The sequence below is a fragment of the Bos indicus genome, chromosome 9, assembly GCF_029378745.1.
Source record: "Bos indicus isolate NIAB-ARS_2022 breed Sahiwal x Tharparkar chromosome 9, NIAB-ARS_B.indTharparkar_mat_pri_1.0, whole genome shotgun sequence".
NCBI classification, from domain to species: Eukaryota; Metazoa; Chordata; class Mammalia; order Artiodactyla; family Bovidae; genus Bos; species Bos indicus.
Genome location: NC_091768.1, coordinates 103,766,001 through 104,052,228, shown reverse-complemented (window position 1 = coordinate 104,052,228; position 286,228 = coordinate 103,766,001). Strand labels below are relative to the sequence as shown.

Here is a 286,228-nt window from a genome sequence, read left to right as displayed (position 1 = left end):
GGCCACACTCGATTTCTCTCTCTGGAGCCCCCAACACAGAAGGAGCTGCAGATTTGACCTGCTCTCTCCACTTCAGTGTCCACTGAGACCCAAGGATGCGATGGGCCCGAAGGCGGTCACAGGTGAGCGGGGAATCAGGGAGACGCTGCCTCTCCAGCAGCCAGTTGGTCTGAAAACCATGGCCCCCACTACATCCTAAGGAAACAGACCTCCTGTCATGAGTGTCCTAGGAGACAGGGGCTGGCGGGGACAAGATGACTGCTTCCTCTCAGACCTGTGGGGCACGTCCTGGTGGTCACAGCAAAGCTGTCACTCGGGCGGCAGACCCTCCAGGTTCACAGAGCCCCTGACCCACGTGAAGGGACTGTGAGAACGTGGGGGCCTTGGAGGTGACAAACACCACGCAGCAGGGTGCCGGCGTGGGCCTCCTGCTAGGTGGGCATCCTCCTCAGGGTGGAGATGTCCTGGGGCCTTGGCCTTCAGGCAGAAGGTGGAGGAACCTTGGGGATTCAGCTGACAGAGCCGGGCACGTGGGACCTCGGGGGTCCCCGGGCGGCCGGTGGGGGTGCAGAGAGGAGGGGCCCCCAAGGGTGTGACAAGCACAACAACAGGGTTGGACGCGCAGCGGCCATCTGGACGCAGCAGCCTGCTCCACAGGCAGCGGCACCCCCGCGTTTGGCCTGCCGGCGTCCACTCTCACACCTCCTTGCGTTCCTGCTGCGACGTAGCAAACAGCACGGAGCAAACGGGCCTCCCACTGCCCCAGGTGCTCCCAGCAGCTGTCCTGAGTCCCTGCCCGGATGCGATGGTCAGACTCAGACTTGGGTCCCTCATTTACAGGTAGGCGAGGCCGACCCTCCCCAGAGGAAGAAGGGAGGACGGAGCCAGCTCACCCTGAGGTGCGTGCCGCCGAGGCGTCCTTGCCCCGAGGCTCCCGGCAGTGCCGTCCTCTGCTGGCCGCAGCCCTCACGGCCCCCCAGCCCCACCCAGACGTCCCCACGCTCAGCCTGCCCTCTGATCTGCCTCCCTTCCCTCCGTGCTGTGTCCGCTGCACTCAGCGGCTTTGCACCCGTTTCACCAGGCTTCTTCCTCCCGGGAACCCTCTGCACTGCGTGTTCCCTCTCTCCTCTGAGGTCAGGAGCCTTGCCTGGGCTCTGCACCCCTGTCCATCTCACCTGCTCCAGCACCCCCTTCCCTACTCTGCAGCTTCTCCCGCAGACACGCTGAGCCCCGAGTCGCAGCGGTCCCCCAGAGCTCTCCCCAGAGCCCCTGCCAATCCCTCCCCTTCTCCACTGAACCCCCGGGACACAGTCTGTGCTTCCTGCCTCCCGCACCCTCCCACCCGCCTGACCTTGACTGCCAGAGCCGCGGGAGCACCCAGGCCACTTCAAGGGACATTTCTGGGTCATGTCTTCCTTTGAGCCCCAGCTCCCCCGCTGCCTCAGCTGGTCCTCCTCGGCCTTCCCAGCTCTGCTTTGTTGCATCTGTCATTCTTCCTGGGCCTGTCCTCACCCCTCTCCTCACCCAGCAGTCCCCAGGGCCAATGTGATGACTCCAGCCCAGACTACAGGTGGAGGTGAGAGACAGCGGGGGCTTAGGAAACCCAGGGCCCCCTGCTTACCCCAGACTCAGTGTCTTTCGGAAGGCACTTCCTGCCTTTGTCTCTGTGGCCTTTTGGGACTCTTCAGTCTCCGTGGCAGAATGTCTTGCCCATAATGGAATAAAATACTTATTTTTTTAATTAGTTATGTCATCTTAGTATGTAACTTTCATCTAGGGGGCTTCCCTGATAGCTAAGTTCATAAAGAATCCACCTGCAATGCAGGAGGCTCTGGCTCGATTCCTGGGTTGGACAGGTCTCCTGGAGAAGGGATAGGCTACCCACTTCAGTATTCTTGGGCTTCCCCGGTGGCTCAGCTGGTAAAGAATCCGCCTGCAATGCGGGAGACCTGGGTTCAATCCTTGGGTTGGAAAGATCCCCTGGAGGAGGGAAAGGCTACCCACTCCAGTACTCTGGCCTGGAGAATTCCATAGGGTTGCAAAGAGTCAGACACGACTGAGCAACTTTCACTTCCATCTAAGCCAGAGAAATCAGAATTATCAACTACTACAAGGAAGAGAAACAGCAAGAGAGTTCCAGAAAGACATCTACTTCTGCTTCATCTACTACACCAAAGCCTTTGACTGTGTGGGTCACAACAAACTCTGGAAAACTCTTCAAGAGATGGGAATACCAGACCACCTGACCTGCCTCCTGAAAAACCTGTATGCAGGTCACGAAGCAACAGTTAGAACTGGACTTGGAACAACAGACTGGTTCCAAATAGGGAAAGGAGTACGTCAAGGCTGTATATTGTCACCCTGCTTATTTAACTTACATGCAGAGTACATCATGTGAAATGCCAGACTGGATGAAGCACAAGCTGGAATCAAGGTTGCCAGGAGAAGATGATACCACCCTAATGGCAGAAGGCGAAGAAAGAAAGTGAAAGTGAAAGAAGAGAGTGAAAAAATTGACTCAACATTCAGAAAACTAAGATCATGGCATCCGGTCCCATCGCTTCATGGTAAATAGATGGGGAAACAATGGAAACAGTGACAGACTTTATTTTCCTGGGCTCCAAAATCACTACAGAAGGTGACTGAAGCCATGAAATTAAAAGATGCTTGCTCCTTGGAAAAAAAGCTATAACAAACCCAGACATCATATTAAAAAGCAGAGATATTACTTTGCTGACAAAGGTTCCTCTAGTCAAAGCTATGATTTTTCCAGTGGTCATGTATGGATGTGAGAGTTGGACCATAAATAAAGCTGAGCACGGAAAAATTGATGCTTTTGAACTGTGGTGTTGGAGAAGACTCTTGAGAGTCCCTTGAACTGCAAGGAGATCCACCCAGTCCATCCTAAAGGAGATCAACCCTGAATATTCATTGGAAGGACTCATGCTGAAGCTGAAGCTCCAGTACTTTGGCCACCTGATGCGAAGAGCTGATTCATTTGAAAAGACCCTGATGCTGGGAAAGACTGAAGGCAGGAGGAGAAGGGGAGGACAGAGGATGGGATGGTTGGATGGCATCACTGACTCAATGGACATGAGTTTGAGCAAGCTCCGAGAGTTGGTGATGGACAGGGAGGTCTTGCGTGTGGCAGTCCATGGGGTTGCAAAGAGTCAGACATGAATGAGCGACTGAACTGAACAAGGAAGAAGACAAAGAAATGAACAGAAACACAGGAATCTGACCCAGTAAGAACCGGGCCCTCCGGGTGCATCCTCTGTACCTGTAAAGCAGCGGAACTGCGCCTTCACAGGGCTGTTGGGGGAATTTGTTCGAGATAATCCACCTGTGAAGCCCTGTAGAAATGGGGTTACTGTCTGATGGAGAGGAGAGGCCACATCTCAGGGCCACACTGACCGGCGTGCGACCAAGCCCACGCTGGCCACACACCCTGTGGGGAAGGACCAGCCCCACTGAGACACTCCCTCCGCCCGAGGAGACAGCTCCCCCAGGACTCCTCAGTCCTGAAGGGGCAGTCCCACGCGGGGGAGGGGAGGGCGTGGGCGTGGACGCGCGAGGACCATGAGGCGCCCTGGAAGGAACACCGCCCCGGTGCTGACACCTGTGCTGCGCCGCCCGGTTGCAATCCATGCATCAGGCCCATGCAAGGGCAGCTTTTACGAACATAATCCAAACCACTCTTCTTTTAAAGGAATCCAATGACACGCCAGAACTTTCTGCTTCATCCAGGCTCTTGGGAAAGATTTCAAATCTGATCTTGAATCGATGGTAAAGGGTCCCTAATTAACTCACTCTGGTGCCCCATTCCCGGGTCCTGGGGCCCTGGAAACATTTGTTCCTTGGAGGTGAAGCTTGACTCTAACACTGGGGTGCTGCAACAGCCCAGAGATGCAGTTTGGCTGGAATCACTTAGTGGGGCTGTAAACTGGCTGTGGTCGTGCTCTCGGGAGGCCTGCAACCCTGCAGGCTTCTCTCGGCAGCCCAGCCACCCCACAACGCCATGTGGGAGTTGGTCTCTGCACCTCAAAGATGGGCTCGATAAAGAACAGAAATGGTGTGGACCTAACAGAAGCAGAAGATATTCAGAAGAGGTGGCAAGAATACACAGAAGAACTGTACAAAAAAGATCTTCATGACCAAGATAATCACGATGGTGTGATCACTCACCTAGAGCCAGACATCCTGGAATGTGAAGTCAAGTGGGCCTAGAAAGCATCACTACGAACAAAGCTAGTGGAGGTGATGGAATTCCAGTTGAGCTATTTCAAATCCTGAAAGATGATGCTGTGAAAGTGCTGCACTCAATATGCCAGCACATTTGGAAAACTCAGCAGTGGGCACAGGATTGGAAAAGGTCAGTTTTCATTCCAATCCCAAAGAAAGGCAATGCCATAGAATGCTCAAACTACCGCACAATTGCAGTCATCTCACACACTAGTAAAGTAATGCTCAAAATTCTCCAAGCCAGGCTTCAGCAATACGTGAACCATGAACTTCCTGATGTTCAAGCCGGTTTTAGAAAAGGCAGAGGAACCTGAGATCAAATTGCCAACATCCGCTGGATCATGGAAAAAGCAAGAGTTCCAGAAAAACATCTATTTCTGCTTTATTGATTATGCCAAAGCCTTTGACTGTGTGGATCACAATAAACTGTGGAAAATTCAAGAGATGGGAATACCAGACCACCTGACCTGCCTCTTGAGAAACCTGTATGCAGGTCAGGAAGCAACAGTTAGAACTGGACATGGAACAACAGACTGGTTCCAAATAGGAAAAGGAGTACATCAAGGCTGTATATTGTCACCCTGCTTATTTAACTTATATGCAGAGTACATCATGAGAAACGCTGGGCTGGAAGAAGCACAAGCTGGAATCAAGATTGCCGGGAGAAATATCAATAACCTCAGATATGCAGATGACACCACCCTTATGGCAGAAAGTGAAGAGGAACTCAAAAGCCTCTTGATGAAAGTGAAAGAGGAGAGTGAAAAAGTTGGCTTAAAGCTCAACATTCAGAAAACGAAGATCATGGCATCTGGTCCCATCACTTCATGGGAAATAGATGGGGAAACAGTGCAGACAGTGTCAGACTTTATTTTGGGGGGCTCCCAAATCACTGCAGATGGTGACTGCAGCCATGAAATTAAAAGACGCTTACTCCTTGGAAGGAAAGTTATGACCAACCTAGATAGCATATTCAAAAGCAGAGACATTACTTTGCCAACAAAGGTCTGTCTAGTTAAAGGCTATGGGTTTTCCAGTGGTCATGTATGGATGTGAGAGTTGGACTGTGAAGAAAGCTGAGCACCGAAGAATTGATGCTTTTGAACTGTGGTGTTGGAGAAGACTCTTGAGAGTCCCTTGGACTGCAAGGAGATCCAACCAGTCCATTCTAAAGGAGATCAGTCCTGGGTATTCTTTAGAAGGACTGATGCTAAAGCTGAAACTGCAATACTTTGGCCACCTCATGCGAAAAGTTGACTCATTGGAAAAGACTCTGATGCTGGGAGGGATTGGGGGCAAGAGGAGAAGGGGACGTCAGAGGATGAAATGGCTGGATGGTATCACCGACTCAATGGACACGAGTTTGGGTGAACTCTGGGAGTTGGTGATGGACAGGGAGGCCTGGCGTGCTGCAATTCGTGAGGTGGCAAAGAGTCAGACACGACTGAGCAACTGAACTGAACTGAACTAGGAGACCTCTCCCACAGTAAATCCTGAACGCTGTCCTCTGTAGGAAGTCAACCCGTCTGCACACAAAGAGCTTCTCCGGGGCAGTCTGCTCTCAGCCTCGCGGATCAGCCTGCCGGGCTGTCCTCCTAGGGATGGAGTTCCTGTCTCCACTGGGACATGGCTGGCTGATGGAAACTCACGGCCGGGGACTGGCCCCGCCATACTTGCTGACAAGCTGGCATGCCGCTCTTTACCCTCCAGGGAAGCCAAGCTCTGCCCACTGCAGGCAAGGCGGGAGGAGAGAACGGGGCAGGTCCTGCTGGATCAAAGACGCCGGCCCCTTCCCTCCGGGAGGCTTTCGCTGCCTCCCGCAGTCACCTCAGCCTGGCTTTGCTAAAGAGCGCCACCCCGTGTCCCTACAGAGGAAGCACAACCCCACGAAACAGGCCCAGCAAGTCACCAACAGCGTTAACCGAGATCAGAGCATCTCTGATCTGGGAAACCCAATGTTTATTCACAGGAGCAGATTCCCCATGGAATCCCTGGGAAAGTGTCCCCATTGACGCCCCCACCCCGCGTCCCCACTGACCCCCTCCACCCCGCATCTGCACGCTGATGGCCGGCACAGGCAGGGCCTGCTTGCAGTCGGCTCTGGCTCTGTTGGCACATAGTTCAGAGGGCACCGCCCAGGCCCAGGCAGGGCTATTCTTAGCTCAGCAGGAGGACGAGGACTTAGGAGGCGGCAGCTGTGTCCCGTCCACCTCGTGCACAGAAACGTCTGCAGAGACTCTGGGGGTGGGGATGGGGTGGGGGCGCGGGGCATGACTGCCTCCGAGTCTCCGCACCGTCCTTCCTCCGGGCCTCGCGGAAGGCCGGCAGGACTGACAGACGGCCGCCCCGGTCAGGAGGGGCTGGCGTGCCCCGCACATGCTCATCACAGCACCCTAACCGGGAGGGGTGCTCCTTTCCACACGCCTCCCTGGAGAAAGCTCAGGGCGAAGGGCCCGTGAGTGATAGACGGAGCCAGGCTCTAGTCTGGGCATGTCCACATGGAGCCTGGGGCCTCCGCGCAGCACCAGCTGCTCCCTCCCGACCTCACTCTGTAACAGCTCAGAGAGCTTGCTGCCTTGCGCGGGTACCAGATCTAGCCAACCTTCACCTCCTTCCTTTCCCCAGCAATTCCGTCGGCTGGAGGTACTGGGCCGGCAGAGGATGTAGAGAATCCAGGGAGCCTGGCGCAAACCCCAGGCATCTGGAGCATCTGGCTGCTTGTCAGCAGTGGCAGACGGTGTCACACCACGGCCCCTCAGAGCCAGCCCCAGCTTCACCGCGACTCCTGCCTGCGGACTGTGGACTGGCTGGCCCCCTCCTCCTGCTCTAGGGTCAGAGCCCACACGGGACCTCGTCTGAGGTCTTCGCCCTTCGCCCCCTTGGCTGTGCCTGCCGCCCGGGGAGGGGGGACGCAGGGATGCATCCGACAGAGGCAGGGTCTTCCCTCCAGGAGCAGGTGGTTGGCAGGACACAGGCTGCAGGGAGGGGTGGATTCCGTGGACGGTGCCCAGCCCAGCCTCAGGCAGGAGCAATGCGGCCTCCCAAGGGCCGGCCAGAGGACAGCAGCCACGTGCCCAGTGCCCAGCCCCCCAGCCAGCACAGCGCTCGTCGTGGGTGTCGTGTGGCTGCCCTCCGCTGCACAGGACCTGCGGGAAAGGCCTGCAGACACGGTGACACCCAGGACCCATGCTGATCCCTGCGGGAGGCCCAGGCTAGGGTCCTGGGACACGCGACAGCACCCCCTGGAGGTGGGCGTCTGGTCACACTCTCCCGCGGGAACTCAGCCCACCTGGAAGGCCAGGCGGGACACGTGAGGGTTGCGGGCAGGACAGGAGACCATCTCAGGGGGACAGTTGGAAGACAGACTCTGAGAGGCTGGGGTTGGACATCTGAGGAGGGTTTTGGTGAGTTGACATGGCCCGTGTGGTGCTGGTGCTGAGCAGTCCAGGGGACCAGGGTCTGGGAACCATCAGTGTAAAAGCAAGAGAAAAACAGCCTGTAATTCAGAGCAGAGCCCACTATACCCTCTGCCTCTCGTGCGGGGCTGCTCACCTCCTGGGTCCACAGCACGTCCCTAAAGGGAAGCCATCTGGTCAGACGTCTAGGGTGACAGGGGCTTCCCTGGTGGCTCCCCTGGTGGCTCCCTGGGGAATCTGCCTGTAATGCAGGAGACCTGGGTTTGATTCCTGGGTCAGGAAGATCCCCAGAGAAGGAAATGGCCAGCCACTCCAGTACTCTTGACTGGAGAATCCCATGGACAGAGGAGCCTGGTGGGCTACAGTCCATGGGGTTGCAGAGTCCGGCAGGACTGAGTGACTAACACTTTCACTTTCTAGGTTGACAGAAATGAGACCTCCTGGAACAGTTCAAATGGGAGAAATTACTTGGTTTAATAAAATAAAAGAAACTTTGAGTCAGGGGACAGTGTGTGAGAAGCTGAATCAGAGAGAGAAAGCAGGCCACGGAGGAAGTGCACTGGCGTCAGAATCCCCATCAGCCCACGAGGAAGCCCCGAGACAGGAGCGGCTGGTCTGCTCTGGGAAGCGATGCTGACGCCCAACGTCAGGGGCATCTCTCTGGGCCTGCTCGCCCGCCTGGTCCTGTGCCGGCTGCAGGCAGAGCCCGTCAGAGAGATGCAGCCGAGGCCTCTGGGCTACCTCGTCCCAGCGCCCCTTAGACAGGCAGGCAGGGCCGCCGCTGAGGCCGCCGTCGTCGATCTGCGGAAGGGCTGGGGGCTGGCTGTGAGCAGACAGGCAGCAGAGCGCCGCGACCCTCCTGTGGCCCCAGCCCCAGCTCAGACCCGGACCTCGCCGTGAAGGCCGGTGGGTCCCCCGGCCCCCGGCCGTGGCGGGAAGGGCAGAGTAGAAGCAGGCACAATGAGCTCTCCCCACGACCCTGAAGCCGGTAGCGCGCTGAGAGCCACCGGGGGTCACGCGGCCCGCAGCCTGTGGCCGGCGGAGCAGAGGGGTCGCTGCAGGGAAGCGCGGACGGGGGCTCACGTAATCAGACGCGACCCCGACCGCGACGCCGCTGCGGGACAGATCGCCACAGCCCCGGCCTCCGGTCAGCACCCCCGGGCGGGCACCCCGCCGCACGCCCGCGGCCGAGCCCACAGCAGCGTTCTGGTTCCATCTCCGCGGCCTCGTGAGGGCTCTGCCAAGTCTCCAGGGGTCAGCAGAGCCTGGAACCCGCGGCCCCGTCGATGTGTGACACGGGCAGCAAACACGGCGGCCGAGACGGCCTGACGGAGTGTGGACAGCCACAGGCTGCAGCGTGAACCCAGCACCAAGCAGGCCTGGACGCACCTCGGGGGACGGACAGGTGGGCACCTCACTTGCCACCAAGGCAGCAGAGACGCCCAGGGGCCTCTGCGTCTTGGGAGCAATGTCTACAGGACTGGCGCCTGCCGAGTGGCCGCTAACCAGTTTCCCAGCCAAATGGCCGCTTTCACAGGAGACCCAGAGTAAGACCTGCAGGTGGACGTGAAGGCAGCTCTCACCCTGTGGTCTGGGCCACCAGGCCTGGTGGACAGGCATCCGCATCGACACGGGAGCCACACACAGGCCCACAGCACAGACCGAGGCTCCCGGACAAAGCCTGGCAGTTCCTCTCCTTGTGAGAGCCAGCTCCCTGCTGCTCTCGGACCCCACACAGACCAGGACACTCCCCACCCCAGGACCTGGGAACCCTGCACAGACCAGGACCCCTCCCCCCAGGGCATGGGGACCCCGCACAGACCAGGACCCTCCTCATCCAAGAACCCCCTCCTCCAGAACCTGGGGACCCGGCACAGACCAGACCCCCCAGCACCTGGGGACCCCACACAGACCAGGAGCCCCCCACCCCAGGACCTGGGAACCCTGCACAGACCAGGACCCCCAGGACCTGGGGACCCCACACAGACCAGGAGCCCCCCACCCCAGGACCTGGGGACCCTGCACAGACCAGGACCCTGCCTCTGCCCAGGGCTCTGAGTTTCCTCCTGACGGAGCCAGTTGCAGATGCGTCTGAACCTTTGAGCATCAGGCAGCCCCCCTCGAGTACCCCCCTCTCCACCTGCTGACACCCCCACCGCGCAGCAGCCGGCTCCGCTTGCTCCACGGTGGGGGTCACAGTGACAAGCTCACTCCTCCTCGCATGTACCTACCTGTGTACCTACCGTGATGGCTGCCCAAAGCGTGAAGAGTTCTGTGATTTCTGCAGGCTGTAGACATCACCTGCAGGGCAAAGCCGCAGTGCCCAGCTACACGGCGGCCCCAAGACAGCGGGGGCAGGGACTGCTCCGGGTCAAGTGCCAGGAAGGACCACGCAGTGAGGGGAGACCCACGGGAAGAGCGCACTGGGTCAGGGAGGTCAGCGGTCAGGGCCCAGGGGAATGAGCCTAGGGGTCAACACGAGGGGGTCAGAGGGGTGCAGGGGCGTGAGGAGGGAGGGCCCGCCCCTGGCATCTGGTGATGCAGGGAACCCCCCACCCCGTCACATCAGCCACCAGTGCTCAGCAAGGAGGGCGGCAGCCCCCGGAGGATGCAGCAGGGAGGGCAGTGCCCACGGCTGTGTCCGTGCTGAGAGTACACAGTCACGGCGGCAGGTGCGGGGAGCAGCCCCCGGCCCCACTGGAACCATGGCTGGGGGCGGTGCACTGGGAGCCCACTGGCCTGGACGCTTCTGTTCTCAAGAAAACGCTGCCACAGACAGGCTCAGGGCAACCTTGCCAGGGACGCAAAGGACAAAGGGCTGTGACTTGGGGGGGCTGCTCCCCATGTCCCTGGGGACAGCTGTGGCCCAGGCTGGGGCCCTGGGAAAGCTCCCAGCATCCCCATCTCCAGGGGTGAAAGGCAATGGACAACGACAGTTACCAGATTCCTAGCGGGAAAGCTCTTTGAGGAGTGAGGTTTGGGTCGACCTACCAGGTGAGGACCAGCGACCAGAGGTGAGCAGCGGAGGGAGGAGGCAGCGATGAGAGAGGAAGGGCTCCTCAGACCAGGGGCCCGGCCCTCGGGTCCCGTGGTCACCACGCAGCTTGGCCGCTTCTTCCCTCCCCGCCAGCCCCATTCCAGCGCCAACACCAGCGGGGTTACGAGCGGTTATCCTCTAAATCATAATTTTGAGTCCAGCCTGGAGGCTGTGACCGACCACAGGACCTCCTCTGAGGGGGGCAATGACGTGGGGGGTCTTGCGTCACAGTAGACAGAAGCAGGAGGCGTCCCCGTCTTTACCCACGTCTTTACCCCGTCTTTATCCTGTAAGTTCAGTTACAAGGGGGTGGCCACTGCTGAACTGGAGAAGCGACAGCTGGACCAGGAAAGTCTGGTCACGTGGCCCCACCCGCCCCACGGCAGCCTCCCCACCGACCTCTGATGGCAGAGAAGCCAGAGCACGTGGCAGGCCGCCCTTCCTGGGAGGCCGACTCGCCAGCAAGGCCAGGAGGAGGCTGTGCGGCCAGCGGGGAAGGGGCACAGCCAAGGGGACACAGACTCGGACTTCAGGGCAGCCCTGCAGGGGCTCCTGGAGGCCCTCCCGCCTTGCTGCTGTGGACGAGGAGCTTCCCGGAGTGGCTGCCCAGGGCCTCCCGCGAGCCTGACCTGGGGGGTCTGCAGCCCGTCTCACTCTGTCCTCCCAGGGGCTGTGCTAAACCTGCCAGGCCTGGACCCCGGGGACATGCTGACCGGCAGGCTTGCTGCCCAGGGCCTTCCAGGAGCTGTTCCTCCCCACCTCTCTCCAGCGAGTTCTGCATCCCATCCACCTCACCCTCTGCTCCAAGGACGGGGTGACTGGCCCAAGGCCTCCCGCCGTGCTCCAGTGGCTGGTCCAGGGGTGGATGTCCACCCAGCCTGACCCATGAGTGCAGGGCAGGGTCCTGGTCACAGCCGTCGTTTCAAGATTAGCACTATGGCCAGTAAGATGTGGCCACCCACACCTGGGTGACGGCTGAGTGAGAAGACTCTCCTCTGCGTAGGACGCAGTCGGGAGACAAGGCCCCAAACTGCTGCGGCCACTGCTTCCCAGGGATCCACCTGAGGCTCACACCAGCAGCCGGAAGGCGACTGGAGAACTGCAGGGCAGGAAGCCTGGGGCCCTGCTGGAGCAGGGTCCCGAAACCACCTGCCCTTGGAAACACACCCTGCCCTTGGGTCTTCGATTCACAGGCTATGAAGTTCACACAGTCAGTCGGGTTTCTGATAGAGCCCGAGGCATCCTGACTTATCAGACGACTTTAATGGTGGATTTCTCGGCTAAATGCATTAACATCTGTTTCTTCTCAATAAAAGTCCAAATCTTCAACAAGGCCGTGTGTGTGAGACGGACAGCGTCGTCCCACTTGTTCCTGTCTTGCCTGGTGCAAGCTGCAAGGTTCTCTGTGTACTGCAAGATGCACTTTAAGAACCTGTTTCAAACAAAGAAAGTAATTTATCTATCCCACTGTAAATGCAACAAGGATTTACTGTATCCCCTTCATTCTGGAATCACAACTGAAGTACTCTAGGTAATTTTCACCTGAAGATTCCAGAAAAGGAAATACATACAACATGGAAACGAGAGAACGCTACCTGGATGAAGGCGAGGACGCCAGCGTCAGTGTGCAGGGTGGACGTCCACGCGCCACACAGCGCACCCGCTCCCAGGCCCACGCAGGACACTCTGCTGATGGGACCTTAGGGGCCGCCTGGACCACACTCACATAACAGACCCTCAAGACACTGGACCCTCGAGGGCTGCGCCTCCTGTTTCCACCCCACTAGCCTCACCCCCCGCCAGAGGGGCCACCCCCCTCCACAGTAGACACGTGCTGCTGGGAGCAGCCATCGCTGCTGAAAGGCTTCTGCTGGAAGATGACTCACCAGGAAGCCCACAGGGAACGCCCTCTGACTGGCGAGAAGGGCCACATCCACATTTCCCAAGTTCTCCTTAAAGTTTCCCAAGTAGCCCAAAATTGTCTCCAACTATGAATTTTTGAAATTTTTACACTTAGAAGTTAAAAGAATACAATGAATATCCACAGCCCCCTATCTAGACTGTGGCTTTCAGTTGAGGTGACTGTGCCCCCAAAGGGCACTGGGGGCGTCTGAGCCCTTTGTGGCTGTCACGACTGGGGGCTGCTGGCATCCAGTGGGCGGGGGGCACTGCCCTATAGTGCCTACATGGCCCTGCAGCAGACCGTCTACAGATTAGAGCCGGACCAGGCTCCGGGAGTCCGCGCAGCTGAGGGTGGTGCAGCCTCCCCACAGCCTCCTCCCAGTATCGCTGTCTGGACAGAGTTCCCGTGGCCCTGAGGGAGGGATTCCAAAATCATTCACATGCAGATCACTCAGCTTTCTGAACTGTCAGCTCTAAAGGCTCACTGACTTGCACTGAAACCCACAGAGAAGAGCAGTTCAGGGTCAGATAGGAGGGAGCACGACTCAAAATACTGACACACAGCTTCACCTCCTGCAGTGTGCACACGGACCCAGATGCCGCTGGTGTTCTGAAGTGTGCACACTGACCTCAGGTACTGCTGGTATTCTGAAGTGTGCACGTGATCTCAGATACTGCCGGTGTTCTGAAGTGTGCACACGGACCCAGATACCGCTGGTGTTCTAAAGTGTGCACACTGACCTCAGGTACTGCTGGTATTCTGAAGCATTCTTCCCAAGAACCATGTGAATGTTGATCAATTCCAGTGCAATCAGCAATAAAATCAGGTAAAGCATCGGAGACAGAAGCTTCATACTAAAAACATAAGATCAGTTAAAATTCAGTAAGTGTTAAATATTTATCACCTTTATAAGGTGCCTTCGTGAGGACGCAGCGCATTCTACATACACACTGCCGGCACCGCCGGGTAAATCTGCTGTTACCTTTAAAATCCAAAAATTCGCTGGGTCTCTAGAACCCATATTCTAAACTTACAGGTGGTATTTGCAGTGACACTTATTGCAATTTTTCTCGAAAATAAGCATTCTCTGAAGTGGGAGCAGAAGCCCGTCAGCTGAGAGCCGCCCAGGAGAGCTCCGCCCACGATACTCCACTCAGCAGGCCCTGGACCTGCGCACCAGGGCTCCGCCCACCAGGTCACGCAGCACGCACCTGCGCACCAGACGCAGGTAATTCCGCCTCTGCCGTGAGCGCAGGCTTCGGTCCTCCCACTGCCTGCGCCTCAGCTCCACGCACACGGCTACCTGTCCACAAACGCGGCGGCAGTGGGCGCTGACCCTCCGGAGCACAGCCAGCACCTCCAGGACAGCTCGGGGGCAGAAGAGGGTCCGCACGGGGATGCTGCAGAGCACATGGAGCAGGCGGGGCCACCTGCGGGGTGGAGAGCGGGTCCTGAGGGCCTGTCTGCCCCGGGCCGGCGGCCTGCACACCTGCCGCGGCCGTGTCACAGGCGTCAGACTCGGCAGATCCCGCGTGAGAATCTCTGTCGCCACACGCACTGTCAGGGCTTATCTGACAGCTCCTCCGCGAAGTCTGCAACCCAACACACCTCCCCCAGGCCCAAGCACCCAGGGCGCCCTGGACTCACTCCTCAGGAGGAAGGGGCCCTGGGAGGTGGGCAGCGCGGTGTGTCTCAGGCACATGGCAACACAGCTCAGCCACGATTTCTGTGATTAAAGAGCTGCAGACATCTGTTTCAGAATCACCTTCTGATCTGAAGACAGGAAACATTTAAAGACATGTGACAAAGAGCAGTTGCCCAATTAGGGCCAGTGCAAACTGATGTTTATTTCAGTGGTTCCCTGGGCAAAGCACTTCATCTGCAACTTGCTTTCCCCAAAATGAAATGAAAAAGCCATGTAGGAGACCAAGGTAAAGGTAAATGACAGAGGCACCACCAACTGACTATTCTGCTGGATGCCACCCACCTGCCCAGGAGGCCTGCCTTCATGCTTGAGCCCTAGGTCTCTGCAAACGCTTCCCCCACGACTGGGCCCTGAGACCCCCAGTCTCAGCCCTCCAGCACCTAGCCCTAGTACTTCCTCCTTGGGACCTGTCTCCTGACAGTCTTGCCAGAGAAGACACTGTTTGGAGCTGAGGTTCACAGAGCCTTGCGAGGCTTCTGTGAGGACTCACCGCACAGGCTCCCTTTCAGCTTCTTCGGGCAAAGGCAGCAGAGGCCAAGCTCCAACGCTCCCCTCACAGCTCAGCACCTAACACACCGTATTTGTAAAATTGTTACAGAGGCTACATATGAAAACTTGGTGGGCATCTGTTATTTGGTCAACACAGGTAAAGGAAGGCAGGTGAAAACATGAGATCCTTAGGAAGTGTCGACAGCCCCTCCCACCCGACACTCCTGGGGACCGTCCACTCCGGGCTCGGCTTCTCTCCGACACCTCTGCAAAGCTCCCCAACCCATTCTGCACTGATTCTACAGCTTCCTTTCAGAATTTCTACTAGCAGCTATTGTGACGATTATATTCTTGGACATGACCCCACCTTGCTCCCTGGTACCTCCTGCCATATGTAAAATAAAGTTTCTGAGCCACTCTCCAATCACAATATCCGGGTAGAGATGCTCACAAGCTTATTGCTTGTTTAATCTACAGGTTAACGAAAGCTGGTCAGACGAAGCTGACATCCCTCACCACTGCCAAGCAACACCTGTGACAGGTCCTAGGTTAATGGCACGCAGTCACCCACAAAGTACTAAAAACACCGAGGACGCAAACCGACCATCACCTCAACTGCTAGACCCCAGAAAGATGCAGTGGCCAGGCCAAGGCCACACATCTGGGAGGCACACAAGCCACAGAGCCAGGTCTGGGGACCCGAAGCCGGGCTGGAGGAGGCGGCCTGCACCCGTCAAATCTCTACAACTGTGGACCTGCACACCCCTCCCCACATACCTGTTTTTTAAGCTGAGAAGCTGGGTGGCAGCGAGAAACGTAGGTTCCTGCAAGGTTAATCAGTGACCCCACCGCTGCTTTTTCCTGGTTTAGAGAAAACAGACCATTGTTACTACAACTTTGGTCAGGCTTCTGCTTCTCTGCTATCGCATCTGAGGTCACATAAGAGTCCTGACTTTCTGTTAACTCCCTACACATAATTCTCTCAGCTAAAAGAAGGAAACCTCTTCATTAAAATGGATTTGATAAAGTAGTCAAGCCATAACCAACAAAATTATCTTAAATAAGGCTGATTAATAGTGATCAATTACATATGCTACTCTGTCCACAATGCAGCAAAACCAGAAATAAATGAGAAAAAGAGTCCAAACAATTGGACTCTCTAAGAGAGTCTCCTGAAAAACTAGGACACAACAAGAATTTAAACATTAAAAATGAATATACCTAGAAAAGGATTACATACTATAAACACTCAACTGCCAGACATATAAGTATTTTTAAAAGAGTAAAAAAATTACATTATTTACAGCTGACACACCTGTATAACTGGCAAACCCGAGTCTGTGGACTATTACAAAATGTGGTCAACGGATGAAGGGAATGGCAAACGACTCCAGTGTTCTTGCCTTGAGAACCCCATGAACAGGATGAAAAGGCAAAAGATACGACACTGGAAGATGAACCCAAAGGTCAGTAGGTGTCCAATTTGCTACTGAGGAAGAGCAGATAAACAGCTCCAGAAAGAATGAAGAGACTGATCCAAAGCAGAAAAGATGCCCAATTGTGGATGTGTCTGGTGGTGAAAGTCAAGTCCAATGCTGTAAAGAACAACACTGCATATGAACCTGGAATGTTAGGTCCATGAATCAAGGTGAATTGGAAGTGGTCAAACTGGAGATGGCCAGAGTGAACATCAACATTTTAGCAACTGGTGAACTAAAATGGACAGGGATGGGTGAATTTAATTCAGATGACCATTATACCTACTACTGTGGGCTAGATCCCTTGGAAGAAATGGAGTAGTCCTCAGAGTCAACAAAGGAGTCTGAAATGCAGTACTTGGGTACAATCTCAAAAACGACAGAATGATCTCAATTTGATTCCAAAGCAAACCATTCAACATCACAGTAATCCAAATCTATGCCTCAACCACTAGTGCCGAAGAAACTGAAGTTGAACGGTTCTATGAAGATCTAGAAAACCTTCTAGAAATAACACCAAAAAAAGATGTCCTTTTCATCCTAGGGGACTAGAATGCAAAAGTAAAAAGTCAAGAGATACCTGGAGTAACAGGCAAGTTTGGTCTTGGAGTACATAATGAAGCAGGGCAAAGGCTAACAGAGTTGTGCCAAGAGAACACACTGGTCATAGCAAACACCTTCTTCCAACAACACAAGAGAAGACTCTACACATGGACATCACCAGATGGTTAATACTGAAATAAGATTGATTATATCCTTGCAGCCAAAGAGAGAGAAGCTCTATCAGATCAGGTCAGATCAGATCAGTTGCTCAGTCATGTCTGACTCTTTGCGACCCCATGAATCGCAGCACGCCAGGCCTCCCTGTCCATCACCAACTCCCAGAGTTCACTGAGACTCACGTCCATCGAGTCAGTGATGCCATCAAGCCATCTCATCCTCTATTGTCCCCTTCTCCTCTTGCCCCCGATCCCTCCCAGCATCAGTCTTTTCCAATGAGTCAACTCGTCGCATGAGGTGGCCAAAGTACTGGAGTTTCAGCTTTAGCATCATTCCTTCCACAGAAATCCCAGGGCTGATCTCCTTCAGAATGGACTGGTTGGATCTCCTTGCAGTCCAAGGGACTCTCAAGAGTCTTCTCCAATACCACACTTCAAAAGCATCAATTCTTCAGCGCTCAGCCTTCTTCACAGTCTTGAGAAGCTCTATACAGTCAGCAAAAACAAGACCTGGAGCTGACTGTGGCTCAGATCATAATCTCCTTATTGCCAAATTCAGACTTATACTGAAGAAAGTAGGAAAAGCCACTAGGCCATTCTCAATTGACCTAATCAAATCCCTTATAATTATACGGTGGAGGTGACGAACAGATTCAAGGGATTAGATCTGGTAGACAGAGTGCCTGAACAACTATGGAAGGAAGTTCATAAAACTGTACAGAGGCAGTGACCAAAACCATCCCCAAGAAAAAGAAATGGAATAAGGCAAACTGGTTGTCTGAGGAGGCTTTACAAATAGCTGAGAAAAGAAGAGAGGTAAAAGACAAAGGAGAAAAGGTAATATACACCCATCTGAATGCAGCGTTCCAAACAACAGCAAGGAGAGATAAGAAAGCCTTCAGTGAACAATGCAAAAAAACAGAGGAAACAACAGAATGGGAAAGACTAGAGATCTCTTCAAGAAAACAGAGATACCAAGGGAATGTTTCATGCAAAGATGGGCACAAAAGGACAGAAATGGTATGGACCTAACAGAAGCAGAAGAGATTAAGAAGAGGTAGCAAGAATACACAGAAGAACTATACAAAAAAAGGTCTTAATGACCCAGATAACCACGATGGTTGATCACTAACCTAGAGCCAGACATTCTGGAGTGTGAAGTCAAGCAGGCCTTAGGAAGCATTACTACAAATAAAATTAGTCAAGGTGATGGAATCTCAGCTGAGCTATTTCAAATTCTAAAAGATGATGCTGTGAAAACGCTGCACTCAATATGCCAGCAAATTTGGAAAACTCAGCAGTGGCCACAGGACTGAAAAAGGTCAGTCTTCATTCCAATCACAAAGGGCAGTGCCGAAGAATGTTCAGATTACCACATAATGGCACTCATTTTCACATGCCAGCAAGGTAATGCCCAAGGTCTTTCAAGTTAGCCTTGAATAGCACGTGAACTGAGAACTTCTAGATGTTCAAGCTGGATTTAGAAAAACCAGAGGTCAAATTGCCAACATCCTTTGGATCATAGAAAAAGCAAGAGAATTCCAGAAACACATCTGCTTCATTGACTACGATAAAGCCTTTGACTGTGTGGATCACAACAAACTGTGGAAAATTCTTCAAGAGATGGGAGTATCAGACCACTTGACCTGCCTCCTGAGAAACCTGTATGCAGGTCAAGAAGCAACAGTTAGAACCAGACATAGGACAATGGACTGGTTCAAAATTAGGAAAGGAGTAAGTGAAGGCTGTATATTGTCACCCTGCTTATTTAATTACTATGCAGAGTACAATCATGTGAAATGCTGGGCTGGATGAAGCACAAGCTGGAATCAAGACTGCCGGGAGAAATAGCAGCAACCTCAGACATGCAGATGATACCACTCTAATGAAACAAAGTGAAGAGGAACTAAAGAGCGTCTTGATGAAAGTGAAAGAGGAGAGTGAAAAAGCTGGCTTAAAACTCAACATTTGAAAAACTAAGATCATGGCATCTGGTCCCATCACTTCATGGCAAATAGATGGGGAAACAATGGAAACAGTGAGACTTTCTTTTTGTGGGCTCCAAAATCACTGCAAATGGTGACTACAGCCATGAAATTAAAAGACGCTTGCTTCTCAGAAGAAAAACTATGACCAACCTAGACAGCATATTAAAAAGCACACGCATCACTTTGCTGACAAAGGTCCATCTAGTCAAAGCTATAGCTTTTCTAGTAATCATGTACAGATGTGAGAGCTGGACCATAAAGAAGGCTGACGCCAAAGAAGTGATGTTTTCAAACTGTGCTGGGGAAGACTCTTGAGAGTCCCTTGAACAGCAAGGATATCAAACCAATCAACCCTAAAGGAAATCAGTCCTGAATATTCATTGGAAGGATTGATGCTGAAGCTGAAGCTGAAGCTCCAATCCTTTGGCCACCTCACGCAAAGAGCCAACTCACTGGTAAAGAGCCTATGCTGGGCAAGACTGAGGGTAGGAGAAGAAGGGAGTGACAGAGAATGAGATGGTTGGAAGCTATCACTGAATCAATGGACATGAGTTTGAGCAAATTCCCAGAGGTAGTGAAGAACAGGGAAGCCTGGCATGCTGCAGTGAGGTTGCAGAGTCGGACATGATTTGCCACTGAAGAACAGCAAAGTCAGTGAGTTGATAGCTGAGAAACTTAATACATGTAAGTCAAAAGCTTCCCTATGTATAAGCAGTGACTACCTAGAGCTCTCAACAGCTCAGAACCACTCAAATGGCCAGCTGTTACTTGGAGAAGAAATGCAGTCAACTTCCATTTACTCTGACACCTACACAGATCAGAGAGCAATCAGGCTCACAGGGCGGTTGGTACCTGGTAGGGTCGCCAGGACTCACACCTGAAGCGATGAGCCTGTGGCCACCACAGCACACGTGGCTTCCCTGGTGACAGGAGCCGTGGGAGGGCCTCTGAGCATTGGGGACACATGGGGGGCGGTGCGGGGGCGGCAGGGGAGGGGGACGCGGCTCTGGGGCTCAGTCTTGAGGGAGAGCGGGGAAGCTGGAGAGTGAAGCGGGGGACGGGCCTTGGGGCCTGAGCAGCCACTTGTCGGGGAACAGTGTTCAGTCTTGCAAAAGTACCAATTATCCCCACATTAATCCATCAGGAGCTCATCCCTGTGGGCTTCCTGTTTAACTTCACAGTTCACTGGAATAATAACAATTAGAGAAGAGGCAGCACATTCTGAAGAAGAGGAGAAACAGGACCATAATGTCAGACACCAATGTTAGTATTAATGTCGACACCAACTAACCTGTTGTAAGACCTAGTAAAGACAGGAAAGGGAGTCCAGGTCCGGAGTCCAGGGCACCCTGCATAGAGGTGTTTATTCTCTAAATGGGGTTGGCCAACTTGCAAGCAATTTGTTAAAGAAAAAAATGAGCTAGATTCCCAGATGAAATAAATTCCTGCTGGATCAAAAGATGTAAATGCAAAAAAAGCTATAGAACTATAATGGAAAGATATGAATACTTCTATAATTTTGGAAAACAAAAGGTCTTTTAAGAACTCCAAATGCATAAGCCAGAGAGGAAAAACCTAAAGATACGTAACAGCAATATAGATAGAGAGACCGTCATAATGAGAGAAGGACAAATATCATATGATATCGCTCATATGTGGAATATAAAAAAGTGGTACAAATAACTTATTTACAAAATAGAGACAGAGTCACAGCAGCAGAAACCAATCTCACAGCTACCAGGGGATAAGGGGGCCCGGGGATGAACGGGGGACTGGGCCGACACACACACACCGCTACACACGAAACGGGGACTCAAGGACCCGCTGTGCAGCGCGGGGACTCCACTCAGTGATCACACGCTCCACCACAGAGGCCTGTACAGGAGAGGAGTCTCAGACAGCGGAGACAGATATATGTATATATATGTGTGTGTGTGTAAGTGATTCACTTTGCTGTGCACCTGAAGCTAACACACTGTAAATCAACTATACTCCATTAAAACTTTTTAAGTAAATAAATACAGATTTAGAGTAAAAAAAAAAACGATGAATTATTTTAGGTGAGATCAAGTAATATTAATTTATTTGTTATAGAGAATACATGTCCACAAGTAATCTGTTCAGATGCAGGCAAGCCGTAACTCAAATAAATTAAAACAAAAGATAATTAAAATATAACTAATTACATTTGGAAACAACTCCATTCCCTCTCAACTGAAAGAAGTGAACCTAATGAAACATCTTCTTCCCTACACATTACCTTAAACACTGCTAACAGATCTTCATCGATAAATCTGAGTAAAAGGACAAAGCAAAACGCAAGCAGCTGACTGGCTGCTTCTTTCGGAAATTCAGGTAAACTGACTTCCCCATGGCTTAACCGATCTCTTAGACGGGGACCCTCCTGATGGTTTAGGAAATCCCAGAGAAATTCCTACCAAAAAAAGGACACAAAAAATATGTGGTTAGTATTCTCAGCAGAAAGAAGGAAGTCTGAAGGCCTAGAAAGGGCAAGCCGAAGCAGCAGTGTTCATTACGGAAAAGTGAGCCTGGAAGAGAGAGTCAGTCAAGGTCACAGAGCAGACAAGCACCAAGTCACCCGGGATCCCTCGGCTTCTCCTACACCCGCCGCCTCTGCTGCGTTCTCCTGTGGGACCTCCCTTCTGTGTATCAGCACCCTGCTACCCGAGGCAGGATGCTCCTGGGAAGCCCTGTTCTCTGGAACTGCACCCCACAACCTCAGGCAGGAGCCCTACTGCTCAGGCTGGATCTCCCGGGAGCCGTGTTTCTGCACCCATTCCTAGGCAGGCTGACAAGAACCTGGCAAGTCCAGAGGACTGGGCACCAGGGCTGCAGAGCTGCCTGCGCAGCCCCAGTGCTCGGCAGCAGCACCAGAGGACTGGGCACCAGGGCTGCAGAGCCGCCTGCACGGCCCCAGTGCTCGGCAGCAGCACCAGAGGACCGGGCACCAGGGCTGCAGAGCCGCCTGCACGGCCCCAGTGCTCGGCAGCAGCACCAGAGGACCGGGCACCAGGGCTGCAGAGCTGCCTGCATGGCCCCAGTGCCCGGCAGCAGCACCAGAGGACCGGCACCAGGGCTGCAGAGCTGCCTGCACGGCCCCAGTGCTCGGCAACAGCACCATTCCCAGCCTCACCCCCCGAAGGACGAGGACTGTGTTGACCACACCTGGAATCCACAGCTGTGCTCACGACAACACCGGTTTTCTTTCCCCTCGTCCCTCTTTCTCACATGTCCTTTCTCAGATCACCCTTTTATTTTTGAAGCCCTGTGAAGACACGGCTGTTTTCTTAATGGCAAACGTTCAAGAACTCTTCCACAGGCAGAGGAAAAAGAGTCAGAAAACCAAATTTTCTGATTCAGGCAAACTGCCGCTGGACAGAGGAGTCAGAGAGATTCAAGATGAAGATAAACGAGTTCAATCATGCTAACTTCCTGGTAGCAGAAAGGAGTGACTGATGTCACACAGCTGACTCCCAGTTAAAAAATATAAAAATTCTATTTACAGTCCAAAGAAGTCACTGCAATATCCTCATAAAATACAAAAATTTGACAAATAGAAACAGTTCTAAAAAATTATCTTCTCATCCAACACTCCATCTTACTAGTCACATCCGACTTTACTGTTAACAAAGCAGACAGAGCCCCTGCTATCAGCACAGACGGGCTCCCTGCTGGCTCCGATGGTAGAGAATCCGCCTGCGATGCAGGAGACCTGGGTTCTATCTCTGAGCCAGGAAGATCCTCTGGAGAAGGGAACGGCTACCCACTCCAGTATTCTTGCCTAGAGAATCCCATGGACAGAGGAGCCTGGTGGGCTACGCACATACAGTCCATAGGCTCACAGAGAGACGGACGTGACTGAACGACTAACACTGTGACACGTTTCATCAGTAAACTCACAGAACCCACAAGTTCAAACACTGTCAGGACCAGGGTGACTAAGTCGTCAGGTCCTAGGGAAAGGACGTCTGAATAATCAGCATGAAGCACAGGACCTGAGCTTGCTCAGAGCTCAGCCAGCGTCGGCTGCAAAGACAGTGGAATTCAGACGTGTGAATGCTCCAGAAGCACTTCTGGGCAGGAAACAAGACAAAATTAATGTCATTTTTGAGAAGATCTAATCATATTGGTAAGTAGCAGGGTATTAAATTATAAATGCCTGACACTTTACCATTGCAGGCTCTCCCAGGAAAAGAGGAAGTTGGTTGATTTTACCATCATTCAAGTGTTTTGCCAATATCTAAAACAGCAAAAGGAAGTAAAATGATTAACTGGTATACACATATACACACACAGAACTTTCAGTATCAAAACATCCTATACATGTGGCATGACATGGGTTAAGTCAGTATCAAAACATCCTATACATGTGGCATGACATGGGTTAAGTCAGTATCAAAACATCCTATACATGTGGCATGACATGGGTTAAGTCAGTATCAAAACATCCTATACATGTGGCATGACATGGGTTAAGTCCAAAGCAGATTAAATAAGAACAGTCTTAAAGTAGCAACCACCTATTTAAGAAAGGTCTTCTTAACCAATATAATGAGTTTAAGAAGATATATATACGTGTTCTTAACTGTGTGAATGTATGTGTTCATGTGTTTACATGTGTCTAGGTGTGTATATGTGCTTATATATATTCATGTATATGTATGTGCATATACGGGCTTCCCTGGTGGCTCAGATGGTAAAGAATCCACCTGCAATGCAGGAGACCCAGGTTCAATACCTGGGTCAGGAAGATCCCCTGGAGAAGGGAATGGCAACCCACTCCAGTATTCTTGCCTGGAGAATTCCATGGAGCCTGGGGCCTGGTGGGCTACAGTCCATGGAGTCACAAAGAGTCGGACACAACTGAGCAACTAACACATACTCATGTGTGCGTGTATGTATGTGTGTGTTTATGGGTAGTTTGTGTATATGTGTATATATGTGTTTATGTATACCTGCAAACACTGTACATGGTGCGTTTACACATATATACATGTGTGTACATGTATTTTGTGGCCTTTCCATAATTACTAATTAGCCGGAAAGCTATACTCAACACTATCATCAGCTTTTTCTTTTTTTCTGCTTATGTGAGTAAGCATAAGCATATTATGTCCTCAATATTTTCCTGCGAGCATATGATTTATGGTTTTTAATTTGATTGATTTAATTTTAATTAAAATCAAATTAATTTGATTTTTAATTTTATATTTTAATTTTTATTTTAAACAAATGCAACGTTCTGTTTATCTCAAGATATCTTAGAAGTTTACTTACTTCATCGAAGGTAGTATAAAGAACTGTTGACTTCAGAAAAGGAAAGAAAATAAATAATTAAAGCAAAACACAAGTCATGTGACATTATTCAAAGCAGGAAAAAATTCTAGCACAGGGACACAAGTATGAAGCCTTCATTTGTAAATAAAACTTTATCTAGCAACACTTTGGGAAGGACGTGGCTGACAACATAAACACGATACACAAGGCATGAAGATACAGTGATCCTGGCAGGCAAGCCCCATGAGACTATCGCCCTCACACGCTCAGCAATTCAGGATCCCACAGCTTCACAAATCACTACTCACACACAGAGCACCTCTACTGATGGCTGGTATTTGTGTGCAAGTGAGCACAATCAAGTATTTTCTCCAACAAGCAGCCCGTGCCTTTCACACTTCTTGAGTAACTGGCACAGCAGGGTTTACAGATGTAGTTCGGGGCCAGACTGCCTCGACGTTCCAATCCCAACTTCAGCACCTTCTGCACGTGAAACCCCAAGGACCTTCACACACCCCAGTTTCTCTGCTAAACCAGAAGTGAGGAACGCCCATCTCAAAGGCTTCTGGGGAAGTCAACACGATTTTACACACAGCATGCTAAAATCAGTATTGTGAGGAGGTCGAGCACCCAAAAAGCATGTTGCACTTATTAATGCTTAATAACAGATTTTCATTTTAATATTATCAAATATTCTTCAACATGTATTACTGTGCAGATGGCTCTAAAGCCTGTTCTGCTGATGCTAAAATCTCCCCTGAGCTCTATTCTAAGTATTCAACTGCCTACTAAATATCCCTACCACTTCCTCAAAAAGACTGAACTTCTCACTCATCTCCATAAATGATGGAAATTAACTTCTATCTTGTTTTACAGAATTGGTATAAATATCGTCTCTTGCACCCCTAATACACATAAGCTTCTAAAAAGTCACAAAGTCTCATTCATCTTCACAACCTCCATTGACTCTGAAGAGATCTTATGCCATAAAATAATCATAGAATTTGCAAAAGCAATTTATAGTTTTACAAAGTATTTTCATTTGTATATCGCCTTATAAGTAAACTGTATAAACATTATTTTTCATACAAAGTTAAAAGCACATTGTATTTCCTTCCTGACCACTTGCCCAGTCCCCATGTCTTTGAGAGAGAAGCTTCATCTAACTTATTTCATCTGTTTGATGACTGTCATTTATAACTTTATTGCTACTTCTGTCTCGGTTGTTTGGAAAAGGTATATGGATTCATTACATATTCTAATGTACTGTCTACAGAATATAAGATAAAGTCAAGCATGTATTTGCTGATACTTTTTAAGTTGACCTGTCTTTATACTTAGAAATGTCTCTTTATTTTTTATTTTTTTTAATTTAAATTTATTTATTTTAATTGGAGGCTAATTACTTTACAATATTGTATTGGTTTTGCCATACATCAACATGAATCTGCCACGGGTATACACATGTTCCAATCCTGAACCCCCATCCCACCTCCCTCCCCATACCATCCCTCTGGGAAAAGTAGCTTTCCTTGGTGGCTCAGACGCTTAAGAAACTGCCTGCACTGCAGGAGACCCAGGTTCAATCCCTGGGTTGGGAAGATCCCCTGGAGAAGGAAATGGCACCCAACTCCAGTATTCTTGACTGGAGAATTCCATGGACAGAGGAGCCAGGTACAGCCCATGGGGTCGTGAACAGGCAGTTAGGACTGAGTGACTATCACTCACTCATCAGTACTGATGTTAGGTTTATTCTGGATAAAAGTCTGGGCTAAAATTTAAGATATTATTTGATAAACTGTATCCTCTGCAGAAACAGCCACAGTATCTACTTGTGCAGTGAAATGACAACGAAATGACCAAATTCATGAACCACAGCGTCATGCACTGAGTGGCCAGGACACCATGAAGTCAATTCTAAGAACACTCGAATGAGAGCTGACACTGGGGCTCCAGCTCTTTCCACTGAAGGCCAGGCTTCACTCCATGACACTGGGCTGGGCAGAGCCCAGTGAGAGGCACTGGGTGTGGGCACCAGCGGGCACCAGCAGACCAAGTATGGGCATCCCAGGCCCAAGGGTGACACAGAGGCCTCTACAAAACGCAGGGCAGAGCCAGCTCCAGATGAGACAGAGGCAGAGTGCAGAGGGAAGCAGTGTTAGCGCTGAGCAGAGCCAGCTCCAGATGAGACAGAGGCAGAGCAGAGGGAAGCAGTGTTAGCGCTGAGCAGAGCCAGCTCCAGATGAGACAGAGGCAGAGCAGAGGGAAGCAGTGTTAGCGCTGAGCAGAGCCAGCTCCAGATGAGACAGAGGCAGAGCAGAGGGAAGCAGTGTTAGCGCTGAGCAGAGCCAGCTCCAGATGAGACAGAGGCAGAGCAGAGGGAAGCAGTGTTAGCGCTGAGCAGAGCCAGCTCCAGATGAGACAGAAGTAGTGCAGAGGAAAGCAGTGTTAGCGCTGAGTAGACAAGGCTCTGGGAGGTCACCCCTGTGGCCCCAAGTGGCCACGCAGGGAACAGCAGGCAAGGAAGAGGAAAGGTGTGCATGTCCAGGAACTGGCAAGGAGTCTAAATGATGCTGGTGAAATCAAGTAGAGAACAAAGTGCAGAAGGCTGGGGCCAGACTCTGAGATCCTTTAAACCATGCAGAAACGTGAGCAGTGCAATCAGGTGCTGGAAGTCATGAAAGGCTTTTAAGCAGATGGGTTCATAGAAGACACAGGAATACTCATAAACTTAGCAAATAATCAGTGGCAGTGTGATTAGAGGAGGAGGAGAAGCACGAAGACCTGTGAGACACAAGCTCAGGTGAGCAAGATACGAGCCAGCGAGGCCGAGCACTGATGGACCATGGGATAAATCAGGGGCAGGACCGACTAGCAGGGTGACGCACAGGAGGATGGAGGACAAGCGGAGCACAGTTGGCGCCGAAGCTGGATGCAGAGCCATGAAGAGGACAGAGTTATGTCTGACTCTTTGCAACTCCATGAATCACAGCATGCCAGGCCTCCCTGTCCTTCAACAACTCCCGGAGCCTTCTCAAACTCATGTCCATCGAGTCAGTGATGCCATCCAACCATCTCATCCTCTGTCATCCCCTTCTCCTCCCGCCTTCAATCTTTCCCAGCATCAGGGTCTTTTCAAATGAGCCAGCTCTTCGCATCAGGTGGCCAAAGTATTGGAGTTTCAGCTTCAACATCAGTCCTTCCAATGAATATGCAGGACTGATCTCCTTTAGGATGGACTGGTTGGATCTCCTTGCAGTCCAAGGGACTCTCAAGAGTCTTCTCCAACACACAGTTCAAAAGCATCAATTCTTCGGGGCTCAGCCTTCTTTATGGTCCATCTCTGACATCCATACATGACTACTGGAAAAACCATAACTTTGACTAGACGGACCTTTGTCAGCAAAGTAATGTCTCTGCTTTTTAATATGCTGTCTAGGTTGGTCATAGCTTTTGTTCCAAGGAGCAAGCATCTTTTAATTTCATGGCTGCAGTCACCATCTGCAGTGATTTTGGAGCCCAATAAAGTCTGTCACTGTTTCCATTGTTTCCCCATCTATTTCCATGAAGTGATGGGACCAGATGCCAAGATCTTAGTTTTTTGCACGTCAGCAGATGGCGGAGTAGAAAGACGTGCGCTCATCTTCTCCTGCGAGAACTCCAAAACTGCGGCTCACCGCTGAACCACTGCCGACAGGAGGATGCTGGAGCCCACCGAAAAAAGACACCCATGTCCAGGGACGAAGGAGAAGCCCAGACAAGACGGTAGGAGGGGCAAGATCATGTGTGGAATAAGGATAGTAAGGAATATCAGAGAACAAACTTGTGGAAGAAGAAAAATGCCTCTTTTGAAATAAAGTAAGTCTGGGAGCTGGGGAAGCACCTACGAACATATTCAACAAACAGGTGCAAACATACCACAGGAGATCAAAGAACCGTGAGTGAGAAAGAATGCCTTGAAGACGGCTGGATTTAACGCGCTGAACCCCCCTCTCAGCACTGCTTTAGCGGCATCAACAACTCGTGCCATGTGGGGCTCTCATTTCCGTTAGTTTCGGAGTATTTTCTGACTGGTGTTGCTCCCACACAGGTCACAGCTCAGACACTGGATTATGTGAGCTCTCCCAGGGGATGCATATAAAGAGGAGTAGAGGGCTGAGAGCAGGGTTTTTTGAGGAATGCCTATTTACCGGGAAAAAAGAGGAAGACAAACTAGGGAAAGAAACAAGAACACCAGGTAGGGCAGATGCTTGTGCTCGTCCCACAATAGATATTCTCCCTTTCCCCTAGCTAATGCATTCTCCCATAGCCCACTAGGGCACGGCCACTCAAAGGCATCTCTAAGCCCCACTGGCAGCTCTGGCCAAAAGGAAGCAGGCTCTTCAGAGAAGGCAAGCTGCAGACCACCCATGCCCACCTTGTGGGGTTGCAATAGCACACCAGTAACCATGGCTACAGAGAAAGCATGAGCACCAACCACTTTTATGACATCATTAAGTTTAAAAAACGACTTGGAAATTTTTTTTTCCCATTTTTATCCTGCCCAGTTGTGTCTGACTCTTTGCAACCTCATGGACTATACAGTCCATGGAATTCTCCAGGCCAGAATACTGGAGTGGGTAGCCTTTCCCTTCTCCAGGGATCTTCCCAACCCAGGCCTCCCACACCACAGTCAGATTCTTTATGAGCTGAGCCATAAGGGAAGACTCACAGATAAATATAAATCATACAAAATCAAAATAGGAAACCACAAAAAATGACAGTCAAGCCTTCCAAAGAAAGTTCTTGCGAGAAAATTCATTTAACGATAAACAAAAACAAGATGGTAAAAACTTTAATTAGGGACAGAAAACCGTCAGCACAGCAGCAGCCAGCAGCACCGACCACCAGGCAGGCGAGCAGGCGACCACCAGGCATGCGTACCTCAGCAGTGAGAAGCCTCTTTGGACATTCGTTAACTTCAGCAAACACCCTCCTAAGTCCAGTCTCCAGCTGCATCAACAACAATATGGCACAGTCAGCAAACCTGTGAAATTGAAGGAAAGCAGTGAAACTTCATGTTTTAAAGGTAAACTCTGGCGCTAACACCATAATGATAAGGGTGCTGCTTTCCAGGGTTCCCCACGTGTGTCCAAAGCAGCGAGGGTGGCGTCACTCACTAACACGAGAAACAGAAGCAGAGTCAGGTCTCACGGGTGAGCGACAATACAACTGTCTTCTGGTGTTTTAATGATGATGAGACATTTTAGAAGCTGCAGCAGAACAGAATGTCGCCAAATACCTGCCAAACTTGTTTCATCTAGAAAGTACTCAGACACCAGGGTGCCAGTGGGCTCTCACGGTTTCCAATCAAGTGTCTGCATCAGGACAGAGTAACGGGGAGAGAAGTGGAGCCCGCTGACCTCCCAGACCAACACTCAGGGCCTGCTCCCCGGGGAACAGAGGCAACTGACAACCTCTGTCCTGATTCTCTAACACTGCACATCGTGTTTCAGTCACAGTAAGAGCTTGAAAAATATTAGTAAGTCCATTCAAAAAAGTAACTATTGGGGCGCTCCTTGGTGGCCGAGTGGTTAGGACCCTGGGTTTCTACAGCCATGGCCCGGGCTCAATCCCTGATCAGGGAACTGGGGTCCTGCGAGGTGTGCAGAGCAGCCAAAATGATTTCTTAATTTCTAAAATAAAAATTAAATTAAAATAATTATCATTATTAACTATATAAAACTGTACCAAAAAACAAAAAAATGTTTAAAACACAATTACAAGATGCCTTTCAATTAATTACAGGAAGATAATTTATGCTCGGGTCGACTCCTGTTCGCTTTTACTCCAACAGCAGCACAGTACGGGAGGCAGAGGCTTCTAGGAAGGCCTGGCCTCCAGACCACCAGTGGCCACTCTGTAAAGCCACACTGCAGGTACCTGTGAGACTTTAACTTGGTTAATGCAACTTCCCAATATGGCAACATGATTTTCAGTATAAACGTGGACTTCTTCATCACTTCTTCTAATACTGAAAGCACCTCAGATGTAACATCTGTAAAACAGCAAACATTTTTAAGCACAATCACACTGATCAGTGGAAAAAAGGCGTGAACACACTTAGGGAGTCATGCCACTGGGCCGACCTCTTTAAGAAGACGGACCATGGGCAATGTGTGCCGTCTAAGAGAGAGGCTACCTGAATGAGGCCAGGGCGGCAGGTGACCATGTGAGGGCCCAGGGCGACCCCTGGGCCCCCACACAGAGGCTGAAACTGTGTGAGCAGAAGAGTTCAGGGGCAACTGGTTGACCACGCTGACCAAGAAAATACATCTTCCAAAGATACAGGAAGTAAGAGTGAACCCAAAGGTAAACTCCGGACTTAAGGTGACCATGCCGTGTCCATGTCGGCTCATCCATCCGTGGCAACCGACGTCCCACCTGGTGAGAGACGCTGACAAGGGAGACCGGTGGGGAAACCTCTGCACCTCCTTCCTGATTCTGTTGTAAACTTAAAACTGCTCTACACAAGTCAAGTCTTAAAAAATATATGCTGTTGGCAGTCACCAGACGACCAAAAGATTCCATGATACCAAAAGGCTAAGACCACTGGGGCCAAGATGCTGTGTGCTCTTCCCACCAGGGTTTACATCAGCAAGTACAGACACGGCATGTCTACCTCCAGACAGGAAAAGGAATGGGCCTGGAGCAGACACAGCGTTTATCTGTTCTCTTGAAGTCCTGTGTCGTCAACCTCACTAACCTGCTAAGACTGCGACGTGAAAAAAAAAAAAGGTGATATTTGTTGCTGTTCAGTTGCTAGATTGTGCCCAGCTCTTGGTCACCCCGTGGACTGCAGCCCCAGGCTTCTCTGACAATGGCATTTCCCAGGCAAGAATACTGGAGTGGGCTGCCATTTCCTTCTCCAGGGGATCTTCCCAACCCAGAGACTGAATCCTCGTCTCCTGGGCTGGCAGATGGGTTCTTTCCACTGAGCCACCAGGGAAGTCCCAGGATGGCACAGGAGAGCACTTACACCAGGGGCACTTCTGGCCTCGCCATTAAGAGAGCTGAGCAAGAGAGCCGAGAGGAGGGAGTGCACGCCACAGATGGCCCAAGCCACACGTCTGCACGAGACACCGATTTTACCAATGCTGGTTCATGTTGATTAGTATTATTAATATTGATCAACATTATTAATATTATTCACCAATAATATTAACACTGATTCATGTAGCCGTGATCGTCAGACTCCCGGTGCCAAACCTGGGGGCACCATGCGAAGAGGTGAGGATTTATGTGGCAAAGTTTAAGAGGTTCTTCGTGAAACTTTCAAAGGCATATTGCCCCTGGAGAGTAACTATTCCTCCCACAGAGCTCGAGTCTCAGTCCTGCTTAATAACGCTATAAACACCTTTACAAAGACAGAGTCAAAGAAAAACGTGAAATTGGTACTTGCCAGGAAAAACGATCAAATCCTCTAGGCTCGTAAGAGTCACGAAAGGTCGATGTGCCAATGTGAAGTTCGTCTGTTGAAGGAAGCCGGTCAGTAGCTGACCCAGTCCTGCTGTCAGCAGCACCATCATTGAGCAGTATCTAGTGGGAAAGAGCACAGACATCTGTCAGAAACACGAACCCAGCACACATATGAAAAGCTCTACTTAGAAAAAAAAAGTTTAAAATTAAAAAGCAAAACAGTATCAAATTTCAGAAAATCCCACTGGCTGTGGGGATGAAGCTGTGCAGTGGCCCAGAGGACCAGTGACCTCTCAGGAACCGGTGAGCTGAAACCCAGGACGCCACCCACTGGAAGCTGTGCATGTCACCACTTCCGCTGCTGAGAGTAAGTCAGTGAAATCGTAACCCGATCACCACAGCAGCCATTTGGCCACTAACATCCAGCTTTGTCTTCAACATCCTGAACCCAAACTCTCTTATTTATCTTAAAACACATCTTTCCGTGATATGAAATTCAAAACAAAACAAACTTCTCAGCATATGAAGAAAGCGCGCGCATGCCTCCCCGAGCACCTACTTGGGCGGAACCTCCTGAGGGGCTGCGAAGCCGTGCCACAGGACGTTGCGGAGGTTGAGCCCGCGCGGAGAGCCCACGAAGACCTTGAGCACGTCCATCTGGGGGGGGCAGGGCACGGGGTTACTCAGGAGCCAACCCAGCTGGGACCACGTGAGCTTTCCTCCCCGGAACCGAGGGCACCACGAGTGCAGAGCACGGAAGCCCACAGGAACGAACCCGTGTGAGCCGAGCACTCACGCCAGACGCTTTCTGCTCGTATTCCTTACTCGCTCGCCCTGGGGACGCCCTCTGAGGGAGATGCTGTACTCGCGCCACACACGTGAGAGGCGTACGGCAGGGAGGGGTGAGACCAGGGGTGCAGAGGCCCCAGAGCCACAAGTGGATGGGACCCCCCAGGACACACCGCTTCCAGGCCACACGTTGAGAGGCCCCGTCGGTAGATAAGACAACTCCATGGCAAACGACGGATGAGACTGCACGGCAGGCAGCTGAGCAACAAGGCTCGGCCTCCTGTCTGACGTGAAGCTCTCCATTCACCTGCTCCATCCTCCTACCCATCAACACAAAGTGAAGACCCTCCAGTACAAGGATCCTGCTTGTCCAGCTCCAACACTAACACCTTCCCTGAGCATTCTCTGGGTGTGCAGCACCACGCGTTACAGGAGATTCAGAACACACGGAAGCTGCTCAGAGACTAAGAGGACTCAGACCCGTGTCGCAAGAAAGAGGAGTTGAGACTCCCAGAGACTCACAAAAGGACTGAAGCTGCTTCATTCACCTGCAGACTCGGGGGGAAGGGGAGACAGGTGCTCTGAATGCCCCCAGGGGCAGGAACTCACACAAGGGGTTTTAACTCAGCACCAGAACGTCTGACAGCCAGCCCTTCTGTGCTACTCCAAGTAGTCCTGGCTCTCACACTAACTTAAAATACTTCAACATGAACTTAATTAAATATCAATAACTATAACAACATTAATAATTAAATATTACTTCCTTAAAATTTACTATTATTTTAAATTAATTGTTCATACCATCTGGGAAATTACAAGTATATATGCCAAGGATCTAGGAAAATTACCTGGGAGCTGCAAGGGCTGTGGGTGGACAGAAGCCTCACTGCACAACACAGGCAGAAAACCGAGGACAGAGCAAAACACGGGATTTCGGAGTTCAGTGTGACGACAAGCAGTCTGTACTTCAGTCCACACGCTCCACCAAAGGCGATGACCCTAAGCTGGCAGGGGTAACGAACTACCAGGAAGCGCAGGAAAGCTTCCCTGACGGCAGTTTCTCAGTGAGTCCCGCCTGTAAACGTCCTCCTGCTGGGCACCACCCTGGCTTGCTTCTTCACCTTGACCTGACTTATTCAGTTGCCTGAAGGTTACTCACTGGTCTTAAACAATCATGATCATGTGGCCTCGAGAAGACTTTGAAAAAGTACCCATTTTTAAACTGGCATCTAAATTTTTTTTCAACTTAAGTTTCAGTAGCTGCAAAAGGTATACTTTCTCACGTGTTAAAAATATTGATTTTTTAAATAATAAAATTGTAATAAAAGATGCTTACTCCTTGGAAGGAAAGTTATGACCAACCTAGATAGAATATTCAAAAGCAGAGACATTACTTTGCCAACAAAGGTCCGTCCAGTTAGGGCTATGGTTTTTCCAGTGGTCACGTATGGATGTGAGAGTTGGACTGTGAAGAGAGCCGAGTGCCAAAGAATTGATGCTTTTGAACTGTGGTGTTGGAGAAGACTCTTGAGAGTCCCTTGGACTGCAAGGAGATCCAACCAGTCTATTCTAAAGGGGATGAGTCCTGGGTGTTCGTTGGAAGGACTGATGCTGAGGCTGAAACTCCAATACTTTGGCCACCTGATGTGAAGAGTTGACTCACTGGAAAAGACTCTGATGCTGGGAGGGATTGGGGGCAGGAGGAGAAGGGGATGACAGAGGATGAGATGGCTGGACGGCATCACCGACTCAATGGATATGAGTTTGGGTAAACTCTGGGAGTTGGTGATGGACAGGGAGGCCTGGTGTGCTGCAGTTCATGGGGTTGCAGACAGTCAGACATGACTGAGCGACTGAACTAAACTGAACTGAACTCTTTAAAGGGTTAAAATTTTACTCTTAAATAAGTTAGTATTATATCTTCTAGAATTACTATTATAATACACAATGAGATCAATAGACTTCAAATTACTCATTTGTCTGGCCCCCAGAGGTTACTATATCAGAGGCTATTCCTCCAGCGTCATCACACCAGAGGCCCTACACATGAGGTCATAAAATGGGTTCGTCACACCAGAGGCACCACACCTGCTCGTCACACCAGAAGCTCTTACACCAGAGGCTCCTACACCTGAGGTCATCACATCAGAGGGTATCATCAAAGCACATTAGCACCAGGACAAGAGAGAGGTGTGTCTCTTGGCTGGAAGCATGGCAATTTTGGCGGAAAGGGTCTGGGAAAGGAAAGTAAGCTTGAATCTCTGAGATAATTAATTTTTTCCTAACATAGTATCAACTTTTGAGGAACAAAAATAGAGTTAACATTGATTGTTTTGGGCTATTTTTCCTCCATCGGTTTTAACTGGACAAGCTTACCACAGGCTGCCCAAAGACTTGAGCAAGTTCCTCAGATGCGAGCAGATCTCTTAAAAGAAAGGGGCAGTCCTTCCCAATCAGTAAATATACCTGAAATTCAAACAAACTTGTGTAACAACTGTATTACAATGAGCCAAATCACATTAACCAAAACATCACCCACAAAGCAGGTGTCTGCACAGATGAGGGGAGGAAAGAACTGGAGACACTGATGTTTCTGATCTCACAATCATTCAAAAAGAAAAATATTTCAAAAATCTGTGCCAAGTGATTATACAGGAAAATAATAATTAAAATCTAGAAATCTCAATGAAACTGCAAAACAGTTTACTGTTCATTCAGACACTTTACGCGGCCAGCAGTGAAAGAGTCCTCACACTCACATCACCCAGGGCTCGCTCCAGACACGACGAGAGCTTCATGAGGCTGAGGCAAATACTGGGAGATTCAGGACTCCTCAAGGCACCAAGTATTTCAGGAAATAACTGTTTAGAATAAGACACGTCAGAATTCATGTTCAATAAGCATTATTTCTCAAAGTCACAATTTTATTAATGAAATTCAAACCTTGAAAGATTTAATTAGCATATTTTAATGACTGTGTTGGTGTAGGCAAACATTTTTTATATAAATACAACAAAATACAAAGAATCAAGAAAAACATTTGAATACCAAAGGAGGTTTTGGGAAGTTCTTTATGTAAATGTTTATTAAAAGCAATAAATTTGGCATAACTGTAAACTGGAAAGTCAAATACTTTGACCTAAATCTTATATCTCATTTTGATTACGTCTTAAAAACATAAATAAGGCAGCTCACCCTGCCACTTAAGTGAGCTACTACACAGGGAGAGGGAAGGCCCTGCCACTCTGTATGAGGAAAGCCAAGTATTTTAGAGTTAGATTTTTATAGTTACTGCTCTATTGTAATCATTTAATGTGCCAAGGGAAATGGCTAGTTTGAACCTTGAACTACCCCACCTCCCTTCTGCCACCCTCAACAAGCCAAGCGTCCCCGCCTCAAGTCCCCTCGTCCCAGTGCCTCAAGAACATCTTTTGATCAGTCTGGAAGGTCTTTTTTTTTTTTTTTGGAGCTGTCCAATTTTTCTGTCCTGGGACCAGCAGCACCCATGCACCAAACCACCTCCCCGAACCCTGATCCTGACACTGCATCCAGAAACCTCCTTTGGGCAAAGGATGTCTCTCAGCTTTTGCAAACAGCTCAACTTTCCCTAGCAACACTCAAGCCTTCTCACAGCCCAGGGCCCAGAGGACAGAGGATACCCCTTTAAAATCAGCAAGGAGCAAAGGCCTCTAAGTGGAATCTGCAGTCTTTCATTTCTAAGACTTTGTTGCTGTTCAAAAGCCAAACCTCTGGAACACCTGTCCACTGGAGCGCCGGTGCGTATCGCATTTCAAACTGCCCCTCGGGCAGAGACGACAGATGCAGGTGGACGGCCTGGCACACGGGGCCCAGCAGCCGCACGCTTTCCGGGTGGTCCAGACCCTGGGCTGCAAGGGCGAGAGAGCAAGTGAGCTCCGCATTGTGTGACGAAAACGCCTACATTGTCAAAGTGCTTCAATGATGAAATTTCAACAAAATTAAGAACCAGTTTAAACTGAACTTAAAACAAAGATACTCATGTTGTGGAAAATAAGTTACATATGTGTTTACCTGATTATAAAAGAAAAACTGTCAGAGAGTTTGAGAAATACAGAAAGGTTCAAATAAGACAAAAAATATTTTTTTAATTTCTTTACCTGTATGTAAGTTTGTATATATAATACTTTAACCTGACTTTTTAATGTAACATTATTAGACCAGATTTCCAATGACATTAATTTATAATTATTATTATTATTTTGGAACATATTTATAATATGAATTTTTGGTTTGAGGGTTTTTTCCGTAAGTTTTGGCTGAACATTTACACGGTTCACAACCCAAAAATATAAAAGGGTGGAAGTCTCTCTCGTGGCACCAGTTCTCCTTCCTATAGCAGCTTTCATATTTCAAGAAATGTTATACATTTCTTGAGTGTATTTAGAAATATTCATACATACACAAGCAAATATTACATGTTGCCCCTATTGTTTCGCTCTGCCATATAGCTCAGAGAGATTTCTGGGCCAGAAAGATGGGCCCCCTTACTCTCTTCCACCCCGCATAATGTTCCCTTGCGCACACTCTTCATAATTTGTTTGAGCAATCCCATAGTGCTTGACATCTGGCTATTTCCAGTGCTCTTCCCTTCTTTCTTCTCTGTCACAGAATGCCTCAAGGAGCCACCTGCCACAGGCACATGCTCACACCTGTGACTGGACCTGTCCTGTATGCTCCTGGATGGAACTGCTGGGCCAGAGTATGTTTGCTTATAATTTTTACAACTATTTTAAAATATTCCAGTCCACATCCCTACTTAAAAAAAGGTACAAGAATGCCCAGAAGACATGTAAAATAACTGTATATACCACTGGTCACCCCATACCCTTAACTCATGACTTCTGTCTGCTTCCCTTTTCCACCAGGACTGCAGGCCGAGAGCCCTCAGCCCACACAGCCTCCAACCCCCCTCCTCACCTGCAGCTTTCCCCTCACTCCCCTGCGCTTCTCTGGTCTCACTCCCTCTCTCTCCACACCGATTCTTTTTCTCTTTGAGCTAAGCCTGTACTATTAATATAACATCTTCTAACCCAAAAAGCAGTGGTCAGAAAGGGAAAGTTTACAGGTTAAGACATTTTAAAGAGAACAGTATTGATGGGCATTTGGGCTGCAGGCAAAATACAAACCTGATTCTGTATAAACCATGCAGTCTGTAATTTTCTTCCAGCATACTTCACCGTTTTGAGTTACAATCCTGCTGATGTCGCAACTTTCTCTGACTTCAAACCCAAGTTTACAGATCATGTCATACACTGAAGGAGAAAGACAGGTGGCAATCGGCTCCCCAACTAATATCTGAAATATAAAACATAAAACACACTCTTCAACAGAAAATATTAACTTTATAATATATTTAAGTCACAGGAAAACTGTTATGTCTTATAGAATATACTCAGGAATAGTTACTGTGTTAACACTTTCTGGATGTCAGAAGAACTATATGATTAAAACACTGTGATTAAATATTAACTAAAGATTACTTATGCAAATATTTTCAAGTAAATGTTTAAAGATATTATTTTATTAAACATAGTATTTTTAACATAAGAATTTACAGAAGCTCAGAATATTTTATGGATAGTGCATTTCCTTTCAGCATTCACAAATTATCCCAAAGTTATCAAAATAAGCATTTTTAAATGAGGGCTGAGAAAAATAGAATATCAAGCTACTAAATGAATTAAACATTAAATAATGCTAAAACGGAGCAAAATGCATAATTCCGACTCCCTACATAGTCTAAAAAGCAGCAAACCATGCTGCTTTTTCATAAAAAGTTAAAAACCAATTCTTCATAATTCTCCTGACATTACGCTAAGATTGCCCAATAACTGCAGAGAGATCATATTCTAGATCTGCAAAGGACCTGGTGTCTTTATGAGATGTGTTAAGGGGTGTGCATTTTCCAACATCAGTAAGTCTCGGCAGCTTCCTAATTTGGAAGCCAGTTGGCTTCAGTTCCCCCATCCCCGTCAGTGTCACCCATTATCCTGTCCACTCTTCCTGTCCCCAAAAGCTTCATTCCTGCTCTCAGCCTTGAAGTCAACCAATGCTTTCAGGTCCCAGCAATTGAGGTACTCTCTGAAAGATTTGTGTGGAATATTCGGCAATCCTCTGTGGCTGACACCCGCTCAGCCAGTCACCACACTTTCCTTGGAACACTGCAAGACAGCATGGGAGGGGGCACTCGCTTCTCCTGCCTGCAGCCTGGCAACTTCCTGCGCCTTTCTGGGTAATTTCCACTCCTTTGAGCATTGCCCTGCAGTTGCAGTGCCTCCTGCTGCAGCAGCTGATTCCAGTCTGCAATCTTTCCAACACCCGCAGGACTGGCTTCACCCGAGAACGCCCACCAGAAACACACCCCATGCATCCGGTGACTTCCCTTCAGAACTCTGCATCCTACTTGCCAGGCTCTTCCATGCAGCTCTGCAGCACAATTTCCTCCTCAGAGACCTGAGTTTCAGCCATGCAGGGACTCTCCTCTAAGTGTTGAAGCTTTAAAATGCCAACCACTTCCCTCAGCTCCTTCAGTCCTCTGGAGTGACTGCTTCCTGCAGCTGCCGTCTCCACCACACTTTCATAGATCTCACTTTATCCCTCACATAACTAGTTAACAATTTTATTCCTAGTTAACACTTGATCATAGTGTGAAAACTCCTGTGGTCTGTCTCTGGACAAAAACAAAAATACAACTCAAAAAGGTTACATTCACATCAAAAGGGACTCCTTGCATTTTAAAAAAGCATTTGAATTCTAAAGGAATGAGCTGAAGTTCTGGAGTGACAGGAGACAGGCAGAAGTGATATTTCTGCACAAAAACTTATCTATTCCACTAGTAAAGTGGGCCCTGAATTTCACAGCTGAGGTTGTAAGTCTCTTTTGGTTGTAGACACCGGATCAACACAGTCGTCCCTCAGACTCAACCAAACAGTAAGATCCTGGAGCAGAGAGACCAGGTCTTACACAACACTGTATGCCCAGGACACAGCAGATGCTGGAACACGATAAATGAAAAACAAAAGTTAAATGAATTATTGGCTCCTCCTACCCCCAGTTGGTGGCTCAGAGGGTAAAGAATTACGTTCAATCCCTGGGTTGGGAAGATCCCCTGAAGAAAAGAATGGCAACCCACTCCAGTACTCTTGCCTGGAGAATCCCATGGACAGAGCATCCTGATGGGCTACAGTCCATGGGGTCGCAGAGAGTCCTATACAACTGGGCAATTAACACTTTCACCCTGAGTTGAAATGGACCTCTCTAAGGCTCCAAGACCTTCAGATTTGGGGAATGGCTACATTCTACTCCTACAGACATGCAATTCTAGAAGTTGGCTTATAGGTTAACTTTTTAAGTTTATATTGTCTTAGACAAGAAGAGACCCTGCTGTTAAACAAGAAATAAAATCCAACCTCAAATCAACAAATAATAGATGCTGCAACGCTTTAACTGCCACTCAAGACAATATCTCTTCTGCGTGTTACACTCAGGGACATGCCTGTCCTCCCACCAGAAGCCCCAAAGCCTGCATTTGTGTATGTGTGGGTATCCCTCCGTGTCTTCTTTGGTACTTCAGTGTCTTGCCCAGAGCGGCATGGGATAATGCAAATGAGTTTGTTTGAGAGCTAGAATAATCTGAATTTGAATTCTTCCTCAGACTCTTTTCCACTTCTTGCCTTGGAAATGTTAACATACCTGAAACTTTCCAGTGTAAAACGGGGCAAAACATAACCACCTTCTACGGTTGCAGTAATCAGAGATAATACTTGAAAAGCACCCGGGACACAGTACTCAGCACTCAACAAGTAGCAGCTAGTACTAAAAACTGCTCACAGATAATCGATTGACACTGAAATCCCTGAGAGAGGAAAGTAAAATCTTTATTGTGAGGCAACCCCACTGAGGCAGCCAGTTAATGAGACCCTTTGATTTAGTTTTACGTTATCAAAGTGGCCTAAAGATATCAACTACAATTCTAATTTTCAAGTGTGAACCAGAGGCCTGATCACCACACATACTTCCCACATCGCTAAGGAACCACCTAGAGGACACTTCCTTTAGGGGCGAAGGCCAGTCAGAACAAAGCCTAAAAGCCACGGCGCGCTGCGCGTGCCCGCCCGCGGTCGTGGGAACAGGTCCTGGACTTCGCGGTGGCGGCTGCAGAGCTTCCCCTCGCGCGCAGGGCGCAGGCTCGGTCCCCACGGCACGTCCTCGCAGACTTCAGCCAGGACCTGAGCCACCGAACGCGGGGTCGGCAACACCAGGGAGCACGAGAGCGGAAGTGGGGCCCAGCAGGCGCCCACTCGGGCGGACACGACCCGCCCTCCTCCGCCGCGGCACCGGCTGCAGTCAAGACGGTGCCTCCCGCGTCGCAGTCTGATGGACGAACTCAGACGCGCTCTGGAAACGCCGCTACCCGGACGCTACCTCCATGACTTCCGGCTTCCCGCCGCGACGCCGAGGGATGACGCGGGCACGCCACGCCCCCTCCCTGAGGCGCATTTCCGGCTGGCGCGACGCACGCGCGAGGCAGGCACTCGCGCGGAAAGCGGCGGAGGCGTTGGGGCGGAGGTTAAGGCGGCTCGGAGTGCCGGCGCGATGGAGAAGCGCGGTCGGGGCGCGAAGGCGCCCTCCATGCCGGCCCCTCAGCAGCCGCCGGTGACGCCTCGCAAAGAGAGGAGGCCTAGCATGTTCGAGAAGGAGGCAGTGAGTCCGAAGACGGGGCACGGGCCGCCCTCTGGGCTGCAGGACTCGCCCTTCTTTGTGGTGTAGACCGTGGAGCACTGCGTGGACCGAAACAGCTGTTTCAGTTCTCTTCACATTTACTCAGCTCAGGTTTCCCGAGAGGAACTTTTTCCAGAAATGCGTAATTTTAGTGTGTTTAATGTCATTACTCAAACCAGAGGGCAGATTTACTAACCAGAAGCCAGTGTATGTGTGCCTTAAAACAAGAATATTTGAATATACCAAGCAGAACAATGAGATGTTTTGAGTTTTTGTTAACAGCAGCAGTCTCAGTATTTGAAGAATATAAAAAAGAGTGTTAAATTGAAAGTAATTCTGCACATTAACTTACTGTCTGAAACTAATGGATAATGTCATTCAGTTTTATTGGGGATATAGCACCAGATTTCTATGTGACCATGATCTGGAAACCATTAGTGGTCAATACTCCATATTTTATTGAGACTTGTAAGAGAGAAAATAATTTATTCAAGGGTACAGAATTGTAGTAATTAGAGCTGGGACTTCTGGTCCACTTGTCTGTAACTCTTTTAATACCTACTTAATGGGACCCATAATCAACAGGATGGAGGAGAGAGAATTTTTGAAGATCTTGATTCCCTCCACACCCCCACCCCCAAAAAAGTCTTGGTAACATTTCAGGTTCTAATGACTGCTCTTTGCTGTCTCCGTTTTAGAGGAAAGAGAAACAAAAGGAGAAAAAAGTAAGGGCACGTTCACAGAACTGAGAGCACAGCAAGGCTGACTGCTTAATGTGTTGGACTTAAAACTCATGCTCCCAGAAACCATACTGTATATAAGTCTGAGTAACCATAGGTCACCTACAGTAGTGAAAAGTATTTCTATTTTGAACTGCCGTTTATAAACTTACTGTCTACTAAAGATCTGAAGTCTTGAAAAGTAAGTTTGAATCCAAAAGGAGGGGACGACAGACAGGTACATTTGGTGTACTCCCGGGGTCCAGCCCCGGCTGATCCAGGGTATTCGAAGGGGAGACGGCTTAGGCGACTATTTAAATATTCATCAAAGATATAAAGAGTAATAGAATGAGGATAGCTCAGTAGGAAAATTCAGTGGAGAAAAGAGGCTGAGTAGCTTGGTTTACGCGGGAGACCAATAAAACTTCAAGACAAGAAGTTTCCACCACTTACGTAGGCCACAGGCGTCCTTCCGCTCTCCCGAAGGAGAGGAGACACTGAGGCCTCCCCGGTCAGATCTTAGAAGCCCAGGCATAATTAGTAAGCATGGCGGGTTCCTCGCTCCAGATGGAGACTCAGCCAGAGTGAGAGAGAGAGCACGACATGGGGAGACCAGTATTTCGAGAAACTGATCCCAATTCTTTATTTTCCAGAGTCTGTTTTTATACACTGAGATGTTATACAAAAGTCACGTGGGGACAGCAGTCCTGACTTTTATTAAAGTCAGGTGCTTCATACAAATGTATACAGAGGTCTTAGGGGTGTTACATCATCTTCTGGCCAGGGGGGCCTGCTGACAATTTATGACCCTCTCCTTGTGACAGTGGTCAGTCAACCAGAACACTTTTTTCTCCAAGGGTGATTATTCTTAAAACAGACGCCACCCAAATAAAGTTACATTCCTATAGGGTGAGGGTGTAGTGGGTTTTAGTTAAGGAAAGAATTTACTTAGCCTAAGGTCTAACGTGATTAATATCAAAGGTTAATACTTATTTCTTCTATATATTCATTAATGTGTGTAAGGGCAGGGGATGTGGAGACTTAGCAACAAACATTGGCTCAACAAATGAAAAACCCTTCACCAATACAGTTTTTAATCAGCCCATCATACTTATACTAATAGTTTTCTAACTTTTCTAAGGAACCTGTTTTTAGAAGGTTTAAAGCATCTCGTGCCTCTCACGTTTGGGAGGCTGTGAGCAATCACATGTGGCCGGACAAGCCCGTCAGGCAGGCTAGAGAACCTTCAGAGGAGTTTGTAGGTTGAAACACTCCTATCACGCCCAGGAATTATTATAAACTGGAGCTCTAAGTTAACTCCTCCGAAAGAGGTGGTGGGAGACAGCCCCCCGTAAAGTCAGAGGTGTAGGTGAGAGCACAAAGTAGTAAAGTAGGCAGGCTCTGGTTATGGGGGTAGATGCTCAAGGATTTCCAGGGGGACTCCTGAGGCTTGATCCTGCCTTTGCGTATGTCGAGCCTCCTTCCTCATGACCTTTGCCATGGGCGGAGTACCTCACACTGGCCCCCAACAGTGTACAAGCCAGAATCTGGGGAAAGGGGGACATGGACAAGGCAGTTATTTCTTATTTGAGAATGAATGTGATTAATTATAGTTGTCTCTAAAGTCTGAGCTTTTACAGGTCAGAAATTTGAAATGAGGGATAAATGGAAAGAGACTCAGACTTCACAAATGCTCATTAAGTGTGCCTGAGGACAATGAGTTACTAATTGTCGTTCCTAACTTTTAGGTAGCTGATTACTGTCATGATCCTGAGCACAAAACTTAGGACACACAATTTAATCATTATAAGTATCTTTTGATTTTCTCTCTCCTGTGCCCATTTATTTTCTTTCATAGTAGCATCTCAGTTTTCCTTTGGAGAATGAACTCATTCCCCATTAAATAGAGTTTTGGTGGGACTGTCAATCACCCTCCTTAACTTTATCCTTACGATGAGACCAAAACTAGGCTGATTAGATGAACTCTCCCTGGAATAATTCAGGAAAATGATCGAGATTAAATTGAAGTGGCATACTGAAGTGCCTTAAGTGCCTGGTTCTTCAGCGTTTTCTTCCATTCTCTGAGCTACGTCATGTCTTTCCAATTAGTTATGTACATGGTCAACAAGAATCAGTTCCTGTTGCTTGGCAACCAACAATTCCAAAACCTTAAATTACTGATAATTGAAAACTTGATTAGTCTCACTTGTCTACATACATTTGAAAATCTAATTAAAATAAACTGAGTGGAATCAACAGCAGATTTGACACTGCAGAACAGTATTAGTGAATTAGAGATGGCAGTAGGAAACCAAAAAAAAAAAAAAATTAGACATCAGTGATCTATGGAAAAATTTGAGGCAAAACTTTTATTATCTTTGGAGTCCTTTGTGAGGAGAGGGGACTAATTGACCAAGACTTCAGAGAAAACTCAAGTAAATAAAATTAGAAATTAAAAGAGAACAAATTAACATTGATATAACAAATACAAAAGATCATAAGAAATCACTGTGCCAATTATTTGGGCAACCTAGAAGAAATGGATAAATTCCTAGTAACATACAGCCTTCCAAGACTGAATCATGAAGAAAGAGAAAATCTGAATTCACAGATCGATTACTAGTGAGGAGATGGAATCAGTAATCAAAACCCTCCCTAAAACAAAACACTAGGACCAGATGGCCTCACTGGTGGGGTCTGTGGAATAGTAAAAGAATTAATGCCAGTCCTTATCAAACTCTTCCAAAAAATAGAGAAAGGAATACTTGCAAACTAATTTTCAAGGCCAGCATTACCCTAATACACAGCCAGCCAAGTTTACAATAAGAAAATTACGGGCCAGTGTTCCTGATGAACATAGATAGAAAAATCCCCAATAAAATACTTGCAAACTGAATTCAACAGTACTTAAAAAAAATAATATAGGAGTATTTTTATGAGTATGCTGTTAGCTATGGGCCTTTGATGTAGAGATAGAGCCTTTATTATGCTGAGGTACATTCCCTATATAACCACTTTGTTGAGAGTTTTTTCCTTTAATCAGAAATGGGCACTAATTTTTGTCAAAGCTTTTTCTGTATCATATTGCTTACTTTGCAGATGTTGAGCCATCCTTCAGTCAGTTCAGTTGCTCAGTCCTGTCCGACTCTTACAACTCCATGGACTGCAGCACTCCAGGCTTCTTGTCCATCACCAACTCCTGGAGCTTGCTCACATGTCCATCAAGTTGGACAACCAACCGTCTCATCCTCTGTCATCCCCTTCTCCTGCCTTCAATCTTTCCCAGCATCACGTTCTTTCCCAGTGAGTGAGTTCTTTGCCTCAGGTGGCCAAAATATTAGAGCTTTCAGTTCAGTTCAGTCGCTCAGTCCTGTCCAACTCTTTGCGACCCCATGAATCGCAGCACACCAGGCCTCCCTGTCCATCACCAACTCCCAGAGTTCACTCAGACTCAGGTCCATCGAGTCAGTGATGCCATCCAGCCATCTCATCCTCCATCGTCCCCTTCTTCTGCCCCCAATCCCTCCCAGCATCAGAGTCTTTTCCAGTGAGTCAACTCTTCACATGAGGTGGCCAAAGTACTGGAGTTTCAGCTTTAGCATCATTCCTTCCAAAGAAATGCCAGGGCTGATCTCCTTCAGAATGGACTGGTTTCATCTCCTTGCAGTCCAAGGGATTCTCAAGAGTCTTCTCCAACACCACAGTTCAAAAGCATCAGTTCTTCAGTGCTCAGCTCTCTCTATAGTCCAACTCTCACATCCATACATGACCACTGGAAAAACCATAGCCTTGATTAGACAGACCTTTGTTGACAAAGTAATGTCTCTGCTTTTTCATATGCTATCAAGGGAGGGGGGAGGGAGGGGGGTGCAGGATTGGGAACACGTTTACACCCATGGCGGATTCATGTTGATGTATGGCAAAACCAATACAATATTGTAATTAGCCTCCAATTAAATAAGTTTAAAAAAAATATGCAATCTAGGTTGGTCATAACTTTAGTTTCAAGGAGTAAGTGTCTTTTGATTAGACCTTTAGCTTCAGCATCAGTTCTAAAGAATATTCAGGACTGATTTTCTTTAGGATTGACTGATTTGAACTCCTTGCAGTCCAAGGGACTCAAGTCTTCTTCAACACCACAGTTTAAAAGCATCAATTCTTCACTGCTCAGCTTTCTTTATGGTCCAGTTCTCACATCCATACATGACTACTGGGAAAACCATAGCTTTGACTAGAGGGACCTTTGTTGGCAAAGTAATGTCTTTGCTTTTTAATATGATATCTAGGTTTGTTTTCTTGCAAGGAGCAAGCATCTTTTAATTTCATGGCTGCAGTCACCATCTGCAGTGATTTTGGAGCCCACGAAAATAAAGTCTGTCACTGTTTCCATTGTTTCCCTATCTATTTGCTGTGAAAAGCATCACTACAAACAAAGCTAGTGGAGGGGATAGAATTCCAGTTGAGCTATTCCAAATCCTGAAAGATGATGTTGTGAAAGTGCTGCACTCAATTTGCCAGCAAATTTGGAAAACTCAGCAGTGGCCACAGGACCGGAAAAGGTCAGTTTTCATTCCAATCCCAAAGAAAGGCAATGCCAAAGAATGCTCAAACTACCACACAATTGCACTCATCTCACACGCTAGTAAAGTAATGCTCAAAATTCTCCAAGCCAGGCTTTAGCAATACATGAACCGTGAACTTCCTGATGTTCAAGCTGGTTTTAGAAAAGGCAGAGGAACCAGAGATCAAATTGCCAGCATCCGCTGGATCATGGAAAAAGCAAGAGAGTTCCAGAAAAACATCTATTTCTGCTTTATTGACTATGCCAAAGCCTTTGTGTGGATCACAATAAACTGGAAAATTCTGAAAGAAATGGGCATACCAGACCACGTGACCTGCCTCTTGAGAAATTTGTATGCAGGTCAGGAGGCAACAGTTAGAACTGGACATGGAACAACAGACTGGTTCCAAATAGGAAAAGGAGTACGTCAAGGCTGTATATTGTCACCCTGTTTATTTAACTTATATGCAGAGTACTTCATGAGAAACACTGGACTGGAAGAAACACAAGCTGGAATCAAGATTGCTGGGAGAAATATCAATAACCTCAGATATGCAGATGACACCACCCTTATGGGAGAAAATGAAGAGGAACTCAAAAGCCTCTTGATGAAAGTGAAAGAGGAGAGTGAAAAAGTTGGCTTAAAGCTCAACATTCAGAAAATGAAGATCATGGCATCTGGTCCCATCACTTCATGGGAAATAGATGGGGAAACAGTGCAGACAGTGTCAGACTTTATTTTTTTGGGCTCCCAAATCACTGCAGATGGTGACTGCAGCCATGAAATTAAAAGACGCTTACTCCTTGGAAGGAAAGTTATGACCAACCTAGATAGCATGTTCAAAAGCAGAGACATTACTTTGCCAACAAAGGTCCGTCTAGTCAAGGCTATGGTTTTTCCTGTGGTCATGTATGGATGTGAGAGTTGGACTGTGAAGAAGGCTGAGCGCCGAAGAATTGATGGCTTTTGAACTGTGGTGTTGAAGAAGACTCTTGAGAGTCCCTTGGACTGCAAGGAGATCTAACCAGTCCATTCTGAAGGAGATCAGCCCTGGGATTTCTTTGGAAGGAATGATGCTAAAGCTGAAACTCCAGTACTTTGGCCACCTCATTGTTGGGGATTTTTCTCCCCGGGACTTGGAAGCTGAAAGAAGATGAACCTGAAAGAAGGACACTTGGACAGTCTCTGGCAAGGACAGGCAAGTTTATTTCTGCAGTCAAGCTTTTTTATAGAAGCAGGAACAAAGAGCTTAAAGTATACGGTCAGCAGAGTGCATACGGAGTTAACACATAATCAGTAAAAACATTTCAAGGACAGCGTGCTCTAAATGACTCATGGGCTTATCCCACAACCCGCTTTCACAAGTAACATCCCTATTAACTCTTGGCGCCGAGCATAACCAAAGGCAGGAGATGTTTTTCTGTCTGCAGTGCAAGGCCGGGTATTTCTGGCCTTCGCCATTTTTCCAAGGACTTTCTCCTTTTATGGCTATTTTGCACTATGCTTCCAACACTCATGCGAAGAGTTGACTCATTGGAAAAGACTCTGATGCTGGGAGGGATTGGGGGCAGGAGGAGAAGGGGACAACAGAGGATGAAATGGCTGGATGGCATCACTGACTCGATGGACGTGAGTCTCAGTGAACTCCAGGAGTTGGTGATGGACAGGGAGGCCTGGTGTGCTGCAATTCATGGGGTCGCAAAGAGTCCGACACGACTGAGCGACTGATCTGATCTGATCTGATCTGATGAGACTGAGTGCCATGATCTTAGTTGTTTCAATGTTGAGTTTTAAGCCAGCTTTTCACTCTCCTCTTTCACTTTAATCAAGAGGCTCTTTAGTTCCTCTTAGCTTTCTGCCGTAAGGGTGGTGTCGTCTGCATATCTGAGGTTATTGCTGTTTCTCCCAGCAGTGTTGATTCCAGCCTGTATTTCATGCAGCCCAGTATTTTGCATGATGTGCTCTGCATGTAAGTTAAATAAGCAGGGTGATGATGTGCAGCCTTAACATACTGCTTTCCTAGTTTTGAGCCAGTCTGTTGTTCTGTGTCCAGTTCTAACTATTGCTTCTTGACCTGCATACAAATTTCTTAGGAGGCAGGTAAGGTGGTCTGGTATGTCGAAAATGTTCTAGTTTGTTGTGATTCACACATTCGAAGGCTTTAGCATAGTCAGTGAAGAAGATGTTTTCTGGAATTCTCTTGCTTTCTCAGTGATCCAGAGGATGTTGGCAATTTGATCTCTGGTTCCTCTGCCTTTTCTAAATCCAGCTTGAACATCTGGAAGTTCTTGGTTCACATACTGTTGAAGCCTAGCTTGGAGAATTTTGAGTGTTACTTTGCTAGTGTGTGAGATGAGTGCAGTTGTGCAGTAGTTTGAACATTCTTTGGCATTGCCTTTTTGACCTTTTCCAGTTCTGTGGCCACTGCTGAGTTTTCCAAAAGTGCTGGTATTTTGAATGCAGCACTCGAACAGCATTATCTTTTAGGTTTTGAAATAGTTCAGCTGGAATTCCATCACCTCCACTAGCTTTGTTCATAGTCATGCATCCTAAGGCCCACTTTGCACTCCAGGATGTCTGGCTCCAGGTGAGTTATCACATCATCGAGGTTATCTGAGCCATCCTTGCATTCCTGGAATAAACAGGCATCCCTGGAATAAATTCCATTCGCCTGTTCAAATCCTTCAGTGGTTCCTCATTGTTCTGGGAGTAAGTTTCAACTTCCCTTTCATATTCTACTTAGTCCTACATGATGCCTTTTAAACCTTATTCTATTACTACTATTTTCCCCACTCTAAATAATTCATACATGCCAAACACATGTTTATTCTCAGAAAATGTTAAGTACTTTGTCCTGCCTATTTCCCGTTCCTATTAGACATCAGCCCAAACTTTATTTCAGAAGAGACTTCTCCAATTATTCAGTCCAAATTAAACCCTCATGGTGAGTTTCTATCAAGTCATATTATTTTATTTGTGTAGCAATTACCACTATTTTGGAGAAGGAAATAGCAACCCAGTCCAGTATTCTTTCCTGGAAAATCTCAAGGACAGAGGATCCTGGCAGGCTACAGTCCATGGTGTTGCAAAGAGTCAGACATGACTGAATGACTTCACTTCCTTTTCCACTAGAAGGATAACTCCATGGATGCAGACTTTTATTATGAGTTAATACAAGTAAAACAATTCTGGTTGTTATAATGAAGTTCACCACTGTAACTTCAGAGCATAGAGTACTTAACTGTGTGTGCATGCTAAGTCACTTCAGTTATGTCTGACTCTTCCCAACCCAGGGATTGAACCCACATCTCATGTTTCCTGCATCTGCAGGCAGGTTCTTTACCACTAGCGCCACCTGGGAAGCTCCCATTCCTAACTGAGGTAAAAGTGTTAATTGCTCAGTCGTGTCCAATTCTTTGTGACCCCATGGACTGGAGCCCACCAGACTCCTCTGTCCATGGGATTTCCCAGGCAAGAATATTGGAGTTGGTAGCCATTCCAGTAGATCTTCTCCAGGAGATCTTCCCATCCCAGGGATGGAACCCATGTTTCTTACATCTCCTGCATCGGCATGCAGGTTCTTTACCATTAGTGCACCTGGGAACCCCATACTTAATCACGCTGCTGCTACTGCTAAGTCGCTTCAGTCGTGTCCGACTCTGTGCGACCCCATGGACTGCAGCCCACCAGGATCCCCCGTCCATGGGATTCTCCAGGCAAGAGTACTGGAGTGGGGTGCCATTGCGTTCTCCGTACTTAACCATAATAGCCACTAAATAAATAGTTCTTTAAGGCAGGTTGAATGTTATCAAATAAATGTTGAATGTCAAAAGCATGGAATGACATATATACCAAATATACCACTTTTGTTGTCTTTTCAATTAAAACTTAAGAGTAAACAAATGTATTATTTATTCAAAGATAAAATAATTAAAATTATAAGAAGGCAATAAAGGATAATATTTTCATAATGTCAGAGAGAAAAGTGAAAGTGAAGTTGCTCAGTTGTGTCCGACTCTTTGGGACCCCATGGACTGTAGCCTACCAGGCTTCTCTGTCCATGGGATTTTCCCAGCAAGGGTATTGGAGTGGGTTGCCATTTCCTTCTCCAGGGGATCTTCCCAGCCCAGGAATTGAGCCCGGGTCTCCCACATTGTAGGCAGACACTTTACCCGCTGAGCCACCAGGGAAGCCCCAGTGCCAGAGCAGGGAGCCTGAAAGGTTTTCCTTACGTAACTGTCTTTCAGCCACTCAGTTGCCCTCTCAAAGGCCGCTCTTGTTTCTAGTTCTTCCGCATCTTCCATGGATGTTCTAAACCTATGCATTCAAATTTGTGTTTGTGTGTTTTTGTGTTTATAGATAGATAGATGACACCTGTATATTTTTTCTCCTTGTTCAAGTTGATAGCCAGGCTTGACTCTAGGATTTCGCAACCACATAATCATAGATGTCTGTTGTAATGGATTTCCAAGCTTTGTGTCAGCCCTGTCCCACTGCCCCCGGGTCCTTAAAACTGAAATTTCATTATGGAATTTAAAAAATCATCTTTCTCTGTCTCTCTCCTTCTCCTTTCAGTATGCACAAATTTTAAGAGAAAGACTGAGAGAATCAATTCATGATGTTCAGTATGTAGAGCCTCCATTTGATGACTCAATTGCTGATCTAGGTAAAGAATGGAAGAGTGCCCTGGCAAAACTAAAGTTTGCTAATTCATATAGAATGGAGCCATTGAAAAAATTCCAGGCTCATTCGGTAGAAACAAAAGTCCAGCAGATACTAAAGGTAGGTTGATAGGTATATATGATAGCAATATCTTAATTTTGGGGATGTGACAAACCATGTTAAGATTTATGGCAGTATAGTTACTCTGACTGATTTTTTTTTGTAGCATTTGTCTCTGAAAGTACTTTGTAGTCATACTGAATAATCTTCATGTTCATGCTATGATTAAAGCTAAATCAAAAAGAATTTCTTTTGGTATTTCATTTAACAGTTCAGTTGCTCAGTCGTGTCTGACTCTTTTCGACCCCATGAATCATGATGTACTCTGCATAGAAGTTAAATAAGCAGGGTGACAATATACAGCCTTGACTTACTCTTTTCCCAATTTGGAACCAGTCTGTTGTTCCATGTCCAATTCTAACTGTTGCTTCTTGACCTGCATACAGATTTCTCAGGAGGCAGGTTGGGTGGTCTGGTATTCCCATCTCTTGAAGAATTTTCTGCAGTTTGTTGTGATCCACGCAGTCAAAGGCTTTAGGATAATCAATGAAGCAGAAGCAGATGTTTTTCTGGAATTCTCTTGGTTTTTCAATGATCCAACAGTTCAGTTCAGTTCAGTTGCTCAGTTGTCTCTGACTCTTGGTGACCCCATGAATCACAGCACTCCAGGCCTCCCTGTCCATCACCAGCTCCCAGAGTTCACCCAAACTTAGGTCCATTGAGTTGGTGATGCCATCAAGCCATCTCATCCTCTGTCATCCCCTTCTCCTCCTGCCCCCAATCCCTCCCAGCATCAGAGTCTTTTCCAATGAGTCAACTCTTCGCATAGGGGGCCAAAGTATTGGAGTTTCAGCTTTAGCATCAGTCCTTCTAAAGAACACCCAGGACTGATCTCCTTTAGAATAGACTGGTTGGATCTCCTTGCAGTCCAAGGGACTCTCAAGAGTCTTCTCCAACACCACAGTTCAAAAGCATCAATTCTTCGGGGCTCAGCTTTCTTCACAGTCCAACTTTCACATCCATACATGACCACTGGAAAAACCATAGCCTTGACTAGATGGACCTTTGTTGGCAAAGTAATGTCTCTGCTTTTGAATATGCTATCTAGGTTGGTCATAACTTTCCTTCCAAGGAGTAAGCATATTTTAATTTCATGGCTGCAATCACCATCTGCAGTGATTTTGGAGCCCCCAAAAATAAAGTCTGACACTGTCTCCACTGTTTCCCCATCTATTTCCCATGAAGTGATGGGACCAGATGCCATGATCTTTGTTTTCTGAATGTTGAGCTTTAAGCCAACTTTTTCAGTCTCCTCTTTCACTTTCATCGAGAGGCTTTTTAGTTCCTCTTCACTTTCTGCCATAAGGGTGGTGTCATCTGCATATCTGAGGTTATTGATATTTCTTGATTCTAGCTTGTGCTTCTTCCAGCCCAGCGTTTCTCATGATGTACTCTGCATATAAGTTAAATAAGCAGGGTGACAATATACAGCCTTGACGTACTCCTTTTCCTATTTGGAACCAGTCTGTTGTTCCATGTCCAGTTCTAACTGTTGCTTCCTGACCTGTATACAGGTTTCTCAAGAGGCAGCTCAGGTGGTCTGGTATTCCCATCTCTTTCAGAATTTTCCACAGTTTATTGTGATCCACACAGTCAAAGGCTTTGGCATAATCAACAAAGCAGAAATAGATGTTTTTATGGAACTCTCTTGCTTTTTCCATGATCCAGCGGATGTTGGCAATTTGATCTCTGGTTCCTCTGCCTTTTCTAAATCCAGCTTGAACATCTGGAAGTTCATGGTTCATGTATTGCTGAAGCCTGGCTTGGAGAATTTTGAGCATTACTTTACTAGGTGTGAGATGAGTGCAATTGTGTGGTAGTTTGAGCATTCTTTGGCATTGCCCTTCTTTGGGATTGGAATGAAAACTGACCTTTTCCAGTCCTGTGGCCACTGCTGAGTTTTCCAGATTTGCTGGCATATTGAGTGCAGCACTTGAACAGCATCATCTTTCAGGATTTGAAATAGCTCAACTGGAATTCCATCGCCTCCACTAGCTTTGTTCATAGTGATGCTTCCTAGGGCCCACTTGACTTCACATTCCAGGATGTCTGGCTCTAGGGGAGTGATCACACCATTGTGATTATCCATAAATTATTTATCTTTCAGGTTCCATGTTTCTCCCATATTTGAAGGAATGAGTGAAAAATAAAACCCATATTGAATATGTGCGAAAAACTGATTCATGACTACACTAAACATCCTAAGAATAGGAAATCCCCAACTTTTGTGTGGATTTTCTTCTTCATTAAACAAGGTGGAATCTGAAGTTCATTTAAGACAGTTGTTTGAAACTCAGACACATGTTTTCAGGCTAGTCCAACAAAGCTTCTTCAATTTTACAGTTGATACTGTAATACCAATATTAATTATACTAGCATTTGTGTCTGAAGGCTACATTGTTCAGATGGAAAGAATCCCCTTCACCATCTTTCCTAATAAAGGGCCAAATTAAAAACTTTCAAATTTCAGAATGTTTGTTTAAGGGGCCACCTTTTTGAATCCCCTTTTCACCTTTGGGCATCAGGCACCCAGGAGATTTCTGACGACCAGGTTCCCACTGTGGGATTCTACCCTGCCTAACCCCCCTCCAAGGGTACTCCTTGTTTAACATTACCTCCCCCGCCTCAAATGTGCAAATGCATTCCCTTAGTAACAACTGATGTAAGCTAGCTGTTGGGAAGAAGGCGTGCATTTAACTTCTTTTGTGTATATAATATAACATGTGCTCATGTGCTTAGTTGCTTAGTCATGTCCAGCTGTTTGCAACCCCATGGACTATAGCTCGCCAGGCTCCTCTGTGGGATTCTCCAGGCAAGAATACTGCAGTGGGTTGCCATTTCCTTGATTTACATCCCCTTAACTGTATCAGAATTAATTCTTAAATGAATATGTTAATACAGAAGAATATTTAGGAAACCCATTTCCCCCACCCCCCTCTACCACCATAGACATAGATACATTTCTAAACTGAAGTAATAATAACCAGATAATATTCAGAAACTATATTATGGCTCATAACTTGGAAATAAATTCAACTCAATACAGTAAAATAATCATTAACCCTGTGGCCTAACAGCAGGCATTTTGGTGTGTCTCTCACTTGGCCCAACAGCACTGACTGCGTTCAAGTTTATTTGGTATAGCAGAGTTTCATGCTGTGCTTACATGTGATCATTTACGGAACTGCATTGAGCAGAAGGGGCTTGGAACAGCTTATTGGATATGTAGGGGGAAGGCTGTGGTCACAAAGAGGCTAGGGATTTTCTTTTGTGTTTAGGGGACATTATCACCATTCTAGACACAGAAATAATATACACTGCTGGAGCTTGTAGGTATCTTCCTATAGCAACTATTCATTAATTGTTAAAATGGAACATGTATGTATTAATAGAGAAAGCCTGGGACCTCTTAGGCAAACTGAGAAGAGAATGGATGTTGCTAAGTGTCCAAAAGATTGAGCTAAATGCCTGAGGGAACTAAATGCTTCTAGACCCAGTTCAGATCCAAAAGCCTTCTAGAAGGGAAGCACAACCAAAAAATGGGTAATTTATTTGGTTTTATTTGCCTGTAAAATTAGCAGGTAGGCATCCATTTATCGTTAGAACCTAGAACATTGGTTAGTTTGTCATTGGTCTCAGTCAGTTAATCAAAGGCAGGTGCCACCTGCTCACCAGCTGGTCCAAGTCTGCTTGTGGTTTGTAGAAAAATGCAGTGCTTCATGGCCCACATCTTCTCCCCACTCCCAGCTATATATTAATTTACTGACAAACATGATGAGCAGTCTTTGACTTCCATATTACTCATCTGGAGGTCACAGAAAAAAGCAGTAGAGTGAGTAGCCATAGGGACAGGATTAGAAAGAAGTGGCCTTTAACTGAGGGAGACAAGAAGACAGGGATAGGGACTTCCGTGGAGGTCCAGTGGTTAAGACTCCATGCTCCCAGTGCAGGGGGTGTGAGTTCAGCTCCTGGTAAGGGAGCTAAGATTCCACAGGCCCAGTGGCAAAAAAACACCTTGTGTCTCCCTAGTAAATGTTTGGCAGAGTAACCTAGTAAAGGAAAACTTAAGGATTGCTGCTGCTGCTGCTAAGTCGCGTCAGTCGTGTCGGACTCTGTGCGACCCCACAGACAGCAGCCCACCAGGCTCCCCAGTCCCTGGGATTCTCCAGGCAAGAACACTGGAGTGGATTGCCATTTCCTTCTCCAATGCATGAAAGTGAAAGTGAAGTCTCTCAGTTGTGTCTGACTCTTAGCGACCCCATGGACTGCAGCCCACCAGGCTCCTCCATCCATGGGATTTTCCAGGCAAGAGTACTGGAGTGGGGTGCCATTGCCTTCTCCTAAGGATGGCTAATGAAGAGCAATTGAACATAATTTTAAAACCAAATCAAATTTTTTTCAAAATTGTTATTGAAATAAATTGGTAAGCATATCAATCATTTAATATCATTTGGTTAGAGATATGTGTATGTTTCCAAAAGCTGCGTATATTAATTAGACACATTTTCTACTTCAATTTTTATTTAAAATTTGAAAATTAAAATATCTTTCTTAATTTTTTTAAAGGAAAGTCTTCAAGATGTCAAATATGACGACAAAGTCTTTTCTCATTTGTCACTTGAATTAGCAGACCGCATATTGTCATCAGTCAAAGAATTTGGATACCACCGTTATAAGTTCATTATAAAAGTATTATTTATTCAAAAGACAGGTCAGGCAATCAATGTAAGTACCTCCACGTGGGAGCATGGTGGGAGGACTTGGCCCAGGGAAGGCTGCTGCCCACAGGACAGTCACCAGGCTCCCAGGGAGGAGAGAATTCTACCGCATCCACCTGCACACTTAGGGAATGGGGAGCTTCCAGGTGGACAGGTGGCCCCTTGGGGTGGTCTGGAGAAGGGGAGGTCATCCTCTGATGCCTAAACAACAAGAAGGAACCAGCTGTGCTAAAGATCAGGCAGCAAGTCCCAGCAGAGAAAACATGGAGTGCAAAGACAACACGGACTTGACTGATAACCAGAGAGACTGGGGTGTATTTAGGCAGCCCCACCCCAGAAGTGAGCAGCTTGTGACACCAGTCACGTGCTTCCTTATCGTCCTGTGGATCAGCTCAGTCTGGATGGGCTGGGTGGACTTTCTTCTGGCCTCACCAGAGGAAAGTGGTGCAGTTTCAGCCATCTGGTGATGCAGCTGGCCCAGAGGTCCCAGACAGCCTTGCTCACAGTCGTGACCGTTGGTTCCCCTGCACAGAAGCCATCGTCCTCCAGAGGAGGAATAGTGTCCTTACACAGGGCTCCTCACAGCATTCCAGAGGTGAGAGCAGAAGACTTCCTAAGGCCTCTCTTGGAAGCTGCACAGCATCGCATTATTTTGCTCAGGGCAAGTCCCAAGGTCAGTTCATATTCATGGGGTGGAAAAGCAGACTCAACCTCCTGAGGGGAGAAGCTCACCACAGAAAAATCAGATTTTGTGTGGCTTCGTACATGAAGCAAAGGAGTTAGGATTTCTCTAACAGCCTGCTTATAGGATCAGTACCATTTCTTCATTTCAAGACAAGACCCTAACAAACTTTTGGTTGAAGATCTGCGGTAGAAAGGATAATGCCTGACTATGGAGTGTGACAGCATGGTACTGCACGCAGAACCCCTAGACTTGAGTCACAGAGCGCCTCCTCTTCTGCCCCGGGACACACACTGCTAAGGTGGTCTCTCTGTGTTAGACAATTTACCCTCTCCAATAAAGAGAAGATGGGCCCAGGAAGCATCACTATTAAGTCTTATCAGCAAAGGGAAAATTGGACAAACTACTTTTAAAATAAAACTTCCTAAGATAGTGAGTGATGCAACTTCTGAAGAAACCAAACTTGTATAGATTAAAGAATCACTTTTTAACATGTTTGATCTGAAATGGGCCTTCTGAACATTTCTGTCCTAGATTGCCAGCAGATGGATCTGGGATGTGGCGTGGGACAGCTGGGTTTCCGCGAAGCATGAGACGGAAACTTACGTGGTGTTGGTCTTAGTATTCGCTCTCTACTGTGAATAGCTTGTTCCATGGACCAAAGAGTGTTTACTTCTAAACTTTCCTAAAATACATGAAAATTTATAGACTTGTGAACTTCGTGGTAGTTTTGATTAACTATATTCTTGTATCTCCAATTGAAGCTTCTTAATTGTATTCTTTTAACAACAAACAAGTAAAAGCTGGATTTTTACCTTTATACTTACTAGTTATCATATTTATTAACATTGTATTACCTCAAAGTGGAGAAGGCAATGGCACCCCACTCCAGTACTCTTGCCTGGAAAATCCCACGGACGGAGGAGCCTGGTGGGCTGCAGTCCATGGGGTCGCTAAGAGTCAGACACAACTGAGAGACTTCACTTTCACTTTTCACTTTCATGCACTGGAGAAGGAAATGGCAACCCACTCCAGTGTTCTTGCCTGGAAAATCCCAGGGACTTGGGGAGCCTGGTGGGCTGCTGTCTATGGGGTCACACAGAGTCAGACATGACTGATGCGACTTAGCAGCAGCAGCAGCAACCCCAAAGTATAAGAAGTATATGCATATTCCTTTTTCATATATACGAATGTTTATAGTGGATTATGGAGAAATTATCACTCTTGTTTTGTTGTTGTTCAGTCACTCAATCGTGTCTGACTCTTTGCGACCCCATGGGCTGCGTATGCCAGGCCTCCTGTCTCTTCACCGTCTCCTGGAGTTTGCTCAGACTCGTATCCAGTGAGTCGGTCATGCCACCCACTATCACATCCTCTACTGTCCCCTTGTCCTCCTGCCTTCATTCTCGTTAGATTTGAGAAAATTGGAATTTGCTGTGGGAAATTAGGACACAACCTCGTACAATGTCAAAGTAAGTGATGTTATGATAGATTTCGGAGAACTTCCAGAGGAAGATGTATTTTGTATGCTATCTTAATATATTGCATGCATTGTTTTGAAAGAACCTACCCAGTTTGAAAGAAAGACGTTGAGATGTTTCATACTTCCCTAACTACTACCTCTCCCTCCAATCAAAACACTCGCAAGTGTGCAGTCTATTTGTTAGTCTATTCATCAGGCTCTTTTTAGTTGCAAGAACCAAAAAATGTAACACAATCATCTTTAAAAAGAGCAAAATTGTATTTCCCAGGCCTTTGATCAAGGATCCAGGTTCTTTTTGTCTTCCTACTCTCCCCTTGGACATCTACGCACAGTTGTTTACCTTGATAGAATTTAATCGTGTTCCCATGGCTCAGTTATGACCCACTCTCTGGGGTGCGGCTGGAGCTCACCTTCCCTGAAGCACATGGCCGTGTGGAGAGTGGGTACAACTATCGGTGGGAGCTCCTCTGGAAAGAAGCAGGGGGTGGGCTTGGGGGAGGCAGCCGGTAATGTCTGTGATAATTCATTCTATTTCCACAGTTATAACCAGAACTTGGAAATCCATGTCAAATTCAATGGACAGTAAAAGTGTCAGACTTTATTTTTTGGGGCTCCAAAATCACTGCAGATGGTGATTGCAGCCATGAAATTAAAAGATGCCTACTCCTTGGAAGGAAAGTTATAACCAACCTAGACAGCATATTCAAAAGCAGAGATGCTACTTTGCCAACAAAGGTCCATCTAGTCAAGGCTATGGTTTTTCCTGTGGTCACATATGGATGTGAGAGTTGGACTGTGAAGAAGGCTGAGTGCCGAAGAATTGATGCTTTTGAACTGTGGTGTTGGAGAAGACTCTTGAGAGTCCCTTGGACTGCAAGGAGATCCAAGCAGTCCATTCTGAAGGACATCAGCCCTGGTATTTCTTTGGAAGGAATGATGCTAAAGCTGAAACTGCAGTACTTTGACCACCTCAAAGCGAAGAGCTGACTCATTGGAAAAGACTCTGATGCTGGGAGGGATTGGGGGCAGGAGGAGAAGGGGACGACAGAGGATGAGATGGCTGGATGGCATCACTGACTCGATGGACATGAGTCTGAGTGAACTCCGGGAGTTGGTGATGGACAGGGAGGCCTGGTGTGCTGCGATTCATGGGGTCGCAAAGAGTCGGACACGACTGAGCGAGTGAACTGAACTGAACTGAACTGAACTGAAAAGTACAGATTAGTTGAATAATCTGTAAACAGGAAAACAGAAAGATGAGAGTTTTCTTTTCACTTGTGTGTTATAATCTGTTGGATAATCCAGTACTGGCAGTTCCACACTACACAGCAGAGATGTGATAGTTGTAGCCCAAAGAATCTTTAAAACAGGGTCATTGTTCACGAACTTTGGCCACAGAGAATCAGTAATAACAAACCTAAAAAGGAGCTCATGTTAATCAGTGTTCTTTCCTGGTGACTTTATCCGGGAACATACGCTTCCTGGTATTGAGCTGATTGCTTATAAATGTGATTTCGTAAAGTGAGAATTATACCTTCCTCCGAGGGTTAGTTTGTGAATTGAGTGAGGTAATATACAGTCAGACTCTTACGCCCAGCACGTAGTGTGACCCTGGAGGCTGCCAATCTTGAGGTGCTCCCTGTCACCATTTGGTCTGACAGTTCAGATGGCCTTCAACTGCTTCCTCTCGCCCTTCTCCCAACCCCATTCATGCTTAGTTGTGAACTTCTATGGGCTCTGTTTCTCTGAAGTGACTCACATCATCCTTCTTTCCCCCACCATGACATCTCTCTTCTCTCACATTCCCGTGGTCCCTTTCTGTTATTCATTCACGTGGCAATTGTTTAGTTCAACATGCCACTCGTCTGCCATGTGCCAGGCGCTGGGTGAAATGCATAGTGTGAGCAGTGAACAAAATGGACAGGGCCCTTGCCTCCCCTGAGTGTTTATTGTACCGGGATGCTAGCATTAAATAAGTATAGCTCTGTAAATTATGGCAAATGCTTCTAAGGGTGAACCAGGGAGAAGATCCAATGACCTTTCCTTGCCACCAGTCTCATCTTCACCTGTAAGACTGAAGATGTAACCATGTTGCAAGCATAACTTTGGTTATGTCACTCCCTGCCTCAGAAGCCCTCAGTCATTCTTGGAGTGAATACAAACTCTTAGGTTCTAGATTCTCCAGAATGTAAAATTCTCCATTTCTCAAGCTTTAGTGGATTCCAGGTTCATTATAAACACCTCTAATCCTAGCAACACTGCCGACCCCCGTCTCACTTCTAACCCACCTGCGTTAGACATGCTTCTTTGTGTGCTCCTGAGAGCGCGCATATATTCCTGCTCCCTCGCACCAGACTCCTTCCCTTGCCTCCTCCTCGGAGCTGTGTCTGTACCAAGAAAACCTCTGCCCTGCGGTCACCAAGCTCCTTCCCCACTCCAGCCATGGAAGTGTGAAGTAACTGAAGCCGCCAGAGCAGCATGCCAAACATCCAAAACCGTAACTTCTGGCCACTTTCCCTCTGCCATTAGGAACCGTAAGGATCAACCACATCAAATGTCACGTACCTGTTTCCTTTAGTCACTGCAGGAGTCTGGACACCCACTCATTCGAGTCCCTGCTTCTCAAAACTTTATAGCCGGTTATTGACCTTCATTTACATGGTTCCTCTATTGTCCCAGCCTCTGCTCCAGATGCATTGAGTTTCTTCCCTTAAAACAGCGACCTGACTTCTCCCTGAGGAGGAGTCTCACTGCAACCCTCTCAAGTAAAAGCTGGTGTTTCTCTCATCCCTAACACCTCATGCCTCAGAGCCAGGAGGTAGGGCAGGCAACCCCTGACCGTGAAAAGCTCTAGCTCCTGCACATCTACGCCATCTGGATACACAGTTTGTTATCTCTGTGTGTGATTGTTGCCCGCAAGTCCCCTGGGCTGTGCCTTCTCATTACTTGAAAACCTGAGCTGCTGGATCACAAGCTTCCTCTCCATTCAACTCCTGCCATTGCTCTTTTCGACTTCAATATCCACAGAGATAATCACCCAGTGTGGCAGTTCTCACTTTGCACAAGTTTTTTACTGCACTGTAGTTACGCCAGTCTCCGAACAGCATGCTTTGTATCTCAGTGACCACAGTGGATTACCCGTGAGGAGCTGCATGAAGTACAAATTCCTCATCCAGCTCTGCAGTCCCCAAGTCGTTATGTAAACAGTGGATGAGCGTCATGAGCCTTCGGTCGAGCTCTCTCAGTCCTGACCCCTGCACTGCTCTTCTTCAGCGCTTCAGGTCACAAGGCAGCAGGGCGTGGAGTCCTGTTACCTGCTGGCCTCCCAGCGATGAACCCGTGTGATGTTTCACAAAAATGGACAGCCGAAAGAGGAAACTGGCCAAAAAAGGTGAAAGTGCAGCAAAGAAGTGATGATGCTAGAAGTGACATTGGTTAGGAAACCTGAAAGTCAAGTTTTGGTGTTAGCAAACAGCAAAGTCAAGACAGGATGAGACCTAAGCCTGCCTGGACGGAGGAACCGTGGGGAGAAAGTCCAGGAAGCAGGAAAAATGAGGTAAAGTTGTGTGGACATCTTTCAGTTTGAGTTGCTTTTGGAACAGAAAGCCACTTTTGCTTGAGAAAGACTGTCTTCTACTTTGGATATAGTACCTTCTGTTCCACGAGGGCTGCTGCTGCTGCTGCTGCTGAGTCGCTTCAGTCGTGTCCGACTGTATGTGACCCCATAGACGGCAGATTCAGCCAACCGCAGGAGGCATGGAATGTAGGACGTATTTAATGAGAAAATCTGTGTGAGTGGACCTGTACAGGGCAAGTATCAACTGTAATAATAATAATAAAAATCTCAGTCAGTTTGACTAGCATTCAGGTCAAAATGTCAAAATTAGTTACTATGTTAAAAGTGAAAGTGAGTGAAGTCGCTCAGTTGTGTCCAACTCTGCCACCCCATGGCCTGTAGCCTACCAGTCTCCGCCATCCATGGGATCTTCCAGGCTGCCATTTCCTTCTCCAGAGGATCTTCCCAACCCAGGGATGGAACGTGGAAAAGGAAACTGTAGTTACAAAGAGACAGAAAAGCAAACTTTTCTGCCAGTAAAGACTGGTTCCATCATTTTAGACAGCTACAAGAACTGATTCACACTGAGCTAGCTGGTGCTCAGTGCTGTGAAATATGCACCCAGATTTCATAGATTAGTTACAGCCACTGATCATGACAAAAGGATGAAGATGTTGAGAGGAAGTGAGACTGATGTAAAACTTCACGTTGAAGAAACTCTTGGAAATTATTTACAACACTGAAAATGCAAAAGATAAAATGTTGGAAGCCAATCCAAACTTCAAAATAAGTATGACAATTTATCAAGGCATAGAAAAAGGTAAGTTGTAGGGTGAGAAAAAGGCAAGCACAATTTAATTACTCTCGGCAAAGTTATTAGAAAGAAAATAGTAATTCTGATGTTGAAGCTGAAACTCCAATACTTTGGCCACCTGATGCGAAGAGCTGACTCATTTGAAAAGACCCTGATGCTGGGAAAGATTGAGGGCAAGAGGAGAAGGGGACGACAGAGGATGAGATGGTTGGATGGCATCAACAACTCAATGGACATGGGTTTGGGTGGACTCCGGAAGTTGGTGGACAGGGAGGCCTGGAGTGCTGGGGTTCATGGGGTCGCAAAGAGTCGGACACAACTGAGCGACTGAACTGAACTGAATGTCTCTCATGTTTCAAATTATAGTGTACTAAATAAATACTACTTTTGCAATGAGAATTCTGTATACATGTATAATTGGCAATAAGGGAGTTTTCAGTGTTTTAAGAAAAAGTTTTTACAGTCGTAGAAGAACTGTACTTTTTAATAAGATCACTTTGCATGATTTCTGCTTCATGATCACTTTTTTTTTTTTTAATCTCCCTGTGCTATTGTGCAACTAGGGCTTCTGTACTCTAGGTTCCCAGTTCCTTGACCAACTCAAACTCAAGGACCTTTTCATCGAGCACATGTTGGTCATCTGCTCCTTGGTTCATCCTTGTTATCGTCAAAATCAATTCAGTTGCTAAGTTGCTGACTCTTTGCAACCCTATGGATTGTAGGGGACCAGGCTCACCTGTCCTCCACTATCTCCTGGAGTTTGCTCAGTCATGTCCATTGAGTCAGTGATGCTATGTAACTATCTCATCCTCTGTTGCCCACTTGTTCTCCTGTCCTCAATCTTTCCCAGCATCAGGGTCTCTTCCAGTGAGCTGGCTCTTCAAATCAGGTGACCAAAGTGTTGGAGCTTCAGCTTTAGTCAGTTCAGTTCAGTCACTCAGTCATGTCCAACTCTTTGCGACCCCATGGACTACAGCACTCCAGGCTTCCCTGTCCATCACCAACTCCTAGAGCTTGCTCAAACTCATGTCCATTGAGTCCGTGATGCCATCCAACCATCTCATCCTCTGTCATCCCCTTCTCCTCCTGCCTTAAATCTTTTCCAGCATCAAGGGTTTTTCCAATGAGTCAGTTCTTTGCATCAGGTGGCCAAAGTATTGGAGCTTCAGCTTCAGCATCAGTCCTTCCAATGAACACCCAGGACTGATCTACTTTAGGATGGACTGGTTGGATCTCTTTGCAGTCCAAGGGACTCTCAAGAGTCTTCTCCAGCACCACAGTTCAGAAGCATCAATTCTTCAGCACTCAGCTTTCTTTATAGTCCAGTTCTCACATCCATACATGACCACTGGAAAAACCACAGCCTTGACTAGACGGACCATTTTCAGCAGTGATGTCTGTACTTTAGGTTTGTCAGTTTTTCTTCCAAGGAGCAAGCATCTTTTAATTCCTTCCTTAATCAACTTCAATTTAGCTTCTCATACTGCCATACCATTGAAATAGCTTGCGACAAATAAGATGGTTAGTTATTACCAAATTTTTAAATACAACGGACATTTTTCGGTCTTTATCTTACTCGAGTTCTCGAATGACACGTTGACCAGTCTCATATTTGAAATACTCTCAGCTTACAGTACTTGATAGTTTTCTTCCTTTTTCTCTGTTTCCACCAGTATCTCTGGAATTCTTGACCTTGAGCCTTTTCCTCACCTATAACTACATATTCTAATGGTCTCATACAGTTTTATGGCTTTTTCGCTTCAGCATTCTATTGCCCGTGCCTACCTCAGGGTCTAAGAATAAACAGTGAGGTTGTGTTTGATGAATACACGGCTCCTTCTATTTCTATCACCTAACACAGTTCCTAGTTGCTTTCCATAAAACCTTTGTGAAATAGATGAATGGAAATTATTATTCTAATCCTGTAAATGAGGAACCGGAGGGTCAGAAAGATTAGTTTATCCATGATCACACAGCTAATAAGTGGCACAGCTGGTATCACACCAAAGTCTTAACTTCAAATCTTTGTTCTCACCTTTATATCAAGCAGCCTCCCTGTATATTTCACTCCTAACTCAGAGACTCTGCCTTCACTTACCCTATCCTCACTCCAGACTGGAATGAGTGACGTACTTGAATATCCCTCCTACTTTCCCACTTGTCCATCTTTGTTGGGTTTGAAGCCATATTTATACTTCTGGTTGTACATTTGAGGCTCAGTGGTAAAGAATTCACCTGCAATGCAGGATACTCAGGTTTGATCTCTGGCTTGGAAAGATGCCCTCGAGAAGGAAATAGCAACCCACTCCAGCATTCTTGCCTGGAAAAGCCCCATGGACAGAGGAGTCTGGCAGGCTATAGTCCTTGACATCACAACGAGTTGGACACAGTTTAGCAACTGAACAACAACAAATTGTACATTTACCAGTAGTTCTATCAGTATCTCGTTACTTTTCAAATTCTATGTCAAGCTTAAAATCTTAAATTTTCTGGTTGCAAGTAAATTTTCATCCATCTGTGAATGAAAATTATTGCCCAGAATATCAGTAAACAAAGGATGTTGCAGCCATCAAGCCACCATATTATAGCCATAGGATGATGATGATAAGCCCTGAGGGAACTCAGGAAGGAGGCAGGGTGCCTGGCTATCCAGCAGTCAGGCACTGCAGCCATCACTCCCCACCCCCTCAATGCACCCGAAGAATCTCAGGATGAGAAAACAGGATACTGTCCCCAGGTAGCTGAGGTGCATATCAAAGGAATGGTTTCAATGAGCCCAGACTCTTGGATCTTCTCATACAGAGAAAAGCACTAGATTCTTTAACTTGAGATGTCTGATTTTCTTTAACTAACAGTAATCTTCTGATGTTCTAATGAGGTCATTATTGCAAAAACTCCTATATATTCTGCCCCCCCGCCCCCGCCCCACAACACCCCTTGCTTCTTTGGAGCAGTTATCTCAGAGTGATCTGAGAGTCCTGTCTCTGGAACTTGAAGTCCTTACTATGCCTGCTGAATAAAATACAAGTCTCAGCTTTCAGGTTGTGCTTTTTCTTTTCCAGTCAACACACACTAATTCTTTCAGTATGAAGCAGCCCGTCTGCACAGCCTTAATATTATGCCTTGTAGGATGAAAAGCTGAATCAGTGTTTATTGGCTTGGAATGAAGAGTTTTAAATTTGAATTTGATCCAGAGACAAAATACCCAAGGAACAAGACTAGAACAAAATAACTATATATACATATAAACATTAAACTCTATCGAGAGAGTCTGACTGAGGGTCTTGATCAGTTGAGGGACTTTGGGGGAAAGATGTTGGTTCTCCTTGAGTCATTCAGACACTTAGGCTGTTTTCTTCAGTGGGATTTTGACAGGAAAATGGGTGCTGCTCTGACGAGGTTGTGCGATAAAATAGAGGCTGGATTAGGAGCAGTTTGCCAGTGTTGAGTCCTTGTTGATGCCATCTCTGATCCGATGCAAATGGGGAAGTCAGGAAAGGGTGGGCTGGGAGAGTCAAAGGAGGTCCTTTGTGTCAAACTGACGGGCTAGAAACAACCCCTGTCTTATCTTTCCAAACTTGTCTGCTGGGTATAAGCAAAAATAATGCAGGAAAGGGAAGCCATATTGTATTCCAAATCCAGGAATGTTTTCTATTGCCAGGAACCAAGTCATCTACACTCAGGTACAAAGTGTCTTCTGACAGATCAACTTTAACATTTCTGGCACCATTGTCATCCTATCTCAGCTGTCTCTCATGTGTTCCTTTAAAGTTCTGTTACCTTTTTTATTTCTTTTAATTTTTGGTAAAGTCCCAAAGTGACCAAGTGAAGCCTAAGAACCACGATTAATAATATAAGTCAGTTTCTTGGTGACTTTTACGGGCCTAAGCACTTTACAACAATACTGAATGTTTGATAAACGAAGGGCTATGGCTACGCAGCCAGAAAAAAGCTGAGAGGGAATCCGATGAGGCCGGTATGGTCCCGAAATGCTCCGCTGCGATGCGATCTCACGTCCTGGGTGGGAGCTTCTGCATCCGCAGCATCCCAGCAGAGTCCTAAATTTCACCTGTTTGAGGACTCCCGCACGCACCAAGGTCGATGTGGATCAACTTTTCAAGTGAAAGCAAGCTGAGGATGCCTTTGGCAAGGACACGTTCCCCGGCAGGTGGTTCACGAGCGCCGGAGAGCTCGAGGCCGCGAGCAGAGAACAAAGGCGGACGACAGGCAGCAACTGGGAACCGGGAACGCGAGGAGAGGAGCCGGGGCCCTCAGAGGCCCCCGCGATGCAGTCCCCCGGGTAGAGAGAGGGTGCCGGAGAGACCCCCCGGAAGGTGGAGGAGGGGGCGGGGCGACGAGGACCCCGGGAGGGAGGGGGCGGGGAGGGACCCCGCATGGAGGGCTAGGGGGCGAGGGGGCGGGCCCCTCGGGAAGGAGGTGGAAGGGAAGGGCGGCGAGGAGCGCCGCGTCAGGACACGCGGGCGCGGACGCCGGGGAGGCGGGGGGGCGGGGACCCCAGGAGGGAGAGAGGGGACGGGGGCGCGGACACTGGGGAGGGAGGGGGCGGGGAGGGGTCCCTGGGATGGAGGGGCGGGAACCCCCAGGAGGGAGAGAGGGGACGGGGGCGCCGACACCGGGGAGGAAGGGGGCGGGGAGGGACACCTGGGATGGAGGGGACGGGGGCGCGGACACCCGGGAGGGAGGGGGCGGGGAGGGGCCCCTCAGGATGAAGGCGGAGGGGGAGGGGCGGGCACCCCCAGGAGGGAGAGAGGGCACGGGGGCGCGGACCCCGGAGAGGGAGGGACACCTGGGATGGAGGGTGGGGGAGAGCCGGGGCCCCCCAGGAGCGAGCGCGGGGACGCGGGCGCGGACACCTGGGAGGAAGGAAGGGGCGGGGAGGCGCCCCTCAGGCTGGCGGCGGAGGGGAGAGGCGGGGAGCCCGGGCGGGGCGCGGTGGGAGGAGAGGGCTGACGTGTGAGGGGCCGGGCCGGGGGCGGCGGGGAGGGGGCGGCGGCGGCGGCGAGCGCGCCCTGGGCGGCGGGCCGGGGCGGGGCTGGGGGCTGAGGGGAGCGGCGGGAGGTGGGGCCGCGGAGCGCGCCGGGCTGCGGCGGCGGCCGGGAGGCGGGGTGGCGGCGGGCCGGGGCTGCGTGCGGCCGAGGGCGGCGGCCGGGGGGCGGCGGCGGCGGCGAGCGCAGCGGGCGGCGGCGGCCGAGGGCGCGGAGGGCCCCGCGGGCGCGCACGGCGGCGGGCCCGGCGGGCGGCGAGCGGCGGGCGGCGTCCCCGGCGGCGGCGGCGGCGGCGGGCGGCGCACTGGCGGCGGCCATGGCGGTGGCGGCGGCGCTGGCGGGCCGCGGGGCGCGCGGAGGCAGGGGCCGGCCCCCGGGCGGCGGGCGGGCGGAGGGGGCGGGGCCCGGGCGGCGGGCGGCCCGCGCGGCGGCGGCGGTGGCGGCGGCGGCGGCGGCGGCCGGGACGAGGCGGCGACGGCGGCGGAGGCGGCGGCGCGGGGCGCTCGGGCTGATGGCGGCGGCGGGCGGCCCCGGGACGGCGCTGTCTCCGCGGCCGTGCGACAGCGACCCGGCCACCCCCGGAGCGCAGTCCCCGAAGGTGAGGAGCGGGCCGGGTCTGGGCCGGGGCCTGGGGGCGGCCGTGAGGAGGCCCGAGGGGCGGCGGGACCCGCGCCGTGCTGGCGCTGCTCGGGGTCCGCTCGGCCTCGGTCCTGAGTGTTCTTGGCGGTTTCCGCCCGAAGGCGCCCCTGAGCGCGTCCCCCCGGGGAGCCCGCTCTCCGAAGAAATAAAAGTTTGCTCCGACGCCGCGGGCGCTCTCCTCACGTTGGTCTGGGCCCCTGCGCGCTTTGAGGAGCGCCTTCGTCTGAGCAGTGCCCTTCTCAAGTGTTCGGGCTCTTCCTAAAGAGTAGCAACGTGTACAAGTGGGAAACAAGTTAGCCAGTTCATGAACTGAACTTGAAGAGCGAAATCAACAAAAAGCCGCCCTGCTCTCTTCAGGCCGACTTTGTTTCGTCGTTTGTGCTGTTTTAGGGAAGTGAGGCGGACTTCGGGTTTGAAAGTCAAAGATGAGTGAAGAGTCAGGATGAGCGTTTAGTGAACCACGTTGTGTTCAGTTGGTTGAGTAGTGTGTGAGGGAAGGACTTTTTAAACGTCCGCATTTGAGTGGTAACCGGAAGGTTGAAGCCGGACGGTAATGGGGCCCCTCCGGGGTGCGGTGTCGGTGGCCGTGGGGCCGGGCCGGGGGCGCCGGCGAGCCTGCGGCCCCTCCTCCCGGGGGGCGCGCCGGGCGCCGGGGCTCCTCTAGGCCGGGCTTCCGGAGCCCGGGCCGGGCCTGAGGGTGGCGGGTGCCGCCGGAGCCCAGCCAGCCAGGGAGGCCAGCCCGAATCTGTGACCTGCCGCTGTGGCGGTGCTTCAGCCGCTCAGTCGTGTCGGACTCTGCGACCCCAGTGACTGCTGCGCGCCAGGCTTCCCTGTCCTTCACCGTCTCCCCGAGGTTGCTCACATTCCTGTCCACTGACCTTCAGAAATGTGTTTAATCCCAAGGTGAGAGCCACCCAGGACTCTGAAATACACATTGCTGACTTCAGAGGTGGGAAGCCTTAAAACCCGGGCTTCTCTGTCAGTAGCCAGGTTGCAGGCAAATTCTTCTAATCGTATTCCATGATATTGTTAGGAAATATGTTGCTGTTATCCCTCTCTAATATTCACTATATGGAATAACACATTTGCCTAGAATTCCTAATAGCAAATTCAAACACTACACGTGAAATTGTGCTTTCAGCTTTTTTGAGGACTTTCCATTTTTAACTTTTTAACACTTTTTAAGTGTATACAATTTTTTTTAGCTAAGGGAAAGGTATTTAAACAAATGGACATAAAAATCCTTAAAATGCTCAGAAGCAAGTAAAATAGAAGAGAAATGATACTTGAATGCTTCTTGACTGAAATGTTTCAATTGAGAGACATTGTTAAATGTAAGTTTTTGGAGAATATTTAGTAGATTTAGGCTGTTCTCCATCTCCTACCCGGTTGCTTATCTTAATAGGAGTATACAGAACTCTTCAACTGAATACTTATTTGCTAAGAATTGAAAAGGAGAATATTCCACGGTTTTTGCTATTTGGTAAAGGATCTGAGTAAATTCCTAACAGGGAGCCTTTTGAGACTTGATCATCAATGCAATCATATTAGCTAAGTTCTCCTGGGCACTTAACAGTTTGCAAGACCTTGCTCTAATTATTTCATGTATTAACTCTGATCCCTACATTGGCCAAGTAATACAGGCAGTACTGTTGTCACAGTTTTACAGGTAAGGAGCGGCTCACCACTGAGGGTAACCACCAGCTGGTGAGGGGCAGTTGGCGCCCAGTAAGATTCCAGGCAGTCCAGCTTTGATGTGCCTGACCGACATACTCACTACCTCTGTATTCTTAGATTCATGATATTTAACAAAATTGTATTGTCTTAGGAGGCTAGATTACCTTGATTTTTTGTTTGTTTTTAATCTTTTTTGTTTAAGCCTTGGCTAGTATGTGGTTGGGCTTCGCCAGTGGCTCAGTGGTAAAGAACCCACCTGCCAATGCAGGAGACACGGGTTTGATCTTGGGTCAGGAAGTGGCAACCCATTCCAGTATTCTTGCTTGGGAAGTCCCATGGACGGAGGAACCTGGGGGACTATAGGCTATGGGGTCACAAAAGAGTCCGATAAACATAGATTTACCCCTATGTTTGCCTTAGGGACAACAACAGCGTGATTGAATTAATTTCCTGGTATATGATTCATCATTCATTTCCTTAATGAGATGGTCTAACTTACAACCTTGGTAAAGTCACATAATGGAAAATGTCACTTTAAAAAGTTTTAAACCTCTTTTGGGGAGGTAGTGTGTGTTGTATTGGTCGATGAATCTTATTCTGGTATATTTTTGCTGAATTTTTGCAATATAAGAAAAAAATAACAATTGGTCCTCTGTTTTTGTTCCTTTGTGTCCTTTTCACAGGGATATAAGTGTCTGAAATAGCCAATTAGAATAAACCAGCTCTAAGTTGAGTTAAACAGTAACTGATTCATACATTTTTATCCTAGCTAGAGTAGGAATGTTTATTTTAATTTCAGAGTATTGCAGCAGTTTGATGTGTTTTTTCAAAGCAGAAGGCATTTTAACCTCTTGGTAAGAAAGGAAAAGTAGATTTAGACCTACAAGTTTATTGAAAATTTTCTATTTTGATTTGTATTGAAGATTAGTTTTTGGTTTTTTCCAGGTCTTGCCAAGGCCAAATTCTTGTCCCTGGTTATCATTTGTATAATCTTTAGGAAGCCTTCAAGTTGAGCCTTTTAGCAAGTTTGGGAGGATTACATAATCTTCCCTTATTTACTGTTCTTTGTCCAGTTATTTTTTTCATCTTTTGAATGTATAGGATGATAATGAAGATAATTCAAATGATGGGACCCAACCGTCCAAAAGGAGGCGGATGGGCTCTGGAGACAGCTCCAGGAGCTGCGACACTTCCAGCCAGGATCTTGGGTACTGCCGTTTTATTGTTTTTAATGTTTTCTGTGTTGTGTGTCTTTTCTCTGTGTTAGCTCTCTCCTCCCCATCCCCTAGCCCTGGCAAAGGCAATTACTAAGGATTGTAAAACACCAAAGTCGCTTTTTGCTACTTAATGCAATTCAAAGAAATAAATTTTATTGTGGTAAAATACACACAAAATTCACCATTTTAACTACCTTTAAATGTATAATTCAGTGGCATAAATTACATTCACAGTGTTGTGTGACCGTCACCACCATCCATTTCCAAAACGTTTACATAATAAGATTCCCATTTCCCCGCTTAGCAGCCGTGGGCAACCACCGTTCTACTTTCTGTCGTTACGAGTTAGCCTATTCTAGGTACCTCACGTAGGTGGAATCATACAATGTTTGTCTTTTTGTGTCTGGTTTATTTTGGTTAGCATAATTTCTTCAAAGTTCATCCAGGTTGTAGCTTGTGTTAGAATTTCCTTCTTTAAGGCTAAATTGTACTCCATTGTTAGAATTATACTCTGTGTTGTCTTTTCATCTGTTGATGGACACTTACTTCCATATTTTGGGGGGTGTGGATAGTGCTGCCTTGAACATTGGGGATAAATATATCTGATCAGACGCCCCGTTTTCAGCTTCTTTGGGTGTGGACCTAGGAGTGAAGTAGGTGGGTCATATGATAGCTCTGTGTTTAACTTTCTGAGGAACTGCCAAACTGTTCTCCAGAGTGGATGCACCGTTTTATGTTCCCACCAGCAGCGTACAGAGTTTCTAATTTCTTCACATCCTCACCAGCGTGTTTTATTTCCCATTTTATTTTTAATGATAGCCATTCTGAAAGGTGTGAAGTGGAATCTATTGTGATTTTGATTTGAATTTCCATAATGACTAGTCAGATTGAACATCTTTTCATGTACTACCTGTCCATTAGTTTATTCTTGGAGAAATGTCTATTCAGGTTTTCTGCCCATGTTTAAATTGTATTTGTTGTTGAGTTGTAGGAATTCTTTATATATTTTAGATACTAATTTCTTATCAGACATATGATTTGCAAATATTTTCTCCCATTCTGTTGATTTTTCATTCTGTTAATACACAACATTTTAAGTTTTGCTCAAGTCCAAATTATGTACTCTTTCTTTTGCTGACATATCTAGAATCCATTAGTAAATCTGAGCTCATGAAGATTTACCCCTATGTTTTCTTCTAAGAGTCTCCTCATTTTAGTTCTTATGTTTAGGTCACCGGTCCACTTTTCAATTCATTTTTCTAGGCAACATCAGGGACAAGGGTTCTGTTTCATACATGTCCATTTGGATGTCCAATTTCCCAGGACCACTTGTGAGAAAACTCTTTTTGTCTTTCATTGATGTTTGTGTGTGTGTGTGTGTGTGTGTGTGTGTGTGTTGGTTGCTCACTAGTCCACCAGGCTCCTCTGTCCATTGGATTCTTGGATTCTCCAGGCAAGAATACTGGAGTAGGCAGCCATTCCCTTCTCCAGGGGATCTTCCTGACCCAGGGGTCAAACCCGGGTCTCCCACACTGGAGGCAGATTCTTTACGGTCTGAGCCACCAGGGAAGCCTTAATTGGATAGATGCATAAAATCATACTCTATTCTGCCTATATTGTCCACTGATGAAATCTGGAGGTTGAGTAGTACAGGTCCAGACATCTGTAGTCTTTGCTCTTCAGGGTTGGGACTGATCTGCAGTGCACTGGCACCATCAAACTCGGTCCATGATTTGCTCCTGGGTATGTGGAGTCTGTGGTTTATAGTTTAGTTTATTGAGAAATAGGATTTTAGAGTTTTGCTTTGTCAGTGTTTGTGACTCATTGAAGAGGAGATGGAAAACAGGAGTTGATTACTTTACACTTTGGGTGCATGAAATCGTGGCTCTGAGGGCTAGGCCCACAAGAAAGAATTCAGAACTGGTATCACTACCCTGATTTGCAAAAGCTAAAAATGTCGCCTGTGTTCCTGAAGTTGTGATCTCTGTTCTTTGTGACACATAGAAAGTGTTGCTTCCAGTGTGCTCTTCTGCTTTGGTATTCCAGACGGTCTTTCTTTTCTCTCTTCCTCTTCTGTAGTTTCTTGGATGCACATGGAATCATGGGAACGTCTTTGTAATACAGAATCATAGAAGACTGACTGAGAATTTAGATAATTAAAACAGTTTTTCCAAATCCTTAAATCTCAAAAATCTTTAAAAAAGAATATCCTTTAAAATAAAATGATTTAAATTTTACAAATGCCACATTTAAAGCATAATATATATTTCTGTGCTTTAGCTTTAGCTACTATCCCGCAGAAAATCTGATAGAGTACAAGTGGCCACCTGATGAAACAGGAGAGTACTATATGCTTCAAGAACAAGTCAGTGAATATTTGGGTGTGACCTCCTTTAAACGGAAATATCCAGGTATTAAGTCTCAGTTTATATAACAAATTAAATCTAACTTTTAACTAATAGTAATTGTTTTTGATGGGTTGTCAAGTTCTGAGTATTTGAGTATAGATTATATCATATTTTATATTCTGCTGCTGGCTGATTTTATTTACAGCTCTCATTCAACTTCCCTCTTTACTATCAATTCATTCTTATGCCTGATAAACATATTTACAAGCAAAACGAGGAAGGTGAATTTCCTGGAAAAAAATTGCAAGGAAAAATCAATTTGTAACCACATTAATGAATGAGGGGTTTTGATTCTTGACTGTTGCTCCTTGTCCTTAGGAATGGAGTAGCTACTTAAGCTGTACCTGAACTTGAGAAAGGCGATATTTCATGAACTATTTTAGTATAGTTATTTGTCTTACCTTCTTGCTTTGGATTATTCTGTTCTCAGTTTTATTTTAACTTTCATTTTTTTGATTTGTAAGATTGTTTTGTGTGTTCTTTTAATAATATTTGGAATATGAACAGGAGGTACTTTTAAAATCCATGAAGATTTTAACTTAAAATTTTTTTTTCTAAGTTTTTTAAGCTTTTAAAAGTTTTATAAATGCATAATGTTACAAATGCAAAAGACTTTTTGTAACAGTCTTTTGTTCTTTTTTTTTGGAGATTTAGAGCGACGAGATTTGTCTCATAAGGAGAAATTGTACCTGAGAGAGCTAAACGTCATCACAGAGACGCAGTGCACTCTAGGTAGTGAGCGCTTGCGAAGCAGCGCCGGACGAGTATTGTCTTCTTCCCCTAAACACTTAACCAAAACTAATAATAAATAGACTGAATTATTTAGATGCTAAATTGTTAACTTCAGTTTTGATTCTTGTTAAAATACAAAAGAGACTATCATTTCCTAATAACTTTCATATAGTCATCAAAGTGTGTGTATGTTTTATGTCCAAAATTTGTAAAGTACTTTTTAAAAGTATTAGTTAAATACTTAAAAAACTCAGTTTTTAGTTATGTGTAATTGTCTCTGTGCTTTATTTGTACTTTTTCTTTCATAAATATATTAGTACAGCTTTTTAATATAAAACCACAGGAGTTCATCTCAACAATTGGTATAATCTCATACTATGAGTTTAAAAAATTGTTCGTATGACCCACATGTGTGCTGATGCTTTTGGTGAAATTTGAATTGGTTCTATAATATTTCTAGTAAATCAAATTTGAAGGCTAACAATGGAAGTATATTGATAAAGTCTGTGTTTTTCTTACCTGATACCCTGTGTTAATTGCCAGTGGTTAGTGTGCGTTATTATTTAGCCGTTGTTTCTAGTAAAAGGATATATGTTTGTATATAGTACATGGAGTCTTAAAAAAGTTTGGTTAAAAAATTGATTTCTTTGCCATTGCAACTTTGATAATCTCTTTCTTTATAACTGTTTGATTTTATATTGTGAGTATTATTTTTTCTTATTTTTGAGTGTATTAACGTATTTTGCTTTGAATATTGGAAAGCTGCTTTTATGTTGAGTAGCTTGAAGGAAAGTCAGTCTTGAAAATCAGTATGTTCAGTTAGCCTTAAAAGAGCTTCTTTACTTTTTTTTGTCTGAAATAGGTTTAACAGCATTGCGCAGTGATGAAGTAATTGATTTAATGATAAAAGAATATCCAGCCAAACATGCTGAATATTCTGTTATTCTACAGGAAAAAGAACGCCAACGAATTACAGATCACTATAAAGAGTATTCTGTAAGTATCGAGGTAACCAGGATTTTGGTTTGGGAAATCACATTTTATAAAGTTAGATGTGACTTCCAACTGTAATATTTTTATTTCAGCAAATGCAACAACAGAATACTCAGAAAGTTGAAGCCAGCAAAGTGCCTGAGTACATTAAGAAAGCTGCGAAAAAAGCAGCTGAATTTAACAGCAACTTAAACCGGGAGCGAATGGAAGAGAGGAGAGCTTATTTTGACTTACAGACACACGTAGGATCGCTAATGTTTACTAGCCCCTGAACTTCAGTCGCTGGTGGCCATGGGCTGTTCAGTGCCTCTGTCGCAGTGTTCTGTACCAGCAGTGTGTCCTCTTCTCCCTGAAGCGAGGCTGTCGTCTCAGTGTGCCTGGTGTTTGCTTCTCATCTGTGTGTGTGATGTGTTCCTTGCTTTGTGGTGGACATGCTGCTAAAGGGGTCTGGTAGCTGAATAGCTTCCTGCGTGCTGGGGTGGACAGAACAGGTTTCCACAGTAGCTCATGCACTTCTCACCCTCACTACGGGAGGTGAAACTGGTACTGTTTCTGTTTCACAGACGAGGCAGCTGAGCTCCAAAGGTTTCTTAAGTAGCCCGTACGTGGTGAGCAGAGACACTGCCTTTCCTTAGTGGCCACGGTGAACAGTCAGCACGTGCGCCTGTAGCTCTAGAAATGCCGCTGTTCCCTGGGCCGCAGCTCCTAATGTCTCTCACCTTTTTAAGGGCAGGAGGGCACTGTTTTCCTAAAGTCTTTAATTCTGTGCATGGAACCAGGTTTGTATTTCTCTTTGTGTTAATTCAGGTTATCCAGGTGCCTCAAGGGAAGTACAAAGTGCTACCAACAGAGCGAACCAAGGTCAGTTCTTACCCGGTGGCCCTCATCCCCGGACAGTTCCAGGAATATTACAAAAGGTACATGGTGGGGTTTTTGTTGTTGTTGTTAGTACTGGTGTTGGTGAGAGACTTCAAAGCCTTGTGTTTGTCTCCTAGAAGTGTTTGGCTCTGTAAGCATCACTGTAAAAGGTACAAGATTTGCGTCAGTGTTTTCTGTCTTCTTCCGTTCTGTGGTGAAGAATGCTCTCACTGAACTTGAGCATCTGCTGCTAAAGCCTGGGATGCTGCCTCCCTGCTCACCTGTCCGCGCTTCCGTGGATGCAAACCAGGGGGAGCTGCAGACCGCTGTCCCGAGGGCGTCCTGAGAGCATGGTCCGTCCTGAGGGCGTGGTCTGGGCCGGCAGCGCTGGCTGGAGATGCCCTGACTCTCCCCCCAAGCGCCCCCCCGCAGCCCTGGAGTCTGTGGTCACAGAAGCAGGGGGAGTTGGAGAGGCGGGCGTGGCCCGCGGGGAGGAGGGCGGCGGCCCGGAGCTCGTGCTGCCCGGGCCTGGCTGCTGTTTCCACTCTGGCCGTGAGGGTGACGTGGGTCTCTTCTTCCCGACCTGGATGGAACCAGCTACTTTTGTCAGTCTCAGCCTTTGCCTCCTGAGTCCTCTTACGTTTTTAGGAGAGAGAATATTCTTTAGATAGTAGTATTTAAAATAGACCACAGTATCATACTTTTGAAAGTCAGACTTAAATCATGGTGTTATATAGAGTCCAAGCTTACTCAGCTCACCACACGGACGGCCGGTGAATCTGAGAGACAAGGGGTTGAGGCAGGGAAGAGACTTTATTTGGGGAGCTGGCTGACCGAGTGGATGGCAGGCTACGTCTTCTAGGGTCTGCATGCCAGGTTCTTTTATACATCAGAGATGGAGGGAGGTGAGGAAGCAAAGTAAAAAAGACCATTAATTAATCTTGCAAACATCTCCTAGAATGTCAAGTCTCAGGCAGGGGATGTGTTAATTTCTTCCCTCCTGCCCTCTGTGGGTGGACCCCGCGTTCTGAATAAAGGCACTTTTTGTCATGTAGAGGGGTAGGGTCCTCTGAGACAGGCCATTCTCTTTGATGATAATAACGAAAGGAACGAAAAGCTAGTCAAAGAAACAGTTCAATATGGAGTCAGAATTGGCTGCTGCTCTGCAGCAGCGTGTCAGCAGATTTAACGTTTCTCATTTTGGACGAAGCAGATTATTGGGTGATGGGCCTGTGTGGCCCCACTCGTTGCTTTCTGGAGTGATGTCCTGGTTGAGGAGGATGCTCATCCGTGTCCACTCCCGGCTGAGGACACAGGACGGAGCTGTGGTGCGTCCTGGGGCGGCACCGTGGACGTGATCAGCAGGCCACGTGCCGGCTGCCTGGGGTTGGGGGTCGCCGGTCCCTAGTTTTAGAGGGAAGAGGTGATCACGGTTAAAACACCTGCTTCACAAGTTGGTTTTAAATACTGTGTTCCTGGAAACTGTGTTTCTGAAACAGTGTCTGTGCCCTCCTGCTGCGACTGCCCTGTGCCAGCTTATTTGATGCTCACGTCTGCTCTGTGCGATGGACTTGCTGTCGTACCTGCTTTACGTGTGAAGGCGAGAGGCTCAGGCAGTGACGACTCAGGACGGTGGAGGCGAGGGGGTCAGGCAGCTGGATTTTGTGCCCAGTTGTGTGTGGCCACAGTTTCATCCATCACTACTGACATTTCTTTGAAGGGGGTGTTGAGGGTAAAGCAGAGAGACATTTATCTTTTGATAATAAGAATGAAATGTATATTTTACACTGTTAGGTGAAAAAACGTTTAGGCTTTTTATTGGTTACATGTCCCTATTTGAGCACCAAAGTGAAAAAATTATTTATTGCCTCTAATCATTTTCAAAAGTATTTGGGGTTAATATTAAGGCTATTATTGTAGTTCAGAATTAGTACATTTGTATTTAATAATAGAGGAAAACTGAAAACCTTCTCTCTGAACCCTAGGTACTCGCCGGATGAGCTGCGTTATTTGCCATTAAACACAGCGCTTTACGAGCCCCCCCTCGACCCTGAGCTCCCCGCTCTTGAGAGCGATGGTGACTCAGATGATGCCGAAGACGGTCGAGGTGATGAGAAACGGAAAAGCAAAGGCACTTCGGTGAGAGCATTTACCTTCAGTAGGAGGTGTCTCCTCTCCCTTTGAATTTTGCTGATTGCTTCCCTGGAGTGTAATCCATAGTCTTTGGCCTCTTCTAGGGAAATGTTACGGTTACCAATATGTTGTGCGTTAGGTTGTCCTGCATGATGTTTTTAATAGCAGAATGCTGTTGCAGGACTGTGGGGATGCTGGTGTGCTCTGTGGAGCTGAAGAGAACAAAGAAGACAGTGGTATAGGGTGGGTTTTATCAGCACAGCATCACCAGCAGTGACGGCATCATCAGCAGTGGCCATTTTACGCTTGCCATTGTAGGCAGCCAGAGCCTGGGGTTGTGCTGGCGTTACATGGGTACTACATTTCATTGTCACTAACAGCATCTAAGACACACTTAATGTTACATGTTGCATAAAGAAAGATGCTTTTCAGATACTGTGCTGTGATGAGGAGGCGATGAGGTTGACATTCTCCTTTGCTGCTAGTGAGAGTGTCAGTTAATCCAGTTTTTTTCTGGGAAAAACTTTACTGGGAAAGCATTTTCATAGTACATAGCAAGTTTTTTAACTTCCGCGGAATTTGACTTGGCAAATACACTAATAGAATTTATCCAAAGAACCTGATGAGAGGGTAGCAAAATTTATTTAGGAAAAAGATGCCCATTGGAGTGTTAACAATATGTAATATAGCGAAAATTAGAAGTAAATCTGATGTCCACAATGGGCGATATGTTTACATGGTAGAAATGCGCTTCAAAGAACACTGTGATAAAATGCGATAGTACTTAAAAATATTAAAACACACGCAACATTGTTCAGTTTTGCGTTTAAAGGACTAGGGTGCATGTGTAGGTGGGAGTGTGTGTGTGAATCTGGGCACCTATACGAAACACATCACTAGAGAAAATGAGGTGCCTCTTGCTCCTAGGAGTCGTCTCAATGTCTGTCTGGTGGTTTAGGGTAACCTAATCTTTTTTGATTTTCATAATTTAGAGGAGTGTGACATTTTTATTCTAATTAGAAATTTTAAATAAAAAAATGAGGAAATAGATTATTATTGAACTCCTAAGGTTGGTGCAAACGTAATTGCAATTTTGGACCATGAATTTTAAGTCATTATGAGTAGACTCAGACACATCTTTATTAATCAAATTAGGAACCATTACAAGCAGCACATTCTTATCAACAGGAAATAAGTTTATTTCTCTAGTGTAAAAATCCATGCTCCAGGATTCAATGAACTCTTGGAAAGCCTTTTCTGCCTCCTGCTGCTTGTGGAAGGGTTTTCCCTGCAAAAAGTTGTCAAGATGCTTGAAGAAGTGGTAGTTGGCTGGGGAGAGGTCAGGTGAATATGACAGATGAGGCCCGCTTGCGAAGTGTCGGTTGTGTGGCGAGTGGCCGGACGTGTCGTGGAGGAGAGCCGGGCCTTGAAGTGTCGGCTGTGTGGCGAGTGGCCGGGCGTGCCAAGGAGGAGAGCCAGGCCTTTCTGCTGACTGTGCCGGCTGCAGGTGCTGCAGTTTGACTGCGTCTCATCTATTTGCTGAGTGTGCTTCTCAGATGTAATGGTTTCGCTGGGGTTCAGAAAGCTGTAGTGGATTAGACTAGCAGCAGACCACCAAACAGTGACCGTGACCTTTTTGATACAACTTTGGCTTTGGGAAGTGCTTTGGAGCTTCTTGGTCAAGCCACTTAGCTGGTTGTCGCTGTTTGTTGTACAAAATCCACTTTGTGTGGCACATCACAATCCGATCGAGAAATGGTTCATTGTTGATGCATAGAATAAGAGAAGACCACGTTAAAACGGTGCTTTTTTTATTTTGGGTCAGCTCGTGAGGCACCCACTTATCAAGGTTTTTCACCTTTCCAACTTGGTTCATCTTTATGGGTGTGAAAGTTGGACCATAAAAAAAGCCTGAGCACCAAAGAATTGATGCTTTTGAGCTGTGGTGTTGGAGAAGACTTTTGAGAGTCCCTTGGACAGCAAGGAGATGAAACCAGTCCATCCTAAAGGAAATCCTGAATGTTCATTGGAAGGACTGATGCTGAAGCTGAAACTCCAATACTTTGGCCACCTGATGTGAAGAACTGACTCATTGGAAAAGACCCTGAAGCTGGGAAAGATTGAAGGCAGGAGGAGAAGGGGACGACAGAGGATGAGATGGTTGGATGGTATCACTGACTCAATGGACTTGAGTTTGAGCAAGTTCCAGGAGTTGGTGATGGACAGGGAGGCTTGGCGTACTGCAATCACAAAGAGTCGGACAAGACTGAGCAACTGAACTGAACTGAATTTGCTTCAAATGCCAGGTGATGGTAGAATGGTCGACGTTGTGTTCTTTGGCAACTTCTTGTGTAGTTAAAACTATGTGAGAGGATCGGCTTCAATGATGTCTCTCGGTTGGTTGGTGTCGCTTCCTGTGGCTGGCCGCCACACTCCTCATCTTCAGAGCTCTCGTCTCCTTTGCAGAACTTCTTGAGCCACCGCTGCAGTGTATGTTTCTTAGCAGTTCCTGGGCCAAACCGTTGTTGATGTTATGAGTTTTCTCCTCTGCTTTACGACCCATTTTGAACTCAAATAAGAAAATCACTCGAGTTTGGTTTTTGTCTAAAATTATTTCCATAGTCTTAAGTGTTAGTTGATCAGTTGTGTCCAACTCTTTGCAACCCCATGAACTATAGCTGTGCAGGCTCCTCCCTCCATGGGATACTCCAGGCACGAGAACTAGAGTGGATTTCCATGCCCTTCTCCAGGGGATCTTCCTAACCCAGGGATCAAACCCAGGTCTCCTGCATTGCAGGAGATGATGATTTACTGTTTGAGCCACCAGGCAAACCCATAGTCTAAAATACTTGTATTTATTTTATAGCCTAGAATAAATATAAAACAAACAGTAAGTAGTGTCATTAGCAAAAACATAAAGTGGTGAACATTAAAATGATGTGTAACATAACCACATTTAAGAATGTGTTCCAACATCAAAGGCAAATTTCAGTGATTCAGTTGCTTTTGTACCAACCTAATATGTCTGATACGGTTGTAAATACTTGACGATAATTGGCTTTGCGTAGTTTCATATTATGAAGACACGATTCTGGGCTTGAACTTCTTTAATGATCTTTATTACTTAGTAAAAATGCCCACACTTATTTCAAGCAGTTTTTTGAAAGAATATTTTTGTATGAAAAAAGTATGCTCCCTTGTGACATGGTAAAATGGTGTTGAAGCTGTGTGGTATACTAATAACTGAAATAATAGTTCTGTTCTTGTCAAATTCAGTCAGAAAACAAAGTCAGTTAAGGTACTAGCTGATATAAATGGAATTAGCTATAATGTGTTTATAAGATGGAGAAGTGATTCTTAACTTATTTTATTCTCTGCTGGAAATGTTTTCTTAGATCAGAATTATCTTTTTATTTTGAAATCGATGGAACTTTAAGACTTTTCCTGAATGTTTTCTGTAGTTTTCAGAATTCAGACTCAAATCTGCATGAATTCCGAGGGACTGTGTTTGTGCCTTTGACTTGCAGGACAGCTCCTCTGGCAACGTGTCCGAGGGGGAAGGCCTTCCCGAAGGCCAGGAGGAGCCTTTGCCAGGAAGACAGAGGCCCAGGGACAAGGCTGCCGCTCCACGGAAAGACGCCCCCAAGCGCTCTGCACTGTCCAAGGCAGTTCCCGGGCACAAGGTAGAAGAGAAAAGCCCCTGACTCAGCTTCCTTCTGACCAGCCTCTCTCCCCGAAATATTTTAACTTTGAATTTCAAAGTTGTGGAGCTCCTGCTGCTGCACTTCACTAGCTGTTCTCCTGTGGTGTGTGCCCTCCGTCAGCCTCCTCCTTCTTGCTTTAGTTTCCTGGTGGCTTTCCTGTCACTTTGGCTATGGGTTAGCGTCTGTTTTCTGTATATGTAAAACTGATAAGAGAATCTTTTTTTACGTACTAACCAGGCAAGTATGAGTCTTTGAAAAGTGATCTAATAGGCAGAGCTTAATGCTTTGTTTCCTCAGTGTAAAAACCGTCGTTGTCTGACACGGAAAGCTTCCTGGTATTTAGCAACGCTGAGCAGTGCAGTAGGGAGGAAGTCCTCCTAGAAAAGTTGTATTTCTGTGGTGCCTTTCATTAACAGCGATCTGGATTCAGTCTGAGAATTATTTGATCCATTTGCCAAATTCAGCTAACTCTGCAATGGAAAGTAGTAAAATGTAATTTTGTAGCCTCACCTTGGTGAGTACCCTGTGCAGTTCTGTGATGAGGATTTACACATTATCTGGCAAGGTGATTTGGCTTAGCTATCACTTCCTAACTTTGTTATCGGGTTCTTCTCGGTCAGGTAGCATGCTATCAGCAATAGTATTATTTCTAGTGTTTCTTTCTGCTATCTGCCCCTTCTCCTTCAGAGGGTTGGGTGAGAGGTGAGGAGCCTCATTCATATGTGGGGATTTAAGATGATCGTAAAAGGAGTAGAATTAGCTGCAAGTTTATGTTTTGAATGGTAATAGTAAAATACACAGTTTTTAGTCTGGTATGTATCACTCTGCTTTTTATGGGATTATGAAGGTGTTTTGAAGGAGCATTTTAGAGTAAGATGATCAAAAAGTTGTGCTGAGCAGAGTTGCTGAACACTTGTGTATGTCAGGCTAGGGTTGTGGAGTGTTGTCCGGAGGCACAGGTTCCAGGGTGTTGACCAGTGTCCCCTCAGCCTAAGCAGAGCCCTCCTTAGAGTCCGTGCTCCTTTTCCTACAGTAAGAAAGCAGCTTAACAAGTTAGTGTATTCTGTAGTAAATCATCAGCTTTCAAGTGCATATTTTTTCAGCCCAGCTCCATTCAGCAAGGACGGTGCAGTGGGCTGCAACCATGTGATTTTGTTCTTGTTTTTACATATAGAGCTTATCTATGAAAGATTTAAATTAATGCTTGATAACTGAAAGCAGATGAACTCCAAAGATTAAATTCTGGAAAGTTAGCTGCTGTGTGTGCTGCGCAGTGTGCTTCTGGCCTGTGAGGAGCTGGGAGTGGGAGCTGCGGCCCAGAGCACACCGTCAGCGCCAGGGGGGCTTGCAGACAGTGGGCCTGGCTTAGTCATGGGCTAAACAGGGAAGAAGATTAAAATAGACATTCTAATAGAGGTTGAAAATGAAGAACTGTTCAGGACTATCATTGATTTAAGACAGAAGAAATCACATAGATGAACCTAAATTGATAGTACTCAAGGAAGTTGCATATGCGGAATGAGCGTTTTATAATCTTCTGTGAACGCTTTTAGTAACTACAAATGTTTCAGGTATTTCACAGTTTGGAACAGCCAGTATCTAGACTTCATACATTAATGTGAACATGTTTATTAAAAGTTAACCTCTCTACGAAAAGTATTAATAAGCCAAGACGTGCCTAATTATTAGGGTACTTCAAGCTGAAGGTCATACATATAAATGTGTTTTAAAATGCAGAAGTTAAGAAAAATTATAATGTATCTGATGTCTTGCTTAATAGTATTCACTAGTGCTTGCCTTTAATTTGTAGGACAGTATTGTTTAGGTTACATTAACCTGAAATTAAAGCATAATTGTTAGGATTCAGGCCTGTGTTATTAGTATATAATTAAAATCTATACTGTATTAGTGCTGTCATGAAAGTCTATCTTTGATTGTGTTCAAGGAGGAAAATTGTGTATCACGAACCTTTTATATGAGATGCTGAGAACTCTTAGGCAGAATATTTTTAATTTTCTTGTCAATAGTGAAACTTTGATGTTGTTGCTGTTACGGAGTAGGACTGTCTCTGTCAGACATACGTGAGGTTCCGTTCATTAACCTTCAGGGAGTTCCACATGCTGGCCCCTTCCTCTTGCATCACCTCCGCAAACCTTGAGACACTAGACGTGTACAGTCCTGGATGTGAGCAGTGTGGCTTCTGAGAGCGCTCTGGGCGCTTGAGTGAACAGTATGTTTTCATACTGGGCTGTGACCCCTGATAAACGTGCTGCAGAGCTCTGTCTCTGTCTCTGTCTGCCTCCCTCCGTCTCCACCCCTCTCTCCCTCTTTTCATCAAGATGAAGACTATTGGGTAAGAAAAACTTTAAGAGGTTTAACAGAACATTATGATTTTAAGCTTAGAACTAAACCTAGAATTTTCTTGGTGTCCTTTTATTGTAGGTGTCCAATGTATATTTTAATGATTGTAGAACTTGAACTGCTCTAGAATATGAATGACTAGCTTTGTGTTTTACTCCTTTTGATTTGTGTAAAGGATCTCCTATGAGGAGTTCTCGATTTAGACTTTAATATTGTGTGGTTACTTCCTTGACTTTACTGAAAAAATATTAAAGTACTTAGTATGCCAGTATCTAACTTGAACTGTAAGTATTAAATATCTTATACATTTAGTGCAGGTACCGTAACCAAAAGATATTTCTTATTTTGGTGGATTGAGAGGTAGATTTCTGCTGTATATTATAGCAGTTACAGATTTCATCATAACTGCACCAGAATTTGGATCATAGAAGTGCACTTCCTAGCTATTTTTTATTTAGGTGTAAGAAAACACAGTGAGAACCTTATGGGTAGAATGTAGCAGTTACAGCAGAGGTAACTACACTGCAAGACTTAGGAGGTTTGAGCATGTGACACTATCCTTTTGTTGGGGAGCAGGGTATAAAGATACACAGGAGATATAGAGTAGTTAACAGTAACGTTTTATATGTATGTTTTAACTTCCATGATATTTATTATTTTGTAGAGACGTTTGTGATTGTTTGTAGAGTTATTGTTTTTATTATATTTATGTATAAGGTTGACTTTTTTTTAAATAAATAAGCCAAAAATTATTTTTGAATGCCTCTGTCATCTTTTGTAAAGAAAGATAATTAAAATGAAAAAAGAAACCTAAAGAATTAAGAACACATTGTTTAGGCTGTACAGGTTTTGAAGGTGGCAGCGAGACATTTCAAAGCTGGAGTAACAGTATGCAAAATTGGAACTCTGCTTAGGATCCTCCTTGGTTCAGTAACTTAGGGAATGGAAATATAAGATGTTGTTTGGGTTATAATAAAACAGACACAATGTTTCTACTTAAAATACTTTTTCTCCCAGTTTTTATATAAGTGAGTGAGTGAGTGAACATGCCCTCAGCCCCGTTTCATTTCATACTTTTTCTCCCGGTTTTTATATGAGTGAGTGAGTGAACATGCCCTCGGCCCCATTTCATTTCATACTTTTTCTCCCGGTTTTTATATAAGTGAGTGAGTGAGTGAACGTGCCCTCGCCCCATTGCATTTCCTGCTTGGCCCCTGCTTGTGCTCTCTCCCGCCACTGCTCCGTGTTCAGGTCATAAGTGAGCATCGCGCTATCATGGTCAAGGCTGTGATGTTGTTCCCCTCCCCTCCCCTCCCCTCCAAATTTTAGGCTTAGGAACCTTCTTTGTTCTTTCCCATGTTTCGCCAAGTGTTTTTTTTAAAGCCCAAATGCCTTCATTGGATTGTTTTTCATCTGAAAAATGAATGGTACTTGAAATATAGGGGGTGTCTGCATATTTTTTAAGTGATCATTTTATCTTTTGCACATCTGAGAACTACTTCTTTTTTACGTTTTATTAGTTATAGTGGATACTTTTTCTCTTAAGTGTCGGCTCCTCTGTTAATGTATGGGATATGCAGAGGGAACAAGTTACACAACTCAGCTTCCCACAAACCTTTCTGCACACGACAGTGTATGCTTGAAACCTCTTTCAGTTAACAATGTTAAAAAATTGATTTTGTAACTTAGATTTTATAGAAGTAGTCTCACGACTTTGAAGAACATCAGCTTTTAAACAGAATCAGCATATAAACTGCTTACAATGGAGTCATCTGTTTGGGATTAAGCCTAAGTCCCCTGTAGTAGTCTCTTGGTACTTGCAGTTTTCTTTCAGTTAACACTGCAGGTTGACACTGTATTAGTCTTCCCTCCAGGTCATTGTACAGATCTTACTGGTATGTAGGGAGTGTGGAATGATATATCTAATCCTCATGAGATCATGCCGTGGACAAAATTTAAACATGAAGCCTAAGGCTTTAGTTGGTAGGCCATTGTATGTTGAAGGCAGACTGGTGTCAGGTTCTCTCTTTCAAGGTCCTTGTTAGCAAGTTAGGTCCTCATTAACAAGTTACTGGAAGTAAAATAAGGCAATACAGTAATAATTCCTTTTGAACCCATAGTAGGTTCTTCTGGCATGAATTTATAGCCCTCTTCTACCCTTCCAGCCAAAGGTCATTCCAAATGCTCTGTGTGGGATTTGTCTGAAGGGTAAGGAGTCCAGCAGGAGAGGGAAGGCTGAGCCGCTTGTGCACTGCTCCCAGTGTGACAACAGTGGTAAGTACTGACACGGCTTCACACTTTAAGCTGATTGTTGCTTTGAAAACTAGCATTCTCAGTAGTCAGCTAGGCTTGACCCAGAGTCATCAGATTCATAAAACGTCCCTGTCTTTTCTTCTACATTGTGTTTCCATTTCTCTTCGGCAGTTAAAACGTTGTAGCCATTCTTGAGAAGTTCAAGCAAACTAGCATTTTACTATGCCATATTAAGTAAAAATTCTCGTGTGAAATAAAACTAATACTGGTTTTGGTTTAGGCCATCCTTCTTGCCTGGATATGACCATGGAGCTTGTTTCTATGATTAAGACCTACCCATGGCAGTGTATGGAGTGTAAGACTTGCATTATATGTGGACAACCCCACCACGAAGAAGAAATGATGTTCTGTGATGTGTGTGACAGAGGTTATCATACTTTTTGTGTGGGCCTTGGTGCTATCCCATCAGGTAAAGATTGAAAAAGAAGGAACATTATCTTTGAGTGAAGGGACTCTTCCAGCACTTGGTTTTTTTCGGAGGCTGCATAAATACCATGATGACATGAAGGGCCTGGAGACCCTTCCATTCACTAGAAGTGACCAAAGCTATGGTCGTGTGCGCCTGTTTTTCATCTCTAGACAAGCTGCCTAAGGACAAGGGAGGCAGCAGACTGCCTGTGAGTTTTGAAGTAGAGCTCAGTGTATGCAGATGAGCTAGTGTTGTTGTACTGACATAGCTAAGGCAGTAGCATCGATTTGTTTCAAAGCCTTGGTTTTATTTTTATATGTCATTTAGAAATTTAACAAAATGACTTATATGCCTTTATACATACTAAACCAGATTTTTGTAAATTGAGGAAACATAACAATTCCAGATAACTTCAGAATGAACACAGAATCAAAGAATAAATCACAGTAATTAGACTAAAACATTATACACATAATTGTGTAATTTTAGAACTGATTTGCATAGTTAACACTGTCTGATACTTTATAAAATATATGCCTAGGTTTCCTGGGAATTGAGATGTAAGCAACTTAAATTATTTAGAGTTCTATACTAATTCAGGTCAAGTATGTTGTATAGTTTTATCATAATGCTATCAAATACTTGATACATTTTAAAGTGCTATGTGAGCATAGTACACCAGGACTTGAGGAGATGCTGAGATGCATAAAAATAAGCCAAAGTCAGTTAATAGGTTTTATATAAGGATTTGTATGATTGAATTTTTAAAGTATGGTAGTATTTGATTTCAGAAAGGATTATAATTTCTTCAAGGGGCCTATCATCATTTAACTCCTCCATGACCCCATCCCTCCCCTTGTGCATTTCACAGGGCATGTATGACACTGACCTTAAGGGAAGTTCGTGCCAGTGCCACCAGAAATCCAGTGAGGATTATCAGTAGCCTTAGCGAAGGGAGGAGAGCTAAATGGTTTTAAAACTCAGTCCTAAAAAGTTAAGTCTCATCCTGTATTAACTAACAATTTTTCTCCTAGGTCGCTGGATTTGTGACTGTTGTCAGCGAGCACCCCCAACACCCAGGAAAGTGGGCAGAAGGGGGAAAAACAGCAAAGAGGGATAGTTTGACCCCAATACTGTAATATGCAATTAAATGACATATTTGGTGCCAATTTATTTACAATGTTCTCATTTTTATGCTAATAAAAGATTTTGAAATTACATGCTTAAAATCTGCAAATTTATTTATAAGTCACTCTCACCCTGGAAACCAAGTGGAAAAATAGTTCCATCTTGCAGAAAGTCTTTATTTCTTAGTACTTACGCTCTCTCCAGAAATTCAGTGGTAACATTATGCAGCTTAATTAGAGATACATAACTATTATTCCATTAACCTAAAAGTTGCTATTATTTTCATGAAATCTTCCTAATCTGTACTTTCTGGTCTACCATGGGTAGCAGGGCAGTTATTTAATAATGAAAGAATTTCCATAGGGGCCCAAGATGATAAAATTACAACCTGAGGAGATCTGGTGCAGCCGAGTTGAGAACCATCATTAACCAGCATGTGGGGACACCACCGGCCTACCAAGAGATCCTGTTGGACAGCAAGTGCTGTCTCTACTTCGGGTGTAGACAGGGGACTTTAGTTCACGGTCAGGCAAGTGTGGAGAAATGATTACATTTCAGACTTGCTTTCAGTAACTCTTTAAAGCTAACACACTAATTTATTTGAGTCTCTAGAGTAAAAACCTAAATCACTGCAATAATCTAGTCACCTGACAAACTAATCAAAGTGGGGTTTAAACATTTTATTGTGCATATTCCTTTTACAGGAGTTTTGATGCTTTATTAAAACATGTGCTTGCTGCTTTGCGTACTTTTGGAGTGACTGAGGTAACGAAACTATGGCTTTATCCTTTCATCCCCCACCCAGAGAAGGTAACCAGAGTGCCAACCAGGTCAGGGTAAAGCTAGGTTCACAGCGAGGTGCACTCAGCTTCGCAGATTACGAGTATTATACTCAAGAGTATGTTAAGCGAGTCAAAAAAGAATCTCAAGTACCAACTTCAAAATACTAATTAATATCGTCCAAAGCACAGACTCCTCTTCTTGAGACGCGTCTTCCGGGGCATAGGCGTGCTTGCGACTCGCATCAGTACCGTCCGAATAGGCGGTCTCACCGAACGGATGCGGCTCGAGCGTCGCGTCGTAGTAGACCTTCATCTCGAACGCGCTCTCGAGGTGGGACGGGTGCCCGTAGACACCGATGCCCACGGGGCGCCGGAAGTGCGCGGGGATGGAGACGGCATCGGCGCCGCACGTGGCCGACTGCAGCTCGTACTCGTCGAAGCTGGGGTGCAGAGTGCTGTCGGACACGTACAGGTCCGCGTCGCCCCGCAGGCTGCGCATCCTGAGGACGATCTTCCCCTCGTGGTTTAACCTCAGGTAGCTGTAGTTCCCGGCTCCTACCTGACCCTGCACGACGTGCAGAAGGACCCAGCCCTCGGGCACCTCCTCCTCGTCCAAGGCCTGCGCCGAGGAGACGGCCTGCGACGCGAGGAGCAGCAGAAGCGCGCCCTTCCACGGAGCGGCCATGGCGGGGGCGCCAGGCGGAGGCCGTGCTCATCCGCGAGCGTCCTGCAGACAGACCACGGGGGGCGCTGAGCGCGTCCCGGCCGCCTCGGCGGGGGGCGCGGGGGCGGGAGGGGCAGAGGAGGGGAGCGCGCCGCGGCCGCACAGCGCGGGCGGCGGGGCGGGTCTCCACCCCGGGACTCACCTCCTCTCCCCGCAGGCGCCGCGCCGGGAGCTTCCGGGCCGGGCGTCCGCGCCGGACGAGCCGGAAGGCAGGCGCGCCCGGAAGTGAGGCGTTCAGAAGAGAGCGGTGCCCGGAAGTTGACCGGCGCTCGGAAGTGAGGACGGCTAGAACTTGACCGGCGCCCGGAAATGAGGCAGAGCCCGGACTGGGGCAGTGCGTTGACTCCGGGTAATCGCGAGAATAGCGAAGGGGTGCGGACACGGCCTAGGGCTCGTAACCATGACGACGGGGGCGGGGCGCCGGCCCTAAACGGACGTGCTCAGCTGGATTGCGCCTACACCTGGCCACCGGGCTGACTCAGGGATAGGTCTGAGGGGCCCCAGGTGAGACGCAGGTGCGCCCGTTACCTGTTCTCTCTTAAAAGCGTGTTACTTCGTGAACTACTATGAGAGGCTTTAAAATGCAGTTGTGTTTATATTCAGGATTTATTTTGTTAACTTGGGATATGGTGTTAATGGCTGCCTATTGGCCACTGAAACATACTTTACCAAGAAAGATTATGTTCATTTTAGCATCATACTTTTGTGTTGATCCGAGCCCCCGTGTTTCATTTTAGAACGTGCTGAATCACTTTTGTGGAAACTGGTGCAGTGTAAATATTAAAAACAGGCAATGACTCTTGTGCCCCTTTTTGTAGAACCTGAACTCTGTCAAGTAGCCACACGGTGTGGGTTGGTCATGTTGCTGAGTAGACTGTCATGTGTTGGGTTAAAAAATGTGTCTGTTGCCGCTTTGAAGTGTTACATCTGTGTCACCTATAGGCGTGTAAAAGAGGCTTGAGAGACTTAGGACTGATTATCTGAGGGGAGTGGCGTTGATTTGCGTGAAGCTGGGGCAAGCTGCATCCGCGTGGGGAGTCGCTGGTTTGGAGTGATGACAGAGGCAGCACTAGGGGACCTGCACACCTCCTCCTGCAGGAGTGTCTGGTACCTGTGACAGCCTGCTGAACCTGGGCCATTTCCAGGTTTAACATTTTCCTGTCAAGAAAGCATATCAGACTGGGAGACAAGGGAGTGTATGGAGACATAGAGATGCATCAAGAAATGACTTTAAAACGTCAGCATCATTACTGTTATTGGTAGTCAGTGATTTGTGCTTGCCTAACAAGTCATGGACTGACAAAAGTACACAGCCTAAAAGCTGAGATTATGTTTTATTCTAAGGACTTCAAGCCTGGAACACAGCACCTCAGATGGCTCCGAGAGACTGCTTTGAAGAGGCAATGGGGGAGCCAGGATATATATAGGAGATTTTGTAACAAAAACCAGATAGTCAGAAATCAAAAGATTACTGTTAGTTAAAACCAGGGGTTTTGAAGAGTTGGACACAACTGGGCGACTGATTAACAACAACAAAGAAAACCAGATATCTCCATTTAAGGAATCTAGCACTTTTCTATGTATGAGAAGATGAGAGAATCTGGGCTCATTGAAATCATTCCTTTAATATGCACCTCATTTGTCTCAGACTGGTATCCTGTGCTTTCTCCTCCCGAGTCTCCTCAGGGTGCCCCGTTGGGAGGTTGTGATGTGATGGCTTGATGGTGATAGAGTCCTCAGTTTACTGATATGGCAGCAACATTTTTCATTCTCTTTCATTTCACTTTGTGGCATGAAAGTACAAACGTGTTTTAAGAACCAATGGTTTGTAAAATCAGGCTTCTCTCAGCTGGGACAATAGAAGATACCTTTTTTTTTTTTAATTAAAGCAGCTAAATATAACCCTTTAAAGTATTTATTAACTTAGGAAAGGCCTTAAAGACACAGGGAGGCCAGAGTGTCACTTGGTGCTTTTGCACCTTTATGATGACCACTGCTTTGTGTTACACTAGGTCTGCTCTCCATGGACCTAGAATGAGAACCTGTCTCCTATCTGGCAAACACAGAGAACTTCGTATTTTCTTTAGCTACTAAGCAAGCCGTCAAGGGCACGTTAATCATGGTGCCATATATCATTTTACTGTGGGCACTCAACCTACTATCTGATTACCACACTGTGTTTTCCAAACTCAAGAATAAATTGGCACATTTCTGGCTGGGTTAGTCACTGAAAGAGAAAGATCATAATCTTTTTATAATCTAAAGGGAGTAGTTTTCTCTCTCTAAAAATATACACATTTATACAAAGAAGAAAAAAACAGGAGATGCAGAAAGTTTTAACAGTGGTGCCCCTTGAAAAGTAGAGAATAATTACGTTTTTTCCTCTTGTATGGATTTTCTAATTTTGTGCAGTTTACGTGTTCTTTTGTGTAACTAAAGGGGCTTGAACGTACAGCCTACCCCCATCTGAGACTGCTTTCTGCTCCGTGTTTACTGACGTGACTTTGGAACAATGGCCTCTTTAGTGGTCATTTGTCACATTTTCTTAAAGTGCTTATGCAGCCTCAGATACACAGGAACCACATCAGAAGCTGACTGCAGTGTGTCTTCTCAGACTTTTCCTGTGATGTACATATGGGACTCTCAAACTGACTTTCTCTGGGAAGACACAGCAAGGAGGTGGCCTACGGAGGGAAAGGCCAACTGTATTATTTCTGTGCTGTTTAAATATTTTGCATTGTATTGCTCTTGTAAATGAAAACAGTTAAAGGACTTCTGTCAGAGGTGATAGGCTCGTGCAGGAGCAAAGGGTCCTGATGGGTGACAGCCTGTTTCCTGCCTACAGGGTCCTCTCCATCTCGCAGTCTGCTTCTCGCTAGGCCCCTCAAAGCCCCTCCAGCCAGCCAGGGGTGCGGGGAGAAGAGAGTCGGGCGGAGGGTTTTCTGGGCTCCTGAGTGGCCTAGGTTCATTGTGCCCTAGACTCCCTGTTCCTTCCACACCAGAATTCAGCCACGTGGTGGCACCTGGCTGCTAGGGAAGTTTCCAGAAGGGAAGGGAGTGAGGTGGGGAACGGACAGCCCCGGCTGTTGCTTCCGTTCTGGTGGCCGGACTTCCGCTGAGGTCCTGGAAGCACGGGCGAGCCCCTCACACCCCGCGCACAGCCGCACACAGGGCACTGCCAGCATGCCCCGCTCTCCCGTGGGGCCCAGGCGTGGTGCCCGTGGTCCTGCGACCATGAACCGCCCCCCACCAGAGCCGGTCCCCACCCTAAGAGAGACGGCTCCGGAGCAGAGCTGGAATTGGGCGGGGGTGTGGGACGAGCTTCCTGGCGGACCCTGACTGTTTCCCGGAGGCGTGACGCCCTGGGTCCGCCCCTCAGACCTTCCCCTCCGTGGTCTCTTGTGGTCTGTGAGGAGGGGGTGCCGCGGTCCCCCTCCTGCAGCTGAGGAGGGGGCGCCCAGAGACACTCGGTCCCAAGCAGTAGGTCGTCGTGCCCGCTGTGCCATGTGTGTGGCCTCTTGGCTCTCCCAGGAGTGCCTGGGCTCCTGTCTGTGTGCCCTCCGCGTGCCAGCCGCCGGTTCCTCCAGGCCCGGCTTTGCTTTTCCTTTGCACGCACTTGCTCGCTCCTCCGTCTTGAACCTGAGGGACTTAGACCTGGGGTTTGTGGAGCTAAAGGCTTGGGAGGGAAGGTGGCCGTGCCTGACCTGAACTTCGCTGGAAGTAGAGTCTGGATGGCCTTGCTTTTGGGGGTGGATGGAGGGCTGCAGTTTGTCTCCCAGGGTCTGCAGGCCTTTGGTTACTTTCTGTTCCACTCGTGTCTATTTGCTTAAGCCAACTTCATGCTTGGGCTGCAAACACGGGTTCTTTCCCATCATTTCCTCCAGGGCCACAGGCTTGGTCACTATTGACCATGAGCCTTCGCTCTGTCCCCGTGGCCTGCCTGCCACTGTCACTAAGCACCGCCCTGAAGGGTCACTGCCGTCCCCCCTCGGGCACTGGCTTCTGCAGGCGTCAGGGGAGCTGTCACGAGTAATCCCACATTTCAGCGCTTCACACAGTAGAGGTCCAAATGGACCTCGGGTCGTACAGCAGGCCACCCGGTGCTGCTGGTCACGTGACCCTACGGAGCAGCAGCTCAGGCGCGCCTCCAGCGGGCGCCCTCCCTCTGGGGCTTCCCAGCCTTGCGGCACCTCCTGTATCTCAGGCTGTGGCTTCTCCCTGCAGCTGGGGAGTGTGGTTTGGCGGCATTCCTGTGGCTCTGGGGAGAAAGTGGGAAGGGCTTGGTGAAAACCTAGCAGGAGGTGCCGCGCCTCGGAAACAGGAAGGCAGATGTTCTAACAGGCGTGCGGAGTGCGTCCAGTGTTAAGTAAGCGCTCTGAGGCAGGTGCCAGGGTCCTCGGCTCAGAGGACGCGCTGTGCTGGGGTTTCTCCCCGGGAAAGGGGGCTGGGCAGAGGTGAGTGGGCGGGTCCAGAGCGCGGGCTCTGAGCATCCTCTCCCCCACACCCAAGGCGGCGGGCTCGTTCTCCCGGCAACTGTGAGAGCAGGGGCGCCTGCTGGGCCTGGAGTCCAGGGTGACTGCGGTCAGCCGTGCAGGCACACACCACTCCCCTGACCACCTCAGCTGCTGAGGCCGCCCTGGAGGAGCGGCTTCAGTCACACGGGCCTCAGACTCCAGACTCACTCCTGTGGCAGGCGTCTCCCAGGAGCCGCCCTGGGCCCATCCTGAGGACAGGCCTCTCCTGGGATGTGTAGCTGTGCAGCCTACACCAGCTCTGCGTATGTGTGTGTGTGGTTTTCTCTCATGTGTTCTTTGGTTGATAACAGCCTGTGGAAAATAAAGATATTCCTGCCAGCCGGATTGTTCTAGAGATGGTTGAGGAAAATCCATTTTCTAGGAGACTTTTGATTGTTTTAATTTGCTAACGGAAAAGTCAAATGAGGATAGTTTTCACCTAAACATTTTATTCCATTTTAATTGTGTTTACCTTACAGGTTCACATAAGAACTGTTCTGTCTTGATCCAGTGTGGGCGGGGTTCTTCCAGGCACAATGTCTGACATGTAGGCACAGCCACATGCTGGTTCCTCATCCTAGAGGAAATGAATATGCCTCCAGGGGAGCAAGGTGCTCACTCCTGCTCTGGTGTGTGCAGTCCTGATGTCACCCAGGGTCAGAGAAAGTTTCTCTGGAGCTCAGACTCCGCCCCTCTGAAAGTCAGATGAGAAGAGCTGCCATCTTGCTGTGACTGGGCAGAGCAGTCCCCAGCAGTCTGAAATGCTGGTGGGGAGGGTGTGCAGCTGGGCTGTCGTGGTCCTCGCCCTGGAGCCTGGCTCCCAGGCGCCTTCATCCCCTGTCCCACTCCGCCCTCACCTGCCTCCTGAGCTGCAGGTGGACCTGCAGGCCTTGGTGTGGGACCGTGCACACTGCATGTCTCAGTCCATTACGGCTGCTGAGACAGAGGGAAACCTCACCAGGTCCAAGCCAGAAGGAGCAGACCCCGATGCTGGGGCCCCGCGGCCCAGACCCGGCCCGCTCCTCCTACACAGGGCATCCGTACTCGGATGCAGCACCTGCGTTCTCATGGGATTCTGTCCCTCAGAGAACCCTTGCAGCTTTGGCTGACAATCCACCAGGTGTCCACCCACGGCAGATTACATTTTAGGATTGTCATGGCCCTCCACTGGTTGGCGTCTGGGGGCAAATCTGAAAGTCCCCACGAAGAAATAAAGGGCTGGCCGTGAGGGCAGAGACAGGGAGGCTTAGCATTCACTTAAGCTTCACGCCTGGAAGCCCGTAAGCTAGGACAGCGGTTGTGCAGCAGTGAGAAGTGGGCTGGAGCAGAAAGGTCTTCACGGGGAGCGGGGCATGGACTGTCGTGCTCACAGGGCTGCCGTCTAGGCTGTCTGGGCCAGGTCCTGGTTTGGACTTGGGATCAGCCCGTCTCTCCCTCCTGGCCACTCTCGACTCTCATCCTCACACGCTGCTGCCAGATGACCATGCGTCTCCTGAATGCCAACCCTCCTTGCCTCGCTTCTTTGTTTAGCAACCACCAGAAGTGCCCCAGGGTCATGTGAGCGTCAGGATGACCCTGCTCCATGATCAGTTCAATGGCCACCGAGCCATGACTGCCCTCAAGAGCATCAGCTCCCCACCTTCCGCCCCCTTCCCGTCTCTGCTGGTCCCTGCCCACAGAGTCCTGCCCTAACTGCTACTTCCCCATGAGGCCTGTCCAGGCCAAGTCCACACAGCCAGCCTGGTGGCCACAGGCCTGGGTTCCAAGTCCATCTGACCAGCCTGGTGCCAGGCGGTCAGGCCCTTGCTCTTGGCTCTGTTGGTGGCCGTGTCCCTAGGTTTCAGGTGCACAGGGAGCCTGTGATGGGTTGTGGGGCAGAGCGGAAGCAGGGTAACCCGGAGCTGCTGCCTCGTATGTAAGCTGGTGACAGGGAATTGTTAACTGTGAGGTGGGACAGGGTCTGAAACTCTATTTATTTCCGTCCATGTCTCATTGATTTATGCTTTATAAGACACGGCCAGTGAACCAGTGGTTACGTTATCCGAGATAGTCAACTCGGATGACAGAATGTTGTAGAATAGTTGACTGGATCCCAGATGAGCAGTAGACAGCAATGTATTCTGTAGTTTTCCACCAACCAGCGTAGGAGGTGACTTTGTATCCTCATTGGTGACAGCTGTTGACTCTGGCCGTGATCTGGAGCTGCGGCTCGGGGCTGGTGATCACCAGGCCTCTGCGAGGGTGGCATTCCCTCTGTTACCAGCGGGGGCCGCAGACACCCCACGTCTCTGTGGGTCTGTTCAGTGGGAGCCACAGGACTGGAGCCCAGGTCTGCATGACTTGAAAGCCTGTGGGAGCAGAGAGCAGTCATGGCCGGGAAACTCTGGAGTGGTCAGGGCTTCTGTTTTCTCTTTCTTGAAGGAGAAGAGGGGAGATGAGTCAGGAGGTGTGACGGGTGTGTGTGATCGTACTGGTGATTGGGGATAAACAACAGACTGTGGTCTGCATTAAGCATCATGCCCATGGTCATTCATATGTTCTTGGGGCTCCAGGTGGAAGATGGAAGAACCACAAGAGGTTTCCTCCAGGAAGGATGGCCGTGCGGGTGATATCGTGGTGGAAAAGTTCCTGGTGGATTCCATGAAGCCTGCATCCCACGTTCAGCTTGCCTGCAGTGGGCAGTCCTGTGCTTTCCCTTTGGATGGAAACGAACTTTGCATATGGGACACGGAGGAGCCTCCTCACCAGGTGTGGGAGTTACGCGTGTGTCTGTGTCACAGAGACTTGCCGTCACTGCTCTTTCTCTGACGCTGCTGGCACGGTTCTGCTCTTTGTGGATTCAGCTACCAGCTCTGGGGGGAAAACGCTAACGAAACGAATCATACAAGGTTTGATTTTTAGGGCGTAAACTGCCTGGAATCACTTTATTTAAAATTTCTTCTCGAATAAGAGTATAAGCAAGGAAAAGTTCATCTTAACACTATCAAGACAAATCGAACTTTTGGATTTTTAGATTAAAAAATTTTTTTTATTTTCGTAAATAAAAAAAATGCCCATGGTCATTCATATGTTCTTGGGGCTCCAGTTCTTGAGCCACTTCCCTGGTGGCTCAGAGGGTAAGAAGTCTGCCTTCAGTGAGGGAGACTGGGGTTCGATCCCTGGGTCGGGAAGATCCCCTGGAGAAGGAAATGGCAACCCACTCCAGCATTCTTGCCTGGAGAATTCCATGGACAGAGGAGCCTACAGAACATGGGGTCACAAAGAGTCGGACACGACTGAGTGACTTCACTTCATTTTCTAATTTTTACTTTGCATATTTTTAATACTGCATTTAAGGGAGTTTATTGTGTCTGTTGCAGAGTCTTTAACATCAAACTGATAGAGTTTTAAAGACATCAGGTGGGTTTTGCTGCTGTTTGAGCTTACTATAGATGGTGTGATGCAGTACACGTTCTTTTTTGCTGCTTTCTTTGATTCACCAAGTTCATGTTTCCGAGAGTCATCCACATTCATTTTCGTTACTGTGCAGTGTTGTTTTGTGGCTAGACCACACTTTATTGTTCTACTATTATTGGAGATTTGGTTTGTTTCCGTATTTGATTGCTACAAACTTTTTTTTTATATATCTTTTGATACACATGTGTATACAATTTCTGAGTCTTAAGGAGTGCATCTATTCAGTCTAAAAGTTAAGCCCGGATTTCTAAAGTGATTGTTCCAACCTATTGTCCTTCACATGGTGGGTGAGACTTCCAGTTGATCCGCATCCTCACCCACATTTTGTTCTTTTAACTTTGTCCCTCCTTGTGAGTGTACTGGTATTTAATTATGATTTGAAGTTCCCTGACAATTGGTGAGCTTTAACGCCTTTGAGCACATTTATTACGGATGTGCTCATTTGGCCATTCTCTTTTGTGATATATGTGTTCAGTCTCTTGCCATTTTTTTCCTACTCAATTATCTATCTTATTGATTTGAAAGAGTTTTTTATGTATTCTAAATATAAGCTTTATATTACTTTGCATTTTCTAGAGTTTTATGTAAGTGGAATCAGGCAGTTTTAACTCTTTTCGTCCGACTTCTTTCGCTCAGAGTAATTGTTCTGAGATTTATCTACATTGCTGCATGTGTCAACAGTTTGTTCTTTTTTGTTATTGAGTAGTATTCCACCATGTGGATATACTGTAATTGGTCTGGATCCATTCTCCTGGTGATGCATACTGAGGCTATTCTATAACAGACAAAATATAGTTTTGCCTATTATATAAAGGGAGTTGCTGTGAGCGCTTGTGTGTCTTGTCTCATACATGTCAGTCAGGTGTCAGTCGGGTCAGGTTGGTTGACGGTGTGTTCTTTCAGTTCTCTCTTTATGACCACTTGTTCCTTCAGTTAGTGAGGCATCCTGAAGCCTCTGATCAAACGTGGGCTTGTCTGTTTCTTTCCTGTCAGTTCTGCTCCATGTTTTGAAGTGCTGTTAAGCAGTAAATGTTCAGTATCTTTATATCTTCTTGATGAAGTGATTCCATTAACATGGCAGGACATGCTTTGTCCCTGTTGATATTGCTTACTCTGGAATTTTGGTTCATTTTCTTTTTGGAGTCTACTTGATACTTGTGTTTGTTTGTTTGTTTTTTGTATTTTAAGACTATTATTTTTTAAGAGCAGTTTTAGGTTTGCAGCAAAATTGAGGGGAAAGTAGAGATTTCCTTTATCTCTTTGCCCCCCAACATGCATTTCCTCCCCACGTCAGCACCCCTACATGGTACCTCTGTCACAGTCGATGAGCCTGCATCCATGCCATTTTACCTGAAGCCCATAGTTTGCCTTAGAGTTGGCGTGTGCACTCAATGGGTTTGGACGGGTGTCCAGTGCTGTTATAGCATCAGGCAGCGTCCCCTCCCTTCTGAAGTCCTCTGGGCTCTGCCTGCTCATTCCTCCCCCAAGCCCTCACCCTGGCAGCCACTGATCTTGCATCGTCTCTGTAGTTCTCTCCTCTCCAGAATGCTGTATGTTGCAATTATACAGTGTGCAGCCTTTTCAGATGGACTCTTTCACTAGTAATTTGCATTGACGTTTTCCCCATGTCTTTTCTTGGCTTGATAGCTGATTTCTTTTCAGTGCAGAATAATATTTTCTTGTCTGGATGGGCCAGAGGTTATTTATTCATTCACCTACTGAAGTTGCTTTCAAGTTTTTGCAGTTATGAATAAAGCTGTGGTAAACATCAGTTTTTGTGCAGACATAAATTTTCAAAGTGAAGTGAAGTGAAAGTTGCTCAGTCGTGTCCGACTCTTTGTGACCTCACGGACTGTATAGTTCATGAATTCTCCAGGCCAGAGTATGGGAACGGGTAGCCTTTCCCTTCTCCAGGGGATCTTCCCGACCCAGGAATCGATCTGGGGTCTCCTGCATTGCAGGCAGATTCTTTACCAGCTGAGCTATGAGGGAAGCCAACTCCTTTGGTAAATACGAAGGAGCAGGATTGCTGAGTTGTATGATGAGTATGTTTCACTCTGTAAGAAAGTAGCCCTAGCAAAGGATGAGAGTTCCTCTTGCTCCACGCCCTTGTCAGCGTTTGGTATTGTCTATTCTGGATTTTCGGAGAAGGCAATGGCACCCCACTCCAGTGTTCTAGCCTGGAGAATCCCAGGGACAGAAGAGCCTAGTGGGCTACCGTCTATGGGGTTGCACAAAGTCGGACATGACTGAAGCGACTTAGCAGCAGCAGCAGCAGCAGCATTCTGGATTTTAGCCATTTTGACGAGTGTACAGTAGTACCTTACTGCTGTTTAACTTGAATTTCCCTGATGACTTATGCTTCACGCTTGGAACCTGCGTGTCTTCTTTGCTGAGGTTAAGCTCTTCTGTCCATTTTCAATTGAGTGGTTTGTTTCCTTGTGTCTTAAGAAGCCTTTGTATGTTTTGGATAACAGTCCTTCATCAGATATGTCTTTTGCAAATATTTTCTCCCAGCCTATGGTTTTTGTTTTTATTCTCTTGACAGTGTCTTTCATGGAGCAGAAAATTTTAGTCTTAATGAAGTCCAGCTTATCAGTTCCTACTTTCATGGGTCATGTCTTTCGTGTCTTATCTAAGAAGCCCTTGCCAAACGCAAGTCGTCTGGAGTGTGTCTGTGTTGCCTTTGGAAGTATTTCGTTTTTCCCACTGTATTGCCTCTGTTTCTTTATGAATGGTCTGCTGACTGTTTCTGGCTCTCTCTTCTCTCCCAGGGATCTGTCTGTCCTTTCTTTTGCCAACGTCACACAGTCTTGATCAGTGGAACTTTAGAGTAAGCCTTGAACTCAGGTAGGTCAGTCCTCCACCTGTTATTTTACAATATTTTGTGGCTGTTGTGTCTTTTGCCCCCGCCAAAATAAACTTCAGAGTAAGTTTGTTGATTTCGTTTGGATTATACTGAATCTATAGATCAAGCTGGGATGAACTGACATATTAACAATATTGAGTCTTCATATCCATGAACATGGACCATCTCTCCATTAATTTAGTTCTTCATTTATTTCTTTCCACAGACTTTTATAATTTTCCAATCTTGTGTACATGGAATAAACCCCACTTGGTCATGGTTATAATTCTTTTTATAAATTGTTTGGTTTGATTTGGTAATATTTTAAATATTTGGTGAGGATTTTTGCATGTCTGTTCATGAGAGATATTGATCTGTGATTTTCTTCTCTTGTCATGAGTTTGTGTGGTTTTGGTATCCAGGTAATGCTGACTTCAGAGAATGAGCAAGGAAGTAGTCCTTCTGTTTCTTCTGAAAAGAAGTGTTTCCTCTAATTTTTCTTCTGTTTTCTGAAAGACATTTGGTAGAATTGGCAACATGTCCCTCCCTCCCACCTTGGGAGGCTGTATTTCTTTTTTAAAAAAGAAATTTGTTAAAATCCACCCATTACATTTTAAAGGGAAGAAGTACTGAGTGTCAACCTTATGGCTTTTGAGTCTATTCTCAGAAGTACTTTGTAGCGGGATGGAATTCTTTGCTCTTCTCCCAGTAAGATTGCTCTGTTTATGCCCAGACAGTAATGCATTTACTTGCCCCATTTCTGTGCCCCAGCCCCATAAGTACCTTGCTTCTCAAGTGCTGAGTCAGGAGCGTAGCTGTCTTCACCAGAGAAGCAGCCTTGGTGCTGGAATCCTTCCTCTCAGCCTTCTTCTTCTCTGATCTGAATTCTTCGTTGCCTTCATTACTCTCTGATGTCTGAGAAAATGTTTTCTTTTTTTTTGGCAAAGTGTGTCTCTTTTATCTTGTCCTTCTCACGGGAAGGTTGGTACAGATGAACCCACCTGCCATGGGCGTAGGAGGGACTCTCCTGGGCCTCCCACTTGAGGCAGAGCTCTCACAGCAGAAGGCATGCTGTCCACATGAGGTTGGCTTGAGAGCACCTCTGCCTCCTGGGGCAATCACCACGGTCCCCACCCTTAACTGGTGTGTCTTCTCTTCCTTGTGCTGCGTCCACACCGACTCCCCACCCTCCCCTGGTGTGTCCTCTCTTCCTTGTTCTGTATTCACACGGGGTCTCAGCCATACTGCTGACTGTCTCTTCTTGTCTTTTCTTCATCCCTTCAGTCCACTGTCATCCCCTCCCTCCTCCAACTCTGCCTCCTTGGCTCAAGCCTCCGTGGTGTCTCCTTTGCAGTGTTTTGGTTCCTCTGTGCCCCACCCTTGTCTCTCTTCTGAACCTTCAGAAATGTGTGTTCCTGAAAAACCAGCCCTGGTCACTGCATTCTTCTGCGTGCACAGTGCTGGCCTGTGCTTTTCTGTAGCTCCATCCTAGCTCCCTATGTGGTTGTCAGGGCTTTAGCACGTGGCCTAGACTCCCTCCAGCTTTGTCTTCTTGCTTTGTTCATACCAGCTGTTCCGTAAACACGCTTTGCTTTCTCAGCTCCTCTTGCCAAATCCTTGTCACTGTCCTTATCCTTCAGTATTTAGCACATCTGTCACCCCTCTGCCATGGAGTAGGGATGCCATGTGCATTGTTAATTAATCAATAGGGAAAAAATAGAAGGAAGAGGTAATCATTTGATTTGTGTGCCATTAGTGATACTCAGTCCATTCTGAAGGAGATCAGCCCTGGGTGTTCTTTGGAAGGAATGATGCTAAAGCTGAAACTCCAGTACTTTGGCCACCTCATGCGAAGAGTTGACTCATTGGAAAAGACTCTGATGCTGGGAGGGATTGGGGGCAGGAGGAGAAGGGGACAACAGAGGATGAGATGGCTGGATGGCATCACCAACTCGATGGATGTGAGTTTGAGTGAACTCCAGGAGTTGGTGATGGACGGGGAGGCCTGGCGTGCTGTGATTCATGGGGTCGCAAAGAGTCAGACATGACTGAGTGACTGAACTGAACTGAACTTAGTAATACTGAGTAACAGTGAAATACTTAACCCAAGAGAGTAATTTAATGGTACATGAACAGTAATTTTAATAGTAATAGAAGTATAAATGAATATATGAAATACATGTTTAAAGAACTCAATCCATTTAATTTCTTAGGATTGAGGTTATGTTACATTCTTTTTTATTAAAAAATGTTTTGTATAATCTATGGTCTTTTTGTTTTTTGTTACTCTCTTCAGCTGATGATCCTAAAAGGACACCGTCAGCCCATCACTGCCGTGACATTTGGAAGCAGAGAGAGCCCGCTTCTGGTCTGTTCTGCATCGCTAGATTGTGTCCTGGTGTGGAGCCTGGATGAGTGCAGACAGGAAGAGCTGCAAGGTGACGGGGCTTTAAACACATTGAAATGCACAAAGGGAACGACTCGTTCTACATGCACTTGGTGACACAGGGTGTTTGGGGATCATTTTTGATGCCTTTAACCTTGAAACTTGGTGTCTAAGCTGGATGTTCTGTGGGAAGTAGACCGGGCCCCTCAGAACTGCTGACCTTGGCTGACACCATAGGCTCATTAATTTTCATCTGAAGACTGTCTGTTTCTGAAATTGGTGATTTTTGTGGAACTCTGAAAACAGCTTGACAAGTTGAAATATTCTTCGCTTACTGAGACAGTAGTGAATCTACAGCTCAGTGTGGGAGGCAGACTGGAACAGGTGAGCCAGCAGACAGTGGTGGGCAGTGAGCAGGGAAAGGAACCTCAGTGTGGGCAGGGAATGCGGTAGCACCTGCTCAGTGCTGCGGCTTCTGCAGGGCGGGCCTTGAGCTGGAGGAGGAGGGTCACAGCAGGAGCCGCTGATTGAAGAGCTGAGAACCAGCCCAGTGTGGTTGGAGCTCAGTGATGTTAGGAGAGTTTTATCAGGTGAAGTCAAAGAGTTGGGTGGGTCACATAACTGGAACAAATAATTTAAAAATTTGTATGGAAACATGAGCGATACGGAGAAAACCTTGAGAACTAAGGATGGAGCTGGAGGAAGTCAGGCTCCTGACTTCAGACTACGCTGTAGAGCTGCAGTCTCCCAGGCAGTGTGGTGCTAGTGCTGAGGCAGATGCCTCGATCGGTGGAACAAATGGGGAGCTGGCTTATTTGTTTTGCTTACTGGCATCTAAATGCCTCCTACCTGTCCACCCTGTAAGGTTACCTTGGAGGCGGGGTTTCTCTGTCAGGTTCCTGGATGTGTCCTAGGCCTGAGGGTGCCTGGGGAGGGACGAGCACTTGCTGAGTGTGTCGCGGCAGATCTGTGTGGGGGCCCCCAGGACGGAGCAGCAGTAGGGTGGGTGCACGTTTTCCTTCCTGTGGGCTCTCGTCTTGACAAGTGGCTTCAGTCTCTGGGCCAGACCGCGGTGGGCACTGAGCCTTTGCTGCCCAGGGGCGGGCTGGCCCAGTGACCTCACTCGAAGGTGAGGCTGCAGGCTGGCTTGCAGCATCACTGTGGGGCTTGCAGGCCGGCCTGACACCTCGTCCTCCTGGCGGTGGAGGGGCTCTGGACTGGAACTGAGGCTCAGGTGGGCACAGCTTCCCTTCTGCCTGCTTGACACAGGCCATGGCCGGTCAATGGCTGGGTCTGGAGCCAGGGTGGCCGCAGGGAGGAGGCGGGAGGGTTGGGACCCATAACTCGCCCAGGGTGTGTACGTGGGTAGTTCCCCAAGACACGTTATCCTTCCTGACGTGGAGTCACTTCCCTGTGGCCAATCCCTGGGTTCCATGTATTTCCAGAAGAACTTTCCAATGTTTTTAATTCTCTTGAAGAGCCAAAATCAGACCAAACCTCACACTCTTCTGCACACAGTTCTATAGCAGAGGATTTTGCTGTCAGCATTTCCCAGAGGTCATCATGGGCGTTGCTGAGTGGCCTTGGCAGGCCGACACTGATGACCAAACTCCCTGCAGGGCGACTTCCTCGGGGGACTGTTCTCGGCACCCTCTTGGGAAGGGTGCTGTGTCTGAGGCTTAGTCCCGACGATCGAGTGGTGGCAGTGTGTGCGGGGAGCAGAGTACTGATGCTGGACCTTGAGGTGAGGTCCCCTGGGCCACGGGCCCCAGATGTGGGCCCCTCCCACCTCTTCTCGGCAGAGCGTCTCGCTGGGCCTGCTTCTGTGAGGGTGTTGGCCGGGGACTCCCCGGGACTCCCTGTTGGCTGGGCGTCTGAGTTTTAGCTTCCAGGTTTATATGCAGGAAGTTTCACATGTGGGCGAGGGGATTATGTAGAAACTATTTTCTGTGAGATTCATATAGCTTCTTAATAACGATAATGACCAGGGCACTCCGTGCCTGGCCTTCCTTCACCAATCCCCAGAGCCGGTCCCCGCTGGCTGAGCTGGATGGCCACCACGGCCCAGTGACCGCGGCCGAGTTTTGTGCTTGGCAGACACACATCCTCATCTCGGCATCCGAGGACAGAAGCTTCAAGGTATGGGGCGGGCGTCAGAACATTGGGGCGTGTGAACGCTTTGCGCTCTGCTTCTGGTTCCTGGCCGCTGCCAGACGTGAAATGTCCGAGGGACAACTGCCCTCAACCTGAGTCTGACGTTTTGGCCGGTCACCAGGCGAGTGTGGGGAGCCGGTGCCCACAGCACCATCTGCTGACTCCAGGGGGCAGAGTCTGGTGGGGACCCTCCTCCTGGAACGGGGGCCTTGCAGGGACTGGCACCTTAACTCACCTCCATGGTGTTCCCTGAGGCCGCTTTCCAATAGCAGAAGATTCAGTCAGAACTCAATTGGACTTGAGAGGCTGCTGCTGTTGCTGCTTCGATTCAGTCGTGTCCGGCTCTGTGCGGCCCCATAGACGGCAGCCCACCAGGCTCCCCCGTCCCTGGGATTCTCTAGGAAAGAACACTGGAGTGGGTTGCCATTTCCTTCTCCAATGCATGAAAGTGAAAAGTGAAAGTGAAGTCACTCAGTCGTGTCTGACCCTCAGTGACCCCATGGACTGCAGCCTTCCAGGCTCCTCCGCCCATGGGATTTTCCAGGCAAGAGTACTGGAGTGGGGTGCCATTGCCTTCTCCGGGGCTTGAGAGGAGAGTAACTCTAAATGCAGGCTCAGGCCTCATCCACCTCGCAGTCAGTTCATCGTGGTCATTAGCTGGCTGAGATGTGAGGACGTCGTATGTTGTAACTGAAGGAAATGGAGGGTAGGTAGCAGGTGTCTGCAGACAGAGAGAGGAGGGAGTCTGTAAATACTTCCCTCGTTGCCTTGAAGTTCCTGCCACCTACTTGACAGAGGTCCCCTCCCCGCTCTGAGGCAGCAGTCGGGACTGGAACCCCAGCTCCCCGCTCACCAGGGGAACCCCGGCTCCCTGCTGTGGAGGGCTGGCTGGGCTGAGCCCTGCTTCTCTGTGAGGTGAGGTGCTGGCGTCCTCGCCTGCAGGGTGTGTGAGGGTTGGAGCTGCTGTTTGCAGAAGAGGGGTGTGAGCCCATCTCCACGTAACTGGTCCTTTCCAGTCTTCCGACCCCATCTCGAGATGTTGCTGAAGTGCTGGTAATGTTCCCAACCTTGTCTTGTCTGCGTCTTCCAAACCCATAGGTTGATGTTTCTGGAAGTGTTTATTTCCTGTATGTTCTGATGTCTTCTACTGTGTTTCTATAGTTTTGTTACTTATGTCCTTATTATTTTCTGCTTTAGATAACCATTCACATAAATTAATTGGTAGCTGGGTAGAATATTCGTTCAAGCTGTAGCAACAATGGCAATGCTTGTGCTTCTTCTAAAGAAATGTGTGTCTGTCCAAAGGTTTGGGACCATCGTATGGGGTCGCTGATATACAGCTCATCAGTGTTAACAGGTAACTCGGGGCATGATTCCCGTGAGCAGGCTGTGCACACAGTTCATCCTAGTTCACATGTTAATCTTTAAGTCAGGGCTGCCCCGTCCATCGGTCTCAGTGTCACTCATGGAGAGTGTTTCATGCTTGTCTACTATCTCTCCACATGTTGAAAGAGTTCACATAACAGTTAATCCTTCTGAAACTTTTAACTTAAAATTAAGTAGATGCTTGGAGTCAGAGCCTCTTGTGTCTCAGAAAATTGGGAAATCATGTTGGCGGCCCTAAGAAAAGTGCTGTCCGCCTCCGCTGCTGCCTGGAAGCAAGGCCCAGCGCTGCGGCCTCTGCCGACAGAGCCAGCGGACGCGGCTAGGAGTGAGGGGCTGGCCTGGGTGGGCCGTGTACCGCTCCTGAGCCCTTTTGGGTGGCCGGGCGCTTTCCCCACACTCTCCCTGGTGCCGGTGACCCCAGAGTGTGATCACACGGGTGGGCTTGGTGCTGAGCAGGACCGGCCGGCGTCCGAGCTAAGGACCCTGTGCTCCCTTCTGCAGCCGCGCCCCTCCTGAGTCTCCTTGTGGACCCACGGAGTCAGCAGCTGGTGGCTGGCTGCACGGACGGCCAGGTGAGAGCCTCTGTGCAACTCCAGCTTTCAGACGTTACTGTGACGGGTGAACGTGTGCGCAAAGGCGTCTGTTTCAAGGCTGCTTTTATCCTTGGCTGAGGCCAGACCTGCTGGTGCCTGGTGGCCTGGCTGCAGGAAACGCGACCTTCTGTAAAGGCTGGTACAGCCCTTAGTGTCAGCGTTATACCTTTTGAGAGGTCTGAAGGTACTTGGTCTTTTTTAAAACTTAGTTTTTAGGTGAACAATTGAAGTTTGCTTTGCAAGCTATGGATACTGTTCTCTTTTTAAAAGTGGCTGTTGGACTTCCCTGGTGGCTCAGTGGTAAAGAGTCTGCCTGCCAAGGCAGGGGACACAGGTTTGATCCCTGATCTGGGAAGATCCCACATGCCACGGAGCAACTAAGCCCATGAGTCACAACTACTGAGCCTGTGCTCTGGAGCTCGGGAGTCGTGACTGGTGAGCCCGCGGGGACAGCCGCTGACGCCTGTGTACCTCGAGACTGTGCTTCGAAGCAGAAGAAGCCACTGCAGCGAGAACCCCGTGCACCATAGCTGGAGAGCAGCCCCTGTTCTCTGCAACTGGAGAACAGCCCACGCGGCACTGAAGACCCAGCGCGGCCAAAGCAGATAAACATTGTAAAGAGAGTGGATGTTGGCGTGATTCGGGGGGATGCCGTGTTAGGCCGTCACCCAGCCTTCCTCCTGTGAGCCTCTGCTTTCACCCTGAGCTCTGCTGGCGCTCCATCCCCAGATGCGGGGGCTCCCCGCCAGGAACGAGTTACCACGACCCCAGCAGGGTCCTGCCTTGACCTGGTCTGGCACCATCTGCCTGGAGGCAGTTAGGGGCTGAGCCCATGAGCCTGCATCCTCTCCACCCCGTGCCAGTCCCAGGGAGTGGGTCTCCAGGTCACCCACCTCTTCTGTCTGACTTAGCTGCAAATTGGAGGTTCCCACAACCGCTTCCTCCCTCCATCTGTTAACACAGGTGAGCAGCCAGATGAAGAGCTGCGGGGGTGAGGTTGGGAGGGCCTTAGCACAGCAGCTTCTGTTCCCAGGACGTGGGAGGGGGCTCCACTCCCCAGGGAGGTGTTTTCACCTGCCTGGAGCTCCTGAACCCACACTTTGGGGATTTTTATGGAGGCCTCATTGCTTAGGCACCGTTGATTTGATCCTTGGCTGTGAGTGATGGAAGGCCATCTAGCCCCCCTCTCCAGAGGTCAGGGGTTGTTTCCCTGCAACCAGCCCCCATCCTTAAGAAAACTGAGGGTCCCAGAGGTCAGGCCAGCAACCTGCCAGCGGCACTGGGTCCCTCCACGAGCAGGAACCCCCGGGTTCCAGGAGCTCTGCACCTGGGCTGGGCCAGGTCCAAGGCCAAACGTCAGCTTCTTGTTACATTACTGCATCAGCTGAGATAGTTGCTTCCTTTCTGACAAAGCTGACCGCTACAGGGAAAGAGCAAAATTAGCCAAGATGGCGGTGGTCAGGCTCTCAAACCCCACGTGTTGTACATATGATTATGTAACAGCCGAGCTCACTTGCAGCAGTGTGCACGCGCGTCACCAAGAACCTGCTCGGCCGTGGGCCACTCCTGTCGGGTAAGCACATGTAAGTTCCATCTGGAAAGCCTTGAGGCTGCGTTACGGCCGCCGCACCAGCCCGGAGAGAACAAACACGTTTACAGTTCCTGTGACGCCTTGAGAATTCTTCCAGAGAGCTTGCACCTTGCCTACCGTGGGTTCAGTGAACAGTGAGATACAGCAAGACAGCTGCCATCACCTGTTTGAGCTGTCTCCAGGGATGTGTCGGCTGTACTCACGATGCTGTGTTGGAGAGGCCGGCATGCAGTGCTGGGTGCAGGAGCACACCTGCTCTCGGTCCATGCTGTGCATAAGACATGTGACCTCGGGGTCATGCCATGCACTTCTGTGCCCGTAGGGGGGTGCCTCCCGGGTCGGGGATGGGGAGGGTATTGGAGGTCACAAGGGAAGAGCTAGGGGCCTCTGAAGGGCCATCTCTCATCCTGTCAGCTCCCTGCTCACTCTTTTCACTGACCGCCTGCTCTTCATGGTCATATCTGGTGAGAGTCCCATGTCTAGACATGTTCCTGTGTGTCTAGACGTGTTCCCGCTTGTCTAGATGTGTTCCTGCCTGTCTAGATGTGTTCACGCCTGTCTAGACATGTTCCAGCCTGGCTAGACGTGTTTTGCTTTTCCAGCTCTGGATCTTCAGTTTGGTTGAAGGGCACCATTACCGCTGTGTGACGCACGTTGACCTGAGGAAAAAGAGAGAGAGTTTCTCCACTAGGAGGGCAGAGTCCAAGCCAGGTACGTGGCCAGGTGATGCCCTGCAGACCCTGCCATGGAAGTCAAAGCCCCTGTGAACAGGGGTGGGGGAGAGGGGAAGCCGGGGACCTGGAACCAGGCAGGACATGGGGGGCAGATGGTGTGGGGGTGGTGGGGGCTCATCTTACTGCCCAGAGGGTCCTGTCCCTCCCCCACCCAGCGCTTCCTGGCTTCCACGGGTGGTGTCGCAGCAGGGCCACCCAGGAGTCCGGGGCTTCTCAGCTGAGTCTGCTTGGCTGGCCCGGCCCCTCCTTCTGCTTGTCACCCTCCACCCGTCCCAGTGGTCAAGTACTTGAATGTCTGCCACCACCCCGGGAGGAGCCGACGTTTTTACTGTTTATTGGGCTGCAGGCTGTCTGTCGTGGGCACCCATCTGCTCGTTTCCATGCTGCACGACACGTGTCTCTGCTCTGCTCCCCTTCTCGTTTATCACTGTTGTGTTCTTTCTTTAGTGTGTGAGACACATATAACATATGTATTAGTAAATGGCTTTAAGCTATTTCTTCTTAAAGTGGGTCAGAAATTGCCCTTATCTAGTGGATCTTAGGCTTCCCCTGGTGGCTCAGATGATAAAGAATCTGCCTGCAATGCAGGAGACCCAGGTTCGAGTCCTGGGTTGGGAAGGTCCCCTGGAGAAGGGAGTGGCAACCCACTCCAGTATTCTTGCCTGGATAATCCCATGGACCAAGGAGCCTGGTGGGCTACCGTCCTTGGGGTTGAAAAGAGTCAGATACGACTGAGCGACGAACACACACGGTGGATCCTGAGCCCGCTTTCAGAACCCACAGTTAGTTTTAAGCCATTTCCTCCCACCCCCTTTCTGCAGGTCTGTCCTCGAAACTCCATCTCCCTCCCTTGCAGGCTCATGACACAGGGTCTGAGTTGTATTTCCAGCCTTGTGCTTTATAATGTACAAGACCAAGGGTTTTTCTTGACTCGGTCTGAGTTACTCCAACAACATGCATCTCCCACAGTGCCCCGTGGGGTCAGCTGGTAGCCTTCACCATGACCAGTCATTTTAATGTCACATCTCAGATTGTCAGTAATTCTGTCCATAGAAGGTGGTCAGCCTCCGTCCACGAAGGCCCCAGAAACGGGAGAAGAGACTGAAGTGGCCCTTCCTGTCCTGAGCCTGGCAGCCTGTGGCTGTGCATTGTGAGTACTGTGAGTTCCACCAAGCCCTTCTGGAGAAAGCCTCCCAGATTAGGTTCATTTTTTCTAGAACGATTAAAATAAAACCAAACTATTTTTGTCTGTATGAGTAATAATAACTGTAAGTGTTCTTAGAGTTGCATATTTTAAGCCTTAAGGTTGATAATCTTGATCAGTTATTTTTAACTATATTTAATAAAGGAAATGAGATTATTTTTAATTTACTTCACCCATTGAGGCTGATCTTGACTTCTGTAATAGGGGAGAGGGTGACATTATCATAACTCATCCTAAACTTCTGCCATCTGTGCCATATTTCATACCTTTAAGTTTGACCCCAAATGAATTTTAGTTATTTCTTGTTTTATAGAAGTATTTTAAATATTTGGCAATGACAGGGAGCCACTGTTTTACTCTGACTAAGCAAATACATCATGATTTCATTCCCCTTGGCTCCACACAGACTGCAGAGAGCTCTGGCGTTGACTAAGGCCTGCCTTTGGTCCTGCTGGGGTGGGAGCCCTGAGGAGGTGGCTGGTGCAGTTGCAGCCCTGCTGTGCTTACCCGTCAGGCAGCTGTGTCTGCTCAGGGCCCCTGCCTGGCCTGGACTTGAGCTGACTAGGGGGTCTGAAGCCTTGGGTCCCCACCTTTGCTCAGGGAGAGTGACCCTATTTCTGCTCAGGCCCACGTGGTCTCCCTGGGGCTGGTGTTGGAGGCTGAGGACCCATGAGCAGCCCAGGGAGTGGGGGCTGTTGGAGGCCCAGTGGCCGAGGTGTGCTGCTCTCAGGTGTGCCTGAGGAAGCTGCTCTGAGTCCAGGTCTGCGAAGCCAGAGGAGGCTGGCCAGTCAGTTTACAGCCTGGGTCTAGTTTGTACATCAGAAAACAAAGACGCAGCGGCAGATCCGTCCATCCTGGTGTGAACGCCACTGTCAGTCAGTCTCCACCTCGTCAGCTCTGCTCAGCAGGGTCTTCAGGCGCAGCCATGGCACAGGTGTGGGGCTCTGGCAGGGATGCCCACCTGTGTGGGGGTCTCGCGGAGGCCACAGGTGCCTCCCTCTGGTGACCTTAGAGGAGAGGAAAGCCTCAGGTCACAGTTGAGTCAGGCCCAGCTTGTGGCCCTCTGAGTTCTGCCTTCCCTGGACAGTGAAAGGTTGTTGCTGAACAAAAAGACGCTGGGATTCTTGGCCTCCAGAGGAGAAGAATTCAATCCGGGGCCAGAGACGAGGCTTGATCGCTCAGAGCTTTTGTGTAATAAAGTTTTATTAAAGTATAAAGGAGACAGAGAAAGCTTCTGAAATAGGCATCAGAAGGGGGCAGAAAGAGTACCCCCCTGCTAGTCTTCAGCTGGATGTTATATAGTCACTAGCAGTCTGTCAATGAAAGAAAGGAATGTCTTAAAACTCAGAATGGCACCAGGCCCCTCACCCATAAGATGTATTTTGGGATAATCTTGGCATCATATGATTCATCCCAGGGGCCATAAAACAACTGACATGAATCTTGTAGAAGGGCAGATCACCATACAAATAGTTTCGTTTACATAGATTAGGGGAACAATATCTGAGTATAACATACTGGTTTGTCAAGTCGATTCTGAGCCATTAGGTGGAACCAACTTGAAGACAGAGTCTGGGGTAAATGCATAGCACATTAACATAGCTTAAGACAAACATTTCCATAAGAAAAATGCATTGGTTAACTCAAGGTTTGAGAATACTTAACTTCAGGTGAAACCAGGTGTTATTATGACAACACAGTATTTTAAGAGAAACCTCCTTTTACATTTGTATAGAGAAGGAAAAAATATCGCTAGTTTGTTTCCTCCTGCTGCTTAAGAGAGAGAGAAATGTCTGATACTTGCAGCCTATTTCCTCCATTTGGAGACCCCTGGCCTTCCTGCCTGTTACCCTCTCAACAGTAGGGCCTTGGAAACCCGCCCGGGGGACATGCTAGAGGTCGTCCGAGATGGGGCCGGCACCCAAGACTCGGGCAGGGGACCCTCAGGTTCCCCGAGGCCCGGGGTCCCTGCCGCCCTGGCTGAGGGGGACGGTCAGCACACGCTTTTCTCTCTTCCTTTTGGAATCAGCCTCTCTGAGACTGCCCGCTGCTTGTGGATTGGAAGCTCCACCGGTTTGCTCATATTTAACTTGTCAAGCTTTGAACTGGAGGCTGTTTTACATTACAAGGGTAAGATCTACCTTCAGAGAATCTTTGATACAGATAGTATGTAACTTGAACGTTTTCCTTTGTCTGACATTCGGGGGGTCACGGTGGGTGCCCGTCACTGACCCCCAGGGACCAGGCTCCTGGTCAACTGCACCACGCTGGCTGTCCTGGAACCCCCGAGCCCCTGCTACACCCCATCACCCATTGTCCTCTGTCTCCCCCTCCTCCTGGGGCCCAGCCATGTCCGGGACCTGCAGTTGGCCCTGTGTCCCCACCACAGCCTTGCTGCGGTGCCTGGTCACCATCGCAGCTGTGGGGCTGAGTGACAGACTCCTCGCCCGTCCTGGCATCTGCACGCCTGCAGGCTCGGTCCCCACCGGCCCCTGAGCTGCGGGGAGACGACGGACTGCTGCCCGCTGCCCCACGTGCACACGGCCTGGCCCTCGCCCCACTCCCCAAGGGCTCCGGCGTCCTGGTCCGGGCCCTCCTCCTGGGGAGCTGCCTCCCTGTCGTCTGTCTAAACAGGTAGCCTCTGCTGGCCCCGGCGCCCGTGCCTGCCTCCTCCTGGTTGGTTTTCTGTCCGTTAAGGTCCCACTCCATGTGCCCGGCCTGGCTTGGTGTCCTCACAGGGACGCTGCGCCTACTGCACTCTTGCGGCCACGTGTGGAGCTTGGTCTGCAGGCTCACGCCAGGGCACCTCTGCACGGGCAGCGGCCTGCGTGCTCTGTCCTCACCGCCCCGGCCCCGGCCCGTGTGCAGGCAGCATCTCATGGCCTTATGTGTGGCCTGTTTTCTCTTTGCCGGGAATGAAGACTTCCAGAGCCTCAGCATTCAGGTTGCTGGATCGTGCGCCGTGGCGAGCAGAACCGGTGGTGGTGAGGTGAGTCGTGAGCCATACCCTGAGCAAGGCCGGGGCGGTGCGCCCACCCACTGCGGTTTATCCTCCCTTCTTCCGACGTGCTCTCCCGGGTGCTCACCGCGTGAGGTTGTGTGTGAAGGTTCAGGGGTCACACGCGTCTGCACAGGGCACCCATTAGCACAACTAAAGTGCCCACAACCATGACCGATTCTCTGAACCCGTCTGCGCAGGCCCTCTGCTTGCTCACGTCCATGTTTGGGAACGAGACCGCGCTGGTGGAGGCGGACCCTGCTGCTCTGCTGCGGTCTCAGCAGCGCCCCCACCCGGGACCGGACCTGTCGGTGCTGCCCAGGTGCGGAGTCGTGCGAAACCGTCTTTACGATGCACGTTTCCCTGAAACAACTCCATCACGCATGTTTGCTCTCACAGACCAGGGTTGTGTTTCTCTTTCAGCTCCTGTGTGTTACCGACTTCTCCGCTGTACTTGGGACTTCAGGAAAAAAGAACCAAGCAGGCTACTCAGAAACAATCTGGTGAGTATAACGTAGTCTGAAACGCAGGATGTGGGGCAGCTCCTCCTCTGAGTCACGTTTGTTCAGCTTCACTCTGTCGGTTTGCGGATTCACGTTCATCGAGGTGAAAATTCAATGCTTTCTTCTTCCTTTGTTCCTTCCTTTCTCTGCCTCTCATGTGTTCTGACATAGTTTTTGTGGTGGGGAATATGTTGGGCGTTTCTTCATGACTTGGGTATAATTCGTAGGAATTCAAAACATGAGAAATACTGGCAGTGGTTTCTCTGGGTTGATTTCCTTTATGTTAACTAGTTTGATCTATTTGGAGTCCAAGGGACTCTCAAGAGTCTTCTCCTACACCACAGTTCAAAAGCATCAATTCTTTGGCACTCAGCCTTCTTTATGGTCCAAGTCCCAGATCTGTACATGACTACTGGAAAAACTATAGCTTTGACTATATGGACCTTTGTTGGCAAAGTGGTATCTCTGATTTTTAATATGCTGTCTAGGTTGGTCATAGCTTTTGTTTCAAGGAGCAGGCTTTTAATTTAATCTTTTAATCTTTTAATTTCATGGCTGCAGTCACCATCTGCAGTGATTTTGGAGCCCAAGAAAACAAAGTCTGTCACCGTGCTATTCAGTAGGTGCTTGTTGTTTATCTATTTTAGGGACTTCCCTGGTGGCTCAGACGGTAAAGAGTCCACCTGCAATGCAGGTGCTGCTAAGTCGATTCAGTCGTGTCCGACTCTGTGCGACCCCATAGACGGCAGCCCACCAGGCTCCCCTGTCCCTGGGATTCTCCAGGAAAGAACACTGGAGTGTGTTGCCATTTCCTTCTTCAATGCATGAAAGTGAAAAGTGGAAGGGAAGTCGCTCCGTCATGTCTGACTCTTAGCGACCCCTTGGACTGTATGGGGTCCATGGGATTTTCCAGGCAAGAGTACTGGAGTGGGGTGCCATTGCTTTCTCCAGCAATGCAGGTGACCCGGGTTCAATTCCTGGGTTAGGAAGATCCCCTGGAGAAGGGAGTGGCTACCCACTCCAGTGTTCTTGCTTGAAGAATTCCATGGACAGAGGAGCCTGGTGGGCTGCAGTCCATGGGGTCAAAAAGAGTCGGACACGACTGAGTGACTAACACTTTCCCTTTATATCTATTTTAAATATGGCAGTGTACATCTCTTCACTTATTTCTTGTGTGTACTTTTTACTGTAGTAAAATATAAATTACATAAAATTTACCATATTAATCATACTTGTGTGTACAGTTCAGTGGCAGTAAGTAACTCTATAACTTTGGGCAACATAAAAAGTCTTTTTGAATCATTTTCTTCAATAATACCCCAAATAATGTTATGTTATGTATAGATTGCTTTTAACATTCTTTGTGAAATACTTGTGGACTAACAAATATTAATTAAAATTGCTAATAGTTGGAACAATACTAGGTTGTTCAGAGAGTATTCCAAAATCCTAACTATGTTTCCACTCGAGGCAGAGTACTTGCAGGGTGAACTCTGTTAAAAGCAGTGCCGTCCCTCATACCCTAGGTCACCTGGTTTTGTCAGCTGCACGGAGGACCACGTTCCCCAGCGTCAGCTGATAGCAGACCTCTGTGTGGAGACCTGCTATGAAACGAGACTTGGGACTGTCTTTCTTTTTTTAACCAAATTCATTTACATTTTGTTCTTAGATATGTTTTACTTAGATCGCCCCTTAAAATGGAATTTAAGACTTTTTAATTTTATTTTAAATTTATTTTTAGTTGAAGTATTAGTTGATTTATAATGTACGAATCCCTGCTGTACAGCAGAGTGACTCAGTTTTACACACACACACACACACACATATATTTATATATCTATATATTTCTTTAAAAAAATATTCTTTTCTATTATGGTTTATCCCAGGAGATTGGATGTAGTTGTTCCTTGTGCTATTCAGTAGGACTATGTTGTTTATCCGTTCTAAATGTTACGTGTGTGTGTGTGTGTGTGTGTGTGTGTTAGTCACTCAGTCTTGTCCTAGTCTTTGCTGTTGCATGGACTGTAGCCCACCAGGCTCCTCTGTCCATGGAATTCTCCAGGCAAGAATACTGGAGTGGGTTGTCATTCCCTTCTCCAGGGAATCTTTCCAACTTCAGGATCAAATCCAAGTCTCTGAATTACAGATAGTTTCTTTACTGTTTAAATAGATTTAAGGGACTAGATCTGATAGACAGAGTGCCTGATGAACTATGGATGGAGGTTTGTGACATTGTACAGGAGACAGGAATCAAGACCATCCCCAAGAAAAAGAAATGCAAAAAAGCAAAATGGCTGTCTGGGGAGGCCTTACAAATAGTTGTGAAAATAAGGGAAGCAAAAAGCAAAGGATAAAAGGAAAGATATACTCATTTGAATGCAGAGTTCCAAAGAATAGCAAGGAGAGATAAGAAAGCCTTCCTCAGTGATCAATGCAAAGAAATAGAGGAAAACAATAGCATGGGAAAGACTAGAGATCTCTTCAAAAAAATTAGAGATATCAAGGGAACATTTCATGCAAAGAAGGGCTCAGAAATGGCAGGGACCTAACATAAGCAGAAGGTATTAAGAAGAGGTGGCAAGAATACACAGAAGAACTGTACAAAAAAGATCTTCACGACCAAGATAATCACGATGGTGTGATCACTCACCTAGAGCCAGACATCCTGGAATGTGAAGTTAAGTGGGCCTTAGAAAGCATCACTACGAACAAAGCTAGTGGAGGTGATGGAATTCCAGTTGAGCTATTCCAAATCCTGAAAGATGATGCTGTGAAAGTGTTGCATTCAATATGCCAGCAAATTTGGAAAACTCAGCAGTGGCCACAGGACTGGAAAAGGTCAGTTTTCATTCCAATCCCAAAGAAAGGCAATGCCAAAGAATGCTCAAACTACCGCACAATTGCACTCATCTCACACGCTAGCAAAGTAATGCTTAAAATTCTCCAAGCCAGGCTTCAGCAATACGTGAACCGTGAACTTCCAGATGTTCAAGCTGGGTTTAGAAAAGGCAGAGGAACCAGAGATCAAATTGCCAACATCTGATGGATCATCAAAAAAGCAAGAGAGTTCCAGAAAATCATCTATTTCTGCTTTATTGATTATGCCAAAGCCTTTGACTGTATGGATCACAATAAACTGTGGAAAATTCTGAAAGAGATGGGAATACCAGAGCACCTGACCTGCCTTTTGAGAAACCTATATGCAGGTCAGGAAGCAACAGTTAGAACTGGACATGGAACAACAGACTGGTTCCAAATAGGAAAAGGAGTTCGTCAAGGCTGTATATTGTCACCATGCTTATTTAACTTATATGCAGAGTACATCATGAGAAATGCTGGGCTGGAGGAAGCACAGGCTGGAATCAAGATTGCCAGGAGAAATATCAATAACTTCAGATATGCAGATGACACCATCCTTATGGCAGAAAGTGAAGAGGAACTAAAGAGCCTCTTGATGAAAGTGAAAGAGGAGAGTGAAAAAGTTGGCTTAAAACTCAACATTCAGAAAATGAAGATCATGGCATCTAGTCCCACCACTTCATGGGAAATAGATGGGGAAACAGTGGAAACAGCTGCTGACTTTGTTTTTCTGGGCTCCTAAATCACTGCAGATGGTGATTGCAGCCATGAAATTAAAAGACGCTTACTAAGGTCTGTCTAGTCAAGGCTATGGTTTTTCCTGTGGTCATATATGGATGTGAGAGTTGGACTGTGAAGAAAGCTGAGCACTGAAGAATTGATGCTTTTGAACTGTGGTGTTGGAGAAGACTCTTGAGAGTCCCTTGGACTGCAAGGAGATCCAACCAGTCCATCCTAAAGGAGATGAGTCCTAGGTGTTCATTGGAAGGACTGATGTTGAAGCTGAAACTCCAATACTTTGGCCACCTGATGCGAAGAGCTGACTCATTTGAAAAGACTCTGATGCTGGGAAAGATTGAGGGCAGGAGGAGAAGGGGTTGACAGAGGATGAGATGGTTGCATGGCATCACCAACTCGATGGACATGGGTTTGAGTGGACTCTGGGAGTTGGTGATGGACAGAGAGGCCTGGTGTGCTGCTGTTCATGGGGCTGCAAAGAGTCGGACACTACTGAGCGACTTAACTGTACCGAACTCTTTACTGTTTGAAGCATCAGGGATGCCCCCTAAATGTAATATCCCCAAATTCTCAGTCTGTGCCTCCCCGCCTCGGCCCTCCTGGTAACCACCGTTCTGGTCTCTATGTCAGTGAGTATGTTTCTATTTTGAGAATAGGTTCATTTGCGTCGTATTTTAGATGACAAACGTGAGTGATGCCACATGACACCGTCTCTGACTCACTTCATTCAGTGTCATCTCCAGGTCCGTCTATGTTGCTGCAGATGGCATTATGTCACTGTTTTCACGGCCGAGTGGCATCCTGCTGTGTGAACGCACCGTGTTTTCTTTATCTGTTCATCTGTCCAGGGGCGGTTGGGTTGTCTCCGTGTCCTGTCTGTGTGAGCAGTGCTGCTGTGAACACACGGGTGCGTGCATCGTTTTGAATGATAATTTGTCCAAGTTTTTCTGTTGTTTTGGTTGCATGGCAAGAATCTTGCAGGATCTTACTTCCCCGACCAGGGTTTGAACCTGGCGCTGGAAGTCACCACTGGACCGACGGGGAATGCCCTACTAGGACGTATCGTTTTGTCCCAGACGACCGTACATGCTGTACTATGCTTCACAGCTAAGTGACATGTAGATTGGAAAACAAAACTTTAGTGAGAGCAACCATATAAACAGTGAGGTTTATTCCAGAGATTCTAATTTCTCTGTATCCAGGGGCTGGTGAAATTTTAAAGCTTTGACTTTTTATGATAGCTTTCTGTGTTGTTTAGAAAATATTCATATGGAATATTACAGATGACTGATTTATAGTGATTCTGTAATCTCAAAATTTGCACCCCTCCTCTTACAAAAGCATAATAGAAATAGCAAGGTTTCCTGGTCCCTCTGGGATTTCCAGTCCCTCCCGAGGGCCTCTGGGGGCCCCGCTCCCTCCTCGGGGCCTCTGTGCCCAGTGGGGTTCCCTGAGCTTCCGATGGGAATATGTCTCAGTTTATCACATTTGAAATAGTTCCAAAAGCAGAGCTGAGTTTCTTTGCTTTTAAAAAAGAGAACTGTTTTTGGAGTATTCAATATTATGTAATTATCCATTTCCTAAAGCTGTTTCATAGTATTGTACAGAATATTCATATTGAATAGCAAGTATCAAATATACATAAAAATGAGTAATTCTGGCAGGACTTTATTCTGTCTGGAAGCACCCACGGGACATGTCCGTGTCGGTGGTAAGTTCCCGAGGTGTCAGAGCTCTAACCAGCCAGCTGGGCCGTGGACGCTTACAGGGTGTTAAGAACAGGGTACCGTGTTTCCTCGCCATTAAAATGCTCTGCTGGCTGGTCTTTCTTACTGTTGTGTCGTGATAAACTCAGGCATAAGAGAGACACTTGGTTGGCTTAAGAGACTTGCATTCCTGTCGTAGAGGAGCTGTGCCTGGCACCGGCACAGAGGCGCTTGCTCCACGCTGCGGGTTTCAGGGGCCTGTGGACAGAATCCCACCGGCCGCGTTCTGCGTGGCCTGTCTCACCCCAGAGCGGACAGCCTCTTGCAGCCGTGGCCGGAGGGACTGGCGCTGCGGGAAGGGCTGACGTGTTGGCCCTCGAGCATCTGAAACACACAGGATTAAACACTGCGGTTCAGGTCATTTAAGCAGGAAAATCACGCTTTTGTTGTTTTCTGGCGCTTTTAGCGCCCTCAGTTTCCTTTTCTGCTGGTGGGGCTGGTTTGTCGTCAGGGATGAAGCCTCTCCAGTCTGTAGGGTGTGCACTGACTCCTCTTGTGAGAACGTGGCTGTCTCTGCAGAGCTTTGTCCTATCCACTGTGAAGCAGCTGTGTTAGTGACTTGCTTCTTCTGTAACCATGTTTCCCGCAGCTGCTCGGAGCATTGTGAAGGACCACCCGCTGGTTTTCCATAGCAAAATACGGTCGTCGGGCTACACGGCTGCCCCATGGTGAGTGGACCACCCAGAGACAGACCATGGCCTCCGGGCGCAGGTGCTGGTGTGGATGGATGTCTGTGTGTGGACCCCAGCATGACACCATCGCAGAACAGACGCGGCAGTAGTGTTTATTGAGTGCTTACTATGTACTTTGGGGCTTCCCTGATAGCTCAGTTGGTAAAGAATCCACCTGCAATGCAGGAGGTGGATAGGTGGCTGGCTGGATGGGTGGGTGTGTGGGTGGGTGGATTGGTGGGTGGATGGCTGGGTGGATGGATAGATGGGTGGATGGGTGGGTAGATGGATAGATGGGTGGATGGATAGGTGCATGGGTGGGTGGGTAGGTGGGTGGATGGATGGGTGGATGGGTGGGTGGGTGGATAGATGGGTGGGTGGGTGGATGGGTGGATGGGTGAGTGGATGGGTGGATGGGTGGGTGGATGGGTGGATGGGTGGGTGGATGGATGGATAGATGGGTGGGTGGATGGATGAGTGGGTGGGTGGGTGGATGGATGGGTGGATGGGTGTGTGGATGGGTGGCTGGATGGGTGAGTGGGTGGATGGATGGATGGGTGGGTGGGTGGATGGGTGGGTGGGTGGATGGATAGATGGATGGATGGATGGGTGGGTGGGTGGATGGATGGGTGGGTGGGTGGATGGATAGGTGCATGGGTGGGTGGATGGGTGGGTGGATGGATGGGTAGATGGGTGGGTGGATGGATGAGTGGGTGGGTGGGTGGATGGATGGGTGGATGGGTGGGTGGGTGGATGGATGGGTGGGTGGGTGGATGGATGGGTGGATGGGTGGGTGGATGGATGGATGGGTGGGTGGGTAGGTGGATAGATGGGTGGATGGGTGGGTGAGTGGATGAGTGGGTGGATGGATGGGTGAGTGGGTGGATGGATGGATGGGTGGGTGGGTGGATGGATGGGTGGGTGGGTGGATGGGTGGGTGGATGGTTGGATGTGTGGATAGGTGGATGGATGGATGGATGAGTAGACGGATGGCTGGGTGGGCAGATGGACAAATGGTTGGGTGGATGGATGGATGGATCAGTGGGTGTATGGATCGATGGGTAGATGGGTGGCTGGGTGACTGGGTGGATGGGTGGAGGGATGGATGGGTGGATGGGTGGCTGGGTGGATGGGTGGAGGGATGGATGGGTGTTGGATGGGTGGGTGGTGGATGGGTGGATGGATGGGTGGGTGGATGGGTGAGTGGGTGGATGGATGGGTAAGTGGGTGGATGGATGTGGATAGGTGGATATGGATGGGTGGCTGGCTGGATGGGTGGGTGAGTGGGTGGATGGATGGGTGTGTGGGTGGATGGGTGAGTGGGTGGATGGGTGGGCGGGTGGATATGGATGGGTGGCTGGCTGGATGGGTGGGTGAGTGGGTGGATGGATGTGTGGGTGGATGGGTGGGTGGGTGGATGGGTGAGTGGGTGGGCAGATGGACAGATCGCTGGGTGGGTGGATGGATGGATCAGTGGGTGTATGAATCAGTGGGTAGATGGGTGGCTGGGTGGCTGGGTGGAGGGATGAATGGGTGGCTGGGTGGCTGGGTGGAGGGATGGATGGGTGTTGGATGGGTGGGTGGTGGATAGATAGATCCTGGATTCATGCCTCAGTACAACCGCACACTAGTCCAGGCCCTGAGCCTGTGTGCTGGCTCAGTGGTGATGCCATCTGCTAAGTGTGGACTCCTTGGGTTCACTTTACTTGATTGGGTCTTGCATGTGGGGCCTGTGAGGGAGTCCAGGGGGAGGAGGAACCAGGCGGTGGTCAGTCCTAAGTACTAGTCCCAGGGTTTGAACTTCCTAGAAAAAGTACAGGGGATTCTAGGTGGGGTCATTGGGTGAGGATGTGTTTCACTGTGACGTCCCCGAGGCAGTGAGGACAGGCGGGGAGGTGGTGAGGCTGAGGGACTGCCTGCCTCCCTGCCTGGGTGCTGCCTCCTCCTGGACCTCACCCAGCTCCCACTGCCCTCACACAGCCTCTCCAGACCCTGTGCTCTGGGTGGGATGAGCCCCACCCCAGCCTGGTCCTCACAGGCAGATGTCCATGTCCTCACCTGCCTCATCCAGGCCTGCTCCAGGTCATTGCCCAGTGCACTTGCAGAGTCTGCAGCAAATGTAGCTCCCCACCCCCCTGTCTCTCTCCCAGGGCTCCAGACCTGAAGCTGAAATGTGGAGTTGCCCTGCATGCCTGGCTGCAAAGTGATTATCTTAGTTTTTTGCCTAAGAACCCAAAATTTGTAGGAAAATAGCACAGTGTTCTCCAGAATTTTAATACACAAATACACTTATGTCCCCATTAGTGAAATAGCTGATATGGATATAGAATTAGAGGAATAGCTGTCAAAATTACAGTGATTAAATGTTCAGTTTATTACTAACTTGGGACATGGGAAGCCCAAGTTAGTTTATTTATGTTTATATATGTTTATTTATTTATTATGTTTATTTTTTCACTGCAAAGTAGGTCTCTTAAGCTTAGAACTTTTAATCTTTGAATGACATAGAGTTCTTCTCTCCCCAGTGCAACTATGTTTTCACCAAAGACTGATTTTAAAAATGATGGTAAAAGAGCTTCGAAATGCAAGAACAATTACAGGTGGTATGTAACCTAGTTTGTGCATCCCAAGTAAATCTGAGATAATTTGGAGGAACTCTTTAGATAGTTTGATTTTTTTCAAACATATATAAGACCTTTTAAGTACCTGTGTGTAAATATGTATATGTACACACACACACACACACACACACATATATATATATTATTTTTGTATCTATCTGTTCTTTTAGTTAAATTTAATTCATATTAATCATTTTTCAGACCTGCTGCTGTTTTTACCACCTCAACTATTTAGAAACATTTAATTTTTGTTTTAAGTTTCATTTTGGAGAGTATCATAGCTAACAGTTATTCTAAACATCTTAGGTTGTCATTGGGCAGGAAGTCTGAGTAGGCATGGTGCTTGGTGCCATTCTGGGAGGCGTGCGATGGGCTCGTTGGCTCGGAAAGGCTTCCTTTCCTCAGCGGCCCTCAGCCTAGGGCTGGCTGCCCGGCTCTGCGTCCACACCTGTCCCCGTGTCCCATGATGCTGGACGAGTTCTGCAGGTTCCCTGGGTCCGTTTCTCTGGACCCAGTTCTGCTGTTAGAGGTGATGCCATCTACACAGAGACAGTGGGCTGTGGCACTTGAGCTGCTACTTATTCCCGTGAGCATCACAGCTGTGCCTGCCGTCACTGGCTCACAAGACGCTGCTGGGCCTGACTTGCCCACATTTAATCGCGTTTTTTGTTCCTCTTCCTGCCCGTCTGCTGTTCCCATGTCAGCAGGTCATTGCTACTGAGTAGGCCTCTCCACCAGATGCCCTCACGCCCTGTCAGACCCTCTCAAACATCCATGGTCAAGTATGGAATGCAGCCCTGGGCTCTGCTGAGCTTGGATTTCCTGTGGTTGTTTTTCCAGGGAGTTAAAAAAAATTTTTTTTCTTTATCATAAAGGGTGTTGGATTTTGTCAAATGCTTTTTATGCATCTATTGCGATGACTGTGTTGTTTTTATCATCTCTGTTTTAAATGTGGTGTATCACATTGATTTGTGAGTATTGAACCATCTTTGCATCTCTGGAATGAATCCCACTTTATCATGTATGATCCTTTATATACATTGTTAAACTCAAATTTGTAATATTTTGTTGAGGATTTTTGCATCTATATTCATCAATGATATTGGCCTATAATTTTTTTGTGGCATCTTTGTCTGGTTTGGGTATCAGGGTAAAGGTGGTGTTATAGGTAAATTTGGGAGTGTTTCATCTCGTCAAGTTTTTGTAATAGTTTGAGAAGGATAGGAATTAGCTCTTCTTTATGTGTTTGGTAGAAATCCCCCATGAAGTTGTTCAGTTCTGGAGTTTTGTTTCCTAGGAGTTTTTAAATCACTAATAAAATTTCACTACTAGTGATCCATCTATTCAGATTGTGTATTTCTTCCTGATTTAGTTTTGGAAGGTTGCGTGATTCCAGAAATTCATCCATCTCTTCCAGGTGGTCGAGTTTATTGGCATGTGACTGTTCTCAGCATTCTCTAATGACACTTTCTACTCTGTGGTGTTGGTTTCTAGTTCTCCCCTTTCACTTCGTATTTAATTTACTTGGGCCTCTCTCTTCTCTTCTTGATAGCCTGGCTAAAGATTTGTCAGTTTTGTTTTGTCTTTTTCAAAAAACAGTTCTTGTTTTGCTGATCTTTTCTATTGCTTTTTGGTCTCTACATTGTCTCCTCTCTGATCTTTATTGGCTCCTTTCTTTTGCTGACTTGGGGCTTTGTTTATTCTTCTGTTTCTGGTTCCTTTAGATGGAAGATTAGATTGTTTTTGTGAGATTTTTCTTGTTTCTTGAGGAAGGTCTGTGGCACTATAAAACTTCCCCTTTTAAAACTTATTTTGCTGCATCCCATAAGTTTTTGGAAAGTTGTGTTTCCATTCTGATTTGCCTTGAGGTATTTTCCGATTTTTTTTTTTCTTTATTCATTGGCCCGTTTGTTTTATAGTCACTTGTTGTTTAGTCTCCGTGTGTTTGTGCTTTGCACATTTTTCTTCCTGTAATTGATTTCCAGTTTCATAATATTTTGTTTAGAAAAAATGCTTGATGTAATTGCAGTCCTCTGTCTCTTGTTGAGACTTGCTTTGTAGCCCAGCATATGATCTATCCTGGAGAATGTTCCATGTGTATTTGAAAAGGATGTGCATTCTGCTCCTTTTGGATGGGGAATGTCCTATAGGTATCTGTTAAGTCCAGTTGGTCTATTGTGTCATTTAAAACATGTTTCCTTATTGATTTTCTGTCCGGATGCTTTGTCCTTTGGTGTCAGTGGGGTGGTAGAGTCCCCTACTATTATTGTGTTCTTGTCAATTTCTCCCTTTATGTCTGTTAATATTTGCTTTATATATTTAGGTGCTATTTTATAGAGTTTATATATGTTAGTGAGTATAATATCTTCTTGTATGGATCCCTTTATCATTATATAATGCCATTGTTTATTCTTTAATAACCTTTATTTTAAAGTCTGTTTTGTCTGATTTGAGTATTGCTACTGTCTTGTTTCCATTTTCATGAAATATGTTTTTCTATCCCCTCATTTTCAGTCTGTGTATGTCTTTAGCTCTGAAATAAGTCTCCTGTAGGCAGCATATACATATTATTTCATGGTTCTGAATGTAAGAGTTTATATATGTATATATATATACACACACACATACACACATTATATATATATATAAATGTTATGGAATAAAATTATACATGTAAATAGGGAAACACTCACCTTATTTCTAGTATATTTTTATTTCTAATGTTGGACTGTCTCAGTTATTTCCTCTGATCTTCCCTGAAGTAAGGAGTGCCCTGTGGAGAGTCCTGCGCCCAGCAAGCTGAGCAGGCAGCTGGCCGTGGCCTGCGGCCAGGCGGCCCTGCTCTGTATGCAGTATTCAGGTATGCTGCTCCAGCCAGAGTTGTGCTTCACTGCAAGCTTCTGTTTTGCCCATTGTTCCATTTAAAACAGATTTAAAAAATCTTGGTTATTTGAAATCACATGACATTGTTTGAGTCTAGATTAAAATCAAAGCTTGCTTCCCCTGGACTGTCACTAGGATTAGCCCAGGGCGTCCACGCATGCCCTGCAGCTTCTGGCAGCAGGAGCTCTGGTTTGGTTATAAGCTGTTCCAGGTCTGTGCTCTGAGTACGTGGCCGTCTCCTCCATGAGCCCCAAGGGAGCCTGGCAGGAGGGCTGCATACAGAGGCTGGTTCATCAAAAGAGAGGCTACAGAAGAGCCTCCTGCCCCCTGGAGACCTGGTCTCCTTCTTCAGTGGGTGGAGCTGCTCTTCAGCTGAAGACCTGGTCTTCAGTGGGTGGAGCCTCCCCCCAGGCACACTCGGCTCCTGGCAACCACTCCCTCTCAAGGGCATCCAAACACCTTTACTTCCTTTCTGGGAACTCAAAGAAGTCAGGAGGCAGCTGAACTCATCCAGGTAGCTCCACTATTTAAGCTCTTTTCGGAGTTAAACATCATTTCTGGTTTCTAGATTTGCTTACAGATGAGAATATGCCTTTGCCCAAGTCCAGGGTCTCTCTGTGCACCATCCTCCACCCCCACCTCCCTGAGTGTTTGACCAGCCGTCTGCCCAAAGCAGCCGTCTGCCCAAATCTAAAAGGTTACTTACTTCCTTTTTTTTTTTTTCATAGAATTCCAGCCTGCCAAAGAATTTTTTGAATAATTTTGGGAAATTGGATATGTAGTATTATCAGTAAATATTTAGTGATATTTGATATGCTTACCAAGCATGTGACCATAAAAGTAGGATCCTCAAGTTTGAATATTATGAGGGAAATGTATAATTTATTATGCCTTACTGTAGGGCAGTGTTTAGATGGAACGGCTGAGGCAGATATGCCCCTAGGAGGAAGCGTGGGAGGCTGGGGGGCCGGCTGTTTGGGGCTTCCCAGCAGGTCCAGGTTCAGGTCCTGGTGCTGCCTCTGATCAGCCCCATGTCCTGGGCAGGCCCCTGAACCCCAGCCCTCGGTTCCTGTCCGAAGAAGAAGTTGGGCGTGACATGAGCCCCCGGTGGGAGTGCACGCCCAGCGACTGGGAGCTGAGGAAACGCTGTTCCTGTTTCAGGTTTCCTCATTTCCTAAGAAAACGAGCGTCAGGTTAACTGAAAAATTCTATAATTTCACCTGTTGCAAGTGTGGTGCCTCTGACTTATGCTTTATAAGGAGTTTCTCTTGCTTTTTCAAGCAGGAGATGGACAGCAGCTGGCCTGTGGCTTAGCCAACCACTTGTCCCTGGTCTGCAATGCTGATCTTACTGGGAAGCCTGCTGTTTTGTCAGGTAAGATGGAGAGTTTTAGTTCATGTGGATTTGTGAGTGTTTTTCCCTTGTTAGCAGGTCAGGTCTTTCTGCCAGACACTGAGGCAAGCACTGAAATGCCAAGGTTTGCAGCAGAGGAAGGGTTTACACAAGGCAGCCAAGCGAGGAGCTGGGAGGGCACAGCTCAGACCTGCTCCCCGAGGCGGGGCCGGGCACTTGCGGGACAGAGGAGCAGGGAGGTCTTCGGTGCGGGGGACAGGATGGGCGGTAGGGACAAGGTGAGGTAGTTGTGTGCTGCACAGACAACTCAGGGCTGCATGCTGCTTCGTGGGGTGTACGTTCAAAAGCCATGAGGCGAGGGTGGCACTCTGGACCCCCTGATGTCAGGAGGTCGTCTGTCGGGCACCTGCACAGGCCTCGTTTTAGGGTCAGTGGTCCCAACAGGCTTGGCTGGCTACACACAGCTGATTCCACATTCCTGAAAACCAGCCTGAGCCCCTGTAACTACAGGGCCCCATGTGTCAGGGGCATTATCTGTCGGGGTGGCTATAGGGTGAGCTTGCTCAGTGAGGCTGGTGGCCAGTGGAGGGTTTCTGACGTGCGTGCCTTACCTGCTGTTCCATCGGATGAGCTCATGCTTCCTGTTTGCCCTGTGGGTGTGGCTTCAGGGTGGCCTTTTTAATCGTCCGGGGCACACAGTCAGCCTCCTTACGGTCCTGTTGTTAATCTGCAAGCACCATGCTTGTTCCCTTCAAACAAGAACAGACTAGCTCTGTGGCTGACCTGGGGAACAGAATGACCAGATTCCACCAAACCCTGCTGAGCTGAGCAGGGGGAGCGTCACTTGTGGGGCCAGACCTGGAGGCGCGTTCGTGGAAGGGGCCCGCGGTGCTCGGGTAAAACCCGTCTGGGAGGTCTCCGCTTCTGAGAGCACAAGCCAGTGATGCATCCCAGTGTGACGACCACGGATCCCAGGGGGTGTCACTCGCTGGCAGGGTCTGTGTTTGCGCTTTAGACTGAGAGTGTTTCCCGTCCATTGTGGCTGTCTAGTCCGGGGACGCCAGGGGCCCGGTGCCGACGCTCCCGTGAGGGCGCACCTGGCTCAGTGTGGGCTGCTGGGTGTGGCTGGACAGGTGTGAGTACGGCCTGGGAGGACCACCCCCTCATGTCAGGCAGAGGGCAAGGAGTGTAACAGCTAAACCCTGGGGTCAGTCACTTCGGAAGGTCAAAGTGATTAAGATTTCATGAAGTACGGTGGAGTTGTGGACACACGAAGTCCTATGACGGGATGACACTGAGCCTGGAACTCCTGCTGCTGTCTCTAAGTTCTGCAGCTGCCCACTGGGCCCCTTCCAGGGTCCTTCCTGTTGGTGGGCACCTGCAGCCTGGTTCCCGACCTCCACCACTGCTCCTGTGGTCCTGGGGCGGGGCTGGGGTCAGGGTTGTGTGTCCTGGGGGGAGGCTGGGGTCGGGGTTGTGTGTCCTGTGGGGAGGCTGGGGTCAGGGCGGGAGGGGGCAGCCTCCTGACCTATCTGCTACCGGAGAGGGGCGGTGCTCGTTACCGGTGGGGGTGTGGGGGGACCGGAAGCAGGGGTCTGCTCAGCCGTGGGCGAGGCGAGGGAGCCTCTCTGAATCCGCCTTACGTGGCCTTGAGGCCTTTGGCCACCTGGGGAGGTGGTGGCCCACGCAGCCTTGTTTGAGGCCGGAGGAAGGGGAGCTGCTCGGCATGAGCTGATGCATCTGGAGCTCGGTGTGTCCAGCTCCCGCCCATCCACGCGGGCCTGGCTCTGGCTCCGCAGGAGCTCCCGGGAGCCGGCAGCAGAGGGCAGCAAAGCCCTTTCTGGTGTTTCTCCGCTCGGTTGGTCCTGGCTCTCCGTTTTCTCCGGGTTGTGTTTACACTTGTCCAAGTAGATGGTGTCCCTACTTGCTGTGGGCTCTCTGACCAGGGTGATGCAGTGATGCTACACCTCTCTGTCCAATCTCAGGTTCCCGAGTGTGGTTCACACGCTAAGCCCTGGGTGCGTGCGGACGTCCGGGGTGAGCTTGCCAAGACAAGAGTGTCCCCTTGTCGGCTCTTCTTTCTCTGCAGTTTGTCACAGAGCATCCGACACGGGAAGTCCCGTGGGCTGGATCGCGGGTGCAGGGGTGGAGTGTGGAGCCCGCCCCGGGGCAGCGCAGGGCTCAGAGGTGCAGCCTTACTCAGCAGGAGGCATCGCTGGTTTTCTCGCCCGCGTGCGCACACCATGGCCCGTGGACAGCCCGGCCCGGCCTTCTTGGTTCTGAATCTCCTCTGGGTTCTGAATCTCCTCTCGCAGGACCGCGGTTTTCTCTTCCCGAGCTCCCAAGTATCCGCCTCCGAGAACCCTTCCCTGCACGGGCTCCTCCACTTCTGAGTGGCTGTAGGGGCGGTCCTGAGTGATTCTAAGGTTGCTTCACGGCCGCGATGGCCTTTCTCAGGAGTCGTGAGGGCAAAGCGGGTCCAAAAATCAGGTCGTGTGTGGGTTCAGAGCCGGGGGTGGCTGAAGCCAAGTGGAGAGGGCAGGGCTTGGCCGGTGGGTGGGGGGAGTCGGAGGGGCCAAGACAGAATCCGCCACGGATCCTGACGCTTCATCGGGACCGAGTGGACCAGCCGGGCAGCGGGTGCCAGGCCGGCAGGGGCCGGGGACCCCCCATGAGCGGCTGTGGTGTTGCCCCTGGTACCTCCTGATCTTGGCAGTGTTTCCTCTCCCTTCCTGAGCACCCGCTTATTCCCCGGGAAAGGACGGGACGGGCTAAGTGATAAGCGGTCCGTTATCTGCAGTCTAATTGCTCAGACACTGTAACCGTCGGCCAGTGTCATCGTCTAACACCTTCTTCGCAAACAGGTCCACTGCCTTGGGCGTCGGCTCGCTGGGGCGCTTGGCTGGGAGACACCTCCGCGTCACTCCCTTCTGGACGTGGCGTCTCTGCTGCTCTAGGGGGCTCAAGGCCGTTCTTCCTGCTCTGCCCTCAGGTCACGACGGGGCGGTGAGCAGCGTGTGCTGGAGCCACGACGGCCGCTGGGTGCTGTCCGCCTCCCAGGACGGGACGCTGCGGGTGTGGTCGGTGCGCAGCCGGAAGCCGGCGCTGCGTCTGGTAACCCGGCCCGGGGCGCAGAAGGCAGGCGGTGGGGGCCCCGCCCAGCTTCTCCTGCGCAGTGTCCGGCACCACCCAGGGGGCGGGGGCAGGAGGGCAGCACAGTGTGTTCACACGGACGCGTGACACGCGCAGCACACACAGACAGACGCGCACACATATGCGCGTACAGTTAAAAAAGCCTGACATTTGTATGGTCTGAAAATGGCAGAACAATAGTAAAATATGGGAATAATTTAAATGTAAAAATAAATGTGATTCTATAGTAGAGGCGATAATAATGCCCACAGGACACTATGTGGGGGAAGTGTGTTTTGGGGAGAAAAATGCCTTATTTTGGTGATCTCATGGGAGACCGTTTGGAACAGAGGGAAGGGAATCAGGACGACGGGTAGGGGGACAGGTGACGCGGCTCAGTTACCAGGCTCCTCCCTGACAGGAAGTGGATTCGAGGACGCGGTTAGCACCCCTCCTGTGAGTCTTGTAAAAGGAGACTGAGTCCTGGGGCGCTGTTCGAGGAAGGCTGGTCACTCCCAGGACAGCGGGTGAGGCCGAGGGGAGAGCGGGGGTTGGCCCTGGGGCCGAGAGTCCTGTCGACTTCTGCGCCCTGCACGGGCTGGGCCGTGTCATCGGAAGAGCAGACGCTCAGAACTAGGTTTAAAGCAGGTGAAGAACTGTGGCTTCAAGGTGTGTGCTGGCATGCTTCAATGTCCTTTCATTTCAGAGTTTTTAAATGGCCGGAATTCCAAACGCTCACCACAGTAAAATTTAATTACGTAGTATCGTTTACGGAATCAGGAAGAAGGACCGAAGGTTGTACGTTGGTCCTACCAAGAGGCGTTCGGTACCTTTAGAATAAGTGGACGTTGTGTTAGGATGAGCGGTTCCATGTTTATAGCAGTAGAGGTTTTACTGACACTTATTTATTAGTGGCGATGACTGATTCCACTGCAGGGCAAAGACACGTTCCCTACGCCTGTCCAGTCCGCGCAGTTTTATTACATCGACGCGTTTGTCTTGTCGTCCTCGGGCCCCGAGGTCCAGCTGCTCAAGCATCACATCGACGCCAGCAATGACGACTTACGAAGGTAGCGCCCCCTGCGGTCGGGGACGCTGCGTCTCAGCCGCGCGTCGGGTGTAAGTAACTGGTCCAAAGCGTCATCACACCCTCCTGTGATCGGAAGTCCCTTCTCCGCGTGTAGAGCTTCCCTGGGGGCCAGGCCTGGGCCTCGGGGGACTCACCAGTGCCCGGGACTCAGGAAAGGGGGCCACTGCCCTGGTTCAGCAACATGATTAACACGTGTTGTATGTGAGATTATTACCGTTTATAGTAAATTGAGGTGGTTGCAGTGGTCAAGAATCAACCTGCCAAGGCAGGAGATAGGAATTCCATCCATGGTTTGGGAAGATTCCCTGGAGAAGGACATAGCTACCCACTCCAGTATCCTTGCCTGGAAAATTCCACGGACAGAGGAGCTTGGTGGGCTACAGTCCATGGGGTAGCAGAGGGTCTGATACGACTGAGTGATTGAGCACACGTGCGTGGAACATTTCATACGCATCCACAGATGCACGTGTGTGTGGTCTGCCGGGGCACACCTGACGTTGGCAGACATTAATGCTTGGCTGTCTTTGTTTTCAAAGCGTTTAAGAAAATGAAACCTGCAGAGAGAACCAGAGGCCTCCCCTCTGAGCCCCGCCCCTCTGTAGCCTCCCGAGACCCATGTGCTCGCGCCCCTCCCCTGGTCTCTAGCTGCTGCCCGCCCAGGCGTCTGTGCGGTTTGGTGGGCGGCTCACGTGTGACACACCTTTGATCACCACCATGCTCACGAAAGCGGCTGCTCCCTGTGGGTTTACCCGTCGGGATGTGCCGGGCGACAGGAGGCTGCCTACCTGTCGGGATGTGCCCGGCGACAGGAGGCTGCCTACCTTTCGGGATGTGCCAGGCAACAGGAGGTTGCCACAGCTCTTCCTGGTTCCCGCATATGGACACATCGCTTGTTCCAGTGGGACCGCCCTGAGCTTCCCTGCACACGTCTGGCGGTGGGCCTGGAGGGCCAGGTGGGCGTTTCTGGACTCCCTTCTCCGGCCACCCTCAGGGGGGCGCATGTGGTGCCCAGCAGCGTGGTGGTGGGCCCGCACTGCTCTGAAGGTGGTGCCTGCCGTCTCCCCTGTCCTGCGTCCTGTAGAGCGGGGGCCTGTCAGCCAGCTCCCTTCCTGTAGCTGACCAGCTTCTCGCTGTGTTCACACTGTGATGTTGGTGTTTCCACCAGGTCCTGCCCACCACCCTCTTCTGGGTGGCTCCGTCCCACTGCTTGTCACTCTGCAGAACAAGGTGGCTGCTGTAGCTGCAGGCATCACGTCTGTGTTTCCATGGCAAGATGAAAGGGAGGCCTGTTTAGGCCTGCATGCCTCAGGGCCCCAGGAGCACCCTGGTTGTTGGGTGGGGCTGGTCTCATGGACAAGCTGTTTGCCTCTCGTCTTGGCCCCCTCCCACTTCCCTCACCTCTGACCCAGAGTCCCCGTGGTGCTGACAGACTCACCTTGATGGGCACATGCCAGCCTCCAGCACTGGGGACTCGCACAGAGGCACCTTCTCCATGAGGCACTCCCGGGCTTCCCCCACTGCAGGGGTGTCTGCACCCCCTCTGCTCACGTGACTCTTCTCTCTGAGACCCTTTCTGGGCTGTCCTGTCCACAGTAAGTCTCTGCTATCACCTCTTCAGCCGTCCTGCTGTGTGGCTTTGGGCAGTCTCTCAGCAGGACACACGGGGGGTTATGAAATCTCTGCTGATCATTAAGCTTCATTCCCAAACTTCCCCTGAGGCTTGGCCTGGCTTGTCCCGAGTCTGCATATGGCCTATTCTCCCGGGACGTGAGGCCTGTCCCTGCCCCCCAAGTCACCCCTCTGGGTACTACTTTGTGGCTGGCTCTGCATCAGACCCCTGCCCAGCAGTTACCTCTCTGTGGACGGGATGGGCTGACAGCCAGTTTCATCTGCACCTCAAGTGTCTGAGAGGTTTGGACACTGAGCCCTAGTGGCTTTGGCCGTTGCCCACCTGTACATCACTTTGCCAACAAAGGTCTGTCTAGTCAAAGTCATGGTTTTTTCAGTCATCATGTATGGATGTGAGAGTGGACCGTAAAGAGGGCACAGTGCCAAAGAATTGACGGAACTGTGATGTTGGAGAAGACTCCTGAAAGTCCCTTGGACTGCAAGGAGATCAAACCAGTCAGTCTTAAGGGAAATCAACCCTGAATATTTGTTGGAAGGACTGATGCTGAAGCTGAAGCTCCAGTATTTTGGCTATCTGATGTGAAGAGCCGACTCACTGGAAAAGTCTCTGATACTGGGAAAGATTGAGGGCAGAAGGAGAAGAGGGCATCAGAGGATGAGGTGGTTGGATGGCATCACAGATGCAATGGACATGAACTTGGGCAAACTTCAGGAGTTGATGATGGACAGGGAAGCCTGGGGTGCTGCAGTCCATGGGGTCACAAAGAGTCAGACATGACTGGGCAGCTGAACAGCAACAACAGATAACTTGTAGCTCACTGAATGTCTTAAGCATGTAGGGCTTCCCTGGTGGCTCAGATTGTAAAGAATCTGCCTGTAATGCAGGAGACCCAGGTTTGATCTGTGGAGTCTTGCTAAGTATACACAATTATTTTAAAATTAAGAGAAAAGTTTGTTTTCTCATATATAGGGATGAATTCCACTTGGCTATGTATATAGTAATATTTTTCATGAAGTTTTACTAAAGGAAAAGCTAGAATTACCTAAAGAATAACTTAGGTAGTCAACCTGCTACCTAATAAAATTTATTTATTATTAATATTTATTAATGAAATATGATTGTTAATATTGACATGAAAACTTTTATTTTCAAGTTTTTGAAGGTAGAATCTTGGGTTGTGGCAAAAGGGGAACAAGGGGATAGATGGTCCTCCACCCTCTCGCAGGTACAGACAGAAGAGCTGGTGCACGCCCGTGTGCAGGCTGCTCACGACCAACGCCACGGAGATCACCAGCTTGTCTGCAGTGAACGATTTCCACTCCTGTATCCTTTCTCCTGCTGTGAGTCTGATGTTTTCACATCCTGACCATCATCCTTCTGGCAAAGGCTTGTGCTGAGGGTCCAGGCTCCAGGCTTGGGCTGAGCACTCAGACCTCCTGGAGCTCAGGGGCCTTCATGTAATGGCTTCATCTCAATAATGAAAAGAGACCCAGAGGGAAAGGGAAGCTGGAGGTGGGGCGCCTGTGAGGTAGAGCAGAGTGACGGGACCTGAGATTTCTGGTCTGCTCGCGTCTTGAGTAACAGTAGTTCAATGCATTTAGACAGGACACAGCTACACTGAGCACGTGCATCCTTTGATGAACTGACCGGTGTACCCCATCTCATGTGGAAGATGGCAAAGTTACAGCAGTGCTGTTGACAACAAATCGATCCCAGAATGTTAAGTTTTGAGTGTTTGTGGTTACATCATCATTTTAAATTAAAGAGCATTGACTTTATTTAGAAACAAAGCTCTGATCTTTAGGGAGACATCTTATAAACTTTTATTCAAAGGCCTAAGATTCTTTTGAAAAGTTTTATTCTTTCAATTTCAGAACGACTGATACAGGGTATTAGAGGTTCTAGTATATTTTAATTAGAAAGGTAATTTTTTTATGCTAGAACCTTTTGCTAAAAACACAGAAACACTTAGCAGAAATGTGTTGTTCTGATTATTCCCTGTCCTTGAGGGAGGATCCCTGAGTATTCTGGCTTTAGCATTGGGTTTATTATTAGACCTAGTACTTTTTCTATTCTGTACTTTTCTAGCACATATACATTTTGTGTTTTGGCTGCACCACGTGGCAGGTGAGAGCTCAGTTCCCTGACCTGGGATTGAACCCATGATCCCTGCAGTGGAAGTGTGGCGTCTTAACCACTGGGCTGCCAACTTAGCCACTGTCCCTCCTGGTCCACGTGGAGGAAGTGGCCTTGCCGTGTGCTTCGTTCAAGGCTTGTCCTCCATGCAGGCAGCCTGACCTGGTGGGAGGGGGCGCCGTTCACTTCCACGGCCTCCCCATCTAATCTCTGGCTCAGACCCTCTTCAAGCTCGGTGCCTACATGCAGGACGGCCATTCCGCCTCTTGATTTGGGTGTTTCCTGACATCTCAAACCTTGCTTAACTCTCAGGGGACCTAGGCCTCCCGCATGGAAATCCACATGCCTGGCCTCCCCATCCTCCCAGCAGCTCTGGCCACACACCCGGGATCAGGTGGGGAGCGGGCTGTGGTCAGGACTGTCCTGTGGAGCCTCAGGAGATTGCAGCTGGTCACCTGTCCGTGCAACCTTCTGCCGAGAGAAGTTCCCTAACCGAGCCCCAGACATCGTGCTTGCTGCTGGGCGGAACCGGACCTTGGAGGTTTTCGACCTCAACGTGGGCTGCAGTGCGGCTGTCATCACGGGAGCCCATTCTCGGCCCGTCCACCAGATCTGTCAAAATAAAGTGAGTGACCTTCTGACCGCGCACAGCCTTTGTAAACTTTGCGTTTAAGTGTTTAACAAACTTACGATGCAATCTTATAGCAGTTTGCTGCCAAAAGCAGCCGTGATTTCTTATTGGCCGTGAAGCTATTGTAAGCCTTGATGTTGGATGTTAGAAGGCATTTGGATGCTGTGAAGAATGTGGATGTTTGTACCTTTGTCTTTGATGATTCTGTGGTCCCAGTTTTTGATTTTACCACTTTCAAATGAAAATGGTCCCATTTTCATTTACCACTCGGCGGTGCTTTTGGGCGTTGGCAGCGCTGGGTAGATTCTGCAGGGACGTGAAGCAGCCTTGTGGGTTCACGGGTCTCTGTCGGGTGCAGCTGGTCTGTATCAACAGAGGAAGAGTTCAAAATAACACACAACTGGGCGTTGAAGGTCAGGGACTGAGGAGGTGGCCATTCTGATGAATTCATTGTCTCACAGTTTAGTTCAAAAGATGCTTTGTTGCTTAAAAGAACAACAAAGAGACTTGTGAACAGAACTTTTGTTTTCAGGACTACAACTTTGATTTTTAATAGATTTGTAATTGCTTTCCAAGTTAAGGGTTTACTTTATAATGCCTGCAGAAATATGCATTATGGTTCAAGGATATTCTCCTTTTTTAAGTGAAGTCTTACTAAATTGCTCAAAGAAGACTCTTATCCACAGTTTAAGGTGTTATTCAGGTTTAAGTTTCCATGTGACAGTGTGTGTGGACAGCGTGTGTGGTCAGATAGTCGGTGAGGTTCTGTAAGTGGCTGAGTGGGAGGAGAGCGCAGATCCAGGGCCGTGGAGCTGAATTCTCTCAAACGGACTTTGTTTGGTGTTGTCCTGGGGGAGTGAGAGCTGGGGGTGCTGGACCCAGAGTCAGACTGTGTTGGGGGCAGTGGGAGACCCCTGATGCGAGGGCAGTGGCCTGAGGCCCCGCGTCGGAGCCCTGGGAGGTCCGTCTGGACAGCCCGTCCACATGGCCGCAGCCAGAGTCCGGGCTCCTGGCCTTGGCGGGCAGTGGCTGGGGGCTGAGGAGGGGAGGAGCCGCCTCCACCGGGAGGCGAGCGTCCGCTCCTCCCGGGGGACACCTGGTCTTGGACCGGAGCCTCGAGGCTCAGACTGGGTCCTACCTGGACCTTTCCCGCAGTTTACCCTTCGGGGGCTCATTGAGGAGGACATTTCCAATCAAGAGGAGGCTTTTCTGGTTTGTATGATGTTTTCAGCTTGCTGAGTTATTGAAGCAAAGATTATTTTCTTGCACCTTTTTTTGGGGAACAGACTCTTAACTGCATAAAAAACAGCAAAAATATTTTAAACAGTGTGCTCCCGCAGACGAATGGAGGCACCCTCTGAAGAACGCAGTGACGTCATGGCACTGCTGACGTAGCAGCCCGGACCCCGCGGAGGCGTCAGGCCGTGCGGCGTGATGACGCCCCCTGCCGGCGCGGCTCCTGGGAGGGCTGTGGGTGTGTGTGTGTCTTTTACGGCCGGGATGCGGTTTGCGTTTGGGATCCCTGATCTCACGCTGCTGATTTCAGAGTAAGATCTGCCAAGGTGGCATTCCAGATTGATTATTAGACCTGGTAGAGTCCTGGACTTTTCAGTGAATTTGATAATAGACTCATATATCTTTTCCACTATAAATCCATTATAAATCCTATTTTCTTTTTTGCATGTTTTAATCTTTCTTTCTGGAGTTTATCATACAGCCTTAAAAACTTGGTTGAAAGTTGGTATGTTAGAGATCAGTATAAGGTTTTTCCTCAGTTTGGTTCCCAAAACTGTTTAAGTTGAGAAGGCAAAGTATAATTTTGGTGTTTTGATGCTCTTTTACTTATAACGTAAGGATAAAGCCTTGGCTTTAAAATAGTGGTAAAGACAATTCTTTTAAACTTAGCTAACTAGATTTTATCATATTTTCAGAGAAGTTATTTCATTTTGAAAGTAATAAGTTGCTATTTTGACTGATATCTTCCTCTCTGTTTCCATTTCATAAAAAGATATTTTAACCTTTTGCATATAATGCTTCCCTCTGTTATAAGGATTAAATACTATAATGTATATTAATTTCTTAGCATATGCTAAATTCACTAAATGGAAACTATTTTTAAAAATATAAATTTATGAGGGCTGGTGGACATTGCCTTAGAAAACTCTTAATCTTCATATGCAACTAATTTCACACAATTCCTTTGTTCCCATGAGTGTTAAGGAGAAACGTATAGAATTGTGCTTCCTGCAGTTGAAAGTCAGGCTGAATTATTACAGAAACGATGTCTGCTTTCAAAGAAACTGTGGCCGGCAAGGTGGGAGATGTGGGTGTGAGTTACGCTCACTCGTGCAAATCTGACTCTTGAAGCTCCATAAAGTGTGTCAGTCGCCCAGTCGTGTCTGACTCTTGCGACCCCATGGACTGTAGCCCAACAGGCTCCTGTGTCCCTGGGATTCTCCACGCAAGAATACTGGAGTGGGTTGCCATTCCGTTCTCCAAGGGGTCTGCCCAACCCAGGGATCGAACCTGGGTCTTCTGCATTGCAGGAGGTTCTTTACCGTCTAAGCCACCAGGTAAGTCCACTTAAGTTCAGTAAGGTGAGAGAAAAGAGTGCCCCTCCCAGCGATGAGAACAGGATGCTTGTGCTGTTCTGGAAGGTCGGAGCAGACGGCATTCAGCTGCAGCCACATGTCCTTCCACGTGGTCAGACAGAACTTAACTTTATGGGGCCTTTGATGGTGCAGGAAAGAGAGAAGCAGGTCGACCTGACTCCTGCCGGAGGGTCTGGACAGGTCCCTGGGTCTCAGGTTCCTCTGTTCCCAGACTGACTTGAATATAAAATCCCAGAAGGGGGTTAACACCACGAACACAAACCTCCAGAGGATGTAGGTGTGAGTCCAGCTCCCCGTCAGCCTTGGCCCCCGTCCACTCCTGCCTCTCCAGGAACCCTGCCCACCCAGCCTGCTGCTAAAATATACACCCCCAACCCGCGCCTGGCCTTCAGTTCCTCGGGGGCCCCGCTGACACTAACCCCCGACTCCATGTCCAGCCTTTGGGACCTCAGGGGCCCTGCTGCTTCCTAGATAGAGGCAGCTTTGCAGGTAGCCTCTGGCTCTGCTCGTGTTCATCTCTGCTTCTGTCGTCAGGGTGTGTGTGGACCCTCTGGTCTCGGGTGAGGGGGTGGGGCATCCGCGTGGCTGGGGCCGCTATCCTGCACGGCGGCACTGCTGTGGGATGCCCCACGCCAGGCAGCACAGACCTGGGGGTACTTGCAGCAGGGGGCTCGCCTGCTATCACCAGGGTCAGGCGTGTGCAGGTTTCCAGTCCTCAGTGTGCGTGTCCCCAGGGGCAGGTGTATACAGGTTCCTAGGCCTCAGTGTGCGTGGCCACAGGGGCAGGCGTGTGCAGGTTCCTAGTCTTCAGTGTGCGTGGCCACAGGGGCAGGCGTGTGCAGGCTCCTAAGCCTCAGTGTGCGTGTCCCCAGGGGCAGGTGTGTGCAGGCTCCTAGGCCTCAGTGTGCGTGTCCCCAGGGGCAGGCGTGTGCAGGTTCCTAGGCCTCAGTGTGCGTGTCCCCAGGGGCAGGCGTGTGCAGGCTCCTAGTCCTCAGTGTGCGTGTCCCCAGGGGCAGGCGTGTGCAGGTTCCTAGGCCTCAGTGTATATGTCCCCAGGGGCAGGCGTGTGCAGGTTCCTAGGCCTCAGTGTGCGTGTCCCCAGGGGCAGGTGTGTGCAGGCTCCTAGGCCTCAGTGTGAGTGTCCCCAGGGGCAGGCGTGTGCCGGCTCCTAGGCCTCAGTGTGAGTGTCCCCAGGGGCAGGCGTGTGCAGGTTCCTAGGCCTCAGTGTGCGTGTCCCCAGGGGCAGGCGTGTGCAGGTTCCTAGGCCTCAGTGTGCGTGTCCCCAGGGGCAGGCGTGTGCAGGCTCCTAGGCCTCAGTGTGTGTGTCCCCAGGGGCAGGCGTGTGCAGGTTCTGAGTCCTCAGTGTGAGTGTCCCCAGGGTCAGGCGTGTGCAGGCTCCTAGTCCTCAGTGTGCGTGTCCCCAGGGGCAGGTGTGTGCAGGTTTCCAGTCCTCAGTGTGTGTGTCCCCAGGGTCAGGTGTGTGCAGGCTCCTAGTCCTCAGTGGCATGTGCAGGTTCCTAGGCCTCAGTGTGCGTGTCCCCAGGGGCAGGCGTGTGCAGGCTCCTAGGCCTCAGTGTGCATGTCCCCAGGGGCAGGTTCCTCTGGCTCCTGTGCCTGTGGGGTTGGTCCCAGTCGCTGTCCCCCAGGCTCAGTGGAGCAGAGGGCTCTGGGCCCCCAGCCAGGCCACACGAGGTTTCCTCCCCGGGCGCCTGGGAGCCGGTCAGTCCTGAGCTGTCCGCCGTGTCGTGGTGGGGCTGGGGAAGCAGGCACAGCAGCCTGCGCTGTGCGGTCGGATGAGAGGCATTAGGTTGGGAAGGGAGTTCTGAGGGGTTTGGTGGGAAAAGAACTGGTTTTACTTCCTTAAAATAAACATCTGAACGGTATATGATGGGATGAAAAGATGAGGGTATAAGTTTAGAGGTTTACCCCATGGCTTAATAGCTTTCTTAAACTTCCCTGACATTTCTGTTCAGTTATGCAGTGGGCATCAAAGTGTTCTGACTTAACAGAGCCCTGCAGGAACTGTTGTCCTGCAAGTCCAAGTTCAGGGGAAGCAGAAGTCACAATTGGCCCAAAAGTCCCATTTCCACTCGGATAAAAAATATGTCGTTTCTGATTTCCTTTCGGCTTGGTGACAAGTGCAGCCTCATCGGCAGGTGCCGCTGGAGCTCTTTGTGAGCGTCTGGGTTCCTGTCGTGACCTCTTCTGAGGATCACCGCAGCAGTCTCGTGTTGCATAAGCAGAACTGAACTCATTTTACCTCCAGTCACAAAAATGAGGGCCTTGTCTTCCTATTTTTGAAGTCCATTTTATATCATTAAATGGCTTATTTTTAGAATGAAAGTGCATACGTATTTTTTATTATTTATTGATATCTTTAAGAATCACAGCAGATGTCTTTTTTTATATATATTAAAAAAAACCTTATTGGCTATTACTCTTTTTTGTGTCTGAAAGAGATACTTGGATTTTTTTGTGATGTAAGTCTGTAATGTGCATGCATGCTCAGCCTCTTCAGTCGTGTCCAACTCTTTGCGACCCCATAGACTGTAGCCTGCCAGGCTCCTGTGTCCATGAGATTTCCTAGCCGAGAATACTGGAGTGCGTGTGCTAAGTCACTTCAATCGTATCCACCTTTTTTCGACCCCATGGATTGTAGTCCTCCAGGCTTCTCTGTCCGTTGGATTCTCCAGGCAAGACTACTGGAGTGGGTAGCCTTTCCCTCATCCAGGGGATCTTTCCAACCCAGGGATTGAACCCAGGTCTCCTGCATTGCATGCGGATTATTTACAGCTGAATCATCAGGGGCGCCCAAATGTATAATCAGTCAGTTCAGTTCAGTTGCTCGGTCATGTCCAACTCTTTGCAACCCCATGAATTGCAGCACACCAGGCCTCCCTGTCCATCACCAACTCCCAGAGTTCACTGAGACCCACATCCATCGAGTCAGTGATGCCATCCAGCCATCTCATCCTCCGTCGTCCCCTTCTCCTCCTGCCCCCAATCCCTCCCAGCATCAGAGTCTTTTCCAATGAGTCAACTCTTCACATGAGGTGGCCAAAGTACTAGAGTTTTAGCTTCAGCATCATTCTTTCCAAAGAAATCCCAGGGCTGATCTCCTTCAGAATGGACTGGTTGGATCTCCTTGCAGTCCAAGGGACTCTCAAGAGTCTTCTCCAACACCACAGTTCAAAAGCATCAATTCTTCGGCGCTCAGCCTTCTTCACAGTCCAACTCTCACATCCTTACATGACCACTGGAAAAACCATAGCCTTGACTAGACGAACCTTTGTTGGCAAAGTAATGTCTCTGCTTTTGAATATGCCATCTAGGTTGGTCATAACTTTCCTTCCAAGGAGTAAGCGTCTTTTAATTTCATGGCTGCAGTCACCATCTGCAGTGATTTTGGAGCCCAAAAAATAAAGTCTGACACTGTTTCCACTGTTTCCCCATCTATTTCCCATGAAGTGGTGGGACCGGATGCCATGATCTTCATTTTCTGAATGTTGAGCTTTAAGCCAACTTTTTCACTCTCCACTTTCACTTTCATCAAGAGGCTTTTGAGTTCCTCTTCACTTTCTGCCATAAGGGTGGTGTCATCTGCATATCTGAGGTTATTGAGATTTCTCCCAGCAATCTTGATTCCAGCTTGTGTTTCTTCCAGTCCAGCGTTTTTCATAATGTACTCTGCATCTAAGTTAAATAAGCAGGGTGACAATATACAGCCTTGACGAACTCCTTTTCCTATTTGGAACCAGTCTGTTGTTCCATGTCCAGTTCTAACTGTTGCTTCCTGACCTGCATACACATTTCTCAAGAGGCAGGTCAGGTGCTCTGGTATTCCCATCTCTTTCAGAATTTTCCACAGTTTATTGTGATCCACACAGTCAAAGGCTTTGGCATAATCAATAAAGCAGAAATAGATGTTTTTCTGGAACTCTCTTGCTTTTTCCATGATCCAGCAGATGTTGGCAATTTGATCTCTGGTTCTTCTGCCTTTTCTAAACCCAGCTTGAGCATCAGGAAGTTCACGGTTCACATATTGCTGAAGCCTGGCTTGGAGAATTTTGAGCATTACTGTACTAGCGTGTGAGATGAGTGCAGTTGTGCGGTAGTTTGAGCATTCTTTGGCATTGCCTTTCTTTGGGGTTGGAATGAAAACTGACCTTTTCCAGTCCTGTGGCCACTGCTGAGTTTTCCAAATTTGCTGGCATATTGAGTGCTGCACTTTCACGGCATCATCTTTCAGGATTTGGAATAGCTCAACTGGAATTCCATCACCTCCACTAGCTTTGTTCGTAGTGATGCTTTCTAAGGCCCACTTAACTTCACATTCCAGGATGTCTGGCTCTAGGTGAGTGATCACACCATCATGATTATCTGGGTCATGAACACCTTTTTTGTACAGTTCTTCTGTGTATTCTTGCCATCTCTTCTTAATATCTTCTGCTTCTGTTAGGTCCATACCATTTCTGTCCTTTATCGAGCTCATCTTTGCATGAAATGTTCCTTTGGTATCTCTCATTTTCTTGAAGAGATCCCTAGTCTTTCCCATTCTGTTGTTTTCCTCTACTTCTTTGCATTGATCACTGAAGAAGGCTTTCTTATGTCTTCTTGCTATTCTTTGGAACTCTGCATTCAGATGTTTATATTTTTCCTTTTCTCCTTTACTTTTCACTTCTCTTCTTTTCACAGCTATTTGTAAGGCCTCCCCAGACAGCTATTTTGCTTTTTTGCATTTCTTTTCCATGGGGATGGTCTTGATCCCTGTCTCCTGTACAATGTCAAGAACCTCATTCCATAGTTCATCAGGCACTCTGTCTATCAGATCTAGGCCCTTAAATCTATTTCTCACTTCCACTGTATAATCATAAGGGATTTGATTTAGGTCATACCTGAACAGTCTAGTGGTTTTCCCTACTTTCTTCAATTTAAGTCTGAATTTGGCAATAAGGAGTTCATGGTCTGAGCCACAGTCAGCTCCTGGTCTTGTTTTTGCTGACTGTATAGAGCTTCTCCATCTTTGGCTGCAAAGAATATAATCAATCTGATTTTGATGTTGACCATCTGGTGATGTCCATGTGTAGAGTCTTCTCTTGTGTTGTTGGAAGAGGGTATTTGTTATGACCAGTGCATTTTCTTGGCAAAACTCTATTAGTCTTTGCCCTGCTTCATTCCGTATTCCAAGGCCAAATTTGCCTGTTACTCCAGGTGTTTCTTGACTTCCTACTTTTGCATTCCAGTCCCCTATAATGAAAAGGACATCTTTTTTGGGTGTTAGTTCTAAAAGGTCTTGTAGGTCTTCATAGAACCGTTCAACTTCAGCTTCTTCAGCATTACTGGTTGGGGCATAGGCTTGGATTACTGCGATATTGAATGGTTTGCCTTGGAAACGAACAGAGATCATTCTGTCATTTTTGAGATTGCATCCAAGTACTGCATTTCGGACTCTTTTGTTGACCATGATGGCCACTCCATTTCTTCTGAGGGATTCCTGCCCGCAGTAGTAGATATAATGGTCATCTGAGTTAAATTCCCCCATTCCAGTCCATTTCAGTTCGCTGATTCCTAGAATGTCGACATTCACTCTTGCCATCTCTTGTTTGATCACTTGTAATTTGCCTTGATTCATGGAGCTGACATTCCAGGTTCCTATGCAATATTGCTCTTTACAGCATCGGACCTTGCTTCTATCACCAGTCACATCCACAGCTGGGTATTGTTTTTGCTTTGGCTCCCTCCCTTCATTCTTTCTGGAGTTATTTCTCCACTGATCTCCAGTAGCATATTGGGCACCTACTGACCTGGGGAGTTTCTCTTTCAGTATCCTATCATTTTGCCTTTTCATACTGTTCAGAAATAATAGTCACTCAAACTGATACAATTTGCTTTAAAATAGATATTTTATTAGCTCCAGGTCTTACTTTTTTCTCTTTTTTAAAGAAATGCAGTGATTTTTGCTACAGGAAGCGTTTCCGTTCGCTGGCCGCTGCGAGTTCCCTGTGGCCCCCCCCAGTGTGCGTTCAGAGCACAGCACCGTCTGCAGCGCGCGTGCTCCTTCCTGCAGTGGCGCTGAGCGCTATGTGTCCCCGGCACCTCAGCTTCACTGCACCATGCGCGTGAACCTTACCCATTTCATGCACTTCTTACATGTGTTTAAGCCTATAAATTTCCCTCTGAATGCCGCTGTGGTTGTAATTTGCCAGTTTAGCAAGTGGCCTTTTGATTTAGCAGTAAATATTTTCTGATTTTTTTCAACCTAGTCTTTATTTACATACGAGCTTTCAGTTTTCCGCATACATAAACTAATTTGTTGTTTGGCCGCTCAGTTGTGAAAACTATTTGTGACCCCATGAACTGCAGCACGCCAGGCTTCCCTGTCTTTCACCATCTCCCAGAACTTTCTCAAACTCACGTCCATTGAGTTGGTGATGCCATCCAACCATCTCATCCTCTGCCGTCCCCTTCTCCTCCTGCCTTCAATCTTTCCCAGCATCAGGGTCTTTTCCAATGAGTCAGTTCTTCGCCTCAGGTGGTCAAAGTATTGGAGTTTCAGCTTCAGCATCAGTCCTTCCAATGAATATTCAAGGTTGATTTCCTTTAGGATTGACTGGTTTGACCATCTTACAGCCCAAGAGACTCTCAAGAGTCTTCTCCACAGTTCAAAAGCATTAGTTCTTCGGCGCTCAGCTTTCTTTAGAGTCCAACTGTCACATCCATACATGACTACTGGAAAAACCATAGTTTTGACTATACAGACCTTTGTTAGTAAAGTTATGTCTCTGCTTTTTAATATTCTGTTTAGGTTGGTCATAGCTTTTGTTCCAAGGAGCAAGTGTCTTTTAATTTCATGACTGCAGTCACAATCCGCAGTGGTTTGGAGCCCAAGAAAATAAAGTCTGTCATTGTTTCCCCATTTATTTGCCATGAAGTGATGGGACAAGATGCCATGATCTTGGTTTTTTGAATGTTTGGTTTTAAGCCAACTTTTTCACTCTCCTCTTTCACCTTCATCAAGAGGCTCTTTAGTTCCTCTTTGCTTTCTGCCATAAGGGTGGTGTCACCATGTTTGTTTAACCTATATGTTGAGCACATCTTGAGAAATGCCGGGCTGTATGAGTTACAAACTGGAATCAAGATAGGCGGGAGAAACATCAACAACCTCAGATATGCAGATGACACCACTCTAATGGCAGAAAGCGAAGAGGAATAAACAGCCGTGTAATGAGGGTGAAGGAGAAGAGTGAAAGAGGCAGCTTAAGATTAATATTAAAAAAACTAAGATCATGGCATTTGGCCCCATGACTGCATGGCAAATAGAAGGAGAAAAGGTGGAAGTAGTGACATATTCCCTCTTCTTGGGCTCCAAAATCACTGCAGATGTTGACTGCAGCCATGAAATCAAAAGACGATTGCTTCTTGGCAGGAAAGCGATGACAAACCTAGAGAGCTCTTGAAAAGAGAGACACTACTCTGCTGATAGTGGTTGTGAGACTTGGACTGTAAATTTGGCAGAACACCTAAGAATTGATGCCTTTGAACTGTGATGCTGGAGAATACTCCCAAAAGTCCCTTGTACTGCAAGATCAAATCAGTCAATCTTAAGGGAGATCAACCCTGAATATTCACAGAAGGACTGATGCTGAAGCTGAAGCTCCAGTATTTTGGTCATCTGATGCAAGGAGCCAACTCATTGGAAAAGTCCCTGATGCTGGTAAAGATTGAGGGCAGAAGGAGAAGAGGGCATCAGAGGATGAGATGGCTGGACGGCATCACTGATGCAATGAACATGAACTTGGGCAAACCTCGGGAGATAGTGAGGGACAGGGAGGCCTGGCGTGCTGCAGTCCATGGGGTCGCAAAGAGTCGGACATGACTGGGTGACTGAGCAACAATAGCTTATATTTTCAGATATAGTTGTTTTTATCACTTTCAAAAACAATTACTAGTTAGGCGTACTTTCAGTTCAGTTCAGTTCAGTTGCTCAGTCGTGTCCAACTCTGTGCGACCCCATGGGCTGCAGCACACCAGGCTTCCTGTCCATCACCAGCTCTCCAAGCTTACTCAAACTCATGTCCGTCAAGTTGGTGATGCCATCCAACCATCTCATTTGCTGTCTTCCCCTTCTCCTGCCTTCAATCTTTCCCAGCATCAGGGTCTTTTCCAATGAGTCAGTTTTTCACATCAGGTGGCCAAAGTATTGGAGGTTCAGCTTCAGCATTAATCCTTCCAATGAATATTCAGGACTGATTTCCTTTAAGATGGACTGGTTGGATCTCCTTGCAGTCCAAGGGACCCTCAAGAGTCTTCTCCAACACCACAGTTCAAAAGCATCAATTCTTTGGTGCTCAGCTTTCTTTATGGTCCAACTCACACATCCATGCATGACTACTGGAAAAACCATAGTTTTGACTAGATGGACTTTTGATGGCAAAGTAATGTCTCTGCTTTTTAATATGCTGTCTAGGTTGGTCATAACTTTTCTTCCAAGGAGGCAGTGTCTTTTAATTTCATGGCTACAGTTACCATCTGCAGTGATTTTGGAGCCCCCCAAAATAAAGTCTGTCACTATTTCCATTGTTTTCCCATGATCTTAGTTTTCTGAATGTTGAGTTTTAAGCCAACTTTTTCACTCTCTTCTTTCAGTTTCATCAAGAGGCTCTTTAGTTCTTCACTTTCTGCCATGAGTGTGGTGTCAAATGCGTATCTGAGGTTATTGATATTTTTCCCAGCTATCTTGATTCCAGCTTGTGCTTCATCCAGGCCAACATTTCTCATAATGTACTCTGCATATACATTAAATAAGCAGGGTGATAAAATACAGCCTTGACGTACTCCTTTCCTGATTTGGAACCAGTCTGTTGTTCCATGTCCAGTTCTAACTGTTGCTTCTTGACCTGCGTACAGATTTCTCAGGAGGCATGTTAGGTGGTCTGGTATTCCCATCTCTCTAAAAATTTTCCACAGTTTGTTGTGATCCACATAGTCAAAGACTTTAGTATAGTCAATAAAGCAGAAGTAAGTGTTTTTCTTGAACTCTCTTGCTTTTTCAATGATCTAGTAGATGTTGGCAATTTGATCTCTGGTTCCTCTGCCTTTTTTAAATCTAGCTTGAATATCTGGAATTTCATGGTTCACATACTGTTGAAGACTGGCTTGGAGAATTTTGAGCATTACTTTGCTAGCATGTGAGATGACTGCAATCGTGCAGTAGTTTGAGCATTCTTTGGCATTGCCTTTTTTTGGGATTGGAATGAAAACTGAGCTTTTCCTGTCCTGTGGCCACTGCTGAGTTTTCCAAATATGGTGGCATATTGAGTGCAGAACTTTTATTTTCAGCATCATCTTTTAGGACTTGATTTCCATCACCTCCACTAGCTTTGTTCATAGTGATGCTTCCTAAGGCCCACTTGACTTCACATTCCAGGATGTCTGGTTCTAGGTAAGCGATCACACCATCGTGATTATCTGGGTCGTGAAGATCTTTTTTGCATAGATCTTCTGTGTATTCTTGCCGCCTCTTCTTAATATCTTCTGCTTCTGTTAGGTCCTTACCATTTCTGTCCTTTATTGAGCCCATCTTTGCATGAAATGTTCCCTTGGTATCTCTAATTGTCTTGAAGAGATCTCTAGTCTAGTAAGGTGTGCTTTGCCTTACTTTTATTTTTTCTTAATATTTATACAATCAATCTTTCCTCCTTTTACTTAGCATATGCTATTTTCCCCCACCTTTTACTTTCAACCATTACAATTAATATATTTTAAGTGTTTTATTGAAATCCAACTAGGAAGCTTTCTTTTATTTGTTGAGCTCACTCTGTTGGAAATTATGATGATGACTCATCAGTTGATCTTATTTTGTTTTTCTCTTCAATCTTTAAAAAGAACACTTCACTTTCTATTTATCATGAATTCTTAGCTTCATTGTTTTCCTTCAGTCTCTACTGGATTGATCAGATATTTTTCCAAATTCTTTTTTTCCCCTTGAAAGATTTGACCTCTGTATATTATTTCCATTTTTTTCCCATTTTTTACTGTTCAGTTTCAAGAAACTAGCAATGTTGTAAGCTCTTATAATTGTACACTCATCTCTCTGTTAAACTAGGTCTGTGTTTTGTTCTTTTTACATTCAGGGTGTTGCAGAGCACCCAGCATTCAGTAGGTGACCTCTAAGTGTCTGCTGGATGTCTGTTGTTTCTCTCTTATGAGTTATCAAGCTGTCTTAACCCAGTTCCAGTTTGTGGATCACTATGCTGTGTTGTGGAGAAGGCGATGGCCCCCCACTCCAGTACTCTTGCCTGGAAAATCCCTTGGACAGAGGAGCCTGTAGGCTGCAGTCTTTGGGGTCGGCGAAGAGTCGGACACCACTGAGCGACTTCCCTTTCACTTTTCACTTTCATGCATTGGAGAAGGAAATGGCAACCCACTCCAGTGTCTTCCCTGGAGAATCCCAGGGACGGGGGGAGCCTGGTGGGCTGCCATCTATGGGGTTGCACAGAGTCAGACACGACTGAAGCGCCTTAGCAGCAGCAGCAGCGTGCTGTGCTGATCTTAGTAGCTGGGTGGCGGTGGGTGGGCCCCTCTGTGTGTCAGGTTTCTCATATGAAAAAGGGAGCGAAATAGGTGACCCTTCACAGGTTTGCGAAGAGGAGGGAATGGGAAGTGTTCAGAATGCTGTGGGTGCAGAGTTAAGACTCAATGCATATTCGTTTGTTTTTCTAGTCATTGAATTTATATAAGCCTTTGTTTCCTGTTTGTAAATGAAGAATCACTTGTAGGTATCCTAAGCATAAATCCTTGTGGACACTTTATTAGATTTGTCTTAACATTAACGTTTGGATATTCTTGACATAGTAGGAAGATGGAAATTATTATAAAGCACGTTATGTTTAAGTAATGTTTGGGGCCAGATGGCTCTGTAGATGGAGTTCAGTTTCAGTCCACTACACACTGAAAATCATGGCAACACTTCCTCTGACAGCAGCTTGGAGAGGGTGAGGGCCCAGTGACCAGACCAGATGCAGGTCCTCGGAAGGGCCAGTGTCTGCTGGACACATTTCACCCAAGTCAGTGTCACAGGCACCTGCTCAGGGGGTCTCAGGGTTTGATCAGGAAACTAATAACTGACCTCAAGCTTCAAATGCCTTACTGAGACCATCTTCCAGATAATTTATTGAATATGTCTTGTGACCTACACTTTAAAAGATTTGGTGTGTTGTTATCATCTTTTGACCTTTTGCCATTTGTAGTTCTGTAACTTTCCATGGCATTATTTATAGAGAAAACATATATTGGTAGTTCTTAAGGTCCGAGTGTTCCACTAGCGATTATTCACAGGAAGGAAGTTTTTGGAGTCCAATTCTAAAATTCTTATAAATAAAAAAGCTATTTGTTAATTTCTTTCTTTAGATTCAGTGTTGTTAGATATGATTAGGGAAATGTTTATTAATTAAACCTGTAAAAAATATGCCTTGATTTTCCCTTATAATTACAGGGGTCATCATTTGCAACCCAGCAATCCCAGGCTTATAATCTCTTTGCAACCGCAGCCACTGGTGATGGGGTAAAGCTCTGGGACCTGAGGACCCTGAGGTGCGGCTCCCTCTGCTTTTCGGGTTGCAGTTGGGGGTGAGGCTGGGCAGACCACATAGAGTGTATTTTAATTAAAGCTCATGGTAAACTCCACTTGAGCTTGTTTTTCCAAGTATGACAAGGTTGTGGTGAATCTATTCACACTGACTAAGAAGAGTCTGATTTATACACAGAAAGGGTCACACAGTTTGGAATGATAAAAAAAGCAGATACTGGTCTTTCCTCTGCTACATGTGACATGTGGCCTCTGATGGCTGGAAATGAACAGGAAGTTAATTGATCACTGTTAGGCTAGAGTGTGCATGTGTGTAAGTGAGACGTATATGTATGTGTGCAAGCATGTACACTGTAAGATGCACATGTAACAGCGAGATATACATATATTTGTATATAAACATATATATATATATACACAGTGATACTACATATTACAGGGATATGTGTGTGTATGTGTATGTATACAAAGTATTTATATGTATATATACACACACACACAGGGGTACATACATGTAACAGTGAGATGTATATGTATGTATATAAGCATGTACACACGCAGTGATATGTACATGTAACAGTGAGGTGTACATGCATTTGTACGTAAATATATAGACACACATAGTTAGATGCGTGTATATATGTATATAAAATATGTGTGTGTGTGTGTGTGTGTGTATATATAAACATAAATATACACACAGGGTTACATACATCTAACAGTAAGATGTATATGTGTGTATACAAATATACACACACACAGTGATACATACACATTACAGTGAGATGTGTGTGTATATATATATATGCAGACAAAATATGTGTATATATATAAATACACACACGGGGTGCATACATGTAACAGTGAGATGTGTGTATATATATATATACACACAAATACATATACACACAGTGGTACACACACACACATATATATATTTATACACACACACATAATTCTATTCCTTAAAATGTTCTGATAGTTATGGCAGACAGACATTGAGTATAGAATGTATCTAACAAAATAGAATAACTACTTACATTTGTCTGTGTGTGTGACATATATATATTCATAAGGACGATAGTAGCAGATTGCCTCTGTTTTCTTCTTCATTCACTAAACAAGTATAAACCCTCTGTTTCTATCCTGTGTGACTTTTGTATACTTCTCACATATAAAAAGTTTATTTAATGTTAGTTTTGTTGTTTTTGTGCATTTACGATGTTAAAAGCACGTTTGTTATTTTTAAACGGTCTCCAGAATCACCTGCCTCGCCATTTATTATTGATAACCCTCCCTTATTATTAAACATCCTCATAAGAAACATGTTGTTTCACTGTTATTTTGCTCGTTTTTTGTGAAGACAAGTCAGTACCTTCCCCCTAATTTGTGTCGGAAATTGAGAATCCTTTGTTCTCTTGGTGCCTTCGCTTCCTTGTAGGTGTGAGCGCCGTTTTGAAGGCCATCCAAGCCGCTGCTACCCGTGTGGAATTGCTTTCAGCCCTTGCGGCCGATTCGTGGCTTGTGGTGCTGAAGACAGACACGTATGTGCTGCCGTGGCAATGTGTTGGTCTTCAGGCGAAGATTCTGCACTCATTCTTGGGGAGACAGTTAATACTGCTGCCTGTTAGGACAGAATCTTGACTATGGGCCAGTGCTCTGAGGCTGCCACATCGTAATGGTATTTATTAAATAGCAATCACACACAAGGTATGACAGGCTAGCCGTAGAAGGACAGACACTGTGTGATCCTACTCACGTGAGGAACCTAAAGTAGATTCATGGAGGCAGACAGTGGAAAGCGGGGCCAGGAGCTCGGGTGGGGGAATGGGAGATTCTGGGCAGGGGGCACAGGGGTTGGTTACGCAGGACAGGCAAGACTGGACTCTGCTGTAAACACGGCGCCTGAGGTCACCAGTACCGCACTGCGTGCATGAGCCTTGTTAGGAAGGTGAACTTACGCTAAATGTCATGAGTACGGTTAAAAACAAGGTTCACGGGACATTCTCCCAGGGGTCACCATTAACGGCACTGAGTGTGGAACCGTTGAGATGTTGGTCTGTGTCACTAATGCCATTTTAAGGAATCTACCTCACTACTCTTCACCAGGAGGCAGTCCTGTGATAACAGGGGAGCCCGAAGCTGACCGACTCTTTGTAGGTAACTGGTGGCTTAAGAGAAAATACACAGGATCATGGAGCAAACTGAAAGGGCGCACAAAGAAGCAGACAGACAGATCCTGATACGGAGCATCCTTCAGGACACTGGTCCAGTTCCTTCAACAAGAATATGGCATGAAAAAGAGGCAGGCAGGGGAAGGATTGCTCCAAAGTAGGGAGACATAAGAGCAATGTACGGATCTCGACTGGATCCCTATTGATCCCACATAACTGTTAAAAGACATTTGAGAATGCTTGGGGAAGGTATTGATATTTGCTGAGTAGTAAATATCAGCGAATTATTATTCTTTTAGATGTAAAAATGGCAGTACAGTTAGGTATAAAATGCCCATGTTTTTAAATGCTTACAAAATACACAGGACTCATTTTTGCAGTTTGCTTCAAAATACGACATGCCTTTTAACCCCAAAAACTAGAAAGAAAAAGAAAAAAGGATGCAATACTTGGAGCAAGTATAGCAAGCCCTGATGACGTTGTGTTTGGGCCGTGTATGTGTGTAGCGCCTTGTATAATTCTCCGTACTTTTGCACATATTTGAAAAACTTCCAAATGCAAGGCCACACACGGGCATTGGGAGCAGTCCTTGACGTGGACGAGCTTGACTTCACCTTTGCAGGAGCCCCTTTATGACCTCCTCGAGGGCCGGGCACTGAAGGGGGCGCTCGGCTTAGGGGAGCCTGCGTCTCTGTGCTGTTCTTCTCTGCACCGAAGGGAATCGCCAGTTCTCTGATCCGTGGTGTTTCCATCTGTCTTAGCGCACGGTGGTGCCTGCCCTAGGGAAGAGGAGGTAATATGTGGGCATGGTTGTTTTCAGAAATGCCGCTTGAATCTTACTGTGCAGGAGGCTGTGACTGTACCGTGATGACTTCCTCGGGATCACACCAAAACCATGGTCCCGGTGTTTCATTGTAGGATCACCTTTTCAGAGAAATCAAAACGAAGGCATGAACTAATGGACACTTGCAGATAATCAGTTGCATATTTGATCACAGGTCCACAGATGCTGAGAAGGACCAAGCAGCTATTGGAAACCAGGTTGATCAGGATTTGCTTCCAGACCAGTGGGGCTGCTTCTCCCTCGGGTGGGCGACACCGACGGTTAGACCCGCGGGCAGGGCCGTCCAGTGGTCCGCGTGCTCTGCCTCTTGAGAGCACCGACGGTTAGACCCGCGCGCAGGGCCGTCCAGTGGTCCGCGTGCTCTGCCTCTTGAGAGGAGCTTGTCACCTTGTCTGTGACAGTTCTTGTTGTCCGGGCTTGGTGGGATCCCTGAGAGAAGAAGGAGGCTGTGTGCCTGGCTCGGGCCTGATGCAAGAGCCCAGAGTGTCATCACCAGCATTTTCTAGCGGACTCTCCACTTCTTTCTGGACGCAGGCTGCATTTCTGCCTCAGTGAGATTTTAAATAGGGTTCTGTATTAAACCTTGACTATTTTGGTCTTCTGAGAAAAGAATTTTTTTTTTAATAAAAATTCAGTGATCTGAAAAAATGTGCACAGTTCTGAGAAATATCATTTTTGGAAATATTTGAAAAAGCAAAGTAAGTGTCCATAGTTTGACAGTTGATTCCCCCATGGACCATATAATTATTATGAAGCTTCAGAAATACAGAGTTCACTTCTGTTTGCAGTTCTTTTTTTCTTCTGTGGGGTTAATTCGGGGAAAGGCAAAATGAAGGACACATGTTAGAATCCTGTGAGATGAAAAAATGAAAGATACTTCATCTTCACGGATACGGTTCAACAGTTACAAAACAGCTGTAATGAGCTGGTCTCGTCCTGTTTGTAAAGCGCTGATCTTCTTCAGGAGTACATTCAGTCCCTTACACTTTTTGTGAAAACATTTTTGAGCAGTATTATTCCAGCACCCCTGTGGTTTCTGCCACATCCTCATCTTTTTGCCTGAAAAATGTTGCTTCATTTTTCCTCACCCCTCTTCCCAGGGATTGATTTCGTTTCAGAGTAAGGCTTATTCTACACAGCTTTTATCTCAGTTTCTTTTATGTTCTTAGCACATTTTAGCTAACGCTTGTATCTCTTTAATGGGGAGAAGTTGCTTCATGAATCAATAACTGTTATTACCTCTAATTAAGACATTTTGTTCTTGCCCTGGATTGTAATAAAACTGAGTCAGTTTCAGAATTCCTTGTTACTTTTCCACTCTTTACATGAAGCACACTTTGTCCTTCTGGACTGGTCGGTTGCCACTGTGTGGAAGAACAGCTCGTGATAAATACGTATTTAATAAAATATTTCTGATATTGGGAGCTGCAAACTGCTGTTTTTGTTGACTCAGGAACCTTCTGGGTGAAAAGATATGTTTAATTTATTTATCAAATTATTTTTTTCCTGTTTGTTCCCTTCGTTCATTCTTTGTTTTCCTTTCTTTTTCTTTGTAAGTTGGTTTATTTTTTGATGCATGCGGGCTTCCTCGGGTTGCGGAGTGGGGGCTGCCCTTCGTTCTGCTGCACAGGCGTCTGATGGCGGTGGCTTCTCACTGCAGAGCACAGGCTCTGGGCGCACAGCCTGTGGTAGCTGTGGTACACGGTGGCATGCGGAATCCTCCCACACCAGGGATCGCACCATGTCCCCTGCATTGGCAGGTGGATTATTATCCACGGCAAAGTCCTAAAAGATATGTTTCGTTTAGTACCCTTTTCATGTAGAACACAGAAGCCTGTTTCTCAGATGACTCGTAGAATTGCTTCACAATGAATACCGCAGTGTCGTCTTTCGTGCATTTTGAGATTCCAGGCCCACACAAGCCAGTGTTAGTTCCCATTTGGATTTAGGTAAACATGAGGGGTCTCAGGAAGGACTTTTCTACAAGAGATACTTCTGTGAGAGAAGCTGACTAATGCAGGAACTCAAGCCTCGAGCCCTGCCTGCGAGTTCTCAGAGCTGCCCTTTGCCGTCAGCCCTCCAGCCCTGTGTCTGTGCTCGCCCTTGTCCGTGGTCCGTCAGGGCAGGGAGCACGCAGAGGCTGTCTCTTTCTCTGCTGGCTGGTGCTGCAGCTGCCTGGGCGCATCCACTCTTGACCTCCAGGCACTGTTACGTCAGATAACTTTCAGTCTCTTTCTCGACCTGTTTTCCATTAGCCCACAGGTGAGTTCTCTGGGCCTTAGAAATACTAACGTGAGCCATAAGCTTGCACTTAACTTACCTTTGTACGTGTGTCTGTCACACATCACACTGAGACTCCTAACATCAGCCCGCTTACCCCAGGCCTCCTTTCCTCTCCCTTTTCTTATCTCTTGAAATCTTTTGCTCTGGTTGCTTCTCTTTAGACACTTGTCCAGTTGGCCTCTGACTCTTCTTCTCGCATCTTCTGTTGTAAATTCAACCATGATTTGAGCTGTTCATGCATCACAGGTTGAATACACGTCACTCTCTGATGCCAGCTTCTTCCTGCTTCCTGAGTGTGGCAGCTGCTTGGCGTCACCTGAAGACCTGGCTGTCTTAACCTTAGAAACTTACAAACAGTGACTGGTTTCCCTTGCCCACCTGCTACTCAAAGCAGCAGTCTCACTGAAGTTGGGTTCTAGTGGTTTTCAGTCCTTTAAGCTGCATCATGGAGATGTCCGTGGGGACCAGAAATCTGCTTCTCCCTTCCCCCAGAGCCTAGAGTCTAGAGGGTGTGTGTGTGTGTGTGTGTGTGTGCTCGTGCACAGCATATGTGTAGTCATGTGCAATACAGCGAATGCCTTACAGGCAAACCTTCAAGTTGTGAACTTTCAGAGATGCGAATGTGCACTGGCCGCCCAGTCACACAAAGCGGTTCACATGTCAGGTGTGCAGTCGTGTGCGTGCACCGTCTGCAAGTGGCTGTGCTTGTGTGTACTTTACTGTATAGAACGCAGTAGTCCGTTATCTTTATTTCAAGTCCAGAATGTCTAGAAGCAAGTGTGAAAGCAGCGGCAATGGGGCTGGTACTGCTGTACCTTTTCAGGTACCATAAGATTAAAAATATTTTCTGTATTTGTATTTCTTTTTATGTATTATTTGTGTGAAAAGTATTATAAACCTATTACAGTACAGTACTGTATAGCTGATTATGTTATTTGGGTACCTTGGCTGACTGTTGGACTTACGAGCAAATTGAACTTATGAATGCACTCCTGGAATAGAACTCATTCATATGTAGGGGATGTGGTGTATATTCCTCCAAAAATTATAATGTTATTGACATATTTATAGACAGGTCATAAAGCAGTGGTGTGGTTAACTTTTCTGAAGAAGGCTGCTAAGAGCAGTTATGGGCATCCGTTTTCATTTCTTTTGGGTGTGTACAGAGCTGTGAGATTGCTGGGTCAGAAGGCTGGTGTAGGTTTAATTTTGTTGGAAGCTTCCAAGGCAGCTGTACCATTTGAACAATTGAGCACCAAATGTTTGGCATGCACACACACACCCAGACATACACACATGCATACACACACATGCACATACACGAACACACAATGCACCCAGATGTACACACACACGCACACCCAGGCGTACACATATATGCACACACGTGCACCCAGATGTGCACAAACGTGCACACACATGCACACAAATGCACCGATGCACACACACATGCACACAGACACAGACACACACATGCACACACGGGCATCCAGACACACACACACATGCACCCAGACATACACACAGGTGCACCTATACACGTGCACTCAACTGTACACACACATGCACATACATGCACACAGATGTGCATACAGACATACATGCACATGAGCACACAGAATATATAGACATGCACACACATACACCCCACACACACATGTGCACACAGATGCAGACATTTGCACCCAGACACACACACACGCACCCAGATGCACACACACATGCACACACGTGAACCCATGTGTACACATGTGCACAGAGACGTACACACATGCACACAAATGTCCACACACATGCACCCAGGCGCACACACACACATGCACACAGGTGTACACACTGACGCACACAGATGTACACACATGTATACACACAAATATACACATATGGGGATACATGTGCACACACATACACACGTGCACACACAGCACATGCACAGGTGTGCACACAGATATAAACACATGTTTACACACATGCACACACATGTGCACACAACCTATAGTTAGGGTGACAAATGACACATCAAAGATGATACACAATATGGAACATGCAGCAGGAGGTGGAGGCTCCAGAAGACCTGCACAGTTTATTGGCGAGGAGCTCAGATGCTGGAGTGAGGCAGCTATGGTGTCCAACCTGGTTTCAGCTCCTGCAGCTGCAAGATCTGGGAAGAGTGCCCACCTCCAACTCCGGTTTCCTTGCCTGTAGAGCTGGGACAATAATTGTGTTTTTCTGTAAGACTCTAGAGAGGATTGCATGAGGAATTTGATATCCAAGTTAGGTTCATTGAGTGTTTGCTTTCATCATTAATCTCAGTATCTTATAGTTGGAAATAATAGATGTAGCAGAGGTGTGGTCATTGTCGTTTCCCTTATCCACTCAATCTGAACAGCAGACAAGAGGAGAGCTCTGATTCCGAGAAGCCTGCAGAATTAAGGAGAACACCCCTCACATGTGGGCAAGAAACATCACGGATGGTTTTGAAGCATCTGTGGGGCTAGGGGGACTCTGGAGGCCCAAGCCCTTTAGAAAGTGTTGTGAGAAAAACCAGTCGAAAATCTCAGTGTGGACACCTGATGGCTGTGCTAGTGGCTTGCTCCCTTCATGACTTGGTTTCCTCAGTAGCATGTAAAATGTTAACCATTTCACATACACACACCCTGGCCAGCTGTGGTTGATGTGAGAGCTGTGAAGGGTTTTGCAGACAGAGATACATGGTACAGGTGTCATGGGTACTCTAGCCCTGTGGTTCTCAGAGTGGGGTCTCCCCCAGGAACTGTTAGAAATGCATATTCTCAAGTTGTCTTTGGGTCTCACCCCAGTAGCTACATGAGAAATCTTAGAGTTAAGTAAACATATTCATTACAAATAAATGCATCTTTGGGCCAGGAGGAAAAGGCAGATATTTTACTTCTCCACTTTAGTTCAGAATATGTAAAATACCTATGTGTAGACTTTACCGCGACACCACTGGTTCAGTTCAGTTCAGTCGTTCAGTCGTGTCTGACTCTGCAACCTCATGGACTGCAGCACGCCAGGCTTCCCTGTCCCATCACCAATTCCCAGAGCTTGCTCAAACTCAGGTCCATCGAGTCGGTGATGGCATCCAACCATCTCATCCTCTGTCGACCCCTTCTCCTCCTGCTTTCAATCTTTCCCAGCATCAGGGTCTTTTCCAGTGAGTCAGTTCTTCACATCAGGTGGCCAAAGTATTGCAGTTTCAGCTTCAGCATCAGTCCTTCCACTGTTTAGCCAATGACAGAATCACTTGGAAAGTCTAAATGTGAAGGACTCATTGGTTCATTAAAGTTGATTTTTTTGGAGAAAAGGAATCAAATTTGAGGTCTTTCTCCTGCAATATGGCACTTGTCTTAATTATCAGTGGAGTTTAGATAATACTTGTTGGCACATTTTGTTGCTTAATAATTAGAATTGTTCTCCCACCCTGGGAACCAGAATTTATCCCTAAAATGAAGCATTCAATGGTGACTCCACACATATATCTTTTCATATAGCAATACAGTTAGAGAGGAATGTATGTTTTTACTTTTCATTTCATCAACTGCTTGGAGAAAATTCTAAATGTTTGAATTGTTCCAACTCCAAGCTGATTGGTAGGAAGCAAAGTATAGGCATTTCTCTCTCAAGTTCATGGACAAGGGCAATGCAACAGATTTCCCACTCAGTTTGGGACTTCCAGAGAAGGTTGAAATAGAAAACCGTTTACTTAAAATTAATCCACACACATGAGCATACACTTAAAACTGCTCACAGGGTTTTGTGGAGGCTCATGGCAGAAAATAGAAAGTATGATGTAAATTCGTGAAGATGCCAGACTGTCTCAAAGGGGAAAGAGAGAAGCACGTTTCACGACGTCACTTCCATGGCTTAGGCGGTGTGCTGGCTGCCCCGGGTGCGGCTCTGGTGCTTAATCAGCTGGGGAACGTGCTTCCGCTTGCACGATTCCTTGCAGATTATTCGCATCTGCAGCACAGCATCTGCGCATTCTGTCTTCCAGGCCTACGTGTACGAAACCAGCTCCAGCACTTTCTCCCACAGACTCGCAGGACACACCAGCACGGTCACCGCCGTGGCCTTTAGCCCGGTTGCTGCTCAGGTACGGTTTCCTCTGTTTCATACGAGTCTCGCCTCATAGCTGTTGTATCTGTCAGACGGTGTTTGGGTAGAATTTTAGAATTTTATCATATTCAAGTTTACATGCTAGTTCTCACTGAGTGAAGGGAGATGAACTTTGAAAATCGACCTTTACTGGGGAGGAAGAGAAATGGAGTATTTTTCATTTTACAATGAAAGTATTTGTCATTCTGTGCCAATGGACATTTGCTCCAACGGAAATGTAGAAAGATAAGGAGATCTTCGTGGACAGGAAGATGGAAGGAGGAAAGCAAGTGCAGTGCAAGTAAGGAATGGATTTCACAATTCCCCAGCAAAGAATTTGGAGGGAGAAGGAGAGCCACAAAATTTATAGAATCTTAATTAGGAGAAAGGATTAAGATAAAGTAACGTCTGTTGCAGATCAACCCAGAAAGGTGAGTGATCTTGTTATTACAATACAGAGGGAGATCAGAATTCCCAAGCACTTAGTTCTCATTAGTGTTTAATAATGCTTACATCTTTTGCTCCAGATCTCCCTGTTTGTGTCTCTGGTTGTCTGGTCAACACTGGCTGCTCCGTGGTGGCCCTGGTGCTGGTCAGGCCCAAGACCGTGCTGGACTTGGCGGGGGGGCAGCTGGCGGGCTCCGCAGACATGCTGGCCGTGTTCCCGCAGTCCAGACCTCGTTTAGGGTGCATTCACGAGGATTAGCAAAGTGGGCGCTAGCCTCTGCATCTCCTGGTCAGAAAGGAGACGAGGACTCCCGGGGTGGTGCCAGCTTTGTTCCAGGGACGCTGCATAGCTTTGGGGGAAGTCGGGAGGCAGATCCCATGGCTAGCTTTTTTCTTTGTAAATTAATTTTAATTGAGAGAGATATTATTCCCTTTCAAAAATTACAGTTTTGAGTCCCTTGGAATAAGCTGCTAGATATGGTCCCAGAGTAGACTTTTTCATTATTGATGTTGCTCAGGTGTCACAGTAAGACTTGTGAGTCTTTTGGAAGAAGCTTATACTTGCACTGATGAAATGATTCCAACAGTGTGTGTGGCTCAGAGAAAGGGCTCCGACAGTGACGGGGGTCCTACCAGCTCACGTGCAGCGGGGCCTCCACAGGGCGGCTGAGACCTGAGGGGCTGTGAGCACGCTGCCCCCTACGGTCCTGCCAGGACACGCAGCTGAGCCGGGTGGCCAGGTCCAGTGTGGTCCAGAGGGCGGGTGGTCAGCTTTAGGTCTATAGAAGGTGGTGTGTTTGTCTTAAGGTAGTGTGTTGAGCTGGAGACGAACTTCACAGTTAATCTATCCCGGCTGCGATGGCAGCCAAGCGAGACTGTGATTTCTAACAAAACGATGCAGGGTATTCAAACCAGCGATCAAAAGGAGGCAGGAGAGTGAGCGTGCAGGCTGCAGGGAGCGGGTGTGCGGCCCCACAGGGAGGAAGGTGAGGAAACGTGCAAGGGGGCCGCAGAGGAGAGCTGCTGCACGTGAAGACAGGTGGGGGATGTTTGTTGGAATGCACAGCAGTCACAAACACAACTTTACTTCATGTCTTCCAAGGTACCTTACACTGATATCACAGCGTCCATTTTACCTGATGTCAGTTATAAAATAATTAATGAAATACAGCATAGATGAAAGGTAACACAAAAGCCCTTTCTTACTGACAGTGGATATTTAGGGTATTAAGTAGGTATTTATTTTCCGTTTTCCGTTTCTGTGCCATGTGGGGTTTATTATGGAAAATCCTGCTTTGCTCTTTCCACCTTTACTGGGCTGCATTTAACGACGTCACTAGCATCACCCAAGAAATAGAGTAGGAGCACGAGAGACCTCAGGCTGTTTATGTGACGAGACAAGACGCAGGTGGAGTCCAGCTCCAGGCATGGCTGAGACCCGGCGGAGGAAGAACCAGGAGCAGTTATGGGATGTACGCGCGGGGCCGTGACCTCTGTCCTCCCTGCCTCGGGCCAGCTGGTGTCTGGGGAAGCGGGGAGTAAAGGGATGGAAGTCTGGAAAATTCTTATTTTGCTTTAAGATAGCGATACTTGCATAATGGACACTTGAACTGTTCTTGATGTTACTGTGTTGATGTGCATCTCCGTGTACACAGCGTTTCCTGTAACTAGGTTTACCAGGAGCAGTGCTGCTGAGCAAAGTAGTGAAACTTTGAAAGGATTCTGATAAATACAGACAGCGTTTTCCAAAGTGCTGCTGGTTTCCCCACCAGCATCAGTTGTTAACACTTTGATTATCCTGTTAACTTCATTATCAAGAAATAGTGTCCCATTATTTTGATTTGAATTTCTTTGAATATTAGGCTACCCATTCTTTAATATGCTATCACATATTCAGGTTTTTTTCTTCTCATTTGTAAATCGCTTGTTTTTGTCCTTCGTATCTTTGTCTTTTTGCTTACTTATTGTTACGGCTTTTAATTTAAAAATGACTGTGATAATATGTATGCTGGCTCCCCCGGAATGCAGCACCAATTTACCATAGATTAGACAGTGTTTATTCAGTGATTACAGTTAAATATAGAGATAAGTACATATGCCTGCACTGTTAATAGACTTTCAAAAATTTAGGAATAATCAGAAGATAAGTGGTATTTAAGGTGTTTGTAAATGTTTTAAGGACTTTGTTATACTAAAGTATCTGATTCTAATTTGAAATGTGAACTGACTTTTGACTTGTGACTTTTTAGCTGAGAAAAATAAGAAAATTTCACTAAGTTTTTGAGCAGCATTTTCATTTTTAAGAGGACTTGAGAGTCATCATCATAATAAACTGTGGAAAATTCTTTGAGATGGGAATACCAAACCACCTCACCTGCCTTCTGAGAAACCTGTATGCAGGTCAAGAAGCAACAGTTAGAACTGGATACGGAACAACAGACTGGTTCCAAATAGGGAAAGGAATACATCAAGGCTATATATTGTCATCCTGTTTATTTAACTCATATGCAGAGTTAACATGAGAAACGCTGGTCTGGATAAAGCACAAGCTGGAATCAAGATTGTGGGAAGAAATATCGATAATCTCAGACATGCCGATGACAGCACCCTTATGGCAGAAAGCAAAGAAGAACTAAAGAGCCTCTTGAGGAAAGTGAAAGAGGAGAGTCAAAAAGTTGACTTAAAATTCAACATTCAGAAAACTAAGATCATGGCATCCAGTCCCATCACTTCATGGCAAATAGATGGGAAAACAATGGAAACAGTGACAGATTTTATTTAGGGGGGCTTGAAAATCACTGCAGATGGTGACTGCAGCCATAAAATTAAAAGACGTTTGCTCCTTGGAAGAAAAGCTATGAGCAACCTAGACAGCATATTAAAAAGCAGAGACATTCTTTGCCAACAAAGGTCCATCTAGTCAAAGCTATGGTTTTTCCAGTAGTCATGTGTGGATGTGAGAATTGGACTATAAAGAAAGCTGAGTGCTGAAGAATTGATGCTTTTGAACTGTGGTGCTGGTGAAGACTCTTGAGAGTCCCTTGGACTGCAAAGAGATCAAACCAGTCCATCCTAAAGGAAATCAACTCTGAATATTCATTGGAAGGACTGATGCTGAAGCTGAAACTCCAATCCTTTGGCCACCTGATGCGAAGAACTGACTCATGTGAAAAGACCCTGATGCTGGCAAAGATTGAAGGCAGGAGGAGAAGGGGATGACAGAGGATGAGATGATATGGATGGCATCACCGACAGGAGTTTGAGTAAACCCCGGGAGTTGATGATGGACAGGGAGGCCTGGTGTGCTGCAGTCCATGAGGTCGTAAAGAGTTGGACATGACTGAGCAACTGAACTGAACTGAGAGTCATCATATTGATACAGTTTAGTTTATTAGATTTTTGAGAATTAAGAACTTGGGAGCATTTTGGTTTTTTATTTTTCTCATTTAAAGAAATGTAATATATTACATTTGAAATGAATCAATAATTTTAAGAGAATTTAAATTATATTAAATCATTGCCTAAGGGATTTCAATCTGTTCATCATGAGTGGAGTCAACACAAATTGAAGGCCACTTTGCATGTGATGGTCAAAATCTACTAGACTTCTACATGTGTAAATAAGATATTGAAAGGCTTAGGGAAACTAGGTCTTACAATTTAAACATTAATAGGTTGGATGAAAATTTACAAATGAAAATGAGCCACAGGTCATTTTCTTCTGCACGAAATCGCCATGGTGCACCGAGACCCCCATTGCCGTGGTGTCCAGCACCAACCGCCCTGTTTGCGTGGCTGGTCCTTCTGCATCAGTGTCTCTTCTGAGGGACCGAGATTCACCGTGTCTGTGCCGGTGGAAGAGGCCTCAGCGTGACGGAGCCTCTGCTCCCCAGCGGGCGCCGGGAAGAGGCTTTGCTGCACGAGCATCCATGGCCCTGGGCAGGGGCATCCTGCCTGCCTCCAGCCTGGATTTACACCCAAGTCACGGGGCCATGGGCTTCCCTAGTGGCTCAGCTGGTAAAGAATCCGCCTGCAATGCAGGAGACCCCGGTTCGATTCCTGGGTTGGGAAGATCCTCTGGAGGAGGGCATGGCAACCCACTCCAGTATTCTTGCCTGGAGAACCCCCATGGACAGAGAAGCCTGGTGGGCTGCAGTCCATGGGGTTGCAAAGAGATGGGACACGGCTGAGTGGCTGAGCACAGCACAGGGCCATGTCCCACACAGACGTGTTTGCATATGTGGGACCCGACAGGAAACAACTGTGTTTTCTCTCAGCTTCACTTTTTGATAAGACTCGAAATCCTAAATGAAGCAGCAAAGCATAAATATTGAACGGCACAGTTCATTCCCCGTCAGCTACCGCAGATCATCAGTTCACAAGGAATGCTGAAATCATCCCGCCCTGTTTCTCCTCAGGAACGTGCACTATTGAGAAGTCCAGTCCTCTCCGTCTCTCAGCCGTCTTGACTTTGTTTCCTGGAAAAGAGAAAGCAGTGATTTCCGGTCCTCTGTTCTTGTTCCGCGTCCTGAGGACGGGTTTTCCATGGTCTCGGGCCTACCGATTTCCAATTTCCGCGGGCTGGGTGCATTTGCGCTTCCGGTCTGTGCACGGCTGCCTTGTTCTCTGCGCGCTGCTCCCCCTCCCCGTAATTTGTATGTTGATGGCTCCTGGATCAGCCGGGCCCATTGCTGTCTTGTCTTTGTCAAGCTACCCGTTTACTGATGGAGTTGCAGCCTCACACTGACGTGCGAAGCGAGGTCCTGGTCGGGAGACGGCCCTGAGAATACAGCGGCCGCCCCGTGTTCTGCGTTTCCAAGCTGGGGCGCCTGTGCGGCTCACGGGGCTGCGGGCTGCCCGGGACTTCGTCCTGCCTGGTACAATCGCATTGTTTCAGAGGGTGGTGCGTGTTTACGCCATTTGTTTCTCAATCTATATCCTTTAGTCTTGTGGTTACAGAAAATATCTTCCAGATTTTTGCAGTCGAATGTCTGTGGCTGGTGCTTGTTTGTGATGTTATAATTTTCATTTTTGGTTGGAGAGTGTTGGGGGGAGGGCATTTGGGGTTCTGAGCTGATTCCATTTTATTCCATTTTTATTTCTGTGCCGACTTCCAGAAGTCGCCATAGAAGTAAAACTATATATTTAGGAAGAGCTTAAGGACAGCTCCTGTGATAATTAATTTTATGTCCTTGTGACTGGTGAGGGAGGCCAGATGCCTGGTGAAGCACTGTTTCTGTGCGTATCTGGGAGGGTCTCCAAGGAGAGGGGCATCTGTGCTGGTGAAGTGAAGGACTACCCTCCCACCATGGTGGCCTCACCCCACTGCCCAGGGCCTGGAACCAGTGGAAGGAAGGGTGAATTCCTCCCTTCGCTTGAATGGGGTGTCCATCTCCTCCTGCCTTGGACATCAGCCCCCCTGGCCCTCAGGCTGGACAGAGTGACCCCTCCAGCCATCCTGGCTCTCTCAGCCTCCATGGGCCACCTCCTGTAATAAATCTCATTATAGCGTGTCCTTATCTGTCCTGCCGGTTCCGTTTCTCTGGAGAACCTAACACATCTCCTCATTCCTAATTGATACTCTAAAGTTCATATGCTCTTGGTACTGAGATAGAAATCTGTGCTGTCCTCCCATGGGATACAAACCTGCCCTGTCCTCCACAGAGACGGTCTTGTCAGGGTGCTGGGCCGTAGCTCCTGCACCTGGACTTCTTGTTCTGTAGGAAAATGCCTTCGAACGGTTCCTCAGGTCACTGTCCCAAAACGTGCACAACTGTGCACTCGCAGCCACAGTCACATGCCTGTTCCCTTCCCACTGATGCTGGGAGCCCCAGCAGTGCCAACATTTCCAGATGCCCCTGGGCTGCAGAGTGGCCAGATCCGAGCCCGCCCATGTGAAGCCCTGTCCCAGCCTCTCCCAGTTCCCCTGGTTCCTGCTGTGTCTGGGGGCCAGGAAGGAGACCAGCGAAATGCCTCATGTCCATGCTGACTGCCTCCCCTCTGCCTGGGCCACTGTGGGCCTTTTTTCAAGATTTGCAGTAAAACCAAGCGTATTCAATATTATTTTGTCATTGGAGCTCCCAGTTTTGAGTGTCCACACTGTATTAACACGCAGACTGTGGCTGAGATGTTTCTCCTGAACTCTCCAAACGGAAATCTGATGACCTTTTTTTTTAAAAAAAGCATTTTTTCATTTTGCTTCTTAGATGCCACTCTCTAAAGTGGATAGAGGCAATAGGAAGCTGTTAGGACAAGGACCAGCTGGTAAATCTTGTAACCGTGATATTTATCAACTGCCTTTTAAAAAAGTATTGAAGTATAGTTGATTTGGGGCTTCCCTGGTAGCTCAGCTGGTAAAGAATCTGCCTGCAATGCAGGAGACCCTTGTTTGATTCCTGGGTCAAGAAGATCCCCTGGAGAAGGGGATAGGCTACCCACTCCAGTATTCTTGGATTTCCCTTGTGGCTCAGATGGTAAAGAATCCTCCTGCAATGTGGAGGACCTGGGTTCAATCCCTGTGTTGGGAAGATCCCCAGGAGGAGGGAATGGCAACCCACTCCAATATTCTTGCCTGGAGAATCCCCATGGAGAGAGGTGCCTGGCGGGCTAGAGTCCATGGGGTCACAGTCAGACTGACTGTGTGACTGAACTGAACTGAGACTGTAGTACACCAGGCTTCCCTGTCCTTAACTATCTCCAAGAGTTTTCTCAGATTCATATCCATTGAGTCAGTGATGCCATCCAACCATCTCATCCTCTGTCATCCCCTTCTCTGCCCACCTTCAGTTTTCCCCAGCATCAGGGTCTTTTCCAATGAGTCAATTATTCTCATCAGGTGGCCAAAATATTGGAGCTACAGAATCAGTCCTTCCAATGAATATTCAGGGTTGATTTCCTTTAAGATTGACTGGTTTCATCTCCTTGCAGTCCAAGGGACTCTCAAGAGTCTTCTCCAACACCACAGTTCAAAAGCATCAGTTATTAGTGCTTAGTCTTCTTTATGGTCCAACTATCACATCTATACATGCCTACTGGAAAAACCATAGCTTTGACCATATGGACCTTTGCCTGCAAAGTAATGTCTGTGCTTTTTAATATGCTGTCTAGGTTTGTCGTAGTTTTTTTCCCAAGGAGCAAGCATCTTTTAATTTCATGGCTGTGGTCACTGTCTGCCATGATTTTGGAGCCCTAGAAAATAAAATCTGTCACTGTTTCCACTTTTCCCCCATCTGTATGTCATGAAGTGATGGGACTGGAGGCCATGATCTTAGTTGATCTTAGTTTTTTGAATGTTGAGTTTCAAGCCAGCTTTTAAACCCTCCTCTTTCATCCTCATCAATAGGCTGTTTAGTTCCTGTTTGCTTCAGTTATACAGATAGATATTTTCATTCTTTTTTAGATTCTTCTCTCATATAGGTGAGCATAGAGTGTTGAGCAGAGAAGGCAATGGCACCCCACTCCAGTACTCTTGCCTGGAAAATCCCATGGGCAGAGGAGCCTGGTGGGGTACAGTCCTTGGGGTCGCTGGGAGTCGGACACAACTGAGCGACTTCACTTTCACTTTTCACTTTCGTGCATTGGAGAAGGCAATGGCACCCCACTCCAGTGTTCTTGCCTGGAGAATCCCAGGGATGGGGGAGCCTGGTGGTCTGCCATCTATGGGGTCACACAGAGTCGGACACGACGGAAGCGACTTAGTGGTAGTAGTAGTCGAGTGTTGAGCAGAGTCCCTGTGCAGTACAGCAGGTCCTTGTTGGTTATCTGCCTTACATCAGGTCGTGTGTGTGTTTGTTCATCCCAAGCTCCTGATTTACCCTCCTGCCTCAACTGCTTGTTAAACGCCAGGCTCTGTGCTGGGCACTTGGTTGGCTCCAGGAGGGGATCTAAAGCCCCAGGACAGTGCATGGTGAGAGTGCTGTGTTTCTGTTTTTCTCTGTGAGGACCTTGGGCGCAGACGTCGCGTGCCTTGTGTGATAATCACGGTACAGTACAGCCATTTGAGGTAAACTCAGCTAGGCTGGGGCCTGCCGTCGAGGCCTCGTCACGGCATGCTCACTTTCCGGGCCAGGCGTACCTGTCTCGCCGCCTGAGGAGGAGGGGGCCCCCAGACGGAGCTCCGCCCCCAGGACGTGGCGCGTGCGTGGCGCGTGCGTGGCGCGTGCGTGGCGCGCGCCGGGTGCGTGAGGTTGCCCTCCTGGCGGTTGAAACGTCACAGCAGCCTCACAGCGGCCTCGGTGAGAAGTTATCAGTGGTCTCCGTCAAAATAGTTCTCTGCCTTTTCTTCGAACGCAGCAGCATGTTTTGGGGGCAAGAACACCGTGAATGTCTGGTTTGGGTCTGCGCGGACACACCTGCTCTCCGTGGCTTTGAGGGGGTGCCGGGGCTGCTGGCCTGCGGGTGACTTGACCCCTGCCCTCCTCTGGGGCCCCCACGCTGGAGAAAATGGTTGAGGGCCTCACCGCTGTCTCTTAGAATTAACCCGAGGATTTCCAGAAATCAAGAACAGGGCTTGGTGAGTGGTGCTGTTGTGTGTTCACCACAAATGCTTCTTTCTTTGTTACGTAACTGATCAAAGGCTTCCTTCTGATACAGAATGGTTCACAGACAAAACCTGAGCCATTGAAGAAGAAACTTGATAACGAAAAGTAAGAATTGGACTTATAAAGTCAGCTGATGAGAAACTGCTGCCTGGTGTACAAAACCCCTTTCTTAGGACGCAGCTTTTTAGCAGCAGGCTGATCCCAGGTGGAGAGAGGGCCTTGGGGTGCTCCCAGCCCCGCTGGCATCCGCGTGGTGGGCAGGTCTGCATCCGAAGCAGCAGGGATTAGGGAGGAAGGCAGCCCCCACGTGCATACGGGTGCTTGACATCTGGGGGAGGTGTTCTTGGTAGCTGGGACTTTAGGATCCTCTTAAAATATCAACCAAGTCATAGATCAGGGCAGGCAGCATTCTGTCTTACCTGGAATAGAGTCAATTTCCCGAGGTGTTTCTAATTTTGAATGTTGTGGGGAATCAGTATTAACATTCAGTCTTCCGACTGTTGATTTAGGATAAAACTTCATCTTGTTTTAAAATTTTACCAACCAAAGTTAGCCTCTGCATGTAGCAGTTGGCCTGAAAGTCCAAGCAAAGACACGTAAAATGGAACTAACGTCTCGGCCTGCGTTTCGCTGTCAGTTCTCAGCTGCCAGCAGGCAAGGTATGTCAGTCCAAAAGTAGCAATTCAAGTAACGTGAGGGTCCGTCTCCCAGACCTCGGTCTTCTGGAACGTCACAGGGTACAGTGAACCCGGCTGACACATTGGCTGTAATTTTTCTAACTAGTGACTCTCCAGGATCGTGCCTTCCGGCAAAGCAGCGTCCCAGAGAATGGCTCTCTTTTCTGTTTTGTTTTGTTTTTTTTTGGGGGGGGGGTGTGGTTTTGACAGACTGCTGTCGCTTCCTGTGTCTGACTTTAGTCAGAAAGTACCCAGACCTGCCAGGTTCGAGGTGGGAGTGGGGACTCTGCTGTGACTCGAGAGGCTCCGAGGTTGTCCTTGGGCGTGGACAGCGGTGGACAGCGAGTGTCCTCCCACCTGTCGGGCACCTGGGTGTCCACAGCCTCGGCTCTGAGCAGTGGCCTTGTGCTGCCGACTTAAGCGACCCCAGGTGGATCTGTTCATTTACTGGAACTATTTCAAGAGCTCACAGGATGGCGGCAGTGCCCAAGCTAGGCTAGCACACTGGCCAAAGCCAGGTGACAACAGGCTGGGAGGCAGGGGCCAGAGAACTTTCCAGAAGCTGGGAGAGTCTGGTCAGGGCCTTGCACCAGCCAGGTGGGCTCCAGCTGAGCCCTCGTGCTGCAGTCAGACGGAAGCTCAGGTGTGCGGCTGCCTGGACTGCATCTGACAGCAGTGCGCTTGCTGTGGGTGGTGTACCCTGAGCCAGACAGGCGGCCGCCACCTGCCATGTGGGTGTCGGGCACCTGCTGTGGAGCCCACAGGTTTCACAGGACGGGCATGTCACCCCCAAAGGGTGATGCAGTAAGGCTGGAAGGGCCTCCTGGGGCCGAAAGCACAGTCCTCAAGAGGGATGCTGCTCTTTGGTCGGGAAGGTTAACTCGTGTCCTGTAGATGCACTTTGGGTGCCCATCTGGCTCTTCTGAGAAGCCCCAGAAATGCTGAGCCTTCATTTTAAAGCTCCCTGCAGCCCTCCTGCTGTCAGGATCAGAAAGTCAAGGCAGCCTGTGAACTTGGGAAATAAGTTTCATTATTTTCACGGTTTGCATTTTAACTTTTAAAATAAGCGAAAGAATTCTATTTTGATTAACCTTATTCTCTAAAAATTATGTTGGCGGAGAGAAGACTTTTGCTGCCATGTCTGTTTGAACCGTTTCTCCTGTCTCTCTGTCTCTTGTGAGAAAACAGAGGCTCACAGACTCCTTTTGCCCTTGATTACAACATTTGGAACGAAATGAAGCTCGGCACTGAGTAGGAAGCACCGTGTGCTTGGAGGTGGACTGAGGGCAGCAGAGGCACTGTCGCAGCAGGGCAGCAACAGCAGAGGCTGTCGGGGCCAGTTTCGTCTGGTTTCGTCAGAAATGCTCGCTCCTGGCAGACCCGGACCACCGCAGCTGCTCGCGCAGGGTTTCACTGTCACTTTTCAACATTTTTCTTTTTTGAAAATTGGCTCCTTTTCCTCTTTGAGTGAGTGATTCTCCACACTGGATGTTCACTCATTGTAGGAGCAGTGAGCCGATTTAGTCAAAGTCTAGTCGAGTGTCGTGGGGGTCCTGGGGGTGCTGGGGGCCAGGAGGTGTGAGACTCTCAGGGCGGAGCCTGCCTTCTGGGGCAGGGTTTCTCAGGGGCCGCCATAGGTCCGTCCTTTCTCCGTCTGCACGCAGCCTCTGAGTGCAGCGTCCTTTTCCTCACCTTGAACCTCTGCGTCTGGGCTTTTGCAGACACCCATCTCCTCTCCTTTAGACCCAGGTTCCATTTCCAGCTCCACGTTACACCTCCAGGTCGGGTGTTCCTTGTTCCCGGGGCCTGCCCGGTGTGTCCTCCCTTGTTTGACCGTCTGACCGCCACCCACTGGCAGCCTGTGTCCTGGATCTCCACCCCCACCTCGTCTACTTGCTGTTTAACATAACCCGTCCCCTCTGCCCCCTGCTGACTTGTAGTAGGTTTTACAGACACTGCTTACCCACCTTCCCCTCCCCTGGTCTTCCATTCTGCAGCAGACCCCACCCCACCCCTGCCCCGCCCTCCCCCACCCCTGCCCCTCAACCTCTTTAATCACAGCCTTTCTCCCCCTGGACTGTGAGACCCCTGTGCCAAGACATAACAGGAGTGCAGACTCCGGGTTTCCCTGGTGGTGCTGCCATATGCCTGCTACCCCGAGAGCCAGTGCTCTTCATGTTCAGAAGGGCCCCCAGGGTAGGAGCTCAGGGCCATGAGTCCCCTCCTTGCACTGCTTCTTAGTCGCACCCCGCTGATTTTTTCAGTTATTTATTTTAATTGGAGGACAAACAGACATTTCTCCAAAGAAGACATACAGATGATTAATAAACATATGTAAAGATGCTCAACATCACACATTATTAGAGAAATGCAAATCAAAACCACAATGAGTTATTCTGTCACATCGGTCAGAATGGCCATCATCAGAAAGTCTACAAACAATAAACGGTGGGGAGGGTGTGGAGAAAATGGACTCCCCCCTTCATGTTCCTTTAGTCCAGAAGACCTCCAAATTTCCTTTTTGGTTTCTTTGCTGGTTCTTCACTGGATCATCTAAAAGTGTGTTCTGCTTGCAAACCCTTGGGACCTTTCCCAAGATCTTTATTGATCTCTAATTTAATTCCACTTGGTTACAAAACATTTTTTGCATGATTTGGATTTAATTAACTTTGTTTCATGTTCTGTGTTCACTTGAAAACAATGTGTAGTCTGGAGCCTTCTATAAGTATGAACTAAGACAAACGGGCAAAAGCATTCTTCAGATCGTCTGTATCCATAATAATGGTCTCCGTGTTCTATCAACACTGAAAGTGGCATTGAAGACTCAATGACCCTGAGTAAGGGACTCTCTCTGAGGCCCCTCCCCTAAGAGACTCTCTTTCCTTGTAATGCTGTCAGCTTTTGCTTTATGTGTTTTGAAGCTCCTGTATCAGGTTTGGGATTGTTATGTCGTTTTGATGGTTAGATCCCTTTACTATTATGAAATGGTGTCTTTTTCTTTATTTTCTTTGAAATATACTTGATATTAATATGGCCACTCCAGCTTTTTGATTGGCATAACAATAGTATATCTTCATTTTTTCCTTCAACTTGCTTGGTCTTTATAGTGAAAGTATGTTTCTTATAAGTGATATTCAGCTTTATCTTATCCAATCTGATGTTCTCTGTTGTTTAATTGGTGTATTCAGACCATTTACATTTAATGTGATTGTTGATATGATTATGTTTAAGACTTTCACCTTGTTCATTTGTTTTCCATTTGTCCATATGCTCTTTTTCTTTTCCTGTCTTCTTTTGGCTCAGTTGGATTTTTTTTGTACTTCTGTTTTGTAACTTTTTCTGGATTCTAGCTATAACATGCTGTTTTAGAGATCTGAAGTTGCTTTAAGTTTTGAAGTGTATACTTTAAATTATGCCAGCATGCCTTTAGGTTATATTATCCCACTTTATCTATGAAAACTGAACGTGTTAGTCATTCAATCATGTCCGACTCTCTGTGACTGCATGAACTGTAGCCCACTCGGCTCCTCTGTCCATGGGATTATCCAGGCAAGAATATTGGAGTGGGTTAACATTCCCTTTTCCAGGGGATCTTCCTGGCCCAGGAATCGAACCTGAGTATCATGCATTGCAGGTGAATTCTTTACTGTCTGTGCCACCAGGGAAGCCTTTTATCTGTAGTAAAAACCCTGTAGATATTTGTGAGTGCATCTCCACTCTCCTCTCCAGGTCTTTAATCTCTGATAATGATGTGCTTCACTTTTCAATATGCTATAAATTCACATTACATTATTAGCAGTTTTGTTCAAACATTATCTCCTAAGCAGGTTTAAACAATAACAGTAAAATCTTAAATATTTGCCCTGCAGTTCTTCACTAAACCTCTTGAGACTTGATTTTCTTATCTCTAAAATTAGGTTGTTGAATTATATAATCTCTGTGATTCTAGAACAGCTAAGAGGGTTATTACAATGTTGAATTCTGTGTGCAGGTGCACATGTGTGTATGGTATTTTTAAATATTATCTTTATTTTATTGTTATTTTTTGCCATGTGGCATGTGGGATCTTGTTCCCTGACCAGGAATTGAACCCATGCCTCCTGCAGTGGAATTGTGGAGTCTTAGCCACTGGACCACCAGGGAATTCCCTGTGTGTTCTTTCTTTTGTATGTATGTGGATATATATTCTTTACTTTCTTTACATTATACCCACATATAATTATATACATTATATAGTAAACTGGTCTTAATGATTACTCTATGTACTGGATAGGTCACTGAGGAGTATAGGGGTCTGTTGACCAAGGTCTGATACCCAAAGTGTGGCAGAGCCAGTACTGAGCCCATCCTCATCTGGATTCAAACTCAAGAGGCATCAACTCTCAGTTTTGATTTTGCCTCTGATGCCACTTGAGTTTTGTGTCAAGTTGCTGCCAGCCTCCGTGTACACTGTGTTAAATAAATGAGTCCCATTTAGAGTTTCTCTTCCTGGCCACATACCCAAACCTAGTTTCATATTTGTAGCCAAAGACAAAATGGTTTGAGTTCAATTTAGAAATTTTCTTTTATTCATTAGATATTAATATGTACTGTGTAATATCATTCAGAAAACGAAGCTCATGGCATCTGGTCCTATCACTTCATGGCAAATAGATGGGGAAACAGTGGAAACAGTGTCAAACTTTATTTTGGGGGGCTCCAAAATCACTGCAGATGGTGACTGCAGCCATGAAATTAAAAGATGCTTACTCCTTGGAAGGAAAGTTATGACCAACCTAGATAGCATATTTAAAAGCAGAGACATTACTTTGCCAACAAATGTCCGTCTAGTCAAGGCTATGGTTTTTCCGGTGGTCATGTATGGATGTGAGAGTTGGACTGTGAAGAAGGCTGAGCGCTGAAGAACTGATGCTTTTGAACTGTGGTGTTGGAGAAGACTCTTGAGAGTCCCTTGGACTGCAAGGAGATCCAACCAGTCCATTCTGAAGGAGATCAGCCCTGGGATTTCTTTGGAAGGAATGATGCTAAAGCTGAAACTCCAGTACTTTGGCCACCTCATGTGAAGAGTTGACTCATTGGAAAAGACTCTGATGGTGGGAGGGATTGGGGGCAGGAGGAGAAGGGGACGACAGAGGATGAGATGGCTGGATGGCATCACTGACTCAATGGACGTGAGTCTGGGTGAACTCCGGGAGTTTGTGATGGACAGGGAGGCCTGGCGTGCTGCGATTCATGGGGTCGCAAAGAGTCGGACACGACTGAGTGACTGAACTGAACTGAACTGAACTGAATATCACTATTCTAAGTACATGATAAGAAATGCTGGGCTGGAAGAAGCACAAGCTGGAATCAAGATTGCCGGGAGAAATAATCTCAGATATGCAGATGACACCATCCTTATGGCAGAAAGTGAAGAGGAACTAAAAAGCCTCTTGATGAAACTGAAAGAGGAGAGTGAAAAAGTTGGCTTAAAGCTCAACATTCAGAAAACGAAGATCATGGCATCTGGTCCCATCACTTCATGGGAAATCGATGGGGAAACAGTGGCTGATTTTATTTTGGGGGGCTCCAGAATCACTGCAGATGGTGATTGCAGCCATGAAATTAAAATATGCTTACTCCTTGGAAGAAAAGTTATGACCAACCTAGACAGCATATTCAAAAGCAGAGACATTACTTTGCCAACAAAGGTCCATCTAGTCAAGGCTATGGTTTTTCCAGTGGTCATGTATGGATCTGAGAATTGGACTGTGAAGAAAGCTGAGAGCCAAAGAATTGATGCTTTTGAACTGTGGTGTTGGAGAAGACTCTTGAGAGCCCCTTTGACTGCAAGGAGATCTAACTAATCCATCCTAAAGGAGATGAGTCCTAGGTGTTCATTGGAAGGACTGATGCTAAAGCTGAAACTCCCAATAGTTTGGCCACCTGATGCGAAGAACTGACTCATTGGAAAAGACCCTGATGTTGGGAGGAATTGGGGGCAGGAGGAGAAGGGGACAACAGAGGATGAGATGGCTGGATGGCATCACCGACTTGATGGACATGAGTTTGAGTAAACTCCAGGAGTTGGTGATGGACAGGGAGGCCTGGTGTGCTGTGATTCACGGGGTCACAAAGAGTCAGACACGACTGAGCGACTGAACTGAACTGAACTGAAGTGATATTTACTAATAAATATTTGTTTGATCATCACATCCTGGAGAAGTGGGTACTTGATTATCCTCATATTACAGATGGGGAAACTGGGGCATGAAGAAGTTAGCATACTTGAACAAACCCATGTGGTTTGCGAGTAGTTGTGCTAAGGTTTGTTTTGCGTTGAGCTGACTTCAGGTCCCACCTTCTGGAGCTCTGTGCCCACACTGCACACCCGAGGAGCTGTGTAAGAGCAGGAGAGGGGTCCTAAGTACCCTGTGAGCATGGGAAGGCTCCCAGGAGAAACAGGGTCTGAAACGCACAGGACAAGAGGGGAGGCCACCTCTTACTCACAGAGACCTGTGGACCAGCAGCGTGTTCTCCATCACAGATCCTCTGACTGGAGATGCGCTCTGCATCAAGACTGCAGAAGAGCTGCTTGTCTCCATTCTATGAGAGGCAGTGCATATTCTGTGAATGTGGCATTAATGCTTTTTGTTTTTAGGCGTCAAGTGCTTTCAAACATGTGTTTTCCTATACAGTGCTCTGGTTCTGAAGAGTATTTTATTCCCAGAGACTTCCTGACTTTCTCATCATGCCCACATCATAAAAGTTAATTTCACTTCTAAAAAATCTACAGTATCTCCCTTTTGGAAAATGTTCTGCAGATCTTAGCAAAGTCAACAGCCAAACCGTAAACTTAAATGTCGTGCAGCCGTGAGGAGTAGGAAGCCTGCTGCTGTCACGTCATCTATTTTAATATTCAAGCAATTTTCTGTGACGGCCAGAAAAAGGACCTCAACTCGATCTTTCAGTGTAGTGTAGGCGTAACCTGTCCAGGTGATTATTTACCAAGATGAAACAAATAAGGTGTTGACCTCAAGGTTTCTGACAGAATTTCTTCAACAGAAGAGGAAGGAAGCTGAACCTCTGAACCTGGTAGGAGCTGTTGTTTGTGCTGGAAACCACCCGAGTGGGTGAGGCTGTAACAGCCACATAGAGAGGGCTCCGTGTTCCATAGCACGAGACAGAGGATTTCCAGTTTGAACCGTTAGTAGCAGAATTTACTCCAGGGCTCAAGTTGCCAACGTCAGTCAGCTGAAGTCTGTTTTGCTATAGATTTATGGCTCTTGTGCTCTGGAGAGGTGCAGAGTCTGTTTTAGCTGAGCAGCAGGAACTTGGCTTGGAGAGTTGTGCACAGTACACGGGTGTACTTTCACGAAAGCCTAGAGTGTTTCTAAGAAAGTAGGGATGTTTGTGTCCTGTCCCACATGTGCTGTTTCCATAGGTCCATCAGGAGGCTGGACATTTGAATTTCCCACTGGAACATCAGGATGCGTGTCAGAGCCCATTCTGGGAGCTTCTGTGTTAAGTGACCTAGATGGGGGTACACAGGCCGACCCCACGTGCAGTGTCCTCCTGGGGGACCGCCAGCACTTGGCTGTCCAAGCTCGAGGTTGCAGCCCCTGACTTCTACCCACTTTTCTAGGAAGGCCCACATCCATCACTCGATAGCAAGAACCCACTGGAACCTGGACCGAGGGCTGATGTTGAGCTCAGTGGTCTAGATGCCCAGCTCCATCTGCAGCCTGGCCAGAGACGGCACAGGCGCCATTACCTGCGTGAAATCAGCGCTGCCCCAGCCGCTGTGGGGCACAGTGCACAGACCTGATGAGAAAGCAGAGAGGAAGTTCTAAATGCAGGCATGCTCCGAGGTCACCCATCAGCAGACCTGACACAGAGTGCTCCAGTGAGGAAGGCATCTTATATCCGGAAGCCATTGCTAGGAAATGGAAAGTCCAGACAAATGTTGGATTTAGACCAATTTCTGAAGAAACACAGGTCACACTTGCTAGTTTGAACCCAGAAAGCACTAAATCATGTGGGGAGATATGATGACATAATTTACTCAGTACTCACAGTTCTAAGAAATCATGGAACACTATGAAGTTAGAAGGATTTTTATAGATACTAAGGTTTCTGGGAGCACTGAAAAGACACCTGTACATGCCACACCATAGTCTCCTGTTGACGGTCCTGCTAACTTATGCCCTAAGTATCTTTGCTGTTAGTGCTTTTGCTGCAAGCATTTTGCATACCTAATTGGCTATAAGGCAGTTTTGCCATAAAAGATTAAATAACCAAAAATTAAAAGTTACATTTAAAAGCACATCATGTGAAATGAATAACAAAAAATAAAAAGCTTTTATTGTGACATACAAAATATTTGAATAATTTAAAATGCATGTAGAGTCATGACGATCATGTGTAAATGACCGATTTTATTTTGTGGTTGCCTTCCACGTATTTCCTGTGTAGTAGTTTATACTTTTTTGCTCCTCATTCAGCGTTACACGTTTTCCTTTTTTGCTAGTGTTCTCTCTGTCAAGAGGGATATCAGGTTCCCGGTACTGGGACGTTGTTTGTACCTGAGCCCTGCTGTGCGCTCTTGGTTCATTGTCACTTGTCACACATCCCCGTGACAACTCTGCCCCTTCAGATCAGCAGAGGATTTGCAGACCGAAGTGCTGCGTTGTCTGGTGGAGGATGCAGCGCGGCTTTGCACTCTCGCTTCCGGTAGTTTTACCCCCTGTTTTCCGTCCGGCTGACGTGCATAGTCCTCATCCACTGTCTTAGGGCTGCTCCGTCTGCTTGGCACGGTGTAGGCCGTTACGAGGGCTTTGGCTTGTGTCATATGAAAACAAGGCAGTGTGTCGATGGAGAAGCAAAGCAGAGAGCCAGACAGACGGTCACCAGCTCCCTAAGCTTTCCTGTGTGATTGGTTTAATGCCAATTAGTCACGCACTGAAAACCCTTGTGGTGACCGTGTGTATGGCAAAAGTTCTGGACGTGCCTGATAACATGTCTGAAATGTTCGACTGCTTGTGACTCCACTATAAAGCTGAAGGCTCAATAGTATTCTGGAAAATGCTCACTATAACACTGTAATTGACCTTATGTGACCTCATGGTCACCATTTTGCTTATCTGCTGTATAATTCTCCCTGTAGGATTTTGGTGAGATAGCATGAATGAAACTGTAAATGCAAGTCCTCGGCACAGCCTCCAGGATGTTGTCCCACAAGGTCTTAGCCGGCCCACTTCCCGGCCCTCGCCCACACCGTTCACGGGGTCCCAGCCGGCCCCGCACCAGTGCTGCGCTCCGTGTGGTCCTCAGTCAGACCCCTGCTCAGCGTGGGGCCTCCTTCCAACGCTGTCTTCTCTGACCTTCCCCTGAAATAGTCAGCTTCAGATCTCGGCCTTTTGGTAACAGTTTTAGATGCTGATGTAAAGACCACACTGGAGTAGGACATGGCAGCCCACTCCGGTATCCTTGCCTGGTGGGGTCCATGGGGTCGGAGAGTCGGGCATGGTGAGCGGCTGAACCCAGCACAGCAGTGAACGGCACCCGGAGCGTTACATTCTTAAATTATCAGTTCATGTGTCGGCTTCTCCACTGGAATTTCCGTTCCTCGGGAGGATGGTTTTTCTTCTTCACTTTCGTTTTTATGCCTGAGAGTCAGACCCATCACCAGCAGAGTAGAGGCTCAGTGTCTCCTGGGGAGTGAATCATGGGTGTGTATGTGCATGTGTGTATGTGTGCGTGTTCATGTGTGTGTGCACACATGCATGTCATGATCCCATCATCACTGCTGACTACTGTGCTCACTGGGCCCCAGGAGTCCCAGTCTCCCCTGAGGGCGATTCCCTCCCATGGGAGCAGAAATGCACATAAGAGACCCAGGGTCCAGGACACTTAGCTGGGCTCTGGTCTGCTCTGCAAGCATTTAAAGTGATGAATCGGCAGAAACATAGAGTGAGTTTATGTGTAAAATGTAGACTTTCTTTTTTTTTTTTTAAATGTAGACTTTCGTATAAGCCCAGACCAGCTTAGAAGGAGGGGCCACTTCCAGTGTTGCCCATGAATCAGTCAAAGGCCACTGGTCCTGCCGCCCCGGAGTGAGATGGCAAAGGGGCTGCACACGGAACGGCTGTTTCGTGGCTTCAGAAGTTGGAGACCTGGTATCCTCAGGTGTTTATTTTTGTCTAAGGGTTCGCTGCGTTGGTATTTTTGTTTGCTCACACCTGTGCTGGTGCAGCGTCTAAGCCCGCGCTTTCTCAGGAAGGACACAGGAACACGAGCGGAGGAAAGCAGGGCCTCTGACTTGGCAGGTCGGGCTCTGCACACGGCTGCGGGCGCGGCTCTTCCCCACAGCCCTGGAGCAGAGGGGGATCTGGGTTACTGGACCCCCAGTCTGCACAGCCGTCAGCTTTTCCATTCAGAGGCTGTGTGCCTCCGTGCCCAGCTGCCACGCTGTCCTGCCAAGCCACTAAATTCTTCCAGATCTCGAGGCCGAGGGGACTGTGGGCCTACAGTACTCAGCTTGGAAACGCAGTTCGGAATCGAGTTTCCACAGTTGCCTTAAATTGGAAGGCACGTCCCGTGCGGTTTGGTTCTTTGCTGGTTCAGGGATTCGGACTCGTTTGTTAGTCTGTTTGCTCGTGGTCCATTTTAGCAGAACTGGAATAGTCGCACTTTAGAGCTAGAAGGAACTTGAGAGATCACAGAGAACGCTCCCCTTTGTTTACATTCTTGATAAGATACACCCGCCCCCATCGAGAAGAGCTGGGCCGCAGGCTAACATGCAGCAGCCTTGGTGTGGAGCCTGGGCTGCAGCTCAGCGTGCTCCCTCCCCCTGGTCCCAACCCAGCCCTCGCACGCTAGCAGGAACGCCCCCTGGCTTGCTCTCCACCTTCATGGGGATAGCTCTAAGAGCTGTTTCTTCTAGGAGGATTGACCTTGAGAGTCATGGTTCCAAAGCAAGTTATCGTGTTCACATAAAGTAAATATTTAGCCTTCAAAGTCATCTTAAAAGGTGTCATCATTTCTTATAGAAACACAAACAAGGAAGGTTGAGATGGACCCAGGGTCACAGAGCTGCTGAGAGAGGGTTCTGAAGAGAAATCCTGCATCCATAACCAGAATCTCCCCATGATAGCCTAGCTGATCCCTCTTTTCCTGCCTTTCCGACTTCTTATATTTACTCATCCTTTGTGACTATTCGTCCCTAATATTTTTGGATACTCGTGTTTTATTAAAACAGCAAGCATTTTCTATTGACTGTAAGCTTCATAAGCACCAGTAAAGGGAAGGGTCTTCTGTGGCTCGTCCCCAGCCTGCCATGTGTGACTGTAACACCGCGTGAGCTGGTAGGTGTGGTATATCTTACAGATGCACACTGCTATAGCCTGAGCTCATGCCGTAAGATTAATTCCTAATTTCTTTTCTAAGGTACATTATAAAGATTCAGTCAGAGTTTGGCACCAGCACTTCCTTCTGACATTTGTACAAGAAAGAGAAGGGCTTACTTGGTCTGCTGGAGACAGAACACTGTCGGTGGAGGAGGCAGGCACAGGAGGTAGAGGTGAGGTGAGGGGCACAGACCCACCAGGAGCTGGAGGTGGGCTCGAGTGCAGACCCTCCAGGTGCAGGGGAGCGGGTGCAGGAGGTGGGGGTGGGCTGGGGGGCACAGACCCGCCAGGTGCAGGGGAGCGGGTGCAGGAGATGAAGGTGGGGTTGGGGGCACAGACACACGAGGGCAGTGGAGGCAGGGTGCCTGCCATGTAGCTGACTAGTGAGGGGGAGGATTAGAGCCTTGTGAGCCCTGTGGTTTAGATGTCTGCTGTCGTGGTTTGTTCCCGATGGAGTAGCCTCACGCAGCAAGGTGGGTCCTCATGCACCTTCCGCAACAGTGCGAAGGGCCATGCTGGTCCGGGCACGGCTGTTTTATTTTCCCTAGAACTGTCCAGTGCGCGCCCTGTGTAACTCGTGCCCACATAGAAACAGTGGAGACTGCACAAGCGTGCAGAGCCTGCTTCCTCCAGTGGCCGGTGGGGCGGCACCCGGCTCTGTGCTCTCCTGAAAGCTCGCCTTTTGCAGATGTTTCAGTGAGCACCTAGAGCAGTCACTCTCGCGGAACAGAGCCTCCTCCAGTCAGTTTAAAAAGTTAGGAAAAATATCTAAGAGAAGAGGACAGATGGGTGTGGGTAATCCTGACTCCTTGTGCTGTACACCTGAAACTCACACAGCACCGTGAACAAGCTACACGCCAATAAATTAAAAAATTAATGAAGGAAAAAACCCTTTCATTCGCTGATCTGAGAAAACACTCCTACTGTCTCCTTTTTAAGATTTAGTGGAACTCAGTGAAATCCCCAAAGAGGAGGGGTTCCATGTGAGTTTGGACATTTCTCCAGCTTCTCAGGAGTGGAGGAGACACGGGTGCATACAGCCCTGTGCTCAGAGCTCACAGGGAAAGGGCCACTGCTATGAAGCTCTGGCCGGAGAGGAGGTGCTAGGGCCCTGAGGCCCAAAGCCGCGTCATGTTTCGTAGGATGTGTTTGAACTAGAAGGGACGAGGTCTTAATGGACTTCAGTGAGGTCTCACTTTCTTCAGTTCAGTCACTCAGTCGTGTCTGACTCTTTGTGACCCCATGAACCGTAGTATGCCAGGCCTCCCTGTCCATCACCAATTCCCGGAGATTGCTCAAACTCATGTCCATTGAGTCGGTGATGCCATCCAGCCATCTCACCCTCTGTCATCCCCTTCTCCTCCTGCCTTCAATCTTTCCCAGTGTCAGGGTCTTTTCTAATGAGTCAGTTCTTTGCATCGGGTGGCCAAACTATTGGAGTTTCAGCTTCAGCATCAGTCCTTCCAATGAATACCCAGGACTGATCTCCTTTAGGATGGACTGGTTGGATCTCCTTGCAGTCCAAGGGGCTCTCAAGAGTCTTCTCCAACACCACAGTTCAAAAGCATCAATTCTTCGGCTCTCAGCTTTCTTCACAGTCCAACTCTCACATCCATACATGACCATAGCCTTGACTAGGTGGACCTTTGTTGACAAAGAAATGTCTCTGCTTTTGAATATGTTATCTAGGTTGGTCATAATTTTGCTTCCAAGGAGTAAGCATCTTTTAATTTCATGGCTGCAGTCATCATCTGCAGTGATTCTGGAGCCCAGAAAAATAAAATCAGCCACTGTTTCCACTGTTTCTTCATCTATTTGCCATTAAGTGATGGGACCAGATGCCATGATCTTAGTTTTCTGAATGTTGAGCTTTAAGCCAACTTTTCATTCTCGTCTTTCACTTTCATCAAGAGGCTTTTGAGTTCTTCTTCACTTTCTGCCATAAGGGTGGTGTCATCTGCATATCTGAGGTTATTGATATTGCTCCCGGCAATCTTGATTCCAGCTTGTGCTTCTTCCAGCCCAACACTTCTCATGATGTACTCTGCATAGAAGTTAGATAATTTATCAGTAAATAAAGCAAGGCCTCTGTCCTCTGGAGGCTGGGGGGAAGAGTGAAAGCATCGTGATGTGCGGGCTGTGAGGCTGGTGACAGCTGACGGTGAGCAGTGTGGGATTTGTGACCTCTGAGGAAGGTGCAGCTTCGGGACCAGGCACCAGGCTTGATCACTCGGGAGCTTTTGTGTAGCAGAGTTTTATTAAAGTATCAAAGGGGACAGAGAGAGCTTCTGACCCAGACATCAGAGGGGGGGATGGGAGTGGCCCCTCACTAGTGTTAGCAAGGGAGTTATATACTTTTTAATTAATTATTACAGTAAATCAAAAGAATGTCTCAAGTTTGTGAAAATTTCACCAGACCCACTCCCACAATTTACATTTTAGGATAACAGGCTTAGAACTTAACACTAGAAAGATCCTACCAGACCCACTCCCATAATATACATTCTAAGATATCAGGATTAGTCAGAAGGTTTTCAGGAAGGAGAAACTGTCCTCAAGCAGGATACACTGTAACTGAGTTGTTTCCTGTGTAATCATCAGTTTCAGACTTAAAAAAATGTTTTATGTGACTAAGACTAAGGAATGTAGAGAAAAAAAAAGATGTCTGTCCTTTCCTCCTCCTTGAGAATTCCAGACTCCTATCTCCTCCTCAGCTGGTTTTAGAAAAGGCAGAGGAACCAGAGATCAAATTGCCAACATCCGCTGGATCATGGAAAAAGCAAGAGAGTTCCAGAAAAACATCTATTTCTGCTTTATTGACTATGCCAAAGCCTTTGACTGTGTGGATCACAATAAACTGTGGAAAATTCTGAAAGAGATGGGAATACCAGACCTTCTGATCTGCCTCTTGAGAAATCTGTATGCAGATCAGGAAGCAACAGTTAGAACTGGACATGGAACAACAGACTGGTTCCAAATAGGAAAAGGAGTACGTCAAGGCTGTATATTGTCACCCTGTTTATTTAACTTATATGCAGAGTACATCATGAGAAACGCTGGACTGGAAGAAACACAAGCTGGAATCAAGACTGCCGGGAGAAATATCAATAACTTCAGATATGCAGATGACACCACCCTTATGGCAGAAAGTGAAGAGGAAGTCAAAAGCCTCTTGATGAAAGTGAAAGTGGAGAGTGAAAAAGTTGGCTTAAAGCTCAACGTTCAGAAGACAAAGATCATGGCGTCCGGTCCCATCACTTCATGGGAAATAGATGGGGAAACAGTGGAAACAGTATCAGACTTTATTTTTTGGGCTCCAAAATCACTGCAGATGGTGACTGCAGCCATGAAATTAAAAGATGCTTACTCCTTGGAAGGAAAGTTATGACCAACCTAGACAGCATATTCAAAAGCAGAGACATTACTTTGCCAACAAAGGTTCGTCTAGTCAAGGCTATGGTTTTTCCAGTGGTCATATATGGATGTGAGAGTTGGACTGTGAAGAAGGCTGAGCGCTGAAGAACTGATGCTTTTGAACTGTGGTGTTGGAGAAGACTCTTGAGAGTCCCTTGGACTGCAAGGAGATCCAACCAGTCCATTCTGAAGGAGATCAGCCCTGGGATTTCTTTGGAAGGAATGATGCTAAAGCTGAAACTCCAGTACTTTGGCCACCTCATGTGAAGAGTTGACTCATTGGAAAAGACTCTGATGCTGGGAGGGATTGGGGGCAGGAGGAGAAGGGGACGACAGAGGATGAGATGGCTGGATGGCATCACTGACTCGATGGACGTGAGTCTGAGTGAACTCTGGGAGTTGGTGATGGACAGGGAGGCCTGGTGTGCTGCGATTCATGGGGTCGCAGAGTTGGACACAACTGAGCGACTGATCTGATCTGATTCCTCAAGAAACCCAGACCCCTTTCTCCTCCTCTTTGGGGACCCTGGACTTCTTGTCAACCTGCCTAGGGATTGCCTCCCTCACTAGTTGTGGGTGCTCTAGAAGGAGCACCATGTGGGACTTGCAGGACTGGCCCCGAGCTTAGAGTTCTGCTGGAAGCAGCCGCGTCTCCCGCTGTGTCCCTGAGAGGCGCGTGTGATCTCAGGCATGTGCCTGGCTCAGTGTTCACCACTGCTCCCTCCAACCCCCCAGGGCCGCCTCCTCTTGGTGTCCATGGGACGTGTTTCCATGGTGATACGTGTGTTGGTCAGCTCTTCCTGCCCCCGCGTCCACACGTCCTCCATGTCCTGCCGCTGGGGAGCGTACCCAGGTCACAGGTGTAACTCGCACCGTCCCCACATGCTTCCTCTCAGGACCCACATCTCCACCTGCTGCCTGACTGGTAGCTGCGCCTCCCAGCTCAGCTCCCTGAAGTGACCAGTGCTGTGGGCGCCACAGCTGAGCACGAAGAAGAAAATACTAGAGCTTTGGGCTATGCTTCAGTTAGAAGATGGCAGAGGAAGGCTTGTAGGTGGCTCCTGTGTGGACCAACCCCAGTGCCCCCACTGAGCGGGTGGGCATGTGAGGGCCTGGGGCCCACGTGGACCGACAGCAGTGCCCCGGCTGAGCAGGTGGACACATGAGGGCCTGGCACCCACGCGCCTCTCCTCCAGCACACGGCCACAGGCACAGGAGTTCACTGCCAGTTGGCTTGACGTATCTCGTCTTAACTAAGTTATACTTAAAAAACGGACTCATGGTTTAAATGGATTCCTGCCAAGAAACAGCTCTTTAAGGTGACTTTAATGGGGCCAGCAGGGCTGAGAACCAGGTCAAGGTTGAGCTGCTGCCTGGATCCATGGTGATGTGAGGAAGTTGTATGTCAACTTCATTTCTTCACATAAAATTGCATTCAGAAAATACTGCACAGACAGTTGTACTGGCCCATAAAGTGAACAGAAACATTTTAATCTTTAAGAAGTTATCTGTTCAGCTTTTTTGGTAGTTCACCTTTTATTTTCTAACCAAAACCTTAACTCTAATGTTGTGAGTGGGATCAAGAAAGTTGGGGGCAGAGAGGACTCGGGAGGTTAGAGCAAACACACACATCCTCACACACCCACGCCCCCGTCACACTCACACCCACACACCCATCACACACCCACACCCCCGTCACACACCCACACCCCCATCATACACACACACACACCCCCATCACACTCAGACCCACACCCCATCACACACACAGCCACACCCCCACCACACACAGCCACACCCCCGTCACACACACCCACACCCCCATCACACACACCCGTCACAAACACACACCTCCATCACACACACACCCCCGTCACACTCACACCCACACCACCATCACACACACACCCACACCACCATCACACACACACACACCCGTCACACTCACACCAGCACCCCGCCACACACACACACACACCCCTGTCACACTCACACCTACACCCCCGCCACACTCACACCCATACCCCCGTCACACACCCACCCACACCCCCATCACACACACAGTGACACCCCTGTCGCACACACCTGTCACACTCATACCCACACCCCCATCACACTCACACCCACATCCTTGTCACACACACAGCCACACCGTCACACTCCCACACCCCCATCACACTCACACCCACACCCGTCACACGCCCACACCCCCATCACACACCAACACCCCCATCACACACATACCCCCATCACACACCCACACGCCTATCACACTCACACCCACATCCCTGTCACACGCACCCACACCCCCGTCACACCCCACACCCCTGTCACACATATGCCCACACCCCTGTCACACACATGCCCACACCCCTGTCACACACACACCTCCCACACATACCCATGGGTGGGGAGAGCTGAGATGAACAGCTGTGGATTTTGAGCAAAGACGCTGAATCCTGTAACATCGTCACCATGAACATCACGTTAATGTGATTTTTATGTGTGTGTTAAAGGGATTCTAGCAAATGTTTATGATTCTTAGGGCAAGAAAGAAGTTCAGTACTTGGGGCACTTCAATTACTAACATAACTGACCACAGTACTTATATTTTGAATTATCGCTTCCTGTCCGTATGGAGTATTCTTATTGGGTCAGTTGCTGTCCTTAGTCCCATTAACTGTGGACAAATGATGTGCAGGCCTGGCCTTTACGAATGGGGGGGGACAAGCTCACATACAAAGCCTAAGCTTAGTTTTGTACTTTTAATTTAATGGGATCATATGATAGAAATCGGAGAAGGCAATGGCACCCTACTCCAGTACTCTTGCCTGGAAAATCCCATGGATAGAGGAGCCTGGTGGGCTGCAGTCCATGGGGTCGCTAAGAGTCGGACACGACTGAGCGACTTCACTTTCACTTTTCACTTTCATGCATTGCAGAAGGTAATGGCAACCCACTCCAGTGTTCTTGCCTGGAGAATCCCAGGGACGGGGGAGCCTGGTGGGCTGCTGTCTATGGGGTCGCACAGAGTCGGACACGACTGAATCGACTTAGCAGCAGCAGCAGCATGATAGAAATAATGTCATTCACTGTGTATTGAAGAGGAAAGCAGATTGAGAACTATTACTGAGTATATGGAGGATTTATTCAGTGTGTGGACGATGTGAACAAACCAGTGAGAAGAGAGGCTTCAATCGAAATTGCAAGGTCCTCAAGTTTCCTTGGTGGCTCAGTCAGTAAGGAATCTGCCTGCAATGTGGGAGACCTGGGCTCGATCCCTGAGTTGGGAAGATCCCCTGGAGGAGGGAAAGGCTACCTACTGCAGTATTCTTCCTTAGAGAATCCGATGGACAGAGGACAGAGGAGCCTGGTGGGCTACAGTCCACGGGGTCGCAAAGACTTGGACACGACTGAGTGACCAAGCCCAGAAGGAAGCTAAGGGCACCTGGACTTGGGGGAAAAAAAAGGGGAGAAGGAATAGGAAAAGGACTATTTATGAGGAAAACATCTTTTGGTTTTAGGGAACGGTTTGAAGGATCAGTCTGAGCTGACAGCTGCCCTTCAGTCTTCATAGTTTTCACATAGGAAGAGTCCCCTTGCTTCTCGGTTCCCACGTTACTGAACCAGGTCCCAGGGTTGGAAGTTTCAGAAAGATTTATTTTTAGCTCAGTGTAACAAAGAACTTCCAAATTGCCAAATAAGTGGATCCTTTCTGCCGATGAAAGTGTCTTAAAAAGAGTACATTTTGTTCAAAAGTGTCCCGCTGTTCTAGGCAGAGAGGGCTCACTTGGAGAGGCTGTGGGGCCCCGTGTGGGTGAGTGGTTCCCAGCCAGCAGGCCTGCCCCGCCCTGTGCTTTTCCCTTGCAGATGTCTTATTGTGGAGAAGGTCAAGCGTCTGTTCCGTGCATAGTGGATCTCCACATCCTCCCGTTTTCAACAGTTAAAACTCATCTTGTTGCAGCCCCCGACCCCAGCATACTCTCCATTTATCATGAAGGACGCCTCTGGCAGGGTGTGCCTCAGCTGTGACTACCTCACCACGCAGTAATATCCTCAGGAGATAAGGACTCTTGGCCGTGAGTTCAGCCCCATGCTTTGTTGAGGTGTGATTACACACCCTGGCCACGTCTTGACCCACAGTCAGATCCGTCCACTCTTCTGCTAGCTCCTCCCACCTTCTTGCAGACCCCGTTCTCCCTCCTGGACCACGCCCCTCTTTGCCCCTTCTCACTGGTGGCCAGACATGTCCCTGAAACAGACCAGCAGGTGTCACCCTCCTGCCTGCCCCACACCCTCCTGGGACGGCGCCTACCTCTGCCGGAGGGGACGGGGTCCTGCGAGGCCCCGCGCCCACCTGAGGCCTGTGCTGCAGGACCCTCCTCCTCGCCCAGGGTCCACCCCTGCAGGCATGTCTCGCTCCCCAGATGTCTCTGTTCGACTCAGAGCTGTTCTGCTTCAGGATTTGTGCCCTGCTTTTCTCCCCGACTTCCCTGGTGGCTCAGACGGTAAAGCGTCTGCCGGCGATGTGGGAGACCCGGATTCGAACCCTGGGTGGGGAAGATCCCTTGGAGAAGGAAATGGCACCCCACTCCAGTACTATTGCCTGGAGAATCCCACGGACGGAGGAGCCTGGTGAGCTACAGTCCATGGGGCCGCAAAGAGTCTGACACGACTGAGCGACTTCACTTTCACTTTCTCCCCGACTATAGTGGTTTCCCTGAATTTGCCATCAACAGCTTCTTGTCTCGAGGACCCCAGTTCCCCGGTTACACCTGCAGAGAGCCCTCCTCCAACCGCCGACCCGGAGCCCTGGCCCTCGGCCTCGGTCCTGTTACTATTTCACAGTCTGCGCTCATGTCCACGCTCTTCCTGGCTGCCCCTCTGCATGGAATCCAAGCCACACGGAGGACGGGGGCTGTGCCTCGCCTGCCCCGTGTAGTGGCGGGAAAACGTCGGGGCGGCTGGCCTGGGCTGAGTCTCTCTCTCAGTCACTAGGATCACGCAGGGCCGCTCGGGAGCTGAGTTTCTCTCTCAGCCACTAGGGTCACGCAGGGCCGCTCGGGAGAAAGAAGCAGGCGACCTCGACTGCTGCTGTTACCAAGGTGACCGCTGCCTTCTGGTACAGAGGTTCCCGCTGTTTGCTGGGAGGACAGCCCTGACCTCTGTGGCACTTTTAGCAGGATGACTCTGGGTTAGGGCTGCGTGTCCGGTAAATCTACGCCCTGTGGATCTGCGAGCCGCGGCTCCCTAGAAAATGCCTACTGGCTGCACAACCCCCTGAGGCATGACAGGGAGGCCCTCCTCCTCCTGAGGGCCACGCTGTGTGACCTGACCCTGAGTTTGCCGAGAGCTGGGGAGAGGAGGCAGGGACTGGGGGGCTGGTCAGGGCGGCTTGGCCCCCAAGTCCACTCCTTTCCCGCCTCCTGAGGACCACACCCTTGACATCCGTAGTGAAGCCTGGGCCCAGGGGAGAGCCCCGATTCGTGGGTGCAGTTTAGACATCGGATCAATGTCTTGACTCCACTCCTTGGTGTCCAGAACCCCCTGCACGGCTTGTCTCGGGAGCATGATGAATCCTTGCTGTCTGGTGCATGCCATTAAACATCTTGGGGCAGTCAGCTGGAATTGAAAGAACAGTCTTTTCTGTAGCATTTTCCTTCATTTTTAAGCAATCTCTCTCACCTGTGTTATTAGTTCTATACTTAAAATGGGATATAGTGTTAGTTGCTCATTCGTGTCTGACTCTTTGTGACCCCGTGGACTGTACCCTGCCAGGCTCCTCTGTCCACGGGATTCTCCAGGCCAGAATACTGAAGTGGGTTGCCATTCCCTTCTCCAGGGAATCTTCCTGACCCAGGGATCAAACCCAGGTCTTCTGCATTGCAGGCCTATTCTTTACCATCTGAGCCACAAGGGGAGCCCACTTCAACGGGATACTCTAATATAAACAAACATACCCAGATCAATAGTGACCATGGCTGGAGCCAAGGGGCTTCTGTGCAGGTGTGAGCAGGGTCATGGCGAACATGGACGCTTGAGAGGGTGATTGGGGCCTGGCTGCTCTGGTGTCCCCTGGAACACACAGCAGGTGTGGTCCTGATGCAGGACTCAGGAGAATCTTCCAAGAGAAGAATCCTCGTCCACCCTCATTTGAACTGTTGGTGCAGGCTTCGCTTTCACTCTTTTGAATCTGTTTTTGTAACTGGCACACAAAGATGCTCTAATATTTTCCAGAGATGAAGGCTCGCAGGCATGCTGGCAACCTCAATGCACTTCTGTCGAGTGACCCCTCCTTGTGTGCGGTCGTTGGTCTTGACTCCTCAGCTGAAAGTGCGTGGGGAAGGTGTTGGGTTAAATGGAGACAGATCTGGAATTTTGCTGCTGTTTCCTGCTGGAAGCAACTATGCCGATGTGGATGTGTTGGGCATGAAAACTGAACAATAGTTGCTTCTATTTATCAGCAGCAGTTCACTCTGTATAGAAAGCTGCCTTCTCCGGACCACATCTTGGCCTCCCTACTGCTGTTTCCTTGCTTGCCAAGTTCTGTGTTATACAGACTTCAAGAAAGATGGAAATTTCTCAAGTGTGGGTGGTCTTGTTTCAGGCAGATAGAACATTGTTAAATTATTACCCTACAGTTTAAAACCAGAGCGCCGTTGTTTTAAGCTATGTTAAACACATCTGGATAACAGTTAATAAGTCTCACGTCCAAGGATAAGGTGAACTACTGGAAAATATCGTGTTGCTTTTAAATTTTGCCTTTGCTCTCTGTGATTTACGTCAGATTATAAAAGAAAGGAAGAAAAAAGAACTTCTGATGGATGAGTCTGTTTTTCCCCTGTTGCTGAATTTAAGAATTTGAAATAGTTCATGGTCTCCTGTATGATTCTCATGCTTTTAGTTGTTAGACCCAAGGAAATCTAATTTTAAGTAAAACAATCTTTGAGCTTTAAAGAAAATATAAAGAAAAGAGCATGGTGGTGGTGGTTTAGTTGCTCAGTCGTGTCCGACTCTTTGTGACCCCGTGGACTGTAGCCCACCAGACTCCTCTGTTCATGGGATTCTCCAGGCCAGAATACTGGAGTGGGTAGCCTTTCCCTTCTCCAGGGGATCTTCCCAACCCAGGGATTGAACCAGGTCTCCCACATTGCAGGTGGATTCTTTACCAGCTGAGCCCCTAGGGAAGCCCAAGAATACTGGAGTGGGCAGCCTATCCGTTCTCCAGGGGAACTTCCCAACCCAGGAATCTAACTGGGGTCTCCTGCATTGCAGGTGAGTTCTTTACCACTGAGCCACCTGGGAAGCCCATGAGAAGGGTACTTGGGCACTGAAGCATCCGTCATGCTTGGCATGCAGGAGACCTGGGCTCAGACTTCCGTTCTGAACAGAGTTGATTTGCCTCACCTCAAGCTCTCCACCACTGATGGGAGTGCATTAGTGACAGTCCCCCCAGGTGTGGCGTTCCATTTGTAGCCTAAAGAAAAAAGGTGATCTATTGAAAATTACAGAGCTAGTCCATAGCAGAACACATGTTCTAGGAGTCTCGAGTCCCAGATGGATGTTCCCACAGTGTGGTAGCCTTTCGGTGTGATCTAGAATTTCACCTGTGTATGATTAGCTATCTTAATTTTTAGGTGAGTCATCTCATAAAATTACACTAAATTGTGTATCCAGATGTTAGAATACATGAAATTATCAAGGGTTGAACTTATGATAAGAGCTAAAACTGATGAAGAAAAAGGAGAGAAGACTCAAATTACTGAAATCAGAAGTGGAAGTGGAGACATCTCTGCCTGCCTTACAATGAGCTGCTGTATCCCAGTAATGTACATACCTTGCTTGAAATGGAAACATTCCTAGAAAAGTACAAATTAGTGAAACTGACTCAAGAATAAATAGAAAATTTTAGTAGATTTATAACAAGATTAAATAATAATAATTTAAAAACTTTCCACAAAGCAAATCCAGGACAAGATGGCTTCACTGGTAACTCCTACCAAACATTTAAAGAAGCATTAATACCACTTCTTCGCAAAATCTTCCAAGAAATTACAGGAAACACAGCATAACTCATTCAAGGAGATCAGTATTACTCTGATTTAAAAAAAATCAAAAGAACAGAAAACTAAGACCAATATCTGTTATGAATATAGACACAAAAATTCTCAACAAATTACTAGCAAATCAACCCAGAAAAATATATTAAAGATTACACACCATTAGCGATAGAGATTTATCCCAGGAATGCAAGGTTGGCTTAATAAAAAAGTAAATTAATGTACCATAATACATTGTGTCAATAAAGAAAATGTGTGATCATCTCAGTAGGCACAGAAAAATCATTTGACAAAATGTAATAGCTATTAATGAAAGATTTAAACAATAGAACTTCAAAACGATGGACATCCATCTAGGAAAAGCTCACAGCTAGTGTCATTGTTAGTTCCCAAAGATTGGATACTTTCCCCCTAAGCTTAGGAAAGATGTAAGGCTGCCCACTCTATGACTTGTGTTCACGTTTGTTTTCAAGGACGTGGATATATCCTGCCCAGGAGGTTCCAGTAGGGCAGTTAGACAGGAAACACAAGCTTGTGCACGTGAACAGTCACATCCTGAGAATCATCGCCGGCTGGTGACCCGTTACCGGTACTTCGGGAGTGTCACTGTAACAGATGGAACCCAAGGTCTCTTCTGCCCACATGGCTTTATGAACACTCTTTCCTCTGGGATGCCCAGGTGTGGAATCTAAGCACACACCATTTGCTTCTGGCTTTTCTGTCTTTGAACATGGGAGCCTGCCGTCTATAGGAAACCCTTGGACTCCACTTCGCATCACTCTCTTAAGGACCTTTCTCTGGATGTAGGCGCATTCTCCACTAGTTCAGCCACAGCCGTTGCTCCTGAATGCGGATCTGAAACTCACGTGTGTCTGTCACTTGCTTCTCTGGCCTCTGATGTTTTCCTCCAAAAGTCTGCCCAGCATGCTGAATCCCGCACCCTTCTGCAAGCTGTGCTCTCACGCGGCCATGCCCCCCGCCCGGGCCAGCTCTTCTTTCTGGAAAAGTTCTCTCCACTTGTCTCCCTCCTCTAATTCTTACTTGTCCTTCAAGACCCAGCCTCCCCAAAGTGTCCGCCCCTGGGTGGGCATCATGCCCTGTCTCCTTTAAAGGCCTGTGCACTTCCGCTCCTGATTCTGTCCCATGCTGTCATCTCCTGTGAACTCTGCAGCCCCAGACTCTAGCATGTCATTTGACAGAAACCACAGGTGCTCAAAAACGTGCTGAATTGGTATTAACAGTTAGACGGCCCAGTGGTGACACAGATCCAGCGACGACTCTCCTTCAAGGCGAACCTTCATCCTTGACGTCTATTTTTCCTGACGCTTCCTGGTCCTGGGGGCCCAGGTTGAGGGCATTGTCAGAAGCAAGAGCCTCAAATTCTCATTTTAGTTAAACTGTAAAAAGCACATACTCTATTCATTTACCTCGACAGAAACACATCTATCACATCACAAACTGGAAACATGTAAAGCTGCGAGTTTCATATGATGAAAGTTTAACAAAATTTAAAGGTAATTGAGTAATTACTGTGCAAGCTTGGGTGTTCGGCTGAAGGGTTGGCCATGGAGTTAAATCCTCAGTTCATGAAAATAGGAATAAAAATAGGAAAATAGGTCAGACTTGGTGATGAGCACTGCTCCCAGCTGCTGCTGACGTCTCCTGTGACGCCTGCACTGAGGCTGTGACCCTCGGGCAGGGCTGCAGCCCCTAAGCAGGGCGCTGGGGGCCTGCCTCCCGGGCTTCAGGGGCAACGCGAGACCTGAAAGGTGGACGGTTCCCCAAGGTGGGGAAGGTCTGCAGAAGGCGCTTAACAGCGAGGAAACGTGACAGGTCCTTCAGGGAAGACAGGCCAGAGTCGTGGCTGAGCAAGTGCATGGGCGCGTGGTGCCGCCGGCTGGGGCCGCACGGGGGGCGGAGAGCATCCCTGGTGTGTCTCTGCAGCTCGGAGCTGATGTGGGATCTTACTCTGTTTCTGTTAGAACCGAGACTTCCTGTAGAACCAAGGGCTTCACGACGTGGTGTGTTATGTGCTTGTCTTTCTGCTAAACTTTAACGTTGGGATGGTCTTTGTTGGTCCAAGGAGGGAAGCGGCGAAACAGGCTTGAGCAGGAAAATGTACAGAGGCTGAAGGTCACTGTTAACTGCAGGAAAAAATCATTGCTCCCTAACTCTCTTACAGAAATATGTGCAGATGAGGGTGTGGAAACTGACCCAAGGAAGCTAGCAGCAGCCCCCTTGTATTGAAACAGGAAAGAGAATGTAATTTTATGTATCAGATGTAACCCACTCATGGATTTGTTCAATCCGAATTATCGTGTGTCATGAAGAACAGTAATGGACAGGCTGATGGATCCTTGTCGTCATTGAAACTTAATCTAGTGAAGAACACAGGCGGTAAATGTCAAAAGCCAAGATAACACTGGGCGGTGTCAGGGCCTCTGATGAAAGCAGGGGGATGAGGTGTGCATTTCAGAAGTCGTGTGTGTGTGTGTGTGTGTGCTATGTTTTAGGGAGGTTTGTGACATTTCTCAGAAAAGTAATTCTGTAATCATAGAATTTAGACCTGTGTCTCAGTGTTAAATTTCACCTTTTCAGTAACTGATGTATTATTTTTATCGGATCCACAGAATAGGTGGAAGGCCTGGTAAGGGGGCAGGGGAGACGTGCCCACTGACCTCTGACCTCCCTCAGGACAGAGCTGCCCTTCACCAGCAGGGAACCCCAGGCTCACACACCCCGGAGCCAGGTCCCCACGAAAGTGACACACGAGCCACAGACTCTGCCCCAGAGTCCGGCCTGGGTTTCTGCAGCGCTGGGCCACTTCCTCCGACCCCACCCCCCCAGAAGCCACACGGGTAGGTATGTCATGAGGCCGGCGTGGGGACCGGCGTGTGTGCAGTTCACGGGGAACGAACGTACCAGTGCATCTGGATGCGGGGAACCAGGGCCCTGCGGTGGCCGGAGGCGCGGGGCCGTCGGCGGGCTGGGCCCCGAGCCTCCCGGGACGTATTTGTAGCTGTTTGTACGCGCAGCTGTTGAGCCCTGGCCACGGAAGATGGTTCGTATTATGTTTAATGGTTGTTGATCTAATATCTGGCGAGGGCGAGCTCAGCTCCTGACGGTCTGGCCTCCGCGCTCGCTCCACCGCCGCCCCCGCCCCCACTCTGCGCTCACGTCTGAGGAATGTGCCGATTGGACGGCAGTTTGAGCCCTGCTCAGCTTCTCTGTAAATGATTTATAAGCCCGACTTGAAAACTCTATCTTTAAATGAGTTGCAGTGCTGGAGTTGTCCTCAACACATAGGATTCCTATTACACATAATTCTGTTATTACCAGTCATGGCACAGGGCTAACAGAGTCTGAACTATACAAATATGGCAACTTTTTTTTTGCATTCAGGGATAAGTTATTCAAGAACAGAGAATGCCAAAGGAAGAGGTATAGTAACAAAATTTTCCACATACAAAGCTCGCAGACTTCATTGAAAGTGTGCTGGTGGTAACCTCCCTGCATTAATAAGATGGGGCCCATATCAACAGGCTTTGTCCAAACTCACCACTTTGGTTTACCTACTGAAGGACATGCCAGAGTGGAATTAAAAGATGGCTCACTGCTCTGGTTTAACGAGTGTGTTTTGCCCATAATGAATAGAAGCCTCTATTCCCAGAATTTGTAGAATATGAAGTCATTTTATGAAACATTTAACATACAGATACACAGAAATATTATGTTGGTGGAATTATTTGTTTTACCTAAGAATTGACATCAGTATACTAACGCATATATATGGAATTTAGAAAGATGGTAACAATAACCCGGTATACGAGACAGCAAAAGAGACACTGATGTATAGAACAGTCTTATGGACTCTGTGGGAGAGGGAGAGGGTGGGAAGATTTGGGAGAATGGCATTGAAACATGTAAAATATCATGTAAGAAACGAGTTGCCAGTCCAGGTTCGATGCACGATACTGGATGCTTGGGGCTGGTGCACTGGGACGGCCCAGAGGGATGGTATGGGGAGGGAGGAGGGAGGAGGGTTCAGGATGGGGAACATGTGTATACCTGTGGCGGATTCATTTTGATATTTGGCAAAACTAATACAATTATGTAAAATTTAAAAATAAAATAAAATTAGAAAAATAAAAATAAAATAAATGCAAATGTAAAAAAAAAAAATTGACATCACCTCTTAATGCATTCCCACTTTTAAAGGAACAATATATATTATTTTGGAAAATAGAAAATAAACATGAACTAAACAAAGTGAACAAAGAAAAGGAAAAACAGAACTCAGGATTCAGGGCTCACACTGGGGTAACCGCTGTTGGCGTGTTTTGGGTCTTTTCCATGCATGTGTGTGTGCGTACGTGAGTGTGTAACACGTGCACATGTGCACAGGAAAGTGAGACCCTGTTGCAAACACTGCCTTTCCTCTCATTTGTCTGGCGTTCAGCTTTGACGTTGGCTTCGAGTTCCCGTACGTGGTACCAGGTTTCCTGTAGTCAGTCCTCGCGCGCAGCTTTCGAGGTTCATTTTTATCTTTGGGTAGTTTCATCACGACGTGTCAGGTGTGGGTATGTGAGTGTATTCCATGTGAAGTTTGTTGATCTGCTTGAATATGTGGCATAATGCTTTACCTCAAATTTGGGGATTCCCAGCCATTATTTCTTGAAATACTCTTTCTTCCCTCTCCTCTGGGGCTCCCAGTGTGTGTGTGTGTTGGTGTGTCTGATGGTGCCACAGGTTTCTGGGGCTCTGTCCCTTTTCCTTCGTTTCTGTTCTTCCAGTCCTTGGGCGGACACTCTGTTGTGTCCACCTTGTGTCTGTCGTGTCCTGGCTTAAAGTTGATGGCTTCTTCTGCCTACGTAAGTCGCTGTTGAGTCCCTCTGGTGGGTTTTTCATATTGGTTATTGTCCTTTTCAACATCAGAATTTCTCCTTATAATTTCTCACTCTTTATTGATATTCTCTATTTGGTGAGAGCTTATCCTCAAACTTTCCTTTAGCTTTTTAGGCATTGTTTCTTTCCTTTTGCTTCCTGGACCTATTGAAAGTCTTTGTCTACAAAGTCCCTGTGGGCTTCCTTGGGGACAGTTTCTCTTCGCCTCCTTTTTCCGTGAATGGGTCATTCTTCATTGTGTCCTTGCAAGACTCACACTTTTGTTTTTGTTGAGAATGGGTTCCATGAACATTATAACGTGATCCCACTAGAAACCAGAGTCTCTCCCTTTCCCAGGGTGATTCCACATGCCCTTCACGGCAGGCACCTTTATCTGTCTTTTGCTGACTTTCTGAGTGAAAATTCTGTATGTGTTGTTTGTCATTTATGGCCATTGAAGTCTCCAGCCAGTTGACCTAGTTGTCAACTAATGATTAAACAAGATTTCCTTAAATGTCTGGAAGCAAATGATTTTCCTGTCTTTGAAGAGCAGGTGTGTGTGTGTGTGTGTGTGTGTGTGTGTGTGTACATCTTCCACATGCAGCCAAGCAGCGCACAGCTCTCTCTCACCCACCCCTGTCTTTGAAGAGGAGGTGTGTGTGTGTGTGTGTGTGTGTGTGTACACATCTTCCACATGCAGCCAAGCAGCGCACAGCTCTCTCTCACCCACCCCTGTCTTTGAAGAGGAGGTGTGTGTGTGTGTGTGTGTGTGTGCACATCTTCCACGTGCAGCCAAGCAGCGCACAGCTCTGTCTCACCCACCCCTCCTTCACTGGGCCTCACGGTCAGCCACAGGTGGGGACTGGGTGCTTTCTGGACCTTTCCTGAGCCTGTGCGGCCCCAGCTGAGCGCACGGCTCAATCCCCAGGACCACAGCAGAGCTGCTTCGGCTCCTACGATATCTCATTTTCCAGCCTCTTCTCCCAAGGCTTTTGGTTTGTGAACTGTTTGCTCCAAATGTCACCTATGACCCAGGCAGCAGCAACGAACGTGTTGGCCTGTGTCAGTTCTGGACAAAGGCTACCACCCTGGATCACGCTGCCTCCGGTAGAGCAGAGGCAAGGCTTTGGAGCCGGGCTTCCAGGGAGACATCACACAGGTCAAAACGAGTGACTCAAATTCTTATGCACGAGGTCTGCTGTGCTCCGTCCAGCGCAGGAAGTGCAGGGGATTACTGTCACGGCTACCACTGAGCGAGGGGGTGCGGAATGGGTCTGAGGTGAGTCAAACACCAGAAATCTTGTGGTTCTTACTGGGATTCAGCTGTTTTCCTGAGTAAATGCTTTTATGGTGCCTGCAACCTCTAATTAATTCTCAGACTTCTGGGGGAAAAAAAGCTAATTCTGTCCTTTCATGCCAGTTTTCCCTGTCTTTATGGAGGGACAGAAGTGCAACTTCCTTACCTCTTTGCTGTCTTCCTCTGAGTTACTCTTGTGATTTATTTCTTCAGCTGAATGTCAGAGTTATTTATTCATATGTTGGCCTTGACTTGGATTACATTTAATTCATAGATCAATTTTCAGTGAACTGAGAACCTTATAATTTTGAAGATTTCATTCAAAAACTTGATATGCTTTTCTGCTTTTGTGTCTCTTTGTAAGTTATTTAAAATATATACACTTTCACAAATTTTAAGTTTATTCTTTATTTACTTTTATTTTATTTATTTAAGATGTTTATAATTTTGTTGTTCAGTCGCTCAGTCATGTCCAACTCTTTGCGACCACATGAACTGCAGCACATCAGGCTTCCCTGTCCTTCCCTATCATCTGGAGTTTACTCAGACTCATGCCCATTGAGTCGGTGATGCCATCCAACCATCTCATCCTCTGTCGTCCCCTTCTCCTCCTGCCTTCAATCTTCCCCAGCATCGGGGTCTTTTCCAATGAGTTGACTCTTCACATCAGGTGGCCAAAGATATATATAAGTATATAATAAATACATAAGCATATTTGTGTTTATTTTATGATACTGAAATAGTTCATGAAGTCTATTTTTCTATTATAATTCCTAAGAATATATTGTTAGCATGAAAAAAGCTGTCAATTTGCAGATGATTCTTTCACTGAATATTTTTATTCACATGGCATCCTTGATTTTTTAAGTAAATACTCTTATGGAAATAGTAATAATTTTGACACTTAATTTCCAAATGTATACTCCTTTTTTAATTTTATTCCAGTATTTTATTAGATAACATTCCCAAGTACTGTCATATCAGTGTGGTGGTAGCAAGCATTCTTGTTTAATTAAAGCATGACATTTGGGATGCAGCAAAACTATAAAACAATAAAACTCTAACAATAGAGAAGTTTCAATAACCATGGATATGATATATTTATGAATTTAGCAGAAATAGCTACAGAGTGTAAAAATTAAGCATGCTTTTTATTATTGGCTTGAATTTTTCCCCACTTTTTGTAAGTAGAATCTTGTTTCACTAACAGGTTTAGTTGTATTTTTATTACTTTTCTACTTTTCTTGTTATTATGAAGTATATTGAAGACACATATATAAAACAAATGTGTACACCACAGTGACTTACCATTGAACATTGTACCAATAGTTCTGTGTCCATTTCTCCAAAAATATATTTGGTATTCTAACTTTTGTGATCATCACCCCCTTGGATTTATTTTTAGCTTTAAAAACATACACCCCCCAAAACATATATATTCCTTGTTTCTAAATGTACATGACATGCAATGCATTTTCCTTTATTTTGATTTTTACAAATGAGGCTGCCTTGCCACATGTCTTTTACTACACACGTGAACAGATTTCTGCATTTATGCAACTAGGGCAGGAAGTGAACGGTCATAGGCTTGTGTTTATTTCTTTATTGTTTTGGCCATGACAAGGGGCTTGAGGATCTTGGTTCTCTGACCAGGGACTGAACCCTTACTCCCTGCAGTGAAAGTGCAGAGTCTTAACCACTGGACTGCCAGGGAAGTCCCAAACTGACTTGGGTATGATTTGCCACTTTCATTTTAACATGAATTTTAAATAATATTATTAAACTCCACAAAAGATACCTGTGGGGAATTTGCCTGGATGTGAGAGTTGGACCATAAAGAAAGCTGAGCACTGAAGTATTGATGCTTTTGAACTGTGGTGTTGGAGAAGACTCTTGAGAGTCCCTGACTGCAAGGAGATCCAACCAGTCAATTGTAAAGGAAATCAGTCCTGAATCTTCATTGGAAGGACTGATGCTGAAGCTGAAACTCCAATACTTTAGCCACCTGATGTGAAGAACTGAATCATTGGAAAAGACCCTGGTGCTGCGAAAGACTGAAGGCGGGAGGAGAAGGGGTTGACAGAGGATGAAATGGTTGGATGGCATCACCGACTCAACACACATGAGTTTGAGCAAGCTCTGGGAATTGGTGATGGACAGGGAAGCCTGACGTGCTGCAGTCCATGGGGTTGCAAAGAGTTGGACACGACTGAAAGACTGGATTGAAATTGAATTAATAGGTTAGTTGGGGATACATCTTGACAATATTAATTCTTCTGATCCAAGAACCTGCCATTCTTTTCTGTTTATTTAGATTTTATCTCAGTGTTTTATAAATTTCTGTGTAAAATGTCTTACATACTTTTTGTTAATTTTCTTTTAGGTACCTGACATTTCACATACTATTCAAAATATGTCTTTAAAAGTTTATTTTTAATATTTTTGTTCATATGTGGAAATACAGTTGATTTTTCTATATTGATTTCATATTCAGAAATCATGTTAAACATTTTATTATAAAATATATTAGTAGATTCTATTCTTCAGCATCATATAATCTATGACTAATAAGGGTTTTATTTCTTATTATACATAATCTTTTAATGATGACAGTTTTATTTCTTTAAAATCTCATCACTACATTTATCTATTGTTGTTTTCTACTACACTGGCTGAATTCTCTAGTAAAATGTTGAATGTAAATGGTGAAATCTTTTTCCCAATCTTACAGAGAAAGCTTTCAGCATTTCATCAAATTTGATGTTTGTTGTAGCTTTTTGAAATTATCATTGCTTTTAAAATTAAGTTCCCTTTTACTTGTTTGCTAAGAATGGGTGCTAAATTATACTGTTCATGTGGTTCTCAAGGCAAGAATACTGAAGGGGTTTGCCATTCCCTTCTCCAGTGGACCACATTCTGCCAGACCTCTCCACCATGACCTGCCTGTCTTGGGTGACCCCACAGGGCATGGCTTAGTTTCATTGAGTTAGACAAGCTGTGGTCCATGTGATCAGATTGGCTAGTTGTCTGTGATTGTGATTTCAGTCTGTCTGCCCTCTGATGCCCTCCCTCAGCGCCTACCATCTTACTTGGGTTTCTCTTACCTTGGACGTGGGATATCTCTTCACAGCTGCTCCAGCAAAGTGCAGCCTCTGCTCCTTACCGTGCACGTGGGGTAGCTCCTCTCTGCCACTCCTGCACCATCACAGCTGCTGCTCCATGCCAAAGAATGCTCAAACTACCACACAGTTGCACTCATCTCACACGCTAGTAAAGTAATGCTCAAAATTCTCCATCCCAGGCTTCAGCAATTTGTGAACTGTGAACTTCCAGATGTTCAAGCTGGTTTTAGAAAAGGCAGAGGAACCAGAGATCAAATTGCCAACATCTGATGGATCATGGAAAAAGCAAGAGAGTTCCAGAAAAACATCTATTTCTGCTTTATTGATTATGCCAAAGCCTTTGACTGTGTGGATCACAATAAACTGGAAAATTCTGAAAGAGATGGGCATACCAGACCACTTGACCTGCCTCTTGAGAAACCTGTATGCAGGTCAGGAAGCAACAGTTAGAACTGGACATGGAACAACAGACTGGTTCCAAATAGGAAAAGGAGGACGTCAAGGCTGTATATTGTCACCCTGCTTATTTAACTTCTATGCAGAGTACATCATGAGAAACGCTGGGCTGGATGAAGCACAAGCTGGAATCAAGATTGCCGGGAGAAATATCAATAACCTCAGATATGCAGCTGACACCACCCTAATGGCAGAAAGTGAAGAACTAAAGAGCCTCTTGATGAAAGTGAGAGAGGAGAGTGAAAAATTTGGCTTAAAGCTCAACATTCAGAAAAATAAGATTATGGCATCTGGTCCCATCACTTCATGGCAAATAGATGGGGAAACAGTGGAAACAGTGGCTGACTTTATTTTTTTGGACTCCAAAATCACTGCAGATGGTGACTGCAGCCATGAAATTAAAAGACGCTTACGCCTTGGAAGGAAAGTTATGACCAACCTAGATAGCATATTCAAAAGCAGAGACATTACTTTGTCAACAAAGGTCCGTCTATGGTTTTTCCAGTAGTTATGTATGGATGTGAGAGTTGGACTATAAAGAAAGCTGAGCACCAAAGAATTGATGCTTTTGAATGGTGGTGTTGGAGAAGACTCTTGAGAGTCCCTTGGACTGCAAGGAGATCCAACCAGTCCATCCTGAAGGAATCAGTCCTGGGTGTTGGAAGGACTGATGCTGAAGCTTACACTCCCATATTTTGGCCACCTGATGTGAAGAGCTGACTCATTGGAAAAGACCCTGATGTTGGGAAAGATTGAAAGCCGGAGGAGAAGGGGATGGCAGAGGATGAGATGGTTGGATGGCATCACTGACTCAATGGGTATGAGTTTGAGTGAACTCCAGGACTTGGTGATGGACAGGGAGGCCTGGCGTGCTGCAGTCCATGGGGTTGCAAAGAGTCAGACACGACTGAGTGACTGAACTGAACTGAACTGATGCTAAACTAAAAAAAATATTTATTTTATTTTGGCTACACTGGGTTTTCACTGCTGTGCGTAGGCTTTCTCTCGTTGTGCAAGTGGGGCCTGCTCTTCATGGCAGCACACGGCTCCGCGTTGCAGGGCTTCTCTGCTTGTGGAGCGCAGGCTCTAGGTGTGGGCGCAGTGGTTGTGGCTTGCAGGCTCTAGAGCGTGGACTCAGTAGAGGTGGCGTTCGGGTGTGGCTGCTCTGTGGCGTGTGGGATCTCCCTGGACCAGGGGCTGAAACTGTCCCCTGCGTTGGCAGTTGGATTCTTATCTGCTGCTCTACCAGGGAAGACCTGGATGCTAAATTTTAACACATGCTCTTTCTGCATTATTGAAATGATAATTTTTTTCTTTTTTTAAACCAATCTTTATTCTTAGAATAAATCCAACTTGGTCTTAATGTATTGCATTTTTAATACACTGAGGAGTATATTTGGATTATATTTTTATTTTGCATTTAAAAATTTTATGTCCACCAGTTGGGTGTGTATATAATTTTTTTTCTTTTTGAAGGTGTTGATATTACTGTTTTTTTCTTTATTCAACCTGAAATAAATGAGTCTTATCTAGACCTGGAATCTGTCAGCTGTCAGAGTGTGTGGATTGCCAGCTGGCCTTCAGGTCTTCGTTAGGTATCTGTCAGGTAGGTCAGAGGTGACCGTCAGAAGCTACTGGGCAGGACTCCGCTGGAGCACTGCTGCACCCCTGTGCTCTTGGGCACCTCATTTCTCAAAGCGCTGAGTCAGAGACAACGCCCAGCGTCTATTGCTGCATCTGTATCTTCTAGACAGGACCAGCAAATAGGACTGACCCTTGATGTATGGTAAGAAGTTCCACAAATGAATGACTGACTGCATTTCTACCACTGTTAGAGGTCAGGTCAGTGCAGCCTCGAAGTCGTGTTCCACTCTCTGCGACCCCATGGACTGCAGCACGCCAGGCCTCCCTGTCCGTCACCAACTCCCTGAGCTTGCTCAAACTCACATCCATCAAGTCGGTGATGGCATCCAGCCATCTCATCCTCTGTCGTCCCCTTCTCTGCCCGCCTTCAATCTTTCCCAAGCATCAGGGTCTTTTCTAATGAGTCAGTTCTTCACATCAGGTGGCCAAAGTATTGGAGTTTCAGCTTCAACATCAGTCCTTCCAATGAATATTCAGGACTGATTTCCTTTAGGATTGACTGGTTTGCTCTCCTTGCAGTCCAAGGGACTCTCAAGAGTCTTCTCCAACACCACAGTTCAAAAGCATCAGTTCTTCAGTACTCAGCTTTCTTTATATTCCAACTCTCACATCCATACATGACTACTGGAAAAACCATAGCTTTGACTAGATGGACCTTTGTTGGTAAAGTAATGTGTCTGCTTTTTCATATGCTGTCTAGGTTTGTCATAGCTTTTCTTCCAAGGAGTAAGCGTCTTTTAATTTCACAGCTGCAGTCACCATCTGCAGTGATTTTGGTTTTATGTAAGGCATAAAGAAAGTAAAGTGCCCAAGAAAGTAAAGTGATTTTGGAGCCCAATTGGGAACCAGTTCGTTGTTCCATGTCCAGTTCTAACTGTAGCTTCTTGACCTGCATACAGATTTCTCAGGAGGCAGGTACAGTGGTCTGGTATTCCCATCTCTTAAAGAATTTTTCACAGTGTGTTGTGATCCACACAGTCAAAGGCTTTGGTGTAGTCAATGAAACAGAAATATATGTTTTTCTGGAATTCTCTTGCTTTTTCTATGATCCAGTGTATGTTTGCAATCTGATCTCTGGTTCCTCTGCCTTTTCTAAATCCAGCTTGAACATCTGAAAGTCCTTGGTTCACATACTGTTGAAGTCTCGCTTGGAGAATTTTGAGCATTACTTTGCTAGCATGAGAGATGAGTGCAATTGTGCAGTAGTTTGAACATTCTTTGGCATTGCCTTTCTTTGGGATTAGAATGAAAACTGACCTTTTCCAGTCCTGTGGCCATTGCTGAGTTTTCCAAATTTGCTGGCATACTGAGTGTAGCACTTTCACAGCATCATGTTAGGATCAGCTGGAATAGCTCAGCTGGAATTCCATCACCTCCACTAGCTTTGTAGTGATGCTTCCTAAGGCCCACTTGATTTCAGACTCCAGGATGTCTGTCTCTAGGTGAGTGATCACACCATCATGGTTATTTGGATCATTAAGATCTTTTTTGTACAGTTCTCCTGTGTATTCTTGCCACCTTTTCTTAATATCTTCCTCTTCTGTTAGGTCCACACCATTTCTGTCCTTTTTTGAGCCCATCTTTGTGTGAAATGTTCCCTTGGTATCTGTAATTTTCTTGAAGAGATCTCTAGTCTTTCCCATTATATTGTTTTCCTCTATTTTTTTGCGTTGATCACTGAGGAAGGCTTTCTTATCTCTCCTTGCTATTCTTTGGAACTCTGCATTCAGATGGATATATCTTTCCTTTTCTCCTTTGCCTTTCAGTGTTAGAGATAGTCCTTTCAGTTCAGTTCAGTTCAGTTCAGTTCAGTCATTCAGTCGTGTCCAACTCTTTGCGACCCCATGAATCACACACAGCATGCCAGGCCTCCCTGTCCATCACCAACTCCCAGAGTTCACTCTAACTCATATCCATCGAGTCGGTGATGCCATCCAGCCATCTCATCCTCTGTCATCCCCTTATCCTGCCCCCAATCCCTGCCAGCATCAGAGTCTTTTCCAATGAGTCAACTCTTCACATGAGGTAGCCAAAGTATTGGAGTTTCAGCTTTAGCATCAATCCTTCCTATGAACACCCAGGACTGATCTCCTTTAGAATGGACTGGTTGGATCTTGCAGTCCAAGGGACTCTCAAGAGTCTTCTCCAACACCACAGTTCAAAAGCATCAATTCTTCAGCACTCAGCTTTTTTCACAGTCCAAATCTCACATCCATACATGACCACTGGAAAAACCATAGCCTTGACTAGACGGACCTTTGTTGGCAAAGTAATGTCTCTGCTTTTCAATATGCTGTCTAGGTTGGTCATAACTTTCCTTCCAAGGAGTAAGCGTCTTTTAATTTCATGGCTGCAGTCACCATCTGCAGTGATTTTGGAGTCCCAAAAAATAAAGTCTGACACTGTTTCCACTGTTTCCCCATCTATTTGCCAGATGGGACCAGATGCCATGATCTTCGTTTTCTGAATGTTGAGTTTTTGAGCCAACTCTTTCACTCTCCTCTTTCACTTTCATCAAGATGCTTTTTAGTTCCTCTTCACTTTCTGCCATAAGGGTGATGTCATCTGTATATCTGAGGTTATTGATATTTCTCCCAGCAATCTTGATTCCAGCTTGTGCTTCATCCAGCCCAGCGTTTCTCATGATGTACTCTGCATAGAAGTTAAATAAGCAGGGTGACAATATACAGCCTTGACGTCCTCCTTTTCCTATTTGGAACCAGTCTGTTGTTCCATGTCCAGTTCTAACTGTTGCTTCCTGACCTGCATATAGGTTTCTCAAGAGGCAGGTCAGGTGGTCAGTTATTCCCATCTCTTTCAGAATTTTCCACTCTTTATTGTGATCCACACAGTCAAAGGCTTTGGCATAGTCAATAAAGAAGAAATAGATGTTTTTCTGGAGCTGTCTTGCTTTTTCAATGATGCAACGGATGTTGGCAATTTGATCTCTGGTTCCTCTGCCTTTTCTGAAACCAGCTTGAACATCTGGAAGTTCATGGTTCATGTATTGCTGAAGCCTGGCTTGGATAATTTTGAGCATTACTTTACTTGTGTCTGCTGCTGCTGCTGCTGCTAAGTGGCTTCAGTCATGTCCAACTCTGTGCGACCCCATAGACGGCAGCCCACCAGGCTCCCCCGTCCCTGGGATTCTCCAGGCAAGAACACTGGAGTGGGTACTTGTGTGTGAGATGAGTGCAATTGTGTGGTAGTTTGAACATTCTTTGGCATTGCCTTTCTTTGGGATTGGAATGAAAATTGACCTTGGAATGAAAACGGACCCAGGTCTCCCACATTGTAGACAGACGCTTTACTGTCTGAGCTACCAGGGAGGTCCTTTAGAACCTTGTTTATAAGTAATGTACTGATCAAAGTATCATATTCTATTCTTAGCTGCTCCTACTTAGGCCTGGTTATTTTCTGAAAGTTGCTGTCTCTGAATATATATGAATATGTCAAAGTGGACAAATTCTAATCAGGGAATGAAGAGTGGGTTCTGAATCTATTGTAAAACATGGCTACAGGTTGTTTGATGCTTCTTTCAAGCAGTGAGTGTCTGTCGCTTCCTTATGAATCTGGGTGCTCTCCCGGCTGTTTCCACCAATGAACCCTGAGCACCGGTTGTGAGCTCTCCAAAACCCACAGAAGCCCGTCCAGCTCTTGCTGCACCTGTGGGGATGCCTGCTCATCGAGCCTGAGAGCCATGAAATATGAGAGAACAGGCATTATTTTAAACAGCTCAGTTTGGGGGTAGCTTGTAATACGACAGTAAACAATCAGAACATCCTTTTGTATTTTTAACATTCTTCATTTTGTGAAGATCTATTTTCTCAGTCTTTCCACTTTCTTCAGAGTTGGTGGTGATTTTGTCCATATTTTAGCATTCTCACTTCGTAGTTCTTTACATGGTCTCTTTCCTGTCTCTTAACATACTTTGTTTTAAGAGGAAGAGACTAGATCAGACCTACTAGGCAGACACTGATTTTTCCATATTTTCTCTTGAAACAGTGAATATGACCTTCTGTTAATATAAAATCAAAGGCAATTCAAGTCTTTATATCTAATATATAAAAAGGCAAAAATGGTTCTATTGCATTCCAATGTTGCAATGCTCATGTTTGCTGCCTTTAAATGAGTTTTAAATAACATAATTAAAATCGGCTTGTGTGTAGTCTGGAAAGCCAGTGTGAGTTCTTGGTGGTCTCTTGTTAGCTATGTTACACACTTCTTTGCCTTACTAATTTTAGCTTCCTCTGAAATAGAGCAGCTAAAAGGAATAACAATAACAGGGGCTCCCTTGTAGCTCAGTCGGTAAAGAATTTGCCTGCAGTGCCGGAGACCCAGGTTTGATCCCTGGGCTGGGAAGATCCCCTGGAGAAGGAAATGGCAACCCACTCCAGTATCCTTGCCTGGAAAATCTCATGGACAGAGGAACCTGGTGGACTGCAGTCCATGGGGTCGCAAAGAGTCGGGCACGACTGAACGACTAACACATAACACAAAAGGAATAACACAATTTGAAGTTCCTTTGGGATCTGGGATTATGGTTCTATTTTATGGACTTTCTCTTTCTTGACTCTCTGTCTTTCCTATATTAAAACAATCTAAACAATTGATTGACTTTATGAAGCAGAACACAAAGCTAATGCCTTACTTAACACCTCTCCTGGGGCTCCTGGTGGCTCAGCGGGTAAAGAATCCACCTGCCAATGCAGGAAATGCAGTTTCGATCCCTGGGTCGAAGATCCCCTGGAGAAGTAAATGGCAACCCACTCCAGTACTCTTGACTGGAGAATCCCATGGACAGAGGAGCCTGGTGGGCTACAGTCCGTTGGGTCACAAAGAGCTGGACACGACTGAGCAACTAAACAACAGCAACAGCAACAGCTCTTACAGACGCCTTGGGCAGAGCAGATGAAAGACCCACCGGTGGCATGGCGCTTGGGTAGTGACTCCGTTGAATTGCTGGTTTCAGAAAGATGGTGTAACTCCTTTATAGTGAAAGCTTCCTGTTAGTTTTATTGTTATTGTTTTTTGTTTAAGCCACAGTTGAAAATTGGGTGTGAACTGCTAATGATTAAAACTTGATGTTTGCTTTTGTCTTCTGTCAGGGAAAATAAGCAGCCAGGAGTAGAAGAATTAGTGTTGGATAATTTCATAATCTTTAAAGACTGGAGCAACAGAATGTCTTGCTTTGTTAACTTGACAATGATATATTACAGCAGAAATGGCTGTTTATAAAGTTGTCTCAAACTCCCATTGGAAGCCTGAGCAGCTGAGAGTAGAGAATCCACTTGTGCTCGGATTTCTATTATCCGTTTCTGAAAGAAAAGTTCCCTATGTAGACCTGGGGGTGATGACATTGTGCTGGGCTGCTGACTGCAGGGCGAGGAGCTCTTTAAACATTACAGCAGTTAAACTTTACTTAGGAATGTACTTCAGTTACATTTTAAGCTGAAATAGCATTCTGTGGTCTAAAGGGTTAGAAAAAAGTAGACTTGGTTATTTGGGTGGATTAACAATACTTAACTACATTTTCAAGTGTTCTGGGTGTAGATTTTTCACATTTCATGAGAAGACATTGTAGTTTGACAAAACAGTGAGCTTTGCCATTGGAAAGTGAAGTGAAAGTGTTAGTCGCTCAGTCGTGTACAACTCTTTGTGACCCCATGGACTGTAGCCGACCAGGCTCCTCCGTCTATGGGATTCTCTAGGCAAGAACACTGGAGTGGGTTGCCATTCCCTTCTCAGGGGATATTCCCGACCCAGAGATCCAGCCTGGGTCTCCTGCACTGCTGGCAGATCCTTCACCATCTGAGCCGCTGCTGGAGGGGCAGTCTTAAAATGTGTGTTTCGTTGGTCCTGCTGCTTCTCTATGTGGAATGAATAGCATAATATTTTGTACGTGCTCAGCGAAGCCACTTTTGCTGTAATTTGGATTGAAGGCCCTTGTAATAAATAATGCAAGCTGCTGCCTGTAGTCCTCTGGGTATGGGGAACCCTGACCAGGGCCTGCTGTCCCAGCATCGGCATTCAGAACAGCTCCACGTCCCTTTCACTGATAGCAGCAGACTAACAGCCATGGATCGTGTTAAGACTGCAAAACAGGAAGTTATCCATCTATCCATTCATCCTCACGGATGATGATGACAGACAGAGGCATTACCTAAGCACACTAAGTATAATTTGGGGACTAAGGTGATATCCAGAGCAAAGGTTAGAAAACTTTTTTTGGTAAAGGGCTAGAAAGAAAATATTTCAGGCGTGAGCCAGGAGGAGAACTGAGGATGTTATGTATGTACTTACATAAGAAGAAAGGAAATAGATCTCAGCAGTGTTTCACCAGTGACTTTCAAAATATAATTGTAAAATTGAGTGCAGTTTTTGTTGTAATACAGGATCTGCAGATGAGAAGAATCAAATAAGATTTTTGGGAGGCATAATATTTTTTTAATGTGGAGTTCAAAGTTAACATTCCTTATATCAAAATTAATTGCAAATGTTCATCTGTTAGTGCTTATCTATTATGAAATTCTATGTATTTCATCTTTGAAAATGTCTTTTCACCCAGATAGGTATTACCAAACACTGATATCAACCCACAAGAATTTGCTTTTAATTGAGCATATTCATCGCTTGGCAAGTAGTCATAGAATCCCATTAGATTTTACTCTTGACATTGGTCTGCTGATGTTTCATTAAGTGAGCAGATTAATCACCTTCAGTTGAAGGTTAGGTAGGAGCTCTTCACACGCGGCCGAATGGACTTTGAAATGTGGACATTTCTCCTGCCCTTGCACCGAGGCCTGAAGAACACTGCTGCAGCTGCTGCTGCGGGCTGAGCTTAGAAGTCCCTCTGCTTCGCGCATTCGGGAGTGGAGCGCGCTGCATGTTTGGACTCTGACAGCACAGGGAGCAGGCGAGCTCTCTGTCACTTTTGACGCAGGCGTCTGTTGTCATCAGAATGACTTCAGCGCAGCGTAACTTTGGCCTGTAAGTGTTGTTTTGCCCTGTAATTTCAGGCTAGATTTATTAAGACACAGTATCAAGCTAATTCCAAGTCCTTCAGTGTTTGATAAACATGGTGGAAAGCAGTTCTCATTTAGAAAACCGTCTGCATCGTGAGCTCAACAGCTGCGGTAACGCTTCACGGGTGCTAAGCTGCTGAGCTGTTACAGGGATGAAGTCAGTGCTCAGCTTGTGTCTCCCCCAGGCCCCACCACCCTGTGGACGGTCAGAAAACCAGGGTGGCAAGGCCCCCCCATCACCGCACTTCGCGGACGTGGCGTGGCTGCCCGCACCTTCTGCAGAGTCCCTGCTGGCACAGCGCCCCAGCCTCAACCCCGCACGTTCTCAGAGGTGTTGTCTTTCCCGCCACACGTTTCACCACCATCAGCTGTGACACGACTTCGTGGATTCCACTTCGGGTCGTCCCACATCCGTGTTTTCTCAACTTCTTTTGGAATAGTCTTAGTTGTGACTGTTCCAGGACGACTACTAACTGACCCTTCAGTCACTCTGAATCACTAATTCTTGGGTCACTTTGAATTACTGACTCTTAACAACATTTGAGCAGATATTATCAGTGGTGCTTGTGCATGCTTCAGGAGTCGAGGAAAAGGTCTCCTTGTTGTCAGTGACCTGCCGATGTGGCCACAGCGTGCTCACCTATAAACACCCTCGAGTCGAACTAAACAGTCTTCCGCGAGCTTGTTTGCTGCGAGCCCGTTTCTGCAGCTGCTGCAGTCAACCATGGCCTCAGTAACTCAGTTTGTTAGCGGCTGCCCCCTCCTGCCATCCCACGTGTGCCAGCGTCTGGCTCTCTCCTGGTGTGTCCCCTTAGAAGGAATGCGCCTGGCCCATGGTATTCAGCCCACTTCTGAGCAATCAAGTGACACAGGTGCCACAAGATTTAGTGTGAAGTGAAGTGAAAGTCGCTCAGTCGTGTCCAGCTCTTTGCGACCCCATGGACTGTATAGTCTGTGGAATTCTCTAGAATTCTGGATATATTCTCAGAATACTGGAGTGGGTACCCTTTCCCTTCTCCAGGGGATCTTCCTAACCCAGGGACTGAACCCAGGTCTCCCACATTGCAGACAGATTCTTTAGTCTGAAAGAGGTGTACTTTTTGAAAATGGTAACTGTAGGTGTATAGCTAGCCCGTGATAACTGTATTTTTACCTACTTTGCCTATCTTTACCTGTACCAGCTGCATTCTTGTCCTGTGAACATGATTCTGCAAATTCACTGGTCCTATCGCTTCTTTCACTTCTTGGAATCACTGCATCTCTCCTTCATTCAGGCAGGCTTGCTCTTCATATGGCACAGCGTTTTGTCGTCTTTGGGCTTCTGCAATTACAAGGGAAGGCAGGAGTTAGAGATGGTAAATTCAGATACTTGGAAAAGTTACTTATTCTTTTCCATTAAGACATGCACCAAATTAAAATTTCATTTAATTCCAAATTAAAATTCCATTAAGATAGGTACCAAGTTAAAAGACACTTGCTCCTTGGAAGAAAAGCTAGGACAAACCTAGACAGTATATTAAAAATCAGAGACATTACTTTGCCAACAAAGGTCCATCTAGTCAAAGCTGTGGTTTTTTCCAGTAGACGTGTATGGATGTAAGAGTTGGACTATAAAGAAAGCTGAGCACTGAAGAATTGATGTTTTGAACTGTGGTGTTGGAGAAGACTCTTGAGAGTCCCTTGGACTGCAAGGAGATCAAACCAGTCAAACCTAAAGGAAATCAGTCCTGAATAGTCATTGGAAGGACTGATGCTGAAGCTGAAACTCCAATACTTTGGCTACCTTATGCGAAGAGCTGACTCATTTGAAAAGACCTTGATGCTGGGAAAGACTGAGGGCAGGAGGAGAAGGGGACGACAGAAGATGAGATGGTTGGATGGCATCTCTGACTCAATGGACATGAGTTTGAGCAAGCTCCAGGAGATGGTGAAGGACAGGGAAGCCTGGGGTGCTGCATTCCGTGGGTGGGGTGGCAGAGAGTCAGACATGACTGAGCACTGAACAACAACAAGGCACCAACAAGGCCCCTGGACTTCTTTTCTGATCACTTAGTTCAGGTCCTGTCAGCATGTGAATGGTTGGGATTTGCAGTTGCTCAGTGTTGTGTAGAGCAGAGGGTGTGACCACACGAGGATTATCACATGCATGCTGACAGTCATCTCCCTGGAGATCACCCACGTCCCGACGTGTGCCAGTCTTCTCCAAGCAAAGGAGTTCTGATTAAAATGGAAAAATTAGTGCTTGGACGTCCCCCAGGTTTAGCTTGTAAAGTTGTAGCATTTCAACTTTTAGGTCAGATGAAATACCGCACATTTGCAGAGAAATTGCAATTCCACTGAAAACAGGATAGTGTTATACAAGTGCAAATGTGCACCATGGAGTTAATTTCTGGAAGCATCGCCTGTCAGTTTAACAGCTGGGAAGCTGTTAGTAGCACTGTGTCTGACACAGGCGCGGCACCCGAGGCCATGTTGGGAGGCAGTGCCACAGAGCAGCGGTTCTCCAGGTGTGGCCCTTGGACCGGCATGCTATTCCCATGGGAGGGAACTTATTGGATGCAGGCTCCTCCTTCCCTCCCCTCCCACTCAGTCCTACTGAATCCAGACTCCTGGGGGCAGGCCTGCACTCCTATTGAGTCAGCTTTGCCAGCTGGTTCTGCCCACACACTGTTCCTGGTGGCGTGGTTAAGGGACTGGGTCTGCCACCACTTCTCAGAGTTCAGCGCCTTGCAAGCACCTGGGATCTGGAAGAGGCAGCTCTAATTCAGTGGCTCTGGGTGGGCCAGAGACCTGCCTTTCAAACAAGCTCACAAGCAGTGGTCATGGCGTCCGGTCCGGGGCACACTGGCTGTCCACTTGGGGTTGAGTCTCAGTTCTGCCAACAACCTGTCAGTCACTCAGATGGTCCAAGTCCTGTTTGCCTGCGTCCAGAAGGGGGTCTGAACAACCATAAACACGAGAATGTGGGATCCCACCAGAAAAAGATATCCCACATCCAAGGCCAAAGGAGAGACCCTAGCAAGATGGTAGATGGGCAAAATCACATTTGGAATCAAACCTCATACCCACCAGAGATGCTTGGAGGGCTCAAAGAAGACTGAGCCCAACCTGCCTTTGAGTGTCTCCTGCGGAGGCATGGGCCAGCAGTGGTGCCGTGGGGACAGGGACTCTGGCTGCAGCAGACCTGGGAGGCAGGCTTGTGGCATCAGTCCTCTTGGAGGAGGTCGCCATTAGCCCACCACAGAGCCACCGAGCAGATGACCCATGAACTGGAGAACAACCACACCAAAGAAATCCTTGCACTGTTGTGAAAATTCTAGGACCCATAACAGATTTCCAAACCTGGGGATATGGCAAAGGGACTGACAACCCCCAGGGAATTTGACTTTGAAGGCCAGTGGGATTTGATTACCGAACCTCCACAGGACTGGGGAAGCAGACTCTTGGAGGGCACAAACAAGACCTTGTGCATGCGAGGACCCAGGAGAAAGGAGCAGTGACCCCACAGGAGACTGAGCCAGACTTGCTGTGGGTGTCCAGGAGTCTCTGGCAGAGGTGTGGGTGGACAGTGGCCTGCTGCAGTGTCAGGGGCACTGAAAACAGTCCTGGGAGGTGCTGCTGTTAAAGTAAGGAGGGCTTATTAGCCCTATCATAGTCTGGCCTCAGGCCAAACTACAGGGAGGGAGCACCCATCAACAGAAATTGGATTACCATCTACCATTTACTGCCCATCAGAGCAAGACCCAGTTTCCCCCACAGGTAATCCCTTCCATCAGGAAGCTTCCACAAACCTCTTATGCTTATCCATCAGAGGGCAGATGGAATGAAAACCACAATTACAGAAAACTAACCAAACTGATCACATGGACCACAGCCTTGTCTAACTCAATTAAACTATGAGCCATGCTGTGTAGGGCCACCCAAGAAGGACGGATCATGGTGGAGTCTTCTGACAAAATGTGGTCCACTGGAGAAAGGAATGGCAAACCACTTCAGTATTATTGCCTTGAGAACCCCATGAACAGTATGAAAAGGCAAAAAAAAAAAAAAAAAAAAAATGATATGGAAAGATGGACTCCCCAGGTCGGTAAGTGCCCAATATGCCACTGGAGAAGAGTGGAGAAATAGCTCCAGAAAGAATGAAGAGGCTGAGCCAAAGCGAAAACCACGCATGTTGTGAATGTGACTGGTGATGGACGTGAAGTCCGATGCTGTAAAGAACAATGTTGCACACGAACCTGGGAAGTTAGGTCCATGAATCAAGGTAAATTGCCATCAGGAGACGGCAATGGTGAACATCAACACTTTAGAAATCAGCGAACTAAAATGGACTGGAATGAGTGAATTTAATTCGTGACCATTACATCTACTACTCTGGGTAAGAATCCCTTAGAAGAAATGGAGACGCCCTAATAGTCAACAGAAGAGTCTGAAATGCAGTACTTGGGTGCAATCTCAAAAACGACAGAATGATCTCTGATCATTTCCAGGGCAAACCACTCAGTATCATGGTGATCCAAGTCTATGTCCCATCCACTAACGCTGAAGAAGCTGAAGTTGAACAGTTCTATGAAGACCTACAAGACCTTCTAGAATTAACACCCAAAAAAGATGTCCTCTATATTATAGGGAGTGAGTGAAGTCACTCAGTCGTGTCCGACTCTTTGCGACCCAATAGACTGTAGCCTACCAGGCTCCTCCGTCCATGGGATTTTCCAGGCAAGAGTACTGGAGTGGGTTGCCATTTCCTTCTCTATTATAGGGAACTGGAATGCAAAAAGGAAGTCAGATACCTGGAGTAACGGTCAAATTTGGCCTTGGAGTGCAGAATGAAGCAGGGAAAAACCTAACAGAATTTTGCCAAGAGAATGCACTGGTCAAAGCAAACACCTTCTTCCATCAACACTAGAGAAGACTACACGGACATCACCAGATGGTCAACACCAAAATCAGGTTGATTATATTCTTTGCAGCCAAAGATGAAGAAGCTCTATATAGACGGCAAAAACAAGACCAGGAGCTGACTGTGGCTCAGATCATGAACTCCTTATTGCCAAATTCAGACTTAAGTTGAGGAAAGTAAGGAAAACCGCTAGACCATTCAGGTGTGACCTAAATCAAATCCTGTACGATTATACAGTAGAAGTGACAAAGAGATTCAAAGGATTAGATTTGATAGAGTGCCTGAAAAACTATGGATGGAGATGCGTACAGGAGGCAGTGATCAAGACCATCCCCAAGAAGAAGAAATTCAAAAAATCAAAATGGTTGTCTAAGAAGGCCTTACAAATAGCTGAGGATAGAAGAGAAGCAAAAGGCAAAGGAAGAGAGGAAAGATATACCCATATGAATGCAGATTTTCAAAGAATAGCAAGGAGAGATACGAAAGCCTTCCTCAGTGATCAATGCAAAGGAATAGAGGAAAACAATAAAATGGGAAAGACTAGAGATCTCTTCAAAAAAAATTAGAATACCAAGGCAACATTTCATGCAAAGATGGGGACAATAAAGGACAGAAATGGTATGGACCTAAGTTCTTCTGTACACAGAAGAACTGTACAAAAAGAGCTTCACGACCCAGATAATCACGATGGTGTGATCACTCACCTAGAGCCAGACATCCTGGAATGCAAGGTCAAGTGGGCCTTATGAAATATCACTACGAACAAAGCTAGTGGAGGTGATGGAAATCCAGTTGAACTATTTCAAATCCTATAAGATGATATTATGAAAGTGCTGCACTCAGTATGCCAGCAAATTTGGAAAACTCAGCAGTGGCCACAGAATTGGAAAAGGTCAGGTCATTCCAATCCCAAAGAAAGGCAATGCCAAACAATGTTCAAACTACCACACAATTGCACTCATCTCTCATGCTAGCAAAGTAACGCTCAAAATTCTCCAAGCTAGGTTTCAACAGTACATGAACCAAGAACTTCCAGATGTTCAAGCTGGATTTAGAAAAGGCAGAGGAACCAGAGATCAAATTGCAAACATCCGTTGGATCATAGAAAAATCAAGAGAGTTCCAAAAAAAAAAAAAAATCTGTCTCTGATTCATTGACTATCTTAAAGCCTTTGACTATGTGGGTCACAACAAACTGGAAAATTCTTCAAGAGATGGGAATACCAGACCACCTTACCTGCCTCCTGAGAAATCTGTATGCAGGTCAAGAAGCAATAGTTAGAACCAGACATGGAACAATGAACTGGTTCCACATTGGGAAAGGAGTAATTCAAGGCTGATATTGTGACCCTGCTTATTTAACTTTTATGCGTGTAAGTACATCATGTGAAATGCTGGGTTGGATGAAGCACAGCTGTAAACAAGATTGCTGAGAGAAATATCAATAACCTCAGATATGCAGATGACGCCACCCTTAAGGCAGAAAGTGAAGAGGAACTAGCCTCTTGAAAGTGAAAGAGGAGAGTGAAAAAGCTGGCTTGAAACTCAACATTCAAAAAACTAAGATGGCATCCGGTCCCATCACTTCATGACAAATAGATGGGGAAACAATGGAAACAGTGAGAGACTATTTTGGGGGTTCCAAAATCACTGCAGATGGTGAGTGCAGTGTGAAATTAAAAGATGCTTGTTCCTTGAAAGAAAAGCTATGACCAACCTAGAAAGCATATTAAAAAACAGAGCCATTACTTTGCTGACAAAGGTCCGTCTAGTCAAGGCTATGGTTCTTCCCATAGTCATGTATGGATGTGAGAGTTGAACCATAAAGAAGGCTGAGAGCCGAAGAATTGATGCTTTTGAACTGTGGTGTTGGAGAAGACTCTTGAGAGTCCCTTGGACTGCAGGCAAATCAAAGCAGTCAGTCCCAAAGGAAATCAGTTCTGAATATTGATTGATGCTGAAGCTTCAATACTTTGGCCACATGATGCGAAAGCCAACCCATCTAAAGACCCTGATGCTGGGAAAGATCGAAGGTGAGGGAAGGGGTTGACAGGATGAGACGGTTGGATGACATCTTTAAATGGATGGACGTGAGTTTGAGCAAGCTCCAGGGAGTTGGTGATGGACAGGGAAGCCTGGAGTGCCGTAGTCCATGGGGTCACAAAGAGTCAAACACAACTGAGCAACTGAAGTGAACTGAACTGAGCAGGGGGCCCCATCCTGCGGGGGGCAATGTGTGTGCCCATCTCTGGGAGAGGCTCTCACTGCTGCTGCTCCAGCGTCCAGGTTGGTGGTTTCATCCAGGGGGGCCGTGGGTTCACTGAGAGGTCACTCAACGTTAACTTCCTCCTGCCTCCAGAGAGACCCCATGAATGGTGCTAGATCCTGACTCGGTTTTTAACTAACTAGAGCTCATCAGGACCCGAAGAAGACCCCACAGTAACTTGACTCACAAAGTTAACGTTGATACGTTTTTATATAATCGCTATTTGTTGCCAAGGGCCAATCTGGTCATTGTCACATGGAACCCCAGGTGGCCCTGTTGTGATGAATGACAGCCAAGGAATACTGTCTGTGTTGACAGACCTCATCTGAGGATCTGTGGCAAATTACACAGAAAGTAGAAGATAAAGTTTTCATTTCTTTTATGGAAACCCTAAGCCTAAAATAATTGATTTTCATCAAAGCTTTGAGAGGATGTTAAGAGTGGGTAACCAGATACCTTCATTGAAGACAGAGGCTGCTATGCTGTCCAGCATTATTATGAGCCTATTCTAATATAATCAAAGTTGAGAGAGTTTGCAGGAAGCAGTTGAATTCCCACTATTTAGATTCTGTGATTGATATTTTACCATATTTGCTTCATCACATAACTCTCCGTTTATCTTCCTCTTTATCCACTCATCTGATTTTTGATGCATTTCAAAATAAATCTACATGTCAGTACACTTCCTGCCAGTACCTCCATATCTGAACTTTTAACCTGTTAACCATTTTAAACTGGAATTTTGCCTCACGTGTTAGCAAGCTTTCCTTTTAAAGGCACAGGAGCCGCATGCTGTGCGCCGCAGGCATACTCGAGAGCAGACGGGTGGGGGTTACTCTCTCAGGGTTGGTGGGAGAGGAGGTGTGTTGAGTTCGGGTTGAGTGTGGGGCTTCGCAGAGAGAGAGTTCACAGAGCTGCCGTGAGGCAGAGGGACGAGTCCTCCTGCGCTGGCCGCGGGTGCTTGCTGCTGTCTCAGGGATGGCTGCCTCTCTCCTCGCTCCGTCGAGGTGGGGCTGCTGCAGGCGAGGGCACTGGAGCAGTCGTCTCAGCGGAGCAGCCTTCGGCCTCACTCGGGTCTCTTAACCTGCTCTCTACTTCCTGCTCTTGTCTTTTTCCCTTTCCTTCTACGTTTAGTATCATTCATTTGTACTTTGCTAAGCTTATTGCTTATAGTGTCGAATCTTTCACTTATTTATTTCAGACTTTTTTCTCTTAACATTCGCATTTAAAGCTACAGATTTCTCTCCAACATCGGTTTTGTTTCAGTTTTGGCCTGAAGTACTTCCTTTATTTAATTTTTAATTATTTAAAAAATTTCTATAACAAATTCCTTTGTAGTCAATGAATTACTTAGGAATGCATTTTTTAAATGTTTACAAATGTGATTTCTGATGAATCATTTACAAAGGTTATGATTTGTATGATATTGACCTAGCCCCTGGCACAGTAACCTGCTTTCCAATCAATTATCATAAGGTGTCCATGTGTTTCTGGAAAAGATATGCATGAATTATATGTACAGGATTATGCTTAATATCTACTATGTCATATCTTTTGGATCAAATTTGATGCTTCTTTTCAGATCTTCTAAAACTTAACATATACCGGCCTTTGATCTGTGGGTTGATGATGGGCGTGAGTTAGCCTGCTGCTCCAGTGTCTCCTTGCAGCCCTTCCAGCTTCCGCGTCAGGCATCTGATGCAGTTTGTGTGTAGAGCTTCTGATCTTCCCAAGGATTTTACTTTGTGTTGTTATTTTTCATTCAGTTTTATTCCCCACTTATGTTTTTGGAGTTAAATTAACTTTCTTTTACATCAACATCACTAAACAAACCTCACACCCGTTAATATACATGTGGCGTAACTTTCTCACCTGCCTGTTTCAGTCTCTCTAGCTGCGTTTCTTAAGTTCATAGTTACTGCCTTTCAACTGGAGAATTTACATTCATGATACTGTGGACGACTGATAGAAAACGTTTACAAGTGAATTTTGCTGTTTTTCATATTGGACTTTGATTCTTTGGTTTCCCATTCTGCCTCTGCAAGTTTGATTTTTAAATATTTTTCTCAGTGTTGGTTGGAATCTGAAGAATGTAGTTCCTATTTTAACGATTACCCTTAACATTGTCATTTATATACTTGGTTATACAGTTTAATGAAAACTCTGGGGCTACTCCACGTCTCCGTATGTACATGGACAAGAAGGAAGACTCCAAGAGCTGATGTCGTGTGATGAGCTGTGTTTACCGTCTGGAGCTTGATCACTTTCTGTGTCTGTTTCTTGTACCTTGTTTCTTCCTCTGGGTTACATTCTCTTGCTGAAAGGCTGTTTTTCATAATAACATGTTTTCCAGTGAGGTATTGAAAGCGATAATATCTCTTGGTCTTTGTGTATCTGAAAATGTCTTCATTTTTGCCATCACTCTTAAATGATAGGTTAGCTTGATATACATTTTTAGATATAGTATTAACATATTAATTTTATTATTAGCACTTTGAATATATTATTGCTTCCTGATATCTAATGCTGCTGATAAGGAATTTGCCACCCTTTACCTCTGAAGTATTGTTTCTCTCAAATTGCCTTTATTGTTTGCTCTGGATTCTCTCAGACATATTTTTTAAAATTTATTTATTTTTAATTGAAGGAGAATTGCTTTACACCGTAATGTTGATTTCTGCCATACATCAGCATATGTTTTTGAAACTCTTAAAGTATCATCCATGTCCCTTAACTGATCTTTTATATTTTTAAATCAGTTGGTCTCTCTAAGCTGAAATTTGGATGGTTCTTTAATATTATATTCTAATGAACTTCTTTCAAATGTTTTGTCTCAGCAGGCAGTATTCTGCATTTTTTTCTAGTATTTTTAAATTTGCAGTATGTTCTTTAGCATATCTACCTTCTTATATTTCATTGCAATTTGTAAAATGGCTTCTTGCTTTTCATTTTGCTATTGTCCAGTCATCTCTTTGTGGATTATAAGCGTACATATTTTAAATTATCATTATTATTTATTTATTTCAAATTGATCTGGAATGCATTTATCTTCCAGCTGTTATTCAACTCTCTGCCTTAGGGTTCAATTTAAGTGTGTTTATAATTTTAATTTACAGACTTGTTTTTGGTTGAGAAGCATGGTCAGTCTTTCCTTTGCCCTCTCTCCACTGCTCTGTCCCTGAATTTGGTTTTTGCAGTCTCCTCTTTCCACGTTTGCTGGGACCTGAGTGCAGGACTGTGGAGCAGGACCTCCTACCAGTGAATCTGGTTCAGTAAGTTTTTTCTCTTTAAAAACAAAAACAGAATTCTTGGGTTCTGTGACAGAAGATTCTCTACTTGTTAAAATATGTGAGTGATTATCTCAGTCCAGCATTTTTATGCAGCAGCACGTTCTCTGTGTGTGTGGCCACTGATGGTAGGGATCGTTTGCAACAGCCCATAAAGTTGATCATCCACTTGGAAGGTCCACTTCTGAACTTGGACCCTGTCATTGACATAGGTGAAGTCTAGGCGGGTCAGGGTCACCACGCTCCTCTCTCTGGAGATTTCCGGCCCGTGAGAGCTCTGCTTCTCTGGAGACATCGGATAGTGCGGCACCACAGGGTCTTGAAGCAAGTCTGTGCATCTGCGTGGGAGGCTGGGGCGCAGCGCAGCCACGTCTGCAAGTGTGGGGCATGGGGTGGGCGCCTGGGCCGGGGTCTGCACGAGCTACTGAGCCGCCGGCTCACACCCGCGCGGATGGGCTCCGGACACTTCTGGACCCTTTCCTTCCAAGCAGGAAGCACCCTGAACCCTGCGTCATGAGAGTCAGAGCAGCCTCCACCCCCGACTCAGACCCCTCCCACCCCCACCCAACCAGACACCACCCACACCCCTCCTCCCCACAACCCTCCCATCCCCCCCACACCCAACCCCCCCAACATCCAGGTCCTCTGCACCCAGACCCGCTTTGGCACCCTAATCTTGTCTACACCCTGGACCCCCCAATCAACCCCCACACCCTCACCTGCATGCCAACCCCGAGCAGCAGGGTCCGTCCCTCTTGGCCTCGCCCTGCAGACCCTAAAGTGTCTTGGAGCCAAACCCACCTGTTAATAGCCCCCCTCCCTGTGGGCCTCCCGGGTGGAAAGCTGCAGGTCCCTGGCCCATCATGGGGAGGCTGTCACTGGCCCGCTGGAGCCCCCAGCTCCTGGATCAGACTCGGTCTAATAACCATGCCAGGGTGCTTTGGGTGTGAGGGCAAGACCGCTGGAGTCCCGCCCTCACCGGGACACCTGGGCTGGGGACATCCCACCACCAACTGTCCCCACGCTCCAAGTCCCGACACTAACACGAGGTACCTCCACCCGCTGTGAAGTCACAGAGCTGGCCAGGGAAGGGGTCCCTGCCTCACGGGCCAGCCAACTCCCCCAGACCCCCACAGGTGCTGCTGTGAACCCCGGGACCCTAACCAGCTGGGAGGCTGCAGCCCCAGCCGAGTCCTTCGGCAGCAGCTCCACACAGAAGCTGTGCCTTCACAGCAGCAGGAAGTGCAAGGATTTTGTGGGGACTGCCCCACGCTCGTGGACCCTGCCCCAGGCTGGTCTCGGAAGGCCGCCAAGGGGCCGGTCCAGGACGCACTTGTCCCTGGGCCCCCAGTTTGGCACCACGCCGTCTGGGTGAGGCCACCCCAGGCAGACCTGTCCACAGAGCCCCCCGGGGCCAGAGCCCTCCCCAGTGCGCGTGGCTGGGGCTGAGTTACAGGGACGCTCACCGGGAGAAGCCGGAGGACGCCCACAAAACATTTCCACATGTGGGCCTCGGCAAACTGGAAGGACATGGGAATGTTTATCCTGGATTAGAGGGGCTGGAGAAGTAATGGGATGACAGCATGCAAGCCTTCAGAGAGCTGGGCCCTGGCTCACCGTGGGCTGCCAGCAGAGAGTTCAGAAACCGCCGCCCAGACCCACCCTGGGAACCCTGGGCTCCTCGACCAGGAGTGTGACGGGAGCCAGGGGCCCTGCGTGGGGCCTGGACGATCAGGATGGCGGCTGCGGCAGCCGCGATCTGACCGGGGCACCGCGCCCGCAGGAGAGGCTGGTCACTCACCGTGGAGGGCGATGCTCCGTCGGGGGAGCTGCTTTCCTGAAACCTGTGACACACAGGGGTGGCCATCTGGGCAGCAGCGAGGGTTGTCGGTGCCCTCTCAAGCCCTTCTCTGCCGAGAGGGCCTGAAGCCAGCACTTTCAAATGTGAGCCTGTCTGAGGCCTTTAATCCAAACGAAATCCTTGCACTTCCTGCTGCTGTGAAGGCACAGCTTCTGTGTGGAGCTGCTGCCGAAGGATTCGGCTGGGGCTGCAGCCCCCCAGCTGGTTAGGGTCCTGGGGTTCACAGCAGCACCTGCGGAGGCCTGGGGGAGTTGGCCGGCCCGTGAGGCAGGGACCCTTCCCTGGCCAGCTCTGCGACTTCACAGCGGGTGGAGATGCCTCGTGTTAGTGTCGGGACTTGGAGGAAAATCTAGTTTGTGTTTTTAAGGTTTCCTTCACCTCCCAAATCCTGTGGCCCAACTGAAGGATGATATATAAACAGAAGCAGAGGCAGGGGATTTGTGGAGGGTTTGACTTTGGGAAACGCAAAAAACAATATGGGCATAAAAGTGTCTTCTGTGCAGGAGTTCACAGTGTCCGGACAGTGATGTCCCTTCAGCTCCAAAACCAGGCCAGTTTGCTGGAGTCCTTACTGCAGAAGGCGGGGAGTGGGGAGGGTGAGGACTGGCGGGAAAGCAGCTGCTGTTAGTGCCTCTGCATGTGTGTGTCTCGTGTGTCACAAACGGTGGTGGTGGTGTAGTCGCTCAGTCATGTCCAACTCTTGCAAACCCCTGGACTGTAGCCTGCCAGGCTCCTCTGTCCATGGGATTTCCCAGGCAAGAATTCTGGGGTGTGTTGACATTTTCTTCTCCAGGGGATCTTCCTAAACCAGGGATCAAACCCGTGTCTCCTTGTGTCTCCTTTATGCATGCTAAGTCACTTCAGTCATGTCTGACTCTTGCAACCCCATGGACTGCAGCCCGCCAGGCTCCTCTGTCCATGGGATTCTCCAGGCAAGAGTACTGGAGTGGGTCACCATTCCATTCTCCAGGGGGTCTGCCCAACCCAGGGATTGAACCCGGGTCTCCTGCATTGCAGGCAGATTCTTTACTGCCTGAGCTACAAGGGAAGTCTCACAGACGTCAGTCTGCACCTGTTAGAGCGCAAGTCTGAGTGATACTATGTGGTATTCGTCTGGCTGGCTGGCTTACTTCCCTTAGTGTGAAGTGAACATTCTAGGTCCATTCACGTCGCTGCGGATGGCGTCGTTCCCCTCTTCACTGTGGCTGAGTACTGTTCCATCGTATACACCTGCCACATTCCTCTGCCCACGGACATTTAGGTTGCTTCCTCCGTGGTCTTACCATTTTATTGTACATCAGCCTGTAACGTTTTGTACAAGGTTAGAAAAGGGGAAGAGAGCTGGAGAGGTCTCCTTTTGGCTCTATTCTGGCTACCCGAGAAAGTCCAGAAGTGTCATAGGATGAGGGGGTTCCAATAATGGATTAGAAAAGATCAAAGCCGATGCAGGACACTGCCCCCTAAGGAGAGGCCGTTCATCGACTGTGAGTGGACCATCCGCGCACTGCTCCTTTCTCCTTGTAAGCTGTCATATTTGGAGTAATTGGACAGCACATCACTGACTATAATTTTAAAATTCTGCTTCAGAGAACATTTGAAACTCTGTTGTCATTTTTAAATTTCTTCTTTTGACGGATGGGGCTGAACACTAAATTTTTTGTGGAGATTTCAGACCTGCCCCCTCGTCTACCACAAGGTCTCCCAGAGCATATAAGCAAGCACCTCCTGGCTCCCTTCAGCCCAAGACAAGCAGTGGCCGTGCTGGAGGGCCTGGCGGCTGATTCATCCTGGCGCGGACACATCCGGGCTTCAGTTGGGCTGGGACCCAGGGCCCACGACTGAAGTGTGATACGCCTTCCTCTCCTCACGCCAGCGACAAGCTGGGGCCTCTCCCCTGGCGTCTGTGCTACCAGGTGTGGGTAATGAGCCACACGCCCCCACCCCTGCCCGCGTCACAGGGCGTGGAAGGTGGATCTCCCCTTCGGCGTTCCTGTGGGCCCATCACTTCCAGCTGGGAGGTGGAGCCGGGTTTTCTGAAGAGCTCAGACCTTGGGCCTCTGGAAGTGAAAGGGTTCGGCTGTCAGAACCATTTTCATATCTAAGAGTTTTAAGCAAATTAGACTAAACATGCTTCTTTTGTGGTGTTTTTCATTAATTGTCCTTAAAACTCCAACCTATGAAGCATGATTGAAGGGGAGATTTACTCATGCTCGTTGCTCAGAATAAATGCGATGATTTTTCTTTTTTCTCTTTTTGCAAGGATGCTCTGAGTTTGGGGATTTATTTATGTTTGGGAAAGACATCCAGTGAAAGGATGGTTTGCAGATAGCCACACAGGCAGACCACGAAGAGGTGGTGTCTTAGGCTGGGTCCATGCAGGAAAAAGAACGCTGGAAACGTGGATTTTATTGGCATGATGGTTATGCCTTGTGTTTGGTTATTCTCGTTAATCACTTTCTCCTAGTTCCAGTCAACCGAGGTCAACCGGGTTCAACCGAGGACCTCACTCACAGGGTTCAGCCCCCCAGCAAGCAAGTCGGCCCTGTAATCAGAGCTCTCACAGCAGCTGAAGGCCAGAAGGGCCCATCCGACTTCTGACGGGTCAGCAGAGGACTGAGTATGAACGTCCGACCAGGCCTCGCCTGCTGCTTGCAGGCTGGTGCCCCTCTCTCTGAAATGCTTCCCTTCAGTTTGCACATGGAGCTCAGTATATACACAGCAGCTCTCACATTCGAACCAAAGTGTAGGAGACAGTCTTGGTTGTCCCAGAGGAGGTGATACTTAGATTCTAAAGCAAGAGAATTCGCCATACCTAGTTCTCAGCATCTCCAACGTGGACGCTGTTCTCATCCCCAGTGATGGATAGAACAGTCAGGGCGGACAGGATTCTATAACCTTGTCCCTGTTGGGCTTCCCAGGTGGCACTCATGGTAGAGAACCCACCTGCCAATGCAGGAGACCTAAGAGATGTGGGTTCGATCCCTGGGTCGGGATGATCCCCTGGAGCAGGGCACGGCAGTCTGCTCCAGAATTCCTACCTGGAGCATCCCATGGACAGAGGAGCCTAGTAGGCTACAGTCCATAGGGTTGCACAGAGCTGGACTCAGCTGAGTGACTTATCACACATGACCCTGTTGCCTGCACAGGAATGCCGAGGCAGGCGAGCTTGTGCGGCCTCACTAGGAGGGCACAGCGCCAGGGTCATGCCCCACCGCCGGACCCAGCTTGCACCCAGACCCAAACTCTGCCGCCTTCTACCTCCACGGGCCATGTGCTTCGTGTGGGAACAGGGAGAGTGTGAAGCTTCTAGAGAAACGTGAGTCTAGGGAAAAGCAACTATTTTCATAACTGTTTACACAATAAAATGTAGTCAGGGCAGCGTGATTTGCCCCGCTTGTCACAAACGTGGAAGACGGTTCTCAAGGAATGAAGAAACGAGTCTCAGAGTTTGTGGGAACAGTGACAAAAAGGAACCATTGAAAAGCTTGTCTCCTCGGGGGATATCGAGGCACATGGAGGCTGTGAGAGGGTCATGATCGTGGGGAAAGTAATGAGCAGAAACACTGAGCACTTCAGCAGCTGCACCGTGAGAAAGAGTCACAGTTACACGTGTGCCGAGTGTGAGCGCACGTCTGCCCTTGGAGACTAGAGCCCTGGCCTGTTTCTCCTGTGCTCTTCAGTTACCGCTGGAATGACACCCCTGCTTTTTTCACAGCTGGTTGTTAGTTACCATTTTGCAGGCTTGCTCCCCTGTATGCACATAAGGGTGTGATATGTCTCTTTTAATGTTTCAGGCATTAAAATACCTAGAGGATCTCTCGCTCCCCAAATCCCAGCACACGGTGTTGAATGACATTCCTCCCACTCAAGGTCTCCTGAGCCCCTTGGCAGTCGGCGCCCCCTTCCCATCCTGGCCGCTGATGACACAGAAGTCAGTGTGGACACATAGACACTACGTCTAGACACGCAGACACTTCCCTACGTGTCTCTTCAGGAAGTCAAATCAGTTGAAGAGTACCATGTGTGTTTAGTGTATGGCTTCTTCTACTTAGCCTAATGCTTTTTGAGACTTTTTCATATCGTTACACCTGCCAGTAGTTGGCTCCACTGTATGCTTATCACACTTGGCATATGCATTCGTCGGTTGTGGATATTCTGGTTGTCTGAGTTTTAGTCTATTATGAATATAGCTACAGAAACATTCATGAACAGCTCTTTGGGCCAGCATATATTTTTATTTTTCTTCAGTTCAGTTCAGTCGCTCAGTCGTGTCCGATTCTTTGTGACCCCATGAACCGCAGCATGCCAGGCCTCCCTGTCCATCACCGTCTCCCAGAGTTCACTCAAACTCACACCTATCAAGTCAGTGATGCCATCCAGCCATCTCATCCTCTGTCATCCCCTTTTCCTCCTGCCCCCAATCCCTGCCAGCATCAGTCTTTTCCAATGAGTCAACTCTTCGCATGAGGCGGCCAAAGTACTGGAGTTGCAGCTTTAGCATCATTCCTTCCAAAGAACACCCAGGGCTGATCTTTAGAATGGACTAGTTGGATCTCCTTGCAGTCCAAGGGACTCTCAAGAGTCTTCTCCAACACCACAGTTCAAAAGCATCAATTCTTTGGCACTCAGCTTTCTTCACAGTCCAACTCTCATATCCATACACGACCACTGGAAAAACCATAGCCCTGACTAGACAGGTCTTTGTTGGCAAAGTAATGATTCCGCATTTGAATATGCTATCTAGGTTGGTCATAACTTTTCTTCCAAGGAGTAAGCGTCTTTTAATTTCATGGCTGTAATCACCAACTGCAGTGATTTTGGAGCCCCAAAAAATAAAGTCTGACACTGTTTCCACTGTTTCCCCATCTATTTCCCATGAAGTGATGGGACCAGATGCCATGATCTTCGTTTTCTGAATGTTGAGCTTTAAGCCAACTTTTTCACTCTCCTCTTTCACTTTCATCAAAAGGCTTTTGACTTCCTCTTCACTTTCTGCCATAAGGGTGGTGTCATCTGCATATCTGAGGTTATTGATATTTCTCCCGGCAATCTTGATTCCAGCTTGTGCTTCCTCCAGCCCAGCGTTTCTCATGATGTACTCTGCATAGAAGTTAAATAAGCAGGGTGACAATATACAGCCTTGATGTCCTCCTTTTCCTATTTGGAACCAGTCTGTTGTTCCATGTCCAGTTCTAACTGTTGCTTCCTGACCTGCATATAGGTTTCTCAAGAGGCAGGTCAGGTGGTCTGGTATTCCCATCTCTTTCAGAATTTTCCACAGTTTATTGTGACCCTTTATAAGAAACTGCCAAACCATTTTCCACATGACTGTGCAATTTGGCATTTCCTGCAGCTATGAATGTATAAGAATTCCACTTGTTTCACAATGAAAGTATGATATTTATTATTTTATCCCCAGCTGAATATAAAAGAAAAAGTGATTATGGACCCATTTCAGTTATGAATAAATCTATGTGAAACCTTAATAAAACATGACTCACTGAATCCCACTCTGAACTTAAAAATACATCTTGATTAAGATTTATCTCCAAATGCAAGATTGGTTCCATATTAGAAGGTCTAAGGTCTTAATTCACTACTTGAATAAGAGAAATTATTTTGTCTCAGTAGATGCAGAAAGAACATTTATATCCACTGCTGTTTAAGATTAAAAGGAACTCTAGCAATGTAAGAATGGTATAGGTTATTTGGCAAAACTCAGAACAAATACTAAACATAAGGGACAGATTTTGCAAGCATTCTCTTGATGATGAAGCACATGGCAAGAGCAACTACTCCAACAACTTTTAACATAATATTGGAGATGGTGGCTTATAAAACAAGGAAAGGCAAATGAGAGTGAAAGGGCTTGAAAGAAAGACAGAAGTCTTGTATTTGCAGATTATTTCATTCACTTAACTGGAAAAACTAATACAGTAGAATCATTAAGCTGTTAGAACTAATATGAGTTTTCATGGTTATTAAATGTAATAACTAGTAACATTGGTCAATACACCAATAATAACTAACAAAACTTATAAATAAGATTTCCTTTTTATAGCAGATAACACTTGAAAATATCTATGAGCTTAATCAGAAAAAAAAATGATCATGGAAAAAATTTAGAAATGCTAACAAACTGCATAGAAGATCTAAATAGCATTTTATATCCTTCCATAATTTAAGTTACAGCCTAAGATTATAAGGTTGCCAATTCTTCACTAATTTATCAATTTATTGCAGTCTCAATCAAAATTCCAGTACCACTCAATGAGCTTATTCCAAAACACATATATTGGGGGGGAAAAGGCTAAGTCAGCTTCATATTTTCCCTATTAGATAATGAGAAATACTTCAAAACCATAAAAATGAAAACAATGTGTTATTGGCTCAATAACTGAAATAAAGCCAGAGGAATATATAAGAAATTTCACAGATATTTGGGAACTTATATTAAATATGACTCCACAGAACTGTGGGGAAAAGATAGATTATTTGGTACAATGTTTAAGGAAAAACTGGCTATTTTGAGAAAAATTAAGCTCTTTCTATTTAAACATGCATACATCTAATGACTTAACTATTTAAATTTGAAAGGGCAAACTGTAAGTAAGTACAGTAAGTTATAGGAGAAGGGTGTTGTGACCTGTGCTTGGGAAAGACGTTTTCACTCTGGTTCTTCTCAGTCCTTACAGTCTTTACTGCAGTGCCTTATACCCTTACTAGGTTTCCAGTCACTTTAAGCATATTGACTTAAAGACTGTGTATGATATGACTCTATTGTCTAAAGTTTTTGTATTCCATTTCTGATGGTTATTGTGTCCACCAGTTCTACTTGACAGGAAATCTTCAAAGATGACCACGATCAGAGTTTATCCTTGAGGGTCTTGCATGACTTTAGTTAAAGGAATGGTTCAAGAGGGTCTTGGTTTGCCCTGAGGGGTGCTCTGGGTCTTCCAGCCAAGACCACATTTTTTTTTTTTGTAAGCATCTTCGCTTGGACATCCTGCGTCAGGTAGCATAAGCTAAAACTGCAAGAGCAGTCCTGTGGTTATGGATTTGTGAGGTGATTTCCTTACCTCAAGCTGAGATAGGCTTGTCTTCATGGGCATACGGGTGGTCTTTCTGGTCCACATTTCACTCAGCTTTAAACACAGTGTCTTCGGTCCCAGCTCCCTTCCCGAGACCCCAAGCCCTTGCCTTCTGCGTCCACATGACTATTAAAGCCCAAGTCCCTCACCTTTTAAAAACAGAAATCAGCAATTTCCTGAGGCTGAGAGAGTGTGCCTCATGAACTTACGACCCTGACTATCTGTCTTTTTTTCATTTTTGCCCTTATTTTCTTGCCTGCTTGACTATATATATTTATGCATTGTGGGAAAACCTCAGACTCATTACAACCTTCACACTAACTGCCCTCAGGTTTGCAACACACACTGGAGGAATCAATACCCCGGCTTCAGGCAAAATCAAACATCCTGTAACATGTAGTAGAATGCCTTTCTGTTAAGCTAGTCCAAATTGGGCTTCTGTCCCTGGCAACCAAGAGAGTCATTTGTGTCCCCCTCTGTGTTCTCACGGCCACTTTACAGTCCTTGCAGATGAATCAGGAGTGTTTCTTTTCCCTGATTCTGGGTTGCACTTTGCCACCAGGCTTCAAAGGGACTCATCTCATGTTCGCATGTCTTTTAAAACGCATCCTCTGGAGCTCAGTCAGGCACTGTCCTCCTGCAGCTCTGCTTTCCATGAGGCCCTGCACCCACCCTGCCACCTCTTTTCTCTTCGGCCCCTGATGGCACCTTGCTCCAGAGGGGCCAGTGCAGGTGCCAGGGTTCATGCAGCATATGTTCCACATGCAAGGAGGACCTGACATTCAGAGGTGTTCAGTCCTCAATCGTGTCCAGCTCAGCATATGTTCCACATGCAAGGAGGACCTGACATTCAGAGGTGTTCAGTCCTCAGTCGTGTCCAGCTCTCTGCAACCCCATGGGCTGCAGCAGGCCAGGCCTCCCTGTCCTTCACTATCTCCCAGAGTTTGCTCAAACTCATGTCCATCGAGTTGGTGATGCGATCCAACCGTCTCATCCTCTGTCCTCCCCTTCTCCTCCTGCCTTCATTCTTTCCCAGCATCGGGGTCTTCTCAGATGAGTCAGTTCTCATCAGGTGGCCAAACTATTGGAGTTTCAACTTCAGCATCAGTCCTTCCAATGAATATTCAGGGTTGATTTCCTTTAGGATGGAGTTGTTTGATATTGCAGTCCAAGGGACTCTCAAGAGTCCTCTCCAGCACCACAGTTTGAAAGCATCAATTTTTCAGTGCTCAGCCTTCTTTATGGTCCATCTCTCAACATGACTACTGGAAAAAGACACTCAGAGGTTAATTCCTGCCAAATTTGAACAACATTCAGGTGATTATGATCTCATACATTTATCCACTGGATTTTGTTGCTTATCCCTTTTCTTAATGGTTCAAGAGTCTGGAAATAGCAGTGGTACTGCTATCTGAAAATTGTTTATATGGTTTCAAGATCAGTTCTAAGAAAGGATTGTTAATGTTCTAAGTTGTTGTTGGTATGAGATTTGTAGCTATGTTTTGCAGACTGAGTTTTGTTTTGTTTTGTTTTCATCCCAGATATGTGTGGTATCCCATTGTCTCTGATATAATCCAATTCAAGAGAAATTTTAAAATAAATTTGACACATGCTCATGAATATGAATTTATTTTGGGACTTGTGAATGAGAGTAATTCTGCCCCAATGTGAAGTTTTTCTTTTAGATTTTTATTTGAAGTAAGAGCTAAGTTGTCCGTCTAGAACAGTTCACATCCTCAGGCCCAGATCTGACCGTCAGCATCAGTTCAGGTTATTACAGTCACCAGGCCTTGGTCTTCCAGCCTCCAGACCGTGAGAATTCAATTTTGGTAGTTCGTACACTGTTCAGTGTTCAGTGCTTTAAGTCCTGAGCTGGCTAAGACGGGGCATTTGTCAGGAGGGGGCCAAGACCCTGCGGGTGGGCCTCCGTTTGATTCTCGGCTCCAGTCGCTCGGGACCCCTGGGGCTGGGTCACAGCACCATCTCCAAAGCACCTCTGGTTCCAGGGCCGGGGTGTCAGGGTTTTTGTGTAATTTCCGCACCCCATGTGACTGTGGGAACTCTGAAGGCCCGTCTGCCCCACCACACTGGACATTGTTAATACGGCTGTAAACACAAGGAACACTGCAGCCAAGATCAAAGTCAACTTGACCTTGAGACGGCTGGTGGAGTTGTTCAAACTCTTGACCGTAATACTGAAGGACGAAACATGCTGACTCAGGAAGAAGGACTGGAAGGAGGGTGAGGCTGGGGCCGAGGCCCCGTGGCCTGGGTGCCGGGGGCGTGGTCGGGACTGACCCAGCACAGCGGCTTCTGCAGGGTGTGAATGCAGAGAAGGCTCTAGGGCTGATCCAGATTTTATGTCACTTGACAGACAGATGGGTGTCACAGCAGGACAAGCACACCTTCCTTGGATTTGAAGTTACATTGTGAAACCCAGGTGGCCTTAGACACAGCAATGTATTAAACACAGAATTTCAGTGCAGATTCAAGGCCACTGCAGGGCACCTGGAAACGCCCGAGCTGAGGCCTACCCACGATGCATGGGGGAGTGACCGTCGGCTGCAGGAGGCAGAGGTTGCTAGCGTTAGAACTCTGTCAAGACACTTGGCAAAGGGAACACTCACCCAGCAGGTTCAGAAGCGCCCACCTGTTCAGGTTTCTCTGGCCCCTGTCATGGAAATCTGCTTCCACTGACAAAATATTCAAGCCATGGACCGATAGGGCTTCCCCAGCTGCCGGGGCCCAGCCCCAGTGGATCCGGGGAATTTGAAGGGGAGACGGCGTCGGCAATCAGGAGACAATAGCTTAAGTGTTAATTAGAGATATAAAGAGTGGTTAGATAGGGATAGCTCAGTGAGAAAATTCAGTGGAGAAAAGAGGCTGCATAACTTGGTTTACGTGGAAAACCAATAGAACTCCAAGACAAGGAGTTTGCGCCACCCACGTAGGCTGCAGGCGTCCTCCTGTTCTGAAGGAGAGGAGACACTAAGGCCTCCCCGGTCAGATCTTAGAAGCCCAGGCAAAATTAGTAGGCTTGGCGAGCCTCCACGCTCCAGATGGGAATTCAGCCAGAAGGTGAGAGAAAGAACGACATGGGGAGACCAAGCTTCAGTGAACAAGGCCCGTAGCTTTATTTTCAACAGGGGCTTATATACCCTAAGTTGCACATAGAGGATAATAGGGGGTGTGAAATCATGCAAAGTCAGCAGTCTTTGTTCCTTATCAAAATCAGGCTTTCTTTTCTGCAAACTTATCGTATATGTATGGTTTAGGTGATATACATCATCTTCTGGCCAGAAGGCCTGTTAATGTTTTATGACTCTGACAAAGGTTTGTCAACCATAAGACTTATTTTCTCTAAGAGTAATTATTTTAAAGTTTGGCGCCATCCTCCGAAGGTGTTAGATAAAGTTGCATTCCTATAGGGCAAAGGTGCAGTGGGTTTATACAACAAAGGAAAGAATTTATTACCTTAAGGGTCTAAAGTTGTTAGCACCAGGGCCACTACTTATTTTTTCTATGTACCAACTATATTAATTAATACACTTCAAAGGATACAATCAGGGGATGTGGAAACTTGGCAGCAAGCATCGGCTCATCAGTGAAATCTTCTACTAGTCCTATTCTGACAATTTCTAACTCCCCGAGAGGCTCTATACTATTTGAATATCTTAAGCTTCCCATGCCTCTCGCGGTTGGGAGACTGTAAACAATCATATGTGTAGCTGTAGGAGTCCGGGTAAACCTGTCAGGCAAGTTAGAGAGCCATCTGAGGGGGTTGGATTGAAACACTCCTATTATGCCCAGGAGGCTAATTAGCTAGAGCTCTAAGTTGATTTCCTTCAGAGAAAAGGTGGTCAGGGATAGACCCCCGTGACTGTCAGAGGAGTTGGTGAAAGTCATGAAGCAGTAAAACAGACAGACTCTGGTTTTGGGGTAGATGCTCAGGCAGGCCCAGAGGGGCACCCCTCAAGTTCTGGCTCGCCTTGCCCACCAGAACTCTCCCACATGACCTTGTCATGGGTGGGGACTCCTGTGCTGGCTGCCAGCACCCAGCCTTTCCACGGAAACCACTTCACTCATTTCTTCTCTAATCAGGTTGATGAAAGCAGTCCCACCCCGTGTCATTTTAGAAGATCTGTGTATTTAGGCTGTGCTGGTCTTGGTTGTGACTCTGGAGATCTTTGGTTGCAGCATGTGGGATCTCGTTCCCTGAACAGGGACCGAACCCAGGGCCTCCTACTGAGAGTGCAGGCTTAGCCCCGGACCACCAGGGAAGGCCCCCACCCCACCCGCACTGTATTGTTTAAAATCACAAAATCCACTTTCTTTGGGGAAAGAGACAGCTGGAGTCTGAGATGAGCCTGTGCTGATGTGATGAGAACATGGAAGCCAGCCAGGGCCTCGGGAGGGGGGCCGTGACCTTGGGAGGGGGCCGTGAGCTCTGGAGGGGGGCCGTGAGTTCAGGAGGGGGCCGTGAGCTTGGCGCAGCCTCGTGGCCTGGACTCACGGCACCACGTGGAGCAGGGATAGGTTCTCAGCCGGCAGTGGTTCCTGGCAGGGACCCTGCTCAGGCTCCGCAGGGACCCTGGCTCGTGTGCTTGGCCCCCACATTCACCTGTTGCTGGAATCGCCTGGTAAAGGGCACACCGCTGTCCCGGTGAGACGGGGGCTCCAGCGCCCGGTGGTGCTCTTGGTGAAGCTCAGGGCCCCGCATGGTCTGGTCCAAGTTCCTCTCAGTTCTGACCATGTGGGCACGGGCTGGGGTACGGTCAGAGCACAGCAGTCGTTTCCGTACGAGCTCAGGCTGGGTGGACGCAGAGTCGGGAGATGGAGAAGGAAAGCGGAAAGCAGGCATAGGGGGAGCACCCCGCCAAGTTCATGTGGTGAAGTCCTGCCCCTGCTGTGGCTGAATTTGGAAAGAGCCCCGGGGTGGGGTCCGCCCCCGTGGGGGTGGCCTCGTAGGAGGAAGGGAGCCCCCAGGCACACGAGGGGTGGAAGGGCAGTGAGCACACGGTGAGCGCCCCGGCGGCCAGACGGGAAGTGGCCTCAGCAGAGCTGGAGCGGCGCCCTGACCTTGGACTTGAGCCTCCGGCTGTGTTGTTACCCCCACCCCCACCCCAGGCTATGGGCAGCTGGAGCCCACAGGCAGGGGGCCGCAGGCTGGCTGGCCTCTGCTGAATTTGCCCCTGGAAACACAGCCCCAGGGAGGAGCAGAGTGCCGGGGGGCAGCCAGGCACCCAGTTCTGGGTCCTGACTCCGCCTCCCGCCCCTGCCAGGCAGGAGTGGGTGAGGGCTGGGGCACAGGCCCATGGTGTCCTGGTCCCCTCCACGGGCCGCCTCGTCCCAGTGACCTCAGGCCCCCCACTAGATGCCTCTGGTCCCTGAGCTCTGTGGTTGGTTGGGGCCATGGGACATTGAGCCGGACGCCCTGTCCCCTCTGGGTAGTGTAGACAGACTGACTGACCACAGCTCTCACAAATGTTAGAATGGCCCCAGAATGCAGTTTGGGTTAATCAAGCGTAAGCACAGAGCGTGCTGTACACATAGACGCTTTTGCTCTGTGGTCTATAAAACGTCAGTAAGGAAAACGTCCCCCATGAGCTGATTCTCCTGAGAATCAGCTGATTCTCAGGAGAAATTACAGATTTCTCATGTAATTAAAGGGGATGGGAGCCACACATGTTTTATTTCCATCACAGCTCGTCACAGCCACCTTGGATGGCAAGCTTCAGCTGTTTCAGGCCGAGTGATGCTGACCCACGGGCTGGGCACCGCCTGGGCCAGAACATGGCCTGAGTCTGGGTCCTCGTCCTGAGAGATGCCAGCGGTGTCTACACCACCCGCCCGTCTGAGCCACCCTCACAGTCGCGGCCTGCCCACTCCTTGCTGGGGATTCCCTGCCCTGGAAAAATGGAAATGGCGTCCAGCACTTCTGCACAGAATTTGGTCAAGTTAAAATAGAATGTTCTTCTATTTTAATAAAAGATTATAAAAAATAATCTCTTATTTCTTTCATAATTTAGTCTTTGCAGAGAGAGGAGGGTGAGAGAGAGACAGGGACAAAGGGACTGAGAGTCAGGTGCGGAGGGGGAGAGGGAGACTTCCCTGGGTCGGTGGGAATACAGCCCTGCTGGTCCTAAGCCCTGGCCTTCTGGTGGATGCGCCCCAGCTTTGCTGGGTGAGCCAGCCTCTGCTGGGGCCTCCACCCTCACACACAGCTTGGCTTCTGGGCTCCCCCCACCACCGGAGGACTGTCCAGCGGGGACAGCGTCCAGTCACCCTCACACGATTCCTCAGAGATGCACCTGCCTCCAGAGACCCCAGAACCAAGCCTTTCTTGAGCCCCAGAAGAGTCAGGATGCTTCTAGAACTCTTCCAGATACAAGGACCCAACAACACTAGAGGCCGTCCATGGGGAAATGCCCCAGGAAACTCTAGTGTTCCCCATTCCACCAGGAACCTGCAAGCCCCCCACCCACCCCCACCCCCACTGCTCCCCGGAGATTGACTCCCCCTGCTCCTCAGAAACACCCGGGGCTGATTTCCTGGGCTCCCTACTGCAGTTTCATTGACCAGAAATACACACGTTTCTTCTTGCAGTTTCCAAGGAGCAAAAGTTTAGAATAAGTAATTTTAATTTTTCAAACATTCAGACCTATTCAGATACTTTAATCCATTTATAGTAACTATATTGTTCTTCTTTGTTAAAATTACCTTAAAACTAACTTAAAATAAGTAAGTGAAGCAGTCTATGGGCAAGCGAGCTCATGGAATCTTATTTAATATTCTTAATTTCAGCTACATCATTTTCATTTTTAACTTTTTATATTACCCTTAATTCTGATAAGACACCCATTGAGCAGGAGTCGCTGTCTTCATCTTCAAGTGTACGGTTTGCCATGTGAACTGCCGCCAGCACCCACTCGAGCTTCTCCTCTTGCAAAACTGACTTCCTGTCTCCATTAAACTCTGACTCCTGCCGTCCCCCAGCTCTGCCACCCACCAGTCCAATTCCTGTCACACGACCATGCCGTGACTCCTCCAGGCACCTTGTGTAAGTAGAACAGGCAGCATTCGTCTCTCTGTAACTGGCTTGTTCTACTGAGCATGATGAGCTCGAGGCCCACCGTGCTGTAGCAGGTGCCAGGACTTTCGTCCGTTTAGGGCTGAATGCTACTATTCCGTTGCATGGATGGGCCACATTCTTCTTGTTTGTCCATCCATCGATGGACATGGGGGTTGCTTCCACACTTCAGCTGCTGTGAGCCACCCTGCTGTGAATGCCGGCTTCCAAGTGGCTGTCTAAGACATTGCTTCCAATTCTTTTGGATAAACACCTGGAAGTGGAGTTGCTGGATCATGTGGTAATTCTTGCTTAATTTTTTGAGGACCCTCAAAGCATCTGTACCATTTTGCATTCCCACCAACAGTGCGCCAGATTCTATTGTTTTAACAGTTTTGTGTATGACTTTTTATACTAAATGTTAGTTTCTGTTATATATTGCTTTCATTTTATATAAATTTTCCAAAAGTCCTGATTGCAGTTATATCAAATGTGACTTTAAGAAAAATACACTTTAAATTATTTAATGTCAATGATAGCTAAATAATATCTTAAAGAAAAACACTGACACGGAGATTTATCAAGGGAAAATGTAGGACAAAGTAAATTCGGAAAAGCTACTGCTGGGATCATAATGGCCATGTCACAGGGAAGGAAGTGTGACAATGTCAGGAACTATAGGAGTGAATGAACTAATGAGGACAATTATGATTTTGTGACTTTTGTTTGAAAATTTTTGATTCTTTAATCTTCTGATTTTTCCAGATTTGAAGAAATCTCCTCTCTTAAACTATGACTTATAACAAACGATTTGGTAAAGTATAACTTTGTGAACAAAGATGAAACATTTATCTTTTTTTCTCCCTACCTGATCCCTCTAGAATTAGAAAACTCAGTGAGTATTGTTATTTTTATGGCAGTTCAGTTACGTTGAGCAAGGATCTCTTCTCTTTGTGCGCAAGTCGCTGCGGTCATGCCCGGCCCTCTGACTCCAGGGACCGGGCTCCCAGGTGCCACTGTCCTTGGGATTCTCCGGGCAAAGATGCTGCGGTGGGTTGCCGTTTCCTCTTCCAGGGGATCTTCCTGCCCCAGGGATCGAACCCTCAATCTCTTATGTCTCCTGCATTGGCAGGTGGGTTCTTTACCATTAGTGCTACCTGGGAAACCCATTCTTCTTATAACAGGACACAATTGGAAACATTGTTTCATTACCAAAACTTTGACTAGAAAGTATCGAGAATGTGCGCAGACTCAGATGTGATCAGACAGTTTGCAAAACCAGCCGGATAGTTTGTTCGCTGGGTCCCTGGCAGCCTTATCAGGTAAGGGAGGTCACTTCTGGGCAGGTACAGGAAGTTCAGGATATTTTGGGGACCTTGAGAAGAGAGAAATTAACCCAAATCTGTAAGTATCACAGACAAAGTCTAAAGGTAAATTCTTGGCTTGGTTCCTAGCCTCCAGAGGCTTTAAGTTCAATCTGAGATTCCTTGTGAGAAGAGTCTGCAAAGCAGACGTTAAAGAAACAAGACGGTCAGTTGGAGTACTTGCTGTACTTATATACATAATCAAGCCAATGTGTTGAAGCTACATTTAACTTGTAAACGAATTAGTCTTACTGTGTTTTCTTCAGTGGAAATGGGGCTACATTTAATTTGTAAACGAATTAGTCTTACCGTGTTTTCTTCAGTAGAAGTGGGGATAATCGTAGCAGGAAAACGCTTCTGTAGAAGGTTTGCTGTGCGGTTGTGGGCATCAGATTCTAGTTCTGTTAACTGTGTTTGAGGGTTTGGGTTTGGACCTGTAAACTGGACTAGATCCTAAGTTCTCCCTTTTTCCTCTAATCTCAGGCCTCAGCTCTCCAAACTATGTTCCCAATTTGTCTCCCACCCTCCAAATTGGAATCATTAAGAACTAAAATGCCCTTTTCTTGAAGCCATGTAAGCTAAAGTTGGGTAATTTGATATAAACTTAGAGAAATCACAGCAGCTCGTGTTGCCATAGCAGCTCCGTGCCTGTCGCTGTGTGGTCACTCAGAAGGATCCCAGAGACATTCAAGCTGCAAACAGAGAAGCTCTCAGATTGCCCCTGCAGGCCTCACTCCATCTGAAGATGCTTCAAACCCAACATCCTGAAATCTTGACTGGCGGCCTTAGCACTCCACAAATGGGACTATTGTCTGTCCCGGTCACTAAGCCTTGTTTTTCCTTTGTTTCCAGTCGCTCAGTCGTGTCTGACTCTTTGCGACCCTGTGCACTGCAGCACGCCGGGTCTCCCTGTCCATTACCAACTCCCGGAGTTTACTCAAAATTGATTTCTTATTAACGAAAACCTTGTGCAAATATGTGCAGCACATAGGCCCAATGTGAGGAATCCACCTACATGGCCACTTCCTGCAGAGACACAGCCTCTGATTGAACTGACCTACTCTCAGGACTAGGAGGGTAAGACAACCCACCAACTCAGAACAGGTTCAAACCTACTTACACCAAGCGGCCAGGCAATAAAGTGTTCTACAATGTCACCAAATCTTTGACTAGATTCCTTGGGACCCCAAGGTCACTGACTTGGTTTTATTGCAGGACCCTTCAAGTTTGGCACAGCTGTTACAGATCGAATTTCAGACTCCTGTCTGTGTAGTTATGACAGGGTTGTGACTAGAGTCCTGTTCAGATCCGTGCTGTCTGAGTTGCAGTGCCCCCTCCCCCTGACTTCATGCATAAGCTACCTGGGTGGTCTCATCCTCACCTCCTCACAGTTGATTCTGATGACTTGGTATCACAGGGTGGGTTGAGCCTAACAGGTGGGATTGTTCTTTTTTGTAATGCAAGTGCCTGACTTCAGCTTTGATTGCCAAGACTCTCACCTCAAAACAGGCATCAGATTCAAGGAAGGCTTCCTGGGAAAAGGGCCAGCCTACCTCCCCCATGGAGGTGCCATTATTTGGAAGATCTTGTTTGATTTCAGTGACTGGTCATTGGACCACTTGATTTATTCTCTCTTCCTGCATTTTAAATTCCTGCTCTTATGTTTTAAATCCCCCAGTAAAGAGGGAGCCCAGGAAAACCCTAGGGCCCCAAGTGGAGCCCCAGGAAAGGTAGGACCACAGGCTTGTCCTCACAGGACCCGTCTCTCCCTCCCTCCTTCTGTCTGTCTCTCTGTGCCCTGACCTTGCAGTGTGGCACCAGCTGTGCCATGCAATTCCAGGTTCTATAAGTAATGAACCTCTAGTTTTTGAGTTTCCCAATAGCAGTGCTGAGGAGCGTCTTGCAATCATAATGAGAACCACAAGGGCTGGTCCAGTCACAGTGCCGGTTATTGACAGGCTGGAACTGGCGCACAACAGCTATTAAGGTTCCTCTTCGGTATTTGAAAGATAAAATGACTCATGTTATGTGGCATATGTCATGGGTTTGCACAACTTTTGGCATACCGTATCTTTCTAAACAACAAAGCAAGAATGTGATTGTGGTCCACCCAAGCCTTGCCGCAGAGGGGGTGGTCTAAACAAATTCTGGAATAAACAATTTCTGCTCATTTTTGACATTCTGTTTAAAGACATTCTTTTCAGATGTGGGAGTGCATTCCTTTTCATTAGTAGAAGTGACTTCGGATTTTAGACTTTGGGAGGAAGGTGCCTGGGTGTTTTCATAATAAAGGTTCTATTATTAGTGTTTTGCAAATGGTTGACGGATAACAGTGGAAAGGATGACATCTGTGGGACGTGCTGACACCTACAGATGCCTCAGTTGGAAGGAGGGGTTCAAGTGGGGCGTGGACAACTCAACGTTTGAAAGGATAGCCCTCCAGATATCTGGTAGCAATCTTGGTACTGGTACTATTAGACCAAACCATATTAAATTACCAGTATTTGCTAGATTGGTGCTCTTATCGTCCGAGTGACCACCTCTTCTCTATGTCTGCTCCCTTTCTCAGGGAGCACGGTGGTCAGGGGTGTCCGCCCAGCGACCTGGGTGCCTGCAGGCTCGAGCCACCGTGGGCACATCGCTGGCTACGACCCCGAGGTCATTAACGCCTGTCACATGTCATTTGAATTTCAGTAGCAACTGTTTATAGAGAGAAGCTCCAAGTTGAATCACTGTGTACTAAATTTGTAGTTACCCATCTGGATAACAAAACAAACTATTGGCAGGAAGAAAAGGAAAATTACAAAAACATAACAGGATGCGTGTGCAGGTCGTACAGCTTTCTCTCTGAAATGCAAGACTCAGTAAAGACGTTTTCCACACTTGGAGCTTGGTCTCCCGTGGGCTCAGCGCCGCCTTCCTCTGACGCGGTTTTCCCGGTAGCGCTCAGCCCCTGGTCTGCGCGCACGGGCTGCGTCCCCGTGTCTTCCTGGGAGTGTCTCAGGCTTGACCCCGACTCTCAAGCTGCTGCTGCCGCCTGTCTGATGTCCTCCTGCCCTCCTGCCACAGCCTTTCTTTGCGGGATGGTCTTCAAATGTCCAGCAGCCTCGTCTTCTCCAGGGAGGACCCTGTTTTTGTAGATTACAGAGATATACTAGGCACCACGAAAATGATCAACTTTTCACTAAAGAACCGAAACTTTGCTTTTGGATCTGGAGAGCCACACGTGACAAGTCCCCAGGCATGTCAAGTAACATTCCATCTGTAATAAATAAGCCCTGGGTGGCTGAAACACATCTCAGATAGGTGAGAAAATATGAACATGAAAACCTTCCTAAGTGAAACTACACTGATTTACTCTCTACTCCAAAACAAGCGAAGTACCATGTTTCTTTCAAAGATGTGGGATGCAGTATGCTCCAGCTGTTTTAAAGGAAACCATACTTTGAAAATTTGGGGGTGAGATAAGTTAACCATTTTTCTTTCTGAATGGAGAAAAACTTTTATCTTCAAAAGACAGTATTAGGAAAATCAATAAGCAAGTCACAGAATGGGAAAGAATGTTTACAGTACACACATCATACTAAAAGCTAGTGTCTGCATAACATAAAGAATTACTGTGGTGTTCAGTCGCTAAGTCATGGCTGACTCTGGAACCCCATGGACTGCAGCATGCCAGGCTCCTCTGTATCCACTATCTCCTGGAGTTTGCTCAAATTCACGTCCATAAAGAACTAATATAATTTATTGTAAGATATAAACAGCCAAAAATGGGCAGAGTAATTGAACAGTCACCTCAAGAAGATATACGAAGGGCAGTGTGAAAGGGAGAATTGCTCAACACCTCAGTCATCAGGGAAAGGCAATTAAAACCACAGCGAGATGCGTCTAACACTCACTAGAGTGCCAGTAACTTAAAAAGACTGACAATCCAAGTGTTGTCAGGATTTGGCCATAACTTTCAAACAGGCCAATAGGGTGTAAAGTGGAATGGTTTATGGAAATGCTTGGCACTTTTTAAAAAGTTGAACACATATTTTCCCTGTGTCTCAAAAATTCCACTTCCAGATATTCATCTGAGAGAGAGAAGGCACATGTCCACAGAATGCCTTGCGTGGGGATGTTCACAGAAGCTTTGTCACAGAATCACAACTAGAGTGAGCCCTGAGTCCATCCCCAGGATAGTGGAGGCCCTCTGGCTGTGTACAGAGGGCACACTTCTCACTGATAGAGGCGCTCACTTCTGCCACACGCAGTGACATTGATGGATCTCAACTATTATTATCCCGAGGGGAAGAAGCCAGAGAGAAAAGAGTACACCGTGTAAGAGAAATTTACAGGAAGTTCCAGAAGAATTCAACCAAGCCTGTGACAGGAGGAATCGATGGCATCCAGGCCGTCTGGGAGGGACAGAGGCCCTTCTGGGGTGGCAGACACGCCTTCTGTCACCCACGTGGGCTTCTTAAGTGAACGCATTTGTCAGAACGGAACACGCCACTGTATGCAGTGTTGTTTCAATAAAGTGTTTCTTAAAAGACAGACGCAGATGTGTGTGCCTATTTCCAGTAAAGGCTGGGTAGTGGATGTGACAGAACAGCAATATCAGCAGTAAACTGGGTCTAACTCCCTGCTGTGTCGCCCGCTCCCTTACTCAGCAGCTCTCCTCCCGCACCGTGGCTCCGGGCGCTGCTCTGGGACCCGGGTCACACAGTGCAGGGAGGCGCTCGGCCCTGGAGGGACGGCAGCCTGAGGACCCCCGCCTCCATCTCAGGGGACTGGTGGCATCAGAGCTGCTCACTGGGAGTGGCTGCGCTCATTCCTGCAGAGCAACAGCCATGACTGTTCTAGAGGTTTTCTTCATACAGCCCACCGTTCAAAAGCCAGAGCTCTGATTCCAATAGGTGTGAGTGTGAAAAGTAGATAGTGATGAGTGAGCATTCTGGAAGAGAAGCACTCTTAACTCTGGCGCTGCCATTGTCTGCCTCACTCTCTGCTGCTCCAGTATCACGGCGGCTGTTGGGCACACACAGGCCTTCCCGCGACATCTCCTGCCCCTCAGTTTGTTTACAATATTGTCCTGGATGGACATGAGTGTGCACCTCCTTCTCCTCCGTCCCAGGAATGCTGTTCTAGGTTGGAGGGTCCACCTTTCTGTCCACATCCTCCAAGCCCCCACTCTCCTGTGTGTGCATGAAAACTCCCCTCCTCCATCTGCATCTTGTTCTTTCTAATGTCTTCAGCCTTTGATGCTGAAGTGCTAACTGGACGACATTCGGGTGAGAGGCGGCAGGGCTGGGCCCTAGGAGTGTGTTGCTTACACGGGCCCTTCAGAACCACAGTCCTGCAGGCGCTGCAGGGCACAGGACTCAGTGTGGCCCAAAGGCTTTTTGTTTCCACGCTGCCCAGTTCCATACTGAGGTTTCTCTCCCCTATTGCAGTAGCTCAGATAAAACCTGTCTTGCTGTTTTAACAAATGTGCAGCACATTACATTATATATATATATATAATTGAAGTACATATAACATATTTGTGCAATGTCCAACTGATGTGTTCAAAGATCACATACATCCTGTGATCTTTTTATTTTCATTTCCTTAATGCTTGCTGGATATTCCCCTCTGTCAACCCCAGAAGCAACTCAGACTCACATCATAAGCTGGACTCGTTCTCTGTCATCTCCAGCTGGCTTCTGTCAGGATTCTGTTCTGTCAGTGGCCTCATCACCCATCCATTCACACTAGCTAGAGACCTCGGAAGCCCCTCCGACACCTGCGTGCTGGGCCTCACCTCCTCTCCATCCACGTCTCAGTAAACAAATCTATTTTAAGAGATTAGTTAAAAGACTATCGAACTGAATCTAAGGAGCTAGAGACGGGCTCATCCACTGAGCAGCCACAGCAGCAGTCACCGTGTTCGGGCGCAGCGAGGCAAAGGGGATCGAAGAGATGCCTCCTTCGTGCTCTCGGGAGGCTCACATCTGACAACATGGAGACAAGACTGATCCAGATGACTGTCAAGTCAAAAAGCTCCTGTTGCAGATGGATGATTGTGTGTGTAGACATGAGTAACTGTTGATAGCCCCAGTAGAATCCCTGAAGAGAAATTCTTGGAAGAACATAATTTGTCCTGAAGGCAGTACCGTAACAAGTATCTGGATGGGTATCAAAAGCAGTGTTTGAAACACATGAGGTCGATGGAAACCCCACCTGCATCTGTCTGACCATGAGTCCTGAGGGTGCAGTCAGAGGAGACGGGAGGTTGAGAACCAAGAGTTCACTCTGGAAACCTGAGGTTCAAGGAGTGCACAGTTTTAATCACAGAAAGAAGCTCTGTATATTAAATATTCCTGTCGCTTTAATTCCCACACTGCAAGTGCTATCTAAATGGTGAATTAGTAAAATCCAAGCCAAACTGGTCCATCTAGTTTTATCTTTATGAGAAGAAACAAAGTCTGAAGACCACTCTGGAATTTCAAGATGCCTGGCTGCTTAACGAAGTTTAACCAAATGTTTTAAAGGAAAAGAACGAATTAAGAAAAAAAAAACCACAACATTTTGTATGAGATTGTTTGCAGATTTGTTTATGATAGTATTGACTTACAAAAATTGTTTCACTTAACTGACATATGTGAGGTTCAAAGTACATATAATGAAACGTATTAACATGCAGTGAAAAAGTTCACAAATGTGGAGCAGAAGTCCAGCTTTGGAGAAGTAATGTTAAGGATGACTTTGCACTCAGGTGTAGTTGGTGTTACAATTTGAAGCCAAAAGAACAAATTTAATAGAGAAACATCTGCATATTCGTGGGGAAGAGTTTCATTATTTTGAAATCCTTGAACTTTAGAGATCCACTGAATTATAGAAATCCATTTGCACTTTCAAATTTCAACTACCTCTGTCAATGAGAGAAAAAAAGTAAGTTCATAAATGATCGCACATTTGAAGTCTATTTTAATGAGATCAATTTTTCCGATTTTGTTTAATGGCAAGACGGGACATTCAGTCAATTAGAAGATGTGATAACTTGTCTGCTCAGGAGAACAAGGACTGTTGTTTGTTAACCAATGGTGATTATCAGAATGATTCAGTACAAATTCTGAGTCAACAGATCACTGTAGCCAATTTATTTACAAAGCCTGATGTAAAAGAGTGATATCTGCAAGAACACACTAAAGTTTTCATTAAAGTTTGAGAAGGTAGTTTTGGAAGAGTCGTTCATTCTCAGCATTCAAGAATGTCGTGAATGTTTTACCTTTTCTTTCAAGGTCATAGAATATAAGGAACAGAGAAACGAGCTTTTGATCGTCTTGCCCACGCAGATGCTCCTGCATCCCCGGGGTTGCTGCCCAACGCCAGCCAGACAGGCGTTTCTGTGTTCTGTGCGTGGGAGCTTGGGAGCCCCAAGGCGCTGGCAGAGGCCAGACCCTCCTCGTGCCCTGCCCCCTGCCTTCGTGGCTCATGTGACCCTCCTGGCCGGGATCTGAACCACCGTCCCTGAACAAGTCACCCTTGTCCCCACGGCCCCTTGGCCCCTGACAGCCCCACGCTTTAGAGCTCCCCCAAGCCGGTGCCCCCAGGCCCTCCCTGTCCTGGGACCCACACGGCCGCCATCAGCTCTGTCCCCGTAGCCTGTGCTGGACGTCATGACCCGACATCTCTGGCTGCTCCATGGGGCAGCTGCCTGGGGTTCAGTTCTGCTTTGCAGAGCAGCGGGGGCCTGAGCCCGGCCCTCCACGCAGTCCCACCGCGCACAGGGGTGAGTCCGGCTCTCTGGTCTGCAGACTCCATGGTTTTTCTCTAAATGGCAGGGCCTGCTCATAAGTAAACCACACCCATGGCGAAGCCGCACATATGAAAACAGACTTGGGGGGCACTGTGGGTAGCAGGGGGAGAGGGGCCCCCAACACTGCCACCTTCTCCCTTGCACCCACCCCGCCATGCAAGGACTCGGGGGCTCATGAGTTCATGGAAGTGAAACTTTCCACTTGCCCAGCCCAGGTCAGGGGTTCAGCCGTCACCTGCTGCCGCTGGACTGTGTGGGGCCCCAGGGGCCACGGGCGGCCACAGCCCCGCCTCCAGCTGCAGCCAGGAGGCCCTGGGCCAGACCCCGCTGGGCGGGAGGGCGGCGCCCGAAGACAGGTGCAGGGGCTGGCGTGGGAGCCGCGCTCTGCACAGTCCGCCTCGGCCCTGGAGTCTTACACGTGGCAGAGGGAGGGTTCCACGCCGATGACTAATCGTGTTTTTAAATTTCCATTTGTAATAATAACAACAGTGCCTGACACCAGCCAGTACTGCTGGGTGCCGGGCACCACCTGAAACGTGCCTCTGTGCACCACTGACCTCCTCCAGGCCTCCTGCCTGTTACTGACCCCGTTTTACAGCCAGGGAGACTGAGCCTGAGGATGGTGCCTGTGGCCTGAGGCCTGGACGTGGAACCAGGACAGCCCCGATCCAGGGTTGAGGCTCGCAGTCACGAGGCAGAGCAGAGACCCCAGAAACATCTCCAATAAGCATGTATTAGGGATTTCCTGATAGCAGAGGGAGCCATGGGCTCACTTCAGTCACATTGAGGTTTTCCATTCACTCTGCATTGAGGCAAAGCCAGCAATGTTAGAAACTTGAGAACTAGGCCTCAAAGCTAGAGTCAGTGTATAGCTCCTCTTCTGATGGTGATTTGGTATTGTTTTATCCTCCCAGCTCCAGCCAATCATGATAGGCTTGGGTTCTCTGTATCTGAAGATGCTCATGGAGATAAGCCTGGTCTCCCTGGGTGCCCAATCCCCTTCTAAGCAGCAACACACCTAATCCTTGCCTGAGGCTACAGGGGAGGATTGAACAGGGTGGGGTGGGGGTAGCTGGGAGGTAGCAGGCTCTGCAGGTTGCCAGGGGCCTCCGGCTCCCCCGTTAGTCCTGACTCTCCCAGCGGAGAGGAGGCAGAAGATGAGGTGGAGCAGCAGAAGCCTGTGCCGGCTGGTGCCCTCGACCCAAGGCTGAGAGTGGTGCTGAGGTCTCGCCCCAGGAAGGTGCCCGCCCTCCAGGGCTGGCTGCTGCTGTGCAGGCCCTTAGCCTCGATTTCACCCTCAAAGCTGCAAAGTCTCAACCACAGCAGACCAAGGCCTGCCCTCCCCTGAGGATGTCCTGCTCCCTCGAGGGTGCTGACCTCAGACCAGGGTTTCCCAAATGCAGCTGGACGTGGGCAGTCCCTTGGGCTTGGCAGCATCACTGCTCTGGGCGGCCAACAGGACACCCAGAAAGGCTTCTCCAGGTTCACAGGAAGCCCATTCACACTGGGGGCCCCTGACACCATCCATCGGGGTCATCTCTGCTGCCAACACCCTGAGCCACAAACAGGGCTCCTGGAGGAGAGCAGAATATGAAATCGTGAGTGACCTGGGAATAGGGCAGAAGAGGAAGAGGTAGTGGTGGGTGGAGAACACTTGCAGACTCGTGTGGATATGGTTTTTTTATTCCAGTGATCTTGGCAGTTGCCTGAGTCTAAATTATTAGCCTCAGGAGAACATACTGTGAGGACACAGAATGGCATCCCACGGAATCCATGCTAACAGGCGTGACGGACACTGTTATGGGGACAGCAAAGGCTCAGATGCGATACCGTATCTTTGTTCTGCTGCTGCTAAGTCACTTCAGTCATGTCCGACTCTTCGACCCCATAGACCGCAGCCCACCAGGCTTCCCCGTCCCTGGGATTCTCCAGGCAAGAACACTGGAGTGGGTTGCCATTTCCTTCTCCAATGCATGGAAGTGAAAAGTGAAAGTGAAGTCGCTTAGTCGTGTCCGACTCTATCGACCCCATGGACTGCAGCCTACCAGGCTCCTCCGTCCATGGGATCTTCTAGGCAAAAGTACTGGAGTGGGGTGCCATTGCTTTCTCCGGCGTCTTTGTTCAGTGTTAGCATAAATGTCCTGATCACGTGTGGAGAAACAAATAAACGGAAGGCTGAACTGGTGCTTTGTGTGAAGCTGACTCCTTCAAAGGCATTCTGCTTCTGGGTTTGTGTCTGAATGCCCATTCCAGAGGAGCCACCTATGATGTGACAGCAATAGCCTCTCCCGAACCCAGAAACACTCTCCCAGCTGATCACAGAGCTCATAGTTCTACTAATAAGACTCATTTTGAAGTTGAAACTCCAAAACATTGGCCACCTGATGTGAAGAACTGACTCATTTGAAAAGACCCTGATGCTGGGAAAGACTGAAGGCAGGAGAAGGGGACGACAGAGGATGAGATGGTTGCATGGCATCACCGATTCAACGGACATGAGTTTGGGTGAACTTTGGGAGTTGGTGATAGACAGGGAGGCCTGGCATGCTGCAGTTCATGGGGTTGCAAAGAGTTGGACACAACTGAGCAACTGAACTACTCTTTTGAGTTTATAGTAATTTCTGTAGATGGGGACAGCTCTGTGGCAGAAGGAGCTGGGAGCCTAGTTTGGGAGTATCAGTCAAGTGTCTCCCGTGCTGTGTTGAGCTATTTCCTGTCCCTGTTCCTGTCTGTGGTGGCTGTTTCTGTAGGAACTGTCTCCAAGGCATCCATTCTTTCTGTGGGTCTTTAATAAGCCCCTACCAGGCTCCAGAGGATGAGGATGCAGGGCTGTCCACGCTTGACCCCCTCTTCCTCTCACATATCAACATATCCGGTTCTCCAGAGATCCTGCTGGCGTGGCCTCCACAGGTGTCCTCGGTCTGGCCTCACAGGCCCCTCTCACTGCCGTGAGCCAACCAAACACCGATGCTCATCACTGAGCCTCTTCCCAGGGCTCTCGGAGGCTCCTGCCCCGAAGCAGACAGGCTGATGCTTACTGTCCCTCCTGTTCTCCTGAGCACACGCTCCTTTCTGAGCCCCAGCTCTCCTGAAGGAGGGAGCAGCCCACAGCTGCATCTGGGCCAGGATATGGTAGGGTGACCACACTCCTAGACTGACTTCTACAGCCCCAGGGACACAACTCCTGTTTCTACCCTTCTGCAGGTCAGACCAGGGGACCTGGGTGACAAAAAGGACCTGGTCCTGAAACATGACTTGCAGGAAAGCCACTCGTCTGGAAAACTGGTTTTGACCCATAAACACACAGTTGGCCCCACACCATTGCTCAGCTCTGACACCAGCAGAATAGTCTCGGGAGCACCTACGGAAACGTGTCTCCTCGTCTCTCGGGCGAGCACACCAGGCTTCTTCCAGCTGCCCTGTCTCCCTGCACCCCACAGCCAGGCATGAGCCACTCTGCTCAAGGGGGAACTGAGCAGAAGGGTGATGTTATGAATGTGTTCGCTCCCTCCGAGGGCTTCATCTGACCCCGGCTGCTCACGCTGTGAGCTGAGAAGGCCTGAGTGTCAGCCACGCAGCTCAGATTTCCTGGCCTGTGTCCACAGCCCAAAGGCCACAAGGAGGTACTTTGGGAAGGAGGTCCTGTGATCATACGTGTGTGGGAGATGCTGCCCATCTCTTTCTTAAGAGCTTCGGCACTAGCGGTGGTGATGTATGGAGTGTCCAGAACTGTGTCACGGTCCCACAGTCTAAACGATTCTCTAAACCTCCTGACGCCACCTAATTCTTTCCTTGGCTCGTTGTGCTTGGTTCATTCATAGACTGTGAGCCCATGCAGGGGAAAGTGCAAAAGACATCAGAGACAGAACACAGAGCAAGAGAGAGGCTTCCTCGTCGTGTGATGGAGAAAATACATGCTGGAAGGGGTGGAGCTTCCACTCTATTAAATATTTAGCAAAAAATAGATTAAAAATTGAGTGCTATGCTTTCTGAATGACTTTATATTTTCCCCCTAAGACTTCACCCAGGTGATTCAGTCTTCTGTTTTGTATCTGCAGAGACTGAAGGCGGGGATTAGACTCGGGTATTCCAGAAAACGTCTAGTAAGTTTTAGTCGGCACTGCCCGTTGGGCCTCCTTGGTCTCCACTCCTGGCTGTGTGGAGGCCCTGGGAGCACAGACCTCTGTCCTCTGCGGGCCCTCTGTTGCCCTCCTTCTCCCCCCACCCCCAGTGTGGTGACCGCACTTAAAGCCACAGGTGCCTGCAGTCGAGGGAGAGCCTTGCCTTTGCTGGTCACAGAGTGGTTGCCCTGCCCCCAGCCAGGCCCTTTGTACATTCACCCCGTGCAGAGGCCCACGACGAGGGGCCATTGTCACGGCCCCCGCCCAGCCCGTCCTCTGGGACCCCTCTTTGCTTCCACCAGCATCACGGCAACTTCCTTCAAAACTGGAAGACAGCAGCTCTGCACAGCTGCTTGTTTGAAGACCAGAGCTAAATGGCTTCTAATGAGGGTCCACTCTTGAAGGAGAGCCATGTATTGACCCTGGCACCGTGCAAATGGCCTGCGCCCTTCCAGGCCGGGCATCCAGGTCTTTGGGTGCCCCATCCACATTGGATGCCCGCCCCATCAGGAACACGGCGCCTGGCAGTTCCCTCAGCAGGCTGGCACCACCGCACTCCAGTGGCCAAGGATGGTCCACCTGGGCCCCACACGGAACTGGGCAGAGGGCACAGGACAGACACCGCCGGTCACTGGGCAAATCCTGCCACGGGCCCCTCTAGGGCGGGTGGGCCAGCGGGCTGCGGCCTCAGCAGATGCCAACCAGGCCTCACGAATGAGCCAACGGAGCTGGAGCAGCAGAGGCGTCTATGGTCTTCGCCAGGGAAGAGCGATATCCATGCGGGCCGGAAGTGGCTGAAACACCGGAAATGGGCAGGAAAGGGCCGGAGGGGCTAGTCTCGCGAGACGTGATAGAGGCGGAGCCGGGTGGGGCGGAAGCGGTCGGGGTTGGTGGAAAGGCAGTCGGAGCTGCGGCCTCAGTGGAGACGCGGAGTCGGGGGGAAGGGACTGCGTGCGGCCTGGGCCCGTCCCAGGTCTGGTGCACGCGCTCCGGCCGGTGCCGCTGCGGGAGTCACAGCCTCGTCCTTGTCCAGCCGGGGACACCTCGCAAGGCAGGCTGGCCTCAGGTGTGAGCCAGGCAGGTGGCGGTGGAGGTGGTGCTGTGTCAGGAGGGTGGCTCTCCTCCAGGGACACCCGGACAGGCAGTGCTTCAGGGAGAGCATGGCGAGGCTGGAGGTCTGGGAAGGGCGCTTCTTAGGAGGGCGCATTGGTGAGGCGGGGCCGCTGGGGAGGCGCAGGCGGCCGAGCGGACTGTGTCACTGGCACTGGGGTGTCTGAGAGGCGTGCCAGGACCAGGACCCAGGGAGCCGTGGGGGTTGGGGGCGCCGAACCAATGCCCCACTGGCCTCCGCGGGGGCAGGGACCCTGGGGCGGAGTGTTTCCAGCGGCCGCCAGGCTGCTTCCCCACATGCTGCTGCTTCAGGTTGAATGCCTGCTTCTCCCCCACCCCACCCCCTCCCACCACCCCACCCCCTCCCACCACCCCACCCAGGCTTCTCCAGCTTTGGGTTCCGAACTGTCAGGAAACTCCCTTGGGTTGAAGAGGGATGGGGGTGAGAGTCGGGAGATGTGTTCTGCAGGCACAGGCCCCTCCGTGGTCCAGCTGCTGTACCACCCCCGAGCCAGAGGGACCCAGAGGCGCGGCTGCAGGGTTTGGGCTGAGTGTCGCGGGAACGTCCGCGTGACCCGGTCGGTAAGGCTGGCATGGCCTGCGCCTGGTGGCCAGCTCTCTGTACCTTCTCATTTCCTCCAGTTGTTGTGTGACACCTGGACCTTTATCTGGTAGCAAATAACCACGGGGCTTGGCTTCTCACCCAGGTGGTCTGTGATCCAAAATAAACCGATGGAAGCCAAACTGACGCTCAGTAGGCCAAGTGCTGTGCCGCTTTCGGATGGGAACCGGGGGTGGACGGGCGTGTCCACCTTGCTACAGCAGTTATTTCCACAGACGCCTCAGGATAATGCATTTCCAGAGAAAACTTGTTTTCAAAACTGACGAGTTCCAGCTCTATTGGCGGTAGCTCCCAGTGGCATCTCACATGTAATTCAGTTGATAAACTCAGGGCAAAGCCAGTTTCCTTAATTTTCCAATTGATAATCCAGCTCAAACAGACATAATTAATAAGACAAATCTTAAATTTAATCAGTTAACAGAGGGCTTGTCAGAATTCCAAAGCTGAAACTTGCTCAAAAATTTAATTATTCTAAAGCTTGGTTATGCAATAAAACTAAGTGATTTTAACTCAAACTGACTGTAGCTACTTTTGATTTTTTTAAGTTAATTAATTAATTTTACTTTACAATATTGAAGACGCTTACTCCTTGGGAAGAAAGTTATTACCAACCTAGATAGCATATTCAAAAGCAGAGACATTACTTTGCCAACAAAGGTCCGTCTAGTCAAAGCTATGGTTTTTCCAGTGGTCATGTGTGGATGTGAGAGTTGGACTGTGAAGAAAGCTGAGTGCCGAAGAATTGATGCTTTTGAACTGTGGTGTTGGAGAAGACTCTTGAGAGTCCCTTGGACTGCAAGGAGATCCAACCAGTCCATCCTAAAGGAGATCAGTGCTGGGTGTTCATTGGAAGGACTGATGCTAAAGCTGAAACTCCAGTACTTTGGCCACCTCATTTGAAGAGTTGACTCACTGGAAAAGACTCTGATACTGGAGGGATTGGGGGCAGGAGGAGAAGGGGATGACAGAGGATGAGATGGCTGGATGGCATCACTGACTCGATGGACATGAGTCTGAGTGAACTCTGGGAGTTGGTGATGGACAGGGAGGGCTGGCGTGCTGTGATTCATGGGGCCGCAAAGAGTTGGACATGACTGAGCAACTGAACTGAACTACCATACATTGACTTGAATCCGCCATGAATGTACATGTGTTAAGGAGAGTTTTATATCCCCTTGGAGGAATCAGTGGTGAAGGGAAGCCTGGCTTCCTTATTCTTCTAATAGTTCCATCAGGTAATATCTGGAGTTGGACCTGGGATGCACAACCTGTGCCTCTGGTTTATGTGAGGGGCCTGTAAGCTTTTCCTTATGAGCCAGAGCTTCCAGCATGACTGATGTGTGAGACGGACAGTGTTCCATGGCCCAGATGCTCAGAAGTCAGTCCCCAAACCAACTCTGACTCACTAGAGTTGGTCACCACTCTTGTAAATGACTTCTCAGTGTGAAACTCAAAGAAGAGGTATATGTGCCTTCTCTGGGTCGATGAGGTCATCTTCCTGCAGATGAAGGTGACACAGAAAGAACCCCTCAGAGCTTGGCCTTGTCACCCCACAGTATGCATGAATGGTTGTGGGGGGGTCCACCTAGGAGGCCACTTGGGGGACATTGTACCACTAGGGTGCCTGTAGAAGCGAGTCTTGTGAATCCTGGTGAAGACATGACTCATGACAGTGTAACATGCAGGACAGTGTCGAGTAACACGGAAAAAGGCCCGGAGCAAACTCTTGTTCTCCTCTGTTCCCAGAGCAGGATGCTGAGCACCAGCGTCTCCTTGTTTTGGTCGAAATGTCAGTGCAAGGACAGCATGGGAAGGAGAGCATCTCAGCACGTTCTCACAGCACGCACGTCACATACATAGACGAAAAGTGTCTTGAGAAGGAGGATGCGAAACTCAGTCATACTTGAGGTGCACAGATCAGAGCGCTTTCTTCCTCTTTCTTTTGTCCCAGTGTGACTTGAGTATCACTTGGCCCCTTAGAAGATTGTCCCAGAAGATTGTCCCCTGACGCTATGGATTCCACAATTTACACCCTCAGCAGGCGTTTTTAGAATGATGGACATTCAGTTGGATTCCACAGTAACAAATGCTCTGACTTAAGCCCTGCTTAAGCCCCAGGACTGGAAAAGGTCAGTTTTCATTCCAGTCCTAAAGAGAAGCAATGCCAAAGAATGCTCAAACTACTGCACAGTTGCACTCATCTCACACACTAATGCTCAAAATTCTCCAAGCCAGGTTCAACAGTAAGTGAACCATGAACTTCCAGATGTTCAAGCTGGATTTAGAAAAGGCAGAGCAACCAGAGATCAAATTGCCAACATCCGTTGGATCATCAAAAAAAGCAAGAGAGTTCCAGAAAAACATCTATTTCTGCTTTATTGACTATGCCAAAGCCTTTGACTGTGTGGATCACAACAAACTGTGGAAAATTCTGAAAGACATGGGAATACCAGACCTCCTGACCTGCCTCTTGAGAAACCTATACGCAAGTCAGGAAGCAACAGTGAGAACTGGACATGGAACAACAGACTGGTTCCAAGTAGGAAAGGAGTATGTCAAAGCTGTATATTTTCACCCTGCTTATTTAACTTCTATGCAGAGTACATCATGAGAAACGCTGGGCTGGAAGAAGCACAAGCTGGAATCAAGATTGCTGGGAGAAATATCAATAACCTCAGATATGCAGATGATACCACCCTTAAGGCAGAAAGCAAAGAAGAACTAAAGAGCCTCTTGATGAAATGAAAGAGGAGAGTGAAAAAGTTGGCTTAAAGCTCAACATTCAGAAAAGTAAGATCACGGCATCTGGTCCCATCACTTAATGGCAAATAGATGGGAAAACAGTGACAGACTTTATTTTCCTTGCTCCAAAATCACTGCAGATGGTGACTGCAGCCATGAAATTAAAAGATGCTTGCTCCTTGGAAAAAAAGTTGTGACCACCCTAGACAGCATATTAAAAAGCAGAGACATTACTTTGCCATCAAAGGTCCATCTAGGCAAAGCTATGGTTTTTCCAGTGGTCATGTATGGATGTGAGAGTTGGACTATAAGAAAGCTGAGTGTCGAAGAATGGATGCTTTTGAACTGTGGTGTTGGAGAAGACTCTTGAGAGTCCCTTGGACTGCAAGGAGATCCAACTAGTCCATTCTAAATGAAATCAGTCCTGAATATTCATTGGAAGGACTGATGCTGAAACTCCAATACTTTGGCCACCTGATGCGAAGAACTGACTCATTGGAAAAGACCCTGATGCTGGGAAAGATTGAAGGCAGAAGAAAAAGGGGGCGACAGAGGATGAGATGGTTGGATGGCATCACCGACTCAATGGACATGACTTTGAATAAACTCCAGGAGTTGGTGATGTACAGAGAGGCCTGGCATTGTGCGGTTCATGGGGTCACAAAGAGTCGGACACGACTAAGCGACTGAACTGAACTGAAGCCCTGCTGTGTGGTGATGTCACTCCCTAACGTTTTTGACCCAGATCTCCTTCCTGGGAGTCACCCCACAATTACTGATGTGTTGTCGTTGGTTTTCCTGCTGCGTCCACTCTTGGGTCATCGGTGGGTTGGCAAACACTGGCCCTTGCAGTGTCTCCCTGCTCTCAGCCCCTCCAGCTGCTCAGCATTCACAATACCCCTTTCATCCCATAAGGTCATCACTGTGCCAAGCACATAGGAAGCCTGGAGGTGGCATTGTCCTCTACCTGTCAGAGCATATCCACACACAGAGAAATACTTTTCTTCTGTCAGAAGTGAACGGGTGACCCTTGGACGTGGCATGATACAGTCATAAGGGGTCATGGGAATGGGGCAGAAATGTGTATTTCTTACAATCTGCTCTTTGCCAGTCACAAGCTTCAAGGCTTTCTATGAAGACACTCCCTTTCCCCCAAGTTCAGCTGTGTGCATTCCTGTGCTGTGGGAGGAGTCACAGCATCCCCTGTCTCTTAAGGCAGAAGGCAGGTTGGGAAGCACCTGGAGACTTCTGATGCCCTAGGAAATGGAGCCATGGGCCTTTTAGACTTGTTTAGTAGAACAGATTTTGAGGTCAAGAAAATGATTTTTATTTCGCCAGAAAAATCTCATGTGAGGAACCTCTTCTTTCTTGCTCTAATGGATTTTTTCCCAATATGATGGTAGTGATTAAACTGGCTAATTTGCATATTTGTAGGAAATAAAAATTGAGTCAAGAATTTTTCATTGGGTTTTTCACTTTAGCAACTTTAAAAATAACTTCACTTGAATTCAGTGCTTCTTTCTTGTGGTTATAAAGCTTTATTTCTTAAAAATTATACCATTCTCCATCGTATCTGAGTTTTTGAGTGAATTGAGTCTTCAAAACATCTAGTTTATCTCTTGTCGAAGCTTAGAGGTCTCATTGCTTGAATTTGGGTAAAGCCTGTCTGTAGAAGCAGGTTCCCAGAGTTTTGTCCTCATCCGTCCTCTGGCTTCCATCAACTGCCCTTCTTCCCTTGTTGACCCTGAGCTACATTTCCCACGGTAACTTTCAATCACAAGCACTCACCCACTTTTCCTTTCCCAAGTTTCAGAAGGCAGCCTCTCCTTGGAGTTTATGACAACTTTATATAAAATGATATAATTATGAGACCCATCCATATCAAGTCAGATGCTCTACCCCCCACTCCCCACCCCATGCCCTGGAGTCTGGAACTTCTTCCTCTCATCCTGTCTTATTCTCTCCTCCCAGAAGAGTGTGTGTGCATTTGCTGAGCTGCCTGGTTTCGGGTGTGATCTCTCTCCCTCCCAGTGCTTTGTGAGGTGTGGGGCAGGCACTATTCATTCATCTCACCATCCACAAGTATTTCCCGAGTGCATCCTGTGTACTCTGTTCTAAGTGTGGAAGTTCAATGGAGAATAGAACTCACGGAGAGAACATTAAACAAGACATGTAAACGTGAATTTTGGAGTGTTTGGAGAGAAATGAGACAGAACAAGTGGTCTGTTCATGGCTACCAGGCTTCACAATAGGGATATCTGAGGAGATGAGGGGCGGGCAGCTGGAATGACTGAGGGGAGAGCAGAGGAACTGGCCACAGAGGTCCTGAGGCAGTACGCTGCTCTGTCTGGTCAGTGAGCAGCAGGAAGGCCCAGGGCTTGAGCAGAGAGATGTGGGAGTTGGGGGTGGTCTCAGAGAAGACCTGTCAGTGTGGACTTGTGGTGAAGCCTCTGGGAGGACCTCAGGTGACATGGGAGACCGCTGGGGGTTTTAAGCAGAGAAATGATTCAATTTGACTTAGCCAAAACCTTACCCTGATGCAAAGGGCTTAGACAACCAGGAAGTCAGAGGCCACAGTCCTCTCACTTCTGACACTTTGCAGGTTCAGGGCCTGCAAACCTCTGTCAAGTTTAACAAGTCCCTAGAAGGACTTGCTGAGAATTGGATATTTACAGTTATGATTTAATGCAGAGAAAACACAGACCAAGGTCAGCCATGGGGAGATGTGTGTAGGACAGGGTCTTGGAGACGCACCATGAGGGGAGCCTCTGTGGCCCTCTCCCTGTGGAACCAGGACTCTGCGGGCATCTGTGTGTGATGGCCAGTCAACCAGAAGTACCCCAGCCTTGGTGTGTGGAATTGTTACTGGGACCCTGTTTCATAGGCATGACTAACTGTCCTCGTGGCGTATCTGTCCGTAAATCCCTGCTGCAGGCCCTGGGGCCCATACCTTACACCATCTTGTTACTGCCTGTCTGGCTCAAGGCTCCAGACAGTTGCAGATCACTCTCAGGAGTTGAAGACCAAGACTGGACCTCTTCAGGGGCAGAGTTAGTGGCTACTGAATCTCAGGCAGTGCTGGAAGTTTTGACTCAAAGCTTCTCAATATCTTCTTAGCCAGAGCAAGAACTGGAAACATTTCAACTTCTCTCGAAGGAAATGAATTCTTATACATTGGTAATAAGTCTGTTAATATTCTTATGCATTGGTAATATGTCTGTTAATTGGTAATACGTCGAATTTGCGTAAAGCCTGTCCATAGAAGCCAGGTTCCCAAAGTTGCATCCTTGTCCATCCTTTGACTTCCATTAGCTGCCCTTCTTCCCTTGTTGACTCTGATTGGAGAAACACTAAGCAAAGCATTGGAGGTTTAGGCAGTTCCTAAAGAATTTTATCTCAACATTGGCAGTGTTATTATTACAGGAAAATATTAATTCTCTTGATGCCCCATCACTTCTCTGGTCCAGGGGAAGGTGCGGAGGACTCTTGTCATGACTGGTCATTTAGTGAGTGGTCCCCTGAACGCCCGTCTGCATTCACCACACTGTGTGTCTTCCCAACATTTGGGTTACAAATAGCAGCTATATGAAGACTACTGGAACTGCTGGGGGCTCCGAAGCCTCCAAGAGTCCTGCAAACATTGCTGATGTCCAGGAGCACATAGACCAGGGAAGACTTCCCAAACTTTGAAAAACAAAGCCAGAAGAAGCATTTTTTGTTGCTGTTGAGCATCAGCTGTGAGTGCTGGGTGTTTCCAGAGAAGTGCCTTATGCCAGGACCCAGAGTGTAGTTATGAGGGAGCAGAGCACAGGGGCACCTGTGTGCTAGGGAGACGGACCGCATCGAGAATGGGTAATGCACACACTGCACTCAGAATTGGCAGAGGCCATGGGGTTCAATGAGTAGAGACCTCAGATGGTGAAAAGGGGATTCCTGCCTGGTAGAGTCCAGAGGAAAAGTGTTTGCTGGGTTCCTCCTGAAATGGGAGCTAAAATTAAAGTCATGTGTAAAAGTTGTGGTAGCTTCTCTGAGGTGGTTCGCAGAATTGGTTTGCCTGAGAGACCTGTGGGCCATTTGGAACAGTGTGTTAGAGCCAATCTTTGTTTCCATTAGAATCTAAATATAAGACCTTCCCTCTTCTCTTCCTTTTCCCTCCCATGGTTTCTCATTCTTGCCCAATTTCCTAGTTTATTGTATTTCATACTGAATCTTCAAGAACTGTTGAACAATAGAATGACCAACGAAGAGGGCTGTGCTGGGACAACTGACTCAGCCTCTCCTGGGTGTCCTCTGGACAAGCTGCCATTGATGACAGCAGAGTGTTATCCATGTGCAGTGCTGGAGAGGATTAAATATTTATGGTGGAGATTCCACACCAGATGGGAGAATTGGGAATGATCCCTCATTTTGCTGGGAAAGCAACCTGCAGTCTCTAAATCCCATAACCTGAGCACAAATGGCTCTTGGCTCAGGGACTCCAGCCGGGCCCTCCCACCTCCCCTGTGTGGACACAGATACTCAGGAGTGGAGCTCGGCCCTGACTTGTGCATGACGGTAGTTCTCAGTAATGCCTCGGCAAGCTGCAGCCTGTGGGCCTGCGCTCAAATCCCTGTTAGGGGTCTTCAGAGAAAAACCATATTGCTAGAAGAGATTCCTCTGCAGGTCGTGAATTACGAGGCCTGTCAGATGAAACAGTCCTCAGGGGCACTGACTTGGTAGGTTTTAATTTGTCCTGTACTTTTACAGCTGGCTTGTTTCTTGGACTTCCAACATTTACAAATTGCAAGTCTGCTTGTAAAGTGGTGGAATCTACTTGCACATTTGTTTCTAACTATTGATTGTTGGGAGATAGTAAAATTCAAATATTTGCATTAACTTTAGAAACCAAAGGTCAGTTCGGTGAACATTTCTTGGTGTTATTCCCATAATACTTGAAGGTTGAACATGTCCATGATTTTCTTCCCTGCTTTGTTACCACATTCCTATGTAAGTTATCTGAGCATAAGGTTTTCAATAACAGTGTCTCAGTACCTATTAATTATATCTGATGTTAGAAGTTCAATTAGTTCAATTTTAAATCTTTTGAGTTTCTAAACAGCGAAACAGCTTTTTTTTTTCTCTTGTAAACTATTTATACTTACTTTTAATGTGATAATAATATGCCCTATTTTCTTCCAACAGCCTAGACCCCAGGCCTGAAACAGTGTTCTTTGCCAAAATAATGCAAAATTTAATCTTGTTGATCAATGGCATTATGGCAAGAAAAGTGCCGTATATGTACTTTTACTTTCCTCACGCATTCTAGATGCTTTACAGATAGTGGTAAAGGAGTATATTAGCTCTTTGGAAGCAAAGCTTAGAGTCAAGGTGATCTTGTTAGAGTTAGCAACAGAGGAAACAAGAAAACCATACCCGAAACACAATGTCAATCATTTCTCATGCAAAAACCATTGAAGTTGCTCTGTGGTTTATGTCCTTTTAGCCTTAGTTGAATGATACTAATTATACTCTTCTGGAGGGATTTTAGAAGTTCTCCTTTAGGTTATTTTATCAAAGTTATATCTGTATAGAAAAGCTTATTTATATTCATTCATACAATTTTTATTATCTTTTCCAGTCAAGAGAAAACTTGGGACTTGAGTTCTATCTATAATATTTTATTTTTCAATAGTAAAACCCCTAAACAATATTATAAAATGACATTCAATAGAGGTGGGTGGAATGATGGGTACATAGGTTTTTATTGTATTTATTCTTATTAAATTTATGCTTATTAGATTATTTCAAGGATGGCTTCTGGCTTATATATGTTTGTAGTGGCAGAAATTTTCTATACTCTCTAATTTTTTATCTTCAGCTATAAATATAATCTTGGCTTTACTCTGAGCAGTTAGCATGTTTTTGAATACAGAAAATATAATACACCTAAAAATGACTCAAAGAAAATATCAAAGTCATTATTTCACATGACGATAAGCCTGGTGGTAGAGTGGCTTGAAACTGAGTGAACAGAGCTGGCAGCCACTACTCAGGGCCCAGGATCTTTCCAGCGTCCTGCTCTGCTGCTAACAGCCTGCCTTTTCGTCTTTCCTCTCCCACGGCTTGCAGTTTGCACAGACCGCAGTTTTTGGCATCACGTGCAAGCACAAGAACCAGCAGGTGTGGGAGCATGTGGTGTTCAGCCGTGAGAAGACACGGGCCTGAGAACACCGAGAAGAAAGAACCAGCAGGCGAGGGAGCATGTGGTGTTCAGCCGTGAGAAGACACGGGCCTGAGAACACCGAGAAGAAAAAATGGTTTCTTTCTATTTGTGTTTCTCTCCTGAAGCCTCTCAGCTGGACTGCTCCCTCATGACTCATTGGCTGAAGTTGGGCCACACACTCCTGCCCTCATCAGCAACTGCAAGGGCAGAGCCTTACCATGTGCCCCAAGGCTGGAGTATGAGGCCACCACCTCTGCCGCATGGGCATCAGGGAACGTCTCTGTGGACCAGGAAAACCGGGTGGGGTCTTGGTGGGCTGCCAGCGGCGCTTCCCACCTGTGCTGTGCTGGCTCCACACGGAGCAGAAGGTAGGTGGCTGCAGGTCTCTGGAATCAAGACCTCTGTCTACACTTCTTCCCAGTGACTCAAGGCACATATGGTCCTGCCTGAACCTGGAGCCCATATGTAACCGTGTCCTCTTGGGAACTTAGAACATTGGAATTCATGAAATCCGAAATGAAAGGCACAAGCTTATTCCATTTATTTATTTTCCATGGGCTTTTATAGCTGTTTAATAGCCATTGTGTGTATTCTGAAGTATTAAGTTTGTTGCTTTTTGATCTTATTTCTTTCATTCTTGGTCAGGGTTTGTCTTGCTGCCTTTCCTCAAACACTCTCATGAAAAGAGAAAACCATGCCCATTGCTCCACTCCTGGGTCTAAATTGTGTGTGCACCTGGGCCAAGCATGTCTTGTCCCCAAGCCTCCTTGACGACAGGTAGTTATTTCCCTTAACGTGTCTACAAAGCCCTAGATGAGAAGGGAAGGGGGACCCAAGGTTAGTCTTTTTGACTTGTGGATTAAGCATTGGTTGTGGTTCCCTTAAGGAGGAATCCTAAAATGCATTTATTGACAGTGCTGACCGGGCTCACTGAGATGGAAATCAACAGGGAAAACACCCTTGGGCACCACAGGGTCCCTGTGAGAAAGACCCTTGAGAAGTAAAAGGTAAGATCACGTATAATGAGGACAAAGGGCATTCGGATGTCAGTAAGTGGCCTGATTAATTTTTATAACATAATTTCTGGGAACTGACCATGGCTCAGATCATGAACTCATTGCAGAATTCAAGCTTAAGTTGAAGAAAGTAGGGAAACCACTAGGCCATGAGCTAAATCAAATCCCTTATGATTGTACAGTGGGGATGGTGAATGGATTCAAGGGCTTCGACCCGGGAGACAGGGCACCTGGAGAACTATGGATGGAGGCTCAAACACTGTACAAGAGTGGTAACTGAAACCATCCCCAAGGGAAAGAGATGCAAGAAGGCAAAGTGGTTGTCTGAGGAGGCCTTATAAATTGCTGAGAAAAGAAGAGAAGTGAAAAGCAAAAGAGAAATGGAAAGATACACCCAACTGAGTGCAGAGTTCCACAGACTAGCAAGGAGATACAGGAAGGCCTCCTTAAATGAACTGTGCAAAGAAATAGAGGAAAGCAATAGAATGGGAAAGGCTAGAGATTTCTTTTAAAAATTGGAGATATCAAGGGAACATTTCATGCAAGGATGGGCATGATAAAGGACAGAAATGGTAAGGACCTAACAGAAGCAGAAGAGATTGAAAAGAGATAGCAAGAATACACAGAACTATTCAAAAAAGGTCTTAATGACCCAGATAACCAGGATGGTGTGGTCACTCACCTAGAGCCAGACATCCAGGAATGTGAAGTCAAGTGGGCCTTGGGAAACATTACTATGAACAAAGCTAGAGGAAATGTGGGAATTCAAGCTGAGCTATTTCAAATCCTAAAAGATGATGTTGTGTAAGTGCTACACTCAGTATGCCAGCACATTTGGAAAACTCAGCAGTGGCCACAGGACTGGAAAAGGTCAGTTTTCATTCCAATCCCAAAGAAAGACAATGCCAGAGAATGTTCAAACTACCAAACAATTGCACTCATCTCACACACTAGCAAAGTAATGCTCAAAATTCTCCATGCCGGGTTTCAGTAGTGCAGGAACTGAGAACTTCCAGATATTCAAGCTGGATTTAGAAAAGACAGAGGAACAAGAGATCAAATTGCCAACATCTGCTGGATCATAGAAAAAGCTGGAGAGTTCTAGAAAAAACATCTACTTCTGCTTTATTGACTATGCCAAAGCCTTTGACTGTGTGGACCACAACAAACTGTGGAAAATTCTGAAAGAGATGGGAATACCAGATCACCTTTCCTGACTCCTGAGAAACCTGTGTGCAGGTCAAGAAGCAACAGTTAGAATTAGACATAGAACAATGTACTGGTTCCAAATTGGGAAAGGAGTATGTCAAGGCTGTATATAGTCACCCTGCCTATTTAACTTATATGCAGAGTACATCATGCACAATGCTGGGTTGGATGAAGCACAAGCTGGAATCAAGATTGCTGGGAGAAATATCAATAACCTCAGATATGCAAATGACACCACCCTTATGTCAGAAAGTGAAGAAGAACTAAGGAGCCTCTTGATGTAAGTCAAGAGGAGAGTGAAAATTTGACTTAAAACTCAACATTCAAAAAATTAAGATTATGGCATCTGGTCCCATCACTTCATGGCAAATAGATGGAGAAACAATGGAAACAGTGAGAGACTTTATTTTATTGGGCTCCAAAATCAATGCAGATGGCTACTGCAGCTGTGAAAGTAAAAGACACTTGCTCCTTGGAAGAAAAGCTATGACCACCCTAGACATCGTATTAAAAAGCAGAGACATTACTTTGCCAACAAAGGTCCATCTAATTAAATGTATGGTTTTTCCAGTAGTCATGTATGGATGTGAGAGTTGGACCATAAAGAAAGTTGAGCACTAAAGAACTGATGCTTTTGAACTGTGGTGTTGGAGAAGACTCTTGAGAGTCCCTTGGACTGCAAGGAGATCCAACCAGTCCATCCTAAAGGAAATCAGTCCTGAATATTCATTGGAAGGACTGATGCTGAAGCTGAAACTCCAATACTTTGGCCACCTGATGTGAAGAAATAACTCATTGAAAAAGACCCTGATGCTGGGAAAGATTGAAGGCAGAAGGAGAAGGGGACGACAGAGGATGAGATGGTTGGATGGCATCACTGACTCAATGGACATGAATTTGAGTAAGCTCCAGGAGTTGGTGATGGACAGGGAAGCCTGGTGTGATGCAGTCCATGGGTTGCAGAATCAGACATGACTGAGCAACTGAACCAAAAAATTACATCAGCCGTGTACACCTTTTGAAAATTCAAAATCCCTAAAAGAAAAGGTAGGTTTATTATGGTTGGGAACAAAGTGAGCAGAGTTTCTTCCTCTCTTCTCTGAAAATGTCATTTCAGTGTGGCTTTATGGAGCCTTGGCCACTGTATCTGCTGAGTGTCAGGGACTCTCAGGCACGTGGCACTCCCGTGTGAGCTGGCCAAGGGCCGCACAAAAAGCCATTGCAGGTGCGTGCACTCCACATCCAGAATCCTTTCAGCACCCACATCCTGCCTCTCTTAACTCATCTGGTCCTTGCCCATTGTTCATCACCCTATCTTCTGCTGTCCATCAGGCCCCTGGATCGACATCACAGTGTATCTGCCCCATTCTGACTTTGTTCTCCTTCAGAACATTGACCTCCAGTGTTTGCCGAAAGGCTCCATGCCTGGGTCTTCTGGACAAGCATTAGTGGGCCCTGTGACTTGTCCTGCGTTCACCTCTAGGATCCTGCCCCACTGTGGCTGCCACTTGTTCAGCTGTTTAACAGAAGTGGTGGTGCAGGTAGGATTTTACACTTGGAAATTTAAATTTATGTCAATGTACTAATATAAATTTCTTTGTTGAACTTATCATAAAACTAGTACCAAATTATCATCTAGTCTTTGGCAATTTCAGAGGTGACAGTGAGTGAAGGAAGTGGAACCTTAGGTTACAGATTAGGTAATCCCATCGTAAGAGATTATCTCTTGTGAGCACTACTCATGGGTGATTCCTTTCCTCTGCATGGGATGAAGAGTTACTGAGTAATTACAGATGAAAGTGACTTTGGATCAGCCCCAAAGAAGGCTTTGTGAACCAGTTGGGGGTCTAGGACAGTCACTGAATGTGCAGATGACTGGACTCTGTGCAGCCCCTTGAAGACGCATCAAGAGACAAGGCATTTCATGCTGCACACTCGCACCTGTTCTGAGTCTTCAAGTGAAGTTGTTAAGGTCAAGCTCTGAAAAATCTTCCTGGAAACCAGTTAATACATTTTTATTTTTGTGTTGAACCAGAATTTACCATACAGGTTTGGCCATAGGGCCCATCATTAATATTTTGGGTTATGTGTTAATTTCACCAAGAATCAGCCTTCATGGAGCATATTTTGACAGTCATACCCTAACCTAGTGGGTTTCCCTAGTGGCTAAGATGGTAAACAATCGGCCTGAAATGTGAGAGACCTGGGATCAATCCCTGGGTAGGATAGATCATGAAGAAGGGAATGGCAAATCACTCCAGTATTCTTGCCTGGAGAGTTTCAAGGACAGAGGAACCTGGTGGGCCACAGCTCACGGGGTCGCAAAGAGTTGAACACGACTGAGTGATTAACACCACACCACCACGCTAACCTAGTAAGTTACTTGTGAACCAAACCTGAAGCCTTTGACAATGTAATCTGTTCAAGTTTGTCTCAGAAGCTGACTGAACTAAAAGGAGCATGTCCGCATGGCCCCACTGTCTCAGAAGTTGACAGAACTGAGAGGAGTGTGTCTGAATTTCCCCACTGTGTCCAGAACCTGACTGAACTGAGAGGAGCATATCTACATGGCCCTCACTGTTTCCAGAACCTGACTTAACTGAACTGAGAATTTCTGAATGGTCCTCACTGTCTCAGAAGCTGACTGAACTGAGACAAGCATGTCTTCATGGCCCTCAGTGTCTCAGAAGCTGACTCACTGAGTGAAGCATGTCTGTATGGCCCCCACAGTCTCAGAAGCTGACTGAACTGAGAGGAGCATGTCTCCATGGCACAAACTATAACCAGAAGCTAATGGAACATAGAGGAGCATGTCTGCATGGCCCTCACTGTCTCCCAAAGGTGACTGAACTGAAAGAAGCATGTCTGGCATTCCCCGCCTCCCCCTGTGTCCAGAAGCTGACTGAACTGAGAAGAGTATGTCTGCATGGCCCCCAATGTCTCTAGAACTGCCTGAGTAGGGAGGAGCATGTCTGCATTGTCCTACTGTCTCAGAATCTGACTGAACTGAGGGGAGTTTCTCTGCATCACCCACACAGTCTCCAGAAGCTTATTGAACTGTGAGGAGCAGGTCTTCATGGCTCCCAATGTCTCAGAAGCTCATTGACTGAGAAAAGCATGTCTGCATGGCCCCCACTGTCTCAGGAGCAGACTGAAATGAGAAGAGCATATCTCCATGGCCGTCACTGTCACCAGAAGCTGACTGAACTGAGAGGAGCATGACTGCATTTACTCCACTGTGTCCTGAAGCTGACTGAACTGAGAGGAGAACGTCTGCATGGCTCCCACTGTCTCTGAAACTGACTAACTGAGTGAAGCATGTCTGCATTGCCCCCACCATCTCCAGAAGGTGACTGAACTGAGAGGAGCATGTCTGCATGGCCCCACTGTCTCAGAAGGTGACTGAACTGAGGGGAGCTTGTCTGCATTGTTCCCACAGTCTCCAGAACCTGACTGAACTGAGAGGAGCATGTGTTCATGGCCTCCACTGTCTCAGAAGCTGACTGACTGAGTGAAGCATGTCGCATGCCCGCCACTGTCTCCACACGCTGACTGAACTGAACAGAGCACGTTTGCATGGCCCTCACTGTCTCAGAATGTGACTGAACTGATAGAGGCATATCTGCAAGGCCCTCCCTGTCTCCAGAAGCTGACTTAACTGAGTGGAGCATGTCTGCATGGCCCCCACCGTCTCCAGAAGCTGACTGAACTGAGTGGAGCATGTCTGCATGGCCCCCACCGTCTCCAGAAGGTGACTGAACTGAGAGGAGCATGTCTGTATGGACCCCACTGTCTCCAGCTGTACCATCACCACGGGAGTTGACTAAAAGGTCAGAAAAGAACAAGTTTGTCATTAATACTCACGGATGACCTCCCATCATTCTGAATGACCTCCCCATGACCTTGGATGAGGTACAGGTTGGCGGGCATTTGCTAGCATGTGTTTCTCCTGGTGTTTGAACCCCACCAGTGTTGGCAAAGCTGGATCTTTATCTGGAAGAAGTGCTTGGCCTTGTGCTCTGGGATGACAGCAACGTATCAATGTCCAGGCTTCTGCGGCCGATATGAACCAGTTTTCCTCATCACCCCTGATGGCTGTGTTCCTCCTCTACCTGGGTGGTTCTGTTTTGTCCAGGATCATAACTACATGTATGTTCCCCTATAATCCACCTCCTGAGACTTATCAACTATCATATCCAAATACTTCAGTTAATTATTATATGGTTTCATGATTAATCCTTTATTTTTTTGACCAAGGGACATTCTCTAGCACATTTTCTATTACCTGCCCATTTTCTATTATAACCACAAATTTATGGCTTTTCACAAATGCTTAATTGAGTGTAACCATTTGTTTTCCTCAAGTCACTGAAGGCCTCAAAAAGATGATGTCTTTAGTATCTCCAGACTTATCGAAAGTCACCCCTCAGCATCAGTGCCAACAACCAGAACAAAATTAACAGAAGGCTGTTTGAGGTCATCTTGGATTCTCCTGCTCAACGTTTGGAACCAGCCATTCCATGAGAGGCCTTATCAGATCATTTAAGAATAATAGAGACATCAGATCTGCATCCTAGGAGCACATGGTGTGTTAGGAGAATGGAAAGGGCAAGAGAGAGGTTAGTAGCCACTTGCTTAACAAAGTAGAAAAGCTTCCTTCTTAAGAAAGGTCATGCTTTCAGTCAACATTTCTGATTTTGCTCTGTCTTTATCAAAGATAATTTTACCTTTTTTTTTTTTTAATTGAGATATTGAGAGGGTAACAGGCAGGAAGGCCAGGGGTCTTCAAACGGAGGAAAATAGCCTGCAAGTGTCAGACATTTTTCTCTCTCTTAAGCGGCAGAAGGAAACAAACTAGCAATATTTTTTTCCTTCTCTATCATTCCAATCCCAAAAAAGGCAATGCCAAAGAATGATCAAACTACCACACAATTCCACTCATCTCACACGCTAGTAAAGTAATGCTCAAAATTCTCCAAGCCAGGCTTCAGCAATATGTGAACCATGAACTTCCTGATGTTCAAGCTGGTTTTAGAAAAGGCAGAGGAACCAGAGACCAAATTGCCAACATCTGCTGGATCATGGAAAAAGCAAGAGAGTTCCAGAAAAACATCTATTTCTGCTTTATTGACTATGCCAAAGCCTTTGACTGTGTGGATCACAATAAACTGTGGAAAATCCTGAAAGAGATGGGAATACCAGATCACCTGACCTGCCTCTTGAGAAATTTGTATGCAGGTCAGGAAGCAACAGTTAGAACTGGACATGGAACAACAGACTAGTTCCAAATAGGAAAAGGAGCACGTCAAAGCTGTATATTGTCACCCTGCTTATTGAACTTCTATGCAGAGTACATCATGAGAAACGCTGGGCTGGAAGAAGCACAAGCTGGAATCAAGATTGCTGGGAGAAATCTCAATAACCTCAGATATGCAGATGACACCACCCTTATGGCAGAAAGTGAAGAGGAACTCAAAAGCCTCTTGATGAAAGTGAAAGAGGAGAGTGAAAAAGTTGGCTTAAAGCTCAACATTCAGAAAACGAAGATCATGGCATCCAGTCCCACCACTTCATGGGAAATAGATGGGGAAACAGTGGAAACAGTGTCAGACTTTATTTTTGGGGGCTCCAAAATCACTGCAGATGGTGATTGCAGCCATAAATTAAAAGATGCTTACTCCTTGGAAGGAAAGTTATGACCAACCTAGATAGCATATTCAAAAGCAGAGACATTACTTTGCCAACAAAGGTTCATCTAGTCAAGGCTATGGTTTTTCCTGTGGTCATATATGGATGTGAGAGTTGGACTGTGAAGAAGGCTGAGTGCCGAAGAATTGATGCTTTTGAACTGTGGTGTTGGAGAAGACTCTTGAAAGTCCCTTGGACTGCAAGGAGATCCAACCAGTCCATTCTGAAGGAGATCAGCCCTGGGATTTCTTTGGAAGGAATGATGCTAAAGCTGAAACTCCAGTACTTTGGCCACCTCATGCGAAGAGTTGACTCAATGGAAAAGACTCTGATGCTGGGAGGGATTGGGGGCAGGAGGAGAAGGGGACGACAGAGGATGAGATGGCTGGATGGCATCACTGACTCGATGAATGTGAGTCTGGGTGAACTCCGGGAGTTGGTGATGGACAGGGAGGCCTGGCATGCTGCGATTCATGGGGTAGCAAAGAGTCGGACACAACTGAGTGACTGAACTGAACTGATACACATTTAAAAGGAGGTTTCTCTTTAAATACTGTGTTGCCCTAATGACACCTGGTTTCACCAGGTGAAAGAAGTTAACTATTCTCAAACCTAGAGATAATCAATGCCTTTTTCTTATGGAAATGTTTGTCTTAAGCTATGCTAATGTACTATGCATTTACCCCAAACTCTGTCTTCGAGTGGGTTCTGCCAAATGGCTCAGAACCTACTTGACAAACCAGTATGTTATACTCAGATATTGTTCCCCTAATCTATGTAAACGAAACTATTGTATGGTGATCTGCCCTTCTTCAAGATTCAAGTTAATCATTTTATGGCCCAGGATGAACCATTTGGTGCCAAGATTATCCCAAAATCCATTTTATGGGTGAGGGGCCTGGTGCCATTAAGAATTTTAAGACATTCCTTTCTTTCATTAACAGACTGCTAGTGACTATATAGGAGAAGGCAATGGCACCCCACTCTAGTACTCTTGCCTGGAAAATCCCATGGATGGAGGAGCCTGGTGGACTGCAGTCCTTGGGGTTGCACAGAGTCGGACACGACTGAGCGACTTAGCAGCAGCAGCAGCAGCAGTGACTATAACATCCAGCTGAAGACTAGCAGGGTGTACTCTTTCTGCCCCCTTCTGATGCCTATGTCAGAAGCTTTCTCTATCTCCTTTATACTTTAACAAAACTTTATTACACAAAAGCTCTGAGCGATCAAGCCTTGTCTCTGGCCCCGGATTGAATTCTTCTCCTCCGGGGGCCAAGAATCCCGGCGTCTTTTTTCGTTCAACAACCTTGCAATATAGTTGACTTACAATCCATTCTGTATGTAATAGTTTGCATCTGCTCACCCCAGACTCCCACTCCACCCTTTCCTCCTCCACTTTGACCTGGTTCTAATGACAGACTTTATTCATCCAGTTTCCCCTCTTTTATTCTCGAGTTGCCAGTTTTTATTGACTAACTTTGATGTACCATGATTTATAGTGTCACCAAACCATTTAGTTACAAGTTTCCCCAATATCTAGCACCCTACATTTTTTCCTTACCAGACTTTAGCTCAAACATCCTGGACTTGGCTACAACTCTGCAAGTTGGGTCAGTTGTATGTCAACTGTCGGAGAAGAGAAAGCAAAACAAGGTTTCCATGAGAACACGAAGGAACAGTCATTTCTGGGAATCTGTGTGTCCTGTAGACTCTCAGGCGATTAATAGACCACAGGCAGGTACAAACACAGACAAAAATATGTTGTAATAATACGTTGACTTCTTTCCTTGCTTTATGATTTCGTTTATCTTTTCTTCAGTTTCATTTGGTGTTCCTTTTCTAGTTCTTGACATGAAGGCTTGGACAGTTATTTCTCAGCCTTTCCCCCAGTGTATGTACTACAGATGCAAAAGCTTCTCTTACCACTCACTCGTTTCATCAAATGAGTTTGACTGTGTTTTCAACAACTTTATTTATATAAAATTGATATACAACAAATTGCACCAAATACAATAAATATACTTTGCAAAGCAAGGAAATTCCTAAAGAATACCTTAAAAAAAAATCTACACCAAATCTTGTACTTAGAGGTGAATTATTCAAAGCTCATTTCCTTCACTGAGGTAATGACAAGCCTTGTCCACTGACCCTGAACAAAATGTTAACTCTTTGCAAAAGCCAGAGTCCCTTGGACCCAGTTAATTTGGGTCAAAATTCTAACAGACATTTGATTAATTAACTTATTTATTTATTTAATTGGAGTAGAGTTGATTTACAGTGTTAGTTTCAGATGTACAACACAATGATTCAGTGTTTTGTAGATTAAACTTTATTTAAAGATATTACAAAATAACAGCTGTATTCCTGGTTCTGTACAACATGTCCGTGTTGCTCATCTATCTTATACATAGTAGTTTGTGTCTCTTAATCACATCCCCCCAACTTGCTCTTCCCCTCTTCTCTAGTTTTTTTTAAAAATTGCAAGTTCTCTATATCTGTGTGTGTCTTTCTGTTTTGTTATATTCATTTGTTTGTTTTATTTTTTAAATTTCACATGTAAGTGTTATCATACAGTATTTGTCTTTTGCTGCCTGACATTTCATTTAGCACAATACCCTCCAGGTCCCTGAATGTGGTTGCAAATGACATTATTTTATTTTATTTCCCCAAAGAAAAGCAAGGAGAGAGAAGAAAACCTTAAGTGAACAATGCAAAGAAATAGGGGAAAACAATAGAATGGGAAAGACCAGAGATGTCTTCAAGAAAATTAGAGATACCAAGGGAACATTTCATGCAAAGATGGGCCCAATAAAGGACAGAAACACTATGGACCTAATAGAAGCAGAAGATATTAAGAAGAGGTGGCAAGAATACACGGAAGAACTGTGTAAAAAAGGTCTTAATGACCCAGATAACCATGATGGTGTGGTCACTAACCTAGAGCCAGGTATCCTGGAGTGTGAAGTCAAGTGGGCCTTAGGAAGCATCACTACAAACAAAGCTAGTGGATGTGATGGAATTCCAGGGGAGCTCTTTCAAATCCTAAAAGATGATGCTGTGAAAGTGCTGCACTCAATATGCCAGCAAACTTGGAAAACTCAGCAATAGCCACAGGACTGGAAAAAGTCAGTTTTCATTCCAATGCCAAAGAAAGCTCAGATTACCACACAACTGAACTCATGTCACATGCTAGCAAGGCAATGCTCAAAATCCTTCAACTTAGGCGTCAGCAGTGTGTGAACTGAGAACTTCCAGACGTTCAAGCTGGGTTTAGAAAAGGCAGAGGAACCAGACAATTGCCAATATCAGTTGGATCATAGAAAAAGCAAGGGAATTCCAGTACAACATCTGTTTGTTTCAATGACTGCACTAAAATCTCTGACTGTGTGGATCACAACAAACTGTGGAAAATTCTTCAAGAGATGGGAACACCAGATTATCTTACATGCCTCCTGAGAAACCTGTATGCAAGTCAAGAAGCAACAGTTAGAACTGGATGTGGAACAACTGATTGGTTCCAAATTGGGAAAGGAGTACGTCTAGGCTGCATATGGTCACCCTGCTTATTTACTTTACATGTAGAGTTCATCGTGTGAAATAATGCACTGGATGAAGCGCAGGCTGGAGTCAAGATTGCCAGGAGAAATGCCAGTAACCTCACATATGCAGATGACACCAGCCTAAAAAAGCAAAGAGGAGCCACAAATGCGGCAGAAAGAAAAGAGAAACTAAAGAGCCTCTTGATGAAGGTGAAAGAGGAGAGTGAAAAAGCTGGCTTAAAGCTCAACATTCAAAAAACTAAGATCATGGCATCTGGTCCCATCACTTCATGGCAAATAGATGGGGAAACAATGGAAACAGTGAGAGACTTTATTTTCCTGGATTCCAAAATCACTGCAGATGGTGGCTGTAGCTTGAAATTTAAAAAAACAGTTGCTCCTTGGAAGAAATGCTATGACAAACCTAGATAATGTTTTAAAACACATTACTTTGCTGACAAAGGTCTGCATAGTCAGAGCTATTGGTTTTCCAGTGGTCATGTACGGATGTGAGAGTTGGACCATAAAGATGGCAGAGTGCCAAAGAATTGATGCTTTTGAACTGTGGTGCTGAAGAAGACTCTTGAGAGTCCTGTGCACTGCAAGGAGATTGAGCCAGTCAATACTAAAGGAAATCGACCCTTAATATTCCTTGGGAGGGCTGATGCTGAAGCTGTAGCTCCAAGGCTTTGGCCACGTGATTTGAAGAGCCGACTCACTGGGTAAGACCTTGATGCTTTTAATGTTGAGGGCAGGAGGAGAAGGGGGCGACAGAGGCTGAGATGGTGGGATGGCATCACTAACTCAATGGGCTTGAGTTTGAGCAAACTTTAGGAGATAGTGAAGGACAGGGAAGCCTGGCGTGCTGTAGTCCACGGGGTTACATAGAGTCAGACATGACTGAGTGAGTGAAAACCAGCATTATTTACTGCATCTCCTTTATCCTTTCGTCTGCTGATGGACACTTAAGTTGCTTGCATAGCTTGGGTATTGTAAATGGTCCTGCCGTAAATACTGGGGTTCATGTATCTTTTGAATTGCTGTTTCTGTTTCTTTGGCTATGTACCCAAGTTTATAATTGCTAGACCAAATGATAGTTCTATTTTTAGCATTTGAGCAACCTCAATACCGGTTTCCACAGTGGCTACACCAGTTTACATTCACTTTAACACGCACAAGTGTTCCATTTGCTCTGCATCTTCACCAGCACTTATTATTTGTGATCTTTTGATGATGGCCATTCAGACCGCAATGAGGTAACATCCCATTGTGGTTTTATTTGCATTTTTCTAATGATTACTGATGTTGAGCATCTTTTCATGTGCCTGTTGGCCATCTGTGTGCCTTCTTTGGAAAAGTATCTATTGAAGCTTACACCCAGTTTTTAATCAGCTTGTTTGTTTTTCTGGATGTTTATTTGTATGAGCCATTTGTCTGTCATTATATGCAAGTGTTTTCTCCCGCTTAGTATGTTGTCTTTTCATTTTGTCCATGGCTCCCTTTGCTGTGCAAAAGCTTTCAGGTTTAATTTGGTCTCATGTGTTTGCTTTTGATTTTGTTTCCTTTGCCTTAGGAGACAGATCCAAGATAATACACTTTATGTCGAAGAGCATTCTACCTCGTTTTCTTCTAGGTTTTTTATGGTTTCTAGTCTTGTATTTAGATCTTTGATCCTTTTTGAGGGTTGTGTGTGTGTGTGTGTGTGTGTGTGTTTACATATGCTGTTCGAACACATTCTAACCTCATTCTTTTGTATGCAGCTGACCAGTTTCCCCAGTACCACTTCTTGAAGAGACTGTATTTTCCTCACCATATATTCTTGCCTCATTTGTCATAGGTTGATTTCAACGCACTAACGTTATGGGCCTCGCTATCTTCAGTGCTGTGTGCTCACCTTTCCTGGAAAACTGCTCATGCATTCATTACATTGGCTGTATGGACTCGGACCTAATTTTCCCTTACCAGAAAGTATTTGGGGATATAAAAATAAATATTACTTGAACAAAATGTAAGACTGGGTGGCTGGAAATATAAATTTTCAAGTTCTTTACTACTCATTTAACCTTGCTCAAAAGTTTCCTAGAAAATAAATTCCACTTTTGAAACCTGTCTCTTGCAAAACCGTATTTGGTAGAATTTTCCTCCCCACCCACCTTGACCCGTCACATTCTGCCTCAGTCCGCTGTCATCTGGCAAAGCAATTGTAAAGAACCCTTGCTCAAGTCAAACCTTTTGAGACGTTGTGCACGTCTCAGAGTAAAATAATATTCATAAAGCCATATTAAAACCTGAATTAACATACTGTTATCTTTCATTTGTCTTCACTGTTGCAAACTCTCAAGTCAAACGGGCTAAGCAAATACGTGAGTGACCTCAGGAAAAATAAAAGTGTACTTCTGATGGCCAAGAGGCAAACTAAACAAAATAAAACTTTAGCATGCTGAAGTGAGGAATTTCAGGGTGGCTTTGGTAATCCTGCCAAGTCTTAGTTCGGCTGGAAGGCCATTAGAAATGAGGAAAATTTCATTTCAACCCTGAGGTTTAGAGGATTATTAGGACCATCTACTTCACCATTTTATTAACAACTCTTAGCTGTGTTACTGAACTACTTGAGATAAAAAAAAAAAAAAAAAAACTTCATGGAGCTCCGGCTGTAAGAGCTTTTGATTTTTTTCTTGGTGCTGGTGAAGAAGCGCACAGCAGCAGGCCCTGTGTCTGACAGCCCCAGAGCAGCAATTATCATGCTTGGTTTCAGTTTGTGAATGACTCCATCCTCCTCCTATTTCTCAGCAGGGAGAAAGATTAATTTACATTTTTCTACTTCTTTTTTCTACTAAAAGCCACATGACATGTGGGGAAGGTAATGGAACGCAGAGAAAGAGGCATCGCTGTAACAAGGACGGGAAGGTATTTTCCTCAAAGTTTTCACAAAGATGTGCACACACCTTTCTATTTTTAAGTGGTCAGATTGCAAACTGCACCACCCCTAAACTCATATCGATTCGAGAGGTTAGCACATGCAGAAAAATAAATGGGCACTAAGCATGATAGCAGCATCCCTCACTCTTTCTAGTTTGATAGTCCAAGGATGCAAAATATTTTCCACTTTATAAAACCTTTAAAACCGCCAGGGGAGACGTGCTGGCCTTCTCAGTGCTGGAGCAGAGAAAGCTTCAGCTAACCACATGGAAAACACATAAGGAGACCAGATTTTTCCAGTCCATAATTCAGCAAGAGCGAGGATCTTGCTTCCAACACCAGGAGTCCTGGGAGGTGACTGGTAACTTCACACACGGCCAAGTTTTGAAATTGGATGAAGGATGAGGTAGAGAGGGCTACCTCTCTACACATAAAACTTACTCACAGTAGTGATTCTGCTTTTTCCTATCTGCCCCACCTCCCCGCTTCCCCATGTAAAATGGCACTAATGTGGTTTTGTGTTGACTAAGACAAACAACACGAAGCAGCTCTGGTCTATAGGCACCATTTATTAGAATAAAAAACTTTCCAAGAAAAAAGATAGTATCCCACAATTTGAATCAGATTTTATTAAAAAAAAAAAACTGGGTCCATCCATTCATTGAAGTACCCATGAATTTGTTAATTATGTTAACAGGAACTGATCACATACCTGTTGCAAGTTACTGTTGGAAGCAGTCAATCACAACAATTTAGGAGCATACCTTCTTTATAATTTTAATGAATTACAATTTTGAATTTTATTAAATGCTTCTTTGGTAGCTGTCAAGATAATCATAGGTCATAAATTCTATAAAATACACTTTTACAATAGCAAACACCTTTTTTCCTGGAATAAGGCCAGCTTTGTCTTAATGTGTTGATATTCATGTATAAATATAGATTGTTATTGCTGTTCAGTTGCTCAGTCACGTCCAACTCTTTGTGACCCCATGGTCTGCAGCATGCCAGGCTTCACTGTCCTTCGCCATCTCCTGGAGCTTGCTCAAACTCATGCCCATGGTGTAGGTGATGCTATCCAGCCATCCTCTGTCATACCCTTCTCCTCCTGCCTTCAGTCTCTCCCGGCATCAGGGTCTTTTCTAAGGAGTCAGCCTTTCGTATCAGGTGGTCAAAATATTGGAGCTTCAGCATCAGTCCTTCTAATGAATATTCAGGATTGCTTTTCTTTAGAATTGACTGGTTTGATCTTCTTGCAGTCCAAGGGACTCTCAAGAGTCTTCTCCAACACCACAGCCCCAAAGCATCAACTCTTTTGTGTTCAGCTTTCTTCATGGTCCAACTCACATCCATACATGATGACTACTGCAAAAACCATAGCTTTGACAAAATGGACCTTTGTCAGCAAAGTAACGTCTGCTATAGTAATATAGATAAATTTTGGTTATGTACTGATACCCCAATTCAAATTGTTGTCTTAATAGTCTTAAATGCGTTTGCAATTGTTAGGTTTTGGTAACTGGGTAACACTTACTTCAAAAAATGGATTTTTGTGATTTTGTGACCATTTTCTAAGTGCTAGGAATGCTGGTAGTAGGAACATTAGTGTGCATGCACGCTCAGTCGTGTCCAAGTTTTTGGACCCCATGAACCCACCAGGCTCCTCTGTCCATGGGATTTCCCACGCAAAAATACTGGCATGAGTTCTCATTTCTTTCTCTGGGATCTTCTCAACCCAGGAACTGAACCTGCATCTCCTACATTCGCAGGTGAATTCCTTTACCATTGAGTCACCTCGGGAAGTCCAGTGTAAACATTTACTATTTTCTAAGTGTGTGATAACTATGTCCACAAAGCTGTCTCTTTCCAGTGTTGTTTTGCAGTTACTCTAATTGTGTTTTTTGTTTTTATTCTCTTTTATTTTTTGTCAACTCTTTCAAATTCTTCAAGGTTATTTGTTTGTTTTTGCAAGATTTTGATAATGTTTATAGTTTAAATATTTGCTTCATTTTATAGTCGTTTAAAGTAGGAGGGAAAAAACCAGTGGTTCCCCCACCATGGTCAAGAGTGAAAGACCCTTGTACACATTTAGGTGTTGCCTGTGGGGCCCTGTTAGGAGTGGAAGTGCTAACCCAAGGAAGCGTTTGTGCTGTATCATTAGATTCTGTCCAGCAGCTTTCCAGAGTTATTCACCAATTCAAGCTCCATCACCTTCAGCTATATCGTCAGTGTCGAATCACCTCCTCGAGGATTTTCATTCAGGGAGGATGTTCTGGTGACTGTTTCCCGCATCCACATGGCTGGTGAATTTCTTCTCTGTCTTCCCACCTAGAAGCCAGTTGCTGGACAGCCACAGTTAGATGTGCTTCTCTCACCAGCTGTCACCTCATCCCTCTATCTCCTGGGACCCATGGCTGCAGACACGCCAGCTAGATTGATGCAATCAATTAATTAGCTGTTTTCTGTCAGGATGTTGAAAACATTTTCCCCCTTCTTTTTGTTAAAATGTGTTTGCTGTAAGTGTTCTTTTATCAGTTTGGAGAGGCTCCTTTTCCACCCAAGGACTGCGCCGAGCTCTCGCTCCATCACCGTGTCCCATGTCAGGCTGGGCGTCCCCTGCCTCTGGGCCTCACATCCGCTCGGGTGTCTTGTGCTGCTCAGCACGGAGGAGTAGCCCCAGGACTAGCCTCCAACATTGTTAATTATGCTTGTGCTGCCTCTCATATGATAATAAACCAGGACAATATTAGTTTTGCTCCAAACCTGCCCTTTATTATTTAGCTACATGTACATCTCAATATGTTTGTTTTTAGCTGACAAATCTTTTTATATTTTATTAATAGTTTGAAATACTTTTTTGAAATAATTTTCTGCATTCTGGAGAACATCAAAATCATAGTATCTTTCTATGCCTTAAATATTTACCTGTAAAAATATTTATATTCTTATTTAGACAACTTTTTAATAATAGGCTCCATCTTGATAGGGAACGTTAGTCTGAACCCCACAGATGACATTGTTAGTTACCATTGCAGCCCTGGGGACAGAGAACTTGGAAGAAAGGCAGGACTTATTTAGAGAGAGCAAGAGGCCAACACAGGAAGCAGGTGGTGTGTATGTGCAGGAAAGAAGAAAACCAAAGCTATCGACACTGAAAATGGTATTCAGTTCATTTCAGTCGCTCAGTCGTGTCTGACTGTGACCCCGTGGACTGCAGCACACAAGGCCTCCCTGTCCATCACCAACTCCCGGAGTTCACTCAAACTCATGGCCATTGAGTTGGTGATGCCATCCAACCATCTCATCTTCTGTGGTCCCCTTCTCCTCCTGCCTTCAATATTTCCCAGCATCAGGGTCTTTTCCAATGAGTCAGTTCTTCACATCAGGTGGCCAAAGGATTGGAGTTTCAGCTTCAATATAGTACTTCCCTTTAGGATGGACTGGTTGGATCTCACTGCAGTCCAAGAGACTCTCAAGAGTCTTCTTCAACACCATAGTTCAAAAGCATCAATTCTTCGGCACTCAGCTTTCTTTATAGTCCAACTCTCACATCCATATATAACCACCAGAAAAACCATAGCCTTGACTAGACAGACCTCTGTTGACAAAGTAATGTCTCTGCTTTTTAATATGCTGTCTAGGTTGGTCAGAACTTTTCTTCCAAGGAGTAAGCATCTTTTAATTTCATGAATGCAATCACCATCTGCAGTGATTTTGGAGCCCCCAAAATAAAGTCTGACACTGTTTCCACTGTTTCCCCACTTGTTTGCCAGGAAGTGATGGGATTGGATGCCATGATCTTAGTTTTCTGAATGTTGAGCTTTAAGTCAACTTTTTAACTTTCATCAAGAGGCTCTTTAGTTCCTCTTCATTTTCTGCCATAAGGGTGGTGTCATCTGCATATCTGAGGTTATTGATATTTCTCCCAGCAATCTTGATTCCAGCTTGTGCTTCTTCCAGCCCAGCGTTTCTCATGATGGACTCTGCATATAAGTTAAATAAGCAGGGTGACAATATACAGCCTTGACGTCCTCCTTTTCCTATTTGGAACCAGTCTGTTGTTCCATGTTCAGTTCTAACTGTTGCTTCCTGACCTGCATATAGGTTTCTCAAGAGGCAGGTCAGGCGGTCTGGTATTCTCATCTCTTTCAGGATTTTTCACAGTTTATTGTGATCCACACAGTCAAAGGCTTTGGCATAGTCAATAAAGCAGAAATAGATGTTTTTCTGGAACTCTCTTGCTTTTTCCATGATCCAGCAGATGTTGGCAATTTGGTCTCTGGTTCCTCTGCCTTTTCTAAAACCAGCTTGAACATCTGGAAGTTCATGGTTCATGTATTGCTGAAGCCTGGCTTGGAGAATTTTGAGCATTACTTTGCTAGCATGTGGAATGAGTGCAATTGTATGGTAGTTTGAGCATTCTTTGGTATTGCCTTTCTTTGGGATTGGAATGAAAACCGACCTTTTCCAGTCCTGTGGCCATTGCTGAGTTTTCCAAATTTGCTGGCATATTGAGTGTAGCACTTTCACAGCATCATCTTTTAGGATTTGAAATAGCTCAACTGGAATTCTATCACCTCCACTAGCTTTGTTCGTAGTGATGCTTCCTAAGGCCCACTTGACTTCACATTCCAGTATGTTTGGCTCTAGGTGAGTCATCACACCATCATGATTATCTGGGTCATGAAGATCTTAGATCCTTTTTGTACAATTCTTCTGTGTATTCTTGCCACCTCTTCTTAATATCTTCTGCTTCTGTTCGGTCCATACCATTTCTGTCCTTTATTTATCCCATCTTTGCATGAAAAGTTCCCTTGGTATCTGTAATTTTCTTGAAGAGATCTCTAGTCTTTCCCATTCTGTTGTTTCCCTCTATTTCTTTGCATTGATCGCTGAAGAAGGCTTTCTAATCTCTTCTTGCTATTCTTTGGAACTCTGCATTCAGATGCTTATATCTTTCCTTTTCGCCTTAGCTTTTGGCTTCTCTTGTTTTCACAGCTATTTGTAAGGCCTCCCCAGACAGCCGTTTTGCTGTCTTGCATTTCTTTTTCTTGGGGAGGGTCTTGCTCCGTGTCTCCTGGACAATGTCACGAACCTCTGTCCAGTTGTAGATGTGACTGGTGATGGAAGCAAGGTCTGATGCTGTAAAGAGCAATATTGCAGAGGAACCTGGAATGTCAGGTTCCTTGCCTTGAATCAAGGCAAATTAGAAGTGATCAAACAGGAGATGGCAAGAGTGAACGTTGACATTTTTGGAATCAGCGAACTAAAATGGACTGGAATGGGTGAATTTAACTCAGATGACCAGTATGTCTATTACTGTGGGCAAGAATCCCTTAGAAGAAATGGAGTAATCATCATAGTCAACAGAAGAGTATGAAATGCAGTACTTGGATGCAGTCTCAAAAACGACAGAATGATCTCTGTTTGTCTCCAAGGCAAACCATTCAATATTAAGGTAATCAAAGTCTATGCCCCGACCAGTAATGCTGAAAAAGCTGAAGTTGAACTGTTCTATAAAGACCTACAAGACCTTCTAGAATTAACACCCAAAAAAGATGTCCTTTTCATTATAGGGGACTGGAATCCAAAAGTAGGAAGTAAAGAAACACTTGGAGTAACAGGCAAATTTGGCCTTGGAATACAGAATGAAGCAGGGCAAAGGCTAATAGAATTCTGCCAAGAGAACACACAGGTCATAGCAAACACCCTCTTCCAACAACACAAGAGAAGACTCTACATGTGGACATCACTAGATGGTCAACACCGAAATCAGACTGATTATATTCTTTGCAGCCAGAGAGGGATAAGCTCTATAGAGTCAGCAAAAACAAGACCAGGAGCCGACTGTGGCTCAGATCATGAACTCCTTATTGCCAAATTCAGATTTAAATTGAAGAAAGTAGGGAAAACACTAGACCATTCAGGTCTGACCTAAATCAAATCCCTGATGATTATACAGTGGAAGTGAGAAATGGATTCAAGGGATTAGATCTGATAGAGTGCCTGATGAACTATGGACGCAGATTCGTAACATTGTACAGGAGACAGGAAGGAAGACCATCCCCAAGAAAAAGAAAATGGTATTAGCTGATTGGAAAACTGAAGAGAGTTGTATAACCATAAGATATAACAAAAATGATTCTATTCACAGAAAGAAAGATTCTTAAGAATGACTGTGCTAAGGTAAAATCTCTTTAGGAAGAAAATATAAAACTTTTCATCAGGAAGCTCTGAATAAATGGAAAAGACATAAAATATGTAAATATTTGCATTTTTAAAAGGAGGCTGTAACATTTTTATGCTGCTGCTGCTGCTGCTAAGTCGCTTCAGTCATGTCTGACTCTGTGTGACCCCATAGACGGCAGCCCACCAGGCCCCACCGTCCCTGGGATTCTCCAGGCAAGAACACTGGAGTGGGTTTCCATTTCCCTCTCCAATGCATGAAAGTGAAAAGTGAAAGTGAAGTCGCTCAGTTGTGTCTGACTCTTCGCGACCCCATGGACTGCAGCCTACCAGGCTCCTCCGTCCATGGGACTTTCCAGGCAAGAGTACTGGAATGGGGTGCCATTGCCTTCTCCGATAACATTTTTATAGAGTTCTAATAAAATCACTAATGAATTTTTAGGAGATCATGACAAAATTAATCTATAGCTTATAGGGAAGAATAAATATGCTAAACTCTTGAACCTGAACTGGAAGGGCATGTAGGCTCAGCCAGACAGCCACATGCTTTAAGAAGGGCTGAAGTAAGGCTGCAAGGTCCCGCAGGAGCAATGGCTGAAGGACAGAACACGCGTCTAGACAGACGCCCGGAACATGGAGGGATTTGGTGTAAAATTAAAGTGATATTGCAGATCAGTGGGTGAAAAGCGGTTTATTTTCACTAATAAAATGGAAGTGGCTGAAGAGTTGGTAATAAAACTGACTTGTATATTAAAGCCACCCCATTCTCCAGAGGATCCAACCTGGGTCTCCTGCACTGGCAGGCAGATTCTTTACCATCTGGGCCACTAGCGAAGTCCTTAAACCCCACATCCAGACTAAACTCCATGGGGTCAGAAAGGCAAACAGTAGCACATTGGGTGGGAGGGGTTATCTTGTGTCTGGCACAATCAGTCATGTGATCAGGGGGAAGATTTAGGCATGAATATGTAAATGGAAACCCACTCCAGTACTCTTGCCTGGAAAATCCCATGGATGGAGAAGCCTGGTGGGCTACAGTCCACGGGTCGCAAGAGTCGGACACGACTGAGTGACTTCACTTTCACTTTCATGTACAAATCCCAAGTTTTCACGTGCAAAAGAGCAAAGCACCCAGCATGGCCTGTTAAAATGTTTACAGGGAGAACTTGAACAAAGAAGGCGAAAAGCAACAGACACCTTGGTAGAAAACCCAACGTGACCCTGGATGAAGTCATTGCTTGAGAAGACATGGGAGAAAGAACATGAAGGGCCACGTGGAAACATGTTTAACTCGTGGATGGACAGCACGTAGCAGTGGCGGGTGCCTCTTCCTCCCCCTGTCCCGTCGGCAGAGTTCAGATGCGGGGACTGGGCCTGCAGTGGGGTGAGACTGGTGGACGTGCTTTCTGAGGAACTGGCCCTCAAGCTTCATAATGACTAGGCACCAGCCTCGTTTCCTGGACAGAGGGCCCCGTGGCCGCTGGACAGTCACAGACACGTCCCCAGGACCAGAGTGCACTCGGCCCACGCCCCGTGGTTTTGATCTGAACGGCCTCTGCAAGCTGCCCCATTTCCAGGAGTGGGGGGACACAGGATGGAAATGCATCTCGTAACCTCTCTGCTCCTCTGCAGACCGAGAACAGGGCTGGGCAGCTCCAGCTCCCGGGTGGCTCACGTGTGCAATCAAAGAAAGGTGTCTGCTGTTCATTGTCGGTGAAACGTCGCAAGACAAAACAATCTCACACTATTCATGGAGTTGGGAAATACAGGTCTCCACCAGGGCAGCATGGACAAAAGGTTATGCTCCTCTCGTGACCCTGGGGCACCTGTCTAGCTGGCCACTGGTGTGTCAGGCCCTGAATTTGATTGTCCCAGCTGCCAGTGTGTGCCTGGGGGACAACGTGAACAAAGGGGGCGCCTTATTTCAAGGGGCTCAGAGTCGCAGGGCTGACGCTGGGTCCAGGGTGCTTCAAAATCTTGTGTGGTGTCCCAGGTGTCCGGGTGGTAAAGTGAAGTGAAGGAGATGCCGAAGACACGGGCTCGATCCCTGGGCCGGGAGGATCCCCTGGAGAAGGCAATGGCACCCACTCCAGTACTCTTGCCTGGAGAATCCCATGGACGGAGGAGCCTGGAGGACTACTGTCCATGGGGTCACAAAGAGTCAGACACAACTGAGCAACTAAACAACAACAACAACGAAACCTCTTACAGACGTAAGAACAAGCCCTCTCAAGAAGCAGAGGGGGCTCTGCAGGCACCCCGTGTCCCCCCGGGGGTCTGTGCTGGTCCCGGCCCAGGAGCCTCCTCGGGGAGGGCACCGGAGCCCCAGAGAGGAGGGCCCACCAGGCCACAGGTGTTCTCCAGGCCTGGCTGAGCAGAGAAGGAGCGGGACCTGCCTGGGGCCCGGGCCCTCCTGCACACGAGCCCTCCCCACTGCGAGGGAGCTGGCTCTATGCTGATGTGACAGGCGCTTCCTTCCTGCTGGGCAGTGACCCGCTGGCTGGCACGGCTCCTGTCTGTGGGCCCCGGGCTCCAGCTCTAGACCCGTGGCTGCTGGCTGCTGCCTGGCCACCTAGGAGAGAAGCGACTGACCCTTTCCAAGCCTGTCCACCTTCAGGTCATGACCCTGTGGGCCTGCCTTCTGGGGACAGAACCCAGGCCCCCCGGGGAACATGGCAGCCACTGCCCAGCACTGGGCACTTGCCCGACTGGAGGTGGGTTACCTGCCTCCATCGTCTAGTCGCCACACATCCTCCTTCCAGGAGTCTGACATCGAATCATTCAGCACAAGCTGGTTCCCAAAGTGAAAATGCAGAATAGTTTTATGAACAGATAACACATTTTTGGTGTGGCCAAAATATTTGGGATAAAGATTTGCATACAGAGAATTTTTAGATGAATTTTTTCTCCTACTTACCATACTGTTTTCCTGGGGGAAAGAAAAATACTTTTAAACAGGGAAAATATTTTTTAAAAAGCAGTTGAATTTTCCCCTCTAGAGTAAAATATAGTCTTCTCCACATGGCAGCCTCTGCAGGAAGATTTCCCGGGCCTGTGAGCTCCGTGGTTCTCAGAACTTCCCATCTTAGTGCCGTGTCTGAGGGAATGGAGGTCTCCCCACCCCTCCAGGGCTACAGCTGGTTGGACCAGCTCTGTCCCTCTGACCCAAGTGGGCCCATCAGATCACAGGTTCCGGAAACTGAGAGTCAGGGCTGATGAGGAAACTTGAAGCCGTGGTATCTGATGTCTCCCACACGGACAAGAGGCACATGATGGAGTCTGCCCGTGCGGAAAACAGAGCGGTCCAGACGGGAGACAGAGGGCCGAGCCTGCCCAAGTCCGTGCAGGAAACAGTGGCCCATGCAGGGCGCCTAGGTCCACTCCTCCTCTGGCTCCAGGCATCACCGGATATCCTTACAATGAGTGCCCCAGTTTCTACAGGAGGACAAGCGGGTCACTACTTCTGTGTCCAATGCCGCACCTGCGATGCCCTTCATCCTCTTTGGCAAATACTGGATGTTAGAAATTCATAAGCAAGTTCCCAGGACTGGGTTCGCAGCTGATAAAACCTAGAGTCTTCTCCAGCTCTCTTGCCACGCTCTTCATTCTGGGGAGCGGGAGGAGGGGACGTGCAGTGGGAGGGCCTCTGAACCTCAGGGGAGACTCCGGGAGGGCCCTGCGGTCTGTCGCACTCGGGGGAGGGGTTTGGCCACCCTGCTGCCTCTCTGTCTTTCTCTCTCGAAATTGAGAAATGTAAACAGGGATCAGCCGTCTGCATTTCGGAAGCTCTTTGATGGATGAAGGAAAGGCTCCATGAGGCTGGGATGAGAACCCTGCACTCCCCTTGTGCTCCGTGTCCCGGGGCCGTCACTCACCCCGGGGGCCTCCCTGTAACAGTGTGTCCTGACCTCAACTTTCCACTGCAGAATTCAGGGCCATAAGAAGCCTCAGGGATTGTATGCATTGGCCTCCGTGTTTCAGATAAGGAAGCCAAGGCTTTGAAAGAGAAATTAATTCCCTAAGTTACAGACCTAATTAAAAGCAGATTCTGGGACTAAAACTCAAATTTCCCTACTCTAGTCCAAACTCCTCATGGTCTTAACTATCTTAAATTGCTTTTTAATCATATATTTTAGGCTTCACTAGAAGGCCTCTTTCCAGCTTATCCTGAATCATTGCTTTGAGTTGCGTGCTTCTCTGGATTGTCCATATCTTTAGGACAGCTTAGAATCAAAAGCCCTGTCTGGCAGAATAAATCCAGTTTTCAGAAGTTTCTCTCCAACTCAGCCATAGGCAATTTCTTCCTCCTAGACCATAGGAAATAATTTTAAATTTCCTGTTCCTTTTGTGTTTTCTTTTCTCCTCTCTGATCCAAAGAAAAGCATAAAATATATTACAACTAATCATGACTAGAAGCATTTCTGTATTAACAACATGAATCTTCAGATTTGTCTAATCAGAAGAAATTATCTTAACTTTAATTTTTTCTGTTTGTGGTTATTTTTTTATTTGCTGGGCAAAGCCTGTGCTTGAACACTGATAAAGTGCTGGATTTGGGCTTGGAGTGTGTGCCCAAAGACACCATGCTGTGCAAACGCTTTCAGTGCTCAAAGTCCTGGGTTGTTTCCATGAGTTGTTCAGCTGTAGCTGGAGGCTGACGTGAGAACCACTAGTTGGTCGTCTGCTCACACTGTGCTCTTTCCACACTCGGGAGACGATGTCTGCTCTCCTCAGAAACCCAGGCCGACTCCTGAAAGCGGCCACGTGAGCCACGGGTCAGCACAGCCTTCCGGGTGACAAGGGCTCCTCCTGCCACCTCCCCTTCCTCCCTGGAGACAATCTGCCAAGACACGCAAGCCAACTAGCGTGTGTGCACGTGTGCATGAACGTCTGTGAGCGTGTGCATGTGTGAGCTTGTGGTGTGTGTTCTGGATGCTCTGCTGTGGTAACTGACTTATAGATCAATATGAAGGGATACCTAATCTTCAAATTGCCCTGAACAGACTTAAGACCTTAATTTATAGTAACAGCAGCATCGTGTTCTTACTGTGGCAAAGGGTAAATGTTTGAAAAACTGGGATTTGAGAAAGTCAGGTTTGGTTAGTATCAAGTTGGAATAT

The 286,228-nt window shown here is 47.2% G+C and overlaps 5 protein-coding genes and 1 long non-coding RNA gene across 40 annotated transcripts; 4 read left to right on the top strand and 2 right to left on the bottom strand.

Annotated features, from left to right (window-relative positions):
* Nucleotides 1-11,939: 11,939 nt before the first annotated feature.
* Nucleotides 11,940-41,027, bottom strand: ERMARD (ER membrane associated RNA degradation). 13 transcript variants are annotated; one of them, XR_011568605.1, is made up of 18 exons: nucleotides 40,986-41,027; nucleotides 37,688-37,856; nucleotides 36,270-36,409; nucleotides 35,282-35,383; nucleotides 34,899-34,988; nucleotides 32,293-32,390; nucleotides 31,717-31,853; nucleotides 30,198-30,312; nucleotides 29,199-29,301; nucleotides 24,276-24,305; nucleotides 23,170-23,238; nucleotides 21,238-21,411; nucleotides 15,570-15,653; nucleotides 14,794-14,870; nucleotides 14,246-14,371; nucleotides 13,810-14,028; nucleotides 13,227-13,452; nucleotides 11,940-12,127 (listed from the first exon to the last, which is right to left on the bottom strand). XR_011568605.1 is itself a non-coding variant. In XM_070796576.1 (18 exons), exons 1-18 carry the CDS (start codon nucleotides 40,989-40,991, stop codon nucleotides 11,947-11,949), a joined length of 2,034 nt encoding a protein of 677 aa, XP_070652677.1. In that variant the 5' UTR covers nucleotides 40,992-41,024; the 3' UTR covers nucleotides 11,940-11,946. The 13 variants fall into 13 exon arrangements, 12 of the variants coding, with proteins under 12 accessions (XP_070652677.1, XP_019823272.2, XP_070652679.1 ...); XM_070796576.1 differs by having other exon boundaries at nucleotides 13,339-13,452; nucleotides 40,986-41,024; XM_019967713.2 differs by lacking the exon at nucleotides 40,986-41,027 and adding an exon at nucleotides 40,577-40,716 and having other exon boundaries at nucleotides 13,339-13,452.
* Nucleotides 40,938-57,565, top strand: DYNLT2 (dynein light chain Tctex-type 2). The gene is made up of 4 exons (XM_019967715.2): nucleotides 40,938-41,264; nucleotides 51,139-51,345; nucleotides 55,912-56,070; nucleotides 57,280-57,565. Exons 1-4 carry the CDS (start codon nucleotides 40,938-40,940, stop codon nucleotides 57,388-57,390), a joined length of 804 nt encoding a protein of 267 aa, XP_019823274.2. The 3' UTR covers nucleotides 57,391-57,565.
* Nucleotides 57,566-68,044: 10,479 nt separating this feature from the next.
* PHF10 (PHD finger protein 10) lies at nucleotides 68,045-88,266 on the top strand. Of its 4 annotated transcripts, none has more exons than XM_070796573.1 (12): nucleotides 68,045-68,202; nucleotides 71,022-71,128; nucleotides 73,418-73,548; nucleotides 74,200-74,277; nucleotides 75,140-75,273; nucleotides 75,363-75,512; nucleotides 76,078-76,187; nucleotides 78,114-78,267; nucleotides 81,789-81,944; nucleotides 86,492-86,600; nucleotides 86,860-87,048; nucleotides 88,083-88,266. In XM_070796573.1, the coding sequence occupies exons 1-12, from the start codon at nucleotides 68,116-68,118 to the stop codon at nucleotides 88,166-88,168; spliced, it is 1,491 nt and encodes a 496-aa protein (XP_070652674.1). In that variant the 5' UTR covers nucleotides 68,045-68,115; the 3' UTR covers nucleotides 88,169-88,266. The 4 variants fall into 4 exon arrangements, with proteins under 4 accessions (XP_070652674.1, XP_070652673.1, XP_070652676.1 ...); XM_070796572.1 differs by having other exon boundaries at nucleotides 74,194-74,277; XM_070796574.1 differs by lacking the exon at nucleotides 68,045-68,202 and adding an exon at nucleotides 68,938-69,146 and having other exon boundaries at nucleotides 74,194-74,277.
* C9H6orf120 (chromosome 9 C6orf120 homolog) lies at nucleotides 87,335-89,643 on the bottom strand. Its single transcript, XM_019967706.2, has one exon. The coding sequence runs from the start codon at nucleotides 89,641-89,643 to the stop codon at nucleotides 89,089-89,091; it is 555 nt and encodes a 184-aa protein (XP_019823265.2). The 3' UTR covers nucleotides 87,335-89,088.
* A 252-nt stretch (nucleotides 89,644-89,895) lies between these two features.
* Nucleotides 89,896-267,982, top strand: WDR27 (WD repeat domain 27). Of its 20 annotated transcripts, XM_070796559.1 has the most exons (27): nucleotides 89,896-90,031; nucleotides 96,749-96,944; nucleotides 102,797-102,938; nucleotides 104,506-104,630; nucleotides 104,912-105,025; nucleotides 106,346-106,397; nucleotides 106,928-106,998; nucleotides 109,213-109,321; nucleotides 110,398-110,494; nucleotides 112,578-112,678; nucleotides 113,470-113,537; nucleotides 113,747-113,868; nucleotides 113,970-114,049; nucleotides 120,002-120,080; nucleotides 122,609-122,686; nucleotides 125,467-125,564; nucleotides 126,869-126,961; nucleotides 129,933-130,054; nucleotides 131,009-131,142; nucleotides 131,972-132,115; nucleotides 134,018-134,115; nucleotides 135,432-135,553; nucleotides 149,666-149,763; nucleotides 151,200-151,302; nucleotides 159,075-159,173; nucleotides 187,605-187,719; nucleotides 188,353-195,673. In XM_070796559.1, exons 2-26 carry the CDS (start codon nucleotides 96,756-96,758, stop codon nucleotides 187,689-187,691), a joined length of 2,625 nt encoding a protein of 874 aa, XP_070652660.1. In that variant the 5' UTR covers nucleotides 89,896-90,031; nucleotides 96,749-96,755; the 3' UTR covers nucleotides 187,692-187,719; nucleotides 188,353-195,673. The 20 variants fall into 20 exon arrangements, 18 of the variants coding, with proteins under 18 accessions (XP_070652660.1, XP_070652658.1, XP_070652662.1 ...); XM_070796557.1 differs by lacking the exons at nucleotides 187,605-187,719; nucleotides 188,353-195,673 and adding an exon at nucleotides 260,458-267,971; XM_070796561.1 differs by lacking the exons at nucleotides 187,605-187,719; nucleotides 188,353-195,673 and adding an exon at nucleotides 235,241-235,540.
* A 138-nt stretch (nucleotides 267,983-268,120) lies between these two features.
* LOC139185001 (uncharacterized) lies at nucleotides 268,121-275,047 on the top strand. The gene is made up of 3 exons (XR_011568600.1): nucleotides 268,121-270,202; nucleotides 271,137-272,725; nucleotides 273,841-275,047. It is a non-coding gene; the product is annotated as an uncharacterized lncRNA (long non-coding RNA).
* The last annotated feature ends 11,181 nt before the right edge of the window (nucleotides 275,048-286,228 follow it).

Bases quoted from the DNA above. Each gene is read 5' to 3' on its own strand.
- ERMARD (XM_019967713.2), bottom strand. The intron at 36,410-37,687 runs GTTTGTATTTTG...TCGCCCTTGCAG, and splicing joins CATGGTTTATACAGAATCAG to CCCAGGGTCTGGACCACCCG. The intron at 34,989-35,281 runs GTGAGTGTGAGG...TTTGAATTTCAG, and splicing joins TGGAGCGAGCCCTGGGTGAT to GTATATTTACTGATTGGGAA.
- DYNLT2 (XM_019967715.2), top strand. From the start codon at position 40,938: ATGGACGAACTCAGACGCGCTCTGGAAACGCCGCTACCCGGACGCTAC. The intron at 41,265-51,138 runs GTGAGTCCGAAG...TTCTCCTTTCAG, and splicing joins GCATGTTCGAGAAGGAGGCA to TATGCACAAATTTTAAGAGA. The intron at 51,346-55,911 runs GTAGGTTGATAG...ATTTTTTTAAAG, and splicing joins AAGTCCAGCAGATACTAAAG to GAAAGTCTTCAAGATGTCAA.
- PHF10 (XM_070796572.1), top strand. From the start codon at position 68,116: ATGGCGGCGGCGGGCGGCCCCGGGACGGCGCTGTCTCCGCGGCCGTGC. The intron at 75,513-76,077 runs GTAGGATCGCTA...GTGTTAATTCAG, and splicing joins ATTTTGACTTACAGACACAC to GTTATCCAGGTGCCTCAAGG. The intron at 87,049-88,082 runs GTAAAGATTGAA...TTTTTCTCCTAG, and splicing joins CCTTGGTGCTATCCCATCAG to GTCGCTGGATTTGTGACTGT.
- C9H6orf120 (XM_019967706.2), bottom strand. From the start codon at position 89,643: ATGGCCGCTCCGTGGAAGGGCGCGCTTCTGCTGCTCCTCGCGTCGCAG.
- WDR27 (XM_070796556.1), top strand. From the start codon at position 96,756: ATGGAAGAACCACAAGAGGTTTCCTCCAGGAAGGATGGCCGTGCGGGT. The intron at 106,398-106,927 runs GTAACTCGGGGC...TCCCTTCTGCAG, and splicing joins CAGCTCATCAGTGTTAACAG to CCGCGCCCCTCCTGAGTCTC. The intron at 125,565-126,868 runs GTATGCTGCTCC...TGCTTTTTCAAG, and splicing joins GCTCTGTATGCAGTATTCAG to CAGGAGATGGACAGCAGCTG.